Source organism: Panthera leo, chromosome B4 (assembly GCF_018350215.1).
Source record: "Panthera leo isolate Ple1 chromosome B4, P.leo_Ple1_pat1.1, whole genome shotgun sequence".
Lineage (NCBI taxonomy): Eukaryota > Metazoa > Chordata > Mammalia > Carnivora > Felidae > Panthera > Panthera leo.
The window spans coordinates 47,572,060-47,807,435 of record NC_056685.1 but is presented as its reverse complement, the minus strand read 5'-3'; the positions used below and the strand labels follow the sequence as shown (position 1 = coordinate 47,807,435).

Sequence of the window (235,376 nt, the reverse complement as noted above, 5' to 3'; positions counted from 1 at the left end):
AGAGAATCTTAAGCGGGCTGTTTGCTCAACATGAAGCCCAACATGGGGCTCAATCCCACAATGCTGGTATTATGACCTGGGCCAAAATCAAGAGTTGGACGCTCAATTAACTGAGCCACTCAAGCGCCCCTGAATCATGTTGATTTTTAAGATAGATGATAATGATGAGATAGATAGATAGATAGATGATAGATGATAGATAGATGTATATGTGTCTATATATTAACCAACTGATAGGATCTAGAAGTAGTGACACCCCAATAACTATGAACACTACTAGTGTCCAGATAATGGGTTGTAAACACTATTCACAAAAGGTACCAGGGCTTCTTGGAGCAGTGAGTGATTTCAAATCTAGAGCAGAAAAAATATAAAATAAGCCTAGAGGACTTTGTGTTGCCAGGAAGTAATGAAATGCTCAGGGGGTTGAAAAAAAGAAGTTGTGGGCAAGTCAAAATGGCACAGCAACCAACATAAAGGAACTCCCAATAGTCAAACCTGCAAGAAATTTAGCACTAAAATAAACAATGAAGATTTTGATTATAACTTAAAGAATAAAGTAAATATCCATGATTCCATACTGCTATAAATAAGTGACTAAATATATAAATAAATGATGGAGAAGAGACAATTCTTCCTTATAAGAGAATCCAATTAATAAATGTAGAAGAAGTGAAGAAAATTAAAAATGACTATGAGAACACCAGAGTAATAATTGTTACAGGCAAGATCTATCAATTAATGCTAAAACTGATGGGTGAAAATTTAAAGAAAAATAGAGTATTTGCATAGTTGCAGAGTATCTCCCTTTAAGTATTTATTATTACAAAGGAAAAAATAGTGATCTAAAGTGGAAAAGCCTCAGACCCCACCTTAACCAGATGATTAAGACTAACTTCACCAGTCTTAAGACACATTAACATCATGTACCCCCAGATATGATGCACTGAGAGTCCCATCACATAGACGATATTCTTCCCTAAAGTATAGCCTCAATCTAATCATGAGAAACACATCACACAAACTCAAGCCGAGGGACGTTTTCAGTTCTAGAGGGACATTAATCAGTGCTAGAAAGAAAATGGGAGGAAAGAGTGAAATCCTAAGAAATGTACCTTATAAGAAACTCTTTCTTAGGTTGAAGGACTAAGAAACGAAATGTTTGAAGTTACAGTGATGACCAACACAGGCACTGATATCACTGCTAATAGGAGGCAAGAGAACAAGACAGTATTTTAAGTGAGTCAAATTTTCCATCTATGTTAGTAGGAAATCAGATAATGTCTGAGTTGATAAAACAAGAAACAATAGTACAGGCATCCCACACTTCCTGAAAGTTTGAGTTAATGCTACTTGCTTTTACAAAAGACTTCCCATATTACTTCCTGTTTTCACCAAAGGAAATTCAAAGGTTTTCGCTTTTATGAAAAAACCTGTTACCCTCCTAATCCACTTCTGTCTTTCTGAGAGAGTCTTTTTAATGACCACATAGCTTTTGTTTTTGTAACTGAAAAAAAAAAAAACAAAACAAAAGTAATGTGGGAAAATTTTCCTTTCGTGCCCGAGTCCCATGAATTTTTATTCACCCAGCTGATGACAAACCAGTGTTGGATGATGTATTCTAAAAATAACCTTGTTCCATTAAGTGGTGATAACCATTCCAGAAAGATAAGAATTTCCGCTCTAGGGGTGCCGGAGTGGTTCAGTCGGTTAAGCATCTGACTTCGGCTCAGGTCACGATCTCACCGGTTCGTGAGTCCGAGCCCCTCATTGGGCTCTCTGCTGTCAGCGCAAAGCCCACTTCAGATTCTCTGTCTCCCTCTCTCTCTGCCCTACCATGCTCGTGTTCTCTCTTTCTCTCTCTCAAAAATAAATAAACATTTAAAAAAAAAAAAGAATTTCCAGTCTAGAATTCATGGAGAATGACTTGTATCTGCAGACACAGCACATTGTTTTCACATTTGCTAAAAATGCCATTATCTTTCTCCTGGACTTTTATAGAAAAGAAAGCTTTATGCATGTCCCTACACATACACATATACCATACACTGCAATCCCAGTTCAAATACATTTTATCTTATACTTTTATTTATTTATTTTTAAAAAAAAATTTTTTTTTCAACGTTTTTTTATTTATTTTTGGGACAGAGAGAGACAGAGCATGAACCGGGGAGGGGCAGAGAGAGAGGGAGACACAGAATCGGAAACAGGCTCCAGGCTCCGAGCCATCAGCCCAGAGCCTGACGCGGGGCTCGAACTCACGGACCGCGAGATCGTGACCTGGCTGAAGTCGGACGCTTAACCGACTGCGCCACCCAGGCGCCCCTCTTATACTTTTAAATAGTAGCAATTTAACCTTGTGGAGATTATTCCAATATTGAATTGTTTGATTTGTTAACCCAACACCATGGGTAGATAGGGCTCATGACGGAGACACAAGTGATATGCTCCTGGCTTGTTCTCTGGCAGATTCATGAATCACAATTTACATTTGTTACCAAAAATATGAGTTATCTTCTATATTTCTAAATCTGAGTTTACTTCTATATTGCTTTGAAAACGAATAAATCAGATCTTGTAGTTTGTGAAAGAAGGGATGTTTTGTAAGAGTAGGAATTGCCCAAGAGCCTTCTGCATCCTCTAAAGAGACCCTAGGCTACCCAATCACCCTTTCAGCTTGGGAACAAAAGTAGTACAGAGCAGTATTTCTCATGTGGTAAAAGGACTTTTTTTTTTTTTTTTTTTTCATTTCAAATCGATCTCAGAATACCTTTACGGAACACAAAATCACATGCTTGGATGTTGCGACAATGTTCACTTGCCATAAAAGTTTCTAAACACTCTCAACTTTGTACTTTATGGGGACTGGTAACAAGAGTTCGCAGCCTTTGGGTCAGTCGCTTAAACTCACTGAGTGCTGTGAGGACCAAAGAACTTTTTATAGATGAAAGCTTTGTAAACAGAAGAGAACTATATCCATAGTAATTATTCTTAACTTCTCCAGCCTTTGGTTTCAATCTGACGTGAAGAAAGTTGAATGAAGGGATCTTCAGAGCGTTACCAGAAAGAGAACCGGTTCCAAACTCAGGTTCAACTGCTCACCACTCGCAGAACAACACTTGAGAGATCAGTGATGGTAGGAAAGGACAGGTTGCTTTGTTCAGGAAGCCAACAACCTGGGAAAATGGTGGACTAACGTCTCCAGGACCATCTTCCCTGTCCAGGTGAATCCGGAGGGTTTTAGAGGAGAAGGCATGGGGAAAATGGGGCGGGGTAGGGAGCTACCCAGGAGGTGCACGTACCCAGGTGGTTAGTCGCATGTTGACATGACCCTGAACAGACTTGCTGGCATCTGCAGTAGCTGTTTGTAAGCGTAGGCAGGCCTCATCAGCTGGGAAAGTTTGGTCAGCAGTCTGCAAATCTCGAGGAAAGTAGGTTAGTTCAGCTGCAGACCAAGGGACTGAGGTCAGCAAGCAAGGAGTGCATGAGCTCGAAGCAAGTTAGCCCTTAAGACCAGTTACAGTGCTATTACAATAGTACTTCAATGATTCTGTATGTTGATGCACTTGCTCAAAGAGCATGGACAGTGTGTCCTTACAGTGCAGCGTTCATAGGATTCCAGGGAACTGGGCATAGAGGGAATTGTGCCTGTCCTGACCTGTCTCACCATCTGTGGCTCCTCTCCCTGAGGTGTGTGGTGACTGACAGAAAGACATCAGAACAAAGGCTGCTATGCCTGGACATGCACAGGTCCCTCTTGGACGAGAAAGTGAGTCCCGAGCAGCAAGTTGGGCACATGACTCACACTTACCATGAGAGCAAGGAGCCCCATAGCCCCCCACCCAGACTTCTCAGGAAGGCCTTCCAGGTCACCCCAGAAAGAGCTTCCTGCCTTGTTGCTTGTGAATGTCTTCCCCTGTGAGAAAGCCCTTTTAACCAGTCATGTTCTCAGTTACAGGGAAGAAAGTCTATTCAAACCAGTTAAAAAGAAAGGAGTTTATTAGGAGACTTTCCTGGTCCCTGAAAAAGCACAAGAAATGAGTTAGGAGGCCACAAAACCAAGAGACTGCAGGAATGATACCTGGATTGTCACAACAGAGAACTATTTCAGCAAAACACCACAGTGTCCTGTTGCCCGGCCCCTATGCCCTCAAGGACCGATGGCCAGAAGCCCCACTCCCGTTGCCCTGACAGACCAGAGGTCTCTGCCATGTGCACATCAAAACTACCATCTCCCCAAACATGGCCGCCCCTTCAAATTGCTCCCAGATTATCTGCTTCATTTGCATGTGTGCATGCCATATGCCACCACCAACCGGTCTGTGAGCGCCCCAATGGGAAGAAAACTGGTATGGGGAAGAAAATGAACAAAAACAAAAAACTATGGGGCTCCTGGGTGGCTCAGTGGGCTAAGCGTCCAACTTCAGCTCAGGTCATGATCTCACACTCCGTGAGTTTGAGCCCCACGTCAGGCTCTGTGCTGATGCCTCGGAGCCTGGAGCCTGCTTCGGATTCTGTGTCTCCGGCTCTCTCTGCCCCTCCCCCGCTTATACTCGGTCTCTCTCTCAAAAATATATAAAACATTAAATAATAATAATAATTTAGTAATTAGTAATAATAAAAGAACAATTTAATAAATAATAATGTAATAATCATAATTTAATAAGAATAACAAGTCATAATTTAATTTAGTAGTGGGGTCTTCTGTTCTCAAATCTCTCCCACGTTCTTCACTTATGCTTTGAGATTCACCTCAGATACCACCTCCTTTTGAAGGACTCCTTGACCTCCCCCTTTCCTTCCATGTTTTGAAACTATGTTTTGGGGTTCAGGGCAGGACACCCCACAATATGGTACTTTGGCATATTGATTATTTTGAATTCAAGTTACTTGAGAAACAGCCAGTGCAAGAAGGACAGCCAGTGCAAGAAGGCCCTCCTGTCTGTCCCCCGCTCCTTTCTGCCTCCAGAAGTTGAGAGACATCCTTATCACCAGAGATAGGGAGTTCAAGGCCAAGAGGGTTGTGTAAACAACATCTGCTTAGTGTCTTCATTAATTATTATCCAAGCTAAAGTTTTTGTCTTGTAGTTCTTTACCACTTTATTGTTCCTTTGTCTACAAGGCATATAAACATCTTGTTTGGGTCACTTCCTGGGCGTTGTATCTTTGAGGCCCCATACATACAAAATTAAATTTGTTTTTTCCCTTGTGAACCTGTTTTGTGTCCGTTTAATTACTAAGGGTAGAAGGAAAGTTTCTCCGACATGTGCTTAACGTCCATCATCTGTGCCCCCCAAACACCTGTGCTTACCTGTATCGTTGCACTCACCACACTGTTGTGATGAACTGTTTACTTTCTAGGTGCATTCGGACCATGAACTCAAAGGCAGGGACCATGGTTCATTCATCTCTGCATCACAGAGCCTAGCCTGGAATACGGTAGGCACTTCACACATATTTGGTGAAATGAAACTCCGGTGTAGTAGATTTGATTTTTAACTATCCTTTGGCTTACAGTGAATGGAGATTTGTCAGGAACTCGGCTGGGCTGAAAAAGAGAGGGGAACTGCCTGTTGCCAGAGTGGCCGATCAAAGCAAGGAGCCAAAAGTATAAGAATGAAGGCTCTGACCACTTGCAGTGATGGTTTGAGCAGGAGTCCCAAACCAGAGAAAACTCTATCTCCCCCCGTCCATTTACCCCATGGGACAGCACACTGGTTGAGGGTCAGGGGCATCAGCAAAGATGTGGGGTTGTCTCTCTGTTGAGGGAGCCCCAAACAAAAGACTCTGGCAGTCCTTTTGACTCTGGGGTCAAGTGAACCTGAGGGAGAAGTGCTGGATACTGAATCAGAAAGTATCTTTAAGGCTCCTTTTCCTCCACTTCCTCCTGAAGGAGGCCTCCCCAGAGGCACCGAAAGTAGACCGCTGGCCAAAACTTTAGAGACCTGGGAATGAAGGAACCAGGGCTAGGAATGATAGTGGTAAAGAGCATGACTGCCTGGGTCCTTGCCTATGCCCCCCTCCAGAGACTGCGTTGCACAGGCCGGGCACCAAGGCTGGTGTGGTGAGGGTGGCTTTCCCTGTGAGCCTTTGTAATTGCCTCTGGTCAGGCTTGAAAAAATTGCACATATGTGTTTAACCAGGAGCCCACCTCCTGGTTATTAGAAGCCAAAACACAGAAACAATGAACCAGAAGTTCCACTCTCCTGTTGTGGCCCCGCCACTGGCCAGGATTCCTGAGGGAGGCACGTAGAGCTGACATCCTCCAAAGACATCCTCCAACAACAAATTCCTAAGAGAAGGGTCCAAAGCTGTGAATCTACTAAAGTGAAGCAGAAATGCACACTCTTGTAGTAAATTAGGAAAGGCCAACAAAATTATGACCTACTAGTTCTCTATACCCTGGAAAAATTGGTGCCATTCTTTTGTTAAAAGCAATAAATGAAAAATAAAACAAAAGTCAACATGTGAGTTTTGTCTTCCCAACACCAAATTTGTGGTGTCTTTTCTAACACCAACAACCAATTCTCTGACACCAGCTGGGTGACCAACAATTCAATTAATTCAGTGTTGACCTTAGCTACCCAGGGTTAACACCAACCTGACAAGTCAAAGGCTCAGTCCCACAGGACTGTCCTCACTCCAGGCACCAGTCACAAGCCCCACAGGGCCGCCCAGACTTCTGACAGACACACCATAAATCGGGGCTCCCACAACCCCTTCCTCAGTTTCCATAATTTTCCAGAAAGACTCACAGAACTCAGAAAGACACTTAATGATTACTGGTTTATTATACAGGATACAACTCAGGAACAGCCCAGTGCAGGAGAGGCATAGGGCAAGGTCTGGGGGCTGGGGCACACGGGCATACCTTCCATGCCTCCCCAGCTGTGCCACCTTCATGGCACTTTGATGTGCTCACCAACTCAGAAGCTCTCAAAACCCCATTGTTTAGGGATTTTTGTGGAGGTCTTGTTATGTAGACATGGTTGATTGAATCATTAGTCATTGGTCTAATCTCTGGCGCCTCTCAGCTCGCCAGAGGTTGGGGGCAGGTCTGTAAATTCTAACCATCTAAGCCCATGGTCGGTTTTTCGGGCATAAAGCCCTCATCTTAACATGGTCTAGAAGCCATCTCCTTAGCATACAAAACACACTCTTAGCACTCAGGAAATTCTCAGGGTTTCTCGGGAAACTCTCAGGCCAGGAACAGGGCCAAAGACCAAGTGTATTTTTTATACCAGTGTCAGGCTTGCTGAAGGTGGACAGGTTGGGAATAGCATGAGAGGCCAGCTCCTCACTTGCAGCTTCCAGAAACTGCTGTCTTCAATTCATGCTCAATACAGGGCAGCTATTGCTATTAGTAGTATGTATATTCACTCTTTACAATTGGTGTTCATTGAATACTATATTGATTCCTGGGGCTGCTTGTAAGAAATAACCACAACTCAGTGGTTTAAAACAATCCAAATCTGTTCTCTCACAGTTCTGGAGTCCAGAAAGATGAAATCAAGGTGTTGGCAGGGCGTGCCCCCTCTGAAGCCTCTAAGGGAGAATCCTTCCTTATCTCTTCCAGCTTCTGGTGGACTCCATGGCTTTAACTCCTGCCTCTATATTTACATGGCCTTCTTCTCCTCTCTCCATGTCTATCCCCTCAGTGTCTCATATAAGGAGCCCTTGTTATTGGATAGAGGGCTCGCTCAGAGAATCCAGAATGATCTCATATGGAGATCTTGAATTATTTCTGCAAAGATTCGTTTGCCAAATGACATGAATGTCAACCTACTAAGACACATTCTGCTCAACTCATGTACTCTCTAAAGGGAGACACAAAGCTTCCTCTGTTGCTTTTTCATTCCCAAGGCAGGGAGGTTTAAACACAGGTCTGGGTGAAAGCCAGTGAGTAACTAGAGCTTCCCTGCAGAAGAAGTGAATGCAGGTTCTTATTGTTTTCTTCCTCTCTTTATTCTCTTGTTGAGACTTCTGTGGCCAGGAAGGCCCAGAGGAAAAGGGTAAAACCCACAGAAAAGAACCACACTGCTAGCTGCTGGAAACAGGAACTTCTTAGGCTTTAGGGGAGAAGGGCAAGAGAAATTGATTCCTAAGTCCAGCTCAACTAAAAAAAAGAGTGGCAGACTCTCTCTCTCTCTCTCTCAAAAATAAATAAAAATATTAAAAGAACCAAAAAAAAAAAAAAAAAAAAAGGAGGCACCTGGGTGCCTCAGTCGGTTAAGTGTCCACCTTTGGCTCAGGTCATGATCTCGTGGTTTGCGAGTTTGAGCCCCACGTTGGGTTCTGTGCTGACAGCCTGGATCCTGCTTTGGAGTCTGTGTCTCCCTCTCTTTCCACCCTTTCCCCACTTGTGCTCTCTCTCTCTCTCTCTCTCTCTCTCAAAACTAAATAAAAATATTTTTTTGAATAAATTAATTTTAAAAAATTTTTTAAAGAGTGGCAGATCAGGTAGAAATTCGAGCATTTCTGTGGCATACTACCAACACTCTCTCATAAATCCTTACAGTGATACCACATTTTGTAATAGAAAACTATGGCTCCGAGGACTTAACACAACCTGCCACTACTAATTGGTGGAGACAGGATTTTAAAACCACGCCTGCCTGCCTGCCTGCCTGCAAAGTCTCTATTCTTTCTGTCATGTCCAGCAGGGGAATCAAATAGCAGACTTCAAAAAATGGCTACACTCTGCAGAAGTAACCATCTATGGTATCATTAGAGAAAACCTCCTAACCACCAGAGTTCTAAAACTATAGAATAATCATTTCCCTTTTTTCCAGAGATCCACAGAACTAGAAAGACCTTTTTCTGACTCATCCATTTCTGTCTGTGACCCCAGCTTTCTTCTACTCTCCTATGTTTATTAAACACCTGCTAGGTGCTAGGGCCATCCTTTAATTTAGCCCACAACTTCTGAAGTAACTATTATCTTTGTTTTATGGACTCTGTTGCAATAAAAATGAGCAATTTGCCTACCATTACATAGCTACTAAAAGTCAAGGCCAGTATTGGGATAGAAGTTGGTCATACCCCAAAGCCAATGATGCAATTGGAACCTTGGGGTTATTATTTACTTTCTCTTCTCAATACTACTTATTTGGTATTTGTATTTATTTATTTATTTTTAAATGTTTATTTATTTTTGAGAGAGAGAGAGAGCATGAGCAGGGGAGGGGCGGCGGCGGAGGGGGTGGGGGGAGACAGAGGATCCGAAGCAGGCTCTACACTGACAGCAGCAAGCCCAATGTGGGGCTCCAACTCACAAACTGTGAGATCATGACCTGAGCCAAAGTCGGACACTCAACCAACTGAGCCACCCAGGCACCCCTGTATTTATTTTTTAGTCATATTGGAAATATGTCTACACTTAGTCATCATTGGCTAATCCCAAGGTGTCTTACGCTTCTTTACCTTCTGTCACTCGGGCATAGATAGAGCTAAATATCTTCTCTACTCATCTGGGCTGGATATCTTTTTTCTGCTCCCCAGATCTAGTCTTCGCCCATCTCTATTCAGCTCTGTGTCCCCAGGAATCAGGAATTCAGCAAATAGACCCCTTTGAATTCTGGTTACCAGTTGAGTTTGGCCAATGGGGAACTCCAGCAGAAGGTTAGAAGGAGGGAGGAGAGCAGAGGCAACTTCATGGCCATATGACATGTGTTATCACACTGGATCCCATGTTAGCAAGTCCTCATGCTTGAAATTTTTAATAATTTTTGAGTAAGGAGCTCTGTATCTTCACTTTGTATTGGGTTCCGAAATTGTAGCCAGTCCTGGAGAAGAGGGAGTCTGGAGTGCCAAGATTTGTACTCTGTAGCCTCTCCATGCTTTCTCCCTCACGCCATCAGGTCTGGGATGATTATGGAGCCTCCACTGTTACTAGTCTTGGGGAACTTTACCTTGCGGTTTCCCTACACCATTTCCACACTTTCAATAATCTCTTTGACAGATTTGCGTGTACTCTCACTTTCTTTCCTGCCAGACCCCCTGTCAGTAAAGAGAGAAAATACATCCTTTTGTATATTCGATAAGCATTTACTGAGCACTTACTATAATTCAAGCAGTATTCCAGGCTCTGGAGATACAGCAGAGAAAATAAGGCACAAAACAGACAAACAGGACAGTTTTCCTACTCTGTAGGAGTTTATATGCTGGAGGGGAAGGGGAAGGAGACAAAAAATTCATAACATGCCTACGTAAATGATGTATCAGATGGTGGTAAGTGTTGTCGAGAAAATAAAGCAAGGAGAAGGGTATCACGTGTACTGGAGAGTGCTATTGTAGAGAAGGTTGCCTGCCTATAATAGGCAGAAAGCAGAAGAAAGATCCATGAAAATAAGTGAAGGAAATCAAAACAAAGGAGGATGTTTGAAAATGGGAAACTGCCCAACTAAGCCAAATACTGCAGGGGACAAAAAGAATCCAGATTTAAATTTAAAATTCAATGGTATGGCAATTAGGAGTAGACTTGCAAACTTGAAGAAATTTCTAGAAAATGGGAGATGAAAGAATCAGACCAGAGGAGATTCCTGCCTGCCCTGAGATCTTTGTGAATCCCTAAAATCACAAATTCAATTTAGCAAACAATTCCTCCTGCAAAATGCATACCCACACAGAGAATTACAAAGTCATCCTGGGATGCTAGGGCTGTTGGCCATCAGCTGACCTCACCCCACTTGACCTATACTTAGTGCCTCAGAGAAACCCCTAATGGCTACATGCCATGGGTAATTGGAACTTCCCTCTGACAATTTAAATTGTGATTGCTGAATCCACAAATGGCAGAGGTCTTCTGTATATCAAAGGAAACCATTGTGGGTCCTCATAATTAAGATGTAACATGGATGGGTAAAGACTTGTGCCACATGCACAAAAATCGACATAAAGCAGTGCTTCTTTAACTTTAATTAGATATCCAAGCCCCACTGTAGAGATTCTGATGCAGTAGAGACAAGGAATCTCCATTTTAAATAAGGGACCCCAGGTAATTCTGATGCTGGTGGTTGTTAGAACTGTTACTTGTAATACAATCAGAATTTCTTGGTAGTGTTTACGATACCCTAAGAATCATGTCTACATTTCTGTTTTCTTGCTTCAATTTCAACCTTAGTCCAGTGACCACGCTTTACTATGTCCTGTACAGTCATCCTCTTTTATACAAAAGAACTGAATGGTTTTTACTTGACTTCAAAGGCAAGGAGAGGTTTTGGAGGGAGAACAAAGGGTAGCCCTGAGGCCAAGGGGGAATCTTCAGCATGAGCTCAAGGAGGTCTCAAACAGACACTCCAACAGCCCATGTGATGGAGTTTCATGCAGCTCCACCTGATGATCGGTCAGCTGCTTCTTTCCCAAGACTAGGATTTCCTGAGTCCAGGTATGAGGACTCAGAAGGGCCAGGGAAGGATTTACTCACCGTCAGGACAATGTCCCACTGCCTTTTCCAACTTGCGCTCCTCATCTGAACCATGGGAAATGCAGAAAATTATTTAAGTGACTATTTTCTTAATTCTCCTCTCCCCCCAATGGTACATAACTCATATACATTCCAGACACATAAGAGAGGTTAGCTCGTTACATACAAAGGCAATCTTTTGCCATTAAGGCTCAGTTTTCTCAAGGAATCCTGTTGAGAAAGGGTGGAAAATGTCCAGGATACAACCCTATTCACTGGCACTCCTAAACTCCTTCCAAGTGAGTCATAAGACACCCAGACATCGAGGGGGAAATTACAACAGTCATATATTGTCAAACAACTTCTCACTGAAACCAGAATCCAACAGGGTAATTGGCCCTTAAAAATATAACAAAGTAAGGGGCACCTGGGTGGTTCAGTTGATTAAACGTCCGACTTCAGCTCAGGTCATGATCTCACAGCTCATGAGTTCGAGCCCCGCATTGGGCTCTGTGCTGACAGCTCAGAGCCTGGAACCTGCTTGGGATTCTGTGTCTCCCTCTCTCTGCCCCTCCACCACTTGAGCTCTGTCTGTCTGTCTCTCTCTCTCTCAAAAATAAACATTAAAAATATATATAACAAAGTAATGGGTATTGAGTTCTATTTCATAAATGAACATAAATAAGATAGAAAAGAAACATGCTATGGCCTAAGTAACATGCCTAGTGTGCAGTGAGAGCCCCACCCCACAGCCTCCCTGAGGGAAGCAGAGGCATAAACGATTAATGGCTGGATCCCACAAGATGTGAGAAGTAGTATTTTCAGTATCATTGAGTTCTAAGTATTTTCAAAGTTTGCTTATTATTTCTTCTGCCGCCCATGAGTTATTAAATGTGTGTTTTTAAAATTCTTAAATGTTTGGGGGAGGTTGTCATTACCTGTTTGTTACTGAAACTTATTTAATGCCATCGTATGTCTATACTGTCAATTCTCTGCAAGATATTGTTGGAGGAGGTCAGCAAGAGGACGTGACTGCAGGTTGACCCATGAGCTGGACCCGGCAGTCGGAGGCTCTTCGCCTCCAATCCTGTCCTTGGAATATACACTCCGCTGGCCTTCCCCACTTCCAAAAGCTTCCCCAAGGACACGGCCTTGAGATAGGTGGTGATGAGAACACCCGCATGGTGTACATGACTGAGCCCAGGTAAAGCCTCCATATAAACTTCTAAGATCTAGCTGGTGGTGCAGGGATTAACTTGCTCCTCAGGACAAGCCTCATATGTAAGTTCCCTTGTTTATTAAACCTGCCACCCACCGACCTGGAGTGGCCTGCCTCTTTCTCTGGTTTCCCCTTTCTTTCTGCTTGCAAGGCCAGTTTCAGATTTCACCTGGGAAGCTCGGATGGGGTTGTGAACTAACTGTTGAGCCAGCCAGGACACTAAAGAAATGGGCCTTGGGAGAGAGGCATTCTACAGAACAATCCTGAGTTGGCCATCAATTTCTGCGTGCGGGGCATGGCGTCCCATGGATTAGAGGCTTGTGGACCACACGTGAGTATGGGGACACCTCGAAAACGCTGGTTGTCTTAATGCACTTGTTTGAGAAACTGCATGTAGCTCACTGGGGGCAAAGAGAATCCCTCGGGAGGTGAGCAGAGTGAAGAGCAGGATGTGGTGACTAACAGTGAAGCGGATGTACTGTCCCCTGCCTTCGAACCCCAAACACAAAGGAAAGCAAAAGCCCAGCAACAGCAACCCCAGCCCCCAGGGAGCCCCCAGTTCAGGAAACATTCATGAAGAGAGAAGATACTCCCCCTAAGCTTATTGGGATAGCTTCCAAGTTCCTGAAAAAGGCCCGGGAAAGTATCCAGGTGTGGCTAGCACAGCTATGAGATGAAGGGGCCATGGGATTTCTCTGACTGGGCAGGAGGCAGAGAAAATGAGCAACATCAACCACATTCGCTGCTCTCTGGCAGCACCTGCATGGTACTCAGGGGTTCAAGGTACTCACTCCCTTGTTGATTGGGTTATTCTAGCCTGCAGGGAAGCTCAGCCCAATGAGGAGGCCTCTTTGGGCACCAGGGACCCTGGAAATCTCTACAGGAAGTACAAGAAGTTCTTAGAACTTCCTCTTTCTCTTCCGGTCCCAGGTGCTTCAGGAGTTCCGGGCTTCAGTACAGAAATTGCCCAATGCAAGAACCACACCACACACAACCAGTCACAAAAATTGCACAGAAGTGAAGAAACCCCAGTCACAAAGATATGAATATCCCTGTCTCTTTTTTTTAATGTTTATTTATTTTTGAGAGAGAGTTGAGCCGGGGAGGGGCAGAGAAGGAGACACAGAATCCAAAGCTGGCTCCAGGCTCTGTGCTATCAGCACAGAGTCCAACGTGGGGCTCAAACTCACAGACCATGAGATCATGACCTGAGCCAAACTCGAACATTTAACCAACTGAGCCACCTAGGTGCCCCAAAGATATGAATCTCTTAAGGGAGTGGACCCCAAGTTCCTGAGGAACATGTGCTTTGCCAGAAAGCACAACAAGAAGGGCTAAAGGAGATGGAGGCCAGTAATGCCAAGGCCATGGCTGTATGTGCTGAGGCTATCAATGCCCTTGACAAGTCCGTGATCCCAAAGGTTGGCAGCCGCAAGCTCAATCAACTTGCTTACATCACTCACCCCATGCTCTGGAAATGTGATCATGCCTGTAATGCCAAGGTCTCAGGCTCTACCAACCAAAGGCCAAGGCCAAGGTTCAAACCAAGGCCCAGGTTGTGGCTCTGGCCCCAGATGTAGCTGGAGGTGCCAGGTCCCTGATAAATGCTCTAATATGGAGGCTTCTGTCTGCCAATGTGAGGACAGAAGGACTGGTGTTACCCTGGGCTTCTATCTGCAGGGGCTGGTATCTTTCTGTGCTAGTTGCACAAATAAACCTGAGGCAGGATCTGTTGGAAAAGAAAAAGAAAAGAAAATTCTTAGAGAATTGGAAATGAAACAGACCATCATCTATGCCCCTGTCTTTGAAGGCCCTAATCAGGCCCACATGCATTGCAGGAATGAAAACTAAGATTCTCTATTCTGCTCCAGCACCCAGTATGGGATGCTGATGTCTGTGCTGAGCCCAGTCATGGGACAGACGTTTATGATGTTGGCTGATTCATTGCTGATCTGAAGGGGACTGACAAATGCCAGGAATGAGGATGGACTGTGGAAAAGACCTGAAACAGAGAGGGAGCTGGAAGAGCCAAAAGGCTGTAAAGGATCCTATGAAAGTAACTTGAATGAAATGTGGTTTGACCTCACTGCTGCGGGGATCCCATCTGAACAGATAGACCAACAACCCAATGCTGTGTTGGATGTCGTATGGGAAGCTTTAAAGCCTGAACAATTCAGACCTGCCCCATCTGCCTCTACCGTCCCTGATGCCCCATCTGCTCCAACAGAGGCCTTAGGAATACAGTCTTATTTACGGTGGGTGCCTCCCAATGCCCTGGGCATAGGATGCAAGCCAAGATTACCTCCAGGTGAGGGTCAGTAGAGGTGACCAGAAGCCTCGTATAGAGCTCACTATTCACTGGTCCTCCAGAAATAAACAAAGGGTAAACTCTGGTAGACCCTGGAGCTGAATGTACTCTAATACATGGTAACCATCAGAAGTTGCCTGGCCCCTCACACCATTGATAATTAAGGAGGGCAAATAGTTATGGTCAGAAAGGTCTTTTTGACACTGCAATTGGGTGTTCTCCACCCCTGCCCAAGAACATGAGATTTTTACCTCCCCAATACCAGAGAACATATTGGGCATTCATACCCTCCAAAGTCAATCTGCAAACCTGTATTGCTGAATTCCACCTGCAGTTACAGTAATCAAATAAGTGCTGACAGGAAATGCCAGCTGGGAACTGGTAAGCCTGCCACCCCCATAAGGGGTGGTAACAGTCAAACAATATAAGTTCCCTGGGGGCATAAGGAGATAAGAGAAACTTATCCAGGAACTGCTCAGAGTGGGTATCATACTTCCTGCCCATCATGCTTTCCATAGCCCAGTAAGATCTGTAAGTAACCTTCATGGCAGATGACAGTGGAATACTGAGAACTGAACAAGACAGTGCCCCCATCCATGCAGCTGTTCCCAACATCGCCACCATCTTAGATACCTTGGCCAGGGTCCTAGAGTGTATCATGCTATGCTGCACTTAGCAAATGTCTTTTTCAGAAACCCCCTGGCACCTGAGTCACAAGATTAATCTGCCTTCACATGGTGGAGGGGGCGGGGGGGGGGGACAACAATGGAACTTTCAAGGGCTTCTCCAAGTAGCCCAAGATCTGTCGCTATTCTCCTTCCCCTCATCAGTACAATGGGCCCATGACATTGACGACATAATGTTAACATGCAAAGATATGCTTGTTGCAGGACACCTTGCAGGTGATACACTTACAAGGGAGAGAATAGACAGTGAACCTACAGAAAATTCAAGGCCCAGGCACTACCATAAAGTCTTGGGAGTCATTTGGTCAGGGAAGACACGTGTTGTCTCGGAAGCTGTGATCGCTAGGTTGTTAGCCCATCCAATCCCTTTAAGTGTGAAAGAAGTACAAGCCTTTGTAGGGATTTGGTGGTTTTAGAGAACGTTCATTCCCCACTTGACACAGTGCCTCTATTCCTTATCCTGCCTAGAAAAGAAAGGGAATCAAAGCAGCAAGCACCTTTGAGAAGACAAAAGTACTAGTGAAGCAGATGAAAGCTCTGGGCATCTCCAAAGCAGGGCCAGCATTTGAGTTAGATGTGTCTGTGACTCCAGAAGGGCTGGGTCAGGCACTGTGACAGAGACAACAGAAAGACAGAGTGCCGCTGGAATTTTGGTCCTAGCACTAGAAGGGGGTAGAATCCCGATATACTGCCATAGAGCCCTAGCAACTGACCCTTCCGTAGATACAGGAGATTGGGTGCACAGAAAGACTGGCTGCCATTGCACCCAGGCAGGATGATATGTTGCTACAGACTCTGGATTGCCCTTGAAATAAAGTGAGTTGGTTTAATGCAGCAACAGCATGCCCTGTGTGTTCTACACAGTGTCCAAGGCAACCACCAAAGGAGTCTGGGACCAGCCCCCGGAGTTCCTAACCGATGAGAGATTGATTATATTGGCACTTGCTCCTCTGATCATTCATGCCCACATTATGATCATTCCATGCAAGATAAATATTTTTGGTGCTGGCTGTGCCAGTGGGAGGGGCACTTAAAATTCCTCTACTAAAAATAGTCCCTTCCAGTTTTTAGCCCAAATTCCTCAGCACCATTGCCCTTCTTATACTCTTCTGAGTGGTCCCCCTTTCCACTCTCCTCCACAGTGTTTCCTGTGGTCTTGTTGATATCAAATATCATCCAAGCTACACCAATAACTGTTGTTCTAGGGAGTATGGAAGACCTTCAGTCTTTTTTCTAACTAATTTTTAATGACTTTTATAACTAATTCTAATTTTTAATTAACTTTTTCTATCAATAAGGTAGTAGCTACCTGATTGCATAAGTAGCTCATCTTTATTTGGGAAATTTTGAAATCATAGGTAAAGCACAAAGAAAAGAAAGAACACTCATGTTTCCATAGAAGTTTCTTTATATAGGAAAGCCACTCATAATGTTTTATGTATACTTTAATACCTTGTTTCTATGCATATATACCTAATTATTTTACGTAAGTGGATAATATGATTAATACTCTGAATTTATGTTAATATAATTTATCTGGCTCTCACAGATTCAGAGATATTCCACTCTCATAGCCACAGTGCACTATTTATTTATTTAAATGTTTATTTATTTATTTTGAGAGAGAGACAAAGAGAGCATGAGCTGGGAAGGTGCAGAGAGAGAGAGAGAGAGAGAGAGAGAGAATCCCAAGCAGGCTCCACACTGCCAGTGCAGAGCCTGATATGGGGCTCAAACTCACAAACCAACTGTGGGATCATGACCTGAGCTGAAGTCAAGAGTGGAGTGTTAACCAACTGAACCACCCAGGTGCCCCAATAGTGCACTGATTATTTAGCACGTATGCTCTCCCATGGTAATTTCTTTCCCCTGAAGCCTTAGCATGACTTCAGTTCATGGCACTGCCTGAATATGCGCTGTTTGTGCCTATTCCAGAATGCATTCTCACCACACACTTATCAGCCCAAGACCTGCCTCTGTGTCCAGATTTCATCTTTCAAATAACCAACAGTGAGAATTTGTGTATATATGAAACCAAATAGACTAAGTTTTTGAGCAATCAGAACAGGAAATTGAGCTCATGTTGCTCACACCCTTATGTGAACCAGACAGGTGCCCACTAGCTAACTCTTTTTGTTCTGATTTCAGGATCTCAGGAGACAAGTATTTAGCATGTCTATATGAAGGAAATGTACCACTCATGACAGGGTGAGTATTTCAGTTTGTGCAAATTTCATATTTCTTATTGTTAGTGAATGCATTGTAGCTTATAAATTTATCTCTTATTTTTTTATTAATTTTTAAATGTTTATTCATTTTTTCTTTTGTTTTTTATTTTTTTATTATTTTTAATTTTTAATTTTTTAAAATTTACATCCAAATTAGTTAGCATATAGCACAACAATGATTTCAGGAGTAGATTCCTTAATGCCCCTTACCCATTAAGGTGCCCCTTACCCATCCCCCCTCCCACAACCCCTCCAGTAACCCTCTGTTTGTTCCCCATATTTATGAGTCTCTCTGTTTTGTCCCCCTCCCTGTTTTTATATTATTTTTGTTTCCCTTCCCTTATGTTCATCTCTTTTGTCTCTTAAAGTCCTCATATGAGTGAGTTCATATGATTTTTGTCTTTGATTGACAAATTTCACTTAACATAATACCCTCCAGTTCCATCCACGTAGTTGCAAATGGCAAGATTTCATTCTTTTTGATTGCCGAGTAATACTCCATCATGCATATATACCACATCTTCTTTATCTATTCATCCATCAAAGGACATTTGGGCTCTTTCCATACTTTGGCTATTGTTGATAGTGCTGCTATAAACATGGGGGTGCATGTGTCCCTTCAAAACAGCACGCCTGTTTCCCGTGGATAAATGCCTAGTAGTGCAATTCCTGGGTCGTGGGGTAGTTCTATTTTTAGTTTTTTGAGGAAACTCCATACTGTTTTCCAGAGTGGCTGCACCAGCTTGCATTGCCACCATCAATGCAAAAGAGATCCTCTTTCTCCACATCCTTGCCAACATCTGTTGTTGCCGGAGTTGTTAATGTTAGCCATTCTGACAGGGGTGAGGTGGTATCTCATTGTGGTTTTGATTTGTATTTTCCTGATGATGAATGATGTTGAGCATTTTTCATGTGTTGGTTGGCCATCTGGATGTCTTCCTTGGAGAATTGTCTATTTATGTTTTTGTTCATTTCTTCACTGGATTATTTGTTTTTTTGGGTGTTGAGTTTGATAAATTCTTTATAGATTTTGGAAACTAACCCTTTATCTGATATGTCATTTGAAAATATCTTCTCCCATTCTGTTGGTTGCCTTTTAGTTTTGCTGATTGTTTCCTTTGCTGTGCAGAAGCTTTTTATTTTGACAAGTTTCCAGTAGATTTTTGCTTTTGTATCCCTTGCCTCCGGAGACGTATTGAGTAAGAAGTTGCTGCGGCCAAGTTCAAAGAGGTTTTTGCCTGCTTTCTCCTTGAGGATTTTGATGGCTTCCTGTCTCACCTTTAGGTCTTTCATCCATTTTGAGTTTATTTTGTGTATGGTGTAAGAGAGTGGTCCAGGTTCATTCTTCTGCATGTTGCTGTCCAGTTTTCCCAGCACCACTTGCTGAAGAGACTGTCTTTATTCCATTGGATATTCTTTCCTGCTTTGTCAAAGATTAGTTGGCCATACGTTTGTGGGTCCATTTCTGGGTTCTCTATTCTGTTCCATTGATCTGAGTGCCTGTTCTTGTGCCAGTACCATACTGTCTTGATGATTACAGCTTTGTAGTATGGCTTAAAGTCTGGGATTGTGATGCCTCCTGCTTTGGTTTTCTTTTTCAAGATTGCTTTGGCTATTCGGGGTCTTTTTTGGTTCTATACAAATTTTAGGATTATTTGTTCTAGCTCTGTGAAGAATTCTGGTGTTATTTTGATAAGGATTACATTTAATATGTAGATTGCTTTGGGTAGTATCGACATTTTAACAATATTTGTTCTTCCTATCCAGGAGCATGGGATCTTTTTCTATTTTTTTTTTTTTTTGTGTCTTCTTCAATTTCTTTCATTAGCTTTCGATAGTTTTCAATGTATAGATTTTTCACCGCTTTGGTTAGATTTATTCCTAGGTATTTTATGGTTTTTGGTGCAACTGTAAATTGAATCGATTCCTTAATTTCTCTTTCTGTCGCTTCATTGTTGGTGCATAGGAATGCAACCAATCTCTGTGTGTTGATTTTATATCCTGCAACTTTGTTGAATTCGTGAATCAATTCTAGCAGTTTTTTGATGGAATCTTTTGGGTTTTCCATATAGAGTATCATGTCATCTGCCCAGAGTGAAAGTTTGACCTCCTCCTGGCCAATTTGGATGCCTTTTATTTCTTTGTGTTGTCTGATTGCAGAGGCTAAGACTTCCAATACTGTGTTGAATAACAGTGATGAGAGTGGACATCCCTATCTTGTTCCTGACCTTAGGGGGAAAGCTCTCAGTTTTTCCCCATTGAGGATATTAGCATTGGGTCGTTCATATACGACTTTTATGATCTCGAGGTATGCTCCTTCTCTCCCTACTTTCTTGAGGGTTTGTATCAAGAAACGATGCTGTATTTTGTCTCAATCTGCATCTATTGAGAGGATCATGTGGTTCTTGTCCTTTCTTTACTGATGTGATGAATCACATTAATTGTTTTGCAGATATTGAACCAGCCCTGCATCCCAGGTATAAATTCCACTTGGTCATGGTGAATAACTTTTTTAATGTATTGTTGGATCCGGTTGGTGAATATCTTGTTGAGGATTTTTGCATCCATATTCATCAGGGAAATTGGTCTATAGTTCTCCTTTTTAGTGGGGTCTCTGGTTTTAGAATCAAGGTAATGTTGGCTTCATAGAAAGAGTTTGGAAGTTTTCCTTCCATTTCTAATTTTTGAAACACCTTCAAGAGAATAGGTGTTAACTCTTCCTTAAAGTAGAATTCCTTTGGTAGAATTTCCCTGGAAAGCCATCTAGCCCTGGACTCTGTTTTTTGGGAGATTTTTGATAACTAATTCAATTTCCTTACTAGTTATGGGTCTGTTCAAATTTTCTATTTCTTCCTGTTTCAGTTTTGGTAGTGTATATGTTTCTAGGAATTTGTCCATTTCTTCCAGATTGCCCATTTTATTAGCATATAATTGTTCATAATATTCTTATTATTGTTTTTATTTCTGCTGTGTTGGTTGTGATCTCTCCTCTTTCATTCTTGATTTTATTTATTTGGGTCCTTTCCTTTTTCTTTTTGATCAGACTGTCTAGTGCTTTATCAATTTTGTTAATTCTTTCAAAGAACCAGCTTCTGGTTTCATTGGTCTGTTCTACTGTTTTTTTGGTTTCAATAGCATTAATTTCTGCTCTAATCTTTATTATTTCCTGTCTTCTGCTGGTTTGGGGTTTTATTTGCTGTTCTTTTTCCTCCAGCTCCTTAAGGCATAAGGTTAGGTTGTGTACCTGAGATCTTTCTTCCTTCTTTAGGAAGGCCTGGATTGCTATATACTTTCTTCTTATGACCACCTTTGCTGTGTCCCAGAGGTTTTGGGTTGTGGTGTTATCATTTTCATTGACTTCCATATACTTTTTAATTTACTCTTTAACTTCTTGGTTGGCCCATTCATTCTTTAGTAGGATGTTCTTCAGTCTCCAAGTATTTGTTACCTTTCCAAATTTTTTCTTGTGGTTGATTTCGAGTTTCATAGCCTTGTGGTCTGAAAATATGCATGGTATGATCTAGATGTTTTTGTACTTATTAGGGTTGATTTGTGTCCCAGTATATGTTCTATTCTGGAGAACCTTCCATGTGCACTGGAGAAGAAAGTGTATTCTGCTGCTTTAGGATGGAATGTTCTGAATATATCTGTTAAGTCCATCTGATCCAGTGTGTCATTCAAAGCCATTGTTTCCTTGTTGATTTTTTGATTAGATGACCTGTCCATTGCTGTGAGTGGGGTGTTGAAGTCTCCTACTATTATGATATTGCTATCAATGAGTTTCTTTATGTTTGTGATTAATTGATTTATATATTTGGGTGTTTAAATATATATATATATATATTTGGGCACATAAATATTTACAATTGTTAGGTCTTCTTGATGGATAGACCCCTGGATTATGATATAATGCCCTTCTGCATCTCTTGGTACAGTCTTTATTTTCAAGTCTAGATTGTCTGATATAAGTACGGCTACTCCAGCTTTCTTTTGTTGACCATTAGCATGATAGATGGTTCTCCATCCCCTTATTTTCAATCTGAAGGTGTCTTTTGGTCTAAAGTGGGTCTCTTGTAAACAGCATATAGATGGATCTTGTTTCCTTATCCATTCTGTTACCCTATGTCTTTTGATTGGAGCATTGAGTCCATTGACGTTTAGAGTGAGTAGTGAAAGATATTAATTTATTGCCATTATGATGCTTGTAGAGTTGGAGTTTCTGGTGTTCTCTGGTCCTTACTAATCTGTGTTGCTTTTGGTATTTTTTTATTTATTTATTTTCATTTTTTTTCTCCCCTCATTGAGTCCCCCTTAAAATTTCTTGCAGGGCTGGTTTAGTGGTCACAAACTCCTTTAATTTTTGTTTGTCTGAGAAACTTTTTATGTCTCCTTCTATTTTGAATGACAGCCTTGCTGGATAAAGAATTCTTGGCTGCATATTTTTCTGATTCAGCACATTGAATATATCCTGCCACTCTTTTCTGACCTGCCAAGTTTCTGTGGATAGGTCTGCTGTAAACCTGATCTGTCTTCCCTTGTAGGTTAGGGACTTTTTTTCCCTTGCTGCTTGTGTGAACCAGACAGATGCCCACTAGCTAACTCCTTTTGTTCTGATTTCAGGATCCCAGGAGACAAGTATTTAGCATGTCTGTGTGAAGGAAATGTACCACTCATGACAGGGTGAGTATTTCAATTCGTGCAAATTTCATATTTTTTATTGTTAGTGAATACATTGTAGCTTATAAATTTATCTCTCATTTTTTTATTATTTTTTTTAAAGCTTATTTTTGAGAGACAGAGAGAGACAGCATAAGCAGGGAAGGGGCAGAGAGAGGGAGACACAGAATCCGAAGCAGGCTCCAGGTTCTGAGCTGTCAGCACAGAGCCTGATGCGGGGCTCGAACTCATGAACTGAGATCATGACCTGAGCCAAAGTCAGACAAACAACTGAACCACCCAGATGCCCCTATATCTTATTTTTAAATTGAATTAGGCCTCAAGAGATTGGTCATCTCTTATTAGCTGACAATCAAGTTTCTGCACCATTAAAGCTGAAAACCATGGTGACATCATCTAGGCAATTCCATCAGTGGTAGTAGCATATCTGGGCTCCCAGCCATCGGGTTCCTTAAAATATGTTGTGTCACTCTGCCTACAGCAATTCCTGGTATGTTCCACTCCCAAAGCAATAAAGTTTTGACTCATCCTCCTATTATCGTGTAATACCTTGTTCTTTACATATCATTCAAATAGGCCAATGAGTTACAAATAACTTTTTAGTAGTAAAATTTTTTTTAAATTAAGCAACGCATGAAATTCCAGTCTTTGAGTTGAACTGCATAGACAGAGGGACTTTAAAATCTTTTCCCTGCTTTCCTCCTCTCTTTCTTCTGCTAACATCTATCTACTCACTTTAAGAACCAGCTCCAGACTTGATGTACCTCACCCCAGGCTGTACGCTTCCTTCTTTCAACTCCCAAAATACCTTGTGTTGATCAATCACTGCACTTACCACACTATAATTACATGCTTATGCCTTGACTGCCCTGAGAGATCATTGAAAGCAGATTTTGTCTTATTCTTCTTTGTAATCCCTAACACCTAGCAAAGTTTCTGATGCATGTTCCTTTATGAATAAAGGAATGAATGTCTAAAGCACTAGCCCACATGTAGTTCAAAGACAGCTGTGTGACTTGATACTTATTTCTGTATTGAATAGGTAGGCTTTCAAATTTGGTTGCACACATCTGCCCATCTGACAACATAATTACAATTACAAATATAATGATAGGTAAAATTTACTGGGCATGTACCATGGTAAGTAGCTTTATACCCATTAACTCATTTAATCCCCACAACAATGCTGCAAAGTAAATGTTGTCATTTAAAATGTTCAAGTAAAGAAACTGATTCCAGACCCACACTTATGCCATATTGTTCATATTGCCTAGTTCACCACAGGCAAGCATACCTACGGCCCCTCAGATTAAATCTAGCCACACAGCCCAGGTACCCTGTGGAAGTCTACAGCTATCTCCATGTTTTCTTCAAGCTCTTCCACTTCTCAATAACTGTATGCTTCTGCATCCATGAGGATTGTCTCTATTTACCCTTACAAAATCATCTGATTTAAGAAATTAGGCTGTGAAGAGGAGGAGAGACATATGGCCATTGTTAGAAGGGAAAATAAGATGAAGGATTTTGTTGGCTTTGTTTTTAATGATGGGTTTCAGGAGGTTTGTTTGTTTTGCAAAAGAATCAAGAGGCCACAGACAGGGAAGAGGGAATAAATAGGTGACAGCATGAGGCTGAGTTAGGAGTGAAAGGGAAAGAAGACGGGAGGATCTGACACTGTAGGAGAGATTGATCTTAGCTACATGGGAGGAAACACTCCTTTACTGTAACAGGCTAGAACAGAGATGGGTGGAAATCCAGATGCTTATGTAAAGTTGTTAGAGGGAAGAGAGTAAAGGGAGTTTGAAGTAATCTTTGTGGAAGGGAGAAAGCAAACTGACCAAAGAAACAATAGCATGGCTAGGCAGAGATGAGGGTTCATTCTGGGTTGAGATTTATGAACGCCTAATGGCACCAAGCTTTTCGCCTGATTGGTTTCCTCCATCAGAGGCTCAGATAGTGGAACGGAAGCACAAACAGACAGACAGCTGGATTCATGCAGGTAGTCAGCTGGGTTAAACTGGTAATTGTGATGCCATTAAGAATGCCTAAGTAGGTCCACTGTGATGCAAGGTTGTCCTCTTAAAGCTTCTGTAACCCAGTGATGCCAGTTCAGTCTTTTTCAAAGCAAACCATTATAATGCAAAGAGGTTAGTTTAGAAAAGTGTGAAATAAAATAGAACCATAGCAAACGTTCACCAGATTAAACAGCACATAACTAAAGACTTAGCTATTCTGAAATGTATAGTTTAACTCTAATGGAGACCCATGTGCTTTCATTCATCTATTTATGTAAAATCTAAAGCTATTTTACTCACCACATCTCCAATGCCTAGCACAGTACCTGACGCATGTTAAATGTACAGTAAGTGTTTAGTGAATGAGAGTGTCAATATGACTTGCTACTGAGATGGTAAAAAGTATTGGAAACAATGATCTTGGATAAGATGACTCAACATCATAAGGAAATTAGTCTTTCCTAAACTAACATAAAATGAACACAATTTCAATAAAATATCAACAAAAGTTTTATGGAGTTAGACAAGTTTTTACTAAAGTTCATATGAAAAAAATAAACATGCAAGAATAGATAGGGAAACACAAAAAGAAACAAAAACGAAGGGGACTAGCTCAACCAAATATTAAAATACAGTGTAAAGGCTCTATAATTTCAAGTGTGGGGATTGGAACATAAATAGATAGATGGACCAATGGAATAGAATAAACTCAAGTACACATAGAAATTAGTGTATGATAAAGATGGACCATTTATTACCACTGGGTAATAAATGATGCTGGGACAACTGTTTGACCATTTTGGAAAAAAATAAAATGATATCCCTGCCTAATGCGGTACACAAGAATAAGCTTCAAATGTATTAGGAAAATAAAAGTAAAAAAGGAAGCCATACAAGTATTAGAATAAAACACAAATGATTTTTTTAACATTAGTATAAAGGAGGGCTCCACACTGAGCATGGAGCCTGCTTGGGATTTTCTCTCTCCCTCTCCCTCTCCCTCTGCCCCCATCCCCCACTCATGCACTCCCTTTCTCCCTCTCTCTCTAAAAGAAAAAAGAGCAAAGAAAGAAAATAACATTACTGTCGGGAAAGCTTTGAAATTATAAAAATTATTAAATGATCAAAATCCAGAGGCAATAAATTAAATATTTATAAATGTGACTATGCAAAGATACAAAATTTTGTAGGGCAAAAAAAAAAAAAAAAATACTATCAGATTGTCACCTATTCTGTTGACAAGACTTTGTGGAAGGAGGCATTCTCTTATTGGGTGGTGGAAATACAAACTGGTACACCCTCTTAGAGGAGGCCCTGGCACACAAGTTAGGATAACAAAACTACATGTGGACTTACTTTTTGACCCAGCAATCCCACCGCTAGGAATTTACACTGAAGATACACCTCCAACAGTCTTCCATTGAAGATACACCTCCAATACATATGCACATTGCCGTGTTGTTTGTAATTGCAAAAACACTGGAAACAACTAAATGCCCACACGTTGGAAACTGTGGAATAAATTGTGGTCATCCAGAAAATGCTGTAAGAAATGATGGTCTCTATGAACAGTTGTGGATGCATTTTTAAGCGAAAATAGCAATGTGTAAAAGAGTGTTTAGTATGATAGCTTTCCGTTAAAAAGAAAGAGAAATAAAATATACACATATCAGCTTATTTTTGAAAAAGAAACAGGAAGGATAAACCAAAACCTTAGAAGATTGGTTCTCTATAGGGAGTATATGGGAATGGGTTATAAAAAATGTGGGAATTGGAGCAGGTAGAAGGGAGGGGAGGGGAGATGTGACACTTCTGTGGGTGTAACTTTCTGTTTTCTGAATTTGAGAACCATGTTAGTGTTTCATCTACTCAGAGAATACATGTAATTTAAATCAACCAGGATTGAGGAGGGAGACCATACTAAAACCAGGATAACAACAACAATAAAACTATTTAAATGTATCACGGGTGAATGGCATAACTACACTGAAGGGGTTGGACAAAAAAGAAATGAACAAATGAGGGAGGGGTAAAGGGTAGGGGGAGGTAGAAGAAGAGGGAGGAAGGAAAAATATTCATCAGTATCTTGCATCGTGTAACAAAAAATAATTCAAAAAAGATTGTAGACCTAAATATAGAACATTTATAGATGAAAACATTGGACTTCATACAAATTAAGACCTTCTGCTCTTTCAAGACACTGTTAACAAAAATGAAAAGGTAAACCATAGACTTCAAGATAATATTTGCAAATCAGATATCTAGTAAAAAGTCTTATATCTGTAATATATAAAGAACTCTCAAAACTCAGTAAGAAGAATTAATACTGAGTGACATCAGCAAGATGGCAGAAAACTCTGGACCCTCCTTCCTCCCACAGACCCATCAATTCAATTCATAATACACAGACCAATTCCCTTTGTGAGAAATCCAGGAACCGGATGAGAGGCTCCTGCACCATGAGCGAGTGCAAAAGCATCCACATCAAAGCCAGTGGGAAAACTCAAGTCACCATGATCCTTCCCCTCTGGCACAGCACTGCCCAGCTGGGAGGAAACCCTCATCCCAACTTGTTCCTGGGGAGGGAAGAAAAGGACTGGATGATACATCCAACATTCTCACTTTTCTGAAGACTGCCCAAGAGACTGGTTTCTGTCTTACCTGAACTTGAGCAATAACAGGTGAGGGCCCCAGACTGGGAGCCACTGAGAAAAGAGGCAGCCCCTTATTGGAACTGGCATGCAGGCAGCAGTTTGGACTAGCATGTACACATTTGCCATAGACCCTCCTCCTGGCTCAGTGTACTGTGAGCGAGTAGAAATCCTCATATCCTAGCTTTGCTCTCTGAGGAGGGAGAGGTGGACCTTGCAACCAACATTCTAACTTTTGCAGTAGTGTCCAAGGGACTGGCTTCTGTCTTACCTGATTGCTTCTGAGAATGTTGATGAGGGGCACCTGGTTCACTCAGTCAGTTACGTGCCAGACTGTTGATTTCGGCTCAGGTCATGATCTCACGATTCGTGAGATCAAGCCCCGGGTCAGGTTCTACACTGACAGCATGGAGCCTGCTTTGGATTCTCTCTCTTCCTCTCTCTGCCCCTCCCTTGTTCACGCACACATGCGGGTGTGGACTCTCTCGAAATAAATGAATAAATAAACATTAAAAAAAAAAAAGAATGTTGATGAGACCATGCACACTCTAGATGACTGGTGGCTGCTGAGGATAAAGGCAAAGGTTTGGAATGGCATTTACTTACTCACAAAAGCTCCTACCCATGATTCAGCACAGCCCAATCAGGAAGATCCCCAGCTCCAAGATTATCCCTGATGAGGAAAAGAGAAGACAGAAATATATATACAACATTCAGACTTTTTAGGTGACTGCCTGAGAGCTGGTTCCAGTCTTACCTATCTCTGAGCACGGATGGGACCTGGCATACTCTAGACATCTGGGGATCACTGAGGACAAGGTCATGGGTGTGCTGCTGCTCCAGAAGATCTATGGTATAGCAGACAGATATCAGCGGGAGGAAGGGATTATAAAATCCTGCAATAAGAAACCAGCAAGTCCCTCTGGGAATTTAAACATACAAGGGAAGGGAAGGCATATAAACAAAGAAGATTTGAGAGCTCCACCCCCCATATTTCTCTGGCAGGGCTGACAGTGACAGTCTCCTCCTGTATGAAGCCAGTCCAGGAAGATCGGGAGAGGTGGATGATACCAAAACAGAGTCAAGGAAAACAAAGAAAAACAGGGAAATGTGCCCCCACCCCCAAAAGGAACAAGCTAAATCTCCAGAAACTGACCCTGATAAAATGGAGATATATGAATTATATCACAAAGAATTCAAAATAACTATCATAAAAATGCTCAGTGAGTTCAGGCTAACGATGCACAGAAAAAATAAGAATTTCAACAAAGAGACAGAAAGTATAGAAAAGAACAAAACAGAAAACTTGAAGCCAAAGAATACAACAGTTGATCTGAAAAATTGACTGGAGGGGTTCAACAGCAGATGAGCAAGCAGAAGAAAGAAGGGGTGAATTCAGAAAGGTCATTTGAAATTATCCAGTCAGAGGAGCAAAAAGAAGAATGAAAAGTTCATGGGGCTTATGGTAGACCAGCAAATGGACCAGTACTATGGGAATCCCAGAAAAAAAGAAAGAGAATTGGCCAGAAAGCTATGTTAAAAAAGAATGCTCAAAAACTTTCAAATTTAGGGAAGGATATGGACCTCTGCTCCAAGAAGCTCAACAGTCTCCAAAAAAAAAAAAAAAAAAAAAAAAAGATGAATCTGAAGAAGTCCATAATGACACACATTATAATCAAACTGTCAAAAGCTAAAGACAAAGAGAAAATTTCTAAAGCAGACTTACGAGATATGCTGAAGGAAGTTCTTCAACTTGAAACAAAAGGATTCTAAACAGCAACACAAAAGCATATGAACCATAAAACTTGCTGGTAAATGGAAACATGGATAGCAATGCAGAACCTGTAATACTGTAATGGTGGTGTATATATCACTTTTGGTTCAAGTGTACAAGTTAAAATACAAAAGTACAAAAAAAAACTATGACTATAAAAACACATGAAGTAGATACACAGTAAAAAAAAAAAAAAGGTTGTAATATTTGACGTCAATAACATAAAGTGTTTTAGGGGGAGACATAAAGGTATAGTTTTGTGATTGAAGTTTTTGTCAACTTAAAGCAGAATGTTAAAAGTTTAAGAAGTTTTATGTAAGCTCCATGGTAATTACAAAGAAAATACCTATAGAAAATACAGCAAAGAAAGTGAGGAAATGAGAAAGCAATCAAAGCATGTTATTAAAAGAATAATAATAATAAATTTAAAAATTAATGAACCACAAGGGAAGACAGCAAAAGAGAGAAGAAGGGACAAAAGACTTACAAGATAATATCACACAATTCATAAAATGGCAATAAGAAGTCCTTCTCTATCAATAATTACTTAAATGTAAATACATTAAACTCCCCAGTCAAAGTACATAGAGTTGTTTAAAGGGAAACAAACAAACAAAAAGATCCAACTATATGCTGTCTCCAAAAAACTCACTTTAAGGACATACAGAGGCTGAAAGGAAAACATGGAAAAGATACTCAACAAAATAAAAGCAAACTAAATTTGACAATATATTAAAAGGATCACATACATAACCAAATGGGAATTTTCCCTAGGATGCAAGTTCAGTTGAACATAACCAAATCAATGTGATATACCACATTAACAGGGTAAAGGGAAAAAATAGCTGATCATCTCAATAGATGCAGAAAAGACACTTGACAAAATTCAACATACTTGCATGATTAATAACTCTCAACAAAGTAGAAGTAGAAGGAAATTGCATCAACATAACAGAGGCTATATATGAAAAGCTCACAGCTAACATCATACTCAACAATGAAAAACTGAAACTCTTCCTCTAAGATCAGGAATAAGACAAGGATGGCCGCTCTTGCCACTTTCATTCAACATAGTGCTGGAAGTCCTAGGCAGAACAGTTAGGCAAGAAGAAATAAAAGGCAAAAAGAAATAAATGGAAAAGAAGAAGTAAACTTGTCTGTTTGCAGATGGTATTATCTTATAGGTAGGAAATCCTAAAGACCACTGAAAAACCGTTGGTACTAAAAAATTCAATAAAGTTGCAGGATACAAAATTAACATTGCATTTCTATACAATGAAATCTGAACAGGATATTTAAAAAACAATCCCTTGGGGTGACTGGGTGGCTCAGTCAGTTAAATTTCAGACTCTTGATATCAGCTCAGATCATGATCTCTCAGTCTGTGAGTTTGAGCCCTGTTTTGGGCTCTGTGCCAACAGCTCAAAGCCCGGAGCCTGATTCAGATTCTGTGTCTCCCTCTCTCTCTGCCCCTCCTCCACTCACATTCAGTTTCTTTCTCAAAAATAAAAAAATTAGAAGAATTTTTTAAATAAAAAATATTTTTTAAACCCCATTTACAATAGCATCAATAACAATAAAATACTTAGAAATAAACTTAACCAGAAGGTGAAAGACTTATACATCGAAAACTATAAAACATTAATGAAAGAAATTAAGGAAGACATAAATAAATAGAAAGACATCCCATATCACGGGCACTTTTTGCAAAAATAGTAAAAACAATACTGAAATTCATATGGATCCAAAAGGATCCTGAATAGCCAAAACAATGTTGGAAAAGAAGCACAAAGTTCGAGGCATCATGCTTTCTGATTTCAAAATATGTCACATAGTTACAGTAATTAAAACTGTATGGTACTGGCATAAAGGCAGACATATAGACTAATGGAAGATTATGGAGAGCCCAGAAATAAACCTATGCATACACAGTCAATTGATTTTTGATAAGGATACCAAGAATACACATTGGGAATATGTATTCAAGAATATATCTGGAAATATCATACACAAAAATCAATGTAAAATGAATTAAAGACCTAAACACAACATCTAAAACCAAAAACTCCCAGGAGAAAACATAAGGGGAAAGTTTCATGAAATTGGTATTAGTAACAATTTCTTCACTATGACACCAAAAGAACAAGCAACAAATATACCTGTGGAACTACATCAAACTAAAAGCTGCATAGCAAAGGAAACAAATCAATAGCGAGAAGGCATCCTATGGAATGGAGGAAAATACTTATAAACCACATATCTGATAAGGGGTTAATATCCAAAATATATAAGAACTCCTGAAACTCAATAGCAAAACAACAACAACAAACCTCATAACTCTATTTAAAAATGGGCAAAAAACTTGAATAGGCATACCTCCAAGGAAGACATACAAATAGCCAAGAGCTATATGAAAAGATGTTCAGATCATCAAAGAAATGAAAACCAAAACTACAATAAGATATCAGCTCACACCTCTTGGGATGGATATTATTAAAAATAGCAAGTGTTGGTGAGATTGCGGGGAAATTGAAACCCTCTGCACTGGTGTTAGGAATGTAAAATGGTGCAGCAGTTATGGAAAACAGCATGGATGTTCCTCAAAAAAAAAATTAAAAATCAAACTACCAAACGATCCAGCAATCCTACTTCTGGGTATTTATCCAAAAGAATTGAAATCAGAATCTTCAAGAAATATTCACACTACCATGTTCACTGCAGCATTATTCATAATAGCCAAGAGGTGGAAACAATCGAAATGTATCTGTAGTTGAATGGATTCAAAATGTGGAATGTACATACAGTGGAATATTATTCGGCCTTTGAAAAAGAAGAAATCCTGCCATATGCAACAACTGGGATGAACATTGAGAACATTATGTTAAATGAAGTAAGCCAGTCACAGAAAAACAAATACTGCCTAATTCCACTCATGTGAGGTGTGTAAAATAGGCTCGTAGAAACAGAGTAGAATCATGGTTGTCAGGAGCTGGGAAGAGGGGGAAATGGAGAGGTGCTGTTAAATGGGTATCAAGTTTCAATTAAGCAGGATGAAAAAGTTGTAGAGATCCACTGTACCACGTTGTGCTCAAAGTTAATACCATACCACATACTTAAAAATTTGTTGAGAGGATGATCTTATGCGATCTTATCACAATTAAAAAACAACTTAGTAACAAGGAAACAAAAATAATTTAAAAATGAACAAAAGATTTGATATTTCACCGAAGATTAAAAGATGCTCAACATCGGGGCGCCTGGGTGACTCAGTAGGTTAAGTGTCCAACTCTTGATTTCAGCTCAGGTCATGATCTCACAGTTTGTGGGTTCAAGTTCCACATCGAGCTCCATGCTGACAGTGTAGAGCCTGCTTGGGATTATCTCCCCCACTCTCTCTTTCCCTCCCCTGCTCATGCTCTCTCAAAATAAATAAATAAATTGAATAAATAGAAATAAACTTATTTCTATAAATAAACAGAAATAAATAGATAATAAATAGAAAATAATATAGAAAATATTAGAAATAGTATTTATTATATTATTATATTATATTATTTATTATTATATAATATATATTATATATTATATTATTTATTATTATATAATATATAGTATATATTATATTATTTATAATATATTATATTATTTATTATTATATAATATATATTATATAATATATATTATATTATTTATTATATTATTATATTATATTGTATATATTATTATAAAATATTAGAAAATCAAAATAAATAGAAAAAAAAGATGCTCAATATCTTTCTTCATTAGGAAAATGTGAATTGAAACCACAGTGAGATACTACTACGCATCTATTAGAAAGGCTAAAATTAAAGACTGACCATACAAGTGTTGACTAGTATATGAAGGAACTATAATACTCATATCCTGCCGGTGGAAATGTAAAATGGTACAACCATTTTGAAAATCAGTTTGCAAATTCCTGAAAAGTTAAACGTATATCTATCACATAACTTGTCTATTCTACCCCTAATTATTTTCCCAAGATAAATGGAAGCCGATGTCTACACAAAGACTTGTGTGTATATGTTCACAGAATTTTTATTTAGAATAGCCTCAAACTGGAAATAACACAAGTGTCCATAAATAGTAAATGAGTAAGCAAATCATGGTCTATCCATACATTGGAATATTACTTGGCAATATAAAAAAGAACATGGGATAGATCTCAAAGAACGCTAAGTGATAGTAGTCATATAAAAAGAATACATCCTGCATGATTCCATTTACATAGAATTCTAGAAAATGAACATCACAGTGGCATAAAACTGATTAGTTGTTCCAGATGGGACAGTTGGAAGGGGTGGGAGGGAGGGATTACTAAGGAAAGGTGGGAAATTTCTACGTGATAGATTCTTTATCTTTAGAGTGATGATGGTTTCATATGTGTATACTATGTGAAAATGTATGTACACTTTAACTGTACACTCTAAATATGTGTGGTTATGTCAATGAGACCTCAACAATGTTTTTTTTTTAACTGATACAACATAGATCCATTCAGCAAAAGTGAGAATATGGAAACTCTACAGGACAGCAGCCTGGTATCTCTAACAAATAAATTGTAAGGAAAAAAATATGAAAGGGAAGTGACACATTAAAAGTGACTTAAGACACATATTAATGAAATGTAGTCTATGCCGAGTAGACTCTGTCCGGATCCCAATGCAAAGAACAAAAAAAAGAAAGAAAGAAAGAAAGAAAGAAAGAAAGAAAGAAAGAAAGAAAGAAAGAGAAAGAAAGAAAGAAAAAGAAAGAAATCTAGGAGGTAATTGGGGAAATCCGGAAACTGAGTAGTTGATGATATTAAGGAATTGCTGTTAATTTTTTTATATATTTTAATGGCATTATGTTTTTAGAAAATGGTCTCTAGCTTAGGTGGGATGAGGATATGAGGTCTGGATGAATATTGGCCAAATTATTGAAGTTGGTGACGGTACCTGTGTTTTTATTCCGATTTTGTTTAAGTGTAAAATTTTCCATAATACTTTTTAAAATTATATCTAAGCTGCATTTTGGATGCATACATTGTATTTTCCATGGTGATATTATAGAGGAAGAAAAACTTCTCCTTGACTTTCTCAAGGTCCCTGGCTGGGACTGGAAATTAAACTGATCAAAACAGATTAACAGGAGAAAAGCACACAAATTTTGTTGAATTTCTCCACGTACATGGAAGCCTTCACAAGAGAATAAAACCTGGAGAAGTGACTAGAGTAGGAAGCTTTTATATCTTTAGGACAAAGAAATAATAAATGGGTGAAAAGTTGATAAGACAAAGGGGTTTGGGCTGGGGACAGTCCAACGAGACCTAGGTGGTCCCTGTCCTCCTTAAATAAGGATTCGTTTAACAAGTTTTGTTTGCAAATTCTTCTGGTGCCCTCTCTGTCACCTCTTCTGGTGCCAATAAAGTCTGTTTCCAGTAAAAGGAGAATTTATTTTCTGCCTTCGTGCAGAAAAGGAGGCCCTTTTTCTGCATTTACTGCTTCTTAATTGCCTTCAGCTCAAAATAATTTTTACTTCAGAGAGGCCTATTTTGGGGTGATATATTGGAATACAATAAAGTCAAAACTAAATTAAAGCAAAAAGGTACTTTTCTACTGAGATTAGCTCCAATCTAAAGATTCAATAGTTTGAATTCTTAAAAGGAATTGTCTTGCATCATTTGTGTACACAGAATCTCCAGAAATTGGGAATGTAGAAAGCCATTTTTTTGTAAAAAAAAAAAAAAAAAAAAAAAAAAAGTAACATTTATTGAGTGCTTTACATGTATCCATTTATTTCATAATTATATGATATCAGGTATGATTATAGGTTCTTTGGATGGCCAGACTTAGCACAGTGACCCTCGGACAAAAGGCAGAACTTTGTCACAGCTTCAAACTAGAAAAGGCTGCCATGCAAGTCACACAGCAGTTTGTACCTGGGACTGAGCCAGCCAGCAGAGCCGAAAGGACAGTTTTTATGGCCAACAGAGTGATGTCAGCTAGGTTTTGTGTCTTTCTAGGGACTGGGTATTTTGAATAACTCCATGGGCCCAAAGATCAGGCCATCCCTGGGTGTTAGTATCCGGGAGCCTCTGGCAGTTGGATACTGGATACTGTAACCCAAGGGTGTTAGAGCCTAACAAGGGAAGTAACTGGGGTAGGGGTTTAGCAAACTACCTGGAAGAGGAATGGAGAATTTCTAGCTCTGACTCCAAAACTGGATCAAGAGAGCACTTGTGAAATGTTATGTTACGTGGATATTGTCAAATCACTTTAGTTCTCTGAACTCACAAAATGCCTATGAGGTAGGTACTAGCATTATCATTCCCATTATATAGAGGAGAAAACAAAGGCAAAGAGATAAATATACCTGCAAACTGAAGTTAGTGGCAAAGTTAAGATTTGAAACGGTGTTGCATGGAAAGCATTAACAAATAGAAACGCAAACTCATTCTCTTAAGAGCATCAGAATTTCTCCATCTGAAGCTAGTGAAGCAATTTGGATGAAAGGAAGACCGGGAGACCAGTCTTGGAGGTTACAGAGCAATCTTTCTGCTTTTACTTAGCTTACTGTTTATTTGGAAAGGCTTAGTGGAGTCTCTTTTTTATTTTTTTATTTTTTTTTAGTTTTATTATATTTTTTAAGAGGGAGGAGGGGCAGAGAGAACGGGAGTGAGAGAGTCTTAAGCAGACTCCACATTCAGCACAGAGCCCGACACAGAGCTTCATCTCATGACCCTAAGATCATGACCTGAGCCGAAATCAAGAGTGGGACGGTTAACTGACTGAGCCACTCAGGCGCCCCAAGTCTCTTTTTTAGAGTGTGGGGCACTTCAAGTTCATTCCCCTGGTGGAGCGATTGCATTCCCATCATCCATGCTGTTGGATAATCCATCTACGTTGGGATTCAATTCCATGCAACCCAGGTATCCCACTATTTTGGGCTACCCTGGGGGAAAACAAAATTCATTTAAGAGTTGCCTTTGATTTCAAGTTATTTAAGGAGAGTACACCCACATAAAACACACATAAAAAAGAAAATAAGGGCCAAAATTAGTGCTATAAATAAGTACAACAATAATTTAAGGCAGGAAAAAGTGAACACAGATCAAAGCAACTTCGGGATAAAGCTCATTCTACCCTCTTTGCACCTCATACAACTCGTACCTGTGTGGCACTTAGTATTATTCTGTCTGGCATTGTAGTAATCTGTGTACTTACCCAAATCCCACTGCCAGGTAGTAAGTTCTTCTTCCAGGGCAGTAGCTACAAACCTTCTCATTGAGCAGTATCTAGCACAGTGACTCATTTTTTACTAAGCCCTCCAAAGTGCTTGTTGAACAGAGCCGATTTGGGCCTAGAGCTGAGCCTTAAATGACAGCTTGGTTTGGAAAGGAAGGGAAGAAAGGAATAAGCTAGGAGAACAAGCTCATCAAAAATGGAAAGAAAGGGCAAGATGTTTCAGACCTGTTGTAGACCAGAAGAGGGTTCACCCAGGAGAAACGAAATGAGATAGAAAGGCATAGAGTCATATCGTGATTTGAACTTTCTTATATAGGCTGTTGGCTTTCAACAGCACAGGCTAGGGGGAATTTGAATCTTTTGGGAAGTTTTTAAAATCCCAGCCCAGAGAAGATCAGACTGATAAGGGGCATTAAGTGACCATGAGCATTTTGAAAATGCTTCCTAGATGATTTATACCTTCAACTGTTGCTTTTGGCGTTGAAGAGGCTTTGAAAAAAAGTGTGACAACAACTACAAAAATAACATGACTTAAACTGTTAATATGTTCATTCAAAGTGAAAAAGCTTGATCGAATATATACTTTAGGGCAGATGCTTGGCTGGCTCAGTTGGTAAAGCGTGCAACTCTTAATCTCAGGGTTGTGAGTTCAAGCCCCGAATTGGGTGTGGGCTTGAAAACAACAACAACAAAGTGAGAAAACATACTTTATGTTTCAAAGTATACAATAGCCAATTTAAAACTCCTGATTCTACTTACAGTCTATTTAGAAGATTTGTTCAGTCAGGACACCGTCAAATATTTTCACTTTTTTATATAAAATGAAATTTCCTGTGGATATTTTAAAATAAAAATAAAATTTTTAGATGACAAAACTACTATGTTCTTGTCATAAAAAATTTTGGGAAATACGGACATGGGGAAAAATCACCCCAAATCCTACAACACAGAAGCATGCATTACAACACACTCTTGTAATTCTTTCCTTTGCTTAGCTGGCTTCCCCTTCTCCACCCCATTTAAAATTTGTATCCATTTGAATATGTAACAACTTATGCATGCAGTGAGACAAATTCAGGTTTGGTACAATTGTCAATTAAGTCCCATCCTTCTTCCAGCCACATTTCCATTTCATTAACCTTGCACAAGCATGTCCCTTATATTAAACTATTTAGTTTTGGGGCTCTGCTCATGGTATCATGGTGAGGCTTGACCATAGGATGCATTTTATCTCAACAGGGTCAATGCAATTTGGTCCTCCCTGCAGTTTATACTTAGTGGAAGCCATGTGAACAAGGAAAGTATTCTCTTCCCCACTGCACAGCCCCTGCTGTCGTCTGGCACAATGATCTAATGGCCCCAAGTCTCACAAACTCCTTGACATTTGCTTTTTCTGCCTCTGCCTAAAGCCCCTTTCTCCTCTGAGAGCTCAAATCAAGTTAACAAGGCAGGCAAGTTATGGCGAGACATCATGCTTTTCTCTCCCTCCCTTCTTCCTTTTCCCCACCCGTTCTGTTTTTCCCCAAGAGCCCACACACAAACCTAATTGTCCAGTATCCTTCTTCAGTACAAACCACCTCAGGTAGGTGACTACATATGGGCTCATGCATGCATCAGACACATCCAAACATGAATTCTAGTTTAGCTCAGCCAAAGATCCCACACTACCAAAGCCTAGTTAATAACATCATTCCCTAGAAGATAAACAGTAAGAGGATGGGCTCTGGGACTGTTAATAGATCGCCCCTGAGTCATTTGCTTCTCAGAGCCGATTTTTAAAAGCATGACTCGTTATTCAAGAGGAGTTATAAGGATGTAGAAAATCATTGCTCAATTTATTTGGCAATGAAAATGGCCATTATGGTTTTTATGCAACGTTGCTTCTGTTAGGTAATTCTTGTTGACCTAGCGTTCCAACCAAGTTGCTTGGTAGCAAGTGCTGACCAGAAAAGCATCGACTTGTGCTTTAAATGGTTATCAACCACAGCAAGGAAGTAATCTGCCCTGTGCTATGAAGTATGCAGCTTGAGAAATGCACCTTGTGTCACAGGGCAAGAAGAGGAAGCAGAAAGAAAACACAGTCTTGGCGAAGGAAGCCCTGAGGCCACCCTGCCTCTAGCTTGTGGAGCCCAGCTGAGAGCACAGCGAACTTGATCCCTGAATTTGGGGTCTTGAATTACCAAACTGAGTGAAAGATCCCCCTCTCAATTTTTACATTATGTCTTCCCCATTCTTCTGGCCTGAATTTTGACGTGTCAGTCAGTCGAAGACTATCAAAGTAATTTTTTCAAAAATGATTCAGAGAAGTTCTATTTTCTGAGTCATTTAATATCTGTTACCTTAATACATGAACTAAAATTAACCCAGTATAAAATTTCATGACCACAACCTTTCCTCCCAAAAAGTATGTATGTAGATGATTCTCCTGTGGCAAAGTTAATCTGATGTTTCATGTTTTGTAGGTAACATTTCCCACACACAACCCCCTACTGGAAATTTCACAGTTTTGTTTGGTTTTGTTTTTGCTTTGGGACCAATTCAGAACCTACTCTTTTCTTAGAAGTGGTATGCAATTACCCCTAAGGGGAGAACCACCTTTGTTGAGAGAAAGCTTTGATGAGCCTGAAATGTGTTCTAGCCTCCAGGGCAGTAAGACTGATGGATTGAGGCTTGAGAGAATCAGTTTTAAGGGAAGGATCTGCTGGCTGCCGAGAGAGGGCAGGGCAGGGGTGCCCGGAGCTTAGGTATTGGTGGTAGCGTGGAAAAGGGGATTCTGAAGATGTAAACCAATTAGGAAGTGTTTGAGAGAGAGAGAGAGAGAGAGAGAGAGAGAGAACAGCCCCAAATTAGAGTCACTTGTGCTAAGCCCCACATGGGTAAATCATGACTTAATGTCTAACATAACAGCACTTTCTACCTCTCCAGAGATGGTGATTTTTAACCAGTCAACCTGGAATTACCTGATCAATACCAGTGAGGTAGTCTCCACTTCTGCTCCCCTTAGGAGGGGGACCTTTCCTGAAACTGTACTCTATGCAGGGAGAATTTCCTTTTTCCACCCCCTTTCTGCCTTTAAAAACCTTTCCTTTTCCACAGCTCAGTGGAGGTCTTTTCTATTTGCTAGACGGAGTGTTGCTCGATTCATGAATTGTGGGATAAAGCCAATTTGATCTTTAAATGTACTCAGTTGAATTTTTATGATTTAACACAAGCCAATGAACAGCAGACAGTTTCTCAACAGAGAGAGTATTCAAATTTCCTTTGACACCACTCCCTCAGGACTCCCTTCTCAGCCTACAGTTGTCTGGAAAATTAATATGCACCATGTACACTCCATTTCCTGTGTCCAGGAGAAGCAAATCTAGTTTACGCCACTAGGCTAAAATAGGATCTTTTCCTAGTAACATTTTCTGGAGTTTTGACCCGGGTTAACGGTGTTGACTTCTAGACAGTTTGCAAGAATTAACTGCCTAAAAGTTTCTTCTTACTGTCTTTGTTTTAAAACATCAGGAGCAGCCATCCTTATCAAATATTTATCAAGTATTTTTCATTTATTCATTGTTATGTACCATTCAGGTTTAAGTCCTTTCTTATAACCTGAAAGAAAAGCAGGGACATGCATCACCGAAATATTTCACATCTATAGTCAAGGTTAAGCCCCACGAAGGAAAGGTTTAATTTGCAGTTGTTTTTATTGGGCATTTGTACTTCTGTCTATAGAATGAAGAGGTGATGCTAAATTATTAACAGTAGAGAAAAAAATAGAGGAAGCCAGTGGTAGGTACTCCAGGATGTAGCCACTTAATTTCGGCAAGAGCTAGAAAAAGAGATTTAGAACATTTTGAAAAAAAGGGCTGTCTGGCACCAGATTACATCCTTAAACAATGCAGAAAATCCTCTGTATCCTAAAAGTATTTGGGAGTGACTTTTTCAGCCTCTTTGGAGGGACAGATGGGTATAAAGATGCCTATCGGCAGGGTAAAAAGTTCGTGTGTGTCAGCTGTAGGAAAAAGAGTGATCACAAACTACTGTGTCAGTATTCAACTTGTACAGAAACTTCTTTCTTAAGTGCTACATCTCTGGCTGCAGTAAACCATTGCTGATACACCTCTCACCTGTATGCCATGACCCTAAAGCCAACACATGCTGATTACCCTACAATCACTGACCAAGGGCAGCCCCTCTTTCGTGTATGCAACTTGCAAGACATGTGCAGCCTGGCAAGTATAATGGGTGGCAGCTTATAGAAAGGGCAGGCCAGTGAGTAGCAGAAAGGACAGGCACACATCACAGTACTGTGTGGGAAGTAGTCAAAACTAGCTCCACAAGCATCAAACCCAAGTCCAAGATTTCTGAGGCATGTCCATCCTTTCTTCGGTTCTGTAGCCATCTCAGCTCTATCTTCTGACACCTATAGGCCAAATGATAAGTTTAACTACCAAAACGGCCTACACACAATAATGGAGGGAAAGAATAGAAAAGACGAGAAGAATTAGTTATAGAAGTAAACATACAGAATAGTTGGATAGCAGTCTAAGACATTGCCCTACACATTTGTCTTCTGAGAAACTGTTTAATCTTGTAAAGCTTCCTTCACTCTATTTATTCCAAGAGTCCAAGGCTCATTGCTCAAGGGAGGAAAAATGAAAATACTGAAAGATCAAAGCGTAAAATTTGTGTCTTTTTGAGGTCTTGAGTAGACAAAGACCATAGTCTTCAAAGTTGTAACCTTTCTTCTGGGAGAGGAAAATATTTTAAAATATTCAAAAACTTGGTTTGGAACCTTTAAAGACATAGATTTAAATAAAAGGGCATAAAGCATATTCGAGAACAATAAATTGGGGGGACACCTGGGTGGCTAAGTTGGTTAAGCGTCCGACTTCGGCTCAGGTCATGATCTTGTGGTTTATCAGTTTGAGCCCCAGGTCAGGCTCTGTGCTGACAGCTCAGAGCCTGAAGTCTGCTTCGGATTCTGTGTCTCCCTCTCTCTCTCTGTCCCTCCCCCACTCATGCTCTGTCTCTCTCTCTCTGTCTCAAAAATAAAATAAAATTTAAAAAAATATATTAAAAAGATAAATTTGAATAAGAATTATAATAATGTTGAATTAGTTTTATCCAAAGAAGTAAAAAGTTTGAAGAGTTGATAAGAGAAATGTGTAGTGGGTTGATGCAAAGGCCAGTACCACCCTTCCTTTGGGGGGGGTGAGTCACCTACTTACTGGGTGGGGCTGCGTGTGGAAATATTTGGTAACAGAAACCCAAGATAGGTCTCGAATTACCAGAGGAAAGTATGTTTAAAATTTCCAGAGCATAGTTCACGAACTTGCAAAACTTAGAATGAAGTTGTGTGCCCCTCACGGCACCTGATTTGTAGAGTAGCAACAACTGGGGGAAGTGTCTGGGGAGATGTACCCCCAGAAAGGCTCACTAATCGACACACATTAGAGTATCTTTGAGTCCCTACTGCCACACCCCAGAGATCAGACACACTTGAGAATGAGCCAAAGGACCCAGTAGAATCCAAATCTGGATGGAGAGGTTGCCAAATAGTATCAGAAACAGCTAGCTGCCCACAAAAAATCATGTTTCCCTACTGGGGGGTGATGTTCCAGGTACAAACTGTTGCATTTCCCAGCCTCTCTGGCATATAGGTATGGCGATATGTCTAGAGACTGCCAGTGGAATACGAGCAAAAGTGATTAAAAAGCAGGGCTACACTATACTCTTTCCCCTTCTTCTGGTTGGAAGAAAAGACTCCAAGGTCCTAGGGTGATTGTCTCTGCCTCTAGTGTGACAACCATAATGAGTTCACAAGACGTGCCTAGAATATATTAAATTTTCACAGGAAATAGTAATACCAGTAGGTCACACCATAATGAACTGAAGAGTGTATTTGGGATATTATTGATTTTTGAAGAAAGCATACCACTGTCCCAGGACACTGAGAAAACTACTATTATTAAGTTGTTTAGCACTAACCACTAAATAAAAGGAACTATTAGATATTTCTTTTGGTCTGCAGCCCCAAGAATATATTGCTGAGACCCCAAGGACATTATGAACCAACAAAGTTTGGGAGCCTCTGCCTCAGGGAATGTGGAACCACAAGATGAAAGGAAGCTGGGTTTCTAAATTTCTTTTTCCTTTTTCTTTTTTTTGAGAGAGAGAGTGAGAGTGAGACCAGGGGGAGAGACAGAGGGAGAGAGAGAATCTTAGGCAGACTCCGCACTCAGCGCAGAGCCCGGTGCAGGACTCAATCCCACGACCGTGAGTGACATCATGACCTGAGCCGAAATCAAGGAGTCAGGCGCTTAACTGACTGAACCACCCGGCACCTCTGGGTTTCTAAATTTCTAAATGAAAGGAAGCCACATACAAATTAAGAACTCCCACACTGAACTGGGATATGAGCCACACATAAACTTCTGTTGTATTAACCCATTGAACTTTTGGAGTTTATTTGTCACAATAGCTAGCATTACCCTAACTAATACACACAGAATGTGTAAGAATCTAGACTCAAAGCCAAGAACCACAGATAAAGGATCAGAAAAGATAAACCACATCTCGGTGGAGGCCACTAAGCCCAGAGGGTGACTCACAGAGTAGATGCCTCTTATCCAATATCAGGTCAATATGTAAGATGACTGAAACTGAGATCAATGTCCAGGAAATGGGGAAGGATACAGAGAAGGCAAAGGATGGTAAGGACTTAGCCCAAATAAGACTGAATAACCCAAAATTTGACCTGTGAAAAGCTCTCCTGTCAGTGGATAAGTGTTTGAATGCTAAGTTAGTTATGAGAAGAAATAAATTTACATGTGTGCATTGCATTCTGGAACTGTACACTTTTGAATCCATCATATATATGTTACAGCAAGGAAAGAAACACAGAGGTCACCATCTCTGTTTCTGTAACTGGTCACCCAGCTATAGACTGGGGCCAGTATCTCAGCCGGCTGGGGTTGTTTGCCTAGAGGGGTGAGGAGACTTAGTCCCTGGTGGTGCTGCCTAGGTGAGGTGACAGCACATTCATTAATCACTTCAGTAGGAACTCCCCTGAGCTTCTTCTACTGCTCCCTCCTACTACTCTGTAGCTGTATTTCCATTTCATTGTCAGGCTCAACCACTCTAACCACCACAATAATCCCATTCGCGTCCTTTTTATTTTTTTCCAGAGAAGCCCAGTGAAGACCAAGCGGTAATTTCAAATCCCAGCTCAATGAAACTATTATTGTGTCTCTGGGTGGAAACATGCCTCCCTCTTGCTCACTGAAACTCCTAAACCAGTGGAGCCCAGATTCAGGAAAAAGTAGCACCAGGAATAAGGTAATGGCTGGTGAGACGCCCCAAACCACACATGTCTGCCAGAAAAGTGATAAAGACCTTTCATAGTCAACATCTTCTGTGGTCCTTCTCTTCTCAGTTTGGTGTGAGTTTGGCTGCTCATATCCCTCCCTGAGAAGTAACCCTCCTGCCCCGCCTCCAATTTAAAGAAGGTAAGATGTATCATCATCCAATCCAGTGATTCTCAACTGAGGGCAATTTTGCCCCTTAGGGGAGCATTTGGCAATTAGTCTGGAGTCGTTGAGATCGTTACAACTTGGCGGGAGGGATGATACTGGCACTTAGTGGATACTGGCCAGGGGATACACAGGACAACCCCCAACAACAAAGAATTGTATGGCCCAAAATGTCACAGTGCTGAAGTTGAGAAACCCTGATTGAATTAATTTATTTACATAATTTGCTTCCCCCACTAGAGCGCAAGCTTTGTGAGAACAGAGATTTTGTCCACCTTGCTTATTGCTCTATGTCTGGAACATGGAAGTCAACAAGTATTTGATGACTACCTAATAGATGAATGCATGTCTCATAGCTCCCACCAGGTATTTTTACATACATGATCACATCCAAATACTTGGCTCCTTGCATTGGAAGGATTAGTAAGATGAAAGAAGGTGGTAGAGGGTAGCATGACTCAAATATCTGGGGCGGCACAACTTCTTTGAATGTCCCACGTAACTCTCTTCCCAAGGTGGCGCAGCCAGAATCCTCATAATTTGCCTTCACTTTAATTTTCTAACTTGAAGAAACATGTGCACTTTTTGCAATGTCCTCAGTTCCTTCATTCGTTAAGTGACGTTATCATCCAGGTACTGTAATCGGTGCTGTCACCAAACAAAATGATGGCTTAGGACTTGTGTTCAACAATTTGCACAGAGATGTGGTGTAATTGTTCTACATCTTTTCTAACAACTGTAAATGTATCTCCCTCTCTAAGAAAGCTGCTTCTTGTCCTCCCTTCCCATCTCCCCTTGACATCTCAGTTAAGCTTGCAAGAAAGACCAAGAGAAAAGAGTGGGGTACCTAGCGCCTCCCCACCCCACTCTGTAGTGGCTTGTCCCCGTCCTGGGTTCCCACACTGTACCTTAACCATAGCTCTGTTACAGTACTAATGGCAACTTCTGAGCACCCGCTTATTTAATAGGCCTTTGTCCCTTCTTGTCTGGTAGGACATGCTCTTAATTGTCTGTATATCCCGGGCACCTGGCACATAAGATGGGCTCAACAAATGCTTATGGAAGAAATAAAATGCATTTTGCCTACTTCACAATGTCACCTAGGGCACCTTTTGCCAACTTCACAATGTCACCCAAGGCATAGTTTTGCCTACTTCACAATGTCAACTGACCCCCCCCCCCCCCACAGAAATGGGAACTTCGCGGGAACTCAGGGATAGATCTAGTTTCAGCCCCGTCTGAATCACATTGTAGTGGTGGCTCCAGCCAATGGAGAGAACGGCAAAGGAGCGAAAGTCCTGGGCTGCAGCAAATGGATCTAGGTTAAACAGCCGAGATGGAGGGGCACTGATCACTGAGGGATTAGGGGACCCGTGAAGACCACTGCAGAATGGCAAAGAAGCAGAGCTGCGTATAGGCATGCCTGTCACCATCGCCCAGGGTGCCTCATCCCAGCAGCTACAGACGAGTGGCCGAACCTGGCGACAGAGGCTAGCGGTGTTGATGTGAACTGGTTCGTTCAGACCTTGGGCCGCAAAACTGCCCGACGAGCGCAGGGAAAGTGGCACGTACCCTCTCCAGATCGCATAAGCGCAGCTGGGGAACTTGCCCAGCCCAGCCCACAGGGTGCTAAAGGGTCAGAAAGGACCCGCCTTTCCCAGACTGGGGCCCGGCGGGGCGAAGGTTGTTCCCAAGGCCACGTGAGGCTTCCTCGCCCCTAAAAGCCCCAAACAGGCAGGGCTAATGGAAGAGGGAAGTTAGGGACGCCCCAACCTCGGAGACGCTGCGCGGTGCAGCCGGCCCTAGAGCCGCTCTCACGACAGCTGCCTCGTCCAACCAGGGGAGGTCGCGGCCGCCGAGCGATGGCCCGCCGCAGCCGGGACGGGCGCCCCGGGCTGTCCGCGCCGCCGACCCCGCCGCTGCTGCCGCTGCTGCTGCTGTTGGCCGCCGCGGTGTCGCCGAGCCTGGCAGGTGAGTCGTGCGCGCCCCGAGGACCTGAGGCCCCGGGGAGGGGGAGTCCGAGGACAGGCGCCTGCGTGCCCCGCGCTGCGCCCGCCGCCGCTCCGTGCGCTCCCGCCCGCGCCCGCGCCCGGGCTCGGCCAAGTTGACTCCCAGCGGGTGTCTGGGTTCTGGGAGGACGCCGCGGGGCGGGGGGACGGGCCGGACCCGCTGCGGCCCGCCGCAGCTCGGGGATGGCCCCCGAGAAGGGCACGGGGTGTCTTCTGCGAACTTAAGAAGTGTTGGCCAGAATTCTTGGCCAATAAATCAGTTCGCTCCTGCACGACACTTGGCTTGCTGAGCCTTTCTCTACTGGTCCTAAAAGAACCAGTATAAATAAATATATTGATAATAAATATAATAAATAAATATATAATAAATTAATAAATTAATAATAAAATATAAATAAAATATAATAAATAAATAATAAATAAAATATTTAAATATAAATATATTTATAAATAAAATGTATTTATTCACATCTTAGAGGTCTGATTGCGGACTGCCAGTTTTTCTTCTCAACTGCCAATGACTTTGGTTTAAAATAACCGCAACCTGGTATTGTCAGCTTGATATGTGCCAGGCGGTGTGCTAAAGGGCTTTTCCTATAATGCTTACCACAACCTTAAATAGGATTTGTTATCCTCATTCTACAGAACGTTTGAAATTGAGAGAAATTCATTGTCTGGGTTCAGATACGCAGCAAGTGAAGTCGTTGCTGAGTTGACAAATGGCATTTACTTAAATACAACCCCCTTTGTAAAACGGGTGTTATCCTTACAGATATTAACACCAATCTATACCCTTTGTGAAAAAAACAAAAACAAAAACAAAACGAAACAAAAAAGCAAACAAGAACAAAAAAACTCCTGGATTTATCAGTTTTATTCCCAATGGATAAGACCAAGATTAACCATAGACACTTGAAAGACTTCAACAGTAATATTAAGGGAGGATTAAGTTTATTTCATAAGCCCTTTTCTGTGCTGAACTTGTGCAAGAGTAGGGTGGAGTTCGGGAGAGCAAACCCCTTCCCAAATGAGTGTACTGATTCTTACTACACCACCTTCCATCGACAAGCAACCACAAATATCAGATTTCAAGCTCTTTGCTTTCACAACTTGCCCACTTACCACTCTTAAATCTTTCCAGTCTTTTAAACTGCCTGGGCCTCTGGGATCAGCAGCCATGCACCCCCAGACCCCTGACTCCTGATTTACCTGCACATTCTGTTCCTTGCCTAGGATATGGAGGTGGCGCTCATGCCACACTTTTAGCCCAGCTGCTCATTCAGACGTGCCTGGGACAGGCTAGAAAGTGCTCCAGAAACGGAAATGGCTTTTTGTGTCCAGAATGATGAGTGAAACCCTTCTCACTTTTCTGTTCTCTGGAGTTTTCGGGTTTGTTTGTTTATTTGTTTATTTTTACATTTATTTATTATTGAAAGACAGAGAAACACAGAGGGTGGTGAGCAGGGGAGGGTTAGAGTAAGGGGGAGACACAGAATCCGAGGCAGGCTCCAGGCTCTGAGCTGTCAGCACAGAGCCCGACGCGGGGCTCCAACTCACAAACTGCGAGATCATAACCTGAGCCGAAGTCGGTCGCCTAACCAACTGAGCCACCCAGGCACCCCTGGGTTGTTTTAAATGTTCATTAGATGGAGGGGACAGCCTGAGGAGTGAGGTAGAGACGTTGTTTTTCTGAAGATGAGGCACTGTTTATTTAAGAAGTTATCACCTGATAAGAAACAGCTGCTTACACTAGGTCTCCAAATAATCAGCTGACACCAGGCCAGTTTGGTCAGGAGTCAAGGCAAAGAGCTCGGAAGTTTCTGCGGCCAGTGATCCTGACAGCACTGTGCCTGGCAATCCGGAAAAGACTTCTTACCACGGTCTTGTGGAACAGCTGGTGATGCCCACACTGATTACTTAGAACAGACGTGATCTGTTTCCTTTGTTCCACCCATAGTAACCTGCTTTCCGGTGCAACTTTTCTGCTCTGTTTTACCCTTCTGCTAGACTGACAGCCTTTGCTACCTCTTGCTTGTCATGTTTTCTCTGAAGTGCCCTGCTCGGTACTCTGAATTTGATGAGTACCCAACAAACACTGAAGGGATTGCACTTTCATCTCCCTGGGATGATTTTGATAGCTACCAGTGTGCACCCATTAATCCAAAAACATCCTTAATTTTTATTTATTTTTTTTAATTTTTTTTTAACGTTTATTTATTTTTGAGACAGAGAGAGACAGAGCATGAACGGGGGAGGGTCAGAGAGAGGGAGACACAGAATCTGAAGTAGGCTCCAGGCTCTGAGCCATCAGCACAGAGCCCGACGCGGGGCTCGAACCCACGGACAGTGAGATCGTGACCTGAGCCGAAGTCGGACGCTTAGCCGACTGAGCCACCCAGGCGCCCCATCCTTAATTTTTAAAGCTTACTTGGTAGCTTCATTCCTACAGAAACATTGGCAAACAATTGCACATTCCTCCTTGCCTGTCTTTCAAACTGTTATACACTTTAGCCATTTAATAGCATTACCTTTATCCTTCCAGATTGAAAAGCCCCATATTTGTTTTTAGGAATGTCTTACATAATTTTTCTAAGTGGTGTGTATAGTGAGGTCACATCACTAGGGAAAGAGATGAGTTGGTTGCCGAGAACTTTTAAGTTGGCATGTGCTTTGGTAAAACTGGTTCCAAATCTGGCCCCTGGACTTGCAGGGCTAGATTCTGGAAATGCATTCTCTCCCGAGCTCTAGAGCTGATCAGATACAAAGAAGCTGATTCACCCTGGTATGCGCCAGAGTCTCTTCACCAAAATACCAATAATTAAGTTTGAGCAGATTGCCCCAGCCACTTTCTTATAATGAAATTACACCAGATAATATCAGGGCTTCTCAGGCTGAAGGCCTGATTGATTTGCTCCCCAGTAAGACTGAGGCTTCCGTTGGCCTAGACAACGCTTGCCTGGCACAGCTGGCCCTTGACTCTGGGACACTGCCTCTTCCACACTTCCATGACTCACCGGTGCCCACCGGAGACCATCATTGCCTCTCTAGATAGGCTAATACCTTTATGTGTTGTGGGGGATTTGCCGTCTTGGGAGCTGTTCAGTCTCCTTCAGGTGCCTTGGTAGATCTTTGGTTGAGGCTATTCTCAGTTGATCCTTTAACTCTGAGGCCCTTCTTATTTCCAAATTCACTTGAGGTAGTTGTTCCATGTGTTCATTCTTTCTGTGGCAGTTCATTTTTGGAAGTGTAATATGAGAGAGGTAGCATGGAATTCTAGAAGCAGAAACCATGGAGCCAGACTGCCTGTGTTTCAGTCCTGGCTCCCATACTTACTGTGTGACCTTCAGCCAGTTATCTACTATCTCTATACCTCAGTTTCCTCTTCTGTAACGTGGGTATTGTAGTGTCTGTGTCATAAGGTGGTTGTGGCAGACAGCGCCCCGAACGGTGGGGGATGTATAACCGAGTGACCGTTACTATTGGCCGTTGGCGTTTCCCTTCTCTGGAAAGTCATCATGGCTCTTTTGATAAGACAACCAGGATTGCAGATGATAGTCTACGTGCTGTGAAGTAACAACTTGTTATAAAAGCAGGGTTTTTTCCTTAATCATGGTCCAACGTTTCAGGGATTTGGAGTACACACCAGCATGTTAAGCAGGTGCTGCAGAAAAGTGAGCAGTGCCCTAGGTCTCTTTCCTGGGTTATAACTGATGGATTGAAATCACCTTGATTTCTCTAAATGCAATTTTTTAAATGTTTTTTAACGTTTATTTATTTTTGAGACAGAGAGAGACAGAGCATGAACGGGGGAGGGTCAGAGAGAGGGAGACACAGAATCCGAAACAGGCTCCAGGCTCTGAGCCGTCAGCACAGAGCCCGACGCGGGGCTCGAACCCACGGACCGCGAGATCATGACCCGAGCCGAAGTCGGCCGCCCAACCGACTGAGCCACCCAGGCGCCCCTCTAAATGCAATTTTATTCACCATGATTTAATCCTGAATCAAGAATTTCCCAACTCTTTTTGGTCTTTCTGAGCCTCACTAAATCTTCCTACGGCTCATCCCCATTGTCGTGGGGTTTCAGACTCCAAAGAAGTCAGTGTTCTTGGTAAACTTGAATATTGTCTTGTGCTCTTCCTCTATCAGTTTGTTTATAAAAATGTGTACAAGATAAGTTCCAGAACAACTTCTGGGGAAAGTGCCCATTCGCCTTTATTATTAAAATTAGTTTCCTGGTCCTTCTGGAAATGTGAATCTGACAGCAAAGATCAAAATCTTTCTCCAGAAGAAAATGTAAGAGGATCCTCCTTCAAGTCTTTAAATCAAGGTAGAATATTTTTTAAAAACTTTTCATAATAAGTAAGCTATGAATCATGTAAACTCCAGCTTGGAACCATGTCTGACGTACAAAACAGAAATTTTTGTTTTCACACTTTTTTACGCATCATTTTTACTTTTGTCACCTGTTATCTTTTAGGGTTTTTTGGGGGTGGAGGAAAGATTCTAAATTATAAAGCATTAACTATTAAGATAGCAAAAGAGGTAGCAGCACCAAAAATGGAATGAATCTCAAAGGATTTATTTTGTTCAATTTTTTAAGTTTTTAAAATGCATTTGTGCTTCATCTTTAAAAAAAAAAAAAATGGAGTGAGTTCCAGTTGCTCCTACAACTTATATTTCACAATCACTTGAAGATTGAACTTTACCTAGCCTCCTGGGGTGCCTGGATGGCTCAGTTCGTTAAACACCCAACTCGTGATTTTGGCTCTGGTCATGACCTCACAATTTGTGAGGTCGACCCCACATCAGGCTCTGTGCTGACAGTGTGGAGCCTGCTTGGGAGTCTCTCTCTCTCTCTCTCTCTCTCTCTGCCCCTCCACTGCGCTCTCTCTCTCAAAATAAATGGATAAAAATTTTTTTAAAGGATGTAGTTAGAAAATTTATTACTGTTATTATGTTGATTCTTTGTACTACTGCAAAACAGGAACTTAATGCAGTAAAAGATGAAACTAAGAGAGGTAGTGAAATTATGAGGAAACTTTCATCTAAAACTTGAAATTCATCCGCACAAACAGCAGGTATCACGTTACAGTCTTCCAGGGGGAAATTGTGAAAGTCTCTTGATTCAGGGCTTGCTCCGAAATGTGTCAGTTAGCCTTGCAAATGCAGTGACAATCCCAGCACATGAGGTAGTGGCGAATTGTTGCAACCAGCATTTGCAAACCTAAGATACCAAAATTCGAATTCACCATTAGAATTAATATACAGACAATACCAGCCTGTCCCCTTCCCAGCTAGGGTGAAAGTGTGACCTTCCCAGCTGGTGTGAAAGTTCGGGATGTAGGCAGTCACATAATCAATAGAACACTTTGATAGGCCCGATGGAGTCAATGAATGAAGTAACAGACGCCACCTCTGATACTCAAGGAGCTTGTAATTCAAGTTTGTGAACCAAATTCACCCAAATGCGTGTAAACTAAAGAGTGTTCTAGATGAGGAGTGAGCTAAGAGTGCAGAATCAGAAAGGGGCCAAGTGGATTAGACTTTTAGCAAGAATTTTGATTTAAACTAGCAGTGAGGAATAGGTACGTTCCAAGGGAATGAAGGAAAGGGATCATTCCATATCCAGGCAAATGTCTCGGCATTTTTCTACATTAGCGTTTTGTTTCTTCGACTCTATTTTTTTAAATGTTTATTCACTTTTTTTGAGAGAGAGAGACATAGAGCTTGAGTGAGGGAGGGGCAGAGATAGAGTTCTGGAGACACAGAATCCGAAGCAGGCTCCAGGCTCTGAGCTGTCAGCACAGAGTCCAACGCGGGGCTTGAACTCAGGAACCAGGAGATCACGACCTGAGCCTGAGTGGGACGCTTAACTGACTGGGCCACCCAGGCACCCCTGACACTATTTTTTAAAAGAAATGTCCCTCTCTACTTACCTAATATATTGGGCACGTTATGCATTGCACCTCACACCTTCTCACTGCCCTTTATTCGAGCTTCTGAAGCTGTAAGGTAAGGCACATTACCCTAGCCACGCTGTAGGGATTCCTTGCTTTCTACCTCAGAGCTTCTCTGGCGTGGTAACCACCTAGCACTGGAGCATCTGCAAACCGGGGAAGAGGGATTGAACACCCCACAGGGCAGCCTTTGCCCAAAGCAGGATGGAGCAGGTGGATAAATGCTCCTCCTTCCATCCCTGGGATGGGGTCATCAGGGGTTTATCTACACCGCTGTTCGGGCCATCTCAAATCGCACCTTCGAATTAGCTTTTCCCTCCTTCCTGGCCTCACTTTCCCCATTCCCCATCCCCATTCCCAGGGAGCACTTTCCCAAAATAGTCCTCCATCCAGCAAGAGTCCCAGGCTCTGATTTCCGCTGGGAGTGAGAGCTGAAACACTTACAATTTTGCTGCCTGGAGGTCGTTCGTTCATGAATCAGTTATTTTCTTAGTGATTCTGATGAAGAGCCGAATCAAATCTAAAATCCAGATAGCAGTTTACTGAGCCCTTCCCGAGAAGGGAAGTGGGGAAGTATACTGCCAAGGTATGCCAAGAGATACTGAGAGATCATGGTCAGTGGACGTAAAGGAGAAAAACACTTTAAGGACCAGAGTCAACACTACTTAGCAAAACTCAATCTGAATAGCTTTAAGTTGCAACCTTAATTTTTAAACTATTTTCTCTTACCTATTTTGTATCCTTCCTCCCCTTTCTTCCTCCTTTTCTCTTCCTAACTTACTGAATATATTAGGTACAATTTCATTGCTCTGGGTTGAAAACCACTTACTTTGTCATGAATGAAGTGCTTGGGAAATTAGGTTCCAAATATGGGAGAGGGCGACTTAAGCCACTTATGACTATTTTACAAATGCTAAGACAGTGTTAGGATTTTTTTTTTCCAGCCGAAAACAACTCATAGAAAATGTTAGAATACACAAGTCAATAAATTTAATGTGAGCGTTTGGGTTTTGATGTGCAGAGTAATATAAAAATGAGGTGACCTCTTCCATTTTTATCTTATAGAAGAAATATGCTTTGTTTTTATAAAGTAACGCTCCCAGATATTTATCAAATGCGTTGGCTTTGAAGACGTTGCTGTTAAAAAGTTTTAAATCTCATTTCCCTGTTAAGAACTCTAGGGAATATATCAACAAGTGGCACTTGCCCCTTGGGTGTCTGAACTATCCCCAAACCCCTTCCCTGAGCTTGAAGACATAATGACTTGCTTTGACTAACTTCTGTGAATGGCCTAATAAACTTCACTTTCATTTTAAGAACACATGCAATTAAACTAGACTCACCCAGAAACAGTATTTTGCCAGGTGCAGTGCTCCCAGGGTATACGTTGGTCAGCAGGACCACTCTGTCTTCACAGAGTTGGTATAAAGCTAGTTTGGGATTAAAAGTATAGTTTTCTACCTGTTTGCTATTGCTTATCCTTTTCACAACATCTGCCTCCCAACATGGAGATGTATAAAAAAAAAAATAGAGGAGCGCCTGGTGGCTCGGTCATTTGGGCGTCCACATTTTGGTGTTAGCTCCCGTCATGATCTCAAAGTTCATGAGTTCCAGCCCCGCGTCGGGGTCTGTGCTGGCAGTATGGAGTGTGTTTGGGCTTCTCTCTCTCTCTCTGTCTCTCTCTGCCCCTCCTGCTCGCTCTCTCTCTCTCTCTCCCTCTCTCAAAATAAATAAATAAATTTAAAATAAAATAAAAATTTTAAAAATTAAAAAAAATAGAAAAGTGCAATAGCTTAAACTACTAACGGATTTAATTGGGGCACCTGGGTGTCTCAGTCCATTGACTGTCTGACTCTTGATTTTGGCTCAGGTCATGATCCCAGGGTCGTGGTATCGAGCCCCACACTTGGCGTGGAGCCTGCTTAAGATTCTCCCTCCTTCTCCCTCCCCCTCTCCCCACCTCTCTCTCCAAAAAAATAAATAAAATAAAATAAAAACTATTAAAGGATTTAAGAACATCAGAAAGTAGCACAGTGCCAGGAAAACCAGAAAGAGTTGATGCAAGGAGAAAACCTTGAGGCAGGGAATACCTCATTTGGTGGGGGGAGTGTAAAACTTAGATGCTGGCTAGATTCTCAAGGCACGTGCTAAATCAGTCAGTGTGTTAGCAGGAAAATTTTTATCACCGAATTCTCTTAAGGGAAAAGGTTTCTTTCGAGCATGGAGGCGCACTAGTGTCAAAAACAAGCACAGATTTGCAGAAGTTCATTATTTGTGGTCAGGAAGTTACGGAGTGCCGGCAACAGTGAACACACAGCCCTTGAGTGCTTGGGAGAGGGAGCAAGCCAAGTTTATGTCCAGAGGGGCTGCTGGAATGGAAGGTGAAGTTGGGGAAGGCCACGGCCGGTGTTCAGGGAGAAATGCTGAGGTTTCAGAGAAAGGGAACAAACCTAAAAGCATGCCACGTGGGTGGAACAGAAAGGGAAGAGCCTGGCGAGGCTTGCTCACCTTGCTTCTTCCCTTTACACTTTCTGTTTCTGTCTCTGCCCCTGATGCAGCAGTTGTGAGGGGGGTGGGGGGAGCTGCTTTTATATAGTCAGCCTGCTTTCTTCACTTTCCTATAAGACTCACTGGAGGTGAGGGTAGAAGAGAAGGTGTGAGGAAAGCTAGGGAAAGACTGAGGCCAAGGCACTGTGATCCAGAATCAATCTGGAAAACATATTTATTGCATTTGGTAGCAAAAGAAGAGAAGTTGCTATGGATGCTACCCACAACTGTCAAATTGCAGCCAATCGGCTTCATTAACAAGTAGACTCTTATTTGTCACCCAGAGTTTAACTAAGTACTGTGAATCTACCTATGCTTAGTAATGTCATTATTTTCACTTGGCCAAATTTTTTTTTTCATTTGAGAGAGAGAGAGAGTACACACGGTGGAGAGGGACAGAGGGGGAGAGAGAGAGAGAAAGAGAAAGAGAGAGAATGAGAATCTTAAGCAGGTTCCACGCTCAGCTCAGAGCCAGACACGGGGCTCAATCCCACAACCCTGGGATCATGATCTGGACACGAATCAAGGGTCAGACGCTCAACTGACTGAACCACCCAGGTGCCCCAACCACTTAGCCATTTTTAAAGAAAGGCCATCAGGGGCACCTAGGTGGCTCAGCCAGTTGAGTGTCTGACTCTTGATTTCAGCTCAGGTCATGATCTTACAGTTCATGAGTTTGAGCCCCAAGCAGGCTCTGCACTAACAGCACAGAGCTTGCTTGGGATTCCCTCTGCCTCTCTCAATCTCTCTCTCTCTCTCTCTCTCACCCCCTCTCAAATAAATAAATAAGAAAGAAAGAAAGAAAGAAAAGAAAGAAAGTCCACCATTATGGTCATGACTTTGCTCAGAAGTAAAATGACTTTCCTGCTAAGAATCATTCTTCAAGGGTCATTATTAGCATTAGCTTCTAAGCTTGACCAAGTCCCAGCCAATCACCCAGCCCCCTTGGAACAAGGTGCTTTGATACTCTAGTTTTAAGATTATATTTTTAGCACTCATTTGATAGACAATCTTTGCATCAATACAATAAATCGATAAATAAAATGTTGAGTCCATTTTTAATGTTGACAACAAAAAAACGTTTATAAACATTGAATCTGAACTTTCTAGTATCTTAACCACTAAAAACACAGTATGTCCAAAACTAAATTCATATTCCCTCCCTCCCCATCTGCTCCCTTTCTGAGTCAATGATACAACATCCATCCACTGGGTCTCAGTCTGGAACCCGAGAGTCATTCCGGCTTCTTCCTACCTCTTTGAAGACCTGAATATGAAGTTGGTCTTTCACCTGAGCGGCTGTGCCATAGTTTCTTAGGCCAAGAAACAAATGCATCACGTACCATTTCCTTTCTACATTTCTTTTCTCTTTTTCCTTTTCTTCCTCCGTCTCCTTTCCTTTCACAAATACTTACTGAGTATCTGCCATAGGCTAAGCAATATACTAGTGCTGAGTCTTTGGCCTCAAGGAGTTCATAGGCTAGAAGCAGCTGAAGACATGTGAGTTACAGTGCAATGTGATAGGCCCAAAGAAGATGCACCTACGAGCAAGTTACATTGAGCTTGTAGGGCAAGCGAGCCTCCATGAAGTGGGTGCTACTTCCTACATCTTAAGTAGCAATTTTGAGATTGCTGTGTGGTTAACAAGGCAGAAACTCTCTGGTAGAGGAAACAGCATATGCAAAGTGAGAGGTGTTGGACCAGCTAATGGCAGGTTGGACAGTGGTATACAATGGCTTCCAGATCACCAAGTGCGTGGGGTAGTGGATGAAGATGCATAGGTAGGCAGAAACCAGATCATGAAGGCCAAGAGTATAAGCTGAAGAACTTTATTTATAGGAAATGGAAGTCACTGAAGATTTTTGGTAGGCAAGTAAACAAATCAGGTTTGCATTTTAGGAAAGTCACTCTGGCAGAGTATGAAGAACGAATTACAGGTCAGAGGGACCTTCAAAAAGGCCTTTTTTATGGTTAAGGCTAGTTGTGATACCTGAAGTAACATGCTGCAGAGGAAGAGACTGGAGGAAGAGATACTTAGGAGGCTTTGATTCAACATGAGTTTGCAGAAGAGAGAGGAGGCCTGGATGGGCTTGGGTCTCAGGTGGAAAGATCACAGAGATAGGAAGCAGAAGGTGGAGGATGGGTGAGAGAGAATATGAATTCTGTTTTGGATATTTGGAATTTCTTTCGTTTATGGAATCATCCAGCTAATGTTATCAAGTGTGCGTTGGGCGTACAAGATAAAGAAAAACCCAGGGGGAGAATGAGGGTAAAAGCAGGCAGAGGAGGAGGAGACTCAGGAGATTCATGCTGTCCCAGATGCAGGGGAAGAAAGAGTTTTAAGAATAAGTGGTCACCAGCGTCAAAGGCTTTCGGCAGTTCACGCGACATTAAGATCCAAGGATATCGTCGGTGACCCCAACCAGAGCAGTGTCGGTAGCGTGATGCGGATGAATACCAGTCTGCAGCAGGCGGAAGGGAGGAAGTTGAGGAAGTGGTGTGTGAGCATGTGCCTCTTTCTAAGAGGTGAGGTCTGGAAATGGGCCAGTCATATTCGTAGCTCTCTCACCACACTTGGCATAGCTCCTGACCCAGCACGCCCTAGAATATATTTGGAATAATTTCACGAAGGGAATGAGAGATTCTGGCGATGGCCAGATCTGGTCCCAGGCTCCAAAGAGACCTTTTGTGATTGGTTTTCCCTTAGGCATGAGACAATGGAGCATGTCAGTCCACTTCAGTGGGAGGAGCCATGGCAGGAAGAGAGCTTTAGGGTACAGGAGCAGGAAGACACAGGATGGAACCAAGTTCCCCAAAAAAGTGAGAGGGGTCAATCCATAGCATGGGTAGATGGATGGAGGTGAACCAGTAGGGGGAGATGGCTACAGGACGTGACAGGATAAATTCACAAAAATATCAAGAACTCGAGAGGCTCACAAGCAATAGTTTATATTATTTCCCGCAAAATAGGAATCTAATGTCAGGTGTGAAGAATTAGGCAAAAGAGAGACAATAAGGAGCCTGAGAATATGGATGCTTTGATACAACGGCTGAGGGGATCAAAGGAGCCCCAGCCCTGGCCTTGCCCAGAATCCCATCTCTAAGGGTGAAACATTGAGACCCACCTCTGCGATGCTCTAATTACTTCCCCCCACCTTTGACCTAGTTCTCCATGTTCTGAGCTCATCCCCCTTCATCAGGCTCTGGTTTTTCCCCCACTTGTAACAAGGGCAAACTACAGTGGCATTTGTCCCGATTCTAATACAATGGGATTCCTTAAAAGCAACTATGTTGGAATTGTTGGTTACCTGGGAAAAAGTGTATCGGCAAATCAGTTAAATGGCATCCTGTTATTTCTTTTCTTCCAGGAGTCCACTATGCAACTGTGTACTGGATGCCTGCTGAAAAGACAGTACAAGTCAAAAACGTACTGGACAGGAATGGGGACGCCTATGGCTTTTACAATGACTCTGTGAAAACCACAGGCTGGGGCGTCCTGGAAATCAGAGCGGGGTATGGTTCTCAGGCCCTGAGCAATGAGATCATCATGTTTGTGGCTGGCTTTTTGGAGGGTTACCTCACTGCCCCGTAAGTACTCCGGTCATGGTGAAGAACTACCAGGCAACTTCTGTCCCTTTCTTTGTCCACCAATGCTTCTTGTCTTCCTGACATTGAACATTAGAACTGGAAATTAGCTGAGGTCCTCCTCAGTGGATAAAAACATGATCAGAATTACATTTACACCAGTAATCAGGACCTTCCTAGAAGGAACAAAGCCCCCATTGTGGCATTCTTCAATTCTCATGGTACTTAAAATCTTTCCTTTTCATGAAACTGTTTTGTTTATTTTTTTAATGTTTATTTTTTGAGAGAGAGAGAAAGAGCATGTGCACCAGTGGGGGAGGGGCAGCAAGGGGGGGAGAGGGGATCTGAGGCAGGCTCCATGTTGACAGCAGAAAGCCTGATGTAGGGCTTGAACTCACGAACCAAGATCATGACCTAAGGACCGTGAGATCGTGACCTGAGTCAGAGTTGGATGCTTAACCGACTGAGCCACCCAGGAGCCCCTCGTGAAACTACTTAAAACAGAGCTAAGCCGTTTTATCCCACTAGTCATTTATTGTCTGGCAGAAGGAAAATGATAGGCAGAGTGACCGAGAAGCACAAAACATGGAAGATTTAATTTAAAATATAAGAGCATTTTTTAATGGTCTTAAAACAATAATTTCAAGTGGGCAAAGATTTTAAATTGAAATTCTGATGTCTAATATAAATATCCCTTCCAGTTCTATTGTTACTTAATTCTCTCGTCTTTCCCTTGTCTTGTGAAAATAACAAGGATGTAGTTCATAATAATGCAATCAGGGCACATCCCTTTCAGAGATAAGCTCTTTAAGGAAAAGAAGGTCACAGCTCATTTAATCAAGCCTCATCCTTCCTTTGATATAAAAAGTGTCTTGACGATTTGGCTTTCTCTGTGACCTAGACCATTGAGGACAGTTTAACGAAACCCTATTTTGCCCCGTTACCGCCTGAGTAAGGCACGTTAGTAAGTTCAGTGCCAATCTCACCTGATTCTAAGTACTGGAGATTATGTCAAACGTTGAATAACTAGTTACTGTGCTCTGGTCGCTCTTTTTTAATGAACTAGAAATCCCTTTTTTTCTTTGTTACCAAATTTTTGTTACTCTACCATACGAATTCCCTTAACGGTATATTACTCAGAGATGTATAAAACTTTATAGATTAAAACCTGTTTAAAACTGTGTATAAAAGTGTGTGTGTGTGTGTGTGTGTGTGTGTATGTATAACTTTTCATCCTTCTCTCCAAATCTATAATTATTGTGTATCCACTCGTTCTGATTGCATTGTTTAAACTGGGTCGCAAGTTTGGAGAAATAATTTGGGCTGAAGTTGTGTGACTATAAATACATTAGGTTAGGGGTACCTGGGTGACTCAGTCGGTTAAGCTTCTGACTCTTGATTTCAGCTTAGATCATGATCTTGCGGTGAGTGAGGTCAAGGCCTGCATCTGGCTCCCTGCTGATTCTTTCTCTCCCTCTCTCTCTGCCCCTCCTGCACTTGCACATGATCTCACGCTCTCTCTCTCAAAAATAAATAAACTTTAAAAAATAATAAATAAATAAATAAATAAATAAATAAATACATTGAGTTAAGTCATGTGGGGTAGACATCATGGGCTTTTAGGAGAAGCTGTGATTTGAGGGAGCAGCTCTATCTAATCTGAGGCTGTTGTAGGCATAAGCAGGTGTTCCATAGGTCCGGGTATCACAGCAGCAGCTCAGGGAGTTTGACAGAAGGCTTCTGACACAGGAGGAACATCAGATACTCTTATGTCTCAGGAAACATAAGTATTAACATCTCACTTCTTGGGGTGGGGGTATGACTTTATCATTTTACCCTTATTTCTAATATAAAGCATTGACCTATCCTTGGTGCCTTTCCTTTATCCATTGATGAAGAAAATCCATAGGATATGGGTTCATATCCATTCTATTTAGTAACTTTTTAAATATTTCTGTATTAGAGTAAAAATTACTGAAATTTTATTTTGTAAAAGAAAAACACTTAGCTACTATTCAGTAACTGGTTTTTGTTTACTCTGTCTTTTTGCCACATCCTTTCAAAAAAAAATTCAATATGTGTAAGCGAGTCTTTTAAGATTAAAGCAAACAACTTCCTGCATTTTGTGACCCATTTTGAGGATCTGGCAAGTGAGTCTTCCTTCCCCTCAGACCACTAGCAGCAGCCTGTGCCTGAATGATCAGGAGTGAGGGAGAGGTGGGTCTACTAATCTCAGTAAATACTGGATTGTGAAGGAAAAGTTGGGAGACTCTCCTTGGGAGCGTTTCTGCTGCAGAGAACAACTGGAATGAGTGCTTTAATCATAAATACTATAACACTCCAAGAAAAAGGCCCCTCATGGGCCAAAGCAGTCAAAGAAGGCCTTGTGGAATGAGTGAGTTGTGGGTCTGGGGTTTGATATATGAGAATATTTGGCCTGTCCAAGAAGAGGAAGAAAATCATTCTAGGCAGAAAGAAACAGAACCAAGTACTGAGAAAAGGCAATGCATCTGAAATGAGTAAGTTGCATTTACAAATGAATGAGGAGTAGAGGAGTAGCCTGCCCATTCCATGGTGCCGTCCTTTATTTCGATGGTAGAATGCTCAGAGGTTTCTCAAATTTGAAAGACGACCTCTCTGTTATCTCTGTTTTGTATTCATTACTGAGAATTCAAGGATGTCACCTGCTCAGGGATGGACTTCCCATACGTGTAGTACCAAGAGTCTGAGAGGACCTCTGCCCTGCAGGGACTTTGCTAGAACAGAAGACGTTGGCGAGCAGGAAGACGCATGACAAGGAACCGAAGGGGCTGGATGGAAGAGAGAAGTCAGGAATGTGTATATTTGAAGAAGGAGGAGAAAGAAAAAGAGGAAGAGGAGGAGGAGAGGACACAAAGGAAAAAAGGAAGGGAGCGACGGAGGGAGGAAGGAGAACAGAAGCAGAAAGAGGAGAAGGAAGAATTATAACCAAAGCTATCTTTTGAGAGGCTGTCATTCTAATCGCAATCTTGAAAGGTCAAATAAAGAGGGGAATTTCTGCACCGTCCACAGTAAACTGTCCTCCCCAGTCCCGACTGAGAGGCAGGGTGGCTCCCTCAGAGCAGAGGTATTCGCATTCTCTGAAGCAAAGCAGGGAGCTTAAAATGTCAACCATCCGGAAGCTGTGATTGTAGTCACAAACCAATAGCGGAGGAGGAATACAAGTCACAGGCTAGGGTTTGGTTTGTGTGTTTGTTTTCAGCTACACATGGGCAACTGTCTGAGGAGCAATAGCATCTTCATACACAAACAGCATTTTATCCACCTAAAACCTATACCCCTGGGGACTGTTACTTGGGGAGTGTTTGAGTAACAAACGTACTTGAGGGTATGATTCCACTTACTGAGTCACAGCCTTGGAGCAAGAGCATCTGAGCCTAGGTGGGAAGGTGAGTATATGCCGAAGGCGGAAGGAGAGAGTCGCCTGTTTTTGTTTTCCTCTCAGCTTGCAAAGTAGCTCAGGCACCTGCCGGAAGCAATGGGAAGTTTACGGCTGCCATGTTTTTCCCATATCACCACATTTCTTTATTTCCTTAGTGTTTACTTATTTTTGAGAGAGACAGAGTGGGAGCCGGGGAGAGGTAGAGAGAGAGGGAGACACGGAATCCGAAGCAGGCTCCAGGCTCTGAGCTGTCAGCCCAGAGCATGATGCGGGGCTCGAACTCATGAACCATGAGATCATGACCTGAGCCGAAGTCGGACGCTCAACCGACTGAGTCATCCAGGCGCCCCTCCGACATCACCGCATTTAAAATGGAGTGATGTTCCTTATATTCTCCAGAACCTTGGGGGAAGAAGCATATGCGAAGTGGGGTATTGTGGAATCGACAATTCAGATATTCAGATAAAGTGCTCGCTTTAACCACCTCAGAGGAAATAGTTTGCTCTTTCAACCTATGACATACTTGGGAGGCCAAACGAAAACATACAAAGAAATAGCCTCAAATCCTCCATCATTTCATTTGAAGTGTTCAATAATGTGTTGCTTTCTTGAACTCTTACAACGCTCTCCCGATAACAGTTGGGCCCCGGGGCCAGCCCTTTGTGCTGTATCACAAAGCTCCAGGCCATCTAACATGCTGCCGCTGCACAGTTATCCCAGGTACAGTGGTAGCAGCAGGTACACCTGCACCAGAGCTTGGAGGCAGCACTAGATATTTCCAGGGGCTTCTCTCACCGTCTTGCCCTTCCTCACGCCATCCCACCCCGACCCATCTCCTGAGGAGGCAGTCCCTGCGGAATATTGCCATTAGCCTGCAAACCTTCATTCCAGGTGGGGCCCTGAGCTATCCCATGCTGCTCCTTCGGCCTGTTACACACCCCTTTCCAGTAACTCTTAGCACTGTGTTTTCTGAGAACCAGATGCTGCCTGTCACATCTCCACTGATTGAAATATTACTCAACCCCCTCAAGCAAGACCCATCCCCCGTGCGATCTTCCCAAGGCATTTTCTGATTCCATTCCCAGTGGACTGAGCTCTGTCTCTCCCCTCCACTGTCTCTTAGTATTTTAGGGGCGGGTCCCCAGACACCTGGCACAGTACTTCTGCCCCCAGCAGTTACTTAATTACATGCTGATTGGGTTTGATTGAATCCGATGTTGTTCCAGTTCGTTGGAGATGAACGAGAAGTGGGAGGTACATATTTCCATGTAATGCAGTGTCTAGCAGCCATAGCCAAATGGAGTTTCTTCCTTGTTTTTTAACTTAAAGGGGTGGCTCCCTAATCAGAGTATCTCTTGTCTCCTTGATGATGTAAAAGCTGATGAATAGCCCCAAATTGTTTTTAATAAAATGAGTCATGAAACCTTTCTGGAAAGAAGGATGATGAGGGTGTGGGTACCAGGTCCGCTCTAGTCTTTAATAAAGTGGCTTATATCGTGTGTGGCCGAGGCAGCTGCTGAAATATCTCCTCGGGAATTACCTAATTTGAGTAAGCCAATTCAATGCAACCAACACTTGTTGCATGGCCTTGTGCCAGGCTCTTGGGATGGGGAAAGAGGAGGGAGTAAGTTCGCTCCTGAGCACATCCTTCCAAGAGAATCCCTTTTAAGATGTTGACACAACAGTTGCTAAAACTGTGATGGAAAGGGGTTCTAGCAAGATTATGGCACACGTAGAGAAAGTCATCAAAGGTGGGTCCTTTTTTGTTTCTGGCCAACTACCAAGAAAAATCTCCTCCCTATCCCCCCAACTCGCTCCTTTGACGTTAGAAATGAAATATGCTTCCCACTCAAGCCTGGAAGCAAAGCAAAGTGAGACACGGTCCCACCCTCAAAAATATCAAAGGGTCCCTCAACTAGTACTGATCTGGAATTGAACATGAACCACAAAGTGCTGCTTCTGATGATAATGATGGCAACAACCGGCCTTTATATAGCATTTAAAATGTGTGCCAGACATCGTTCCAAGCATTTTACCTATGGTGAATTACTTCACCCGCAACACTGTGATGTACACACTCCCGTTCCCATATTATTGACATGAAAACTTGAGCACAGAGAAGTTAAGTAACGAGCTGAAAGTCACAAAGCTAGTGGGCAGAGACCAGGTTGTCCAGCTACAGAGTTTGAGCACACACATCCACGGACACAGGCGAATGGATTAATTGCTATGGAAAACACCAAAGGATCTCAGACCCAGAAAATTAAAGCAAGTAGAAAAGAGAAGACAGCACCGACAAGTGCTAAATGATACTGTATTAACATAACGCAGAGAGATTCAGTAGCGTGGGAGTACGTACTGTACTCAGAGACGTAAAGTTAAGCAAAGTCTCAGCCCACTTGGGAGGACACTTACTGACTTGACACACCACAGGGCTGAGCTTAACGTAACACATCCATGAGGCGGATACTAGCGTTGGCTCTGCTTGATGACAATTTGGAGGCACGGAGAGATTGGGACTCTTGCTTACGGTCATACAACCTAGAAGTAGTTGAAGTCAGCCTTTGAACTCAGAATTCAAAGGCTCTACCCTTAACTGCTGTACGAGGTTACTCCATCACACAAAAGTGCAAGATCCAAGACCCAGGGATCAGGGAAGAGCCTCAACCTGAGGGAACTGCAAGTGGTCTGGATTCCTCTGAGCTCCTGGATGCTGCGGGATCCGTTGAGGCCACTTCTGACCCCCAGGTGGACATTTCTCTTCCTCTGCTCTGAATGTCAGAATCAAAATATCTAGTCCCCCCACTCCCAACAGAAAAGAGAAACGTTCAATGATTCCAGACAAGTTACCCTCCTGTACTTGCATCTGTCCTGTCTACTGTTATGTGGACATCGTCCGCAAGTACCCCCAAGTCAAGATCAAGGTTCCTCGGTTTCAAAGTTTCTCAGCCTGGGCACTATTGACATTTGGGGTTGAATAATTATTTGTTGTGGGGGCTGTCCTGTGCATTATAGGACCTCTACCCACCAGAGGCCGGGAGCACTTTCTCCCCCGCCACCTAGCGTGACAACCAAAAATGTCTGCAAACATTGCCAAATGCCCCATGGAAGGAAAAAAATCACTCCTGTTGAGAAACCTGGCTCCATTCTGAAATAGACTGAAAAATTGAGAGGATTTAGCACTCTGGATGGAGCTAGGCAGGGTACAGTGATGAAGGTTTTGGATAAAAAGTATGAATTATTTGCTTCTTTACCTGAGTGGGCATTGTAGATCCCACAAATTATTTTTTCCAAAATAGAATTTTATTTTCATATAAATCATTTTAATTTTAAGAACCCGTTCCTCTTAAAAACAAACAAACAAAAACAACAACAACAAAACCTTCCTCCTCACGGCAGAAAAAGTTACCGTAGCCATTTCTGTACAGAGAAAAAAATTTATTATTTAAACTGAATCAATTCAGAATGGTTCACTCCCCTCCAAACACTTTATCTCAGAATGGATTGGTATTACTGAAGCATCTTGGAGGGAGGGAAGGTGTTTGATCAGCGGTTGTCCTGTAGACTTCTAACGCAGAAAACATTTGACTGCTCCCAGGGCTCACTAAGGTATGCAGGGCTCATCCCCACGTAGTCCTGGGGTGGGAAACCGTGGAGTTATTGCCTTCCCACACAACTAAATCAAGTCATCCAACTGACAGGGGATTTATGTATTCCATTCACCTGCCCTGTGAGCCCATGCACAGGATCCCTTCCTTGTCATCCACACACCTGTCTAGCTTTACCGCTGTTCTCTCCCTCGGTTTTACAGGTGGCGGATAGAGAAAAGTGACGAGCTTGATAATATAAATGTGGCAGCATAAATAAATACGTGAACAAAAGTTAAATGCGATAATTCAGTTTTTAAATTTACAAATAATTTGAAGGAAAAGCTCTCGTGAAGTGAATTTATTGAACTCAGGGTTAGATTTCAAAGGATTTTAATGTTGTTTGCCTAACTGGCAATAAAACGATTTTCATTTTAGCAGTTCCAGTTCTGGAGATTACTAAATAAGGGGTATCTAAAGTTCCAACGTACGGGGAGCTGAATTTCTGTTCCTGTAAATCTGAGTCACCTCCTGTATCAAATAAAAACCAGAACTGAGACCTGAGATAAACTTGCAGTCCAGAGAGTGCAAGAGGTTCACAATTTACCCACTTTGCTCCAAACTTGTAGCAAAAGGTAGATACGATATATAGAAAGAAAGCATTATAGTAATATAGTGGGCCCCAAAACAAGATTAAACATATTTTGAGGCAGAAATGGAGCAGAAAACAAAGTGATGAAGTGTGGATCTGCTGGGCCTTTGGCATGAAATGGCCAGAGACCATCATCTCTGCTGATGCGTGAAGGCCTCAGTGCTTCAGTGAGCTGAGTCAGGGCCGAACCGAAGCAACCTTGCTGCTTTTGACTGTATAAAATGAAGAGGCCACAGAATAACTTGTGCTGATATGCATGCTAGGCTTCAGATTATAAGAAACCATGAGCTTGGGATCGGGTGGGGGTGGGGGGGACAAGAACCAAATCATTCACGTGCTGGTTCAATTACAGATACATCTGCAATATTCCATAGGGAAAAAAGTCCCCAAATTCACAATCAGAGAAATAAAATCTGAAATCAGAAATTAGTATTGAGGAGTTTACATAAAACATTTCCCAAGGGTAAGATAAAGGGTAAAAACGCTGAGAGAGCTGTTGTTAGAACAGTTTGATTAAGAAACTCCAACATAAGTCTGTTAGGAGTCCCAGAAAAAGAGACTGGAAGAAATCACAGATAAGCAATAATTGACACGGTAATAGTGGAGAATTTATCAAAATTTAAAAAGACCTAAGTCCTTAGTTGGAAAACACTACAATGTAGTGGGTGAAACTACAGAAAATTGGGGCTAAATAATCTTACAAGCTATTAGAAAGAAAACACATTGACTACAAAGGAGTCTCAGCTAAACTGACAGCATATTTCTCATCAGCAACAATAAAATGAAAGGTGATATGAAAATAATATCTTAAAAGTACTACAGGAAAATAGCTTAAATTTTAAAACCATTTAAATCACCCAAGAGCAAGGGCAAAATTAGGATATTTTCAAATCTATAAATTAAAATGTTTGATCATCCACAAACTTCTATGAAACTAAATAAGATACATGTTAACAAGAATAGCGGGAGGGAAAGTTTGGGATATAAGGAGCAATAGTTAATATAAGAAAAACGATGTTAATAAAATTTCATTGTAAAAGTTAAAAAACTTTCATAGAAAATTTTTTATTAAAAGGGTAAAACTAAATCTTTGAACATAAACATGATGGGGTGTCAATGGGCAGCTAAAACTTGTTAACATATGAATCATGTTCGGAGGAGGAGAAAAATAGAAAATTCATTTAGGCTTCATAAGAAAATTCATAGTGATGAATGTTTCTAAAAATTTGAGTGATCATAAAAGAAGAGAAATACATTTCACGGCTTTTAAATTAGCAGAAGTAAAAAGAAGGATAGTAAAAATGGTATATAAACGAGGAAAATGTAAAAAGGAGGTCAAAGAAAGAAATGGCGAATGGAAAACAGAAAAGATTGTAGAAATACATCCACGCATATTCAATCACAGTGAATGTAAGTGGATTATTTTCACCAATTAACTGGGGAGATGTTGTTTAAGGGTGCAAACTTGTAACTAGTAGATAAATAAGTCCTGGAGATCTACTGCACAACATAGTGATTATAGTCAACAATACTGTATCATAAATGTCAAAGTTGTTACAAGACAAACTTAATTATTCTCACCACAAAAGAAGAAGGAATTTTGTAATGTGAAAGAAGCATTAACTAATGCTACAGTGGTAATCATATTGCAATAAGCAGATGGATCAAATGAGCACATTGTACACCTTAAACTTACACAATGCTGTATGTTAATTATATCAATTAAAAATGTTTACAGCATATGAGACACATTTAAGTTTTAAAAGTTTTATTTATTTTTATTTCTTAAATTAAGTTTTAACATAAAGAATCCCAAAGAGCCAATATTTGTGGAGGCGAGGGGGATGAAAATTAAAACAATGAGAAGCCGTGTAAACCCTATCTAAATTGCTGAAAATTTAGAAGTCTGACCACACCAAGTGTGGGTGAGACTGCAGAGCAAGGCAAAGTCTAATCTGTAGCTAATGGGAATATAAATGGGTACAGTCACCATGGAGAACAACTTGGCAATATATAGTAACTATAAATATCGAGAATATTCACCCCGGCAATCCTACTTTCATATGTGCTATATATATTCTAGAAGAACATGCAAATATGTAAGGAAAGACATTACAACAGTGTTTGAAGTTGCATTATGATAGCGAAAAGTTGAAAACTGGTTGCATACATGAACTCTTATATAGTCAGACCGTGAATGCTATCAGCAGATGAAAATAATAAATTTAAACTGCAGAAGATAATGCATTTCTTCCAAAATGTGTTGACGGGCACCTGGGTGGCTTAGTCAGTTAAGAGTCTGACTTTGGCTCAGGTCATGATCTCGCAGTTTGTGGGTTTGAGCCCTGCATCAGGCTCTGTGCTGACAGCTAGGGGCCTGGAGCCTGCTTCAGATTCTGTGTCTCCCTCTCTCTGCCCCTTCCCCACTCATTCTCTCTCTCTCAAATAAAACCTGTAAGAAATGTGTTGACAGAATTGTTACAGTATAGTATGAAATTAACTATAAGTACCACTGTATACTATTTGTTGTTAAATCTATAGTTAGTGATGGTACAGAAACATTCATGATAGAAATAAATGACCAATTCAAGATTGGAGTTACCTCTGTGAAGAAACGTGTGGAATTAGTGTCAGAGAACTGTATACAGGGGTTTCAACTCTATCTAATGTCTATTTCTGTTTAAAACTATATGCCAAACATGGCAAAATACAATGATTTTAATAAAATTGGGTAGAGATACTTGGGTGTTGATTTTATTATATATGCTTTTCTGTATATTTCTCAATTTTAAATTGTGTGTTCATTTTATTATATATGCTTTTCTATATATTTCTTAATTTTAAATTGTGTGCTTGATTTTTAAAAAGATGGGGAAGGTTTGCAATAAGGGAACTTCTAGTTAGTCAAAAATTTGTGTAATTTACTGTGATGGACTACTCTAAGGAGAAAAATAGAAATGCAACCATTTTTTTTTTCTGTTGTTTCAGACACATGTATGACCACTTCGTTAACCTCTACCCACAGCTGATTAAGAAACCTTCCATCGTGGATAAAGTGCAAGATTTTATAGAGTATGTATAATAGCTTTCCTCTTGTTATTCACACTACAGGGCCTGAATCTGTCATTGCAAACAGCAGTTTTTCCTTCACCAGTGTCCTTTTCTGGCTCTTAGGCAGGACTCCAGAGCTGGTCTTGTAGTAAGGTATAGCACTTTTTGGTAATGACATGAAAACTGGCTGTCCTCTACAGCATGCCCACACAGCATGTCCTCTAACTTGGGCTCGTTCAAAGGTCACGTTGAATATCATTATCAGCTGCCGGCACAGCTGGAGGAAGCCACCATGAGAGTAAGGAAGGCAAAGTTAAATGCCTGGACTGCCTCCACCTAAGGGCCCCACTCCTTTAGGGATCACCGATCCTCCTCCCTAAGGTGCTTCGGTTTCATGGGCCTGGTGACTAACCCTAGCTGAGGTACCAGCTGTTATCTAGTCCTAATTCACAACATAACTCTGAAAACATTTCCATTTTGATAAAGTTTTGATAAAGCTTTCTGAAGCTAACAATTCTCAATATTCAGATTTCTTTTCTATTTGTTTTATACGTGGGATTTGTTTTATGTTTGTGGCTGTGATTAACTTGGGGACAAAAGGACTCTGGTTTGACCCTCCAAATCATACACTAAGCAACCCCTTCATCAAATCTAATGTCCTGCAGCACATCATTAAAAATTATTGGACTAGATCCCATGAAGCAATGACCTTGTATTCTAAGATTGATATAGAGAGGTGCTGGGTGGCTCGGTCAGTTAAGCATCCGACTTTGGCTCAGGTCATGATCTTGCAGTTGGTGGGTTTGAGCCCCACGTTGGGCTCTATGCTGACAGCTCAGAGCCTGGAGCCTGCTTCAGATTCTGTGTCTCCCTCTCTCTGTGCCTTTCCCCTGCTCATTTCTCTCTCTCTCTCTAAAAAATGAATAAACGTTAGAAAAAAAAAGTACTTAAGATTGATGTAGAGATAGCCTGAACAAATCAGAAAAGCTTTTGGTATACAAAGTTATGTCAAATCAATAAGTGATTGGAATGTTGTAAGGTCCAGAATTTAAATTACACTAGCATAACTATCTGAATATATAATCTGTAAATGCCTGGGTTGAATTTAGCTTTGGATGAGCAACCATGAAGATCCCTAGTGCAAATCTAATTTCTCTTGCAGGAAGCAAGATCAGTGGACCCGGAAAAACATCAAATATTACAAGGATGACCCATTTTGGAGACATACAGGCTATGTTGTGACACAAATGGATGGATTGTATGTAGGAGCCATGAAGAGGGCTACGTTAGAAAAGACAAAGGTAAGATTTTTAAAAAGCTACTCAGAATTTATACAGTATGGCAAAAATATTGAGAATTATCTTTAAAATAACAGTCTTTCACTGGGTGTTGTATGGAAACCAATTTGACAATAAATTTCATATATTAAAAATAAATAAATAAATAAATAAATAAATAAATAAATAAATAAACAATCTAACTTAGAAGCAGATCAAATTAGGACTAGCACATTAATTTCTTGTACACAGGCACTATCTTGTTATATTGCTTGCACCTGACTCAGTGTCTGCCCTAAAATTCAAGCTTAACACACAATCTCTTTATCTCTTAATTTCCTTCATAATCCTGTGCTCTGGAGTAGGGTAAAGAATATACTGAATGAATATTCTAGCTGTTTAACCTAATAAAGCTGCTACTTTCGTTGATATAATTTTTAAGGCAAAATATCTAAGTGTACAAATTCTATGCTTCCCACCCTCTACAAAACACACACACACACACACACACACACACACGCACACATAATAATATCTTGCAAAGCTTTATTGAATAATCGAAGATTCAAAGGTACACTTAATGTATTCCCAAAAACTATGAAGATTTTGTTTCCTGGGGGTAATACACACACACACACACACACACACACACACACACACTCAACCGGGCATATGTATGCACACTGGAAAAAATATACAAAATATAGTTCATAGAAACGTGATGCAAAAAATTGTTAATCATATAAACCAAGCCTTACTCATGAGTTTAGAAATGCAAATTAAAACCATAACTGAGACATACTTTCTCACTTATCAATTTGGCAAAAGTTCTAAAATGTGAATGTATACTCTGTTGGCAAGGCTAAAGGTGAAAAATACTGGTAGGAATTCTCAAAATATTGGTAGGAATACAAAATGGTATATTCTCTATGGAGAGAAAAGTAGGCACTCAGTACCCAAATCATATGCTCATTTATCCTTTGATCCAGCAATGCCACTTCTAGGATTATCACAAAAGTTCAGTATGGCATATGGGCCAGTCTTGTCATTGCAGATAATTTGCAAGAGCAAAAGACCAAAGACAGCCAAATACATAGAAGACTGGCTGTGTAAATGACATAGCTGTAAACAGGAATGAGGGAGATCTCCAAATACTGCTACAGGGTGATGTTCGGGATCTGTTATTCTGTTATGAAGTATAAAAAAGTGGGGTGCCTGGGTGGCTCAGTTGGTTAAGCATCTGACTTCGGCTCAGGTCATCTTGCGATTCATGGGTTTGAGCCCCACGTCGGGCTCTGTGCTGACAGAGCCTGGAGCCTGCTTTGGATTCTGTGTCTCCTTCTCTCTCTGCCCCTCCCCTGCTCACATACTGTCTCTCTCTCTCTTTCTCAAAAATAAATAAACTTAAAAAAATAATAAAAATAGTAAATAAATAAAAAAGTAAGGTGAAGACCAGTGTAAATTATTTGCTACTTTTTACATAAGATACAGAAATAAGATAGATGATGATAGAGAGATGGATAGATTTGCTTAATTTTCCAAGAACAAACAACAATGAAACAATAAACCCAAAACTAAAAAAAAAAAAAATTACCTATAAAAAAAAGAAGAAAAGAAAGTGAAAGGGACAGGAATGAAAGGTACATTTCTCTGAATGTATCTTTAAACATTTGACTTTAGAACCATGTGAATGCTGTTCATAACTATAAAACAAAATTTAATAACATAGAAGAAAAACAGTCCCCAAAATCTTAAAATGAATGGACATGAATATGTCTAACTATATGTCAAGTTGATAGCGTAACCATGCAGAAAGCAGTTATTTCCAGTGACCTGAACACAGTTACTAGGGTACATCCTTAATGGGATAGATCCTAAGGACAAGAAGAACCACCAAAACCAAAATAAACCTTAAACTGTATCCAGTAATGTCACTTTGGCAATAATATTGATGTTGTCATTTTGAAATTTGATACAGTTAGATATAGTAACTAACTATAAAGCAAATATATTTATAAAACAAATAACTATGTTGACTATCAAGATTTTCAGCATAAGAAAAATCAGTGAAGTCAAGACCTTGTAGTTTTTATATTAATTTTTTTTAACGTTTATTTATTTTTGAGACAGAGAGAGACAGAGCATGAATGGGGGAGGGTCAGAGAGAGGGAGACACAGAATCTGAAACAGGCTCCAGGCTCTGAGCTGTCAGCACAGAGCCCGACGCGGGGCTTGAACTCACGGACCGCGAGATCATGACCTGAGCCGAAGTCGGACACTCGACCGACTGAGCCACCCAGGCGCCCCAAGACCTTGTAGTTTTTAAAGTTGTATAGGTAGGAAATCATTACTTTTAGCTTCCTTAAAAAAAAACGCATAGTTTCTTGCTTTGCCCCTTGAAAAGGCTTAGAAATAGTGAGAATAGCATTGACCCCGTAGCACTGAGCATCATCCCCTAGGAGACTATGACTTAGGGCAAACAACAGCATCTCAAACAAAGCAAAAAAGCACTAGCTGTGAAGAAAAATATAAATTCAGCTAATTAAAATAAACTTCTTTTCATCAGAACACACTATATAGAAAGGGAAAAGATAAGCTACAAACCAAGGGAAAACATTTGAAATACATTTAACCAGCAAAGGATTTGTATCTGAAATACACAAAGAACAAATAAATTTTTAAAAAGAAAATACCCAATTGAAAAATGAGCAGTGGGCAAAATTATCAGCAGGAATTTCACAGAAAAGGAAACCAAAATGACCCATAAGCATGTGGAGAAATGCTTAATTTCAAAGAAATATATATTAAAACCTCAATGACATCCTATTACACACCAGAAGTGGGGAATCTTAACCACTACTGGATTGAGTAAATTGTCCCAACTGCTTTGGAAAAGAATTGGATGTTACTCAAGACATTTAAAGATGATACATATTCTACAACCTGGCAAATCCAGAGATTAACGACATTCTTGCCCATGGGGGGCGGGGGGGGGGGGGTCCCCGTACATAAAAGTTCACAGTACCATTATTTTGCTACAAACTGGAAATATCCCAAATGTTCATAAGTATATCACGATACTATATACCCTTATATGAATGAACTGTTTCCACACTACCAACATTGATACATGTCAAAAAAAAATAATGTTGAGCAGAAGAATGCACACAATATGATTCTATTTGTACAAACTCAAAAGCAAGCAAATTTAAAAATAACCTGTCTATGGATGTGTACATAGATGATAAAGTAACAGAAAAGAGGGTAATGAGCCAGAGTGCTTACTACTGATAAATAAGGAAGGAGAGAGATGAGATTGGAGGTTTCTGAGGCACAGCTAATGTTCTATTGCCCAAACTGTGAGATGGGTTCATTAGTGGTCTTTTTCATTATTTCTTCTTAAATTGTGCATATGATCTTTATCCTTTCATAAGTATGATATCATTCTTAAAAATAAAGGCAAAAAATTAAAGGCAAATTAAAAACTGGAAAATAATATTTGCAATTCATATCAAACAATGAACAAATCTCCCTAATATTTAAAGAACTCCTAAAAGTTGATAAGAAAAAGAATAAGAAAAATAAATAAGGCATATGAACAGTTCACACACACAAACAAAATTCAAACGTTTTTTAACATGCTCTGCCTCACTCACTCGTAACAAAAGAATTGCTAAGGGGCATCTGGGTGGCTCAGTCCGTTGAGCATCCAACCCTGGATTTAGGCTCAGGTCAGGATCTCGCATTTCGTGGGTTCAAACCGTGCATTGGGCTCTGTGTTGACGGCTCAGAGCCTGCTTCGGATTTTCTCTCCCTCTCTCTCTGCCCTTACCCCACTCCTCAAAGTAAATAAATAGGCTTTAAAAAAAAAAAAAAAAAAAAAAGAATGAGGTACTGTTTTTCACCTATCAAATTGAAAAAAAAAAAAAACTCAATGTTTAATATGTCGTTGAGGCTGTAAGAGTGTCTGTTGAAATAAGCCCTCTGTAGACAACTTGGCAATATTTATTAAAATCGAAACTGCCTCTAGGTATCTATCCTACACAAAGACTCACACACATATGAAATGATGTGTCCAAGATTGATTTTTGTAACACTGTTTATAATAGCAAAAGACTAGAAACCACAGGAAAGCCCATCAGTATAATACTGGTTAACATATAATGTATCCGTTCACTAAAGTCCTGTTCAAGAGAATGAGGAAGATTTTTACATCTAATTATGGAAAATTCCCCCAAACAAGTGAAAAATATGAAGAGAGAAAAATCAAAGTGAAGACTGAAGCATGTAATACACTACCATGTGTTTAAAAATGTATTTATAAGACACTGTAGAGGCACCTGGGTGGCTCAGTTGATTAACCGTCCAACTTCGGCTCAGGTCATGATCTCCCAGCTCGTGAGTTCAAGCCCCGCGTCGGGCTCTGTGCTGACAGTTCGGGTCCTGGAGCCTGCTTCAGATTCTGTGTCTCCTTCTCTCTCTGCCCCTCCCCTGCTCACGCTCTCTCTCTCCTTCAAAAATAAATAAACATTACAAAAAAATTTTTTTTAATGTATCTATAAGACACTGTAAAAAGTCTAGAGATATACACAGAAATCAACACAACAAAATTCCACTATAAATCTCATTATAATTTTTTAAATCTTTAATAATGCAAGTGTTATATAGTCAAAGAACAAAAAAAAAAAAAAGAGAGAGAGAATATGTGTATAAACAAATAATCAGTTTCTGGTTTTCGCTTTTGTTTTTTTGTTAAAATGTCATTTGTGTTTGTCTTGTCACCAAGTCCGCCTAAAAACCAATTTTTCTGTAAGATGCTCGGCCCCTGGCTACTCTGGTGGATTAACTCTTGGTGGAGCAGGGCTCTCTAGCACTAAGTTCACGTTCAGGTCTGACCATTGCTTTGGGGTAAATGTCAAGTCAGTTAGTTCTACATTAAACACACAAAATCAAAAAGCGTCATGGGGCGCTTGGGTGGCTCAGTTGGTTAAGCATCTGACTTTGGCTCATGATCTCGAGGTTCATGAGTTGCACCCCTGCACAGGGCCCTGCGCTGACAGCTCAGAGCCTGGAATCTGCTTCAGATTCCATCTCTCGCTCTGCCCCTCCCCTGTTCATGCTCTGTCTCTGCCCCCTCAAAAATGAATAAACGTTAAGAAAAAATTTTTAAAAATAATAAATCAAAAAAAAAATTAAAAAGTGTCTTAGTTGAATATTTTGCTGTAAAGCAGTGATTCTCAACTGTGAGCAATGTCCCTCCAGGGCAGAGTTGGCAATGCCTGGAGACACTTTTGGTGATCAAGACTGGGAAGGTGCTAACTGCTATCTAATGGGGAGAGGCCAGGGATGCTGCTAAATAGTTTACCATGCACACCCCCCCCCCCAAAAGAATTATTTGGCCCTAAATATCACTAGTGTTTTGGGTATCAACCCAAACAGATGCTAAAGCATCTCTTATAAACCCTAAGATAATAGCTATTTTATAAGCTACAAGAAAATCGAATGCATTTGTTACATTAGGGACCCTTGGCAAAGGAATAACCGAGGGTATCCCTGACAATGGGAAAACTAGAAAATGGCATCCTACTGCCACAAATCACTGGTAAGAGTATTCTTTGTCTCTCCCCAGCCTATGACCCTGTTCCAGATTCAGTTCCTGAATGCCATTGGAGATCTGTTGGATCTGATTCCCTCAGTTTCTTCCACAACAAATTCCAGTTTGAAGGTTTTTAAGAGATGGGACATGGGACATTGCTCTGCCCTTATTAAGGTGAGACACAAAGCCGCCTCTCTCTTTCCTTGTTCTGGAACACACAGACTTTTTCCGTATGGCAGCCCAAGTGTGGCAACATCTCATCACCCCTGGCTACAGCCCTATTATCAGCTTATGGCTCCTCTGTCTAGAAGTTAAGAACAGGAAGAAACTGATGGAGGGTGTTGGAAGTACATGATGTTAGCTCTGTTTCTTCCACCATTCCTCCCGTGCTATGTGAACCTGCCCCTCCCCCTCCCACAGTCTTCCCTTCTGGATGCTTGAAGGATAGAGTCTGTCTGTTTTTGCGCACATTAAAGGTTAATTTTGTGCTCTTGGCCATATTTCCCGATAATAAATATGGCAGTGAATAGCGAAATTGACACAATTGCTCTATGCGTCCTACACTTGTAATCAGTTATCTGTATACCTCTGCATCATTCACTATGATTCTGGCTGTAGGTTCTTCCTGGATTTGAGAACATCTTTTTTGCTCACTCAAGCTGGTACACGTATGCAGCCATGCTCAGGATATATAAACACTGGGACTTCAACATCAATGATAAAGACACGAGCAGTAGTCGCCTCTCTTTCAGCAGTTACCCAGGTAAATAAATTTCGAGGGACATCTGAGTACTCGGAGTACTATTTCAGGATAAAACCTTGGTGATTTGGAGTAACCGGAATGGGGGAAGAAATCTTTAGGGGTTGGTATACATTAATGACGATTGATTTTCTGAATGCTTTTTGAAGAAATATAGCTCTAATGCTTTTATTTAATAGAATCGTGTGATCAGTTAATAGGTGCCAAAAATTGAGTTGAACAAATGCCAACTGAGGTACAAGGCACTTTCCGAGGCTCTGCAGTGGAAGCCAAGATAGGCAAAAGAGATCCTGCTCTCAGCATCTCCTTGAGGGTTTCTTTCTCTTATTCGTCACAACATCCTCAGAACTTAAGCTAGTGTTTGGCACCTTGTCCTTAATCAATTTTTGCTGAATGGATGGATGAATGTGTAAGCTTCCAAATCCTTACACTAGCAAGATAAGTACAATACAGATAATAATATTATTGGGTACTGTGTGGGCTACAAAAAATATGCAAGGAATGTTGTGAGTAATCCAAAGACGGTCAGCTCACATTGGGTTGCTGGGGAAGGAAAGAGAGGATGACACTTGCGATGAACCATCAGTGATGACTTGAACTTGAACAGGTGGACATGGGCGGGAGGGACAGCCTCTGTGGAGTGGGAGTTACAAGCTCCTTTCTTAAAGGGGCCAGGAGGATGAGGTAAAATGAATAAAGGGGGGGGCGTGGTATAAGAAAATGAAAGTGAAAACAATTGTAGCAAACACAAGACCCCTTGGAAGAGGGCCACCTGCGGAGCTCCCACTGACTGTTGTCACCCAGCAATATGGAAGTCAGTGTTGCCAGATCCTCCAACTTCTGAAAACAGAAATATGGATATAATGAATAAAACCCACTGTGTGAACCCAACAAAGCATGTCTGCTAGTGGGAATTATGCCCTCAGATGCAGGTTTGCAACCTCGTCAGGGAACATCATGGGTAAAGGCAAGAGGAAAATTCTCACCAGACATATAAGAGTCCAGCGTGGATACAAGGTGGACGCTTTTGACCTTTAATTACACACTTGTAATTTACAAAGTGGTTATACCAACCAACGGTTGTTATCTATCTACCTTTGTCAGAGTATTATTGCCCTTTCTGGTATTATTGTTCTTGGCATTAATACCTTCCTATTAGGAATTCTGATCAGTGGCATAACAATATTTTTCTGTCCTTATCACCTCATCCTTCCTTTGAAGACACTTCGGTTTCTTCTTTGTCATTGCTTGCTTAATTTTTTTAGTACTGAGGGGGACTGGGGACTCCTCTCTTGGAGACAGACCGTGTTTTGATTCTTTGTGTTCCTTTAGACTGAAATTTAAGGACAGCAAGAGACTGAGGCTAGTCAAATATTCATATTCTTCTTCTTACTTGCAATAAAATGCAATGTTCAGATGTTACCTGCACTGCTTCAAAATGTCTACAGAATAGTGTTTCTCTGTAGTCTTAACAATCCTGGATTCCAAAGGTAGTGATGGGGAAGGAAATGGAGGAATTTCCTATAAAATGTATAACTCTGTTGACATTTGCATATATGTACATATCTTTCCAGAATAGATGAATACATAGATAATAGAGATTTTTTAGAGCATTTAAACTGAGAGAAAACAATACTTTTTTTTTTTTTTTTTTGACCCCAAAGTGTTTTTTACAGGAGCTGGTATAGCAAAGTGATTCATATTTTCTTTAACTGGACAGTTTTGTTCTCAACAGAAAACATGAAAAACGTGTAGGATCTTATTTCTATAACAAAGAATTGTTCAGCTCTTTGATGGATCAGCTGCATTGGATTCATCCAATACATATGGAGCTAAACTTTGCCAGGAACTTCATGCCAGAACAAAGCTCGGTGGCTTGTTTTGTTTATTGTTGTTTTTGGTGGAGGAGATTGAGTGGATTAGGAGTGTGGTGTCACTTAGGTCATGGAGGCTTTCGTGATATGAGCAAGGATATTAAGAATTACTGAGACAGAACAGAAATAGCAAGTCATGAAATATTTGTGACTTGGCTGAGGCACATGTTAAACATGACCGTAACTGGGATGGTACAGATACCATGATCCTAAAGATACAAATAACTCTGAAGAATTCAAATGCACCTATCCATACTTTTACACTATATCATGACACCTTTGCCCAATTCTGTGGAAGTGACCACCAAGATGATTGGCATGGAAAACACTAAAGCTTCAAGACACAAAGACATTTTTTTTTGTTTTGAGGTTTCCAAAAAGGAAAATGGTAGACCTCAGACAACTGCTAAACTTCCACAACGTACAAAATCCAACTATTTCACGTTGGCGAGCCTCAGCTTTTTTTATCTGTAGGATGAGACTAATATAAAGGCTTACTTCATCAAGTTGTAAACATTATGTAATTTACTTATTCATCTACAATTTTCTATGAAATTGCCGTGTTAGGCAAAGTATGTATGATGAGAAACAGGACAGATACAGATCCTATTCTAACAAAATTTGCATTCTGGTGAAAGAGACACATTTTTAAAAACCGATTAAAGTGTGGTTTGTGTAATACTAGGGAGGACTAGTTTGGAGAGGTTGAGATAGCTTCCAAGAGAAAGTAAAATGGAAGTTGAGGCACAAAGACAAATGTAAGTTAGCCAGCAAATGGGGACAATGGGGGGATGACGTTCCATGTGGAACAGACAGCATGTATAAAGGCCTGTAGGCAAGAAAAAAAAGTGGAGAAGGCCAGAAAGAGGGAATGGGGGATAATTCAAGACCATTAAAGTGATGAGGGGTAGAAGTGACGTTCATAGACTTGCATTTTAGAATTACCTGGTCCACGAGAGAGGACGAGAGAGTCTGCCGACAGGACATTTCAAAGTCCGAGGTGACTCAAGCCACGTAATGTTTTTTAGATGGTCAGTAAATAGGTGCATGGAAGACTGATATCCATCTTCAAGAAGAAAACAGTATCAAAAATGACTGCTGAATTACTATAGCAATTCATGGATTTCTGTGTGCTCCCACTGTCCTAGCCAGAATCTTTGAGGGGCATTGACCTACTGAGAATTGTCAGAAGGGCACTCCCAGAGCTGTACTCCAGCCGAGAAGAATAGAAGGAACAGTAGTAACCCAGCACCCTCAGCCTTAATCTAAACCAATCTTAATCTAAGTCAATCCCATGCTCTGTGTTCACAAGAGCTCCAGGTGACTCTGTAAAACTGGAGGTCGTCATGTCAAGGAAACAAATTAAATAATAACCCCCGTGTTAATCTAGAAAGGATTAGGTGACTTGGTCACTTGATACTTTCATACTTTTTCAGACTGTTTTTTAAAAACTGAGTAGGAATTTCCTTTACCTTTGGGGAAATTATTTCAGCTGAAGATACTAACATAAAATTTCCTGAGAAAGCCAAAAGTACCCCACAAGTATGCTAGGTACCGATAAACCTCAGTAGTACCCTTAGGCCCAGGTGAGTGATGTCCCAGCTTTGAAGTGCCTTCCTCAAACTTTTCTAAGTCCCTCTCCAGTGCCCCAAGAACAGCCAAGTTGGCAGTACTGGGATATCCCGGCACTGGCCTGTGTCCCTTGTGTTTTCCAGAAATTTTCAAAATATCCTTCTAGTGCCCAGTACTAGCCAGATGAGCAGAGCCATCCAGGTGGGGCTAAGCTTAGACAGGAACCCATGTGGGTCCTGGTCCTTGGATGTCCCTTTTATGAGAGCTCCTCCCCTCTCCCTCTACCTATATGTGGGTGCAACAAGATGGTGCTCATCAACATGAGGAGCTCTGGGACTCAGGCCTATGAGGTAGTCCTGGTGAGGAGATCCTTCCTGTTGGCCCTCATGGTATATTTTCTGCATGACCAAGCTGACAGAATATTAGCGACATGATGATTTGAGGTGGCCCTCATGTTAGACACAGCATGTGTTCAGGGCTCTAGGCTATCGAAGGCTGCTCTTACCCTCAAGCTTATGCATGTATGTAGAACTCTGCTTTCGCCTTGTTCTCACTGGCACGGCCCTGCTTCCTGAGGGCAAAAGAGGAAGCAACAAGTGAATTTACTGTGTGTGGCTCCAGTGTTGGCCCCCTGGGCAGTCACCTCACCCCCTGCAGCTTCTGTCCCTCGTGTTCGTGTTCCGCAGTTCTCTGAGGAAGGCCAGGCCCGGCCCTCACAAAGGCTTTTGAGAATCTTGCTCTGAGACACAAATAGGCCTTTGCAGCAGGTCTCATGGTTTCTGTGGAGCAGGACTTTAGATTAGGGCACAAGTGAGGATGGCTTGTCTCTACTTCTCTATACCTGGGGCTTCTGCCGAAGACTCAAAGAGTGAGGGGCTGAAATCCATGATAGCTTAACTGAAGCTAGAGGATACACTTCCAAGGTGACTCACTTACATGGTTGACAAGGTGACATTGGTTCCCCTCTACTTAGGCGTCTCCACAAGACTGCTCCAGTAATCTCATGACGAGATGCCTGGCTTGCCTCAGACCAAGTGATCCAAAAGAACAAGACAGAAGCAGCAATGCCTATTATGACCTAGTCTCAGAAGTCATCTATTGTTACTTCCACCACGTTCTATTCTTTAGAGGCACATTAGTATGATCAGCCCACACACAAGGAAAGGACATCAGAATCGATCTTTTAAAGGGAAGAGTGTTCAAGAATTTGTGGACATTTTAAAACCTCCCCAATATAGAAACATATTTTTATATATTTCCTGTGTATCCTAAGACTTCTCTAAATTCACTTGTCAGTTCTAACAACTTTTTTTGTAGATTTCTTGGGATTTTTCTGTATACATAATCATGCCATCTCTGCATAACTTCCCTTGGGTGTCTTTGTGTTCTTGCGTGAGTGCACTAAGACCTCCAGGACAATGTAGACTAGAAGTGGCATAGAAATCCTTGTCTAGTTCCTGATCTTACGGGAGACATAGTCAGTCTTTTATCATAAAGTGTGATGTTGGCTGTAGGTTTTTGGAGATAGTCTTTATAAGTTTAAAAAGGATTTCCCCTCTTCCTATTTTGTTGAATGTTTTTGTTTAATGCATTTTTGTGACATTCTCAGCTTCCATTAAAATGATCATATGATTTTTCTCCTTTATTAATGTGTTAAGTTCCATTAATTGACTCTCAGATATGAAACCAACTTGGCACTCCTGGGGTTTACTCCACTTAGTCATATTATTCTTTTTATTTTTTATTCAACTTACTAATATTTTGTCAAGAATTTTTTCATTTACATTCATGAGAGATATTGTCTATGGTTTTCTTGTGATAGTTTTGGTATCATGGTAAGCCTGTCCTTATAATCTGAGTTTGGAATTATGTTTTTCTTCTATGTTTTCTGAAAGAGTTTGTGTTGGAGTGGTAATATTTTTTCTCTTAAATTTTTAATAGAACTCATCAGTTAAACCATCTAAACATGGGTTTTTTTGTTGGAGAGTTTTTAACAATGAGTTCAGTTTCTTTTGTTGATAAAGGACTTTTCAGGTTTTCTAATTCTTCTTGAACCAGTTTTAAAAATTTGTCTTTCAAAGAACTTGTTAATTTCTTAAGGTTATCCTGTTTATTGACATAAAGCTATTTATAATCTTTTTATGAGTCTTTTATTATCTGTAGGATCTGTAGCTAAGTCCCTTTAAACATGTATGATCTTTTTTGTATTTGCTGTACCCTGAGGTGTGTCAATTTTATTGATATTTTCCAATAACCAGATTTTATTTTCATTGATTTCTTTCCTATGGTTTGCTCATTTTTCCTTCTCACTGATTTCCATTCTTATCTTTATCATTTTCTCTTTTCTGCTTTGCACTTAATTTTTTTTTTCTAACTTCTTAAGGTAGAATCTCAGATAATTGATTTTTATCTTTGTTCCTTTCTACTATATGAATTAAATTTATAAAGACTATAAATTTCCTTCTAAACACTCCTTTCAGTGCATCTGACAAATTTTAGTATGTTTTGTTTTCATTTTCATTCAGTTTAGAATATTTTATAATTTCTCACATAATTTCTTTAATCAATGACTCACTTGGAAGTATATTGTTTAATTTCCCCAAATTTGGAGACTTTCCACATATCTTTGTGTTTTTGTTTTTGTTCTTGTTTTCTTGTTTAATTCTGTTATGAGTAAGCTGTCTTTCCTTCAAGCTGCCCCAGGACCCGATGCATAATTTCTTCATTAATTCAATAAATATTCGATAAATATTCATTTATTCCACATTCACCCTGTGGCCCCAGAGGCAACACATGGCATTGCACGTTGTAATCATTGACTAAATATTTATGGAAGCTGAGAAGGAAGAAAGAAGGAAAGAAGGGAAGGGAAAAAGGAGAATGGGAAGAAAAAAGAAAAGGTGAGAGACAATAGATAATGGATGATGTATTCCCATGTGGACATAGCAGGAACTGCAAGGGGGAGAGAGGGGTAAGCCAAGTAAAAGGTGGAGGTGGGGGCTGCCTAAAACATCATCTTCTCTCTAGTACTGCTCTCCTTTTTACATCTTTGATTTGAAAGCAGGAGTCAAAGATATTTAGGAATTGTTATCAAGGCATTTCATATGCATTCCCGATGTTTAGCGCAGAGCTGGACCTTGAAGCCACTCTTTTGTGGCCACCCTGATTATAAATGACATGTATAGGACCTAACTAGTTGGTTTTTTTTTTTTTTTAAGTTTATTTATTTTGAGAGACAGAGAGCATGAGGGAGAGGCAGAGAGAGAGAGAGAGAGAGAGAATCCCAAGCAGACTCTCCACTGGCAGCACAGATGCAGGGCTCGATCTCACGAACCATGAGACCACGACCTGAGCCAAAATCAAGTCAGATGCTTAACCGACTGAGCCACCCAGGTGCCCCAGACCCTAACTAGTTTTATGGGATTTAGGCAGCACCCAAGTTTTAACTAAACTACTATTAACTTGTTTGTGCTCAACTTGTTATTGAAATAAAAAGAAAAAACAGTATTTGTTTATTTCCTACTTATGAGCCTGCCAATGTGACTGACACTGTGCTGAACATTTCGTCTGTGTGATGTCATTGAACTGTCATGAAAACCTAACAAAGGAGGGTATTGTATCTGCATTTCCAAAGAAAAAAGAAAAAAAACGTGTTCAGAAAAGTTAAATAACATACTCAAAATCACTAGACCTGGCTGGAGACTGAGTTCAAACACAATATATATGACTTTTAAATATCTATTGTTGGTTGTTGTTATTTCAGCAATGGTTCAGTGTGCTTTTTAAAAGAGTTTTTTTAAGAATGCTTATTTATTTTGAGAGCGAGAGAGTGCAAGCAGGGGAAAGGCAGAGAGAATCCCAAGCAGGCTCCAGGTTGTCAGCATGAAGCCCGACACGAGGCTCCATCCCACAACTGTGAAGTCGGAACCTGAGCCTAAATCAAGAGTCAGAGGCTTAGCCGACTGAACCACCCGGGTGCCTTGTTCAGTGTGCTTTTAAGTTAAATGGTTAAAACGGAAAAAAAGCCAGGAGCTCAAAGACCCTCAAAGGCTCTTACCATGTGGGTGGAGCTCTTCACTGAACAAAAGCTGGAATCCATTCAGAGTCTTAATCGAGGATTCCAGTAACAGTGATTCCTAAGAAGCTGAGTCTTCCAGTTTAATCATCCAGACACGAGGCTCTCTGGAATACTCTGTGTCTCACCAAGCCTGCAGGCATTCCTACTTTGCATAACACCCAGACATCCCATCACCACCCGCGCACCCCCCCTTAGGCTTAAAATCCCCAGGGGAGCTGGCTAAAATTGCAAATTCCAAAGTGCCGTCCATCAACTTCTTATTCAGGTGGTCTGGGCTGAAGCATTTGTAACAATCACACCGGGTGGTTCTAACATCCTGGATCCAAGCCCATCCACTGAGACTCTGGTGGCTCTACTGGTCTGCCGCACAGACTTTGCTCAGCCTTTTCTCGTACTAAGCTCAAGTACTTGAAAGTAGGTGCACAGGAATAAGAAAGGATGGTCTCAAAGTTCCAAGAAAATGTAGTTGCCTCCCTCATAGTCCATAAGGTTATTTACTTTCCTAAGGTACAAAATTGCCAACTTAGTGTACTATAATTACTTTTGCCAATTTCATGTTACCTCTTTTATCTCAGATACTTTAGTCTTAAAGCCGAAATATATACAATCTGCGAATTAATATAGGCCAAGATTTATGTCTTCTGCCTTTTAAGAAGTAGAATCAGGAGCGCCTGGGTGGCTCAGTCGGTTAAGTGTCCGACTTCAGCTCAGGTCATGATCTCGCGGTTCATGAGTTCGAGCCCCACGTCAGGCTCTATGCTGATGCGTCAAAGCCTGCAACCTGCTTCGGATTCTGTGTCTCCCTCTCTCTCTGCCCCTCCCCTGCTCATGCTCTGTCTCTCTCGGTCTCTAAAAAAATAAATAAATAAATAAATGTTAAAAAAAAATTAAAAAAAAAAAAAAAAGAAGTAGCATCAAGGGAGGAAAAGAAATAAAAGTAGAATGAGGGCACGTATTCCGAAGCATGGTGGATAGATTTTGCAACACTTCATTTCTGTTTTCTTAAGTGCCTTTCTTTTGTTCTCTGGCACCAACCCAGGACGCTGATGTCTTCACCCAGGCCATACCTGTCCCTCTCCATCTCGCTCAGGAAACTTCCTCCCTTCTATCTTTCTAAAAACTCTATGTTACTTTCCATGGTTTTCATAAGGTGATTGTCCCCTACTCCACCTTGCTTAAGCCTGCAACTCCCCATGACTCACTTTCTTTTTCATTGTTTCTACTACAGTTGCTCCATTGCGTGTGTTAAACGGTGTTGTTGCCATTTGCATGAGTACATGCCTGTTCTGTCACATTTGTCAGGCTTCAGGTACAGTGGGAAAGGCATGTGTTGAAAGTCAATCTCAGATTTATTCCTGAAAATGCTGTTTATTAGCTTTAAATAGATGCATATTTTATTTTATTTTTAACATTTTGAGAAAGTGAGAATGTGAGCAGGGGAGGGGCAGAGAGAGAGGGGGAGACACGGAATCTGAAGCAGGCTCCAGGCTCCAAGCTGTCGGCACAGAGCCTGACACGGGGCTCAAACCCACGGTCTGTGAGATCATGACCTGAGCTGAAGTCATGTGCTTAACTAACTGAGCCACCCAGGCACCCCATAATAGCTGTGTACTTTTAAAAAGAGCTCATCGAAGACCTCTTTTTGTGAAGGTCAAATGATGGTATCCATCCTTCTAAAGCAAGGTATCTGGTGTATAGTAGGTACACAGTCAATGTTAGTCACTACTATCTTCTCTTTCTTCCTTAGATTTAACAGTTATTTATTGAGCACCTACTATGTGTCAAATCCTCTTCTTGGTGCTGGAGTGAACAAGACAGAAAAAGTCCCTGCCCTGATGGAGCTTACATGCTATGGGATAGATGGAAAAGAAAACAGTAAACAAATTAATATAAAGTAAATAAGATAATTCATTGTTGAAGAAAAACATTTCATTTTGATGTGGATAACAGAATGTTGATTAAATATAAAGCTGACCTCTTTTAAAAAAATTTTTTTTTAGTTTTTTAACGTTTCTTTATTTTTGAGAGACAGAGACAGAGCGAGACAGAGCGTGAGCAGGGGAGGGGCAGAGAGAGAGGAAGACAGCATCCAAAGCAGGCTGTAGGCTCTGACCAAGCGGTCAGCCCAGAGCCAGACATGGGACTCGAACTCACGAGCCCATGAGATCATGACGTGAGCCGGAATCAGACGCTTAACCGTCAGAGCCACCCAGGGCCCCCAAAGCCAACTTTTTATAGTCACTGTAAATAATCTTTAAGAGACCTACCAATTGCTGTATGTGGACCACTGCAGGATGCTCAGACCCCACAGTACCACCTTCATGTGCTTGAATATACGATAGTGTGACTCCTCCATTGATCACATTCCTCCTGCAGGATTAGGCAGAAATGTGCTCAAATAAATACTTCGTTGACTGAACGATAATCGCTGGAAGAAGCGGAGATTGCTTCTCACTAAATGCCATTCTGGAAGGGGGGGAAAGACCGAGGCCATTGTTTAGTAGGCAAAATAAATGGCTGAGGGCTTTTGTGTCCTGGGATATGAGAGAGCCCCACCGGCTTCCCTTCCTGAGAGTGGGGAAGGAGGGGTCTCCTGCTTCAGGCAGCAACCCTGGAGCAGGGGTTCTGGTGGAGCCTCTGAGGGCAGGCGAGGGGAGCAGGGAGGGCAGTCTGGGCGTGAGCCTTTTGGGAAAGCTCCTGAGGGGATTCTGATACAGTCTGTGAGCTGGGAATTATTGTGTGGTGCATGGGATATAGTCCGTGTGTGATGGGCAGTAATTTACTGACTGATTATCGCACTGGCTTAGAGAAGGCAGAGAGCCGAGCTGGGGCTGAGAACCGTCCCTCTTCAGCAGTGGGAAGAAGCTGAGCAGAGAGGCTGACCATGATACAAAGTTGTTATTTTGTTTTTTTCTTAAAAGAAAAAAAAAAAAAAGAGGGAAAAGAGAGTTCCCACAGGGTCACAGCCACCTGTGTTAAATCAAAGGGCAGTAAGACATTTCAAAACAAAATATATTGTGTAATCGGATAGTTATTATTGTATCAGTTTGCTTTTTCTGTGGAAAAAAATAACCTCTAAAACTTTGTGGCTGGAAACAATTTGTGATTAGTATTGCTCTTGAGTCCACAGGTCAGCTAAGTGGCTCTTTCTAGACAACTCAGCTGGTCACATTCATGCATGTGTGGTTGTCTGTGGCGGGGGTGGGCAGTTCTGCTGACCTTGGAAGAACTCCCTTGCACATTTGGGGGTTGGCCGGCTAGAACTTGGCCTTGGCTGAGAGGGTCGGTCCTCCTCCACGCGGTCTCTCATATACAGGAGTAACAAGGTTACAGGAGAGTAAGCAGAAATGTGCAAGGTCTCTTGAGGCCTAGACTCAGAATTGGCACATTCCGTTAGCCGAAGTAAGTGCCAAATCCAGCCCAGATCTGGGATCTGGGGACCCAGACATCTTTTGATGGGAGATGCTACAAAGTCACATTGCAGAGAATGTGGGGGGAGGGGGTGAAGAAATCCAGCACGATCCAGACTACTGATGCTGAGTTGGAGGTTATTTATGTTCTTGGTCAACACTGATTCTACTCTTCTGGAAAAAATGAGTGTGTTTGGTCTGGAGCTTTGGAGCAGTTAATTAATGCAATATGGGAATGGGCACACTTTAAATGCACCTGACGGGACAATAAGGGTACATTTTTCTGGGTGGTGCTAACCAATGGGTCTAAATGGCATCAGAGGGTAGTGGTCACTGTTTATTTTTGTGATTCAAGCGATTTTTGTTTTAAGTCCTGAGATTTATTAACTGTCAGGGTCCCCTTTGATTTCTTAATTAAATTCAGCAGTAAGCTTCCTATGAAATGTTATTTGCTGGCTGACTTTCAAACTTGAGTTTCTCCTGATTTAAAATAGTCTGCCTTTCAAAGCTGCTAATGGCAGATAAAAGCAAGAATATGATTTTACATTGTCAAAGAACATTTGTTTCTCTTGTCATGTTTTAGGGCTTTGTTCCCACTCAGCCTTTTCCTTTTTATTTTATCTTAAACTCCAAACTATAGAATTAACCTTCTTAACTAGAGTTGTGGTGCAAGCCAGCTCATTCTCTTTGTTCCAGAACTCTGGGAAGCCTACATTTTTCCATCTTTAATAAAGTCTTGCTCTTGAATGAACCACCGCTCCTTACGTGTTAGTACTAGTCAGTCACTCATGCATATTAAAGAATGCCTGCCCTCTTGTGTTCATGGAGGTTGCTACAAGGAGTGAATTTGTAAGTTTATTAGGCCAGAAGTACAACCTTCCACCCTATGGAGGTTCGGTACCAGAGGGCTTACCTGAGAATGCCAGGTGTGGTTGTATAGTTTGCACACTGCAAAATGACCCCAGCTTAGGAGGTGAATGAATGGTCATTGAAATCCATCCCACACTTTGCTTGTGAAGCCATGCATCCAATGTCTAGGCCGTATCTACCAAGAGGAGTTTTGCCCATTAAAGTCCATTCAAGTGTGGCATCCACTCATTAAGCACCTGGAGTGTGCAAACTTCTGTTATGCAAACTTCTGTATAGGCTAATGACAGCCTTGTGGAGGTTCATTATGAGCTGGTTGGACACTGCTCTCATCATGTAACTTTTCTACTCGGAGATTTCCAGAAATTAAAGATACTCTGTTAGCGCTGATCACTTAGTCCCAGGTTATCAGAGGAAGGGAATAAGGAACGGAGAAGCTAAATGAGAAGTGCCAAATTTGCTAGTTGTGAAGCAGGGAACTAAAATGTAGGCTTTCGGACTCCCACTGCAGCTCTGAAGGCTTATCTTTAGCCTCAAGTGATCCCATTATTTCGTTGCACCCTACCTAATCCTACCAGGCCTAAAGCGGAGGCACGATAGCTTGTTCGTTGAGTGAATAAACGAATGACTGTCCAACTATATTTTCTTCTTTTTTAATTCCAGTGTAGTGAATATACAGTATTATATTATATTATATTAGCTTCAGGTGTACAATGTAGTGATCCATACATTACTCAGTGCTCAGTAAGGTAAGTATACTCTTATCCCCATCATCTATCTCACCCATCGCCCCTCCACCTCTCCTCTGGTAACCATCTGTTTGTTCTGTATAGTTAAGAGAATGTTTCTTGGTTTGTCTCTTCCCACCACCCCACTCTGTTCATTTGTTTTGTTTCTTAAATTCCACATGTGAGTGAAAGCATATGGTTTGTCTTTCTTTCACTGACTTATTTCACTTCGCATAATACACTCTAGCTCCATCTTTGTCGTTGCAAATGGCAAGATCTCATTCTCGTTTGTGGCTGATAGTCCCTTGTATGTATATATACCACTTCTTTATCCGTTCATCTATTGATGCACATTTGGGCTGCAATAAACACAGGGGTGCATACGTCCCTTCGAATTAATGTTTTTGTATTCTTTGGGTGAATATCCTATAGTGAGATTACCGGATCATAGGGTAGTTCTATTTTTAACTTTTTGAAGAACCTCTGTACTGTCTTCTAGAGTGGCTGCACCAGTTTGCATTCCAACAGTGCGTGAGAGTTTCTTTTTCTCCACATCCTCACTAACACTTGTGGTTTCTTGTGTTTTTGATTTTAGCCATTCTGACTGGTGTGAGATGATATCTCATTATAGTTTTGATTTGCATTTCCCTGATGATGAGTGATGTTGAGCATCTTTTCATGCGTCTGTTGGCCATTTGTATGTCTTCTTTGGCCAACTATATTTTCTAATGGTTTTTTTTGTTTGTTTGTTTTTGCCTCTGCCTCCCAAAATTTCCACTCTCCCTATGGGAGTTTGGGAAACACCAGAGGAGATATTTACCTCGGTTCCTTCTAACTCTCTCACCGGGGACCTTCTCTGATGTTTCTTCACCACTGACAATTCGTCCATCACAACTGGTGGCTGGTGACAGTATATTCTCTCCCATTGTTATAGCTGGGTCTCATATTCTTTGATTTCTACCACACTTATCAAAGCATAAAGCGAAAAACAGACCTTTCAAAAAGACTTGTGGCTTCACTGATTTTCCCGTATTGCTGCCACCTTTTATAAAAAGCAGTGACTGACCCAAGTGTCAAGATCCTATTTTAAAACCATGTTTACCAACGTAAGTGTAGATGTTTTTCCTATTTATAAAACTCATGTAGACTCACGAGGTAAAATTTGGAAAATACAGAAATGCAGAAAGAGAAGAAAGAAGGCATCCATAATCTTATTATCCAACAATGAACCCCATTAATATCCCTCCCTAGTTAAAAGTTCTGCAAAATCCTAGTTAGTGGGGATCTATTTCTATTTATCATTTTTGAAAATTGGAATAGTCCTGATTTAATATATTTTTATCGTTCAAATTATAAAATAAAAAATTATCAGTAGAGAATCTAAGGCCAGAGGTTCACTGGCATCTTTATAAGCAACTGTTAAATAACTGTCACAGAGGTGAGTCCAACCTAAGGGAGGCCTGCTGCAGATAAGGATCATTATAACTAATACTCTTTGCAAAATGCATCGTGTACGCAAAGCGCTGTGCTAATAACGTCGGGTTGAATATACCAGGCATACGTACGCTGATTTGTGTATTTCTCTCTCCTATAGGATTTTTGGAGTCTCTGGATGACTTTTACATTCTTAGCAGTGGCTTGATATTGCTACAGACCACAAATAGTGTGTATAATAAAACCCTACTGAAGCTTGTGGTACCCCAGTCTCTCCTGGCGTGGCAAAGGGTCCGTGTGGCCAATATGATGGCAAATGGTGGCAGGCAGTGGGCAGAGATCTTTTCAAAGTACAACTCTGGTGAGTGGCCCGAGAGAATAGCTTTTAGACATGTACATATGTTTAGATTTTGAGTTAACCAGTAGAGTCACATTCACATTCTGCTTCGTGTCTCCCAATATTTCAGGCACCTACAACAATCAATACATGGTCCTGGACCTGAAGAAGATAAAGCCAAAGTACAGCCTTGACAGCGACACTCTGTATATTGTGGAGCAAATTCCTACATATGTAGAATATTCTGACCAAACTAATGTTCTACGGAAAGGTACTTTCTTCATGCTAGAAGTCTGGAAGTCTGATGAGTGTGTGAGTGTGTACGTGTATATGGTGGGGAATGTGTGGCGTGTGAATGTGTCATGGCGGGTGGTCTATAGTGGGAAAGAAAGGATGGGAATGCTGTTGCTAGTTACGCTGGGAAAGAATTACCGGGTTCAGCTCAACATGTAAAATCTACACCTCTAACTCTTTATGTGGCATTGTATAGTTTGTGACAGAGCCAGACATTTATTTTTTTAATGTCTATCTATGTATTTTGAGAGAGAGAGAGAGAGAGAGAGAGAGAGAGAAAGCACGTGAGCATGAGTGGGGGAGGAATAGAGAGAGAGAGGGAGAGAGAGAGAATCCAAGCAGGCTACACGCTGTCAGTGCAGAGCCCGACGTGGGACTCGATCTCATGACTGTAAGACCATGACCTGAGCCGAATTGAGAGTCAGAAGCTCAGCTGACTGAGCCACCCAGGAGCCCTCAAAGCCAGACATTGATAATCTTATGACTTCTCATAGCTCTAATATTACCTTCTCTCCTTGGTTCCTGAGTAAAGCTTTTAGTCAAATTCAGCAAATATTTATAGAGGTGCTACCTCGGCTCAGGGACTGGAAAAGCACGGATGCAGGTACAAAATCCCTGACCTTTAGAAACTCAGTCTAGTGAGGAAGCAAGGCACATAAAGCAGCCATTAGAACCCAGAAAGGGAAGAGCAGTCATAAAGTCTGGGTGTCCCAAGCCCAGTGGGAGCTGCTGTCAGTGGGAGGGATCAGAAAAGGCGGGTCTGGAAGGCAAGACCAGAACTCATATATTTGAAGCACAAGGTTTGGAGTGACACTGCCTTGATTTGAACCTCTGCTCCTCCAAATCTCAAACAAATGATCCCCTCTCTCCAAGTCCCACTTTCTTCATCTGTAAAGCATGACAGTAGTGGTACAGGCCCACAATCACTTATTTGTAATTTTGAAATCTCAAAGTTTTTGTTGTTGTTGCTTTTGTTTTGTTTTGTTTTTTCCCTAGTAAACTTAGTAGCAAAATATGACCTGACCTGAACTCACTTGGGTAGCAAAACCTACCAGTTTGGTAGTTTGGTAGACTTGACCTGCCCATTTAGTCTTTATTTCCTCTCGTCTAGGGAGACTACACATTAGGCTACAGAAATTTCAGGGCCTTTATGAGATATTCCCCATGGAGGCTGCAGTGTCATATACAGCAACTCCATTGCTGTTCTAAAGTCTGCAAGACCCTGAATTCTGAAACATCTGGCCCCCAAGAGTTTTCGGATGTGGGAGTGTGCACCCTTGTAACTTCACAAAGTTGTTATGAGAATTAAGGGAGATGATTCTTGAGCACATTGCTGACACAAAGCACGTACTTTTATTTTGCATTGAACCTGCTGTTTGGCACACATATTTGCACATTTGTTGAACAAATGGGAGCGCAGATGATGTCTGAGTGACGATCAGAGGTTAAAAAGAGCTCACCAATTTGATAAGGGGATGCCCGGACAAATGGAGGCACGAAAAGTGTGGTGTGTTTGATAAACTGTTAGCTCGAGATAGCTAGAGGGAAGGCTATGACGTGGTGGGTAGTGGAAGGTGAAACATACCAGCCTTGTATATCCTGCTAAGCAGTGTAGACTTTATCCTTTAGAAAATGGGAGTTGTTGAAAAGGGAGAACAGACTTGAAGTCAGAGAGAAGGCAGGAGTCTAGTTAGGAAACTATTGCAATAGATCACCTGATAGAGGAGTCGGAATGGAACCAAGGTAAGGTATGGACCCTGGAAATCAGGGCCTGGTCCTCAGGCTCCCAGGTCCCCAGAGATTTTATAATGACATCCAGGGAGAGCCGTCTCAGCAGAAATGGCTCACACACGCTACATGCTCATAATCTGCATAAAACAGAGTTAATGGAGGTGGAAACTTCAATTGCCAAGCAGATCAGATACCACCAAGAAGCAGACCTACCTCCTTTTTTGAAGGAAAATTGACCTGAGAAGTCAAATCATGAGGCAGTCACTTGGTTAGGATGACAATTCAACACTGAGAAGTCGGCTGTCTGAGCCTGAAGCCTGGTTCATCCAGCTGGTAAGAGCCTTATAAAACTAGCGTGCCTCAAGAGGGAGACGCGTGTTGAAGGGGACAGATTATTCAAGGCCTTTTCTTGGACTGCTGCTGATTATTGAATGGCAGATTCAGGTTCTTTGCAATGTGGTGCCTAGATCCCATGAAGAAACCTACCCTAGGACTAAAATAAAAGCTGGTGCTGATCTGTTTGTAGTTATTTTGCCAGTGGTGGGAAAAACAGAGAGTTAAATTCATTGTCTCCTATATACTAGGCAGTCCCTTCTGGGCCTTTTACTTACGATCCGTTGTTTGGTCTTCATTAACATACTTCCAGATTAAGTGGCATTGTTACCATTTTACTGTAAGGAAAGAAAGGCTCAGAAAGAAATATGTGATTTGCCCAAATAATTAAGTGATATCATATAGCCATTATGATAAAAGACAAAAAGTCCCATGAGCCTCCTAGAATTTTCTTTTCCTTTCTTTTTTTTAAAGTTTATTTATTTTTCAGCGGGAGAGAGAGAGAGAGAGCAAGCACAAGTGGGGGAGGGGAAGAGAGAGAGAATCCAAGCAGGCTCCGCACAGTCAGCACAGAGCCCCATGTGGGGCTTGAACCCATGAACCATGAGACCATGACCTGAACCAAAATCAAGAGTCACTTAACTGATGGAGCCACCCAGGCCCCGCTTCCAAAACTTGGAAGCAACTGTGGTATATCTATAGAAGCCCTTGATCAGAAGGGAGGCATCTGTCATCTCTGAAGCTTTATTTCTTCCTTTATTAGGAGGGATGGTAATGCTTATACATCATTAGGTTGTTGGGAAATATACAAGATACTCTATTTTAAATGTTTTTGTAAATCATGAAGCTTTATGAAAATGTGAAGGATAGAGCAGCTATTTTTATTATCCATTTGATCTGTGTTCACATAAAGAGAAATATAATTATAGGGGTGCCTGGGTGGCTCATTCGGTTGAGCATCCGACTTTGGCTCAGGTTATGATCTCACAGTTAGTGGGTTCAAGCCCCGCATCGGGCTCTGTGCTGATAGCTCAGAGCCTGGAGTCTGCTTAGGATTCTGTGTCTCCCAATCTTTCTACCCCTCCCCCACTCATGCTCTGTCTCTGTCTCTCATTTAACATTAAAAAGTTAAAAAAAAAGGGAGAGAAATATAATAGTTAATATTCATCTAATGCTTACCAAGTATTAGACACTATTGTAAGTATTTCATCTGTTTGAACTTATTTCATGCTCATAATAATCCTTATAAGGTAAGTACTGTCATTGTTCACATTTTATAGATGAAGAAACTGAAGCACAGAGAATTTAAATACTTTGTCTACGGTCACATACCTAATGATGGCAGAACCAAGCTTCAGATCCAGGCAGTCTAATTCCTAAATCTATATGTAGCCTAGATATACTATATTATACACATGATTTTAGCCTGTCATTTCAATGTTGTCTTTATCTCAGTTCTTCCTGATGCTGGTCTGTGTCCTAGAATCAGCACCATCGAATGTCTTGTCATTTTTTTAATCAGTGACCTCACCCCAAAGTAGGGGGTTCTATAAAACAGTAAAAAAAAAAAAAAAAAAGGAGAAAGGCAAACCAATGCCAAGACAATATGAGGGTGGGAGGTTAGCCCCTGAACGATGGAGGAGTCCCTGTGTTGACTGACTGTCCTATGGACAGTAGCCCAGGCCATTGTAATATGGGATGTTCCTGAAATATTGATTGTACCAGAGCTGTGTCACATGTTTAATGCTTCGTGACTAATGGGCTCTGTGGTCTTGGCACATTATGAAGTTCTGAATGAAGCTAAGCCTTAATGAATGCTTACAAGGAAGTTAAAACCCACTGGAACCTTAAAGATCATCTCTAGTCTCTTCAAACCATGGATTCTTCCTTTCCCTCTTCCTGTTAAAAAAGAAAATAAAGTGACGTTAACTGCCTAAGACCTAGAGAGTCAGCCCTGAGCCTAGAATTCAGGTTTCCTCAACTCTAGGTACTGTGTTCTTCCACTATCTCATGATTAGCGTCTGGCCTGTTCCCTGGTGGGGCCACATTGTGAAACCATCTTTTGGCATTTCAGTAACTAACTTAAACCAACTTAAACCAATTCCCCCAGACCACTCTGTGTTATGCTTCATTTTGCTCTATAGATAATAAAGTTATTTTCTGGTTAACAGATTGCTTTAAGAATTTTGAGTGAGAAACAAAGAATTCTGATGCTCTTCTTTCCCTAATGGAACAATCTAGAAGTGTACTGATTCTGTAAATTTAAAAGGATCCAGTGTGAAGGCCAGTGTTCACATTCAAAGCTTAATTTTCTTTATAATATCATTTTGTAATCACACACCTGTGCCAATTTTCAAAAGAAACTATCGTTAATAACATCTATTTTTGTCCCATCTCTCTTTTCTGTCTCCCTGCTTCCTTTCCATTCCAAATCAGGATATTGGCCCTCCTACAACATTCCTTTCCATGAAAAAATCTACAACTGGAGTGGCTATCCAATGTTAGTTCAGAAGCTGGGTTTGGAGTACTCCTATGATATGGCTTCACGAGCCAAAATCTTCCGGCGTGACCAAGGGAAAGTGACTGATATGGCATCCATGAAATATATCATGCGATACAACAGTACGTAGCACATTTCTCAAGAATCATTCTTCAAAACTCCTTTTCTTCCAAAGGGATAAAGAATCCATGTAAGTTTCCCCACGTAAAGAATCCATCTCTGTACTAGAAGGAATTATAAGAAGTTAAGTATTCAGTATTCAATCAATAATACACATATTTTATTCTGAACAAATAGAATTTTGTCCTATTTTATAAAATGACAGGGAAAAAGATTCTACATGTTTTTTTAACTGGGAAAAAATATGTAAAACACAGAATAACTCATACAGTATACTTTCTTTTTACCACCCCCCCACCAACCCTAACCCAGGTTTTCTTCCAAGGACAAAAGCAGCTAATAAAACAAAAATTATTCATGAATACTTTATTTGTGATGAACAGCATCAAATTTGTATTTATTTTGTAGAAAAACATTGATGCACATTTCTCCTTTATTACCTCTCTTCTGTCAACTCTTCACCGTGCAAGTTTCTTGAGAGCAGACTAGGTCAAAGAGGCCACTGGGGTATACTCTCTGATCATCTATATACTTCAGCAGGTCCAAAAAGCTTACCAGGGGGGTAGGTGTATCTCCGAATAGCCAGTACTCACCCTTTTCCCCATCACTGTTTTCTAGATTATAAGAAGGATCCTTACAGTAAGGGCGATCCCTGCAATACCATCTGCTGCCGTGAGGACCTGAACTCACTTAACCCAAGTCCTGGAGGTTGCTATGACACGAAGGTAACATGCTTATTGGCTTTTGAATTTAATTTTCACAAGCACATAAACCTATTCAAAGGCAAAGCTGCAGGGATTTCTGCGGCGTAAAGCACAATACTGTCTCTAACCATAAAGTCAGTTCAGGAGTCAGCTTTTTAAGAGATTCTGATAGTAGGTCCCATCGCCTAACTTCAAGGCCCTCCTCTGCCAAATAATAGTAAATTCCACGATCTTGTAACGCTTGTTTCCCTATCTGGAAGATGGGCATAATAATAGTACTTGCCTCATAGGCTTCAGAGTAGTCTCATTCCTACTCAAGCTACTTTTTAGCTACAGGAAAGCTCTAGTCTTAATGTGTAAATATGTTGTGTAAAGTTAAAAAAAAAAATTAGTGGGTATAGAGAGCCTGGCACACATGAAACCCCAGTGAATGTTTATTTCTTTTTAATGGTATTTGCAAACATTCAGTAAAGTGTGCAAGAAGTGTTCTAGCCATTCCCGAATACACAAAGAGAATCATGTCTGCTGCCTTGCCTGAGAGAACCCAAGCCAAGCCTCCATCTGCCAAATTTACTTTCCTCTGGAGAGAGGAGTCTGCCGATTTTCATCAGAAGAGTTTCTGCTAAAGGATATACTTAATTTATTAGCATTTTTCTTGAGCCATTTTGAATACGTGGAAAATCAGAAGTTAGGAGACATGTTCTTCCTTTTTCTCTAAGGTTAAGATCTGGTGCTATCCAATGTTTAGGTGCTTTTGAGAACCACAGACCTCCTATTTTAATAGAGTTCCTTCTACTTTAAAACTCGTTACTGCCCTAATAACAACTTTTATTGAAGCCTACATTCTGCTTCATATAAACTGCTCCCTAACTCCTTCTGACAACCCCTCCAAGAAGTTGGGTTATTACCCTTTTGCAAATGAGAAAACTGAGCGAAATAGTGGTTATTTTAAAATAAGTTTTGGAGCTAGAATTCTGAATATGAGCACTTTGACTCCAGACCTCACACTTTTGGCTACGTTAACCTAATGCACTTCTGCTCAATTCACATTGGAACGCCAAATGGTTATGGAAGAGCATATTGCGGGAGCTTGCAAGATTTTGTTTTAAAAGGGGGGCTAATATTGTGACTTTGGAAAAAAAAGGACAAAAACAAAAAAAAAAGGGAAAAAAAACGGGGATTTAGTGAATTTTTTTCCAAATGTTTTTTTCTAAAATGTCCCTCTCCTTTCCCTTTCCAGGTGGCCGATATCTACCTAGCATCAGCATACACAGCCCATGCCATTAGTGGTCCCACAGTACAAGATGGCCTCCCTGTTTTTCACTGGAACCGTTTCAACAAAACTCTCCACCAGGGCATGCCAGAGACCTACAACTTTGATTTTATTATCATGAAACCAATTTTGAAACAGGACATAAAATGAAGGAGGGATTTGAGGGAACAGAAGGGAATAGAAGGTCGCAAATAAGATTCCAAAGGCACTATTTTAGCTATGTTTTTTCCATTCAGAATTAATCTTAATAAAATATATTAAATTCAGTCTGTCACTTTTATTTTCTACTATTGATTTTGTAGGTTTTGACAACAAACATTCACTATAGGGTGACAGAGTGTAGAGGAAATATTCTAGAAGATAACTAACTGGCTTCAGCATACAAGTTTATATACAGGACGGTATGGCAGAAACTGCTCAGCCAGATCCATATTCTCCTTTTATGCCTGGCCACACAGAACACATCACCCAGGTTCCCCTAGATAGTTGTGCCGTGTGACAGGGTTCTTGCCAAAGGAGTCCAAAATTAGTGTCACTTCTGGGCTCGGCCCCTAAAAACCTGTACTCTTCCATGCTCTTTCTCCTTCCCCTGGCTGGATATACTTAAGGGCAAAGCCCTAGGGGATGGTGGAACTGCGTTTTCAAAGGAACCTCTAATGGAAATGCAGTTAGTGATTTTTCTGATCATTAATAAGCACCAGCTGATTCTTCATGGTGCAGACTAGGCACACAATATGACCTTAATGTTGTCTCCCACTAGTTAAAAGCAGCATATCTAATCTGGGAGCAAAACTGTATAGAGCAATTTTTCTTTCAAAGCTAGAGAACTGTATGCGGTTTGAGTGATGAAATATTGCCAAGTAGGTTAAATAAACAATATTACACAGTATAATGGGTGATTCTTAATAAGGTGAGAACTTCCAAAAGCAACACAAGGGCTGAGAATAATTACAATGAATCAGAATACTCAGAATGTTAAAAACCCAGTAGTTTATTTCAAAGTATAAATGTCAGGCTTGCTGGACAAAATCCCACTACAGTTAACACTTATACAGACACCACTCTACTGTACATTTAAAAAAGAAAAAAAAACCCACAAAAACCTTCAAAACCTAATAAAAATAGGGCAACTTGCTATAGCCCAGTTTATATTAGACATTAGGAAGGTCTTAAACATTGTCTTACTATTTACACTTTCACCTGCAATAAAGAAAAATCAGGATGCAAGTTTCCTACAAAAGATCTACTTTTATATTTAATTTTGAAATGGCTGAGAAAATAATAAAGCCAGGATCCCCAAAAGGTGTTTGATTGCCCAGTTACCTTATGTACAAAAACTAAAAAAAAAAACCAAAAACCAAAAACAAAACAAAACAAAAACAAACCCCCCCCCTCAGCATTTAAACATAAATGATGGGTACTTAGCTGACTCTACAAATTAAAAAAAAAAAAAAAAAAAAAAAAAAAAACTTACGTAACATGATAAAACTATTTGAAGATGAGAAGACAAAACGTGTGTTTTATCATCCTTTCCTCCCCATTGGCTGGCTCAAGGGGAATATGTTTTAGGAATTAGATCTATGTCTGTCACACTAACAAAACACCTGTTCTTTTTGTTTGTCCAAAAATTTTAAAAAGTGGGAGAGGGGCATCACCCACCCAGTAAATAGTAAGGAAGGCAAAATCATACATTGCTTTTAGAGAGACTTATTTCCAACAATCCAAATTTGGGGCATGGTTTTTTCTGGAAATTAGAATAAAATAGGCCAATGACTGGTCAATGATGGAATTAAAATAACAAATAACTCATATGATACTGAAACAGCCCAAGAAGGAAAGTTGGGGAGAACACTTGGAAGGTCTTTTCAGTACTCTACTGTGCTAAAATCACAGTGTATCAAATATCAAAGTAAGATAAGATACCACAGGCATTATTTTGTTAATTTTGTACAGTACTGGAAAATTCGTGGAACAAGATAAGTGCATATCATGCAATATTAACATTCACCTGGCTGCATAAATGATAATTTGGAAAATGTAAGCAAAAGAGCAAACAACAAAAACTAAGTTAACACTTTCCCAATACAGTAAGAGAACTGTATAGTGCAGCCCATCTAAGGAATTTGCAGACAGATGTACCAAAGATTCTAAGCTCCTTGCTTTAGGTCACGTTTTTCATTTAAACCTTTTATTTATTATCCAACAATCGGGGTAGGGTGAGTGGGGAACACTCTCTGTGAGGCAAATGACATCCCAATAAATACTTTTCAAGGAAGAAAGCTGTATGTCCTCACTTCTCTCATAAACGTCTACTGTGTTAAACAGTATTCTGCATATTTTAAAGTGAGTCCAAAGAAACAGGGATATAGTTACCTCATAAAGTTAACAGCTAACAACAGATGTTGTCTTTGTAATTTATAAATTTACTGGCAAGAACATAATTTTTAAATGAGGCTTACACTTAAAACAGGGTGAAAGTTACTCTGACAAAGTGCAAAACAGAGAGTAACAAACATCATTTACTTTTTAAAAGCCATATGAACACCCTACATTTCAGGTCAATATATCAGAAGTTTTCAGAATTTCCAATAAGGCAGCACTTGGACAAGTATTGTCCAGCTACAAATGCAGCAAACTTGCATTCCCAAAATGGGATAATCAAACTCATCTGTAATACTTGTGAAAAGGTACCATGAAATAAAAAAGGTACCATGGAGTGTGAATTGCTACAATATGGTCTGTAATCAGTAGCTATTTCTAGTTGAGTCTTCCATTCTTTCTCCCAAAAGAAATGAACCAAACAGAAAGTCAGCTCATCAACATTAAAACCTGCCCAAAATAAAAGCCAACAGTTCTAAGCCTAGCATTTTTCAGTAAATTCAATATAGATGTTGCCTATAAATCCCATGGCAGGCTAATCTGAGGAAAGCATCTCATAATAAACGCTTTCCTCAAATAATTACAGTCTCTCTTTGTAGCTTCCTTCCTTCCACCTTCTGGAATAAAAAGTTTGATTTTGCTATAGTAAATATATTTTTAGGGTTACTATTTGGTAATTTATTATTTCTTCCTTTGACAGAAAACACACAATATAGGCTAAAATACTTTCATTCTACTGGGCTTTTTTGCCTGATTACATAATGCTATGAAAGCTTTAAAAAAAAAAAAAAAGATTAGTGAATATAAATAAAAACATTCACCAAGGGAAGCTTTTCTAGGCTAGGGCAAATTGTCATCACATGACCATAAACCGGCCAATAAAGAACAATTTTGAACACGGGCCTTCCATTCTGCAGACAGGAATGATCTTGATCACATAATCAACAATGCAACCATTGCAGGTAAAAACATATATACATGCAGATATAGATAGGTGTTCATACACATCTAGAAGGTCATCAAATTCTCCCTTTCAGAATTTTGATTGGCATGACACTGGCAACTTCTTTACCACCATCAGTCCTAGAATGAGTAACATCTACATGCTTGGCAAATCTGATTGATAAAAACTTTAATTCTCATTGTGGTCTCATTTTCTGAAAGTGAAAGGAAGGTTTTGGAACATTTACAATTTTGGCAATCTGTAGACTTTCTTCAGCATCAAACTTCACACCTAATGTGACAGTACACTGACCGGTGAAAGTCTCTAATGAGAGTTTTACAACTAGAATGCTTCTCATTACAAGCCATCAAAGTTGCAAACAAAGCAGCATTCACAGAAGGAATAGCTCCCTCCTATAATTCCAGGGAAAACTAAAGATGAATTTATTTTGAGAAGGTAGGAATTTAAATAAGGTAAAGGAAGATGACTTGAAAAACTATTTCACAAACTCCATGAATTCCTTTCACACTATTCCCAATCATTCTCTCTCATCCCCAAACTTACCCCATTTCTCCTGCCCTAAACTATCTACCCTCGAACACCTACCTGAAACCAGGAGAGCTGGCACTCATACTGAAAGTCCAGGACCTAAAATGAATTTGATTAACTTTGAACAGGAACAGAGACACACAGAAAGTTATACCTAACTGTTAAATAAAATAACCCCAAATCCTATCTAAAGCTGACAGAGGGTAAATCAGACAAAACTTGGCACCATCAAAATAAAGTTAAAAGGTTAAAACAGAAAGAATGATATGACAATAAGGAAATAAAGCTTTCCCTTTGATATTTTAGTTCACTGTACTTTGTGAATTTTATTCTTTACTACATTTGAAAGAATACTATGCTTTGAGTGATAAAGAGAACTAACACTGCTTTTATAATCTCTAACACAGTATGCAACATAAATCCTAAAATATGTTTGAAAAACAATTTTCTTACATAATGTGGTCTTTCTTGGTCCATTTTACACAGTTAATTTAAATAGTGACCAAAGATAAAAGCACTTACATTATTAGAAGAAAAGAGCAAGTCAAATTTGGAGAGTTAAATGTAGTGATGCCACTGATAACAATATACCTAAAAGGATTGGTTTAAAAGTGACTTGAGAGGAGGTGTGCTATATTTAGTGGAGATGAAGGAGAAATGAAGGGCAAAAGCCTGAAAGAGAAGATCAACAATGGACAAATGGTCATGTTTATTTTTGTAGTTAATCTCTAAGGCACAAAATAAATGTAAGAGCCAGATTAGGAAAGAGAGGGGCCACTGCAGATCTTTTTTACCTAATGAACAACCAACAAAAGAAAAAAGACAGATCCTTTCCTGTGTTCAAATGAACCTATTTTAAACTATTTCACCATTTTTCTTTTTCTTTCTTTCTTTGGGTTTTGTTCAGATTCAGTTAAAATCATTTAACCATGAACTACAGATCCCTTAGAAGTAGAATCGTGCCAGTTACATACCATACTTCTGATCCCTCGATCTACTTACTTAATACCTGAAGAGAGGTAAAATTGAGAATGGAAATAGGAGGTTCCACCGCAGTAAACATATAAATAGGGAAAAACACACATAAACACCCACACATATTCCCCAGCCTTAAAACTAAAGCAAGGTGCACATTTACATTTCAGAACCTTGAAGCTTCAATTGTCCAGGAGAAGATTCTTGCTTTATGGGCTGTTTATTTTACTTCTGATTATAAACAAATGTAGTGTATATACACAGCTGTCCAAGAAATCTTGCACAATGTGGATTTTACAATGGATATCATGCACAAGATTAAAACAAGACCAAAAAGTGGAAGTCAGAAAGAGGAAGAGATAGAGGCTCCAAGGTTTAACTGCTCTGGGAAGAAGAGATCACATCTGTTGACTGAGGATCACAGAAAGGTCCAAAACGTCCATAAATATCCTTGGCTCGTACTGCAAAATAGTATTTGCTGCCAGATACAAACTGGGTGAGAGTGCATGCCATGGGCAAGGGAAGTGCCTTTACTTCTCCAATCTTTTTCCATTGTGAGGGCACAGTGGCACTGGGTTCCTCATGGTAAGCATAGAGATGATAGCTGTCCACAGTGGCACAGCTTCGATCTACCTCCAGGACACTCCATGACAGTACAATGCCGTTTTGACTCTGAACTCGTGCTAACTTCAAGTGTGGCTTCTGAGGCAGAGATGTGCTGGTAGCTTCTGGGGGCAGACGCTGTGGCTGTGGGGCTTCTGGTAAGGGTGCTGGGTGCACAGGGCGGGGGGGCTCCTAACAAAAAAAGAGTCATGTTGACTTAATAATGATTACAGAAAGGACTATTTCTGAATGCTACAACTAAAACATCTTAGAGGTCATTTAGAGAAATATCATTTTATATCAAGAATACCAAGAAATACCATATACTATGGCACATATGGCTAGTCCTATTTGGTGATTTGTAACCAATCATGCCATAAACAATGGTGCTGAGGTTACTCCTGTATACTTTCTACATCTAAAAAATTGCGCTTTCCTCAGGAAATAAAAGCCTTTGCTAATGGAACATCATTTTGATAGAAGCTAAAATAATCATCTATCTTGAACAAAATAATTTATGTTTACCTATGTTACAGATTCTTATTTTAGAATAATATAACATTTTAAAATATCACGTGTTATGATACAGTCTATAGTAAATAATTTGAGTATTTAACTCTACTTTTATTTTTAGGCCATTTTTCTATCTAAAGACAGTAGCATACCATGAATAAGCACATTTAATGCTGAATGTATATTATGTTCTTGGTCAGTCTGCACAAAAATGGTCACATTTAAAGTGCACTAAGAACGGTAAGATTTAGAAATGCAGGAAGAGCCATGTTCTTTTCTGCCAATAGGTAAAGCATGAATAAGGGATAGGAAAGTAAAGGGATTTAGGGGCAAAAACAAACATTAACTTTTACTTAGAAATAGGGTGTATGAATAAAAAAGATAAATTTGAAAAGGTAGCTGTTAAGGCCATATGAAAAAGCGTGAATATTAAGTGGACCAATTCAAATTGACTTGTTTAACACTGGACATTGTTATCATTATACCTAGATTTTAATAAAGATTACAATGATGATAATTTTTTCAAAAAAGATTCAAGTATAAACCAGGAAACAGGGATACGAGTGATCTTTTTTTTCCCAAGTGAAACATATCACTGCTCACTGACTTTAGGCTGAAAGTCTGAAACAAAGATTTCCTTAACTGAAATTCATTTCACAAGAACTGTGTTTTAATACGCATTTCATAAAATGGATAATTTATATACACTAAATAGTGAATTCTGTGAAGGTCTGATATCTTTTTAATCTCTATCCCTTGTCAAAGCTTAGTAGCAGTAATGTGCACATAGTAAGAACTCAAAAAGGATAATTTCAAGGAATACAAATCTGCTTAAATTCATATGCCTGGTGGAAAACATTCATATACACATCTGGAAGAGGATACAATTCACAGTTAAAAAGTTAAAATAAACATAAAGTCAGAAGGGAAAAGAATAAAATTTAAATAAAACACTGAAAGTTGGAGAAGTAGGGGTGATTTGAATACTGGCCATGTTGCTATATTTTCTCTTTCAAATTGTCTTTTTTCCTCAAATAATTTAATCACATAAGTAAATAACACTAAATAAACATATAATCAGCAAGATCTAAGAGAAGATGGCTGAAGCCATGAATCTAACTGAAGGTGGTAGAGGAATTTGACGAGTCTGACAACAGCTTTAATAGCTGTTATATACCTTCTAATTCTTAAAATTCTAAGACTCTGAATCTGCTCATATCTTAAAACTTAATATTAAGTCAACTGAGTTTTGTCTTTTCATTCTTGCCACTGCAATGGAGATTTTTATTCAAGTTTTACAAATGAAATGATACGATAGGGATTTGCTTCAAAATAATCCAGTATATATTTGGGTTGCTGGAATAAATGGGTGAATACAGATGAAAAAGATTAGCCATACGCTGACAAGTGTTAAGATGAGTGATGTGTAAGTGGGAATCACTATAGTATACTATTTTTATATATATTTGAAATTCTTATTTAAAACCATCTTCTAAATTAATTAAAATAAAAGAATGTTCCTCCTGTAAGATACAGTTTATTCTACTAAGACAATACACATGGGCTCCTGTTTTTGTGGGTTTTTTTAGTGTTTTTTTTTTTTTTTTTTCTTCTTGAGACAGAGAGAGAGGGGCAGAGAGAGAGGGAGACACAGAATCCGAAGCAGGCTCCAGGGTCCGAGCTGTCATCACAGAGCCTGACGCAGGACTCAAACTCACTACCCGTAAGATCATGACCTGAGCCAAAGTTGGACACTCAACCGACTGAGCCACCCAGGCACCCCATGGGCTCCTGGTTTTTAAAAAATGTTCTTGACCAAAAAAAAAAAAAAAAAAAAAGCTCTTGATGGGTCATCAAATTTGCAAACTATAAGGTATTAGAGATATTTACTATATAGTTTTTGAAGAAATATGGAATGAAAGAAGTTATTTGTAGCTGCAAACAACAGTAATGGTATATTCACCACATATCCTAACAGGGCCAGATTTGAAACACTGAAAACACACTGCAGGTGCTGGGATCAGACAACCTTAGTTAAAATGGCTCTGACATTAGTTTGGGTAACGACCCTGAGTAACCTAAGTAACCACTTAACATCTTTGTGACACTGTACCCTTTCCTATCAAAGGAGAATAATAATACACCTAGGGTTGTTAAATAAAATAATACATGTAAAGTGCTTGGTAGAGCTCCTGGTATACAGTTAGTGCTCTGTTAACATTAATTTTTTCATTGTAGTGGAATAGTAAAAATAACAGTTGTTAAGAGGATAGGCTCTAACGCTGGAATGCATGGGTTTTCATGAGTTATGACCTTGGGTTGGTTATTCAACATCTTTATGCATTAGCTGCCCTATCTATAATAAAGAATAAAAAAGGAGAGAAGAGTCCTAAAGGATTGCTGAGTGAGGACCAAGTATATTAACAGTGCCTGGCACAGAGGAGGTGCTCAAGAAATGCTAGCTGTTATTATGTATACTTAAAAAAGGACACTTGGATGAAAAGTGATATGAAGCCTCAATCTCCTCCCTTCTCATAAAGCCCACATGTCCATTTACATGGTATACCATACCAAATGCTGTTCTAATCATGTCACGGAAGATTGTGACATTGTTTTGGAGCCTAAATCTAAGGAGACATTTTTGATCCATGTCATCTCTTAATAAATGAATTCCCAATGTCACTGGATTAATAAAAAACAATAAAGTGATGGCAATATACCAGTTAGAACTGATATAAGGTTCTGAGGAAAAAAATGTTAGAAAAAATACTTTTTAAAATACTCTTTAAACGCTCAAAATACTCTTTTCAATTTAACCATGAGGTTTTTTTTTTTTAATTTTATTTTAATGTTTATTTACTTTTTAGAGAGAGAGAGAGAGAGAGAGAGAGAGAGAGAGAGAAGAGCACACATGGGGGGAGGGGAGAGAGAGGGAGAAACAGAATTTGAAGCAGGCTCCAGGCTCCGCACTATCAGCACAGAGTCCTGATGTGGGGCTCAAACTCAGGAACCGTAAGATCATGACCTGAGCTGAAGTCAGACGCTTAACTGACTGAGCCACCCGGGCACCCCTAACCATGAGCTTAAAATGCTCTATTTCAGGGGTGCCTGGGTGACTCAGTCGGTTCAGCATCCGACTTCGGCTCAGGTCATGATCTCGTGGTTCATGGGTTCAAGCCCTGCATCAGGCTCTGTGCTGACAGCTCAGAGCCTGGAGCCTATCTTTGGATTCTGTGTCTGTCTGTCTGTCTCTCTCTCTCTCTCTCTCTCTCCTATGCTTTCTCTCTCTCTCTCAAAAATAAATCAAAAAACATAAAAAAAATTTTTTAATGCTCTATTTCACTTCACACATACCAGCTGTGGACTCTTCTTATACACTGTACACCACCACAAGCAGAATCAATGATCCTTGATGACCAACATCCCTAAGAAAATTTGTTCATAATGGTAAGATCTATATTCTTAAATTAACTTCTGTTGCCTGAAGAATAAATGCTAACTACAATAATATTTGACAGGTCTACAGATAAAAATTTTGGAAATACGAGCATCGACACTAACAGTATGCACTTGTGGTGGTCGGTGATGCACTGTGAGCTGAGGTCCTGTTGATCCCAGGGTTAGTCCATTGTTTACAACATATGTAGTTGCTTGAGGCACTCGAACTGTGACACCTACAAAACAAAATTAAGGCTTTTATAAAACTAGAAATCTATTCTAAATCTGGTAAAACACTGATTAAACACTTGAAGCCAGCAAAGTGTTGTTTATAGAATTTGGAAGGAAAAATATTTCTAACCTAGAAACCTATACTCAACTGAAGAATTAATTGAACATGAAGAGAAAGAAATTCCCCCATATGCAAGCAACCAAAAAAATCTACTTTCTCAAGTTGTCCTTCGAAGACGTGTGCCACCAATTATGAGAGAAAATCAAGAAAGAGGAAAATGGGAGATACAGGAAACAGGAGATCTAACACAAGAGAAAAATAAATGGAATCCCTACCAAGAGGACTATGAGAAAAAATCCTAGAATAGAACACAGTCGCACATCACATGTAGAAGGCAAAGCGAGAACGGAGCAGTGTAACTCTAATGGCAGACAAATTGAAGCTGTCTTCAAAAATATCTCTGCTGTCTCATCTTTTCAACTAGGACAGAAATCTCAACTGTAAGTTATCCCTGATGTATATTAATGAGGTCCCTCACTTTCTGTCCATGCCATGCTGAACAGCTGAGGATACTCAATTCACTGAACAGAAAACTATTTTGACATATATTATGGTAACAGAAGCAGACTATTTTTTTAAGCGTTTACTTAAATTCTAGTTAGTTAATATATAGTATAATACTGGATTCGGGAATAGAATTTAGTGACTCATCACTTACAGATAACAGCCAGTGCTCATAACAACAAGTGCCCTCCTTAATACCCTTTACCTATTTAGCCCATCCTCCACCCACCTCCCCTCCAGCAATCCTTAGTTTGCTCTCTATATAGTTAAGAGTCTCTTACGGTTTGCCTCTCTCTCTTTTCTTCCCTTCCCCTATATGTAAATCATTTTGTTTCTTAAATTCCATGAGTGAAATCATATGGTAATTGTCTTTGACTTATTTCACTTAGCATGATACACTCTAGTTCCATCCATGTTGTTGCAAATGGCAAGATTCCGTTATTTTTGATGGCTGAGTAATATTCCAGTGTGTGTGTGTGTGTGTGTGTGTGTGTGTGTGTACACACGTACACCACATCTTCTTTGTCCTTTCATCAGCAGATGGACATTTGAGCTTTCTCCACTGTTTGGCTATTGTTGATAGCCAAATTGACTACTACTGATAACCAATAATATCAATATTGGTGTAGGTACCCCTTCAAATCAGTATGTTTATATCCTTTGGGTAAATATCTAGTAGTACAATTGCTGGGTTGTAGGGTAGTTCTATTTTTAACTCTTTGAGGAACCTCCATACTATTTTCCAGAGTAGACGTACCAGTCTGCATTCCCACCAACAGTGTAAGAAGGTTCCCCCTTTTCCACATCCTTATCGATATTTGTTGTTTACAGGTATGAGGTGCTATCTAATCCTGGTTTTGATGAGTGATGATGAGCATCTTTTCATGTTGTCTGTTGGCCACCTGGATTTCTTCGTGGGAAGAAGGTCTGTTCAAGCCTTCTGCCCATTTCTTACCTAGATTATTTGTTTCAGGGTGGTGAGTTTGGTAAGCTCTTATAGATTTTGGATACTAACCTTTTTTTTTTTTTTTTTTTAAAGTAGGCTTTATACCCAGTGTGGAGCCGACACAGGGCTTGATTGTACAACCCTGACATCAAGATCCGAACTGAGCTAAGAGTCGGATGTTTAACCAACTGAGCCACCCAGGCGCCCCTGGATACTAACCCTTATCAGATATGTCATTTGCAAGTATATTCTATTCTGTAGGCTGCCTTTTAGTTTTGTCAATCGTTTCCTTTGCTGTGCAGAAGCTTTTTATCTTGATGAAGTCCCAATAGTTCATCTTTGCTTTTGTTTCTACTGCCTCCAGAAACGTATCTGTAAGAAGTTGCCATGGTGAGGCCAAAGAGGTTTGCTGCCTGTCTTCTCCTCTAGGATTTTGATGGCTTCCTGTCTCATACTCAGGTCTTTGATCCATTTTGAATTTATTTTTGTGTGTGGTGTAAGAAAGTGATCCAGTTTCATTCTTCTGCATGTAGCTATCCGGTTTTCTGAACACCATTTGTTGAAAAGACTGTCTTTTTTCCATTGGATAGTCTTTCCTGCTTTGTCAAGTATTAGTTGACCATATATAGTTGTGGGTCCATTTCTGGGTTTTCTATTATATTCCATTGACCAATGTGTCTGTTTTTGTGCTAGCACCACCCTGTCTTGAGGACTACAGCTTTGTGATATAGCTTGAAGTCCAGAATTGTGATGCCTTCAGTTTAGCTTTTCTTTTTCAAGACTGCTTTGGCCTTTTAGGGTCTTTTGTGATTCCATACAAATTTTACGATTGTTTGCTCTAGCTCTGTGAAAAATGCTGATGGTATTTTGATAGGGATTGCATTCAATGTGTAGAGTGCTTTGAGTAGTATAGATATTCTTCCAATCCACGAGCATGGAATGTTTTCCCATTTCTTTGTGTCCCCTTCAATTTCTTTCATAAGTGTTCTACAGTTTTCAGAGTACAGATGTTTTACCTCTTTAGTTAGGTTTATTCCTAGGTATCTTGTGGGTTTTGGTACAGTTGCAAATGGGATTGATTCCTTGATTTATCTTTCTGCTTCTTCATTATTCGTGTATAGAAATGCAACAGGTTTCCATACAGCAATTTTATATCCTGTGACTGCTGAATTCATGTAGCATTTTTTTGGTGTAGTCTTTTGGGTTTTCTACATAGAGTATCATGATGTCTGCAAATAGTGAAATTTGGACTTCTTCCTTGGCAATTTAGATGTCCTTTATTTCTTTTTGTGAGAGTGAAACCCATGTCTTGTTCCTGACCATAGAGAATAGTATTAGCTGTGGGCCTTTTGTATATGGCCTTTATGATATTGAGGTATGTTCCCTCGATCCCTGCTCTGTTGAGGGTTTTTATTAAGAATGGATGCTGTATTTTGTCAAATGCTTTTTCTGCATCTATTGACAGGATCGTGTGGTTCTTATCCTTTCTTTTCTTTTTTAAAATGTTTTATTCATTTTTGAGAGACAGAGAGACAGAGTGTGAGCAGGGGAGGGGCAGAGAAAGAAGGAGACACAGAATCTGAAGCAGGCTCCAGGCTCCGAGCTGTCAACACAGAGTCCCATGCAGGGCCCGAACTCATGAACTGGGAGATCATGACCTGAGCTGAAGTCGGATGCTTAACCGACTGAGCCACCCAGGTGCCCCTCCTTTCTTTCATTAAAGTGGTATATCACATTGATTTGCAAATATTGAACCACCCTTGCAGCTCAGGAATAAATCCCACTTGATTGTGGTGAATGATTCTTTTAATGTACTGTTGCATTCAATTTGCTAGTATCTTATTGAGAACTTTTACATCCATGTTAACCAGGGATATTGCCTATAGTTTTCTTTTTCAGTGAAGTCTTTGTCTGGTTTTGGAATCAAGGTAATAGTGGCCTTGTAGAACAAGTTTGGAAGTTTTCCTTCCATTTCTATTTTTTGGAACAGTTTGAGAAGAATAGGTATTAACTTTTCTTTAAATGTCTGGAAGAATTCCCCTGGGAAGCCATCTGGCCCAGGACTCTTGTTTGTTAGGAGACTTTTGATTAGTTATTCAACTTCTTTGCTGGTTATGGGTCTGTTCAAATTTTCGGTTTCTTCCTGTTTCAGTTTTGGTAGTTTGTGAGCTTTGTCCCTTTCTTCCAGATTGCTCAGTTTGTTGGCATATGATTTTTCATATTATCTTATAATTGTATTTCTGTGTTGTTGGTTGTGATCTCTCCTCTTTCATTCGTGATTTTATTTATTTGGGTCCTTTCTCTTTTCTTTTTGATAAGTCTGGCTAGGGGTTTAACAATTTTATTAATTCTTTCAAAGAACCAGCTCTTAGTTTTGTTGATCTGTTCTACTAAAGTTTTTTTCTTGTTATTTCTCTATAACTTATTTCTACCATAATCTTTATTAGTTCCTTTCTCCTGCTGCCTTTAGGCTTTATTTGCTGTTCCTTTTCTAGCTCCTTTAGGTATAAGGTTAGGTTGTGTATTTGAGACTTCTTGTTTCTTGAGGTGGACCTGTATTGCTATGTACTTCCCTCTTACGTCCACTTTTGCTGCATCTCAAAGGTTCTAGACTGTAGTGCTTCCATTTTCATTTGCTTCCATGCATTTTTTTTCTTCTTTAATTTCCTGTTTATCCCATTCATTCTTTAGTAGTGTGTTCTTTAACCTCTATGTATTTGTGGTGTTTCCAAATTTTTTCTTGTGGTCGACTTCAAGTTTCATAGCATTGTAGTCTGAAAATATGCATAGTGTGATCTAAGACATTAGTTGAGTCATTAGCTGAGGCCTGATTTGTGACCCAGTATGTGATCTATTCTGGAGAACGTTCCATGAGCACTCAAAAAGAATGTGCATTCTGTTGCTTTAGGATGAACTGTTCTGAATATATCTGTTAGAAAATTTAGTTGCCTACTGCCTGGACCACATTCCTGCCATATACTCAGTTCCTGGCCTATCCTATAGTTCTGCCTGGCACCCTGACTATGGTGAGCGCAGTTTCCCAGAACTCATTCATGACCGTACTGATTTCCCAGAAAAAAACTCTTGTAAGCTGGAGAAAACTGAAGCCAAACTGTGAACCAGAAACTCTGCTTAGTTTATTTTCTCCTGGAAATCATCACATAATAATGACAGTTTCTTTAAAAAGCATTTAAAAATGCCCGTGTTATTAAATTTTATAAAGCTGCTTTTTTGGGAAGCCTGGGTGGTTCAGTCAGTTGAGCGTCCAACTTTGGCTCAGGTCATGACCTCATGGTTCATGAGTTTGAGTCCTGCATCTGGCTCGCTGCTGTTAGCACAGAGCCTGCTTTGGATCCTCTGCAGCCCCCTCTCTCTGCACCTTCCCTGCTCATACTCTCTCTCTCTCTCTGAAAAATAAAATAAAAGCATTAAAAAAATAATAATAAACTTTATATATGCTTTGTATATAAACCTCTATATGCACAATATATTTTACTACCAAATATAATATATATATAAAGTATGTATCTGTATGTATATATGTATATAAACACATGTGTTGTGTGTGTGTGCATGTGCACGCAAACAATAGATTTCCTTTAACATTTTCTGATCTTTTACTTCTCAGCCCACCTTCCATATCTTTAAGACTCTCTCATTGGAAGCTATTCTTTACCACTATTTCCATTATCTGGGCCAAGCCACAATTGATCATTCCCACTTTAATTAGGCAATGTATCTCTTAACAGAGTACAGACCAGTATCAAACAGAATATTTTGAGAGTATAAACCATAAATACAGTTAAATTGAAGACAACACCTGGAACACAAATCATATAATATACATGTCCAATTTTTCTGGTTAAGTCTCCAAAGGGAAGAAAAACTTAATATTAGTTTTGTTATGATATTATAAGCATTTTTTCTCAAATCTAATGTTAATACAAGCCAACTAAATGCTAAAGAACTACATATAACTTGGGGCCCTACACAAGAAAAGAGTCTCTTACTGTTTTGGGGATTGACCTGCCGAACAGCAGGAGCCTGCATAACAGTTCCTCGCAGGGGAGCCTGAGCTGGTGGTGCTGGGAGGGTTGTATAAACCACTTGGTGGTTTGCAGGCGCTCTCGGCACAGGGAGTCTTGTGGTCACCTGAGTTACTGGACGATGTGTTACATTCACGGTGGTTGGAGCTAATGAAAAGCAGAGAAAACATATCAAAATGCAGTTAAGTTCTATGTTAACTAAACAGTATTAATTGTAATGAATGCTGTACAAAATCTAATTAACTATAATAAAGACAGAAATACAGATAACAGTCTCTTTTTGTAATCTTGAAACATAAAAGTAGTAAAGCCAACCAAAATTAAGAACACTATTATTATAGTCCAAGCTTCAGAAGAAAAGGCTGCCTCAACCATGCCCAATGCCTTTCCCACTCTTGTTTGACTAGGTAATAAGCACGTGAAGATAAAGACTTAAGAGCATGATCTTAAGGGAGTGACTTAAAACAGCAAATTTTCACTCCTTAATGTTTAATTATTCCTAGTAGAGTGGGATTTGGGCCCCTTTAGGCTTTCTACTAATGGCATAAACCCAAGAGTAACTGTATACTCACAGTTCATGAAACTGGCTAGCTATTGTTACTGACATTTTCTTTAGGTGAACTGAGCCATCTCTTATTCAAAACAATAAAACATCAATTAAAATACAGAATTCTTCCTTCTCTACTCCAGCATTCCTCCTAATCTATGTTCCAAAGAACATTCATACCTTGAGTGATATTAACATATATCTATCAAAAAAGTCCTAAATGTTCACCAACAGCATGGAACTATAATAATTACTTTAGGAGTTAACATTTTCTTGTTATTAACTCTCTGAATTACTATCACATTTTACAAATGATCACACATTAACTATACAATAAAAATAATAAATCTACTTTTATATGGAAAAATGCATTCTATAATAAAATAAATTTGTAGGTAAACAGTGGATATGACAAAGATAAAAAGGTTTTCTTTACTAATGGCTTACTTACTAAAGTCTTTAGTCTTTACACATCTGAACTTTCAATGTGAGCTTTTAGAAAGGGGAAGAAAGTATACAAGGAGGAATGCTTATCTCTTCATCTCTTTATTACCCATTTTATTTTCTATACTACATATGATTTGTTTGCATAATTGAGATTTCTTCTAAGTTATCTAAATTCATGACTTACACTTTGATTTCAGTAGATAAAATTCCATGTGAACTCAATGTTTTCCTTAACAAGAAAAGTCCTTATTTAAGTATTTTGCAGATAAATCTTTAATGATGGAACATTTTATTAAAAAAGGCAAACTGTCTTGATTGGCTTTCAAACAGTTTAGGAGATCTAGGGTACATCTTGAAAATGTCAGATTTATAACTTCTGGAAAGGCAGTCAGTAAAATATTAGTATGTATCTCCCAACGATAGTGTTAGGCCAGTTAAAACTAGTTCAAGTTAAGAATCATTTAAAATTTCTTATTTCATCAGTCACTTATTACTTCAAGAACCAGAACAAATCATTACACCCATCCCTTCCAGAGAAACTATATTCATTTCTGCTGCTTACAGTGGCAGATGACAAAGACATATACATTTTTCTTCTTTATAACCACTCCGTATCAGTGCCATTACTTAAGATGGTCAGCAAAACTAAGTTATACTCCATTCAAAAAGATGCACTGTCTTCAAAATAACAGAAAATTATCCTTAATCTCCTGTCTATTCTTTCCACTTAATTTCATAGTCATATTTCACTGGAGGCAAAACTAAAAGCTTCAACTCAATGATTCAGCAAGTCTACCTGTAGGTAGTAAATGTATGGTTGTCTGTGATGGTCCACTTGTTGGCACCCCAGATGGTTGAAGAGGTGGTGCTGGCTGGATGGGTTGCAATGGTCGAGACACAGGCTGAGAAGAACCCACGGTTGACACAGGGGTATGATTTGGCTTTTTCGGGTCTATTAATTAAAAGTGAGACATTGTGATTACTGATAGAAAAAAAAAATCAGAAATACAGGTTCTTCTCGTATTTGTGAATTTTGTGTTTGCTTGCCCCTCAGTTACAATTACCACTAAGAAGACAATTTATTTCCAATTTAATTATGTGTATATTTGCTAGGCTGAAACACCACATCACAACCTTAAATAATTCACTGTTGGTTCTATCACATCTTCTAATTCACATTTACAGAGATACAATCTTACATTTTTTTATGAATGAATACTATTTTTTAACTCAATACAATATCATGTCAATCAGAGTAATTTCATTTCCTAATTCATATATATCTATGTATCTATTGTCAAGGACAATCTCCTAAACAAATACCTATAAATCAATGAGCTTTTCACCAGCAATCTTGAACTCCAATTACTGTTGTTTAGGTTCTTTTGTTTGATAATACAGATGGTTGCTTATTTACACTACCCAGTCTTTAAAATAAGATACACATAGTGTCTAATCTCAAAAAAAGTCTTATATAGCCTATGGAATAAATGTTTGCATCTCAGAACAAGCCTTAAATACTAGGTAACCACTATATGGCATAATGTAAAGAGTATAACCAAAAGCCCTCTATCCAAAATGATCCCCATTGATTTCTGTCCTAAGGAATTCTGCACTAAAATGTAAACAAAATTTAAGGCTGTAGCTATGTTAATTGGGTCCTGATGGAGGGAGGACAGTACAATGGAAAAATTTAAGGTGCAAAGCTGAGGCCATAGGAAAAGACCCCATGAGGCAGGGATGCTAGAAAGGGAGCAGTCAGAGCACTGAAAACTTTTAGAATCAGCCCTGACTGTGTCCTCTAAAAAATAACAAGTATTTATTTTGTCCTCTAGGGATTCATTATATTTAGACTTGTCTATAAAAATAAAAAAAAGAAAAATCAATGCAAATAATTTGAAACCTTTTATGTAAAAAATAATCATAGTGGTATGAATTCAATTCTGACAAATGATGGCATAAATCTTCCAATTTTACATCAGTTATACAAAAAAATTGACTTCCTATCACATAATCAGCTTGTTTTCCTAAAACCAATGAATCTTATTCCCTAAAATATTTAAACTTTAGGTGATTTTTAAATTTAATGTCTTTAACATAACAATTAGCCAACTACCTTATCTTAGTTTTTCCATATGCATTATATAATTATCACCACACAGTTTCACAGATATGTCTGTGAATAGTTGTGCAAGTAAGTTTGAGAAATACTTTATATCTTGAATTTCTCTTGGAAAAATTATAGATTAGCATAGAAAAGCTCAGAGAAGTCTGTATAAAAGGAAAAAAAACCATACAATTTTGTTTCATTCAGCATTTCTCTAAGTATATTTAATTACTGAACTTTTTATTCAGATTACCTATTAACATTGAAGAAGAATAACTAAGAATATTGGTTGTAATTTCTAAATACTGTAACTCAAAATAATATTGAAGAATTTGGTGTGCAGGTTTTTAACATCACCTTCATTTTTGTTTATATAATACTAAATAAAGAAAATTAATTCAAATAACCAAAATTAAATGTATACACACGTGATAGTACCTACATTAAAGGGCACCTGAATGTGCATGTGTGCACACACATACATATGCAGAAAGAACACTTAATTTAGAGTCAGAGGACATGGGTTTGATCCCCAGCTCCCTAATTGACTCTGACTTGTTCTCTTTGAATCTACTCTCAACTATAAAATAGGCATTATACGGTTACTGCAAAGATCAAGTGAAATAAGATATAAAAAGAGGAGTGTTCTAGAAGTTAAACAGTCTCTTAACTGCTCTGTTTTTCTCTATGCTTTGTTCATATTCATCAAGATTAGATTTCAATTTTTAAATTCTAATATAAAAAACTCTCTTTCTAACATAGATACAAATGTATCAAGCATAATGCTGTAGATATCTGTCTTCACTGATTATCATACTGAATTAAGAGAAAAAAATGCTACAAAGCATTCCTTGGTACTGGTACCATTACTTGTAAGTACCTTGTGAAGCTCCACTCTCTTCATCATCCATTGTGAGATCAATGACACCACCTGAATCACTGCCTGTGGCTTTTCCACTCTGAAAAACAAAATTTCTGTATTTTGCAAAGGAAACTCTAGCAGACATAGAATAAAACTTAAATACTAAGGGGCAACAAGAATAAATGAGTAGCCTGGTTCAATCTGGACCCCCCCCTAAAAGGCACTACCTGAAAAAAAAAGAGTTTGTCAGATAAATGATCCCCGATTACTCATAACATATGTCATATAAAAAATAATTGTGAAACATTCTCACAAGAAATTCTACAAGTTGTTTTTTTTTCTCTAAATCTGTCAATTGCATAGAGCTATTAAAGTGATTAGGTACTTTAACTGGTAAGTGATTAAACACAAACACTATATATTTTCCAACATTTAAAACGTTGATGAATTCTACAAACATTACATTAATATTATTTACTACACTAATATTAATACCAATATTAATTCACCAAAGTGCCAAAAGCAACTTCAAAGCTAGAATTAAGTTACACAAAATGACCTAAGTTTCTTCCCTAAAAATTTTATATGGTAGGATAAGATATGGTGTGCTATACTATTAACTAACATCCAATTTGACCAAAGTCAACCCATTGTCCTAAATCATCAGAAACGCAATTAAAACAATTTTTTTTAACTCCACAATAGCAACAAAAAAGGAAAGTAGTACAACACAGACCTAAAGAACCAGTATCTTTGAGTCAAAAAGACCGATGGCATCTTTTAGTTCCAACACATATTAGCTATGTAAATTTATGTTAAAAGGTAATATCCTCAATTTCCAAAGTATGGATATGCGATCTGTTATGAGGACTAATCCAAATATGCATAGAAAGAGCTTAACACTAGGCATAACACGTGCTGTGTAATAAATGCTAATCATAATTACTTTATACCATACTGAGATCAGCTCCAAATGATTAAGGTTTTTAAAAACTGCAAAACTCAGACTTCACAAAATTAAAGGAAACAATGCCTTGACATTAAAAACTTCAGGCCCAATCCGAAGGTAATGACGTAATTCTAAATCTTTCTATGATGATGACTTCATTGAAAATGACTTGTCAACACACACCACAATCTAAAATCCAAAACTAAAAGTTCTTAAATCCTTAAAGAATGTAACAGAATCCACTTGCTGCAGTGTATTTTATAAGGTCCACTTTTCAAAATTTTCTAAATTTTAAATTTATCAAAAATTACTAACCATGCAAAGCCCAGTAAAAAAGAACCCAACTAAAGACAAAAGACAGTCAACAGAAAATAAGTCCAAGTAGAACCAGATGTTGAATTCAGCAAAGGCTTAAAAGCAGCTTTAAAAAACAGGTTCAAAGAGGGGTTGCTGGGTGGCTCAGTTGGTTGAGCAACCAGCTCTTGATTTTGGCTCAGGTCATGATCTCAGGGTTGTGAGATCAAGCCCCACATCAAGCTCTGTGCTGAGTGTGGAGCCTGCTTGGGATTCTCTCTCCCCCTCCCTCCCTCTTCCCTCCCCCCTCTCTAAAAAAAAAAAAGTTCAAAGAAATGAAGGAAAATACAATATTAATGAATGCACAAGTAAGCGATCTCAAAAGTAGAAACTGAAATACAAAAACAAAGTCTAGGTCTGAAAAGTATGATTAACTTAGAATAATTTTCATTGTATTAAAAAATATTGATGGAAATCCATTATCCCTGAGGACTATAACTGGAATTTTACTTTGAAATAGAAGGAAAAAATCTTACCTGTGATGTGCTATCAGCTGCTTTCTTATTAACAGAAGCATCTATTGTTTTGTTTGTCTGGTTTTCTGAGGAGTCAAAAAAAAAAAAAAGCCATTTTAAAAGCACCTACAAAACGTAAAAAGGTTGGTTGTTTTATATGCAACAATTCATGTAACTTTCTCCAATTATTTTTTTTCTGTCATCATGTCATATATGCAAATGAACTCTCTTATAGACCACTGCTACAGTAACTTTCAAAAGAGCAAATTTACAATAGAGAAAAAAATTTCACATACCCATTGCCCAGAATATTTAATTCTATCCTAGGGAATATCTTTGGAAATAATTTAGGATATGTATAACTTAAACGTCCTCACATAAGTAAATGGTTAAATAAAATACAATTTTTCCATACTATATACCTTTGGAGAAAATGATTTAATGACATGGCAAAAAGCATAATAAATTCATTAGCAAAATCATTACACGAGGATTCTGAGAAAATTTACATGCATAATCTCAGTAGTTAAATCAGATTTTTCTTTAGTCATTTTTCAATTAACTTACATTGAGTTTGTGATACACATGCATACATACACACAAAAGTTACTTCTAGAACAGCAGAGAAAATCAATCAAGTATGGTTTTCTGACTCAACTTCTAAAGAGAAGGTATTAAACTTTATCAAATGTCTTTAGCATCTACTGAGGTAATTATTTAGCTTTTCCTCTTTGGTAATATGGTGAATTTCCAATGCTGAAAAATTCTTATCCTTGCTTTCTGTAGATAGTAATATTCTTGGTTAAAATATGGGAATTCTTTCATTTCAAATCATCAGAACACATATAAAGTAAATTATTTATGCTAAAAGGAAACAGTACTATGTATTTCATTATATATAAAATACACACACACACACACACACACACACACACACACACACACCTGTATGTCAAAAAATTTTGGATAAACATCTACCTATTAAAAGAGGGTTTTCCAGGCTACAGAAGTAAAAAGGAGGCCCTTATAATTTCTCCCTACCCTTTTTAAATTATCTTAGTTTTCTTGTAGGAAGAATATATTAATATATTCCTTACTTTTTAAAAAAAATATCTTAAAAGTACTTCATTTATAATGCATCAGCATCTGTTCTGGACTGTGAAGTCCCTGAAATATTACTTAGTAAAAAACAAATTCCATTTTACTGATCCTACATGGCAGAGTATTAATATACACTGATGACATTACAAAACATCAGTGATTTACCACCAAAGTTTTTTATATATAATGTTAGAATACATTCATTTGGGCTTAGAAGGATTTTATTCCCATAACTGTAATAATCTTCCTTAATCTAGGTTTTTAATTAATATTCTCTGTGCCTTTATTGTAGACTTTTTTGATTCTTAATGTAACAGTTTACCATTTCACTTATAATATCTACTTCAGATGACTGTAAATCTATCAATAAAACTGGTCAGGGTGAGAAATTAGAAATTGTACCTTAAAATATTTCTATCATTTGGGAAACCTCTCTATTTTACTATTCTTAAAAGATGATGTCATATTTAACCAACACTGTATTTTTACTGAAGTCATAAAAGGGTTTTTACAGAAGTGCCAATTAGTAGTATTCCTTATTAGGTGCTGGATATTTGGTGTATTAAAATGAATTGAATGCAAAACTTTTAAATCATTTTCACAACACCATCTCTCATCTGGATTACTACCACAGCTTCCTAACTGGTCTCTCTAACCCTACTTTTATCCTCGCCAAAGCATTCTTCTTATTGCAGCCAGTGTTCAGGGATGTCACACTCCTCTGCAAAAATCCTTTAATTCCTCTGCCTATCACCTTTCCCTATATTATCACATACCTTTTCCAGATCTCCCACATCCTCTCACAGGAACCTCATATCTTAACATTCATCACATTTATAGTTAATTACTTATTTAATGGCAAGGTTCCCTATTTAATTGTGAGTTTGGTGAGAATAGGAACTATTTTGTACATTTCTGTGTGCGTGCAGGATTTTAGAAGAGTTACAGGTATTCAATATTTCATGAATAAATAATATTAACTACAACTTATACCCTAAATCTCCTAGCAGTCTTTAGGATGATTTTTTTACTTTACTATAGAAACATATAGTATAGATATATATGTTCTATATACATATATATATATATATCTATATATCTATATATCTATATATATATACATATATATCTATATATATATTCTATATACATATAGAAACAGAAAATACTGACTTAATACATAAGGGGACATGAACTATAATAAAATACAAATTCATGCATTCTAGTTGGATAGCTTATGTTCTCATTAAATCAATAATACCTACATAAGACTTAAAATGTTTTAATTATAGAACTAATATATTTAGCATACTACAAATGTATTAAAGGTTGGCTTCAACCTTCATATTCAGCCAAAATTTGCCATATGGCTTCAGTTTAGGTTTTGGGAAGCCTAAATAGCTAAAGGCCTACTTTAATGTCATTGATGGCACCTCTAAAATTTTGCATGATAAAAAAAATATATCATTGCATCGGATGTCACTTTTTTTTTTTTTAATGTTTATTTATTTTTGAGACAGAGGGAGACAGACAGCAAGTGGGGGAGGGCAGAGAGAGAAGGAGACGTAGAATCTGAAGCAGGCTCCAGGCTCTGAGCTGTCGGCACAGAGCCTGATATGGCGCTTGAACCCACCAACCGTGAGATCATGACCTGAGCTGAAGTCGGACGCTTAACTGACTGAGCCACCCAGGTGTGCCACATCAGATCTCATTCTAATTAACATTATGAACAGTATGCAAAGAAAGCTTATCATTCACATTTATGGTTAATATCCAATAAGTTACTTTCAAATGTAGGTAAGCACTCTAAATAGAACTTGAAACAATGATCTCCTTAAAATAATTTATACAATAAAGTACATAAAATGTGTTAAATAAATATATATTAAAAAATTAATTTTAAGTGTAAGTATAAATGTATATTATCACATAAGTAGAGTGATGTACTGATTAAAAATGATTGTGAAAATTATTAGTTTTACATACAAAACAATTAAGAACAGTCAAGTCATTAAATGAATATGAAACAAACTGATACTTACTATGACTAATAGAATACCTTAGCTAGGTAATTTTGGGAAACATATACCCTTTGTGTCAACAAATGTTCATAAGTATTTTAAGAAAACAGAATAATTAAATTATAACTCTGATACCTGTAGAAGTATTTAGGGTATGAGCATTCACAAAACTAAACAATATCTTTTAAGTTATTTATTTCTTTTCAGGCCATGGTCTTTTAGGAAAACTTCTATATTTAAGGATTTGTCTTATTTTGTGACCATGAATTAAAAAGTGTCAACTTAGGCTCAATCTTTCATAAAGTGGAAAAACTCAAAAATCACATAAAACAATGTCTAGGAGAAATCACCTTCTACCTGACATATTAAAAAATACTAAGGATGAGAAAAAAAGAAGTTAAAGAAAAATGAAGTAACCCCCTTAAAATCTTGTTCACTGACCTCATTTAAAAAGCAAGTATCTTTCAGTGCTGCAAACATGGATTAGAGTGTCTAAAGAATAATGTGGTAGCAGATAAGGCTAACAAATACTGTTACTGTACTATGCAAGCATTTACATTTTAAATACTCATATTAATAATTGCATTTTTATATAAAATTTCAGATTTCTTCTTATATCCCAGATGTAAATTTGTATGAAGCTGACATTTAGCTCCAGTCCACTGTTAATTCTGATCAGCCACCCATTTATTCTCTCAACAGCCTTGTGAAATACAAAATACAATCACTATTTATATGAGTAAATATACTTGAAGGGCAAATACACTACTAATGGCTACACGGGAAATTAAAGAAAACAAAAGGCTTGTATATCTCACTTACAAAAGTAATTTTGTATTTTAGAATGTTTCTTATATTTCATGGTCACTATATCAATAAGAGATATTACAACAATTTCACTATACACATTATGCCTACCCATTTAGCCACTTTACAATAGTGGAAATAAATGTGAGGCCAGAAATGAAGAATAAGTAAGTTCAATAACGCATACAAAATGTGTGCTTTCTAAAGACAAGGAAGACATAGAGTTTTACAGATTTTAAATACAGGTAAAATCCATTTCTCCTTTTTGCAATTCTGGAGAGTATACAGACATATACAAACATAATCATATACTATGTCACAGGGGAAATATATAAAAGATAAAACAAGAAGCAATCAAACATTTTATAATAAATTAGAGAGAAGAACCTATTTTTAAATTGTTCAAATTTAGAAGACGTGAGTGATGAATGCACAAAGGATTTTTCCACATGCGTAGGGAAGATATGTTGTTTGTCATTTCCTCTTATATGCATATATTCTGTAAATTAGATACTTTAAAATAAATTTGTTCTATTCAGATATTCCTGCCAAACGCATAATAAAAGAAATTCATAATGCTTGCCTCAAAGCCTAAAGGAAAAATTTCACCCAGATTAGGAAAAATTACTAAAAGCTACATTACAAATGCTAACTTTTCATTCAAAATAAACTGTATCTCAAATACCATTTTAACAACATCATTTCTTAGGTAGCTAAAAACTTACTAAAAGTAATCTCCAGGGTATTCTATTTACTTTCTTCTTCAAATAAAGATAGCACTTCCACAAACACAAATATTCAATTATCTAAAGGCCATTAACATGCTTGTATTTCTATTATTAAGCCTATATAGTGACTTACCAATTCTTGGGGTAGTAGTGCTGCTCTGTTCTGCAGGAGATGAAGTACTAAAAGCAGAAATTGGAATTTTCATCTGTATAGGACCTCGATTATTTGATGGACTATAGAGTCCCGATGGGCCTACTGTAGGTAAAGAAGTCCTTGTGGCTTGTACAATAGAGTGTGCTGTTGGAACAGCCTGTACAGCAAGTGTTGTTCCTAAGGTTGCAGCACTGGCAGGAGAGTTCCTTTGAATACTAGGACTGGCCACAGAAGGAACATTGTTTGGTTTAGAGGGGTTTGGCAAGGCTGGCAAGGATACTGGATTTTTGGTGAGACCACTCACAGTAGGTGGGCTTTGTACAGAAATGAACTCAACGTTGCCAGACGGTTGATTGGTCACTAAAGTCCCTGGATGGCTCTGTAGGAGTTGAGGCTGGGAGGATACCGCAACAGGTACATGCAAAATCACTGGTAAAGGTTGTAAAGAGATTGTAGGTTGGGGATTTCCACTAGGCACCTGAGTAGTAGCAACTACTGTAGCTGTGTTGGGTGCAGGAAGAACTGACGTTGCTGTCAGAGAACCCGAAGTAACTGGAGTCTGCAACTTAGGTTGACTACTGACAACTGTTGGAGGAGTGACAAGATTGGTTGAAGATACTATAGAAAGAAAAAAGAAGTCTCAGTTTAAATGGCTGTCTTCATTTATCAGCTAGGATAATACAATACAAATTTAATGCACTGCAATTGCTACAGTAAAGTCTTTCATAATACAATTTCTTCAAGACTTAAATTTTGGAAGTCTTTTTTAAACTTTATTTATTTTGAGAGAGAGAGAGACAGACAGACAGACAGACAGACAGAAAGCAAGCCAGGGAAGGGCAGAGAGAGGGAGAGTGAGAATCCCAAGCAGGATCAGCACCGTCAGCACAGAGCCCAATGCAGTGAGGCTTGAACTCATGAACCGCAAGACAATGACGTGAGCAGAAATCAGGAGTCAGACTCTCAACTGAATGAGCCACACGGGGTCCCCTTAGATTTTGGAAATTCTTAGAATTAAATTTATAGAAACATTTTTGCATCTATTTTTGGCACACAGCTTCTGACTAATATGGAAGACTAATCTCTCAGTATCAAAACAGTGCCTGAAAATTACTATCGTCATTTCAGAGTAACTGGTAAAATGACTAAAAAACACTGAACTTGGTGAAGCTATACAGATAATTTTGAAACTACACTAAAAATATAAATGCCTTAGGACAATGACAATATATAAACTCAAATAGACAATCTAGGAAGAATCATCACTATTAATGAATAAAGGAAGCTTGGCCATGGTATTTTATCATTCGGACCATGTGTGAAACCTCTATCTGTGGACTAAGTTTTACTGAATTACCTGGGAGGAACCAAGAAGGGGAAGCTGCCTCTACTGAAACTCTATGACATTATACAATATAGGACATAACACACTGAAGGTGGGAGATGAATTAAGAAATAAGGGAGTTAATACCAAAACCAGAGAAAATCAAAATGCTGGTCACTGAAGTTTTATAGTAATTTTGGCTCAACTATTTATCTTTCTTTTTTTTTTTTTTTTTAACGTTTATTCATTTTTGACAGAGAGACAGAGCATGAGCAGGGAAGGGGCAGAGAGAGAGGGAGACACAGAATCTGAAGCAGGCTCCAGGCTCTGAGCTGTCAGCACAGAGCCCGACACGGGGCTCAAACTCACGAACTGCAAGATCATGACCCGAGCCGAAGTCGGATGCTCAACCGAATGAGCCACCCAGTCGCCCCTATTTATCTTTATTTTCATTTGAACAGGTTTCAAACTGATGACCAAGCTTCCTTCTCACTGATCTGTACTGTTTCCAAAACAATAGGCACACTAGAGCAGCAATTCTCAAAGTGTTATCCAGGGGAACACGTGCAGATTATTGAGACCCTCTCAGGGAGCTGGTAATATCAAAACTATTTTCATAACAATAAGACATTACTTGATTTTTTTCACCATGTAAATATCTGCACTGATGGAGCAAAAGCAATGGTGAGTAAAACTTCTTGATGCCTCAGTACAAAAATCAAGGTATTGAGTGGTACCAAACTGTCAATACATTCTTTACCCCCAAATGTTCACAGTAAAAAACAAAGTCAGTTTCACTCAAGAATGTCCATGATGAAGTAGTAGAAACTATTATTAAATCTCAGCCCTTGAGTACAGGTCTTAGTATTCTGCATGAAAAAATAGGAAATCTACAACAAGCATTACCACTGCATGCCAAAGTAGCATGTTTGGCTCAAAGCAAAATGCTTGTACTACTGTTTGAGTTATAAAACTAAGCTAACCACCTTTTTCACAGAAGACCATTTTTAGTTGGAAGAATGACTTAGACATACTGTGATTATTCACACTGGGTATTTAACAAATTTTTTTTCTTTCTTTCTTTCTTTCTTTCTTTCTTTCTTTCTTTCTTTCTTTCTTTCTTTCTTTCTTTCTCTTTCTTCTTACTTTCTCTCTCTGTCTCTTTCTCTCTCTTTCTCTCTCCCTCTCTCTCTTTCTTTCTCTCTTTTTTCTTTAAGTAGGCTCCACACCCAGCATGGAGCCCAAAGCGGGGCCTGAACTCATGACCCTGAGACCAAGACCTGAGCTGAGAGCAAGAGTTGGATGCTTAACCAACTGAGCTACCCAGGTGCCCCAACAAACCTTTTCTTGAAAATAAACCTTGGCAGTCAAAGAAAACAACTAATAGTATTTATTGGCAATAATACAATTTGAGTTTTCAAAAAAAAAAAATTAGAACTCTGGAAAAACATGTATCTGCCACTAAGCGCATTACAGCTTCCCAAATCTTCAAAGACATTTCTGACAAAAATCAATGTGATATTTATTTTTTTTTAAGTTTTTTTTTTTTTTTAAACATTTATTTAGTTTTGAGAGAGAGCACAAGAGGGAGGGGGCAGACAGAGAGAGAGAGAGAGAGAGAGAGAGAGAGAGAGACACGAATCTGAAACAGGCCCCAGGCTCCGAACTGTCAGTGCAGAGCCTGACACGGGGCTCACATTCATGAACTGTGAGACGCTTAACCGACTGAGCTACTTGGACACTCCAGAATCAATGTGCTTTTTAAAAAGTTTATTGAGGTGTCAATAATAGAAGCCTTACATAACTCATTGAGTATTTTCCAAATGACTGATGAATGATATTAGTAGAAGATCCATCCAAGACAGACAAATAGATTTTACTGAAAAACTTAGAAAAGTTCATTGATATGGTTTCACATTCTACTTTGCAACTAACCATTAATAAACTACTTGACTGTGTCAAACAATATTCACAAATCATCTAAAATGGCTAGCCCTTTCCCAAGTACATATTTGTATGAGACTGAACTTTATTCAAATACTTCCACCAAAACAACAAATTGCAAGAGATTGGATGCAGAGACAGATAGAAGAATCTAGCTATCTTCAACTGTCTTAATGTTTTAAGTATAAGACAGATTTGTAAAACTGTAAGACAGTAACACTTCCACTAATTGCTTTAAGCTTGGGAAATAGTTATTTTTTCGTTAAAACATTATCTGTGGGGCGCCTGGGTGGCTCAGTTAAGCGTACGACCTCAGCTCAGGTCATGATCTCATGGTTCGTGGGTTCGAGCCCCTCATCGGTCTCTGTGCTGACAGCTCAGAGTCTGAAGCCTGTTTCAGATTCTGTCTCCCTCTCTCTCTGCTCCTCCCCCACTCATGCTCTGTCTCTCTCTCAAAAATAAATAAACACTAAAAAAAAATTTTTTTTTAAACCATGTTATTTGTGTTTACATGATATAGGTTATTATTTTTAAATGAATAAACATGTAAAAGTTTGTATTTTAATTTCTACTCCAAGTAAATATCAATTACTATAAACCACAAAAACAAAAGTTCTTTGGGATTCTTAATAATATTTTAAGATTATACAGGGATATGGAAACCAGAAAGTTTGAGAAGCACTGGAGACTTGAATTCCTATATTTTCTTGCATATCTGTAATCCTGATTTTTAAATAAAATTTTGTACTCATTATTTAAGTTTAGATAAATATGCTCGGTTCCTTAGATCATTTCAGTCTCAAAATAATGTAAGAACAGAGAACTAAAGCCTTTATAAAATTCCTAAGAAAATGTTATTTTGTTGTTTAAAAATATTACCTGTATTCACAGGGGTTGGAAAGGATGTTGGTGCACTCTCACTTACATTCCTTTTGGACTCCAGCATCTGTCTCACTGTGCCTGCATTTCTACAAAATATACATATATATATATACACACAAATAGTCAATGCAAATGCCATTCCGGAGGACATCAATTTATGAATAGAGAAAGCAGTGGTCCATAGGGGGAAAAGGGCGACTAGATTTGGGTACTATAGCACTAAAGTGCAAATGAATATGCTGAGGCCAAGATGGCACATAGATTTCAGCACGCTGGGGTGTATGGCATTAAGGAAGAGTCTTTCTCTTAGATTCTAATGTCCTTAACATTTTTACCAAAAAACCAAACGTATATCCTAGTATTTGTAGACATTAGTTCTTATTACCCCTAATCAAAGCATTTCTCAGTTACTTTGAAAGAATTCTATTTAACACAAGTTGTTAAATCTTAAATGACCAAAGAAAAGCCTTATAATAAATTAGCAAAGCCAGTCACCAACCACAAATGAATAATTATAGCAAAACAAAACAAATAAACAAACAAAAAATCTATTTAATTTAGGATACTAAACTTCTCTACAAAATAACTAGAAATATACTCCAAAACATTCTTATAAAATAAAGAGAATCAGAACCTTGTTCTGTTAAAAATCTGACAGATTGTTTACAATTCTCACCTGTATGGCACATTGTTATTATTGCTGTTGACGTCAACCACAGACTTTCCTGGTGATACAGGTGGGTTTGGTGGATTCTGGGGGAGAAAAACACCCAGGTAAAATAAAACCCAATACAAAAGGAGTCTTTAAAAATAAGACCTTAACTAGACTTACTGTGATCATTTCATAATGTATATAAGTGTTGAATTATTATGTTGTGCACCTGAAACCAACTTAATATTAAAAAAAAAAAACAAAACCCTGATGTGGTTTCTCAACATATTATCTGTTACTTCCATAATATAGTAGAAAATATTACTACATGAGACAAGAATTTGAATCTTGGCATTACCACTTGTTAGCTGTGCCTTAAACAAATTAATCTGTTGAGACAATTGCTTATCATGTGAAAGATTAATATAATAATTCCTATACCTCAGTTTTTAAGATGAGTAAATAAAATGATGTGAAAACGGTTTACATGCTGATAAATATTAATAATATGAACCTAAAGAATAACTAGACATACTCATTTAATAAATATCTAGTGAATGCCTACTATATACCATGCATAGCAGGCACCAAATTACCAACAGAAACTCAACAAACAAGGTACAAATGTATTCCTTCCCAAAATAGGTGATTACCAATTAAGTGGTGCCTAAGGTCACAAATCAAAATTCTCAAATCAAAATTATTTTTACAGTTATTGTTTAAAAAATAAATACTTGCCACTAGGTGACATGTAACTTCATAAAAAGATGTCTCAATTCTAAACTTAAGTATCAACTAATTTCATCCTTTACCCCCAAAAACAGGGAATATAGAAATGGAATTCTTATACATGTTAATAAGCATTACTTGGGCCTCCATCAGTAATTACACTATAATTATTTACTTCTTAAATGAAAAATATAAATAACTCTCAAGACTTATTTAAATATAATAATAAGTATTAAAACAAATTAAATATTGAAGTGCTTAATATTACATCAAGTACATGCTATTAATCACTCTTTTCAATCAACAAATCTTTTCTTTTTAATTTTTTAAAAATGTTTATTTATTTTGAGAGAGAGAGAGAGAGAGAGCGCGAGCACAAGGACAGGAGAGAGAGAATCCCAAGCAGGCTCTGCACCATCAGCGCAGAGCCCAACGTGGGGCTTGATCCTATGAACAGGAGAGATCATGACCTTCGCCGAAATCAAGAGTCAGAAGCTTAACCGACTGAGCCAGTCAGGCACCCTCAATTAACAAATCTTGATGCTTTTTATAGGATAAAAGGATAATTTTCATCAACAAGTATGGCACTGTATTAGTTATACATGTAGAGAGGACAAAAGATACAATTACAATATATTACTCTAAAGGTGTTTAAAATCTGTGAACAAAAACATATTAAACAAATAGAAAAACAAATTAAAGTAACTGTGCACTCTCAATTTTAAAAAAGTTTTTAAGGAAAACCTTCAAATAGGTCTTTTGAGTAATTAATTAGTACATTCAAAATAGTTAAGATGAAGGCAAAGAACATTTCATGGAGAAAAACAGAAAAAGGAAAAAAGCATAAATAAATACAATTGGCTTAGAACACAGTATGGTCACTGGATAGAAGTCCTTAAAATAAATACTAGTGTGGTGACATCAGCAAGATGGTAGAATTGGAAGACCAACACCCTCCTTCTCTCATGCGATGGACCAAATTTCCTTTGTCAGAATTCCAGAAACCAGTCAAGAAGTATAGGACCCCAAGCAATAGCGAGGCCAAGAAGAGATGCACTGTAGTGAGTAAGAAAGTCTGTTGCACTTACCTACCATACCCCAAACCCCTCCCAACACAGTATGGCACAATCAAAATTCCTCACTTGTGGCTTCTCCTTCAAAAAGGAAAGAGAAGAGTGGAACATTCACGCAACATTATGGCTTTTCAGGGTACTGACCGAGGCACTGGTTTCTGTTTCACCTGACCTGAAGGAAGTAGTACATGCTGGATGTCTGGAGGCCATATGAGAACAAGTTAAACCTATCAGCTTGGTACAGCACCAGAAAAATTATAGTAGCACAGACAGAGAGCAGGGGGGACCTCCAAAACAATGGCTTATAAAATGAAAACTATAATATGGAAGACAGATGATTGGCGGGGGGGGGGGGGGGGAGGGGGGGGCTCCCAAGTAGAAACAGACAAGACTCTTCAGATAAGAGATTACACAAACAACCTCAGTGAAAATGCATCTCTAGAAAAAGTTTGAGAGGTTGCTAGAGTATCTACCTGAGTTGAATAATAAAGGTCTTTTTCTGTATAAATATACTGTGAAAAGACAGGGAAAGGTGGCTATTTTTTCAAGTGCCCAAATTTCAACATAACAGAAATAGACATACAAAGAAACAGGGAAATATGGCTCCACCAAAGAAATAAATCTCCAGAAACTGACCCTAAAGAAATAGGGATCTATGGATTATCCATTAAACAATCCAAAATAACTGACATACAGATGTTCAATGAGGTAATAGAGAACAGAGACAGAAAACTAAATGAAATTAGAAAAGTGATGCATGAAGAAAATAAGAATATTAACAAATAGAAACTAAAACAGAACCAAAAGAAATTTTGGATCTGAAGAGTAACTGAAATGAAAATTTCACTACAGGGCATCAGCACCAGACTGTACTGAGCATAATAAAGACTTAGTGAACTTGAAGACAAGCCATTTGAAACTATGGAGTTAGAAGAGCAAAAAGAAAAAAGAATGAAAAAAAGGGGAAAGAGCCCAAAGGACTTATGAGAAAATGCTGAAAGGACCAATACATGAATATGGGAATCTAAGAATAGAAGAGAAAGGAAATGAGCAGAAAGTCTTTGAATAATGGCCAAAACTCCCTAAATTTGAGGGTGAAAACTGATAATACAAATTCAAGAAGCTCAGAAACCTCCAACTAGAATAGCTCAAAGAGATCTACACTGAAAAACACGGTCAAGGTGTTAAAGGTCACAGATAAGGAATTCTGAAAGTAACAAGAGAAAAGCAACCCACCACATTCAAGGGAGCTCCCGTAAGATTATCAGTAGTTTTCTCAGCAGATACCTAGAAGGCTAAAAGGGAGTGGAATGATATATTTAAAATGCTGAAAGAAAAAACTACCAAGCAAGAATACTATATCCAGCAAAACTTTCATTCAAAAATGTAGGCAAAATTAAGACATTCCTAGATAAATAAAAAGCTAGGGAAATTTATGACCATTAGATCTACAATGCAATACAAAAAAATGCTAACAGGAGTCACTCAAGTGAAAACGAAAGGACATTAGACAGAAACTAGAAAGCACACAAAAAAGATGAAATTCTCTGGTAACGGTAAATACACAAATACAGAATCCTGCATTACTATAAAGCTGGTACATTAAATCACATTTAATTCTTGTATAGAATTTAAACACAAAAATAACCACATTTTTGTTAAAGGATACACAATATAAAAAGATATAATAAAACCAGTAACAAAACTGTGAGGGGAAAATATAAAGACTAGAGTTCTTAAATGTGATTGAAGTTAAGTTGTTACCAGTTTAAAATGATCTATGTAACCCCCATGGTAACCACAGATAAAATACCTATAGATGATACACAAAAGGGAATGAGAAAGAAATTAAAGACTGTCACTGCAAAAATTAAAAATATATAAACAAAACACACAGAATGTAAGCAACAAAAAAGAGATAAAATAATTCCAAGACAAATAGATAATAATTAACAAAATACTAATTAAGTTCTTCCCTACAGAAATTACTTTAAATCCCAATGGATTAAATTCTCCACAGAAAGACATACATTGGCTTAATGAATAAAACACAAGATCCTGCTATATGCTGTTAAAAATAAACTCACTTTAGATCTAAAGGTATACACAGGCCAAAAGTAAAATAATGGGAAAACATATTCCATTCAAATGATAACCAAAAGAGAGAAAGGGTGACCATACTTATATAAGACACAAAAGAGCTTTTAAAGTAAAAAACTATTACAAGAAACAAAAAGAACATGATAAAAGCATCAACTGACCAGATACAATATTAATAAATATATATGCACATAACATCATGGCTTCTAAATGATACAAACATTGATAGAACTGAAAAACAGATAGAAACACAACAGTGAGAGTCTTCAGTACATCATTCTATATAACGGAGAGATGATCTGGAGAAAAATTCAGTAAGGAAATAGCAAAACTGAACAATATCACAGACCAAATGGACCAAACAGACATTTGTAGAAATATTCACCCAATGGCAGAAAAATCAAATTTTTCTCAAGTGCACACAGAATATTCTTCGGAATAGATCAGGTTACAAAATAAGCTTCACCAAATTTCTAAAGATGAAAATGATGAAATATCTTTTCCAACCACAATGGAACAAAAGTAGAAATCAATAGCAGAAGACAAAACGGAGAAGTTACAAATATGTGGAAATTAAAACACACTTAAAAATCTAATAGATAGGGGAACCTGGGTGGCTCAGTTGGTTGAGCGCCAACTTTGGCTCAGGTCATGATCTCATAGTTCATGAGTTCGAGACCTATGTTGGGCTCTGTGCTGACAGCTCAGAGCCTAGAGCCTACTTTCGTTCTGTGTCTCCCTCTCTCTCTGCCCCTCCCCTGCTCGTGCTCTCTGTCTCTCTCTCTCTCAAAAAATAAAATAAAAAACAGTAAAAAAATTTTTTTTAATCTAATAGATTAAAGAAATCATAAGAGATATTAGAAAATATCTTGAGACAAATAAAAACAAAAATACAACATACCAAATTTATAGGAAAAATTTATGCAGAAGTAGTACTAAGAGGAAAATTTAGGGGCACTTGGATAGCTGTTAAGTGTCTGACTCTTGGTTTTGGCTCAGGACATGATCTCACTGTTTCGTGAGTTCGATCCCCACATTGGGCTCTGCACTGGCAGCATAGGCTCTGCCTGGGATTCTTTCTCTCCCTATCTCTCTGTCCCTACCCCTCCTGCACTGTCTCTGTCTCTCTCAAAATAAGTAAATAAAAAAAAAATAAGAGGAAAATTTATAGTGGTAAATGCTTTTCTTAAAAAAGAAGAAAGACCAGAACTCCTTGGTGGCTCAATCAGGTAAGCATCCAACTCTTGATTTCGGCTCAGGTCATGATCTCATTTTTCGAGAGATTGAGCCCCGTATAGAGCTCCTCCCTGATAGTGCAGAGGCTGCCTGGGATTCTCTTTCTCCCCCTCTCTGCCATGCCCCTTCCTGACTTGTGCTCACACACACTATCTCTGGGGAAAAAAAAAAAAAAAATCGGAAAAAAAAAGACCTGAAATCAACAATCTAACTTTATACTTCAAGTGACTAAAGAAAAACAAACTAAACTCAGAAGAAGGAAGGAAATAATAATGATTAAAGCAGAAATAAATAAAACAGGAACACAAACTCAGTAGTAAAAAAATCAACTAAGAGTTGGCATTTTAAAGGATCAACAAATTGGCAAAACCTTTACCTAGATTATCTATGAAAAAAAAAAAAGAATACATAAATAAAATCATAGATGAAAGAGAAGGCATTACAACTGATGCCACAGAATAAAAAAGGATCATAAAAGACTACTATGAACAATTATATGGCAACAAACTGGATAACCTAGAAGAAATGGATAACTTCCTGGAAATATATAACCAAGACTGAATCAAAAATTAAAAATTTGAACAAGACCTGAATAAGAAATCAGACTGAATTAGTAATCAAAAACATCCTAATAACAAAAAATACCAAGGACTAGATGGCTTCAATGGAGAATATTTAAAGAATTAACAGCAGTCTTCCTCAACTCTTCCAAAGAATTGAAGAGGAGGGAAAACTTCCAAACCCAGGCCAGCATATCCTGATACTAAAGCCAAAGATCCTACACTAAAAGAAAACTATAGCCTAATATCACTGATGAACATAGATGCAAATATCTTCAACAAAATTTTAGCAAACCAAATTCACCAGCACATTAAAAGAATTATATAACATGACCAGGTGAGATTTTATCCCTGGAACGCAAAGATAGCTTGACACAGGAAAATCAATCAATGTATAAATCAATCAATCAAAACCACATTAACAAAATGAAGGAGAAAAAAACTACATGATCTTCTCAATTACTATAGAAAAAGCATTTCATAAAATTCAACACTTTCATGATAAAAAAACAAATAAACAAAAAAAACCTCAACAAGTTAGGAATGGCAGTAAACTACCTCAACCTAAAAATACTATATGTCAAAAGCCCATAGCTACCATCATACTCAACAACAACTCCTCTAAGATCAAGAATAAGGTAAGGTTGCCCACTCTCATCAACTTCAGCATGGTACTGGAAAAATCTCACCAAAGCAATTATGCAAGAAAAGGAAATAAAAGGCAGCAATAGTAGAAAGGAAGAAGTGAGGATGTCTCTGTTTGCAGATGATATGATCTTATAATCAGAAAACCCAAAAGGGTACACACAAAAAAGTTTGAACTAATAAATGAATTCAGCAATGCAGCAGGATAAAAAAAAAAAAGTCAAAATCAATCATATTTCTATATACTAACAACCAACAATCTGAGAAAGAAATTAAGAAAACAACCCCATTACAATATCATCAAAGAGAATAAAATATGTAGAAGTAAATTTAACCAAAAAGGCAAAAGACCTTTAATATGAAAACTACAAAACAGTGTTGATTAAAATAAAAGACACAAATGGAGACATCCCATGTTCATGGACTGGAACACTTAATATTGCTAAAATGTCCATACTACCCAAAGTGATCAAAAGTTTCCATGCAATGTCTATTAAAATCCAATGTCATTTTTTACAGATATAGAAAAAAGCATACTAAAATCTATATGAAATCTCAAGGGACCCTGAATTGCCAAAACAATCCTGGAACAGAAGAACAAAGTTGGAGCCTCCATACCTCTTGATTTCAAAACATGTTACAATGCTATAGTAATCAAAACAGTGTGGTACTGGCATAAAGACAGGCACATGGTCCAATAGACTAGAACAGACATCCCAGAAATAAACTCTTATGTATAAGGTCAAGGGATTTTCAACAAGGATGCCAAGGCTACACAATGGAGAAAAGACAGTCTTTCAATAAATGGTATGAAAACTCAATATTCAAATGCAAAAGAATGAAACAGAACCATTACACCACATATAAAAATTAATTTAAAATAAATCAAAGACCTAAATGGAAGACCAAAACTAAACATTTCTAGAAGAAAACACAGGGAGAAAGTTTTATGACATCATATTTTGTGATGATTTCTTGGATATAACATCAAAAGCACAGGCAACAAAATAAAGCAAAACAAAGGAGGCTACATCAAACTTGAAAACTTATGCACATCAAAGGAAACAATCAACAGAGCAAAAATGTAACTTGCGGAACAGGAGAAAATAATTGCGAATAATATATCTGATGGAAGGGGTTAATAACCAGAATACATAAAGAAGTCCTACTACTTAATTAAAAAACAAGCAAGCTAATTAAAAAACAGGCAAAGGACCTGAACAATTCTCTACAGACATGCAAAATGGACTGCAAGCATATGAAAAGATGCTCAACATCACTAATTATTAGAGAAATGCAAATCAAAACCACAATGAAATGCCACCTCCCATCCATTAGAGGGCCATTATCACAAAACAGAAAATAACAAGTGTTGACAAGAATGTAGAGAAATTAGAACCTTGTTCCCTGCTGGTAAGAATGAAAAATAGGGTGGTCTCTTTTATTAAAAAGTTTTTTAATAAAAAGTCTCTTTTATTTTGAGGCTCCTCAAAAAACTAAAATCAAATTACTATTTCACTTTCCAGTAGATATCCAAAAGACTTGAAACCAGGATCTCAAAGAGGTATCTGCATACCAATGTTCATTGTAGCATTATTCACAAAAGAGCCAGGAGATGAAATCAGCCCAAATATCCATCAATAAATGAATGGATAAAGAAAATGTGGTGTATACTATATACAATAGAATATTATTCAACCTTTAAAAAGGAAATCTTGTCACATGCTACAATACAGATGAGCCAAAAAAACAAATACTATATATAATTTCACTTAAGAGGTATTTAGAGTAGTCAAATCATGGAAACAAAAAGTATCCAAGTGCTGAAGGGAGGGGAAACTGGAGTACTTGTTCTATGGTTCGGAGTTCCAGTTTTGCAAGAAGAAAAATGTCTAAAGACCTATTACACAATGATGTTATTAATATAGTTAACACTACTTAACTATGAAGTTAAAAATGATATATTTTATGTTATGTGTTTGTAGCACAATTAAAAAAAAGAAAAAACATTTTTAAATAAAAAATTCAAACGTAGAATTTAGATTTAATCTAAAATTTTACTGAATCAATTACATCATTGATTTTCATAGATAAAGAATGAGAAATATCTTTACATTTCTTTTATAGTAAGAACTAGAAAGGATATAAATTAGAGATAGCAATTGTAAGGCAATAACACAGATTAGATTATAAATGTGGACTTAATAGTAAACTGCCTATGAGGGTTTTCTGCTTTTAAAACCTAAAACGGAAAATGTTTTAAGACAAACCTGCATGGTGGGGTTTGTTTTTAACTGGTTAATATCAGAGGACCAAGGAGCAAATCTAAATAGAAGAAAAGCATTTAAAGTATTATTGTTTATTTATTTTAATAAGGGCAAGAACTAAGTTCTAAACTTTCATTCTGTATCTCTCCTGTTTTCAAAATCTAGCATGACATAGATGTAAAATTATAGTGGATACCATAGTTAAAGAGAATTAGGACATGAAAGAACAAATTCTTGAGATTTCTAGAAATCGCTGTTGTTACAAGAAAATATTAACAAGAATAGGTAAAAAGATGTCCCAGTTTTGGCATATAAAACTGGCCTTACCCAAAAGCTAATTGAGGAAGGAACAAAATTTGAAAGTTTGAAGACCACCTCAATATTTTTATTCAAGTACCACATGCCCTAATTGTTCAAATTAACCTTTTCCAATCTTTAGGAATTATACAGTGTTTGTCATTTCCATTATACTTTTAGCTCTCCATAACAAACCTCTCAGGCACTGCAATATTTTCATTTTTATTCCTTAAAGTTTGTGACTGCCTAGAGCCTTTGAATAAACTAAACAAAAAGAACTAGAAAGTAGTTTTGAAGACAAACTCGACATACACAAACACTGGAAAAATATATAGTGGGCAGTATGCTGCGTAGTTCAGACATAAAAGGGAAAAAGTGGAAATTCACATTGTATAAAAAACAAAGGAAAAATTACAAAGCCCTTTGTTTGGTTCAAGAATAGCAAATAAAAAAGGTTAAAAAAGGGGTGCCTCAGTCAGTTAAGTGTCTGACTTCGGCTCAGGTCACAATTTCACAGTTCATGAGTTTGAGCCCCATGTCGGGCTCTGTGCCAACAGCTCAAATCCTGGAGTCTGCTTCCGATTCTGTGTCTCCCTCTCTCTCTGTCCCTCCCCTGCTCGTGCTCTCTCTCTCTTTCTCAAAAATAAACATTAAAAAAAATTGTTTTAAAGGCTAAAAAAAAGGTTTACATCAATTTTCTAATATAAGAAGACAAATAGTTCAATTTTTATATTATGACAAAAAAACAAAAGCTGAGAAAAGTGGAGTTTAGAATCTAAGAATTAATTATAATAATTAAAGAAGCTATAATAAAAAAAAAAATCTTTGGGTACGGCCAATGGAGGGTTTGGTGGGATTAGTCTGTGTAGAACAAAGATGAAAACTATCAGTTGCTCAAGAGAAAAGAGCAACCAGAGCTTAAAAAGTTAGGTAAAAGGAATATAGAGATGAACAACCGATCTGTGGTTGCCAGGGGACAGGAGTGGGTAGGTATGGGAAATGAGATAGGTTGAAACTATAAAATGGCAGGATGAGGGAGTCCCTTCATGGTGACGGAACAGTTCTAGATCTTGACTGTGGTGGAGGTTACATAAATCTGTACGTGGGATCAATGTGTACATGCACACACACACACACACACACACACACACATACAATGAATTCATGAAAAAACTGGTCTACATTTTGCAGAAATGATTAAGGTCTACAGACTACTTAACAGAATTGTACCAATATCTTGGTTTTGATATTGCACAACAGTTATTCAAGATTTCACCACTATGGGAAGCTATGTGAAAAGTTCACAGGAGTCTATGTAGTATTGCTACAACTTCTTGTTAATCTATAATTATTTCAAAATGGTTTTATTTAAAGTCAAGTAAAGAAGATATGAAATTAATGAAAACAGGAAAATCCTACAGTAATAATTACTACTGAAATAACTGTTATTGGCAATTGGTAAGTGCCAGACAATGTTGCTCTCATGACAAAGAAATGTAATGTACCATAATAGAAAAAGTCAAGAGGAAAATAAAGATATCAAACTGAAAACTATAATGCAATATACAAGTGCTATATTAAAAATTTGTATTACAGGAGTGCCTGGGTGGCTCAGTCAGTTAAGCATCTGACTCTTGATTTCGGCTCAAGTCATGATCTCACGGGTGCATGAGATTGGGCCCCATGTCAGGCTCAGAGTTGACAGCATGGTGCCTGCTTAAGATTCCCTCTTTCCCTCTCTCTGTGTCCCTCCCTTACTCATGCTCTCTCTTCCTCTCTCTAAATAAATAAATAAATAAATAAATAAATAAATAAATAAATATTCTTTAAAAATATATGTATTACAGGGGCGCCTGTGTGGCTCGGTCGGTTGAGCATCCAACTTCGGCTCAGGTTATGATCTCACATTTCGTGGGTTCGAGCCCCGCATTGGGCTCTGTGCTGACAGCTCAGAGCCTGGAGCCTGCTTCGGATTCTTTGTCTCCTTCTCTCTCTGCCCCTCCCCCACTCATGCTCTGTCTCTCTCTCTCTCTCTCTCTCAAAAATAAATAAACAAAAAAAATAAAAAATATATATATATATATGTATTACAGAATAACTAAGGAAACAACAAAAAGCAAAAGGTAGACTATACACTGGAGTTTTATGTTATGCTATGATCTTTGCACTTAACCACCTGAGGTAAGCAAAGATGAGAAGGGGCCACTCCAGGCAATGGTACACTAACGCACCTTGGGGGAAATAAGAGACAAAAATAGGACCCTGGCAAGAATGTAAAAAGAAAGAAACATGAGAAGATAAATCCCAAAAACAAAATTTTAAAAATGAAACAAAACATAACTTCAGGAATACTATAAAATAGATTAATATAAGTGTTGATATATGAAAACAGTAATTGAGGATTACAAAAGGGTTAATATTAGCTTCAGAGTTGCAGCTTCTGAAAAAACATATAGGAAGTACAAAGTAGGAAAGCAAATTTCAGACCTGTAATAAAGGAAGAATTTCTTCCCAGCTCACGATTATCCAAGTACCACTTAGAGCTCAATATTAATTATACAAGAATAGAAATTCTTACTTCTTGTCTTTTCTTAAGATCTTCTTTGGCTGCTCCAAAGCGTTTGGTTAACCTTGCTATCTTGGCCTAAAAAAACCAAAAATGAAACCAAAATCAAGTAACATATGGTATCAGAAAGGAACTCATGCATACATAACAAGAAACCCAGAAATAAAAGGATTGTCAGAAGATAACCAACAGCAAAGAAAATAAGGCAAGCTGATTATAAAATACATTAATTGGAAAATACAGAAAATTATAATGAACACTAAAATGACCTTTGAACTTAATATTAATACCTAGAGGTAAACACTCTTGATTTTAGAACATTAGTTTTTTTTCCTCCTAGAACTCACAAACCAGTACATTTCTAAATATGTATAATTGTGGGGATTTTTTTTGCTGTTATGTTTTAATATGTTGTAACCACACAATTTTCTGAGAATTCTATATTAATACAACTATAAGTCATAAAATATCCAATGCCAATACTGCTTGTGGATATACACATAATATATTGAATCATTATTTATACACTCTATTTCCCAGTGGAAATGTTTCATGTTTCTCAATGTACTGTTATAGTCAAATAACAAGGCAATTAATAATTTTGTTCTTTCAGATTATTTCCTTGGGTAGTACTCACACAGGTGTAACTTCTGAGACAGAATAGCTCTTGTCTAAATAATTATTCTTATCTAAATGATAATTGATAACTAAATTATCTAATAATTATCAAATATCTAAATTTCTTTTTCAGAATGGCTTTGCTAATTTATACTTTCAATAGCAGTATATATGACTACTCATATATTATTCTGTGAAACACTTAATAGTGTTAATTTAAAATAACCTAACAAAAACGTTATCTTACTACTAACATTTCAATATAATTATTTTATTAATCACTTGCACTGCTTCTATAAAATGCCTGATCACATATTTTGCCCAAATACATATTCACAGAAAATTTAAGAAAACAAACAGAAAAGAAAAAACAGAAAAATACCTCAACACCACATGAATATTTTGTATTTAAGTCTTTTACTAAGGCATAGATGTGATACTCAACTGTTTTTGTTGCTGTTAACTGCTGCTGCCATCTTATGTTAAATATATTTTCAAGAAATTTAAACTAAACTTGAGTGTGTTCACGAGACCTGCCTAGGGAAGAATTCCTCCAGAAAATTTCTTTTATCCAATATAAACGTATCATAAAAAGAAAATGGTATTATTTACTTTTAAAGTTTCCTTCAGAAAGTAGTCACTTCTGAAGGAGACCGCAAATATTACAAAGTATTTAAGTCCTTTGACAAGTCCTTTTAAGTCCTAGGCAATCAATCACATAGGACTCTGAAGACGAAGATTTCCTCATGACTTGAGTATTTATTTATGCATGTTTTTAACACCCAAAGACGTACAGCATAATTTTATATTCTTAATATGAATTTACCTTTCTGTGGCTAAAATATTTCAAGCAACTTGTTCAAGAAATATATATGGGAAAGTGTTTTCTGTCCCAATTTATGCAAGAATGTCTTTCATTCTTGCCTCTATCTGGTGGATATTCTGTAAATTGCATAATCTGTATGGTATTGTTATACTATTTTTACTTATACTAAAAGGTCATTTTGATATATATACGAGGTAATGTCTAGAAGGAATAAATACCAAAGTTAAAAGTAATTACTTCTAGAGGCTAGCATTGGCAGGCAGTGAGGGAGAGTGTAAAGATAAGGACTTCACTTTCACATCATATACAGTACTTAATTACTTTTTAAAAAGAATTTTATCAGGGCACCTGAGTGGCTCAGTTGGTTAAGCACCCAACTCTTGATTTCAGTTCAGGTCATGATCGCATGGTTTATGAGACTGAGCCCCATGTCGGGCTCCATACTGACAGTGCAGAGCCTGCTTGGGATTCTCATTCTCTCTCTCTCTCTCTCTCTCTCTCTCTCTCTCTCTCTCTCTGCCACTCCCCCACCCCATCCTCTCAAAATAAATAAACGTTAAAAAAATAAAAAACAAATAAAAATAAAAAGAATTTTATCACTTAGAAAATTAAACTATTAGAGAAATAAAATCAAAATCTGGACACTGACTGACTGCCTCCAATTTAATGTTATAAAAAAGAAATCAAAGACCAGCCTTTTTGTTGTTATTTTCATTTAGGAAACTGTACAATTTTTTTGAACTATACTTCAAAATATCTGCCATAATGTGTCTAAGATTAGGACTCTTATCTTGGCAAGTACTGTGTGAGATTTTCAAAAAACTATATAAACAAGTCATTTTTTTAGTCCAGGAAAGTCATATTCTATTACTATATCTTTACTACTTTTGTTTCATTTTGCTCTTGGTCTCTTCCTTAGGTTTATCTATCATTTCTTGTATAATGGCATAAGGGTAGGTTTAAATATAAGTAACATAAATTGGTGAGATTCAGACATATTGACCCTTATTTTGCAAACGAGGCAAACTAGGGATCTCCTTGCTTATGCACCAAGGAAACTCTTAGGAAACAATTGAGAAAAGACTTAATCATGCATCAAGTGTGACTTGACAAATTATTAGCACCCAAAAAGGCTGGTGAATAAACGGACACATATACCCATTATTCAAAACCATCTCTTGGATTAGGCAACCACAGATTTACTTGTTGCAGGGGTGGGAAGGGGAACCAAAAGAAAAAGTGAAAAAGCTATTTTTAGTTAAAACTACTTAAAATGGCATTTTATAAATAATAACCAACGGAATATTATATTCCAAGGAGTGTTGATGGCTTTTCCATTTCTATAAAAAAAATCCACTTGAAATTTTGAGTATTCTGAATCTTATACAATCAGTAATTTGAAAGGAATCAAGTCTTCATGTCTAGGAACATGGTAGAAACTCAAAGGTTTTCTTTTTCTATCCTTTCACTTCATAATGGTCTTAAAGTTCTTTTTTGGTTTATTCTTAAGCACTTATTTATTTTTAAATATCTACCATATATGAAATCTTTTTCTCCTATTTACTCTTTATTGATTGTTTTCCTATAGAAAAACTATTGGACTGTTTTTCTTCAACCAAGTAATTTCTAAATTTCCTACTTTTTCAATAGTTTGCCAAGTTAATTCTATCGAGTTCCCAATCATTACTTTTAATTTATTTTTCCTGTCATTATTTTATTGCCCAGACTGCCACCAAAACTCTATTTAGTAGTACAGATAATAGGCATCCCAGCTTCAGTGGAAGTATTTCCACAATCCACTATTAAATATGATACTGGTTGTAATTTTAACAGAGTTCCTTATAATTTTAGGCATTCTACTTTCTTCTTAAATAAAATGGACTGCATAGGTATAAAGTTGTGTAGGGGCGCCTGGGTGGCTCAGTCGGTTAAGCAACCAACTTTGGCTCAGGTCATGATCTCACAGTTCATGGGTCTGAGCCCCATGTGCTGTGCTGTGCTGTGCTGACAGCTCAGAGCCTGGACCCTACTTCGGATTCTGTGTCTCCCTCTCTCTCAAAAATAAACATTAAAAAAAACTTTTTTTAAGTTGGGTATACTAATGTTCTCTTAATGTCCTCTGTGTATTTGTCTCGTTTTTGAATCCTTATGCAGTTTATTTACACTCATCATTTATAGATCAAAAATTAACCTGCTTTTAAGTTGTCTCCAAGAATAAGCTTTTATCTTCATTGTTCAATATTCAAAATGGGTTAGGCTTTTTGCTATTTTATTAATTTATTAACTCATTCTTCCTTCTTGGGGTTTAGTTTTAATTGTTGTTTTTTCCTAGCATTGGACAGGAACATATAATATTCTTCTAATTTCCTGTTTAGTAGTAATGTGTTTAAAGTTATAAATGTCCCTTTGAATACTACTGTGGCTTTAACTTATAGGTTTTGATATTCAGTGCTTTAAGTACAGTTCTGATCTAAAGAGTGGAGAATTTCCATTTTTACTGCCTTTTAGCAATTCTCTGGAAATATGTTTTGGGAAGAGTTATGATCTGGGAGGGGTAGAAAAGCTAAATATTTGCTGACTATTTCTATTTTTATTACACAGTTGCTATTGAACCCACAGCAAATGACAAATATCTGCATTTTAAGACTTTCTTAGAAGTTACTATAGTTCTAATCTTGACAATGCATCAAAGTTATATAAATCTAAAAATCATACATCCTTTTACTTAAAAAATAATTAAATTCATGGAAATAACTGTTGAGATTTATACTACACAATCTGACATCCCTGAAAAAGTGAAAATACACAAAAGTTTTCCACAATTCAGAAAGCAACCAGTCCCTAAAGTAATATAGAAAATTATTATATAACTAATTCTCCAGATATTTTAGTGCTGAAATTTATTTTCAGCTCTTATAAAATATGTGTAGTACACAGAAAAGGAGGTAATCATTTTAAAACAGGCATTAATAAAAAGATGTGGACAAAAGTTGTATCACACAGCAAACAAGTATAAAGTCATAAAAAGAATTTTAAATAATCCCCATCTAGCCCATTTTAAAAATACATTAGAATGATGACTGATATAAAAATCAATAAAAATCTACTTTCCTGTATCTACAAAGAAATTTATACCTTAAAATCTTTAGCAGAAAAGAGAACTTCTTGAACTTTTCTCTAGAAGTAAAGTCTACATGACTTAATTCTATGCTTTCACCAAATTTTCCAATGTATAACAAATTTTTACACTATAGCAAAAGGATCATGAATCCCTCAAAAGTCTATTTTTTAATAACTGCTGCATTAAAACAACAGAGCACTAATATAAAAATTAGTAATTATATTTATTCCTTATAGCAAAATATCTAAACTCAATCAGATTATGTTTTCAAATGTGTTTTAACTTTTAATTTAATTTATCTTTTTAAATATTTATTTTTTGAGAGAAAGAGAATGAGAGCATGTGCACACAAGCGGGGGAGGCAGGGGAGGGGCAGAGGGGGGGTACAGAGGATCTGAAGAGAGCTCCATCCTGACAATAGAGAGCCTGATGCAGGGCTAGAACTCAGGAGCCCTGAGATCATGACCAGAGCTGAATTTGGATGCTCAACCAACTGAGCCACCCAGGCACACCTTAACTGTGAATTTTATAAAACTCAGTAAGATTTTGCCAAAGTGAGTCAAATATAATAAATGGATACATACATATGCAAATGAGAAAGATGCACTCATCAATTGCTATGGAATGAAATATAGAATATACATATACATGGTAGGATTTTCAAAAAGCTTATGGTCAGCTGTATATAAAAAAATAAATAATTGAGCAAAATATATAATTATTTGCTGAAGTAAGTGATATATAAGTTTTAAATACTAGAAAGTAATAATAATAAAAATATTGGAACAGAGTGACATCACCGAAAATAGCAGAGTAGGGAACTTCAGGGTGCAGTTCCTTCCCAAACTCAACTAATGAGCTGACAAACATTGTTAGAATCAACTTTTGCACAACTCTGGAATCTACTCAAAAACTTAGAACAGCCAGGGGAAGACTTAGGGAAGAATAAAGCTGTTGCTTTGCAGCAAGAGAGCACTGTGGTCTTTTAAATTTTCCATTCACCATTCCCCATACCCAGATCTGCAGCAGCTATGAAGATGACAGCCTGAACGTCTGATACAACCTGATAGTGCCACAGAAAGGGTATGGACCCTGCTGGAACTGGCAACTCCCTTAAGGACCAGCACAAAGGCTGGCCTCTGTTTCTCTCAACTCTGAGTAATACCCAAGGCTGGGGCACCATCCCAGACAGCTTTTCCCAAAAAGATTTAAAGGCACAGTTATTGGCATAGCAGCCTGGGGCAAAGGACACCAATATAGACAAGCCTTAAATAGAAAAGCCTAGGAAGGAAAAAGTTAGGAAAGGTGAAACACAGCAAAAATGGGACTTTAAAAGCTCATGCTCATATGGGGGAATTGAGAAGACCATGCAAATGCCCAGGAAAAAAAGCATGCTCAGAAATGGGCTGAAAAGACCCTAAGCTTTCACTTATGCAAACAGTAAGTGAAGGATAAAGTTATAAATGGCCTGTTTAAGCACTGAAGAAGTGCCCCAACACAAAGGCAATGTACAAAGATAGGGAAGGTATTTTTTTTCCCTTCTTGCTTTTTTCCTTTTTTCCTTTTTTATGCTCTAAGCATTTAAGGTAACTGTCCAAACATCACCTGACCACTAAGATCATGAAACACAGACTTCAGTAGCCACACACAACAAAGAATATATACTTTCAAAAAATAGTTTATAAGAGTCATCGAACCAATAAACAACAAACCACAACAAGCAGCATCTACAAACTCTGCGTAGTGGGGAAAAAATCTGATTCCCAGAAATGCCACACTATAATATTTAAAAATTCAGTTCTCAACAAGAACGAAAAATTAGGAGGCATTCAAAGAAACAACAGAAAAAGAAAGTATGGGCCATTCACAGAAAGAAAATAATTAATGGAAAGATAATTCAGGTTATTGGACTTATTAGACAAAGACTTTAAATAAATGGTTTAAAATCTGTTCAAAGAACTAAAAGAAACATGGAACAAAGAACTTTAAGAAAACACATGAAAGCCAGGAAAACAATGTCTCTCCAAACAGAATATCAAAGACACAGAGACTGTGCAAAGAAAAGATACAGAGGAAAGGAGTTAAGATGGCAGAGTAGTAGGAGGATCTTGCCTTGTCCCTCAAACACAGCTAGATAATTTTCAAATGATACTGAACACCCAGGAAAACAACCTGAGGATTGAGAGAACAAATTGCAAAACTAGAGGGAGAATAGACGTCACATCATGGAAGGTAGGAGGGGTGGAGATGTGATTTGGGGGAGAAAAGAATCGCAAGTGCTACAGAGCAGACAGAGCCCTGATCACAGAGAGAGGAAAAAGAGAAAGAGAGAAGGTCAGGAGTAGGGGAAGAGAGAGAAGAGAGAGAGGACAGAGAGGAGAGAAAGGGAGAGAGGAAGAGAGAGGGAGAGAGAGGGAGAGAGAGGGAGAGAGGGAGAGAGGGAGAGAGGAAGAGAGAGGAAGAGAGAGGAAGAGAGAGGGAGAGAGAGGGAGAGAGGGAGAGAGAGGGAGAGAGGGGGAGAGGGAGAGAGAGAGATAAAGTAGCATGCAGGGGATTACAAAAGAAAAACACTTCCCCAAAACTACTGACAGGGAAAACGAGTCAGAGATGATTATCTCAAGTTTTTTACAAGCAGTGAAGCTGGAAGTCTGAAGTTTAGTTCATGCCATCACCAAAGTCGAGCCTGGTAGGCTTAGTGATGCTCCTATGGAGAAAGAGGGCAGAGGCCTCAGTTTGGACAGCGAGCTCTAAGGATCCTGTGTCATGCTAGAAGAGACAGCTCCCCTTCCTTGCATGGCATTTGAGAGCATCACTGCCTCTAAGGGGACAAAGAGCTGGCGGGTGCTGTTGGGCTCTTTGGTTCATTGGCATACGAGCAGAGACACCTTCTGAGGGCAGCTAACCTGGATGCAGGCTTTTTACTATGCTTTACCATTTATAAAATCCAAGCCCCTACATAGTCATGCAACTATCCTTCTGGAACAAATGTGTGAGCCACAGTGAACTGAAAACCTCCCCAGAGGATCAGTGCAGGTCCGGGCCTGTGCAGGGTCCCTAAAATTTGGAATTTAGAAACCCAGTCAGGCACCTGAGATAAATAAAACAAAGGAGCACTGCGCTGCCAGTGGCTCAGACACAGGTTGAAGGCATGGATCGGATGGAAGCTGAGGGCACAAGGGGGTAAACTGTTTACTCTTCTGTAAGGGCATGCTGAACACTGGCCAGCATACACTCCCCTCTCCAGGGAACAGAGTGGTCTGATGCCATTTTTCACCCCTCCCATCAGCATGGAGAGACTTCAGCAAGTAGTACAGTACACATGACAAGGGCTTGAGCCATTTACATTATGCCCCACACCCCTGCACTGTACAGGTGCCTTTTTTCACTAGGGCAAGTGTGATTAAGAGCCAGAGCAATACTGGCTCCTCCCACAGAAGACCAGCACAAATCACCCCACATGCACCAGGTCTAATGATCATAAATTGCTGCAAAGTGCCAGCTCTAGGGGAAATAGGACAAAGCACAGGCTTTCTTACCACATAAAAGACAGAGACCAAGGTAAGATGCTAAAATGGGGGAATGCATCCCAAAAGAAAGAACAGGAAGAGGTCACAACCAAGGAGCTAATCGAAATAGATATAAGTAATATGACAGAACCAGAATTTAACACAACGACCATAAGAATAATAGCTGGGCTTGAGAAAAGCATAGAAAAAACAGAGACACCTTTACTACAGCAATAAAAAAAATGCTAAAAACTAGTGAGGCTGACATAAAAAATGCTATAACCAAGATGCAAAATGACTGGATGTAATGAACACAGGAATGGAAGTAGCAGAAGAAAAAAATAAGTGATATAGAAGATAAAAATATGGAAAATAATGAAGCTGAAAGGAAGAGGGAAAGAAAAGTATTGGATCACAAATGTAGACTTAGGAACTCAACAACTCCATGAAACATAATAACATTCATATCACAGGAGTCCCAGAAGAAGAAGAAAGACAAAAGGAGGAGAAGGTTTACTTGAGCAAATGAAAGATGAAAACTTCCTTAATCAGGGTAAGGAAACCGGCATCCAAATCCAGGAGGCACAGAGAATTCCTATCAAAATCAATAAAAGCTGGCCAACACAAAGCTGTATCATAGCAAAATTTGCAAAACACAGACTTAAGGAAAGAATCCTGAAAGCAGTAATGGAAAAGAAATTCCTAACCTAAAGGAAAGACAGGTCAAGTTAGCAGAGGATCTCTCCAGAGAAACTTGGCAGGCCAGAAGAGAGTGGCACGATATATCAATGTGCTTAGTGAGAAAAATATGCAGCCAAAAATACTTTATCTAGCAAGGCTGTCATTCAGAGTAGGAGAAATAAGGAGTTACCCAGACAAACACAAACTAAAGCAGTTTGTGACCACTAAACCAACCCTACGAGAAATATTAAAGGGGACTCTGAGTGGGAAAGAAAGACCAAAAGCAACAAACACTAGAAAGGAATAGAGAAAATCTCCAGAAACGACAACTTTTCAGGTAATACAATCACATGAAATTCTTTTCTATCAATAATCACTCTGAATGTAAATGGACTAAATGCTCCAATCAAAAGACATAGGGTATCAGAATGGAATAAAAAGAGAAGACCTATACATATGCTGCCTACATGAGATTCATTTTAGACCTGAAGACACATCCAAATAGAAAGGGGATGGGGGCACCTGGGTGGCTCAATTGGCTGAGCATCTGACTTCAGCTCAGGTCATGATCTCGCGGTTCGTGACTTCAAGTCCTGCGTCAGGCTCTGTGCTGGCAGCTCAGAGCCTGGAGCCTGCTTCGGACTCTGTGTCTCCCTCTCTCTCTGCCCCTCCCCTGCTCACACTCTGTCTATCCCTCTGTCTCAAAAATAAATAAACATTAAAAAAAAAAAAAAAGGTTTTAAGAAAGGGGTTGGAAAACCATCTATCATGCTAAATAGACATCAAAAGAAAGCCAGAGTAGCCATACGATTACCAGACTAACTAGATTTTAAACCAAATACTGTAACAAGACATGAAGAAAGGCACTATATCATTATAAAGGGGTCTATCCAAAAAGATCTAACAACTGTAAATATTTATGCCTTCAACTTTGAAACACCCAAATATATAAATCAATTAATAACAAACATAAAGAAAATCATTGATAACAATGATAGGTGACTTTAACACCCCAATAACAGCAATGAACAGAACATCTAAGTAAATAATCAACAAGAAAACAATGGTTTTGAATGATACACTGGACCAGATGGACTTAACAGATATATTCAGAGCATTTCATCCTAAAGCAGCAGAAAACACATTCTTTACAAGTGCACATGGAACAGACTCCAGAACTGATCACGTACTGGGTCACAAATCAGGCCTCAACAAGTACAAAAAGACTGAGATCATACAATGCATATTTTCAGACTATAACACTATGAAACTTGAAGTCAACCACAAGAAAAAATTTGGAAACACCACAAAGATATGGAAGTTAAAGAACATTCTACTAAAGTATGAATGGGTTACCAGGAAATTAAAGAAGGAAAACAAAATATATGGAAGCAAATGAAAACACAGCACTCCAGAACCTTTTGGAATGCAGCAAAAGTAGACATAAGAGGAAGTACACGGCAATACACGTCTACCTCAAAAAATAAGAAAAGTCTCAAATACACAACCTAACCTTACACCTAAAGGAGCTAGAAAAGGAACAGCAAATAAAGCCTAAAGCCAGCAGAAGAAGGGAACTAATAAGTGTTAGAGTATAAATAATTTATAGGGAAACAAACAAACAAACAAACAAAACAGTAGAACAGATCAACAAAACTAAGAGCTGGTTCTTTGAAAGAATTAACAAAATTGTTAAACCCCTAAGCCAGACTTATCAAAAAAAAAAAAAAAGAGAGAGAGAGAGAGAGACAGAGAGAGAGAGATGGAGAGAGAAAGGACCCAAATAAATAAAATCACAAATGAAAGAGGAGAGATCACAACCAACAACCCAGAAATACAATTATAAGATAATTTTATGAAAAATTATATGCCAACAAACTGGGCAATCTGGAAGAAATAGATAAAACTCACAAACTACCAAAACTAAAACCTGAAGAAATAGAAAATTTGAACAGACCTATAACCAGCAAAGAAATTGAATCAGTAATCAAATTGGCTATTCTTCTCAAACTGTTCCAAAAATAGAAATGGAAGGAAATTTTCAAACTCATTCTACAAAGCCAGCATTACCTTGATTCCAAAACCAGACAAAGACCCCACTGAAAAACTATAGGCAATATTCCTCACGAATATGGATGCAAAAATTCTCAATAAGATACTAACAAATTGAATCCAACAGTACATTAAAAGAATTATTCACCACAATCAAGTGGGATTTATTCCTGGACTACAAAAGGGTGGTCCAATATTTGCAAATCAATCAATGTGAGATACCACATTAAGAAAGGATAAGAACCATATGATCCTGTCAATAGATGCAGAAAAAGCATTTGATAAAGTACAGCATCCGTTCTTAATAAAAACCCTCAACAAAGCAGAGATAGAGGGAACATAGCCTCAACATCATAAAGGCCATATACAAAAGACCCACAGCTAATAGCATCCTTGATGGGGAAAAGCTGACAGCTTTTAGGGATAAGGAATACCACAGGGGTGTTGACTGTCACCACAGTTATTTAATATAGTACTGGAAATCCTAGCCTTAGCAATCAGACAACAAAAAGAAATAAAGGACATCTAAATTGACAAGGAAGAAGTCCAACTTCCACTATTTATAGATGACCTGATACTCTATGTAGAAAACCCAAAAGATTCCACCAAAAAATTGCTAGAACTGATACACGAATTCAGCAAAATCACAGGATATAAAATCACTGTACAGAAATCTGTTGCATTTCCATACGCCAATAATGAAGCAGCAGAAAAAGAAATCCAGGAGTCGATCCCATTTACAACTGCACCAAAAACAATAAGATACCTAGGAATAAACCTAACTAAAGAGGTAAAACATCTGTACTCTGAAAACTGTAGAACACTTATGAAAGAAATTGAAAGGGACACAAAGAAATGAGAAAACATTCCATGCTCATGGATTAGAAGAACAAACATTGTTAAAATGTCTATACTACCCAAAGCAATCTACACATTTAATGCAAACCCTATCAAAGTACCACCAGCATTTTTCAAAGAACTAGAACAAATAATCCTAAAATTTGCTTGGAACCAAAATAGACCTTGAAGAGCTAAAGAAACCTTGAAAAAGACAAGCAAAACTGAAGGTATCACAATTCCAAACTTCAAGCTATATTGCAAAGCTGTAGTCATCAATACAGGATGGTACCGGCACAAAAACAGACACAAAGATCAATGGAATAAAACAGAAAACCCAGAAATGGACCCACAACTATATATGGCCAACTAATATTTGACAAAGCAGGAAAGAATATCCAATGGAAAAGTGTCTCTTCACCAAATGGTGTTGGGGGTGCCTGGGTGGCTCAGTTGGTTAAATGTCTGACTCTTACTCTCAGCTCAGGTCATGATGTCACAGTTTGTGAGACTGAGCCCTGCAATGGGCTCTACGCTGGCAGTGCAGAACCTGTTTGGGATTCTGTCTCTCCCTCTCTCTGCCCCTTCCTGTTCACTTTCTGTCTCTCAAAATAAGTAAATAAACTTAAAAAAAAAAAATGGTGTTGGGAAAACTGGACCACTTTCTTATACCATAAAGCAAAAATTCAAAATGGATGAAAGACCAGAGTTTGAGAAAGGAAACCATCAAAATCCTAGAGGAGAAAGAACACAGGAAGAAAACCATCAAAATCCTAGATGAGAAAGAACACAGGAAGCAACCTCTTTGACCTGGGCCAGAATAATTTCTTACTAGACATGTCTCAGGACACAAGGGAAAGAAAAACAAACATGAGCTATTGGAACTTCATCAAGAAAAATCCTTTTGCACAGTGAAGGGAACAATCCACAAAACTGAAAGGCAGCCTATGAAATAGGAGAAGATATTTGCAAATGACATATCTGATAAAGGATTAGTATCCAAAAATCTATAAAGAACTTATCAAACTCCATACCCAAAAAACAAATAATCCTAGTAAGAAATGGGCAGAAGGCATTAATAGACATTTTTCCAAAGAAGACATTCAGATGGCCAACAGACACATGAAAAGATGCTCAACATCACTCATCATCAGGGAAATACAAATCAAAACCAGGATGAGATACCACCTCACACTTGTCAGAATGGCTAAAATTAGCAACACACAAAACAAGAGATGTTGACAAGGGTGTAGAGAAAGGGGAAAACCTCTTAACTGTTGGTGGGAATGCAAACTGGGGCAGCTACTCCGAAAAGAGTATGGAGGTTCCTCAGAGTTAAAAATAGAAATACCTATGACCCAGCAATTGCACTAGTAGGTATTTACCCAAAGGATACAAATGTACTGATTTGAAGAGGCACATGCACCCCAATGTTTATACCAGCATTATCAACAACAGCCAAATTATAGAAAAAGCCCAAACCTCCATCAACTGATGAATGGATAAGGAAGATTTGGTGTGTATATACAATGGAATATTACTCAGCCATCAAAATGACTGAAATCTTGCCATTTGCCATGACATGGACAGAGCTAGAGTGTATTATACTAAGTGAAATAAGTCAGAGAAAGACAAATACCATATGATTTCACTCGTGTGGAACTGAAGATATAAAATGATGAACACACAGGGAAAAGGGAAAAAAAAGAGAGGCAAACCATAAGAGACTCTTAACTATAGAGAACAAACTAAGGATTGCTGGAGGCGAGGTGGGTAGGGCAGGGGATGGGCTAAATGGCCTATGGGTATTATGGAGGGCACTTATGTTGAGCAATGGGTGTTATATGTAAGTGATGAATCACTAAACTTTACTCCAGAAACCAGTATTATACTATATGTTAATTAACTGGAATTTAAATAAAAATTTGAAAATAAGTAAATAAATAAGGGGCGCCTGGGTGGCTCAATCAGTTAAACATCTGACTCCTGATCTCAACTCAGGTCTTGATCTCCGGGTCATGATTTCATGCCCCGGGATGTGCATAAAGCCCACTTAAAAAAAAAAAATTATATATATATATAATTAAATAGATATATAAAAAATTATATATGTGTATATATACATTATATATATAATGTATATATACATACACACACACATAAATATATATATAAAATAAACTCTTCTTACTACTAAAAAAAAAAACATATAAAAATTGTGCAGCAGAAAGTATGATAATTGAAATAAAAAATTCAGCAGCAAGGGTTAAGAGCAATGGTAGACTATTAGTAGTTAAGTTTTCAGGGAGTCAAATGTTACACATGGATTTTCAACTGCACCAAGGGAGGGGCCAGCACTCCAACCTCTGTGTTGTTCAAGGGTCAAGCATTTATATACTACACACTCATTATGTATATGTATATGTATGTGTGTGTGTGTGTGTGTGTGTGTGTGTGTGTATTTTAGCTTTTTCCTTAAGTGATTATTCTAGAGATTACATTTAACATCTTGAATACTTACTTATTTTCAGTGTATACAAACACTTTCAATAGCATACAAATATAATTAAATATTACTTAGCCCAAAAGAATGCAGTACTGAAATACATGTTACATTGTGTATGAACTTCAAAAACATTTTGAATGAGGCCAAACACAAAAAGTTACATATTGTATGATTCTGTTCATATGAAATATGCAGAATAGAGATAATCAATTAGACAAATCAATAAGACAGAAATCACATTAGTGGTTGCCAAGAAGTAGGGGGAAGGAAAACGAGGAGTGACTGTTTAATGGACACATTTTCTTCTGAGTTGATGAAAATGTTTCTAACTAGATAGAGATGACAGTCACACAACAATGTGAATATACTAATACCACTGAATTGTAGACCAAAACAGTTATTTTATTATCTGAATTTTATTTCCATAAAAAACTAAATATCAGAACAACACAGAAACAGGTACTAATTTAAGCTCAGTAAAATTTAAGTAAATGGCATGGCTAAGGACAGATCATTAAAGGTAAGTGAGTGGGAGAAACAATATGAAGTTGAAAGCCTAAAATAAAAATACTATGAACACTGATAAACTGTAGGACAATGAAACAACTGGTAGGTATTAGGAAAAGTGGATCAAAAACTAAGAGATCCAAATATTAAAATCAAAATATGAATAGTAGCACTCAACTGAGGAACCTGGACTATATGGAGGTGAATGAGACAAACAGTATTTTAGAAAGATGAGTACAGCAGTTGGGAAGTTCAGCAAGGACTTAGTAAGTAGGACCAGAGTAATCATGTAAAAGGTTGTTGCTATAATCAGGGAATTATAAAAAGAAAACACATTTACAGTATTATACATATATTTATTGAAAAAAAAATCCACATAGAAGTGGATGTGCACCTTGTGGAAAGTGAGAAGAAACAAGATAGGCTTTAAAAAAAAATTTTTTTTTAATGTTTACTTATTTATTTATTTAGAGAGAGAGAGTATGAGCAGGGGAGTGGCAGACAGAGAGATACTAAAAGAGAGAATCTAAAGCAAGCTCTGGTGCCACCAGCACAGAGCCAGATGCGGGGCTCAAACCCACGAACTGTGAGAACATGACCTGAGCTGAAGCCAAGATTCGTACACTCAACTGACTGGGACACCCAAGCACCCCAGAGATAGATATTAATAAGAAATTAAAAAGTTATAATTTGATAACCCACTGTATATGTGAAATGACTGAGAGATCTACTTCTAAGAACTCAAAAACTATCAATTGGAAGGAAAATGGAAAGATATTCTTGGAAAATTTTTCTAAGAATTCAAGAATTACAAATAAAAGGAACAATGGGAAGTGGATTTATTTGTGGAAGAAAGCTTGGTTTGGTGTTGAAAAACTTCAGATTCTGCGGCTACCAAGAAACACCAAGTGCAAAGGTATATTAAATATTAAGAGATCTGGACTTGCATATTACATGAGAATATGAGAGTCAAAATCTCATGTTCTAAAAACACAAAATGAGAAACAATGAAATCACTTTTTAAAATCTTCAAACATTTTAAAGTTCTAATTGAAAATTCTCAACAGTATTAGTAAAATAAAGTTTAGTAATTAAACAACACTACTACTATTAGAAAGACCTGCTAAAGGAAGAAAGAGGACTAGTGTTGTTCTAAATTACAAAATTACTACAAAGATCTTATTTTAAAAAAGTCTAACTTCAAAAAAAATTAACAATATAAAACCAAGAAAAAGAACTTTTAGGCTGAGAAATATAAACATAAATTCTAGTCACTTTTGGATGCAATTTATAACTAGAAAACAGTCACTTTTCATGGACCACTTTGCCGTCATTTGTTTGCTTGTTTTTAATGTTTATTTCTTTGTTTTTGAGAGAGAGAAAAGAGAGCACACACATAGGGAAGGGGCAGAGAGAGGAAGAGAATCTCAAGCAGGTTCTGTGTCCCCAGCATGGGGACCAAGCCCATGAACCTAGAGATCATGACCTGAGCCGAAATCATGAGTCAGACACTTACATGACTGAGCCCCCCAGGCGCCCACCTCATTTGTACAATAAACCTCTGTAAGTGGTTTGCAAACTCATCATCTATAGACTATGCTCCAATTTCAGAAAAGCCTAATAGAAACCATACATTTACCTACGACAGAATGAATGTACTGATAAAAATTTCCAATTTCTTAGTTTTGGAATAAAATGAATTACTACAGCATGTTATCATGTGTTCAATTCAGTCAATTAGAAGCTCTGGCACTGCATGTTAATATATAGTTATATTTAATAAAAAACGAAGTAGCAATTATTAACAAACATAAATTAACTAACATCTTTATAACATATGATCTGTGGGAGGAAGTGGATTAATATAAACAGAATCACTTACAATAAATATTATTTGGTACTTATGCCATGCTAGATACTACCAGCCTTTCTTCAGTGACTAAAAAATATTTAAAAACCACTAAGATAGGTTTGAAGCTCTATTATGGGTTGAACTGTGTATATGTGCCTCAGAAGTTCATACATTGAAGTCTGAACGCCCAAGTATCTCATAATGTGACTCAATTTGGAAATATGGTCTTTAAAAAGGTTATTAGTTAAGATAAGGTCATACTGGGGTAGGGTGGGCCCCAATCCAAAACAACTGGTTTCTTTGTAAAAAGGGGAAATTTGGGCACACACAGGTAAACCGCAATGTGAAGACAAAGCCAGTGATCAGGATGAAGCTTCTACAAAGCAAGGATGCCAAAGACTGTCAGTAAACCATCAGAAGCTAGAGGAGACACATGGAAGAGATTCTCTCTTACAGACCTCAAATAGAACCAATTCTTCCAACACCTTGATCATAGACTTTTAACCTCCAGAACTATGAGACAATACATTTGTTGCTTAAGCCACCAGTTTATGGTACTTTTTTATGGCAGCCTTAGCAAACTAATGGAGACTACTTTTACTTCTAATATTTGGAAAATGTGCCCTCAAAAATAAGTTACAAAAATAATGACACGAGTATACAATTCAAGTCAGTATACAAACCTGTAGTTCAGTAATAACTGTTTTATGTCTCTTGTTGCATTCAATCTTTTCCACTCGTGTTTTCAATTCTGCCAAAGTCTTATCAAATACAGCACACTGTAGCGCACACAATTTTTCTTCTAGCAACCACTGTACAACCTAAAGAGATACACGTTTCTTTGTTACAGCAAAGAAGGCATTTCAGCAAGCAGCAAACTGTACATATTCTTATGTACTAATAAGACGGTACTGATGGTATTGATTAGTTTAATGAAAAACATGCTGGCATTGATGACACAATGTCATCTGCTGAAAGCCTGCACTTCTACAGATGTAATATCTGCTATGATACAATTATACTAAAAATAGAAAATTTCGAGAGGGTGAAATTTCATAAATAAGTTTAAACTGAAGTTTTAATATTTATTTCTTGTATCTTCTACTGTGATTCAAAGGAAATCAATTAAAGGAAAGGACCAGTTTTTAAAATTTCTAATCTGTTGCAGATGATATTTTTTGAGACAGTAAGAACGTCACTGCACTATGAAATTTCTATAAAATATTTCTGAATGCCTACTCACAATTTACATATTTATCTTATTTTGGATCCATAACAAATAGAATAATACATAGTGCATGTCCACGGTCCATACTTGAGTAATACTGTTGCAGAGGAGTAAACTCTCAGTACACAGAAGTTTCAAATAGAAGTTTCAAAATTCTTTCACATGCCTATCTTCATATTTGTAACAACGCTATAAAAAAGACTAAGTAAGCATTATTAGTTCCATATGACAAATTTAAAAGTTGGAAGGAAAAAAAAGCTACTTTTTATTGCCTCACTATTCTTTTTTCAATGTGTATATTTATACTATATCTTAATGGAAGGACACTAGCCTAAAACCTAGATTAGTTATAATTTCATCATTAAATTTACAAGACCTTAAAAAATTAATTTCAGCTGAGTTTCATATTCTTCTTTAAAAGGCAGTTTTCATACATATCTGTTAACACATTTTGAAAAATATATCAAATGCTATGTATTTTCAGTATTTCTAACTCTAGCTTCATAGATTTGGCTGACGTTTCCTAAGTCCACATTTTAAATACTCCCTTTCCCTAGTCATTCTAAAGCTCTGTCCCTATCATTTTTAATACTAAGCCTAAAGTACATAACAAAGACTTACAATATAGGAACTTACAACCATGAAACCAGCTTGTAACAAAGATTAAAATGTTAACATATAAGACTCTAATATTTCCACTAGAATAAAGTTCAATATAGAAGAAAAAATAAAATCTTAAAAAAGAATCAAAGTTTTTTAAATTATTGAGAATAATAAGCTCAACTATTTTTGTCAAGTTCTCTCTATGAAAAACCCAAATATACCAGTAAAATACAGAATAATGTCAAAAACCTAATAGAATAAAAATAGTCATGTTTTTTATTTAATACGGTTTTTGATTTATAATCTGTAACACCTTTTGTAGCTTCTGGTTAATATCTCCCTTGGCTGTAATCTTCACTTGAAATTCTGCCTCATATTCTTCTTCCATGTATCGACGACGTTTGGACTGTACATTGTCCATGTCCTCTGACTTAGAACGCTTTCTTCTGGAAAATTCACCTGAGAACAAAAAGCATAATGATTAATCAGGTTTTTATTATAGACCTTAATGCCTCTTCTCCACTCTCAGCAAAGTATTATTCCTACCTATCACAACAATACCATTCTCAATCAGTTATTTTATGAATTGTTTTTGAGATTAGAAAAGTGTGGTAAGGGCACCTCGTGGCTAAGTCAGTTAAGCATCTGACTCTTGATTTTGGCTCAGGTCATGATCTCACTGTTCTTGAGATCTGCCCCTCTCTGCCCCTCTCCAGCTTGCGCACATTCTCTCTCTTTCTCAAAATAAATACACTTAAAAAAAAAAAGTGAGTAGGTAGCTTCTTTGCTCTGAGCTTCAAATGATTTTCAATATACTAAACAAGAACTTCTTAAAGGCTGAGCAATGTACAATATAAACATAAATATTCTTTCCTTGAGAATCACCTAAAATATTATATGAGAAATCAGCTCATATTCATTCCCTTTCCTAAACTTTATAGTGCACATGAATCCTTTGACAAAATATATTATTCATTCTCATGTCACAGGTTTCTAACAACTGCATAGCTTTAATTATTTAATTCTTCCTTTTCAGTATATTTTTTTCTCAGTAAATTTAGAAAAAAATTCTTAATCATTAGCTTTAGAAAAATAACATAAGAATATTCTTAATATATTCTAATGAATGTCAAATAAATAAAAATAAAATCAATGTCATTATAGAAGTCAATTTGGTAAAGATATTCAAAGATCTTCATTTAAAAATTTTATATTTCATATATTGGTAACATTCATGAGATCATAAGCAAATTTTATTACCTGGTTTCTTTTTCAATATATAAAAAGTAAAAATACTAAAATCTCCACTTATTAAATGGAAATGTCCTTATGTAACCATAACTATCCCTCTTCACTTTTCTCTATATCCATATAACTATGTGCCTACTCTTAAAATCCAATTCTCTTCTATAACTTCTCTTGTAATCATAACTTATATGTCATACATGGAAACCAGAATGACAGGGAAAGATATAGAACCTAGGTATCCTGACTTCTAACCCCATGATAATCGTATAAACCTAATGACACCCCATTCCATCAATTCCCCATCTCATGAAGCTTAAGTACCTTAAGGAGACTAAGATACATAATTTCATTTGTTTATATCACTCCTGAGAAAATTATTAGTCCCATACTCTAAATATAAATCTTACACAATTTATCTCAAGACATTCAGATAGTACTTTACTAAATATTAAGCTTAAATCTTTCTTATGGAACAATGAAAAGTATAAATAAAACACTGAAGTATATGAAATAATACTTTCAAAAATCCTTGGGTTAGCTCTCAAGAAAATGATTGAACTGTGTTTCACTTAAACTAAAAACATTTTTTAAGTCATCTCATGGAAATTAAAGTATATTTCAGAGCCTTAAAAGAAGAAACATTGAATTACTATTTTTTTTAAACAGATCAAGTTTTTTGTACATGCTTACTTTTCTCAGAAGGTCTTTCATCTTCATTTATTACTTTCTCTTCTTCCTCAGGTTTGCTGTCCTTTTCGTCAGTTTCTACTTCTGCTGTAACAAAAATAAAAAAGGAAATCTTACTTACATTGGCATTCATAGCAGCTCATTGTAATTTACACTTTGGTATTAACTACCCTGTCAATAAACTTTTATAAAATCAGTCTTGGGGTGCCTGGGTGGCTCAGTCGGTTGAACGTCCGACTTTGGCTCGGGTCATGATCTCATAGTTTATGGGTTCGAGCCCTGCATCAGGCTCTGTGCTCACCGCTTGCTTAGAGCCTGGAGCCTGCTTTGGATTCTGTGTCTCCTTCTCTCTCTGCCCCTCCCCCTCGCATGCTTTGTCTCACTCTGTTTCTCAAAAATAAATAAATGTAAAAAAAAAAAATTGTTTTTTAATAAAATAAAATTGGTCTCAAAATGTGACATTTTAGGAATAAAAAGAGAGCACAGAATGCCCAAGTCCACTTTTAAAAGCTCTTAATGTGGAAGAAAATTCACACTATAGATTTTAAAACAAAGAATTGGCTTAGTAATTTACTGTCAACGGTAGGTTAATAAAATGCGAAAACTATTATAAAGCATTTAGACTCCATTACATTCAATTATTAAAACTAAAGTACTGTAGTAGTTGTGACAATTACAAAAAAAAATTACAAAGTACTGGCAAATTCAAAACACCTAAAATTTTAATGAGACAAATTAAATCATTAAGTTATTTTAATGGATATGAGATAGTTTATAAAATGGAAATGGAAAAACTACCCTAAAGATAAAGAAAGCTTAATTTAATTGATGCCAGTGCCAACAACTGAGTTAAGTGCATGACATACATTACTTCATATCCTTAGTATAATCCTATACATTATTTCTGCCATCATATAGATGAGAAAAGTCCAATGTACAAAAAGGTAAATTTTCATAAGGCATATAATAAAATATAACTAAAGAATGCTACCAAAAAATACTGCTAAAAATGTCTATACAATTGCATTATTAACACAAATAAAATCCCAGAGGTACCAGAAGGGTCTTTAGTAAATCAATCTATATCTCCTCAATTAACATAAACATCAAATGGGGGAGAAGAACAATTCACTAACATGTTTGGGTATCTATTTTTCCTCCTTACATCACTGCAACTGGCTCCCCAGTGGTTTCAATAATGCATGGTGTTTCCTCATATTCTGCAACCAAAATTAAATAAGTAATCACAAGAAATATAGCATTATATAAAGATTTTGATAAGGCATTTCTTCTCCAAACAGCAAAGTTTAAATCCCAACAACCTGATGGTAGAAGTCAAGGCTAAAATGACTGAAAAGACCTTTTAGGTGAAAACAGGATCATTGATGAACCTATTAATAAGACCCTTAAGAGTATTTTTTTCACGCTAAGGTAAAACAATAAATCTGTAAACCATGACTATAGTCAAAACAAAACAGTTAACAGAGCACATAAAGATTATTAAGACTATTTTTTTAAGTAAGCTCCATGCCCAACATGGGGCTTGAACTCATGACCCTGAGATCAAAAATCACATGGCTCTACCCACTGAGCCAGCCAGGTGCCCCTACTAAACCAATTTATAAACTTTAAAATAAATTAAAAAAAATAAAAAGCATTAGAAAATTAACTCTCCATTTACTATGCTCATTGGAAATATCTTAAGATCCTATCCTTCAACTCCAGTTTCAATGAAATGAAAATTTGTTTTGCTCCCTTATAGATCACAAACTCATTACAAAGCATTATTTTTCTATATATAGTTTTCCAAATCCTCCTGATTTTAATACTGAGGGTGGTGATTCTTGAATTTCTTAGTACCCAGTTTCCAGAGACACAGAGTAGCTGGACTGCTTGAGATGAAAGTTTATAGAGTCTTTATTTTCCAAATTATGATACCACTCAAAAAACAAATTTCACTTTTATCAATAATGCCACATTTTGCTGATATGCTTTGTGAAGTTGAGAATCTTTATGTTTATTGGCTATTTGTATTTCCTTTTCTATAAATTGCCTGTTCATCAATGTCACTTCGCTAATAACAATTAGGAAGGGACGCTGGAAGATGAAAATCAAAATTCAACTGAAGAGTGATTAGGAAAAGGAAAATATAGTGTTAGCCTATTACTGTAACTTGAAGAACGGCTCTGAAAGAGAGGAAAAAGATGGAACAGGAGCTAGAGAAAAAAGAGTCCATAACGTAAGAGTGAATGGAAGACAAACTATTATGTGTACCTCCTCTACTGCTGCCTGAACTTTTCCAGAGAGAAATTTTTATTTTCCTAGCCTTCTTAATAAACAGATTATGATTTTAGTCATCTGGTAAACATCAGTTATCATACAGTACTATGCAACAATATGACAGTGTCTTCAGGCCTGCTCAGTGTATCTGCAATACTTTTTAGGTCTTTCTTTTACTATTGTAAAATTAAAATGGTTTTCTATTTGCTTTCTGGTATCTTTCATTATTTTTTGTTGCTGCTCATAGCCATCATAACTGCTATATTTAAGACAGATTTGCTAAAGTGCCTGAAATGACAGAGGTTTATATTTTCCTGTTAGTACAGCAAATAAACATTAGTAGCTAGAGGGAAGAGCCAGAGTTCAGTACTTCAATTTATAACTCTGTTCTGAAAACATTAAAAATTAGTCAAGAATTGAAAAATGAAAGTAATACCTCAGAAGGTACAAAGCAACAAAAATGACATGTGCTACAGTCCCTCCTCATTTGCAGGGGCTATGTTCCAAGACCCCCAGTGAGGGTCTGAAACCATGGATAGAACTGAACCCTATACATTTTTTTCCTATACATACCCACCTATGATAAAATTTAATTTATAAATCAGGTACAGGAGATTAACAACAATAACTAAAAATAATTATAATAGCATACACTATTATATATATAACGTATATAATTATATATTGTATATAACTATATATATATATAATGGTCTCTCTCAAAATATCCTATTGTTGTGTACACAGTTCTTGTGATGATGTGAAATGATAAAATACCCATGTGATGAGAGGAAGTGAGGTGAAATATATATATATATAATTTTATATATATAATATATAGTATGCTATATATTATATATAATAGTAATAAATTATATAAATATGGTCTCTCTTGAAATATCTTATTGTTCTGCACACAGTTCTTGTGATGATGTGAAATGATAAAATACCCATGTGATGAGAGGAAGTGAGGTGAAATATATATATATATAATTTTATATATATAATATATAGTATGCTATATATTATATATAATAGTAATAAATTATATAAATATGGTCTCTCTTGAAATATCTTATTGTTCTGCACACAGTTCTTGTGATGATGTGAAATGATAAAATACCTATGTGATGAGATGAAGTGAGGTGAATGACATAGGCATTACCATCTAGATTTGGACTACCCCTGACCCAGAAAGTCAATACTAAAGACAGTAAGTCAGAAGAAGAATCATCTGCTGCCAGACCATGGTTGACTGTGGGTAACTAAAACCGCAAAAACTGAAACCATGCAAAATGAAACCATTGATAAAAGGGGACTACTGTAACTACCGTAACAGATTCCACTACCATGTAAAGAGAACAGAGCACAGTTTTAAGACCAATGAAGAAAATATACTTCAACGTACTATACACAAAATTTCCTTGGGGATTGGGGAAGGGAAGACAGGAAATAAAAGTTTACTTATCAGCTAAGAAATTAAATCTATCACTACACTTACTCTGCTAATAGCATAAAATCAGATAAAAGTCTAAAAGTAAATAACCACATGGATGGCTTAATAGTCATGTCTTGGCATTTAACAGCATTGAGTGGGAAGGATGGTTCCCAATATCAAGTCGTGACATAAAGGTAAAATGTATAAACTCATGAAATAATAATATGCAATTTGCTATGACTTTCTTATATAGTCTACCAAAAGGTGGTTTAAGGACTTGCCCTAATACCACTCTCTCTATAAACAGTTCTTACTGAATGAATGAGTTAAGGTCACCCTAAACATGGTTACTTATCTTTCCAAAATGTAAACCTCATCATATCATTCTCCTCTGCTTGAAATCATTCGATGGCTCCGCAGTACTGTTAGAATGTGTTAGCATTGTAACCAAGGTCTTCCATAATACACTTCTCTTATATTACCAATTATTCATTCACTCCACAAATATTCACTGAGCACTGACCCGAGCATTATTTTGACCTGATGACGGTGGCTCAGAGCAAGGGGGACAGTAGTGGATGATAAGAGACTGGATTCTACATCTGTTCTGAAGGTAGACGCAATAGGATTTCCTGATGGACTGATGGGATATGGAATACAGAGAAAAACAAGAATGGCTCCAAGATTTTTGGCCTGAGCAAGTAGGATGGACATGCAATTAAGAGGGATTATCTTCACTAAAACCCTATATTATGCAGACAATGAAAGGAAAGTGCTTTCCTGAATACATTTATGTTTTTATAAAGTTACCCTTCTATAAACTCCCAGAATACCAATTTAACGTTATTAACTGTATTCACAGCCTTTATTTAATGTCCTGTGATTGAATTCTTGTCTGCATCCTAAAGGCAAGTACTAAATTTTATCTTTAAATCCCCAGAACCAAGAAGAGCTTGGCCTGTCTCTCTAGACAGCTTTAATAAATGAATAAATACTCTTTGGAAATGAAGTCATCTTTTAATAACAAAAAAATCTCTACCTCCAAAAATTGGTATGATCTATTGGGGAAAAAAACATCCCCTGAGTCTCCTAGGCCTCTTTTTCTTCTTTTGAACAAACTAGAAACCAAATGCTGTGTTTAATGCTACAAGGTCACTCCTCTCACAGAGTTCTAAGGCAAAGAGAAGGACATAAAGGTATTCATGCCACTCTGAAAAGAACTGAGAAGTTTCAAACGGAAGTGATATTTGAGTTTGACCATGAAAGCAAAAATAGGATTTTTCTCATTCTTTCCTTTTTCTCTAGGAATAATAAAAAAGATGGAAAGATAGGCTTTTGAACAAATTATGGAGCTTATATACTTTCATATAAAGGGTTTGGAATTAACCTAAAAGTAACAGGGACCCAATGAAAGAGAAGAACAAAATCAAATAAAAGACTTAAGTTACAGAGAGATCATTCAGAAGATGCAGAGGAAGAGAGTAAGTTGGTAGAATCAAGAGGGCTCAGAAAGCAAACAGATGAAGCCTTTATCAAATAGATTATCAGGCTTCAAGTTTCTGGATTTTAGCAAAGGTGGTGTTGTTTTTCAGACAAAGAATACTAAAAATGGGAAAATCAATTGTAAAAGGTGATTTGTTATACTTGAAGCAAACAAATTAATCCACTCTAAGTTACTTGGTTGCTAAGTGATAGGAAAACCAATTGTTAGGACTTTGATCAATTATGTACTGACTTAAAACTGTTATCTCACAGTATTATATTGGTCCATCTCATCTCTTTATTCCTAGACAATAGGCCCCTTAAGGGCAAGAGCCATATTTTCCCATTATTTTACCTCCCTTCTTGTCACTTCACATAATATTGCTCTCAGAGTAGATACTTTGTAAATCTAAATTCTGTTAAGAATCTATGAAGTTAAGAGATCATTCCAGTCACCATCGTTCTCAACTTTCTCAGCAACTAAAAAAAAATTTTAACTTTGTAAAACTGCTTTATTAAGCAGTTTATCAAACCTAATCAAAATCTTTATAAAACTTAAGTAATATGCTAACCTGGAGAGCATGTTTCATTTTGTGGTACAACTTCAGACTCCTCTTTTTCACCAGAAATATCCTCCTCATCAGAAAGGACCAAAAAGGCTTCTTTTGGCAAACTCTCACTACTTTCTTGTTTGGATGGTGAACCAAAAGAACCTTCCATCTTCTCTTCCAAATCTGGATTTGTCTCATCAATTGGAAGAAGAGAAGTTTTAGAAAAGCAAGTAAGTTCATCCTCGGCAGGTGCAAGCTTTTCCAAAATAGGAATGATTTCATCTGTCTCCATAGAATCTGTGTTTTCCAAGATAATCTCATTTTTCTCATCTTTTGTAACATTTTCACTAATGGTTTCTGAAAGGTCTGCAGAATTTTCATTTTCATTCTTTTCACTTTGGTCAATTTCCATACTGCTAGATATAGCCTCCTCTCCAAGAGCAGGTTCTGTGACAGTATCTTCCTTTACCTTCTTTTCATTTTCAGGAGGTAGATCTGAACAAATAACTGTATCATCTGTTTCTAGGGTTTCTTCATCGCCATCAACATTACTATCAGCCTTATTTTTCTCATCAAATGAGAAAATTTGGTCTAACTTTTCATCATCACTATTTTTCTCAAGAAAATCACCACCTTTATTGCTACTAGGCTCTGTAATGTCAGTTTCAGGAACAGATTCACAAACTGGTACAGAACTTGGTTCAAAGGTAGGATCAAAGGCTGATTCAGAAGTCAGTTCATCAGAAGTGGGTTCGTCAGAGGGCAGATCACCAGAAGCTGGATCACCAGAGGCTGGGTCACCAGAAGCCGGATCACTAGAGGCTGGATCATCAGAGGCCAGGGCTTCGGAGGACAGATTACCAGAGGCTGAATCATCAGAGGCCGGATCACTAGACACTGGCTCAGCAGAGACTGATTCACCAGGGACTGATTCACCAGAGACCAAGTCACCAGAGAATGGTTCACTGGAGACTGTTTCACCAGAGACTATTCCACCAGAGGTGGGATTGCCAGAGGTGAGATCACCAGAGGTGGGTTCACCAGAAGTGGGATCATCATCAGAGGCAGGATCACCAGAGGTTAGTACTTCAGAGGCCAGATCTTCAGGGGCTGAATCTCCAGCAGCTGGATCTCCCATAGCCAGATCACCAGAGGCTGGCTCATCAGAAGACAGTTCAGCAGTCAGTTTACAGACTAGTTCAGGAGCTATATTATTAGGAGACAAAGGTTCATGCTTTAAGTCATCATCCTGCTTATTTTTTACATTAACATTTAAGGTACAGGAGGTTTCTTTCCATTCTGATTTGCTTTTTTCAGGGTCAAAACAAAGCTCTTCAATGCCATTCACCTCCTCCTTGTCAATAATATAATCCATATTTTCCAAAGGTGAAGTTGGGTCCAAATCTCCATTTTCATGGTTGCCATTTAATAGCTTGACATCAGCTTTCAACAGTTCCTCTTTGACCTTGTACACTGCTTCAAGCTGCTGACGATCACTCACTCTCATTGTTTTTCGAGCCTTGAAGACTTTTTTCTGAGGTTCTTCTATACTATCCATTTTGAATCTTTAAAAAGAGAAAGAAAGAGAGTTTAATAATGAAAACCTAAGCCACCTAATCATAAGACAAATTGCAAATTGATCTTATAAGCAAGCACACTTTCATGTAATTTTGAAATAATGATATACAAAGCATAATAATCCCTGCTGTGTTAATTTTCGTATTAATTGGATTTATGTAATATAAAACTGATGACAGGTACAGTCCATAGAAGATCAATTATTAGGAAGCATTAGGAAAAAAAATGACTTGCTTTTTTGGGGGGACAGCAAAAGAGTAGGTCTTTGGAGCCACCCCTGGAGCTGGAACTGTCATGTTCCCTCCTCTTGCACTTTCCATTGTAAACAATAACGACCATTCATACCATTAAAAAAAAAAAAAAAAAGTAAAAGAAAAAAGTGACTAGTTTCTAGTTTTAATTCTTAGTAAGCTAATGGATTCAGAGTCTGGAGGAGATACATTAGCATAAAAAAAAGTAAATGCAGTAAAAAAGTAGATGGAAAAAGAAAAGTATAAGAGAATGAAAGCAGAGGATTGGGAAAGAGGTACAAAGATAAGGAAAAAGAGAAGAGAACTAAGGAACACAGGAGGAAAGATTACATTTGCAACCAGGCATATCTAGATTAACAGTACTATAAACAAACATATTTACAAGAGATTATCATCAAAAATTTGCTAAGACAACTCACACAATAGGAAATATTTATAAATCATATATTTGCAAACATGTATCTAAGAGACTTGCATCTAAAAAATACTAAATACTATTACAACTGAACAACAACAAAAGTAACCCAACTTAAAAATGGACAAAGGAACTGAATAAACATTTCTCTAAAAGACATATAAATTGATGAGGCGCCTGGGTAGCTTGGTGGGTTAAGCGTCAGAATGCGCCTCAGGTCGGGGCGCCTGGGTGGCGCAGTCGGTTAAGCGTCCGACTTCAGCCAGGTCACGATCTCGCGGCCCGTGAGTTCGAGCCCCGCGTCAGGCTCTGGGCTGATGGCTCGGAGCCTGGAGCCTGTTTCCAATTCTGTGTCTCCCTCTCTCTCTGCCCCTCCCCCGTTCATGCTCTGTCTCTCTCTGTCCCAAAAATAAATAAAAAACGTTGAAAAAAAAAAAAAAAAAAAAAGAATGCGCCTCAGGTCATGATCTCGCGGTCCGTGGGTTCGAGCCCCGCATCGGGCTCTGTGCTGACAGCTCGGAGCCTGGAGCCTGCTTCAGATTCTGCGTCTCCCTCTCTCTCTCTGCCCCACCCCCACTCACTCTCTGTCTCTCAAAAAATAAACTAAATAAACATTAAAAATTAAAAAATTAATTAATTAATTAATTAAAGACCTACAAATTGCCAATAGACGAACTGCCGATAAGCACTAAAAATGAAAAGATGCTCAATGTTATTAGTCATCAGAGAAATGTAAATCAAACTTCAATGACATAACACTTCACACATAGCAGGATGGCTATGATCAAAGAGAATAACAAGTATAGGTAAGAAGCAAACAAACTGAAACCCTCACACAATGCTGGTGGGATTATAAAATGGTATAGCTGCTTTGGAAAACAGTCTGGCAGTTCCACATCATGTTAAACATTAATTGTTAATTTTCTATCTTTCCTCTTTTGTAATACACATAAAGCTATAAATTTCCCTTTTAACGTTGCTTTAGCTGCATCTCATATTTTGATGTGTCATATTTTCATTGTTGCTCTGTTAAAATATTCTCTAATTTCCACTGTGACTTATTCTTTCACATGTGAGTTTCTCTAAAAGTAGCTAGAAGTTTCTTTAAAAAGTAATATGATTATGTGAAACGCCTTAAAAAAATACGAAGTTGGTCTCATACTAAAAAAAACATCAAGCAATGTAGATTATGAGTCATGAAGCATTATGGCTTTATTCAGGCCCAACCAAGGTGTCCATTTGATAAAAAATTAGAACCCTAAGCCCCAATACCTCAGAATGTGACCTTATTTAGATACTTTTTGCAGAGGTAATCAAGTTAAGATAAGGTCATTAGGTGGGCCCTAATGATTGGTATCCTTTTAAAAAGGGGAAATTTTCGATACAGATACACACACCATGTAAAAATTGGAGTTAAGCTGTCACAAATCACAGGTAGGAGAAAGGTCTGGAATAGATCCTTCTTTAATTCCTAGTTCCTGCAAGGCCCTGGATCACCTTGATTTCAGACTTCTAGCCTCAGAACTATGAGACTATAAATTCCCTATTTAACAAAAAGGGGAAAAAAGAAACTTCAAGGAATGCGATTCACTGCAAAAACAGAATAGAGAGTGAAAATAAACACCAGATCATCAACAGACACAGACCATTCATTTGACAAAATTCAACACTGACTCAAAATTAAAATTCTCAGTGGCTCAGTTGGTTGAGCGTCCGACTTCAGCTCAGGTCACGATCTCGCGGTCCGTGAGTTCGAGCCCCGCGTCAGGCTCTGGGCTGATAGCTCAGAGCCTGGAGCCTGCTTCCGATTCTGTGTCTCCGTCTCTTCTCTGCCCCTCCCCCATTCATGATCTGTCTCTCTCTGTCTCAAAAATAAAAAAATGTTAAAAAAAATTTTTTTTAAATAAAAAAAATTAAAATTCTCAAAAAACTTAGAAGAAAACAAATATAATAAAAGTTATCTACAAAAAAAAAAAAAACCCTACAGATATCATACGTAACGGTGAAATAAGATCAGAACCAAAACAAGGATGTTCTCTAATACCATTTGTATGTTAACATCTAACCAGTGCAGTAAGGCAAGCAAGAAAGAGTGCAAGGACTCGGTCCTGGAGAAAACAATGTAACCAGTTTCTAACGGAATAAAACAGAAGTCTTTTAAGGACTAAGATATACAGGAAGCAAGAATATTGCTTTCATATTGTATATTCATTTATCATCACCATTACCTGTAGGAATGATGGTAAGATACACTTGCTTTAGCTGGAGAGGGAGAAAAAAGCAGCCTCTGACATCTGGGAACTTATCTGACACTTACAACTAGATCTCATTATTATAAATTGACTTGATGCTTACAGCTAAGCCATGTTGTTCTCCTTCTGGACATAAAATCACCCAAATTAGACAAGGTCACTGTGCAACCCATGAAATATCAAACCTCTCCCTCTCTGAGAGTGATGCCTAATTTTTTTTTTTATCAACACTGCGCAACCCATGAAATATCAAACCTCTCCCTCTAAATGAATGATGCCTAATTTTTTTTTAATTACATCTTTATCCTAACTGTAGTCTGTCCTCCCTACAGAGATTTATTGAGATAACCAAGCATAGAATTGCCCCCACTTTTTTTTTTAACTTTTTTTTAATGTTTATTTATTTTTGAGAGAGAGGGAGAGACAGAGAGCATGAGCAGGGGAGGGTCAGAGAGTGGGAGACACAGAATCCAAAGCAGGCTCCAGGCTCTGAGCTGTCAGCACACAGCCGGGAGCGGGGCTTGAACCCTCAGACTGCAAGATCATGACCTGAGCCGAAGTCAGACGCTTAACTGATTGAGCCACTCAGGCGCCCTAAATTGCCTCCACTTTTTGACAGCACCCAATCCAGAGTAAGGCTCTATTTCCTCAAACTCGCCCCCAAATAACCCAATTTCTACTACACTAAACCCAAATCCTATACTAGGGTTTTTTCTAATATCCCTTACTGATGTGCCTCACAGTTTCCCCAAGGATAAGCATTCTCCCTCACTGCAACAAGTAATAAATCCAACTTGTTCAATTACAGGTCTGATTCTGGTGTTCTATAGTTCTTCTGGCTAAAAGGCATAAAACAATGGCCTAGCCTATCTGCCAGAGGTCAATACAGCTTGAAAACCTACCACTTTTATTACAGTACTTCTAGATTGTGGTACGTTCTGCATTCATTTGTTCACTTTAAGCCAATTACTTATAATGTATTTCCTAGTCTTCCTAGACTTTTAATTATGGAACTCAGTAAAACTATTCAGAAAAATTACCTTTCAATTGAACAGAAGATTTACTGCAAAATTATCATAGGCACTATTTTAAGGGTTATTCATTACAGTCTAACATTAAAACTTCAAGTTTTTTCCCCACCCACTATACATTCCGAACTCATACTAACTGGAAATTTTTCTGCAAAGAAGATACAATGCAAATTTTGTGATCACTTTTTCTTGCTGACTTCAAAGACAGAAAATAATTAAATTTATAACCTAAGGAGTATGGTTACTTTTTACATATTTTTAGACCTGAGCTGCAATTCTTTTGGACTCTGACCTCATAATATCCACATTTGTCAGCTGTTACATGGATACCTGACAGTTATTGTGAGTTGCATTAAAAGCAAGCATTCCTCTAAAAAAGTGTGTATTTTCATAATTTTCAGTAACCCCACTAAGAACATGAATTCTGCAGACAGAAAACACGGATTTGAATTCCAGCTCTCCCATGTGTTTACTATGTGACACAGGGCAAGTTTCCTAACATTGGTTTCAGCAATCTTAAAAAGGGCGTATCATTATCAGTACCTGCCACAGAGGTTGTAGTCATGATTAAATGAGATTCCATGCATTAAGAACTTAGTAATTGTCTATGTATATACACAGTGTTTTTAGGCATAAACTAGAGAATCTGAGACAAATTTCTCAAATACTTCTGTTATTTTGTATATAGGTGAGAAATCCAACATGCAAACATTACACTTAAATTGCCACCACCAAATAACATTTAATAAAAATAAGTACACTCCACGCAAGCTGGCTTTTTACCAATTAAGTTGTCATTCAATTCAGTAATAATATAGTACTGTACAAAGAATTACAAAATAACTACCATCTATACCCACAAGGGAGCACACTACAGCCATTTACCAGATATTTTATGGGTTCTAAGTATAACGAAAAATAGACAAAGCATAAGGAAGCAGCATGAACCAGTTCAAACTAGTTCAACCATATCTGTGTAAACCAATCAGCAATAACTTTTTAAAAACGTATTTTGCATAAGCAAAGTATATTTAAGAAAGATACACATTTGAAAACAGTGTGTTACCTGCAAACAAGTCTCCATGGCTGTACTACCGGAAGAATACATTTCTAAGGATCAGTTTAAATACCGTCATCTGGAATTGAAATGCCATTCACAAAACTATTCTACAAAAGAAAAACTACTTTTTTTAGATTGCAACACTAGAATCATGAAGCTTTCATATGCCTGTAATTCATTTCCACAGGAAAAATCATTTATATTTTACAGTAGAAAATGCCTGCCATATCTAGAAGTAAATGTGTAAAACATGAACTTTCTCTAGAAAATACTTTTTTCATGAAGAAGAGAGTCAAAAACTGTTTTTAGGTCTCTATTCTTTATATTCAGACAGGAAAATACCGTCATTAATAAAATCTTTTTCTAATGCATTAAAAAGGGCTTCACCTTTACCAGAGGAATTTATAATTAAATAACCAAGAGGGTATGTTACCTGCAAATAAGTATCTATAGCTTGGAATTTTTTTCAAATTTTGGGTAAATTATTTTTAAGGAAAGGCCAATAAGCCTCTTATTTTTTTAAGTGAAAACGTTATTCTCTTCTCTGCTTCGTCCCCCCCCCCCCCCCACCTACAACTTTTACCCTTTTTTCTAGCAAAGAGATCATAGCTATGAAACAACAAAGGGAAGTATTACCAAAAGCTGTAATGTCTTAGCCTACAATCTGCCTGCTCAAAAAGCTCAAGAATTTAAGTGGCTGTTCAAGAGCTGCTCACAAACTCAGCCAATCAGTAGCCAGCATTCTGATTCCTGCCCAGCAACAGGAGACAGACAATAAGGTCAGGGAAACATAGTTAAAACCTGGATCCGAAATATGTTAGTGAGGTTCTTTATCTAATATAAGTAATCTAGAACATAAATGCATATAAAATCTAAATCTATACAATACATATTAAATATATAACATAAATAAATAAAAATATACACCTTTCATGCTATTTTAATTTATCTTTCTTTAAATACCCCTGAATGTTTCCAGAAATATAAATCAATTTCCTAACTGGAGAATGAGTCAAACATGGACCATACATAACAAGAATATACTTCTCTCCCCATAAGAAAGAATCTGTAAAATTCAAATGTAAATTTCTTTCTTAAAACAATCCACAATCCTTAATATTTATAAAGCATTTATAACTAAAAATTCAGCAGAACCTTAAATCCAAATGACAAGATTATTTTCATACCTACCTATCACTATTGTTATAGATCTGACTCCAAAAATTAATAGTATTTTGGACCCAAAGATTTACTACAGATAGCATCATCAAGTGCTTTGTTGTCTACTGCACTGAACTGACTCAGTTTGATTCACCTAATGAAATTAAAATGTCTGACTCCTGACAACCTATATTAAGTGTTGTAAGTACAATTACTACATCTTTTTCTCCTTAACTGCCTTTCACAGCATGTTATGAGCTCTCCCCTTTTTTTTTTTTTTTTTTTGAGCTCTCCCCTTTTGAAGCAATAAAGCAAATGTGTGGATTACAACAGTAAATATTCATGTAAATTGAAGGGGAATTTTTCGTATACTATATCATTCTGCAGTCCTTTAAACATAAAATTATAAAATAAAAATAGGTAATCTGTCATCTGAATATATTTTTTCTCAAATTAACCACTTATCAGATTTTCTTAGTAAACAAGTTTTAAAAATAAACCTCATTTTTTTTTCTCCTTCAGTTCCAGATGAACCTTGTAATTTTTCAAACATACCCAAGAGGGAGCTTGCTGCAGCCATACTCTTAGTTTATATAATCTCCCCATAGAAAAAAATAAATCAGCAGCTGCTTCAGTGCTTCCTTGTGTGAGAGAACCGAAATTCACTGCCTGATTGGCTCAAAGCCATAGTTGTCTAAAACCAATCAGACATCAGTATCACAAACCTTGCCCAGCAACAAGGGAAGCAGATGAGGGCAAGTACTCTACCAAGAATCCAAAGGCTGTGAAAATAAAGGTGAACGATTATAGTGAAACATATTCGATGAAACTGAAATATACTCATAATATACTCCCAGATTTATTGTTTGAATAAGAGGTCTCCTGTAAGGTTTTTCTGATGAAGAAACAAGGGCCTGTACTACTGCTTTCCAAGAACAGTTAACAAAACAATAGGAATACCTGGATTGTTAAATCAAAACATATGCATACATACACAAACACTATCCTAATTCAAAGTTATGGATACCTGATGAAGTGTACTTAAAATAAAACTTAGCAGTAACTTGTAAAATGTGAAGCAAAGCCATTTAAGCAGACTTGACATTTCTATCTTTGACGTAACACTCCAAGTGCATTCATGCTGTTAACTGATGTTACTATAACATTAATCTGAATACTGAGATGCTGGGAACAATTTTATTCAAATTTGAGTTTTCATTAAATGGACTAAATAAATATTGGCCAACAGGACTAATAATGGCTTATTCTTACATAATCACTTTATGCTCATGATTCCTAGCCTCTTTAGAAACACAATTCTGCCACTTGATTCCCTGAGAACCCACTCTCAACTGAGAAGTGCATGATTTTATTTCACACTCCCAAATTTAGTTGAGAATTCCGCAACAGTCCTGAAAATAAAATCATAAAGAATATTCAGTGTGTTACACAATAAATGTGTAAATCTGCTTTACTGTTTACTGTCCGTTAATGAGACTGGTAAAACTGATAATGCAATGGTTCATCCACTTTAATACTTATCTGTACAAATTTAGCATAAAGAACTTTCTAAATTTTTAGTTTTTTATAAATTTTTTTGTTTTTTGCATTTTATTTTATTTTTGAGAGACAGAGAGACAGAATGCGAGTGGGGGAGGGGCAGAGAGAGAGGGAGACACAGAATCCGAAGCAGGCTCCAGACTCTGAGCCATCAGCACAGAGCCCGACATGGGGCTCAAACCCATGAACCGGGAGATCATGACCTGAGCCAAAGTCGGATGCTTAACCAACTGAGCCACCCAGACACCCCTAAATTTTTATCTTAAATAATGGATATCTTTTCATTTCTGTTAATTATTTTTCTAAAACTTTAGTAGAACTACTTTCACTACTTCTGTTTAAAATCCCACATCATCACATTTCCATATTCTCTTGCTTTCTATAGGTTCTCTCTCCCAGTCACTCACAAAGCACTGGCAATATTTACTTGAAGATCCACAATCTCCCATAGTTCGCAATTTTTCGGTTCTATGCTATCGTTCTTCTCTTAATTTCATAAAACACATTCAATAGCTATCCTACTATCTTTAAAAAAATATTAGTTGCTGAGATCTATTATCTAATACTCGTTCAGTAAAGTATCAAGTGATCACAATATTTGACACCTCAACAAAGAATCCCTTCTGCCTGTCATCAACCTACTGATATTAGCTGGAGTTATCAATGTAGAATGAAATATCCGAAATTAAATTTTTAAAAAATAATCAACAACAAAGGAAACAGGGAGTTTGGTTTACCAACAATTCTTTGGGAAAAGTAGGATCAAATCATGTTCTTGAAATTTTGGTCACATCAAAACCAGACTGGTCACTAACTTGTTGCATTCACTGCTATGTTTTCAGAAATTCTAGGGTAGTCTACATGAAAAAAATGCAAGATACCCTAAAATCACTTTTCCAAGTGTATTTTTGGGATCATTCTGTTATATAGGCAAATTAAAACTGACTGACCTGATCTAACAAATGCAATTTTAAAATACACTTATCAAGTTACACTCCCTTAGGAAATTAGCCAGTTATCCTATCCCCCAGGGCCCTATTTACTAGCTTGTCCTACTCACCAAATTCTACCACCTATGCAGATAATGAGTAAAGTTACATAAGTCCATGTAATAATTTCTTCAGGAATTTAAACCAGTTGTCCAAATGTATTTTTCATAGTTTGCCTGGGTGAAGTAAAACACCCAGGATGATTTATGAGAAGGTGAAAACCGTAAATTCTTCAAATGTTAGGAAACAGGTCTAACTTTTCTTATTGACCAAACCTAAGAAGAAAGAGTGAAAAGCTTACTTTCTGTATCAGCCACCTTTCACTAAATAATACTGCAACAATACTTCCACCCCTAAAATCTTATTGGCTAATAACATTCTTCATCTTTCTAGGTCATAGGCTGAAGGAGTGGCACCCCCACCCCAAATCTAGGTCTTGTGGCAAAGGGAAAAGACTACGATGACAGAACAATACAATACACCAGGGTCTTAAAGCTATTTCTTAGACATAGTACACATCACTCTCACTCACAGTCTATTGGTTAAAGCCAAGTTACACATTAAAGGCGTGGAGAAGTAAAAAGCAACCACTGGGAAATACTTCATGTCACGTGACAAAAGGCATAGATATATATCATCTTCTTACAAGAAGCTTACAAGAAAGAATAATGGTGAAATATTATATAATCTACCACACTTTAAAAATACGTATTTATAATCACTTCTCAGCCTTTTGGCTAAGATCAAGTGTAGCATCTGTTCTTATCAGCTTAAAAATACATAATTATAGAGGTGCCTGGTGGCACAATTGGTTAAGCATCTGACTCTTGATATCAGCTCAGGTCATGATCTCACAGCTCATGAGTTCGAGCCCTGCATAGGGTTCTGCACTGATGGCATGGAGCCTGCTTGGGATTCTGTCTCTCCTTCTCTCTGCCCCTCCCCTGCTTGTGTGTGTGTGTGTGTGTGTACTCTCTCTCTCTCTCTCTCTCAAAATAAATAAATAAACTTAAAGAATATATGCATAATTACAAAAAGCTTGGCCTACCCAGGATTTCTAAACTAACAAAACTGGGTCTCCTCAATGTTCGTTCTAACATTGGCAGAACAATCAACATAGGATAAATCACCCTAACTCTCTAGATTTCAGGTTGCTCAACTGTAAAAACAAAGATCAGACCAGATGCTTGCTAAGTTCCATTCTAACTCAAATTTTATATTATTTTACAAATGTCTAGCAATACTGATTGCGTTTATAATTCAGTATTCATTATAAAATACTGTGAACATGCAGTAAGACATAAATTCTGAGATAATGACCATGTGTGTACCCACCATCCAGATAAGAAATAAAACAACTAGAAATAGAAAACAAAGCCCTTTTTATGACTACCAGATAGCATGCTCCTCCTTCCCCACCCCCATCTCCTTAACACAAAGATAAGCATAATCTTGAGTTTCATATTTACTATTTTTAGGCATGCCTTATACTACTTTTTCTGTATTATAAATTCCCCTTTTTGTTAACAAAACAATTTAAAGGGAGAAAAAGAAACTGACACTTATCAAGGGACAATTATATGTCAGACACTACACCAAGTCATATTCTTTTCTCATTTATTTGACAACTTATAAGACATTCACCTTAACATATGATCTAAATGAACACATTAATAACCATGCTGCTATCACACATTCCTTTACACAGTAGGAATTTTAGCTTGGCAAGGTCAACCAGATACCCAATTCAATACCAAGTTGTTTTCATTGGCACAGATGCCCTTCTTATACATTTCATCCTTTAAATTTTGCTACCATGGGCTGCTCTATTGTATCAAAATGTTAAGTAATAAATAAACTACAGGTGACCCTTGAATAACACAGATTTGAACTGCATGGGTCCACTCATAGGCAAAAAGTTTTAAGGTACAGTACTGTAAATTTATTTTCTTTTCCTTATAATTTTCTAATATTTCCTTTTCTCTAGCTTACTTTACTGTAAGAATACAGTACATGATACATATAACATACAAAATGTGCTAATTGCATGCTAGCAGAAAGGCTTCCAGTCAACAGTAGACTATTAGTACTTAAGTTTTGGGAGAGTTAAAAGTTACATGCAGATTTTTGACTACATTAGGGATTCGCACAACATTGTTCAAGAGTAAGCTATACATGATGTTTGCCACAATCTTCTTCTCTATCTCTTTGAAAATGAAGAAGTCATTTAATATAATTCCTAAAGCCTAACCACACAGTAAATGCAATCTGATAGTAGACTCTTAATTTTACCAACCTACAGACTGGTTCTTATATTAGCTACAACAGTATTATCAGCAGAATACTAAATATTTAATTATCTTTTAAAACTAACTTATCTACAAGCCATCTTAGCAAATGATAGAATTCACTCTACAAACAATAAGGGAATTTCCTCAACCTTCTAAGGGGAATTTAGGAAAAACCCACAACTAACACCTACTTAACAGTGAAAGACAGCTTTTGCCCTAAGATCAGGAACAAGACAAAATGTTTGCTCTTACCACTTCTATTCAGCAATAAGTAGAGGTTCTGGCCTGGGCAAGTAAGCAAGAAAATGAAATAAAGTTTATCCAACTTGAAAAGAACAAAGTAAAGCTATCTCTATTTGCAATGACACAATCTTATATACGGAAAAATGTAAGGAATCCACTAAAGAATTATTAGAATTGGTAAATGAGTTTAGAAGGTCGCAAGACACAAGATCAATATATAAAATCTATTGTATTTCTATACCGTTGCAATGAACATTTCGAAAGTAAAATTTAAAAAACAATTCAATTTATAATAACATCAAAAATAACAAATTTAACAAAAAGAAGTACAAAACTTTATTCTCTGAAAAACTATAAAACATTGTAGAGGAAATTAAAGATTTAAATAAACACTAAGACAACATATATTCCTGAATCAAAGACTTAATATTAAAATGTCAACATTCAAAACTGATCTGATTCATCGTAATCCCTATCAAAATCCTAGCCATCTTCTTTGCAGAAACTGACAAGGTGATCCAAAAATTCACATAGAAATGCAAGGGACCCAAAATAGCCAAAACAATCTTGAAAAAGAAAAACAACATAGAAAAACTCACTGTTGATATTTTCAAAGCTTAGTACAAGCTACAGTAATACTATCAGTGTAGTACTACTAGCAAAAAGGACAGACATATAAATCAATGGAATAGAACTCCAAGTCAAGAAATAAATCTTCACATTTATGGTCAACTGATTTTTGACAAGGGTGCCAAGACCATTCATTGAGGAAAGAACAGTATTTTCAACAAATAGTATGGGGATAACTGGATAGCCACATGCAAAAGAATGAATTTGGAGCCCCTATTCTCATGCCATATATAAAAAAATTTAACTCCAAATTGCTCAAAGACCTAAATTAAAAAAAAAAATTTTAATGGTATTTATTTATTTTGAGAGAGAGAGAGTGAGCACGCACACACAAGAGAGCAGGGGAGGGGCAGAAAGGGAGGGAGAGAATTCCAAGCAGGTTCCACATTGTCAGTGCAGAGCCCAATGCGACGCTCTCTGTGAGACCATGACCTAGGCCAAAATCAAGAGTCAGATCTAAATTTAAGAGCTAAAAGTTTTAAATCTTAAAAGAAAACTTAGATATAAGTCTATAAAATCTTAGAATAAGCAATGGTTTCTTATATATGACCCAAAAAAAACAAGCAATGAAAGAAAATAAAACAGATTAACTGGACTGGACTTCATCAAAATGCAAAAACTTTTATGCTGCAGAGGACACATCAAGAAAGTGAACCAACAACTCAACTCACCCAATGGGAGGAAATGTCTGCCAATAATGTACCTGATAAGATACTTGTATCTACTAGAACATACAAAAAAAAAGTTACAACTCAATAATAAAAAACAACCCAATTTAACAAAAAGCAAAGGACTTGATATTTCTCCAAAGATACACCAATAAACAATAAACATGAAAAGAGGTGCAATTTCATTAGTCATCAGAGAAATGCAAATCAAAGTCACAATGAAATAACACGTTACACATATCAGAATGGATAATCAAAAAGAAAGAAAATCACAAGTGTTAGCCAAGATGTAGAGAAATTGGAAGCCTCATACAATGCTGATGGAACTGTAAAATGAAGCAGCTGATTTCCAAAACAGTCTGGTAGTTCTTCAACATATTAAAACATTGAGTTTCCATAAGATCTAGCAATTCCACTCCTAGCTATATACCCAAAAGAGATCAAAACATATGTCCATGCACAAACCTATACACAAATGTTCATAGAAATGCTATTCATAATAGCCAAGAAGTAACTATTCATAATAGCCAAAATAACTCAAATATCTACTAACTGAAAAATAAATAAAATGTGGTATATCCATACAATGGAATATTATTTGGCTGTTAAAAAAGAAATGAAGTACTGATATCAATGTTACACTATGAATGAATCTTGAAAACATGCTGAGTAAAAGAAGCCTGTCACAAAAGGCTACATTATTGAATGATTCCATTTACATGAAATGTCCAGAACAGGCAAATCTGTAACGACAGAAAGCACATTATTGGTTGTCTAGGGTTGGGGGATTGGAGAGAAAATGAAAAATGGCTGCTAAAGGGTGGGTACAAGGCTTCTTTTGGAGACAATAAAAATGTTCTAAAACTAATTGTGGTAATGGTTACAAACTCTATAAATATTTTTAAAACCACTGAGCTGCACACTTTATACAGGTGAATTGTACATGAATTACATCTCAAACCTGTCCTTTGAAAAAATATATAGCAGAACTATACTTAATTTTTTGTTTTTGTTTTTGTTTTACCTAACAGCCCCCTATTACTGGGTCACACTTTCAACATAGACAAAACAACTATACCAAAAGAACTGAATGTTCAGTTATACTTTAGGGAGTTTACATTTCTAAGTTTATCTATAATCACAACAGTGATGAAAGGCAATGTACATAAAATAACAACATCCATATTCTCCTACATGCTAACCTTAAATAAGCCTGTTATTCTTTTCCTTTGTCCTAAATGGAACAATTCTTTAGTATGCTTATCTCACAGGATGATAATAATGGGCATGAGATACTCATAAAGGATTAAAAAAAAATTTATCATAAAGAAGAAAGAAAACAATACTGAGCATCATGCAGATAAACACTCCATGTAAGTACATTAACAAAATCTTCTACACATGGAAAATTACCAAAAGGACTCGAAAGTCTTAAGTAAAACAGAGGCAATGCTTGTATTATTAACTGGCACTATAACGAAAAAATCTTATATGTAATTAATACTGATGAATTTGTTTTAAAATGAGGTATACTTACTGAACTTTCTGAAGTTACATCAGCTTTGTCACATTTTATTAATACTGTCTTTATTCAAAATGACGATCTTACCACCATTTACTGTATTTGTCAATACTTTAATGTACCCTTTTAGAAATATTATCAAAATGGACTTTACTACCTATATTTATGTATTTCTTAACAAATCACTCTGGCACATCTCATCATGCATCTAGTATAAGATTAAAACATCTCAAGTGCCCACTGCTTTGTTAGAAAACATTTTAAAATATGTTTTAAAATAAAACATATTAATGAGTATACAATGTCTGGCACATAGTATATACTTAGTAAATACTGGCTAAAAGAATGATGAACTATATACATATATCTAATATCTAAAATAATTCTTAAATTAAAAATTAAATTACCCTTTTAGGAAGCAAAGATAGTAATCTACAATATTTTTGACAGAATTGTAAACTAACATGCTGATAGGTTCATATACACAGGTGTACATACAGAGGACAACCTTTCTTCGGGGACTCGGGATGCTTATTTACTAACAAAAAGTAACAATATATACCCACTTACACAAATTGCCGCCTCTGAAAAAGTGCAATACATAGCACCATTAAAATTAATCAAATCTGACATGAGAGTCATTTTTCAAGCCTTATAAAATTTGTTTAGTTTGATTTCCTATCTCAAAAAATATCATTTTGAAAGAAAGCTACTTTAAAAAAAAGAAAAAGAAATCTACTTTTGTTTATTACTACATAATGATGACAATCTTCTCTACAATAATGAACATACCCCAAAGGGAGCCCCCTGCAGCCATCTTATCAGTTCTCTCATAGCAACAGAAACTGAAATACAGTTTGCATAGTCACTGTGGTTGGCTAAAGAAAGCAGGTTCATGCAACCAGTCAGAAAGCTAGAAACTGGGCAACCATAAAAGGAGAAATTTTAAATCTGCCTGGCAACAGTCTAAAAATAGAAAGAATACACTAGTATAAATCCCAGAATAGATGTGAATATAAGAGTAAAACTACCAGCAAAAACTTTATTTTCTTGGGGGAAAAGACGTGCCTTGCATTTCATCATCTAAAATACTAACTTGGCATCTTTTCTTACTAGATGGCAATTAAAGAAAAATGAACATAAAGCTCAATAAATGGGCCACTTTCAAGTTATATGTCATTGTTCATATTACCTTATTTATATATAGCTGTGTGTGCGTGTGCGTGTGTGTGTGTGTACACATACATGTTTAAGCGTTTTTCTAAAGGAGAATGATGCAGCATTTTAATCACAGCTCCAAAACATTCAAGGCCCTATAAAATCTCTCAAAGTCTGAAAAGCACTGCATTTTTTTTCTAGCACTTTTCCCCTGCAATTATTTGGGAATCTGAGTTACAGATAAAAGACTGTTTACTGTTTATTAAAATCACAAAAGATTAAATAATTTATCAAAGCAGATCTCTAAACAGAGTGGGGATTATGCCTTATTCTTTAATACAAACTTGTTCTAACATATAGTAGTAGCTTTCATACAGTAGGTATTCAACAATTGTTTTTCTCAATTAATTTATGTGAGGAAAACAAATTATCTAACTGTTCATGTCAAGTGGAAGCTAAATTAACATGTAAAATTATAATCTGTATAATACTGCTATTTTTGACTTTTCAATTTTGCCTAAAGTGGGATAATGCTAAAGTTGACAATGCCTAACATTTCTTATCGTTATCCAGATAACAAAACCTATTTCATCATTCTAACTTTCCAATGTAATAATGCCTAATATACATGTTTCTTTGTACTTTACAAATTTACTTTGCAGTATGTTTTAATTCCTAAAGATCACCAAAAAAAAAAAATGTGCAATCTAATGTAGTAACTACAAAGACTGTGGGCTAGTAAGAACTAACCAGTCATAAAGGGAGGAGAGGCAGAAAAAAGGAAAAGAAAAAAATTTTAATTTCAAGAAATTAAATTACACCTGCTGAAATAAAAGGCTGGTTAAACAGTCATGTTAAAACAACTGCTACTTATCAAAGTACTTGTTCTATGCATTTCTTACATCAAATCTTCCACCAAAGTGTTTTAATGAAATGGCAAGTTAATTTTTAAATATTTTCTTTGGTGATTATCTGTTAGCCAAAATGTAAAGTGAATTCATACATTTGATACCAGAAAATTTAGTTTATACTATACTAAAAATGTGGTTATGAAAATTATATGTAAAGGGCTATTTTAATCATAAATAAGGCTTAGAAACAATGCCTTTAAAACACAGGAACATAAAACAATTTTAAGTAACAAAAAAGAGCTCCAGTGAAGGATGGAAAAATATGCGCAATATAAAATCAAATGAGCAAATTGAGTAATACAGCCTTTTAATGTAAACAGTTAAAGATAGCTAGATTTTAAAATTAAGTATAACCAAGCTTTTAAAATATAAATAGTATTATTTTAAACACTGGTCTGAATGAAAAGTAACTAAGCTTACTATCTTATTTATTTTTCTTACTGTTGTACTCATACGTGACTTGGATATCCAAAATCTAACTACAACTGTATTCACATCTTTTATGTACACAGATCTTGTTTACTTTATCTGAAACAAATAAACTATAATCCTCATCACAAAGGAAAGCAATAGGAGTTAACATGAGTTACAATTAGTGAGGGAGAACATAAAAATGGGTCAAACTTTGATAACAAGGTGTTCCAAGTGGAAAAAATTATTTTATAATTCTAGATACATAAGTCAAGTATCATTTTAAATATAAACCTCAGCACTTCCTATTTGCTTAAATATTATTTAAAGCAGCTATACTTTTTTGAAAAAAAATGTTTTTATACTACCCAGTTTTATTTCAAGAGAACAGAGAAAGCATGATGTTTGCATAACAGTATTCGACAGCAGTCACACATCACATACCAATCTGAATTTGAGGGGTGGGGGGGCACTAAATAACCAATGACACCTCAGTGTTAATTAGTACAACAACTAAAATGCCTTGGAGGAGTTTAGACAGTGCCAGAAACTTTACCTTTCATTTCTCCATTCTATTCCCCCTCTGCTGGCCTTCTCTCTCAAGAACTCACAGGAGTTTAAAATGTCAGCTGAGAGCCAGATGTTCTGGGGCCCTCGCCTATGTGTACAAAAGTGTTGCTTTAATAACAAACATAACTAAAGGAAAGACCCTAATCTTCTTTCATATCCTGGAGCAAACTCAAATTCTTCTTTGTACGTATTATTTTTCCTTTTCTATAGCAAAGCAACATTGTTGGTACGTTATCCCTCCTTGCAGATCTAATTAAAATTATATTTACCACAACTTTTTCATCTGATTGGAAAAATAGCAAATCTGTATCTTCATAAATTGATTGTTCTTCAGTTAAAACTTCAGAAAAAAGTTATGCTTTTGATGGCAAGATCTCTCCTGGGCATACAAGTCAGAATGGGCCAACACCCCTAGGGAGCAAAGAAAAATTACATTCCCATTCTAAATTTTTCTCATTAGTAATGCATAAAAATACAATCTACTTGTTTCTGGCAAATATTCCTAAGAAGCTTACTTTCACAGGTTAGGCTGTCAGAAGCTATTATTAACAGTTCCTAATCAACAGTTCCTATCAACAGTTCCTTCATCTAAAGCCATGAATTATCACTGTGTTTCATCATTTCAAACCTAAAAAACATCAGCAGAGATCTGACCAAATAACACTATACTTCGGAAACTCTCTTAACCACTCTCTTTCTAACCATCATAATAAATGAACCAATGTTCTCTACCCATTCAATAAACGTACTGACTGGTAACCACAAATACACTGAGATCTTATGTTATTCTGCTCTCATCTAAACCCGTTCATATTGGTTGTGCTTGTTACTGTATTCTGTTGTAGGTTTTTATTATAAGCTATAGAATACAATTAAATTTTGTGTAAACTAATGAAATATGAGTGCAAAAAAAAGAGCTGGTAGATATGCATCAATTAAGAGACTGATGCACAAAAACACAACGCAGATATGCAGGGGGCTATTGGCTTAGGTATATCATTTAATAAAATCTTTAGTTCTAAAGTTTTCTATCTAGAATAAATAGAAATTAAATTAGGAGACCTGAAAAGATCCTTTAAGGTTTTTTTCTTTTTTTAAATGTTTATTTTCAAGAGAGAGAGAGAGACAGACAGAGCAGGAGCGGGAGGAGGGGCAGAGAGAGAGGGAGACACAGAATCAGAATTCAAAGCAGGCTCCAGGCTCTGAGCTGTCAGCACAGAGCCCAATGCGGGGCTCAAACCCAATAAACCAATAGATCATGACCTGAGCCCAAGTCAGAGGCTTAACCAACTGAGCCACCCAGGTGCCCCAGAATCCTTTAAGTTTTGATTCTTAAATAAAATTGTGATAAATTGCACTCCAAAATGCACTGTTCTTCTGAGAAAAAATAAAAATACATTGGGTTTTTTTTCATGTATTCAATCTTTATCAAATGCCTAAGTGGTCACTATTATAGGACGATTTTAAAATACTCTAAAGAACAATGTGATTTTAAAAAATACAAAAACATAGCATAGATTAAAGTGTTACTGCATGTAGATTCTAATATAAATGTGGAAGAGATATACAGGCAGTAATATAATGCATGGATGTCTTTCTACATGAATGCCCATGAAAACTAAAAGTTCTCTACTTTCCATTAACTGCCATCTCTCCAAAACAGACTGTTTATTCTTAATAATCAAAAACATGATTTCAAATGTGTCATTATAAACAAGACCTCTACACAGCCCTTATTAAGTCTTCCTGATAGGGTTAGTACTCTTAATTTTTATAAACCAGATTTCTAAAAACTGACTCTGCATAAAGAATCACTCAAATTTCAGCTGGGAAACAGAAAGAGTATGCCTTTCTTTACAATTTCAATTGCAATTGCACTTCTGCTCATAACCCTATTTATAATTCAGTTACATCCACAAGACTTCACAAGTAGTTGCTAAGCAACAGGAACATACTGAGTTCAGAGCTATTGAAATCTGGCCCTCTGCCATATGAAAATATTTATCAGAGCCTAGAGCCTCCAGAATTTACAAAATGAAGAAGAAAAGGAAAGAAAAAGAAAGAAAAATTCCAAAGAAATACAATAATAAATAGAGTAAATCACAAAGCTCTTTTAAAAGATTCACAAACTCAGATCAGGGACTTCATTTTGGCATTTCCAAATATTTACTATAATTCTCTCCTCAATTTTTTTTTAATCTTTCTCATGTTGAAACAAAGACTCTGAAGTTATTCTACTAGAGAACAGAAGAAATATGATTAGCCATGTCACTCTTGATGGTGTAACAAATGACCTAATAAATAAATATATTGTGTAAAGAACATTCCTTGGAGAAACTAGAAGAACAGTCTATGGGACATGACTGAGACTTTCTATGTTGGGTCTTTAAGGCCAGGAGATAAGAAACTATACAATTTCATCAAATTCTTTTATCCTCATATGCCTGGTTAACTGCTAAGAGATAATTTTTATTGCCCCAAACTTCACGGTTTTCCAATTTTAAGCACCTCTAATAATTAAAAAATTAAGCATATTTAAAAATTTATTCACAACCCAAAATGGTTACAAAAATTAACTATCATTTTTCAACAGATAATGAAATGTCACTTAATATGTTTCAACACCCATTCACTGATAAAAATAAAAATTAAGGACATAAAGACTGCTCCTTACATTCATAAAGGCTACTTGAAACTTTATATTTAGCGGTGAAACACCACAGGTATTTCCATTCAAGGCAAAAACAAAGTGTGATAACACACTCAATACTGTTCTAAAAATCACACCAAAGTTAGTAAGAGCACACAGAAGATACAATGAAGAAAACATTTATTTCAGAATCACAAGAAAAAGGTATCCAGAAACAATGACATATGTGAAAAAATTCACAGAGGTAGAAAATACATGAAATATTAGAGCTACATTGGATATAAGACTTGTAGAAAAATATCAATTATTCCTGGATAAAACTTACTAGAAGTAATTCTAGCTAAAATGCCATCTAGTTACTTTTATAGCACAACAACCTTGTGAAATTAATCTGCAAAAAAAAAGGCAAAATAGGAAAAAAACTGAAAGTCAAAAGAAAAAATGATGCTTGCCTTCTCAGATGTGAGAGCATATGACAAAGCAGTAATTATTATCGTAAGTATTAAAAGGTGAGTGCAATAAATTATCTAGAAGACAGATACAAGCAATAAAATATCTGATAGAGACAACATCAGAAATTAACAGGGAAATGAATAGACTTTGAAATAAATGGTTGAAAATGGATCAAAATAGCAGTTGAGTAAGTGATGAACCACCGAATTCTACTCCAGAAACCAATATTGCACTGTATGTCAGCTAACTAGAATGTAAATTTTAAAATTTTGAAGAAAAAAAAATAGCAGTTGAGCATATCAGTACAATAACAAACTAGATACGAAATCACAAAAATTTTCAAAGGCACAGAAAGCACTACAAGTAACCACAAATTCTGAGGAATACTTGAAAACTAAAAAGCACAAAGATATGGAATTAGTATCCAGAATAAAAAAGAACACCTATTACTGAATAAAAAGGACAATTCAAAATAAAAATTAAAAACCATAAACAGGCAATTCATAAAAAACCAAACATAAGAAAAAAGTTAAACTTAATAATCAGAGAAACTTATTATTAAACTTAATAATCACAGAAACACTAAACAAAAAGAAAACACATTTTTACACATGTGATTGGCAACTATATTTAGCAATAATATACAGCAGTGAGTAGTCTCAATACACGGCTGGTAGAGGACATCATTGTCATAACCATTTTTAAAGGCAAATAGGCAAGAACTGTGCATCATTTTGACACACCAGAGATATTCTGAGAAACCTATCTTAAGATAAACTAAAATATTTTAAAAAGGAATGTTATCATGATACCTACTAGTGAACCAAAATAGCAAAAATACAAATTGTTTTTGTTTAGTTTGTGGACAAAGACTTAGACTAAGACAAAAATAAATTCTCTCTTGCAATCCAGAACTCATTGTTCCAGTATGAGTTTTGATACAGGTAAGAAGGAACATGATACCTAAAAAAGATAAAAGTAATGAGGGTATTGATAAACATGAAGGTTGGTTCCAGGACTACAGAATTACTAAAACCATATGATAGAAGGGAACTCTCAGCCATACTGAATTAGTATTCTAATATTAATGTTGACTTGAAACAAAGATGCCTTCTTTTTTTAGGTGTTTTCATTTGAGAATACAACGTCCGGGCTTAAAAGTATTGGTGTATCCTAATAATCTGTACAATTCTAGGGTGTGATAGTTCAGGGGTGAACATGATTTGAACTTATTCATGTTTAGAGGGTGTCTGAAATGGAGAACCAGGCAGATCCATCTACTCTGACCCTAAATGAGGCTCTAAAGTAAAACTGCTTAAAGCAGCTGGATCCCAAAAATTACAAGTGGGGAATTTTTGAAGTATGTCCATATTCAGGGGGAGATCGAAGAAGCCCAACCAAAAGAATTGTAGACAAAATGACAACAATGACTGTTCATAGAACAAAAAGTTCTTTTTAAAAAGACAATGTGAAGATGATAATTCAGACACTGGAGGAGCTTAGGTGCCTGACAGTGGAAGGAATCACAAGTGAAATTCCTTAAGTAAAGGAATTTACAGACTTTAAATTAAAAAAAAAAAAAAAAAACGAACACACAAACTGGGGCGCCTGGGTGGCTCAGTCGGTTAAGCATCTGACTTCAGCTCAGGTCATGATCTCACAGTCCGTGAGTTCGAGCCCCGCGTCGGGCTTTGTGCTGACAGCTCAGAGCCTGGAGCCTGCTTCAGATTCTGTGTCTCCCTCTCTCTGACCCTCCTCCGTTCATGCTCTTTCTCAGTCTCAAAAATAAATAAACATTAAAAAAAATTTTTTTTTAAATACAAACAAATATAACATCCATCACTAAGAAAATAGGTTTAAAAAAAATGCTCTGGAGCATCCACACTAAGAACACGAAAAAGGTTAAGAAGAATGTGGTAGATTTCTTTCATGGGCATGAATATAAAGTGTACCACAAAGCAGCTGCAGAATTGTTAGTACTTTTGTGCTGCAAAAGCTGGAGCCAGACATACCTTTTTGAATACTGGTACTATCGTTTCCCAACTAAGTTACCTGTTCAAGATAATATATCCCCTCTTTTCCTCAGTATCCTCAACTATGAAACTGAAATGGTTCATGATGCCTCTCCTCCTAAAAATGTTACAGGGGTTAAATGGGATAATAAAATAGAAAGTACTTAGGTATGTAAGTAGTCAATATTTTCCAGGTTTTATATGTCATTGTGTTAAAACACAAAAAAATATATTTCTAAGTATTTATATAGGAATGCAAGTGATATTTTAAAGTCTGGAAGAATAAATGCCAAACTAGTTTATAGCAGTTCACACGGAGAAAGACAAGAGAACAGAAATACAGAGTTTCACGTAGATGTGCCAGTTCCAATTTTCACAATGAAAACACATTCATGCAATTTGTATGTTAGCGGTTAAACTAGCTCCACTTTTCCCCATCTCTTCCACGCTAATGATAAGCCAGGGCAGCAGTGGCATTTATAAATGTGATTAGTTGACCCACCCAGACATTAAACCCCAGAAGAGACAGAGAAGGGAGGCTAATATCCAAAAGATAAATTCCCAGCATTTCCCATGAGCAGCAAGTACAAGTATCACTTCCCAACCCCTCACAATCACTTGATTCGGCACTGATGCAAAGTAAAACAGTAAATCTCAGATACAAAAATGAATATAATCACAAATAGGTGCCAAACCCCACAAGCAAAAACTAGTTAATTGCCAGAATGAACAGAAAACATTCCAAAATAGTACATTAAATATCCTGAAAGTGTACTGTACCCAAGTTGATATAAGAGGAAATTAATTTTAAATATTAGAAATTCAAATCATGAGCTTCATGGACACAGCTAAAGTGAGACACAGTTAATCAAAACCAAATGCTCTCTCAAAATACTATACAAAGGAAAACAGAAAAGCTAAGAGAGATGGAGAACACACCCAGAAGCAACAACTTTCACTGAAGATGAGTTTTAGGAAAATAAGAACTGAGAAGAAAAGAAAATAAGAAAAACCAATTCAGAGTTAAATTTAAAAATATATACATACTTTTTCCCTAGAACAGGGCTACTAATAACAAAAACAGACTAAATTAAAACAAGCAAAAAAAACTAACACCTAGACATACTGGGTTAAGATTTCAGAAAACCAATGAAGAAATACTAATAACTTAGAGTAAAAAAATCGTTTAACCACAAAGGAAAAAGAATTAAACTGACATCAGACTTGTCATCAACAATACTGAATGCTAAAATAAACAAGAGAATATCCTCAAAGTTCAGGGGAAAAGTTATTTTTAGCCTCGAATTCTACTGCCAGAAAAACTAGCAATCAACAGGATAGAGAAATAAAGATGTTATTTCTGAGCAAAGACTGAAGAAACAAACCCTTGCTAAAATAATTACACAAAGATATAGTACAGATACAAGACAGCAAAAGACCCTAAGAAATTGGAGGAATGCTCCAAAAGGAAACATCAATGCTCCAAAAAACAAGTAAAACTCATGGGCTGGCTGAAATTGAAGATCCATCACCTTCAAAATAAATATTCTGGAATTAAAATCTCAGATAACCATAAGATGGGAGTTAACAGATATATGGGTTGTGAAATGTAGGGCAAAAATATAATTGTCAGCCTAAAAAAAGTATCAGGTTTCAAACTGGGTAAAGTGACAAAAATATCAGATATGCATTATAAAACAAGAGACACACCCCATAACAAAATAGCACAGAAAGGTTAAAAATTTAAAGGACAGAAAAACAATACACTATTTAACATGAAAAAAAGGAGTTCAAATAGAAAATCATGTAATTGGACAAAAAAAATATATTTCCTATAGATAAAAGGTACAATCTACTAAATTGTATCACTTCAAATCATATAAAGCAAAAACAGGGTTAAAAAATTCAGGAAGAAATTAATAAATCCACAATCAGGGCTAAACACACCAATCTACAGATGAAGAAAATGAAAGCAGTATAAACAATGCATTTCTTAATCAACATGCTAAAAAAATAGAAAGCTAGAACTGTATGTCCATCAAACCTAGAACATGCATTTTCCATGAACACATCTGACACACAATATTGATCACATATGCAGTGACAAGGAAATATTAATAAATTCAAAGACAAAAAAAAAATCACACAAGGCCACATTCTCTGGCCATAAGATAACAAAGTTAGATGAGCAACAATGAAATGAGAGGAAAAGGATCTCCTTATAAATTTAAAAGAGTAAAAACTCTTTTGGATTAAGGAGGAAATCATTAAGGAAATGACAGCCTTAAATGCACATATTAATAAAAAAAAACCACAAACTCAAAAATGTTAGTAAAGGAGGAAAAGTATTACAATAAAAACAGAAAATTATGAGAGAAAACTCAATAAAACAGCAACCATCCATAAAACCAACAGCCAGTTCTTTGAAAAAACCACTAAAAAGTGGAAAATATATCAAGGAATATCGAAAGAAAATATAATAAACAATATAAGAAATTATAAGAAAACATGTAACTACAAATATAAAGCATTACAATACATTGAAACAATGGTTCAAATATCCAGGTATATTAACGGTTATCAAAGGTGTGTGTGAAAAATACTGAAGGATTTGAACTTATGGAACTTATCAATAAATTTCATCAGTGTTAGGTGGCTGCCAGAAATGTCAAAACAAAGTTAAACTGCAGACCCGAAGCACACTGCCTAAGGGAAGAGAGACATTTTTTACTATTACATTTATTTCTGAGTGTCCCAGATAAAGAGGGACTCAAAAAACAGTAGGACAAAACAGGATGATCAGGCCAAAGAATGACCTAGAACAACGTGTTGTATGAGGAGTAGTTGGAAAAATAGAGGATATTTAGCCTAGAAAACACAGGTGAATTCTAATGGCTTTCTTTAAATAGCATTGGATCTATCATGTAAAAGAAATACAGAGAGAAACGGGCAGGTAGGCAGGTAGGCACGCAGACAGACAGACAGATGGACAAATAGACGGGCACAGAAACAAAAAAATGAAAGGCCAATACCACCTCAAAATCAACAAATGTTGATTTGTTCAGATGCCCCCCCCCAAAAAAAAAAGGAATTGCCTTATGAAATTAGAGACTCTCCCTTCTGTCATTAGAAATGTTGAAGCAGAAACTAGATAATTACTTGTCAGGAATAATAAACAGAAGATTCCTGTGAGAAGTGTGATGTTACTTGATCACTTAGGTCTATTCCACTTCCAAGATTTTAGTATTCTACATTGTTTGCTAATAAATTTTGTTACCTAAGAGGAACACAAAAACTAAAAACTCAAAGTTTATCCCAGACTTTTGAATCATTCACACTCGACTCCAATAGTCTCAAAGATTACACATCTTTATCCTCAAGACATTTATTACTGTCTTACATGCTTCTCTTTAGGGTTATTTGTCTATATAGAAAATACTCTTCCATGTACTTTGCTATGACCCCCAACTGAATATTTATTGAACTACATTCAATAAATTCCTCTGTTTTGGTCTAACTCCCTTGCCTCTTTACCTATAAATAAAACCCCCTCAGTCGGCCTCGACTATTCTCCTAATCTAACATTTTCCCAATTAATTGCTCTAGAGAAGTGTCAAAACTTCCCAAATGTTTCAGAGATGTGTGTTCTCCACAAGAGAAGCAAGCCCTTCTCCCAATCCAATAACCTGCAGCACATAAAGCAAAATTGGTATCTTTCTACTATAACCATTTCTCTAATCCTAGTGAAGCTGTTTACTGAGATGAAACACATACCCACAAACAAAACCTAAGCAACACTGTCAAAAGACAAAAAGAAATAGGTTGTCCCCCTGATGCATGAGTGTGTGGCTTTCATCCACACTCTAGCTGGACTCTAGCTTTTAAGTACCCGACTATGTAGTAATAAATGACCAATGGCCTTTCAGAGAGTCTAGAGAGCTGGAAGCCCCATCTAAAACTAACACTTCTAGGTTGCAGAAAGATCCTGCTGTTCAACTTCTAGAGAGGAAGGCAAAGAGCAAACAACTGCCTAATACCATCCCTTTCCTCCCTTACTTCTCTAAACTAGCCTCATTATCACCCATTGCTGTGTCACCTACTCACCCTCATCGCCCCAAATATATCAATCAGTAATACATTTTATCATTGGCCATACTGATATTAGCAGACACACATACTTGCATTTCTTTATAAACATAAATCTTTATGCCTTTATAGTATGGTTATATATTCTTTATGTTGTATAGTTCCTTATTTTTATTTAAATTAGATTACGGTTTTTTGTATACAATTTTTCAAGTATACAAAAAATAATATAATAAATGATAATAATTGCTTCTTGTGACCCTTCATCTAACTTAAAACATATTAAAATAAAACTTCTAATACATTCATTTTAGTTTCAGACTTAAATTCACTTTGTTAAAATGGTGATAAATTTAAGTATGTGGAAATGGAAAGGATAAAGGGAGAACTAGAAAACTTGACCATGTTATGTTCATAAATACGCACTGTCTAATGTATGTCAATGAACCATTTGTGAAAACAGAAGCAGTCAGATTTTGATGATGAATTCAAAGTGGTACATTTACACTAAAACTTTAGTTAGTAAGGTCATAAAATGTCATTTCTCTGTGTATACCAGTTGGTGTCACTACAACTGAAAACACAGTAACAAGACTATAATGAAAAGAGGTCTAAAACTGATTTCTATGTAATATGAACATATTGTATGCATGAGTAATGTTCATATATGAAGCCCGTTAGTTCATTTCAATACAAACCTGAGGAAAATTATAAAAAGTGAAAATCATTTTTTAAAAGACCAAATCCAAATATGGTATTCTAAATCTCCTGAGAAATTTACATTAAACAATCTACTAACCTTGGTATGATTAAAATTAAAACCAAACAGAAAAACTTCCCAAAGGTGAGAGAGAGATAGACATAAGGCCTGAGGGGTCAAGGGTGGGAAGTGGGGGTGGTCACAAAGAAAGGACCTGAATCTCTTACCTGTGGGTAGCTTGATATTGTGAAAAGGGCTTCCTCTTCTGTGAACCACTGCTACTTAGTTCATTTGTATAAACATTAAAAGCTAATGCAGACTTCTAGAACAGCCTTCTTGAGCCTAAATTCCTTGCTTGGTTCATATTCATAAAAAATTAAAAAAAAAAAAAACAGGCATACAGTAGATTGGCTACATATTAAAATTCCTTTCAAACAGTGGTTCACATCTGTTGTATAGTTTGTGCAGCAAACATCCCATTAACCACAAAAGCCAAAAAACGTCAGACAGTATGCCAATGAAGCTCACAGAACACACAAAGTACATCTTCCAAAGGACTGTTGCAAGTGAAGATGCCTAGAATCAGAATTCTTTTGTACTGCTTTCTATTCTGCCAACTATTAGGACTGCAGCAACTGTGTGCAGTTAAGTACCTCCCACATATTACCCAATAGTATCAATAGGCATAAAGCTATAAAAGCAGAACTATAAGCTTTAAAGGCTTATAGCTTCTCATTATTGCACATATTGTCAGTTGTGGAGGTCTCAGTACTCTTATTCTAAAGCATCAACTCTGTTCTTTCAGTCCAAAAGGCTGAATTCTTATACATTCCAAACAGAAAATCCATGACACATATTATTTGCTGCCCTAGCACAGCCAGACTGCAGTTACAGCTAGCTGGCACCAGTAAGAACAATTTACATAAAGCAGTCCTCATTTCATGACCAAACTAAAGGAGAATACTGCTGAGTAAACCCTCCCCCATTCGTTCCCCAACAAGCACTGACTGGTTCTAGAATATATCTAGTTATGTATTTATCAATATGATTCAAATCCAGGTAATAAGAGAAAATCAACTTACAATTCTTATGTAACTGAAATTCTACTTCCACCATGCCAAAAATATTTCTAACACCCAGAGATATCCAAAAGCCTTAGTTTTTCTGTGGTATAGATCAATATGATTACATAAATCCAAGAATTGCTATTTTTAACAATCATTAAAAATACAAATTATAATTCACATTAGCTAAAAGCTGTCCTCATCCTACTCCACAGCCAACTTTCAAATTTTAACTAATAGCTTAAATAGTAAATGATCATTAAATACATTTGTTCTTAGAACCACACTGCTTTACATTTCACCAAATAATAAGACTTAATGCATCAAGTACCACTGTTACACATATTTACCACTAGTTAATATTACTAAAGTTTTTTTATAAACTCAGACATGGTAAATTACAAATATCTACACAAGAACATATTTTTTCAGTGGCACATTCTTGTTTAACCTAAATCATTCTTGTGCTGGTTTTAATGGCCAGATATGACTGAGCAAGAGTTGAGTCACTGTCTACGAAGTCCTTTAAATTTTTTTCAATAATTACTTTATGACCTACTAATAAATAATTCTATATCTTCACTTCTATCTTTCCACTTATTTTAGTGGGTATAAATATATTAAATTTCATTTTCAAATAAGTCTGGAAACTAGGTTAGTGCATATCTAAAATGATAATAAAATGAAAAGAAGTACTTAATATGCTAACTAGGGGTTATCCAAAATATGTTTATTTTTTAATCTTATTTTCAGCTGTTTTAAAACACTGTTCTTAAACTATCTCCATTACACAATAAAAACAATGGGGCTCTAAATTAGGGGAAAGATAAAGTTATCATATATCAACAGGAATTAGTAGACTTCTAATCCTAAATATCTAGGTTTTCTTTGATAAGCAATAATAGAGTTTCTCAAATATTCTCTTTTCAGAATCTGTGCTCCACCAGCAGCAGGAGGAGAAACAGGGGCAAATAAATATAAATAATATGGTATGATTCTACATAATATACACTGTGTAAGGAACATTTGGCCACTGATCATAAAATCTCAGAATTGGAAACCATCCAAGTATTGTATTCCTTCCAGTTTTAATTTTGTTAGATGTGTCGTCCTTCTCTCTTCCTACTTTATGCATCGAACTCTTTAAATAAAAGTACTTGAAAATCAAAGAACCTAAAATCATTTAGACCAGCATAAAATATAACGTAATTAACAACTATTTTTTTTTAAAGCTGATTAAGTTAATCACCTAACAGTGAATTAATCATAAGAAGTTAAATTCTCTACAACCTGCTTACTAAAGAACCAATAATGTTAGTTATTATTCTAGCTCAGTGCTTTGCAAATTAATAATGATAAATAACTAATGTTTTATTTCCAATCCATCAAAGATCAATACTTTTGTAAATACAATGAAAATAAATTACTTGAAAAGTGAAACAAAGAGGAGGTATATAAAATATATGCCTCAATTATTTTTATTATTTGACACAAGTGACATAACATTACTTTATCAGATTGATATAAAAATTTCTAGACACTCATAACTTCAGCTCTAATCTCATGGAAGACCAGAACAAACAAAAACTAATCTGAACTGACCTTGAACTGGTTCACAGAGCACATTTTGGCAATGTTCACCTAGCTATTCACTACCTATTCTATCTTACCCCCAGGATTCTCAATCCCTTGGTACTTTCAACTACTCATATTTAGTGTCTATCTTCCCATTTCTCCTGCCCCAATGTAAATTCCTTGAGGCCAGGGATCTTGTATGCCAGACATCAAAACAGTGCCTGGCAAATAACAGGTACATAATAAATACTTGTGAAATTTGTTGAATCAACTGATCAATTCACAATCCATTTTTGTTTTCACTCTATCATGCTTCCTTAGCACAAATAAGAATTCTTACTGTGTCCTCTATGAGCTCTTTAAAGTCCTCTCTTTGAGATTTAAACACCTTACTTTCTGGCATTTTTGCTGTAAATCAGCCAGACCCCTAACAACCCCTTACCCTAAAGATCATTTTCTAAAGTATCCAAGTAGTCCAGATTTCTCTCCAATTACATAATGTTTGAAAAACTAAAACAAAAACAAAACAAAACCAAATGTGCCAGAGGGAACCTCGTGAAGAAAAAGTAACCGATATTTACTAATAATTTGTATCCCACACTGCACTATGTACTTTATATATACTATGCTCATTTAAATCCCAATATCAAGTCTGTACGGTAGAGACTTTATTCCCATTTTAAAGATAAGAAAACTAAAGTCTGAAAATAAGCAACCAGCTTCATCCCATAAAAAATAGTGCATAAGACTTATTGAGCACTTATGATAGACATTATACTTTGAGCATTATATATATATTCCTCATATAAACTTCTAACTAGTCAGTGAAAGAAAATGAGTTCACTTTCACTCTGATCGCAAAGTCTGTGTTCTTCCCTGACTCCTTATCTAATCCAAATCCAACTACCTCTCTCATTTCATGGTTGCAGAATGGTATAAGAGCATAAGCAATTTATCCAAAACTATACAATTAATGGCAGTACCAGACAAAAATAATCATTTCTTGACTTCCATACTAATAGCTTCCACTATGCATGCCATGATACTTCTTTGTCAGCAAAGGAAAGCAACAGGTCACATGACTCCTGAGTAAGTAGCACCTGGTTTACTACAAGGAGGGTAGAAGTCCTTTGGCAGATGCAGAAGCCACTCCTCAAACATGGTATTAAAGTCCCTCCTTTCATTAAACTCAAAGGATTCACTGAATCAGTAACATGTTTTCATCATTTCCATATGCACACATTAATGACTAAGAACAGACTGTTACAAATTACTAATAGAGAACTCTGTGGAAGTTCTAACCTGAGAGATTTAAAAAAAAAAAAAAAATCCCTTATTTGAACAGACTTTAAGCTTTCTCCCAAATCACTATCTCTTTTTGAAGTGTGAAGAGTTAGGAAAGCAGGAGAATAAATGTTTCCTGTGCAAGTTAAATGCTTTTGTAATTTCCACTAAAGTTTCCTCTCTAACTTAAAGCCATTTTCCAGAAAAGAGTAACATTTCCCTAGAGTTAGCAATGTCATGATATTACATGAATGTTAATAAGTTGGCTTTCGCTCTGGAAAATGTGAAATTCAAAAACACATCAAATCATGATCATAAACAACCATGTTTTCTGGATCATTAATATAGTCTCAAAATAGTTGAGACAGTGAATGTTATATAAACAGAAGGAAACTTTTAACAAAAATAAGTCTACGATGGCCCTAAAATTAGTCTAGTGCAGTTAAGAAAGCTTTCTACTAGCAACTTTCTCATTTTAAGTGATAAGATTTTTCAACTCAACAATTTAAACAAAAATCTTTTATAAAATGTATTTTATTTACCTGGTCAGTAAACTGTATATCTTGAATATATATCTTAACTTTTTCTTTTTTAATATCATTAAAAACATCAAAATGATAAATTTAAAGAAAAGAGGGCTTATTATCACACTAAAAGATCTCAAGGTACTCCTGTTTCTAATCAGTATTTCTTTAATCTCTTCACTTTCATTCTATTGTCACTTTTTGCTAATGTCCCTGGATCTCTTCAATCAGCACCACCGTACTCTAATACAGAAATCAGGACAAGGCTGAAGATTAGCAAACGTGCCACACCTTCTAACGAATAAACTGTCTTCACATATGTGGTCTTTCCTACCAAGTAATGAGGGCTAGATTTTACTTATGTTTACTTTCTTCTAGGTTAAAAGCTACATACTAAATATAAAAGGCTGTCAACAACCTGTCAAATAACTAGGATAGGGATTTAAAAGGAGTTTACAGGGGCCCAGCAGGTAATGTAATTAGTGAATAGGACCAAATGTGAACTATATAGTCCCTATCTGAAGGGACAGCAGCTACTCCACTGTAGATTATTTTTCTAAAGCAGAAATACATTGTTAGCAGTGCCCATTTTTCAGAGATGAGACATCCAGATTTTTGCGTAAAATCTGACAGCTTTAATGACTGGACAAGTAGGACAGCGGCTAAAGAATAAAGTCTGTCAGCTGCCAATTTGTGGCTACTGAAAGAAAACTCTACTGTTAAGATCCTCACGTATACTGAAACACAGAAAATTCTAGGCCCTGAATTCAAATCATCTCTTCAGAGAAATTATTTTCTCAGGGTATATTTGGATTCAGCCAGACTAGAATTGAAACATTTCTCCCACTTACTCCCTAATTCTGTAATGTCAACATTCTACATTGGCTTTACTTAATAAACATACCTGGCACTATCCACATACAGCAAAAGGTGGCTAATTTATGTAACAGAATAGGACCAGTAGTAGAAACATGAATACAACATATTACCAAGTGGATGTGGATGTACTAATATTAAAAACTTTTTTTTTTTACATTTATTAATTTTGAGAGACAGAGACAGACAAAGCATGAGCAGGGGAGGGGCAGAGAGAGGGGGAGACACAGAATCCGAAGCAGGCTCCAGGCTCTGAGCTGTCAGCACAGATCCAACGTGGGGCTCGAACCCATGAACCATGAGATCATGACCTGAGCCGAAGTTGGATGCCCTACCAACTGAGCCACCCAGGCGCCCCTGGATGTACTAATATTAGTCAGCACTTCTTGCTTCTGAGTATGAGCTATATGAGAAATTTCCCATACGGTTTAAACATGCCACATTCCTTGATCCAATCACATTTAATAAAGTACAGGACATCTGAGAAGCAAATAAAGTAGAAAGCATTCAAATATTACTGGAAAATTAGCATGCTGGACACTTGAAAAGTATTTTATGGTACTCTTCAGAAACATTATATAAACTAATTCTTAGCCTATTCTTGCCAAATAGATAGGAATTTTTTCCCATTTTACAGATGAGGAAACAACAGTCAGGAAATGGAATGAGTTGGGGCGCCTGCGTGGCTCAGTCGTTTGAGTGACAGACTTCAGCTCAGGTCATGATCTCACGGTTTGTGAGTTCGAGTCCCGCATCGGGCTCTGTGCTGCAGAGCCTGCAGCTCAGAGCCTGGAGCCTGCTTCTGATTCTGTGTCTCCCTCTCTCTCTTCCCCTCCCCCCCACTCATGTTCTGTCTCTGTCTCAGAAATAAACAAACATTAAAAAAAAAAAAATGGAATGACTTGACCAATATAAGAAGAAAGTAGTAAAAACAACTCAAATTTAGGTTTGAACTCTTCATCCATGTTCTTTCCACTACATCAACATTTTCCTTAAAGGCTTATACTAATGAAATGGCTTAGGAAAAAGGATAAACAAATAGGGAGCTAAGAAGTGACAAAATAATAACACAAAACCTTAATTACCCAGCTCCCAGATTTATTATGCCTTCAGTTATTCACCTAATAGCTAACCTGGAATTCAGCATAGACAATTTGAAAACTGTCACCAATCCCAAAAGTAATAATCCCATTGAGGTCTAGTTTATGCTTATAGTTGCAAAAATGCAACATGGCAGGGAAAGAATTAGGAATATCCCAAGCAACCACAGTGTTCCTGTTTCCCCATGTACAAGTAATAATCAATGGAGTCATCTTGCAGAGAGTAGAGATAAATTGTATAATCCACAATAGAAGGCAAAAAGAGTAGACAAGTGAAATTTCCCCCAAGGTCCCACTCTGAAGATCAACATCAGTTGGTCAATAATTTCAGCCTCACAAGTTTTTCTCTAGCAATAAACAAGAACAAACTGAGTAACTGGCTTGGACTGTATGAAATATTTGATATACAGTGAGCTGTTCATTCTATGAGAGGCATAAAAATAATAATAATGATTAAGGGCATCACACATTCACTTCCTGTGTCATACTCACTCTAGGGCAAAACCTTACTGAAAAGCATGATGGATAAAATCTCTCTCACACACTGAATTTGTTCTTCCTCTCTTTGGAGGGCAAGCTCATATGACTGTATTTACATAAAGTAATGTTCCAATTATAAGAATCCACCATATCACATAAAAGAGTCCTAACAACTTCACAAAATAATAAGCTAATGGAAGTGAAACAAATATGTTAAAGCTGTTAATGAAACGGAGTGATCCCAAATATACTTTAAGCCACTGTATAAATGGGCAATGATTAAGTTAGGAAAAGCAATTATTTTCTTTCAAAAAAAAAACAACAGTAGAACAAATATAAACATAATTTTGTGGCAAGGCAGCAATTCCAAACTGTTAAACTGTGCAAATATAGATCTTATACTCTACCTTTATGAAATTAAGAAAAAGAAAACAACATAACATATGTTCTAGTATACTGAATCCTACAGTCCCTAGCACCTGGAGTTCTATAAAGAAGCAACCTAGATCCTAACATTAATAGATTATAATTGTCATATATCATCTGGTTTCAAACTTTTGTTTTCATCATAACAGCCTAATTGCTCTCATTTTATTAAATAAACTTACAATAAGTAAATGCTATAAACTTAAATTATAAAATAAATACAGAACAATAAAACACCATATGTATCCCTTTTAAATACAGGGGTCTTTCATAAGAATTTAATGTGCAAAAAGTTGCTGTTTTTGAAAAGTTGCTCTATCTAGAAAGTTCAAAACTTACTGTTCTATGTCATATTAGTCAGGGATATATTCATAATACTCTAAACAAAATTAGAGAAATGTACTATACCATCTATAAAAAAATTTTAGTAAGTACCACAATTTAAACATTAGAACTTAAAGTGTAACAGTTCTGCTGTCTGAAATATATGAATAAAAACTTCATACTCTCTGGATCTCTATGAACTTATCATATCTCAATAAACATTTCTACTTCAGAAGAATGTTAAGAAAGCTTTTTGCAAACTGTGAAACTAAATTTACAAAATCATTGAATTATATTATTTTTAACAATACCACAGGTTTAAACTAAGGCTAATGTGGACATCAGCAATTAATATCAATTAACTAAAACAACTGAGTATTTCTTTCAGCTCTGTTGTATTAGAACACATTAGCTAGAAAAAAAAAGGGGGTATCCAGAGCTAGATGTGAACTTGTTTCTAAACTCAAAATCTGAATCTGAATGACAATTTAAGCAAAAAGTAATTAGCATAAAAAGTTATCACCATTAAAAATATGAAAGAATTGAATGACCCAGAGGAGGCAGCATAATGAGAAAAAATTGGAACGCACTGTACAAAAAAAAGTCTAACAGTGCTAAATTTTTTTTTCTTTCTGTAACTATGACTTATATTCAGAGAATTAACATTCTTCTCAGAAAGCTACCAAACAAAAGCTCCAACACACACACACACACACACACACACACACACACACAGAAAAATCTCACTCTTCATGTAAAACAAGGCTTATTTATGGCTTCTTTCCAAAAAAAAAAAAAAAACTATTCAGAAAATATATTGTTTTTAATTTTTACAAAAAAATATCAAGCAAACTAAAATATCTAACACAAAAAGAATACTAAGTTAATTAGGGCCAGAAAAGCACTACTGTGGTGATCTAATGTTCTGGCAATGACAGAACATAAGATGGTGAGAAATTACAGGAATTTAACCTTTGACCTCACCATCCTATGTACTGTTTCCATAAAAGAGGCTTAAAGCAAACATTTCAACTTCTTAGCAAGCTCCAAGTTCACCCTGCTATATAAACTCAGTAAAATTCAAGTATTTTTTAATTAAAATGTTCAAAGATAAAGAGTAATTGGTTCTTACCTCTGGTCCTGATGCATGTGCCAAGTCTCCTCACTGGCATAGTTGCTGCCTAAGCAGCTACAAAGACTAGGTCAGCAGCCATTTTGAGACAGCTGCACTGTCTCAGTTGCACTAAAGTGTAATTAAGATGGCTGCAATGTGCACTCAAGAACTCACACAGTGAAAACTCAGCTATGTATCAAAGAAAGCCCCTCCCACTTTTTCAGCCTGCAGGAAACTGAACACAGACAACAGCTAATGCATATACTGCAACAAACAATGCAGCTGCTTAGGACACAGAAAACAGAGAAGGCAGCAAGCCAGTTTTGTAACACAATGCCTGCGAATCCACCCCGACTTGCAATACAGACTTTGGGCACATCCAGATCCCAGACAGCTTGAAGTCCATGCCACATATTAGCAGTTACAGAGATAGAGCCAAATCACACACAGCAAACATCAGGGAATTCGCTTGAAAGAAAGCCTCCATTTCAGTCCAGAAAAAAAAAGTCTGCTCAAGGCCCCTTTTTTTTTTTTTGTCTTTTATAGTACTTTTATCACAAAAAGAGTGCCAATTTTTAAAATTTCTGGAAAATTAAGTTGTTTAAATCCTGATAGTCAATTTCCATTTATAGAAGGCTAATTATTCTCTTTTTCCCCACAGAATCTAAGCCCCAAAGTACTCAAATCTAGCAGAATGGTTAAAGCTTGCAGTCAAATTTTTGAATCTTGACAATAATTTTAAGTAATCGCTGGGAAGAGACTAGAGTCATTAGAGCTACAATGACAACAAAGCTTATTTTGAGTCATCAGCTATAAAGATAAAAACAATTTCTTCTCTTTTGTAGTCCAGATGGCCACAAAGACATTTCCAGGTGAGTGTTTGGTCCCAGGGCAAATTAAATTTCATGCCCTGCCACAGACCTCCCAACATTTTAATATGGGTGAAAAACAAATAAAAATAAATAATGTAGACACCCCTGGAGGAAAAAAAGAAAATAGGGAGAACAAAGGGGTAAAATTCAGTCGGAAAGTGGATATATAAACAAGACAAATTTGAGCGAGATCCCAACAAATCTGTCTTGGCAGTAACCTACCCATCAAGAGAAGTGAAGGACAAGAGCACAGAAGGAACCTGTGTGCTTGATAGATAGCTCACATCATCTAGGAAATCCACCTTTTCCTTCTCTTTTCCTTGGTTAAGCTTCCTAAAATCTAGCTGCCCTATGTGATCTTGTGTCTATCCACCACTAGATGTAGGGATTTATTAAAATTCATTAAGGGTGCAGGGAGGTAGAAGGGATATATTCAAAAGGCGATTGGCCCCATAAGTTGATGATTGTTCAAGCTGAGTGATGGGCACATGGAGTTGATTATTTCATTTTATTTCTGTATATATTTAAATCTTCCCATAACAAAAGTTTAAAAATGAAACAAAACTATTCAGCTTTTTAAAAGATCCCTACTTATTCTCCATTAGTCAAATTGGACGATGTACGTAAAAACTGCTTCAAATAGTACATTGGGGGAAAAAGGTTACATTTAACCAAGCCAGATTAATTCTTCAAAATAATAATAATAATAATAATAATATTCTCTGAGGATGGCTCAAATCTAGTTGCTAAAATCAAGAGACTGGTAAACTGTGAAAGATTCAAACAGGATAGACATTACTGTGGCACTGAAATGTGACTAAGGTTAATGTCAAGACAAATAGCCAAAATTTTTAAAGCTGCTGAATGAGCAACTTCTAATATTCAGGAAGCAGATTCTTTTGGAAGTCTGTTCTACAAAAATTTAAATTATGTAACACACCCTCAAATGTACCCTGTCCCATCCCCTCCTCCCCAAGCCTCCCCTGTCTTGCCAAATACTTTTCCAATGTAAATCCTGACTACTTTTTTCTCAGTCTAAGCTTTTTGAAGCAAGCTAAGTTGCTGGCTATTACTATTAGCTATAACAACTCCTTTTCACCCAATTTAGACTTCAAAATAAAAGACATAATCTACATTCCCTCATTGTACCAATCCTCCTCCAGCCAATACAATCATTTAACTACCAATGTACTAGATTTTCTCTATTATCCCAAGGCACATTAAAAAAAAAAAACAAAAAACAATAAGTATACTGATTATCTACTTCACACATGAGACTTTAGAAAACAAAGCAGTAGGGAAGTACGTTAATATAGATCAAATCTTCAGATGAGTTTTACATGCATCATTTCAATTAATTCTCACACTAATCCTATGAGGTTATGTTACTTCCAACTCATGACTGAAAACAACAGGCTCAAAGATTAAGTAACTTCACAAAAGTGCTAAGAGCTGAAATCCATCCTAGACTACACCCAGTCTGAGCCCATGGAACTTCCATCACCCATTTCTTCCCACATTGGTTCTGTTTCTACACATCATGAAAATAGTTCAGAAAAGAAAAATACTTACACTGTTATTCAGATAACTGTTGCCACTGCCCATATGTTTCACTCTATCCTAAAGAAACTATCCTAGTTCACCCAATAAATCTTACTCATGATTCAACCTAAATTATCTCATCAGTAACAATCTTTTACTTATTCTCTTTTCCCCTTACAATACCCATCCCCCAAGCCAGCTGTAATTTCTCTCTCAAGATCTTTTGTGCATACCATCATTACACTTATCACATTTCATTGCTTATATCTTTATACATGAGTTCCTAAAGGACAGAAATTACATCTTATGTCATTTCCCATTCACTTCCATAGTGTGAAACACAGTATTTGTTCAATAGACGGATATTGAGCTGAAGTTAATTCCCAGTGTTTTCATTTCTACTATAAAAATCTCAGAAAATTCTACATCTTTAAAACGTTCATTTTCAGGAGCTCAAATCTTACTTTCTAGGAAAAAGAAGTCAACTAATGAGTCAACAAGTTTTTAGCCTTGTCCTAAAACACCTCTGTACTTAAAACTCAACATAGAAAAAATACCTTTTGTAGAGCATTGTCCAGTTTTTAGTGTTTTTATAGGATCTACTATGTGCTCAGAATAGCTGAACTACGAAAAAAGCCTATAGAAAATTATGGAACATAGGTATATTATTTACTTTTACGTTTTCAAATTTTACTAAGAATACAGCTTGACTTTTATGTCATACAAGAAATTTGCTTTAAATAGGATAAGTCTTAATGAACCCAATTATTGTTTATTTGTAAAAGCAAACACATTTCAAAACTACTTCAAATATTAGGTAAACATTTCCATGATTACTCAATGTTTTATCTCTTTCTAAATAAAAACTAGCACTTTTCACATAATTTTTTCATTTCAGTCTTAATCATGTAAAACAAGAGTACCAAAATTTCAAATTTTTATGAGCAGAGAATGTGACCATTTGCTATGGGTTGCCCAAGCAACAAAGAGAACTGGAAGAGAATAACTATAATTAACTACTATAACCTTTTATATAACATATACCATACTATTACAAGATTTTACATATGCAAAATATTGAAGATTCCATAGAACCTAAATAACAGGTTTCACTATATCAAGTAAAAAGTAAATACACTTTTATTTAACTAATATACTTCAGTTACATGTTATTACCAATCTTACGTATGCCAAAAGAGAAAATAAACATGAGAATGGTATTAAGACAATGAAATGAAAACACCGTAATTTCCCTCTCTCAAAGCCCACTAAAACTACAATGAAGGTAGTTTTTGAAAGCATAAATCCTTAGGAACAAGGAGAAAAGTAAAAAAGAAAATAGCTAAAAAGATTTGGGAAGATGAAAATAAGCAAAACCACTGGTAACTAACTTAGCAGTTCCCAAAACATCATAGTACATGCTTCACTGGGGACAAGAACCAATTTAAGTTACATGGCGGCAACTTCAAAAGACATAGCAACTAAAAGAACAAGGACGACTGGGACGAAGGGAGCAAACAATAAGGCTGGTATGACTAAAAAAGGGAATACTAGTGAAAGCTGTTTGCAAATCAATAAGATACCATCGATATCCTTACCACATTCCACTGAATACCTCCTCTCCAGAGTCCTAGCAAAACTATGAAGGCAACATCCACAGTTAAAAATGAGAGTGGCATACCAAAAAGAGAGGGACTAAATGCTGGCTGCAGAGACACCTAGTCCTTTTCTTCCATTAATCTTCCAGAATGCTACCAATCAGACCCTTATTCTCCACATAAGAAAATGAAAACGGAGTGTACTTAAAAACCACAAAACACAAGACTGTAAGGTCTTGGGAGCTCTCAAAACCACCCCACACAGAAAAGCCTAAAAAGCTTAAAAGCTGACAAATTTAGATATTCTAATCAACTTCTTAATTTTCCACAACAGCCAGGCAAGAAAAAAAGGACAACTGAGACAAGTCTCACATGGAAGACAAAGACCAAAAACAAACCAAAAAACAAACCTAAACAAAAAAACTCACAAAGACTATGCAAGAAAAAAAACTTCAAAAAAATTAATATTCTCAGATAAGAAAAGATAATACAATCATATGTCAATAATAGAATACTAGGGGTTCCTGGCTGGCTCATACAGTAGAGCATAAGACTCTTGACCTTGGGGTTGTGAGTTCAAGATCCATGTTGGCACAGAGTTTACTTAAAAAAAAAAATAGACTACAGGCTAAAACCAAAAAGTAGAAATTAAGAACATAACATAAAAAATGAAAAACTCAATAGAAGAACTGGATGACAAAGTTGAAGAAATCTAGCTGAACAAAAAGACAAAGCTGTAAATACGACGGAAAAAAAAAATCTAAGAAAAGTCAAGTACCCCTCCAAAAATTCACATTGGAATGACAGAATGGAAAACAACTATCACCAATGAAATCACTTAATAAAAAATTCCAAGACTGAAAAACAAGAGTTGCCAAACTGAAAGGGCCTGATGAATTCCAGCAAACAATGATAAACATATCCACATCAAAGAATTGCAGTGAAATTTCAAAACACTGAAGACTAATAACAAATTCTACAAGCGGCCAGTGAAGGGAAAATCACAAATAAGAATGGCTTCAGATTTCTCAGCAGTAACAGAAGCAAGAAGACAATGGAACAGTGCTTTTAAACTTCTGAAGAAAAATATTTTCCAACCTAGGTTTCTATACCTAGCCAAACTATCAATCAAGTATCTAATATACAACGATAATTTTCAGATACATACAGTTTCACAAAATATACTTCCCATTTACTCTTTCTCAAAAAGCTACTAGAGAATACGGTCTTCTTCCTCTAATGAATAAACCAATAAAAAGACATGACATGGAAAACAAGGGTGCTACACAGACAAGGGGTAAAGGAAATCCAAACATTGTGAATAAAATTCTAATAACAGCAGTGTATACCATATGAAGAGAGCAACTAGACCAACTGTAGCAATGAGACTCAAGAAACAAAAATGAGTCAACATCCTTGCTGCCACTGTACCCCAGGAAAGAAGGAAAGATGTACATCAAAAGATCCTTAGTAAAGGACTGAACCAAATCATCTGAACTGTTACTGTTATGTAGAAGAGACTCCTGGATACAGGCATCCTGGGATAAAGCTGACCTTACCTTCATGAATCAACATCTGTAATCACTAAATCAAGAGAATGGGTGAGGATTTCTACGATTCTGTTAGTCCAGTGCAGACAACTTTGTGTAAATAGATTACTTAACCCTAGATCAGTGAAACAAGAATTACTTACAAGTAAATGAACTGACTTAACTATGGTTTTTTATTTTTAACGGTTACAAGAGAAAACACTTTCTTCTTAATCTATCTTAACCTTCAATTTAAAATATATTTCATATAGGGGCACCTGGGTGGCTCAGTCAGTTGAGCGTCTGACTTTGGCTCAGGTCATAATCTTGCAGTTTGTGAATTCGAGCCCTGTGTCGGGCTGTGTGCTGACAGCTCAGATCCTGGAACCTGCTTCAGATTCTGTGTCCCCCTTCTCTCTCCACCTCACCCCTGTTTGTGCTCTGTCTCTCTCTTTCAAAAATGAATAAACATTAAAAAAAATTTTAATATATTTTGTATAAATAATAATATCTTGATCTAATATCTTCAGAATTCCAGGGGGAAAATATCCTGTGAAAGATCTTAACATTGGTTATAATTAATAAGCCACCAGAACAATTAAAAAACCATTCTGTAGAAAAATACTGAAAATATTATTGGCTTTATCTAAACTGAATCTCTTTACTTTTTTATAAACTAGTTTACAAAGTTCCAATAAGAATGTTTTCCTTCCTGTCAGGATAAAATTGGATAAATCAAATTGGTAACCATGACTACAAGAGAAATGTGACATTTAAAAAAGAGGTAGCTTATAATTAGGTATGACAGGGAACAAAGACTACACCTCAAATGTAGAAATGACTGCCCTGCAAATGCAAAAAATGATGCCTCATAAGTCCTCCCAGAAATTCAATTTAGTAATTCTTCTATAATTTATGGATTCCCAAGTTTAATGAGAATAAAGAATATCATTTCCTGACAGAACAATATTGACAAATGCATAAATCTCAGAACCATAATACCCTACAGTTTTAAGTATTGCAGGTGAAAACTCATTGAGATAAATTAGATGGCTCTTGGTTCCTGATCTTGTAATCAAGCAGATAAGTTATTACACTTTACAAAACATCTAGATGGAAGCTCTTTTTTTTTAATCTTTATTTCTGAGAGAGAGAGAGAGAGAGAGAGAGACAGAGTGCAAGCAGGGGAGGAACAGAGAGAGAGACACACAGAATGTGAAGCAGGCTCCAGGCTCTGAGCTGTCAGCACAAAGCCCAACGTGGGGCTCAAACTCACAGACCATGAGATCATGACCTGAGCTGAAGTTGGACGCTTGACCAACTGAGCCACCCAGGCGCCCCTAGATGGAAGCTAACTCTTAAACCTCATGTCAAATGTATGTAGTTTTGTTAACCAGACAATAGGGAATTCTTTGAGTATTAATCAGCTATTCATTAAACCTGTGTAAATAAAATAAAACATCAAACTAAAATAATCAGAAGATCAGTAAACAAACTTATGTGGTGAAATTTGTTTCTTAAGGGGCAGGAACTTGGCCACATGAATGATTCTACAAGAAAACAGACACTTTGTCTGGCTTTAATTTTGAGTGAGCATGTCCAACAAGTTCCATACCTGGAGGGTTAATAAAGAGAGAGGGAGCACTTTGCACCCTTTATTTAAAAAACAAAAAACAAAAAAACGATGGCATATGTGGATCTAGTCCCCAAAATAAATTATTTCATCCCTAACTTTGGCAATGATGATTGTCTGAAAAAACGTGACCAACTGTGAAGATAAAAAATTAATATGAGAAAATGGCTTTAAACTTAGTAAATTTAGTAATCTTGTAAGGCTTTTATTCTTTAAATGCCTTTTAAAATAAAACAGTTCTAAAGGTAGACTCCTTCACAAACCTTTACAAATAAATGACTTCTTTAAAGTTTTGGGTTTTGGGGTTTCTTTTTCTTTTTCTTTTTTTTGAGAGAGAGACAGAGAGAACACAAGCAGGGAAAGGGCAGAGAGAGAGAATCCCAAGCAGGCTCCACACTGTCACCATGGAGTCTGACATGCGCAGAACTCACAGACCGTGAGATCATGATCTGAGCCCAAATCAAGAGCTAGATGCTTAATTGACTGAGCCATCCAGGTGCCCTGCAAATAAACTACTTCTTTAAATGCTTATTCTTCTCTACTAGTGAATGGTCTTCTAAAACTACTTTTTAAAATTACTTTTTAAATGCATTTAAATTCCAGCTCCAATAATCAAGAATATTGCCATTTTCTATATATCTCCTCCATTGAGGGTTCCGTATAGCTGCAACTAGCTGCTTCTTAAATATTCATGCCTAATTGATTCAATTGATTGAAGACAGAAAAGTGTGCCAGGAAAAACTGCTAAGTATTTTTTATATCTAATCTCATTTAACCCTCACAACCACCCTATCAGATAGGTAGTACCACCATTTTATATTAAGTAATAGTGTTGGCAGACTCTAAATTCCCAGATCCCAGTATAAAATTATTGCTCTTTCCACTTCATTATATTACTGATTTTAGGAAAATCCTTCGCCTTTTTGTTTCTTCATTTATTTGCTATCTTCCAACTTTTATATCACTTAAGTTTGATGGAAAAGGAAAGAATTACACAAACTTAAAACACAAAATAATTATTTAATTCCATCTTTTTATCAAACCCTTATTAACTTACACACATTATGTCCTTCAGAGTTAAATCTTAGAAACTTATTAATAGGTGAGCAATGGTGTTTCCTTGCTTTCTTCTATTTCTTAATGAATGAGATGGAAAACTTTCTTTCTAAAAGTTGTCTCACAATTTATAATTTTTCATATGCAAAATGCCTGTCCAATCTTTTGTCCATTTATCTAGTTGGTGCTTAAGTAAATTACATGTTCAATTATTTAAAAAAAAAAATCTAACATCTGTAGATAATAGTAAGTTAAATAAAAAAAAAAGAACTATAGCATATCTTACTTCGCTTTTTGGCACTTCACCTAAAACAAAAGGATTCTTGCCTTTCAATAAACAAATATTTATTGAATTTTAAGGAAGGCAATGTGGAAAGCAATCTTATACTTTTAATAGTGGTCTTATCATTCCTAATTACAAGGGTTTTTTCCTTAACATGTGACATTTGTCAAAAACATCAATAAGATACAATTCCTAAATGCAGGAAGCTTATGAAGTATTATGCAACTAAAAACAAAGAAGTAGAAAGGAATAAATGTCTTCAAGCAAGATAGGAAGTAAAACAGAGTAAAAAAAGAAATGAGAGAACTTCTAACTGAGAATAACAATATCCTTTATTAGTTACATTATGTAGGCACTATGGCAGCAATGACTCTTACTTACAAAACTCAAGGATCTATATATGAAGGTGGTATTTAGAGTTCTCCTCACACACTACCTTCTTTCTCATTTCTTTTTTTTTTTTTTTCAACGTTTATTTTTGAAAGAGAGAGAGACAGAGTGTGAACGGGGAAGGGGCAGAGAGAGAGGGAGACACAGAATCTGAAGCAGGCTCCAGGCTCTGAGCCATCAGCACAGAGACTGATGTGGGGCTTGAACCCATGAACTGTGAGATCAAGACTTGGGCCGAAGTCGGACGCTTAACCGACTGAGCCACCCAGGTGCCCCTCTCGTTTCTGATAGATACTCTGAACACCTTATTTATTACCTTTACTAAGAATATCCTTCTAATTCACCCCTTAAAATACAACCCTCTAAGATTTCCTTGATCTCTTCCCACAACAGTTTCACTTTCTGTGCCATAAACAAATACCTACTGTGTCTTACTTGTAGTCTATAGAAAGCTTCTTTTAACTATCTACTTATTATACAACTAAGCTTTACCTATATGCAAAGAATTTACAACCACAATCTTTTTACTTGTATACATTACAAGGTCCTCAAAAATTATATTTTCCATCTTCAAAATGTATATTTCACACATACAGTTACAAAACAACAGGATCTGGAAAAGAATATTAAAACATAAACTCGGGGCACCTTCCTGGCTCAGTCAGTGGAGCAAGCAACTCTTGATCTTAGGGTAGTGAGTTTGAGCCCCCTGCTGGGTGTAGAAATTACTTAAAAATAAAATAATTAAAAAACATAAATTCAACTTTAGACTAAAGCAAGCAGTTCAAATAATTGCGATTCACGACTGTCATTACAGTCCTTACCTGCAGTCCTTCATCTTTCAAAATAAGCAACTAGCAAAGTTAAAAAAATATTACACTGAGATTTTAAAATTAAATTAAAATTCCAATTCTTATAAAGGTAAATATAATTTAATACATTTGCAAGGGCAAGCAGAAAGGGAAAGAATTGCACCATTATTTGGTGGTATACACACACACAAACACACACACACACATAACTAGAATCTCAGACACAAATCACAAACACAATGTTCTCAAAATTCCACTTGAAAAGAAAATATAGAGTTATAACTATAACTCTTGAGACAGAAAAACAGTTTTTAATATCAAATTATGAATTACTTTGAAACCACTTCTCCAGCTTCCTTTTGTAGCAGAAAGGGCTGGTTGTTCCATTACACTCATTTATCCCCTTTTATAAAATTCCTTAATTTTAGCTGAGCACATGATTGTCCAGCTAGATACTACATTTCCTAGCCTTCCTTTCCCAGCTAAGTATGTTCCAATGACTAAATCCACACCCATAAAACTTGAGTCAAAGTGATATGTACCACTTCCAGATCATGCTCTCAAAAGAATGCGGTGTATACTCCCATTGCCCTTTCTCCCTTGCCCCTGGTTGGTGAAACTGTGGAATAGTCATGTTCAACCTGGAAACCATATGTTAAGTCAAAGCCACCTACAAACTCTAAACAGTCTTCTTTGTTAGAGGAGAAAAACACTTATCATCCTTAAACCATCATAATAGTCTCACAAAGCAGATTAGCCTTTACTGTAATCCAATTACTCCTGACACCATCTAAAAAGAAATAAAAGAAATTTTCAAAGATAGTCTCTTTTCTCTTCCATATTTTTCACCACTTCTTCCTTTTAAGACATTTCTCTAATAAGGGTAAGAAGTCAGAAACATTCCTCAACTCCAATGCCTTAGTTGAGAATATGCTGAAGCAGTCATGTCATTCATTGTTTCACCAAACTCTTGTCCTCCTGGTTCTTAAAATGGCAGATTCTATTCTCACCTTCTAGGTTTACCTTTCTATCAACTGGAAGGCATTATCTTTGAGAATTACTGACTCAAGGAGAAATCTTTTACTAGCTATGGCAGTTCTGAGAATCAGAGTCAAATTTCTCATTAGAATGTAAAAGTGCCACAAAGTGCTGGAACATAATTCCCAGATACCCACCAAGACAATAATTCCCCAAAGTAGTATGTACAAACAACAAAGAAAGTGGAAAAGAACTGTACAGTAAGACATTATGACATTACTATCTCACATCAAAGGGGCCTTCTCTCCCAAATTAAAGGGTATATGCTAGTTATTCATAGTTATTAGATACAAAATAACTCAAAATATTGTTATAATATTCTGAGCAAAGAAAAACTGCAGATATGAATAAAAGAATATTTCTCACAGTCAAGTTAATAGGTCATCTACATTTCCCAGACTTTTATGTTTATGTAGATCCAATTATAAAGTCTCTCAGGAAGATGGTATCAATTGTACCCTTAGGCCTATCACATTTTTTGGAAAGTGGCCAAGCAGATGCCAGAATCATTCTCTTAAAGACTCAAAAATGCAAATGATCAAAATTCACAACTGAAGACATTCACATTGTACAAATAAGCACTAGTGCCCTGGTCTTCTCATTTTGCAGGCATTTAAAAAATGAAAATGCTGGCCAGCACTCATATTCTCTTCCTCCAATACAAAATGGGTTTCCACCATGTAACTTGAAGCACAAAGTTTGATTTTTTGGAATTCACTTTTCTGTCTTAAACAAACTAAAATGACAGGATAAACCACTGATTTACTCTGTAGATTTCACGACAATCTCAGAAAGAACACTGCAAAATCATTTTTAAAGTCTTGAGTTACGTAAAGAACATAACAAGGTCAAATGGATAAGAATTTCTAAAGAGAGGCTTCGCTAATGGATGCGTAATTTCTAGATACTCTGGGGAACTTATAGGGACTATGGCTTCCCAGAGCTACTTAATGATTTTTTGTATTCTACCATTTAAATTTTGTTAAAACATCACCTAAATTTTATCTGTAATATGCCCCACATGTGACTTCTTTGAAAAAGTAGATTTGCCTGTGCACGAATTTTCCATATACCTCAAAACTTAGAAATCATAATAGAAGCCTTTCTAAACTAAATCTTGAGCAAGTTAAACAAAACTAAATATTCTGATTCAGAATCATTTAAGATCACCAATTATAATTAACATAATATAAATACGGATTCAGCTCTAAAAACATTAATTCCCAAATTAAATAACCTCAAAACTAAGTCTTTAAATTCTTGCTTCTAACACTTGAAACACATCTTCACTGTCAAGATGCTAGCCATCACTCCTTCCTCTTATCCATATACATTTCTCTGGTAGCCACTTCTCCTGTCCCTACTTTGCTATTTCTCACCTATCATAGTCTGAAAACTTAAGTATCATAATTTGTCAGAACTAGAAAAAGTTTTCAAGTAAGAGCAAAAGTCACATAAAAAAAGTAAAATATGCAAATCTCTGTAAGCGGTTTTGCTTGAAAAAGACCCAAAGATGAGAATTTTTCATTTAAAAAGTTAAATGAAAGCCAATAACACATGATTTCTACCTACTTCCTAGACTTATTTTCATGAAGCCAATGAACACAAATAATAGATTTAATGTACAATGAACTTATACCAATAATTAGAGAAACATCCTTATTAGAGAATAATTTACTATTATTAAGGGACTAAAAATAAAAGTTTTTAACTTTATTATAGCATTAGGCACCATCCTGGCCAGAAAAATTAGATAACTTTCCAACATTCTTCCATTAAAAAAGTCTATGTAAATGAAAAATTTTGGTTTCAAATATTGAAGAATACTTTAACTGGACAACCTATTTTCCCACTTCTAACTTCATACTTGCACTATTTTCATATCACCATGTCCTAAGACAGATTAAAAATACAAACGTAGTCCTATATCCTCTAACAACTTATCCCTATTAACATCATATCAGCATTAGGGAACAAGTTAAATAACACCTTAATGAAAAATAACAAGTGTCACAAATTTTCCCAATGTTTCTCTTAAAAAGTACATTTTGTGGAATCTGCGGGAAATATATCCCATTTATGAGAAAAAAAAACACAGTAAAAAGATGTAAACTCACCCCAATTTAAGTTTAATGCAATGCTAAACTAAACTATCACTACAACAAATAAAACAGTGCACTACTGCTACACGGATAAGACCCAGGTACAGTGGTTGTTAACCTAGCTTTAGATTTTGTATTATATATTCCTGTGAAAAGCTGATGAAAACTATAACTCTTTCCCCAGAAAAATGCACATAGGCATAATCACATAATGTTGTGTACATCAAGGAATCAATCAAAGGATCTACCAAGGAATCTTCTTACTATCTGTAGAAACTCCTGAGGCCAATGGACCAAATTAAATATCCCCAGTAAATGAAGCAGAACTATAGCTCAAACCTGGTAACTTAAGATCAAAATTAGCAACTCAAAGCAGTAAGAAAAAAGATCACCAACGTAAGAATCTAAGAAAACTAGGTATTTGGAAAAACTGGAAACTAATAAACTCCATACAGATTAAAACACTTATTTTTTTAATCATTAAAATACATAGAAAAAATAAACAAAATAAGTGAACATTTAAGTTCATCTCACAACAGGTTATTTTCTAGGCAAAGAAGTCCTGGAAGAAATCACAAATGAGAAAAAGCAGTGCATTAGACTACAAAAAAAAAAAAAGGAAAACTTCTGAATATATAAAATAAGCAATTTAAAAAGTAATAAACTAAAAAAAAAGCCTGCCAAAAGTATGAAAAGCAAAAGGCTTATATCCATAAATAGCTGTTATCAATAGGAAAAACATTAACATCCACCATAGAAAAGATTAAAAAACCTCAAACAGCTAATTCACAAAAATGAGAACATTGTATACATAAACATTAAAAAATTCAACTTCACCAGATATCTATAGCTATACATCTATATCGATATCGATTTCTATATCGATATCGATTTCTATATCTATATCTATATGGTACTGTTTTTCAGCCACCAAACTGATGGTGGTATGGGAAATGCTTTTCAAAAAAATAAATTTTTATTAATTTTGTAATTACCTTAAAAGCCCTTTGAAACAATATTTGAAGCAGTAATTTCAAAGAAATCATTTCAAAGAGATGCAGTTCATAACTCATGTGTAAGGATGTTCAGTGTAGCATTATTTATAACAGAGAAATGGGCAACGAACAAATGGTCAATAAAAGAAATGCTTAGTAAGTCACAGTACATTCTTATTAGATATAACAATATTGTAGCCGCTTAAAGACATTTGAAGAATATTTCATGATTTGGGGTATTTTCTCAATAAAATATTATATACCCATTAAAAGAAATTTTTAAAAGAATGTTATACGTTGAAAGAACATTAAGTATTTTAAAAGAATAATGAAATGAGATAAATATCTACAACATAATACAAAATTAAAGAACAAGAATGAAATTATGGTCCAAATGAAAAACTGATCAATATTTATTGAACAATCAATATTTATTGACCAATTGATAAACCATGAAAAAATAACAAAAATCACCAGAACATTTATGCTGTTTATTTCTAAATGTTGCTAATTTTCAACACTTTCCAAATGTGCTACAATGAATAAGTAAAAAAGTATTTAAATATATGTATCAAATATTCAAATCATAATTTAAAGAAAAAAGACAATTTTAATGGTTTATGACTTAATCATTAAGTCTTTTTCTCTAAACTAAATTTTCTGATGTTTAAAATCTACAAAACTAAAAATGACCCCAATAATTTAATATTCATTCGTCTTAATATTATATATTCTGCATATATGTCGAAATTTTGTGGCAACATAACTAAAATTTCTAAATCAAACTAAAATTTCAAAAGATGCTTTTTATTCAAAAAACAAACAAAATAACAGACATTCAGACAATTCACTGGTCTTTAAGTTTATAGAAGTATACTTCCCTTTCTAACAAATAGCAAAATTGTCCTACTAATAAATATTTACATTGTACACTATGTTCCTCAGTATTTTCAAGACCTCTTACAATCTTCAGCATTAACCTAAGAGGCAATCTTTTGTATTCAAATGAAAACAAACTTTAATACACAAACCAAAATATTTTACTTTTCTGGAAGTGCAAAACGTACCACTGCCCTAAAATCAAAGTTCTTTTCTTAACCTAAAACACATACATACACACAGATACAGAAAATACAAGATAACTTTCAACTCTAAACACCTGAAATTATGTATTAGGAAGTGGAGGAGGGGTGTGCTGGGGCAATCACCCAGAAGTATAAAAAGGCAAGATATTACACAACTGCCCTCTAAATATATTTCTGTGTAGAAGAGACCAGAGGGCCAGGTTTATATGAACAGCTAATTTTCTGTTGAGAAAAGAGAGTTACCTTCCCTATCACTTCATTCTATCTCATACGTGACGTCATTTTTAAAAAATCCACCAACCAAAACTATTCCTTTCAATTACATCTACTTAATGCTAACGGTGTTTGCTTTGGGCAATAAAACCGTCCCTAACCAACCATTATAAAGCAATAGGCACTTCTTCATTTGACAGATGACTGATTTAAACTTAGTCTTATATAACCAACCAAGAAACCAATTATTGTACACACAAACCACAGGTGAAATCTATGAAAAACAGTTACAAATTTTTAGTCTAGTAAGAAAAAATTTGCACAATGGTAGAATTATATCAGATTGTATAACACTTCTCCCAGCGGTGTTATATAAGATTTAAATATAGTGACACAACCATTGTAAACTAAAATAACCAGTAGCACACCTCTAACTACCTTCTTTAAGAAACGAAAATTAGGAACACACAATTTTAAGAAATCAAACACAACTGTATTTCATACACATATACAGGGCAGTTTCTTTAAAGAATCAACTAATTTTTTCATTGATGGTTGACTTTATTTCCTCATAAAGGCCTCAGTTTAGTGAGGAGTTCTTTGCAGAATTCTTTATGAGAAAAATTTACCAAGCAAGTTTTATTTCACATATCATAACAAACCAAAGGCTAAACAAATGACCTAATTTTAAAAGTCAGAGTCACAAAAATGATCAAACTGAAGCAGTGATGGACAAGTGATCACAGACTTTAAAAATCTAAAACCCAAATGCAAGTATGATCAGAAGCACACAAACTGGTAAAATTAAAACTTCATTAACTTAGAATCAAATATTAAAAAAATAAATAACCAAGGAGATTGAGATTTCTTTTTAAACAATAGTATATAGATTCTTCCAATGCCCCTTCCCCCTCATATCTCCAAAACTCAAATTCTCGTTTGTACACATTCCCTCTTAACAGAACTGGTAAAAATAGGGTTAAAATGTATTTGCAAATATTCAGTTCAATTAAATGTACTGCCCCTGAGACCACCACTAGGTGCTGATCTTTATCTCCCCAAATATAAACTTGAACCCAGCAATACCCTAAAAGTGAAATTATAATCAAGAACCACAAGTGACAATCATTTTTACAGAAAATTAAGTTCACAGCTTCTCAGAAAATCGGAGAAATATAAAAGAGTTTAGAGGGTCGGTATAGGAATGCAACACAAGAGAAACGTTTTCCTTGAAAAATGTGGCAGTTTGAGGACAAGAAAATGAAACTCCTCAAGAATGAGGAAAATTAAATCTAGAACCCAAATGGCGTCCAACAAGAACATTAGATCTTGAAAATGAATATTGCGCTTGCGCAGCCACCGCCCCGCCAGCTGCACAACTGCAGCTAGAGCCCGACCCCGCAAGATCACGTGCTCCCATGCAGCGCCCGCCCGCAGCTCCGCAACCGCGCAGGCGCACACACAACTCCCGCAGCCGCCATAATGCGGTCTTGACTCTTCATAAATACAATAGTAATTTAAGAAAATGTGGTTATAACAGCCCCTAGGAGTCACATATACCTTTCGGGGCGGGAGATGAGGGAGGGGGAACCAAGTTCCTTCCTACAGAGCCGTTCCGCGCAACCGTCCTCAACGCGGCCGCTTCAGTATCGCGCGCTTCAGTCGCCGCGCCGCCGCTGCCGCCGCCGCCACCTCCGCAGATTCAAAAACAAACCCGCTTCTGCCTTGCACGCGCCGGGGCCGTTATGCAAATTAATGTAGGCGGGGCTCTGTGGTCGTACTATTGGCCACGCCCACGGTGCTGACAGCCAATAGGCTCACGGCTCAGCCGTTCCCCATGCAAATCTCCTGGTTTTTTATTTGAATGAGGGAAATTGGCCACGCCTCCTGCCTTGGAAAGGAGAAGGAAGTCTGAGGTGGTGGCGCTGCGCCTTTTAGTTGCAGTGTGAAGTGTGTTTTGAGTGGAGCTTCGCTTTATCCAGTGAGTAGCACTTTGTGAGCGCCCTCTATGAGCCTCAGCAAAGAAGGAAGGAAATAGGTTGGTGAGAGTTAAAGAGCTGAGAGAAACATTTTCAAAAAAGCCTTAAGTATATTTTTTCATCATTTATATTAAAAATTCACAAAGTATACTTTAAACTGTAAGTAATGAGAGAATGGCGAAAACACATCTTTTCTTTCAGTTTTGTGCCAGAGCAAGCACTTCCAATCATACCCTTTCACCAGAAGTTGTATCCCTTATATTCAGTTTTATATTGGGAACCAATCGTTAATGAAGGCCATAGGATGCAGTGAAAAAGGTGCAACTCCTTTTGTTGGGAGATCTGGGCTCACGTCCAAGTACTCCTGCCTTCTTGCCTGTTTCTTGGAACACGTGTGTTAACACGGTTTTCTCATCTCTAAAATAGTGATAATGCCTGTGATTCAAGTCGGTTAAGAGAGGTCAATGACAGGATAAATCAATGTAAAGGTGTTTTGCCAAACAAGAAGAGCCTGATAAATAGATCATAAGGTTTTGTTAACTTGTTTTGAATGTAATTTTTTGCTTAAATTAATCTACTCATTTTTTATTTAGTAATCACTGTGGTCTAGCCCGGCATCAAGAAATCTATACTAGAGGAAACAGAAGAGTAAACAGGAAATTTTTGTAAGTAATAAGAAATTAGTGGAGGGTGGTTAATACTTATTTTTATACTGTGGGTCTTTCAACTCAGTTGAAATACTGGGTGGCTTTTAGGAGAATTGCTTAATCCAGACTTGGAAAATCAGTAATGCCTTCCTCGAAAGGTAAATTGTAACATGAGAACTGATTTAGATTTTCTGCCTAAAAGCTGATATTTGTTATAAAGTAATGAGGGATCATTTAAAAGGTTCTAAGTTGGAAATAACACATTTAGATTTGTGTGGCTTTATTGCTTAGCTTTGTAAAGTATGTAACACAGAGCATAGTACATGATTGTTCAAAAAGTTACGAATAGAGGCTCAATTATAATAAATTATGTATTATAATTTATTTAGTACATAGATGCTCAGTTATAAAATACTCAACTAATTATAAATATTAATATAGACATTAAAAGTTGCACTCTATAATAAGAAAAATGGGATTGGAATAATAAAGCCCATCAGGTTTCTTTTTGTATGTTTCCTATAAACAAATAAAAAAGAATCATGTTTATAATAATTCACTCGCAATTGTCTAGACTAATGGCAAAGGGGAAAATAATTCACCATTGACTCACTAATTGATTGATTTTAATAGATATGCTCATATTCTAGACTTGCCTCCCTAAGGCTCCAACTAGACGGTTTTATTGTATTTGAATTTCCCCAAATATATTCAACCACACATTATGTAGTCTCTTCAGACATTCCACTTGCTGGTTGATCTAACCAATCATTCATTGTTTCATTCAACAAATACAGTATTAATTATGTACTCACACACTATTCTAGCCACTAAGGATGCCCAGAGGAAATGACACTGCCACTAATGGAGAAAGAAACATATATACAGATAAACATTATGAAATAATTACTATCATGAAATTACACACTAAATATAAAAGAAATACAGAACAAGAGAACCTAAATCTTCCTCATAGAATATAGGAAAATTTCTTGCCTGTTTCCTGTAAAAAGTGTGACCTGAATAATAATGAAGAGCTTAAAGTAGCTGTCAGAATAATACAAAAGAAAAAGAATTCAAGTTAAGTAAAACAGAAATGCAAAATATTTCTCATTCCTTATGGCACTAGGCACTGGCCAGAGTGGAAGCAGACATGAAGACCTTCTACTGTGTCAGATGTTAATCATTTAGTTGTCAGATTGTGAAGAGGTCCAGCGCTTATTTAACTGGGGACTGAGGCAGACTGGATGGTAGGAGGAGTATTCAGAGGTGGGACAGCTACTTACCAATCAGTACTAAAGGATTTCCATATTTTGTCAACCATTTGGCTTTATACAAACAGACTGAATATTCTTCTAGAAAAAAAAATGCAGGAGTAAAGCAAAATCACAGAATTTCTCAGAGAAAAAAATTCCAAAAAACAAAAAAACCTAAAATAATAAACATAAATAAATGAATTTCAGTGGTAGCAATTGAGCACCAATTGAACAGAGAAAATAGAACTTTTGAAAAACAGCATAAACTTGAAAAAGGAATAGATAAAAAGGGAAATTGAAGTTTTGAAGCATATAAAATGAGACAGCGTAATGTAACAATTACGAAAAATGGCCTTTGAAAGCTTACTACCTGAACTGGAATCTTGTCTCTACTTTTTTTTTCTTTTAATGTTTATTTATTTATTTTGAGAGAGAGAGAGACAGAGAGGGAACAGTGGAGGGAGAGAAGGAGACAGAAAATCCCAAGTAGGCTCCTCACTGTCGGCACGAAGCCCGAACTGGACCTTCCCTGAGGAGAGAGATTCTTTTTGTTGACTTGATGCAGTAAAAAACTATGTTGAAGAAGTCAATATTAAAAGTTACTAAATTGGCCTATAGAATGTTGGGTAGCCTGAGAATGGGCTTCAGCCATGTAGCCATCTAGCCATGTAGCCTTGTAGCCATAAGGAAATAAATTCTATAAATAAACCAAATGATCTTGGAAGCAGATTCTTTACCAACCAAGCATTTGGATTACAATACATCCCAGATAATACCTTGATTGTAGCCTTGTGAGACTATGAGCAAAAGAATGTAAGTCATACCCAAAATTCTGACCCACAGAAACCAAGATAATAGATGTATAATTTTTTAAGTTACTAAATTTGTAGTAATTTGTTACTTGGCAATAGAAAACTAATACAGGAAGCCATCAAGAGGTATCTAAACCATTTTCCAAGGTACATATGTGACCTAAGTGAATGAAATGGGTTCTATTAGAAGATATTTAACTGGCACTTAATAAAAAGGATAGAACCAGTACTATAATTATACCTTGGCAAGAGGAGCCAATCTTCTGGTCCCCATATCTTAGAGGCCCCTATATGTCAGAAACACACATGCACACATTTGCAAGAACGGAAGGATGCCTTTGTCACTCAGAATCTGACACTCAGCACTACCATAATGGTAACTGTGACCTTAAAACATCTGCCCTCCTAATATTACTCATGGCCTCAGGGGAATGCTTCTCCATATTTTTTGCTCTGTGTCCTCAAAACAAATGGCAGTTGTCAGAATACAATGAAGGTCAGAAGGTTGAGACATACACACAACCAGAGTATGTAAAGATTTGAGCAGCAAAATAAATTTAAAAAATTAATTTTTCCTTCCTCTCTGTTAGTACATATTCAATAGATTTTTGCTTAATAGTCATTTGCCAATAGTGTCAAGCCTCCATTTTCTTGCTTTTTTTTCATGTTCCAGTTTGTGGTTCTGTGGGCACTCAGAACTTACTGCAGTACTCCCAGAATTTGTACTTAGCTCCTGGAAAACTTTTTGAGATATCAAATAATCCATATTAATCTTATAATGCATACCACACATGTGGATGTTGATGTAATATAAATGAAACATGATATTCACTGTTAAATTAGCAACTAAATTACATTGAGTTCTAGAACTATAAATGATTTTATTTTAATAAGTATATTTCAATTCTGAAAAACCAATGGGTCAAAGATGAAATCAAAAGACAAAAAAATAACTTGAGACAAACAAAAATGGAAATACAGTATGCCAAAATTTATGTGATGTGGCAAAAGCAGTTCTAAGAGGAAAGTTCATAGCAATAAATGTCTACATCAAGAAACAAGTAAAATCTCAAACAACCTAACTTTATACCTCAAGAAACTCAAAACAGTTGAATAAATAAAGCCCAAAATTAAAAGAAGGAAGGAAATAGCAAAGGTCAGAGTGGAAATAAGTGAAATAGAGATTGAAAACACAATAGAAAAGATCAATGAAACCAAAAACTGGTTTTGAGAAGATAGACAATATTGACAAACCTTTATCTAGGCTCACTAAGAAAAAAAGAAAGGACTCAGATAATGTCAGACATGAAAGAGGAGATGCTACAACTGACACTACAGAAATACAATGTATCACAAGACACCACTATGAACAATTATACACCAAGATGTTGGAACACCTAGAAGAAATGGATAAATTCCTAGAAATATACAATCTATCAAGAATGAAGCATGAGGAAATAGAAAATCTGAACACTCTGATTACTAGTAAGAATTAATAATCAAAGACCACCTGACAACAAAAGCCCAGGACCACATAGCTTTACTGATGAATTCTACCAAACATCTACAGATGAATCAATATCAATCAATATCAAAATCTTCCAAAAAATAGGAGGGAACACTTCCAGACTCATTTTATAAGGCTAGCATTACCTTGATAACAAAACCAGAGAAAGACACCCCAAGAAAAGAAAATTAATGGGCCAATATCCCTAATGAACATAGATGCAAAAGTCTCAGCAAAATAGGGGTGCCTGGGGGGCATAGTCAGTTGAGCGTCTGACTGTTGATCTTGGCCCAGGTCATGATCTCACGGTTCATGAGTTTGAGCCCTGCATCAGGCTCTGTGCTGATGGTGCAGAGCCTGCTTGGGATTTTGTCTCTCCATCTCTCTGCCCCTTCCCTACTTGTGCTCTCTCTCTCTCTCAAAATAAATAAATAAACTTAATAAAAATAACTTTTTTAAGTCTCAACAAAATATTAGCAAACCAAATTCAAGAATACATTAAAAAGTACATAAACCATGATCAAGTGAAATTTATTCCTGGGATGCAAGGATGGTTCAATATCTGTAAGTCAATCAATGTAATATACCACATTAGAATGGATAAAAATCATATGATCATCTCAATAGAGGCAGAAAAAGCATTTGACAAATTCAACATCCATATATGATTAAAAAAAGAAACTCTCAGCAAAGTATGTATAGAGAAAATTTACCTCACCATAATAAAGGCCATATATGACAATCTACAGTTAACATTATCCTCAGCAGTGAACAGCTAAAAGCTTTTCGTTAAGATTGGGAACAAGGCAAAGATGCCCAGTCTTGCCACTTTTATTCAACGTAGTATTAGAAGTCCTAGCCATAACAATAAGGTAAGAAAAAGAAATAAAGTCATCCAGATCAGGAAAGAAATAAAACTGTCACTATTTGCAGATGACATAATATTATATACAGGAAACCCTGAAGACTCCTCCAAAAAACTGTTAGAATAAATGAATTCAGTAAAGCTGCAGGATAAAAAATCAATAGGGAAAAATATGCTTCATTTCTATACACTAATAACAAACTATTATAATGAGAAATTTTAAAAGAATCTTATTTACAATTCCATCAAAAAGAATAAAATACCTACGAATAAATTTAACCAAGGGTGTGAGAGATTACACTGAAAACTGTAAGACATTGATGAAAAAATAGAAGATACAAATAAATGGAAAATATTCCATGTTCATGAATTAGAAAACTTGATATCATTAAAATGTCCAGACAACCCAAAGTAATCTATAAATAACTAGTTATCAAAATCCAATGGCACTTTTCATAGAAATACAACAAAAATCCTAAAATTTGTGTAGAACCATCAAAAAACCCAAATAGCCAAAACAATCTTGAGAAAGAAGAACAAAGCTGGAGACATCATGCTCCCTGATTCCAAACTATATTACAAAACTATAATAATCAAAACAATGTGATATTGACATAAAAACAGACACATAGATCAATGGAACAGAATAGAGAGCCCAGAAATACACCCATGCATGTATGGCCAACAAATTTGTAACAAAGGAGCCAAAAATACACAATGAGGAAAGGACAATCTCTTCAATAAATAGTGCTGGGAAATCTGGACAACTACATGCAACAGAATAATATTGGACCACTCTTATACCATACACAAAAATTAACTCAAAATGGATAAAGACTTGAATGTGACACCTAAAACCATGAAACTACTAGAATAAAACATAAGCAGAAAGTTTCTTGATATCTGTCTTAGCGATGACTTTTTGGACAGGAAATTTCACACTCTTACAGGATATTCCTCCAGGAATTCAACCAGGCTTTCACAAGCAAGAGTGGGGAGAATCCTGAGAAAGATTCCTTCACTGTGCTGGGTGTGAGAGGGAAACAACAGCCACTGCTGAAACCCATCTTTTCTATTTTTTCTATGGAACAAAAAACACTTAAATTGAGGTGAAAAGGGCACCAAAAACTGTAGGCAAAAAGAATGCTCTACCCTTGAAGGAGGAGCAGGAAGAAATGCTAGGTCTAATAATTACATTTTTAGGAGAGATAGAAACACTTATGATGTCCATACCCAAAACCTAAGTTTACAGTGCCTACTTACAGCTATTACTTAATCTGAACATCATAGAATACCCTCCTTCCTTACCCACCACCTCAGGATAAAGTGATTTGATTTTTAAAATAATAGTACAATATGACTAGGACAGATACAAGAGACAGATTCTCCCTGGAGAGCAGTGCAAAGGAAGACCCATATGATCAAAATAAAAAAACACAGTAATGGAAATGAACAATGTTTAGATGAGCTCATCAGTAGACTCAACACAAGTAAGCAAGGAATCAGTAAATTTGAAGATAGGTCAATAAAAATCACCCAAACTGAAATGTAAAAAGAAAAGAACACATTAAAGGAAAGAACAGGACAGACTATCCAAGAGATGTGAGACAATATCAAATGGCCTGATACATGCATAATTAGAATCTCAGAGGAGAAGAAAAGGCAGAATATATGAATAAGTAATAGCCAAAATTTTTCCAGAATTACTGATAAACAGTTAAGTCACAGAGCCAGGAAGCTCAGAGAACACCAAGTATAATAAATACCAAAACCCCACTCTTTAAGACATATTATATTCAGACAGTAGCAAACCAAAGACAAAAATCTTAAAAGTATTCAGGGAAAAGGAAACATTACCTATAAAGAGACAAGGCTTAGAATTATAACACATGTCTCACCAAAAAAGTATGTAAACAAGAAGACAAAGTGACATCTTTCAAGTGCTGAAAGAAGAAAACTCAACCCATAAATCAATGTCAGCAAAAGTATCCTTAAAAATGAAGATGAAATAGGGGTGCCTGGCTGGCTCAGTCAGTGGAGTGTGAGACTCTTGATCTGGAGTTGTGAGTTTGAGCCCTGTATTGGGTGTAGAGATTACTTTAAAAATTTTTTTAAATGATTTTTAAAATGATGAAATAAAAATATTCTCAGACAAATCAAAACTGAAGGAATCCATTGCCAGTAAAACTACAAGCAATGTTACAGAATATTCTTAAAGGAGAAAAAATATTATATACATCAGAAACATAGATCAAAATAAAGAAATGAAGAGTGTCAATAATAGAATAAATGAAGATAAAATAAAATGTTTTAATTGCTGTAAAAGATAATTTAGTGTTTTAAAGCAAAAGGCCATTCTACCATTCCATTAGGACAGTTATTTTTAGATGATGAGGACATGGTAAGACTAGTGAATTTTATGAGATAAACATATCACCACACTTCATTTACTGTTAAATGAATTTTTTGGTGGGAAAAATATATTCCAAAGAATTTTGGAATACTATATATTCCAAAGAATTTTGGAATACTATATATTCCAAGGAATTTTGGAATACTATATATTCCAAGGAATTTTGGAATACTATATATTCCAAGGAATTTTGGAATACTATATATTCCAAGGAATTTTGGAATACTATATATTCCAAGGAATTTTGGAATACTATATATTCCAAGGAATTTTGGAATACTATATATTCCAAGGAATTTTGGAATACTATATATTCCAAGGAATTTTGGAATACTATACATTCCAAAGAATTTTGGAATATTATGAGTAAGGCATTCTATAAATCTACTGGTTGTGGTGGTTTGAGCTGAAGCATCATGGGCAGGAAAAGGAAATATGCTTCCAAAGTAAGTCTCTTCCAGTGAGAATGAAGTGTACCCTTCGAATGATGGAATTGATCTAATGTAATCAACCTGCTACCAAAGTTGACTTATCCTCCATGGAATGATCCTAAATCAAGGGTTCATTTTTGGTGTGTACTATTCTAGCTTTATTTCATTGCAGTGGTTTTAGTCAGTGAAGATCCATGTTGCTAAGTCCATGCATAACCTCCATTCCTGCCCACATGACCACTTTTGCTTCTGTGTAGTTGTTGCTTCTGTGGGTCCAAATCAAGTATTTGTTTCTCATCATCAAGTCTGGCAGATAGGAAGACAAGGTGGAGGTGAAGTAAAGGAGAATAAGGACAATCTAGAGCTTGCCAAGCTCTTTGTTCATCACCACATCTGACTAGGATGGCCCTCAGAGTAATGGCCAATGCTTTACTTCAGCCTTGTGAAATACATTCAAATCATAAAAAAGAGAGCTGTATTTTAAAATATTTTGGTAGGATGTTTGAGTAATACACAAGATAAAGAAAAATCCTACGAGTTTTAGTTGGTTATTGGGTTAAGAGAGTGCATATGCCATGGGTGGATATTTGGCGGATAGGTGAAGGATGGAGATAAAACATGGTATATTTGAAGAAGCAAAAATCACATTGACATCAGACTTCTCCTCTGTTATATTAAATACCAACTACTTAATGAAGCAATATCATCAGAGTTTTGAGGGATAAAGGATGTGACATTAGAATCTATGTTTAAATTGTCTTTCATGTAGAAAAGTAACAAATTTATTCTTAGATACTCAAAGGTTTGGAAAATATATGACTTATCTACCCTTAAAGAAAAGCTACTATTAGCTTTAGATGTACTTACCTAAGAGATTAACCAAAATTAATACTCCAGAATTAGGAAGTTTAGGTGTTAATTTAAAAGACTTATTTAAAAGAATTGTTGAGGGGCTCCTGGGTGGCTCAGTTGGTTAAGCATCTGACTCTCAATTTCACCTCAGGTCATGATCTCACAGTTCATGAGTTTGAGCCCTGCATTGGGCTCTGTGCTGACAGTGTGGAGCCTGCTTGGGATTCCCTCTCTCTCCTTGTCTTTCTGCCCCTCCCCTGCTCTCTCTCTCTGTCTCTCTCATTCTCTTTCTTTCTCTCTCTCTCTCTCTCAAAATAAACAAATAAACTTAAAAAATAAATAAATAAAAGAATTTTTGATAGACCTGAGTCCCAATGAGAATTATAATAGTAATTCAAGAAGCCACATCAAATTGACATTACCACACTAATCAACTTGCAAGAATGCAAAAGTAGAGATGCCTCCTTACCACTGGAATTTAGACAAATTTTAAAAACAGTCTCATTATGAATATGATTTTCCTTTAGGATTTGGCAGAAAATGTTTCTTGATAGTAACTTCACCCTCAATAAAAGTACATACTTAATTTCAGATTTTCAATTAAATAATGAAACAATTATAACCTATATAGTCCCAGAACAACTTCATAAGAAAATACATTGAAATAATGATGTTGTTTTATTAAAATGATAGTATTTTGATTGATTTTTGTCTTTTTTTATTTGGAATTATTTTTTAGGTTGTCTTTCATAGACAGATTATAAATTTGTTAATTGCAGGGCTTCTGCTTCCAAGTGAGATGTGATTGGTCTCACAATGCCTGATCTCAAAGTCCTGCTAGAGGAATAGGTATGTTATACACACAGCAGAGAACTCCAAATATCACCCTCAAGAAGTTTGAAACCTGAGGTGAACTCAAACAAAGTGACATTGAAATCCAAATCCAACAGAGCATAATGCCTGATTGACTCAGATTCATTGTCTCTTATTCCAACTTCCTAACAGTGGAAAAGATATGCACTCCCTGGGACAAAATCTTTCAGTTCCCATAAGCTTTTGGATATACAATGCTCAACATACAATAAAAAAAAAATACAATACATACAAATATGAAGAAAAATGTAACTTGCAATCAAGAGAAAATACAGCCATTAGAAGCAGACCCACAGAGTGACCCAGATGTTGGAATCGGCAGACAAGGACTTTTAAATTAGTATTATGAATGTGTTAAGGAAAGCACAGGAAAAGATATATGAAACAGATGAAAATATATAGAACTTAAACAATAAAGCTGTATCTATAAAAAAAGAGCAAATAGGACTGGGTCAGTTGGTAGAGTATTTGACTCTTGATTTCAGGGTTATGAGCTTAAGCCCCGTTGGGCATAGAGCTCACTAAAATAATAATAATAATGATAATAATAAAATAATAAAAAAGAGCAAATAGATATTCTGGACTTGAGAGATACAATAGCCAAAATTAAGAATTCATTGTATAGGTTTAACAGCTAACTGGACATAGGAAAAAGGATCAGTAAATTTGAAGAAAAGTCAATATATATTATCCAAACTGAAGCACAGGGAAAAGAACAAGAAAAAAGAGATGGGAAGGTGCAAGGCATAGAGAGCCATTGAGAGAATTTTGGAAACTTCTTTGCCATTTTCTCTTCAAATGTTTCTTCTGCCACATACTCTTTCTCCTCTCCTTCTGGAACACCATTAGGATGCATGTAAGACTTTTTCACTGACTAACATTTCTTTCATTCTCTTTTTTTGTATTTTTCATTTATCTTATGCTGTTTTCTGTAGTTTCTCTGTTCCCCCAGGAATAGTTCTCTAGATAAATTCTGGAATATCAACTTCTTGCTTTGTATCCAGAAATAGAAAATTCCCTCAGCACAAAAGCATCAATAGAGGATCATTATCTACAGTAAGATACTCTATCATGTTCTTTAGATGTTGCAAAATACCTAAGATAAGAACAATAGAAAGCTGTTTTAAGCAGAAGAGTGACAAGATCAGATGTACAGTTTAATATTAATATTACTATTTGTAACACCTAATGAAATAATAAATTCAGGGATAATAATCACTGGCTGCTAAACCCATTAGCTCAGTTGTTCCCTAACTTCTTGCTTTCAGGAATGCTTCACATTTTCAAAATTATTGAGGATGAAGAGATTTTCTATAAGGGGCTTATATCTCTGAATATCATATTAGAAATTAAAACTGAGAGGAATTTAGAACAAAAATGTCACATAACCTCTGAAAATTTCTGCTATACACTTGTGAGAAAATGTAAATAATATCTATTACTATTTTGAAGTCTTTTTGGCCTTGCAGACTCTCTGGAAGAATTTTGGAGATTCCCAGGGGTCATGTTTGAAAGCTATGGTATTAGCTTGGGAAACTTGATGATGAATGGGTTAGGCTAACAACATACCTGAACTCAAAATAAATCTTATCCACACAAAAAGAAAGTCAATTATTTGATTCATGATGCAATACAATATGAAGTATGCAACAACATCTCTTGAAATGTTCTTGCCAAAGGAAAATGAACTTCAACCTAGTCAAATCTCTACATTTAACAAGTTACAGGAAATACAAGGAATAAAAGAACATGTTTGCAATTAGCAAAACCCATAATAAAAATCATAATACAAGATAAATAAAACAGCTTTTTAAACAAATAAATGGGAGGAGGAGAAAAAGGGGGGTTATGATCATATAAACCACATAAAATCTGTGGGCTTTATGTGGATTGATCCTATTTTAAGCAAACCAGTTCTAATTTTTTCTTCAAATTGGTACAGCCACACCATCCTCCTCCGGAAGGCATCTCACTCCTGTGCATCTCCAGGGCCCTTGGGACCAGCATCCAGCAGGTCCTGGACTAGGTCTGTCTCTAAACTAGAAGGCTGGTGGCCAGACTTGTGCATGAAGAAAAAAAGCAGCAACTGGAAAGAGCTGACAGAACCCAGGGGGCAAGCCAGGCCTCAGAGGAAGAGGAAGGCAAGGGCAAGCTGAGCTGTCATGACCAGAGGGGGACTGGCAGTCTTCCTTACCAGGCACTTAAATGCTCATCGAAGAGTCACCCCATGAGCCGTGATGAGAGACATGAAAAAATGCAAGACACTGAAAATCATTCACCGTCAAATAAAACACTGCAAAGACCTGATAGTCTTGAAAATAAATATAATGACAGCACAGGTCACAGTAATGCAAAAAATGTGCATATTCACAGAGTTCAAGAGAGAGATAGTGGGACCAATTACTCTCCACAGGATAATTCACACAACCATAGAGCTCTTCATAGTTCAAATCACATTCTTCTAATCCAAGCAATAATCCAAGCACCTTATGATTCTGAAGATAACTGGTCTGAGCATATTAGCTCTTCTGAGGAAAAATATGACTACAATGTCAAACAGAAATTTCACAGAGGAAAAACAAAAGAATGGCTTGAAATAAAAAAGAGACAAAAAGAAGCAAAGAAGATAGAAATTAATAGCTTCCCAAAAGGTAGGGATTACAGAAGGGAAATGATGCAAGCAACAGCCACTAGTGGGTTTGCCAATGGAATGGAAGACAGGCATTCCAGCGATGCCAGTAGATTGTTCCCACAGAATATTTTGCCTCAAATAAGCAGACACAATTATACAGACTACAGACTGCCAAGAGCAGAGACATACAGTAGTTCTACATCAATATAGCACCCCATCATACCAGTGTTTCATGCAACTATTACCCCCAAACACTCTTCCTTCTAAACCATTTACATTATGGCTGATCACCAGCCAAATAAATCATCTGATGCTAATGGAGCATCTACTTTATCAATACTGCCTACACCCACATCTTCTGTCCCTGCACAAGAAACAGAAAGAAAAGATATGCCATGCTGAACTACAGTTTTTTTTTTTTTTTTATGTTTATTTTTGAGAAGAGAGAGTGACAGAGCATGAGTAGGGGAGGGAAAGAGAGAGAGGGAGACACAGAATCCAAAGCAGACTCCAGGCTCTGAGCTGTCAGCACAGAGCCCGACGGGACTCGAACCCAGCAACCTTGAGATCATGACCTGAGCCAAAGTCGGATGCTTAACTGACTGAGCCACCCAGGCACCCCTGAACTATAGTTTCTGAGTTTCTGATTATATTACATTATTTTCATTTGGTTAACTAAGACACTTAATTATAAATTTTTTTTTACAGTCTTTTAGAATGTTACTGCATAGATTTAGATCTAGATTTAGCCATATTTAGCTTTTTAAAAAATGTTTTTTTTAATTAAGAAGACTCAGAACTTTTTTTCCCTTTGACACTTTGAAGTCAAGTGCTTCAGTTATAACAGTTACTAAAGATTTAAATAACTGTCAAAGCCAGATGCCTGTCTTTTATATTTGTATAAAGTAATTTTCAGTTTTTGCGATAATTGTCATGATAGTTTAGTTTAGATATTGTCTCACTTTTTTATTAATTAAAATTTAATATGAAGGGGGGGAGTTGGTGCAGCTACTATGAAAAACAGTATGGAGGTTCCTCAAAAAATTAGAAATCAAACTACCATATGATCCAGGAATTCCACTTCTAGGTATTTATACAAAGAAAACAAAAGCACTAACTCAAAAAGGCATAAGCACCCCATGTTCATTGCTACATTATTTACAGTAGCCAAGACATGGAAACAAACTGAGTATTCATTAGTGGATGAATGGATAAAGAAAATGTGTTGTGTATATACAGTGAAATATTATTCAACCTTAAAAAAGGAATGAAATTATGTGATTTGTAACAACATAGATGGACCTTGAGGGCATTATACTAAGTGAAATAAGTTACATAGAGAAAGATAAATACTGTATAATCTCACTTATATATAGTGTCTTGAAAAATCAACTTGCAGATATAAAGAAGCAGATAGATAATTGCCAGAGGTGAGGGCTAGAGGGTGGGAAAGATTGGTTAAGGGGGGGGGGTCAAGAAGTACAAACATCCAGTTATATAATAAATAAGTCATGGGGATATAATGCATAGATAACATGGTGACTGTAGTTAATAGGACTATAAAGCCTATTTGAAAGTCTGTACGTCTCTATGGTCTTTAAAGTTCTCATCACAAGAAAAATAATTTTTGTAACTACATATAGTGACAGATGCTATCTAGACTTTTGATCATTTTGCAATATATGTGAATATTAAATTATTATGCTGTACACCTGAAAATTGTATAATGCTTATGTTAATTAAGCCTCAATTGAAAAAATAAAAATAGACATTCCATCTGAAAGAAGTGACGCAGGAAAACTTGAATAGTGATTTAACATTTGTTGATACAAAGACATGATATTATGCCTGATTTTAGATAATCTGGTGGAGTAAGAAAAGGGGGGGCAATATACAAGACAAAAATGGCCATCATAATTTTTGAAGTTTGGTGATGAAATCCATGGGAGTTCATTAGACTGTTTTTCCCATTCTCCCTACTTTAGTATATGTTTGAGATTTTCCATGATAATATGTAAAAACAATCAAGATTAAGGATTTTGATAAAGTAATTATAAGACAAATATAGGAAAACAAAGAATATGTAAAAAGAGCTAAGTCAATTTTGAAAAATAATAGCAAAGAAAGGAGACAGCCTTCCCAGATATTAAGATATACTACAAAGAGTAATAAAAACAGTGCTGTACTTACACAGGAACAGACTGGTATATCCAAAGTTCAAAATAAAGAGCCCAGAAACAGATCCTTGTATAAAAGAGAAATTAGTGTATAATAAAGATTGCATCATGACTCAACTGGTGGAGGAAGGGTGGAGATTTAAATATATATTTTTTATCAAAATGACTCATTATAAAGATAGGAAGAGTTGAATCAGCATCTGTGTCATTACAAATACAGTATGATATCACACTTATATGTATAATCTATAAAAGAAAAACTCATAAAAACAGGGTAGAATGGTGTTTACCATAGGCTGGGGAGTGGGGAAGTGGGGTGTTGGGTAAAGGGTACAAACTTTCAGTTAGAAGATGAATAAGTTTGGGGGATGTAATGTATAGCATTTTGATTATGGTTAACAATACTGTATTATATACTTGAAAGTTGCTAAGTGTGTAGATCTTAAATGTTCTCATCACTAAAAAAAGAAATGGAAATTATGTCACATGATAGAAGTTTTAGGTAATACTATGGTGGTAATTATTTTGGAACATATAAGTGAACTGAATCAACACACTGTATACCTTAAACTTAAGCAGTTTAACTCTCGTGATAATTAAAATATTTAACTGTATAAAGCAAAACTATCAGAATAAACAAATGTTGGAGAGAGACCACATGATATTGGGGGTATTGGTGGGGAGGAAAGGATTCTTAAGAACCCAAAAAGCATACGTTTTAAAAGGAAGGAATGATGGTTTTTTTAATATCAAAATTATATGACAAAAGATACTAGAAAAATAGTTAGATCCTAGGCAGATGGATAAGGCATTTATTAAAGATTACAAGTGATAAAAGATTAGTGTTTAGGCTACACAAGAAATTGGGTAAAGGATATGAACACCAAAGAAGAAATGTTCAACATCACCAGGAATCAGAAAAAATACAATTTTTTTAAAATGGGAAATCT

At 37.1% G+C, this 235,376-nt stretch overlaps 2 protein-coding genes, 3 long non-coding RNA genes, 1 other non-coding gene and 1 pseudogene across 13 annotated transcripts; 4 read left to right on the top strand and 3 right to left on the bottom strand.

Annotated features, from left to right (window-relative positions):
• Window positions 1-39,906: 39,906 nt before the first annotated feature.
• LOC122225577 lies at window positions 39,907-44,803 on the bottom strand. The gene is made up of 3 exons (XR_006205241.1): window positions 44,659-44,803; window positions 44,131-44,398; window positions 39,907-40,638 (listed from the first exon to the last, which is right to left on the bottom strand). It is a non-coding gene; the product is annotated as an uncharacterized LOC122225577 (long non-coding RNA).
• Window positions 42,793-43,709, top strand: LOC122225578. The gene is made up of 3 exons (XR_006205242.1): window positions 42,793-42,931; window positions 43,406-43,556; window positions 43,654-43,709. It is a non-coding gene; the product is annotated as an uncharacterized LOC122225578 (long non-coding RNA).
• Window positions 44,804-44,971: 168 nt separating the features above from the next.
• Window positions 44,972-97,721, top strand: PLBD1 (phospholipase B domain containing 1). Its single transcript, XM_042945864.1, has 11 exons — window positions 44,972-45,721; window positions 57,632-57,851; window positions 68,497-68,580; window positions 69,722-69,860; window positions 75,466-75,606; window positions 76,051-76,195; window positions 90,316-90,516; window positions 90,623-90,763; window positions 95,287-95,472; window positions 96,089-96,195; window positions 97,415-97,721. The coding sequence occupies exons 1-11, from the start codon at window positions 45,613-45,615 to the stop codon at window positions 97,595-97,597; spliced, it is 1,656 nt and encodes a 551-aa protein (XP_042801798.1). The 5' UTR covers window positions 44,972-45,612; the 3' UTR covers window positions 97,598-97,721.
• Window positions 74,309-81,596, bottom strand: LOC122224278. Of its 4 annotated transcripts, none has more exons than XR_006204708.1 (4): window positions 80,575-81,596; window positions 80,144-80,417; window positions 79,012-79,132; window positions 74,309-74,347 (listed from the first exon to the last, which is right to left on the bottom strand). It is a non-coding gene; the product is annotated as an uncharacterized LOC122224278 (long non-coding RNA). The 4 variants fall into 4 exon arrangements; XR_006204707.1 differs by lacking the exon at window positions 74,309-74,347 and adding an exon at window positions 76,211-77,032; XR_006204709.1 differs by lacking the exon at window positions 74,309-74,347 and having other exon boundaries at window positions 76,211-79,132; window positions 80,144-80,209; window positions 80,287-80,417; window positions 80,575-81,594.
• Window positions 97,722-98,414: 693 nt separating the features above from the next.
• LOC122224275 (activating transcription factor 7 interacting protein) lies at window positions 98,415-219,702 on the bottom strand. Of its 5 annotated transcripts, none has more exons than XM_042945860.1 (15): window positions 219,543-219,702; window positions 165,487-167,030; window positions 159,718-159,801; window positions 158,093-158,238; window positions 156,632-156,769; window positions 139,455-139,520; window positions 127,994-128,070; window positions 127,315-127,403; window positions 123,147-123,785; window positions 118,378-118,442; window positions 116,617-116,695; window positions 114,426-114,581; window positions 112,600-112,782; window positions 106,971-107,083; window positions 98,415-103,088 (listed from the first exon to the last, which is right to left on the bottom strand). In XM_042945860.1, exons 2-15 carry the CDS (start codon window positions 167,021-167,023, stop codon window positions 102,669-102,671), a joined length of 3,792 nt encoding a protein of 1,263 aa, XP_042801794.1. In that variant the 5' UTR covers window positions 167,024-167,030; window positions 219,543-219,702; the 3' UTR covers window positions 98,415-102,668. The 5 variants fall into 5 exon arrangements, with proteins under 5 accessions (XP_042801794.1, XP_042801792.1, XP_042801793.1 ...); XM_042945858.1 differs by lacking the exon at window positions 219,543-219,702 and adding an exon at window positions 202,853-207,426; XM_042945859.1 differs by lacking the exon at window positions 219,543-219,702 and adding an exon at window positions 202,853-207,426 and having other exon boundaries at window positions 159,718-159,798.
• Window positions 176,480-176,655, top strand: LOC122225774 (annotated as a pseudogene).
• LOC122225741 lies at window positions 188,111-188,228 on the top strand. Its single transcript, XR_006205345.1, has one exon. It is a non-coding gene; the product is annotated as a small nucleolar RNA SNORA40 (small nucleolar RNA).
• Window positions 219,703-235,376: the final 15,674 nt, after the last annotated feature.

What these genes read in the sequence shown, in the direction of transcription:
- PLBD1 (XM_042945864.1), top strand. Translation starts at nt 45,613, where the DNA reads ATGGCCCGCCGCAGCCGGGACGGGCGCCCCGGGCTGTCCGCGCCGCCG. An exon ending in CTACGTTAGAAAAGACAAAG is followed by an intron (nt 69,861 to 75,465) that starts GTAAGATTTTTA and finishes GTCTCTCCCCAG; the next exon opens with CCTATGACCCTGTTCCAGAT. An exon ending in GAGGTTGCTATGACACGAAG is followed by an intron (nt 96,196 to 97,414) that starts GTAACATGCTTA and finishes TTCCCTTTCCAG; the next exon opens with GTGGCCGATATCTACCTAGC.
- LOC122224275 (XM_042945858.1), bottom strand. An exon ending in AAATGAAACATGCTCTCCAG is followed by an intron (nt 159,802 to 165,486) that starts GTTAGCATATTA and finishes TTTTTGTTACAG; the next exon opens with CAGAAGTAGAAACTGACGAA. An exon ending in TCCAACCCCTGTGAATACAG is followed by an intron (nt 123,786 to 127,314) that starts GTAATATTTTTA and finishes TTCTTTCTATAG; the next exon opens with TATCTTCAACCAATCTTGTC.